At 47.2% G+C, this 274,851-nt stretch overlaps 14 protein-coding genes and 1 long non-coding RNA gene across 31 annotated transcripts; 8 read left to right on the top strand and 7 right to left on the bottom strand.

The window, feature by feature from the left end:
• Nucleotides 1-16,182: 16,182 nt before the first annotated feature.
• Nucleotides 16,183-23,737, top strand: LRFN3 (leucine rich repeat and fibronectin type III domain containing 3). Of its 4 annotated transcripts, none has more exons than XM_027514207.1 (4): nt 16,183-17,263; nt 17,376-17,477; nt 18,736-20,172; nt 23,104-23,737. In XM_027514207.1, exons 2-4 carry the CDS (start codon nt 17,383-17,385, stop codon nt 23,567-23,569), a joined length of 1,998 nt encoding a protein of 665 aa, XP_027370008.1. In that variant the 5' UTR covers nt 16,183-17,263; nt 17,376-17,382; the 3' UTR covers nt 23,570-23,737. The 4 variants fall into 4 exon arrangements, with proteins under 4 accessions (XP_027370008.1, XP_027370006.1, XP_027370010.1 ...); XM_027514205.1 differs by having other exon boundaries at nt 18,733-20,172; XM_027514209.1 differs by lacking the exon at nt 17,376-17,477.
• A 31,306-nt stretch (nt 23,738-55,043) lies between these two features.
• Nucleotides 55,044-56,140, top strand: SDHAF1 (succinate dehydrogenase complex assembly factor 1). The gene has a single exon (XM_027514399.1). It carries the CDS (start codon nt 55,045-55,047, stop codon nt 55,519-55,521), a length of 477 nt encoding a protein of 158 aa, XP_027370200.1. The 5' UTR covers nt 55,044; the 3' UTR covers nt 55,522-56,140.
• Nucleotides 56,141-62,502: 6,362 nt separating this feature from the next.
• SYNE4 (spectrin repeat containing nuclear envelope family member 4) lies at nt 62,503-67,567 on the bottom strand. Its single transcript, XM_027514342.1, is given in 9 exon segments — nt 62,503-62,735; nt 62,828-62,886; nt 63,569-63,646; nt 64,608-64,856; nt 64,928-65,122; nt 65,584-65,727; nt 66,788-66,938; nt 67,349-67,422; nt 67,424-67,567. Coding segments are annotated over 9 exon segments (1,191 nt in total). The 5' UTR covers nt 67,478-67,567; the 3' UTR covers nt 62,503-62,548.
• Nucleotides 67,568-68,087: 520 nt separating this feature from the next.
• ALKBH6 (alkB homolog 6) lies at nt 68,088-73,898 on the bottom strand. 5 transcript variants are annotated; one of them, XM_027514360.1, is made up of 7 exons: nt 73,796-73,897; nt 72,910-72,992; nt 72,526-72,594; nt 70,590-70,650; nt 70,067-70,218; nt 69,740-69,856; nt 68,088-68,525 (listed from the first exon to the last, which is right to left on the bottom strand). In XM_027514360.1, exons 1-7 carry the CDS (start codon nt 73,818-73,820, stop codon nt 68,262-68,264), a joined length of 771 nt encoding a protein of 256 aa, XP_027370161.1. In that variant the 5' UTR covers nt 73,821-73,897; the 3' UTR covers nt 68,088-68,261. The 5 variants fall into 5 exon arrangements, with proteins under 5 accessions (XP_027370161.1, XP_027370165.1, XP_027370162.1 ...); XM_027514364.1 differs by having other exon boundaries at nt 72,910-72,972; nt 73,780-73,869; XM_027514361.1 differs by lacking the exon at nt 73,796-73,897 and adding an exon at nt 73,544-73,789.
• Nucleotides 73,899-74,014: 116 nt separating this feature from the next.
• LOC113875725 lies at nt 74,015-76,755 on the top strand. The gene is made up of 2 exons (XR_003506336.1): nt 74,015-74,156; nt 76,288-76,755. It is a non-coding gene; the product is annotated as an uncharacterized LOC113875725 (long non-coding RNA).
• On the bottom strand, nt 74,282-88,465 carry CLIP3 (CAP-Gly domain containing linker protein 3). 2 transcript variants are annotated; one of them, XM_027514258.1, is made up of 14 exons: nt 87,984-88,465; nt 87,444-87,684; nt 83,590-83,729; nt 83,412-83,505; nt 83,043-83,204; nt 82,546-82,664; nt 81,811-82,047; nt 78,570-78,705; nt 78,323-78,451; nt 77,290-77,433; nt 77,098-77,221; nt 76,827-76,891; nt 76,384-76,456; nt 74,282-75,826 (listed from the first exon to the last, which is right to left on the bottom strand). In XM_027514258.1, exons 2-14 carry the CDS (start codon nt 87,607-87,609, stop codon nt 75,772-75,774), a joined length of 1,644 nt encoding a protein of 547 aa, XP_027370059.1. In that variant the 5' UTR covers nt 87,610-87,684; nt 87,984-88,465; the 3' UTR covers nt 74,282-75,771. The 2 variants fall into 2 exon arrangements, with proteins under 2 accessions (XP_027370059.1, XP_027370058.1); XM_027514257.1 differs by having other exon boundaries at nt 87,444-87,667; nt 87,984-88,462.
• A 1,175-nt stretch (nt 88,466-89,640) lies between these two features.
• On the bottom strand, nt 89,641-103,768 carry THAP8 (THAP domain containing 8). 2 transcript variants are annotated; one of them, XM_027514358.1, is made up of 4 exons: nt 103,586-103,768; nt 92,377-92,569; nt 91,913-92,269; nt 89,641-90,233 (listed from the first exon to the last, which is right to left on the bottom strand). In XM_027514358.1, the coding sequence occupies exons 1-4, from the start codon at nt 103,666-103,668 to the stop codon at nt 90,093-90,095; spliced, it is 774 nt and encodes a 257-aa protein (XP_027370159.1). In that variant the 5' UTR covers nt 103,669-103,768; the 3' UTR covers nt 89,641-90,092. The 2 variants fall into 2 exon arrangements, with proteins under 2 accessions (XP_027370159.1, XP_027370160.1); XM_027514359.1 differs by having other exon boundaries at nt 103,600-103,708.
• A 169-nt stretch (nt 103,769-103,937) lies between these two features.
• Nucleotides 103,938-152,885, top strand: WDR62 (WD repeat domain 62). Of its 2 annotated transcripts, none has more exons than XM_027514166.1 (32): nt 103,938-104,539; nt 114,017-114,108; nt 115,743-115,805; nt 118,102-118,159; nt 118,392-118,562; nt 119,726-119,863; nt 120,269-120,451; nt 123,580-123,740; nt 125,260-125,434; nt 127,921-128,058; nt 129,520-129,698; nt 131,858-131,949; nt 133,989-134,114; nt 137,572-137,639; nt 137,721-137,842; nt 138,563-138,638; nt 139,926-140,037; nt 140,297-140,360; nt 141,074-141,196; nt 142,718-142,851; nt 145,138-145,190; nt 146,393-146,611; nt 148,425-148,552; nt 148,850-148,953; nt 149,309-149,416; nt 149,690-149,824; nt 150,207-150,321; nt 150,433-150,559; nt 150,642-150,693; nt 150,854-151,474; nt 152,288-152,445; nt 152,542-152,885. In XM_027514166.1, exons 1-32 carry the CDS (start codon nt 104,363-104,365, stop codon nt 152,803-152,805), a joined length of 4,536 nt encoding a protein of 1,511 aa, XP_027369967.1. In that variant the 5' UTR covers nt 103,938-104,362; the 3' UTR covers nt 152,806-152,885. The 2 variants fall into 2 exon arrangements, with proteins under 2 accessions (XP_027369967.1, XP_027369966.1); XM_027514165.1 differs by having other exon boundaries at nt 125,245-125,434.
• A 4,403-nt stretch (nt 152,886-157,288) lies between these two features.
• Nucleotides 157,289-159,980, top strand: OVOL3 (ovo like zinc finger 3). The gene is made up of 4 exons (XM_027514422.1): nt 157,289-158,122; nt 158,197-158,261; nt 159,006-159,207; nt 159,695-159,980. Exons 1-4 carry the CDS (start codon nt 158,029-158,031, stop codon nt 159,901-159,903), a joined length of 570 nt encoding a protein of 189 aa, XP_027370223.1. The 5' UTR covers nt 157,289-158,028; the 3' UTR covers nt 159,904-159,980.
• Nucleotides 159,957-161,616, bottom strand: POLR2I (RNA polymerase II subunit I). Its single transcript, XM_027514404.1, has 6 exons — nt 161,128-161,616; nt 160,990-161,044; nt 160,612-160,685; nt 160,451-160,525; nt 160,292-160,343; nt 159,957-160,057 (listed from the first exon to the last, which is right to left on the bottom strand). The coding sequence occupies exons 1-6, from the start codon at nt 161,184-161,186 to the stop codon at nt 159,995-159,997; spliced, it is 378 nt and encodes a 125-aa protein (XP_027370205.1). The 5' UTR covers nt 161,187-161,616; the 3' UTR covers nt 159,957-159,994.
• A 164-nt stretch (nt 161,617-161,780) lies between these two features.
• On the top strand, nt 161,781-170,208 carry TBCB (tubulin folding cofactor B). 2 transcript variants are annotated; one of them, XM_027514367.1, is made up of 6 exons: nt 161,781-161,985; nt 162,380-162,523; nt 165,862-165,958; nt 166,636-166,827; nt 169,702-169,774; nt 169,936-170,208. In XM_027514367.1, exons 1-6 carry the CDS (start codon nt 161,872-161,874, stop codon nt 170,048-170,050), a joined length of 735 nt encoding a protein of 244 aa, XP_027370168.1. In that variant the 5' UTR covers nt 161,781-161,871; the 3' UTR covers nt 170,051-170,208. The 2 variants fall into 2 exon arrangements, with proteins under 2 accessions (XP_027370168.1, XP_027370169.1); XM_027514368.1 differs by lacking the exon at nt 161,781-161,985 and adding an exon at nt 162,040-162,102.
• A 15,167-nt stretch (nt 170,209-185,375) lies between these two features.
• Nucleotides 185,376-192,435, top strand: CAPNS1 (calpain small subunit 1). Its single transcript, XM_027514355.1, has 11 exons — nt 185,376-185,539; nt 186,389-186,591; nt 187,574-187,607; nt 187,926-188,015; nt 188,185-188,242; nt 188,340-188,404; nt 189,688-189,756; nt 189,862-189,940; nt 190,081-190,197; nt 191,674-191,732; nt 191,924-192,435. The coding sequence occupies exons 2-11, from the start codon at nt 186,398-186,400 to the stop codon at nt 191,948-191,950; spliced, it is 792 nt and encodes a 263-aa protein (XP_027370156.1). The 5' UTR covers nt 185,376-185,539; nt 186,389-186,397; the 3' UTR covers nt 191,951-192,435.
• A 527-nt stretch (nt 192,436-192,962) lies between these two features.
• Nucleotides 192,963-194,591, bottom strand: LOC113875703 (cytochrome c oxidase subunit 7A1, mitochondrial). The gene is made up of 4 exons (XM_027514400.1): nt 194,485-194,591; nt 193,701-193,787; nt 193,482-193,566; nt 192,963-193,101 (listed from the first exon to the last, which is right to left on the bottom strand). Exons 1-4 carry the CDS (start codon nt 194,497-194,499, stop codon nt 193,046-193,048), a joined length of 243 nt encoding a protein of 80 aa, XP_027370201.1. The 5' UTR covers nt 194,500-194,591; the 3' UTR covers nt 192,963-193,045.
• A 124-nt stretch (nt 194,592-194,715) lies between these two features.
• Nucleotides 194,716-264,611, top strand: ZNF146 (zinc finger protein 146). 3 transcript variants are annotated; one of them, XM_027514352.1, is made up of 4 exons: nt 194,716-194,880; nt 219,963-220,029; nt 250,542-250,763; nt 259,839-264,611. In XM_027514352.1, the coding sequence occupies exon 4, from the start codon at nt 260,607-260,609 to the stop codon at nt 261,483-261,485; it is 879 nt and encodes a 292-aa protein (XP_027370153.1). In that variant the 5' UTR covers nt 194,716-194,880; nt 219,963-220,029; nt 250,542-250,763; nt 259,839-260,606; the 3' UTR covers nt 261,486-264,611. The 3 variants fall into 3 exon arrangements, with proteins under 3 accessions (XP_027370153.1, XP_027370152.1, XP_027370154.1); XM_027514351.1 differs by lacking the exons at nt 194,716-194,880; nt 219,963-220,029 and adding an exon at nt 242,933-243,021; XM_027514353.1 differs by lacking the exons at nt 194,716-194,880; nt 219,963-220,029 and adding an exon at nt 243,176-243,403.
• Nucleotides 215,290-242,528, bottom strand: ZNF565 (zinc finger protein 565). 4 transcript variants are annotated; one of them, XM_027514296.1, is made up of 7 exons: nt 242,442-242,528; nt 234,275-234,366; nt 233,592-233,682; nt 229,187-229,260; nt 224,565-224,691; nt 223,603-223,698; nt 216,463-217,901 (listed from the first exon to the last, which is right to left on the bottom strand). In XM_027514296.1, the coding sequence occupies exons 4-7, from the start codon at nt 229,193-229,195 to the stop codon at nt 216,649-216,651; spliced, it is 1,485 nt and encodes a 494-aa protein (XP_027370097.1). In that variant the 5' UTR covers nt 229,196-229,260; nt 233,592-233,682; nt 234,275-234,366; nt 242,442-242,528; the 3' UTR covers nt 216,463-216,648. The 4 variants fall into 4 exon arrangements, with proteins under 4 accessions (XP_027370096.1, XP_027370098.1, XP_027370097.1 ...); XM_027514295.1 differs by lacking the exon at nt 233,592-233,682 and having other exon boundaries at nt 215,290-217,901; XM_027514297.1 differs by lacking the exons at nt 233,592-233,682; nt 234,275-234,366; nt 242,442-242,528 and adding an exon at nt 240,208-240,378 and having other exon boundaries at nt 216,318-217,901.
• Nucleotides 264,612-274,851: the final 10,240 nt, after the last annotated feature.

The following is a 274,851-nucleotide window of genomic DNA, read 5'->3' as shown; positions in this document are numbered from 1 at the left end:
CCAAATCAGAACCTATATAACGGGAGATGATGGAGGCCCTGGGTATCACTGTAAGAAATCTAACATTCATCTCTGTAAATATTTATTTGTTTATTATATGTTTGGCTGCATGAGGTCTTAGTTGCCCTGTGACATGTGCGATCTTAGTTCCCTGACCAGGAATCAAAACTGCATCCCCTGATTCTTAACCACTGGACCACCAGGGAAGTTTTTAGCACTCATCTTGAAGAATAGTGATTCCCAACCAGCAACTGGGTATCCGAATTACCTGCGTTTAGCTATTTTGAGGTATTTAAACAATACCTCCACGTATCTCTTGACTTCCTACTTTTGCATTCCAGTCCCCTATAATGAAAAGGACATCTTTTCTGGGTGTTAGTTCTAGAAGGTCTTGTAGGTTTTCATAGAACCATTTAACTTCAGCTTCTTCAGCATTGCTGGTTGGGGCATAAACTTGGATTGCTGTGATATTGAATGGTTTGCCTTGGAAAAGAAGAGATCATTCTGTCGTTTTTGAGATTGCATCCAAGTGCTCCTTTTCGGACTCTTGTTTACTATGATGGCTACTCCATTTCTTCTAAGGGATTCTTGCCCACAGTAGTAGTTATAATGGTCACCTGAGTTAAACTAACCCATTCCAGTCCATTTTAGTTCGCTGATTCCTAAAATGTCAATGTTAAATCTAGCCATTTCCTGTTTGACTATTTCCAATTTGCCTTGATTCGTGGACCTAACATTTCAGGTTCCTATGCAATATTGCTGTTTACAGCATCGGACTTGACTTCCATCACCAGTCACATCCACAGCTGGGCATTGTTTTTGCTTTGGCTCCGTCTCTTCAATCTTTCTGGAGTTAGTTCTCCACTGATTTCCAGTAGCATATTGGGCACCTATGAATCTGGGGAGTTCATCTTTCAGTGTCCTATCTTTTTGCCTTTTCATTCTGCTCATGCAGTACTCAAGGCAAGAATGCTGAAGTGGTTTGCCATTCCCTTCTCCAGTGCACCACGTTTTGTCAGAACTCTTCACCATGACCTGTCCATCTTGCAAAAGTAGGAAGTCAAGAGATACCTGGAGTAACAGGCAAATTTGGCCTTGAAGTACAGAATAAAGCAGGGCAAAGGCTAATACAGTTTTGCCAAAAGAATGCACTGGTCATAGCAAACACCTTCTTCCAACAACACAAGAGAAGAGTCTACACACGGACATCACCAGATGGTCAATACGAAAATCAGATTGACTATATCCTTTGCAGCCAAAGATGGAGAAGTTCTATACAGTCAGCAAAAACAAGACCGGGAGCTGACTGTGGTTCAGATCATGAACTCCTTATTGCCAAATTCAGATTGAAATTGAAGAAAGTAGGGAAAACCACTAGGCCATTCAGGTATGACCTAAATCAAATCCCTTATGATTATAGAGTGGAAATGACAAATAGATTCAAGGGATTAGATCTGATAGACAGAGTGCCTAAAGAACTATGGACGGAGGTTTGTGACATTGTACAGGAGGCAGGGATCAAGAAAAAGAAATGCAAAATGCAAAATAGTTGTTCAAGGAGGCCTTACAAATAGCTGAGAAAAGAAAAGACGTGAAAGGCAAAGGAGAAAAGGAAAGATATACCCATTTGAAAGCAGAGTTCCAAAGAATAGCAAGGAGAGATAAGAAAGCCTTCCTCAGTGATCAGTGCAAAGAAATAGAGGAAAACAATGGGATGGGAAAGGCTAGAGATCTCATCAAGAAAATTAGAAATACCAAGAGAACATTTCATGCAAAGATGAGCACAATAAAGGACAGAAATGGTATGGACCTAACAGAAGCAGAAGATATTAAGAAGTGATGGCAAGAATACACAGAAGTACTATACAAAAAAGATCTTCATGAGCCAGATAACCACAATGGTGTGATCACTCACCTAGAGCCAGACATCCTGGAATGTGAAGTCAAGTGGGCCTTAGGAAACATCGCTACGAACAAAGCTAGTGGAGGTGATGGAATTCCAGTTGAGCTATTTCAAATCCTAAAAGACAATGCTGTGAAAGTGCTGCACTCAATATGCCAGCAAATATGGAAAACTCGGCAGTGGCCACAGGACTGGAAAAGGTCAGTTTTCATTCCAATCCCAAAGGATTTAATCCCAATGCCAAAGAAGGCTCAAACTACCACACAATTGCACTCATCTCACACGCTAGTAAAGTAATGCTCAAAATTCTCCAAGTCAGGCTTCAACAATACATGAACTGTGAACTTCCAGATGTTCAAGCTGGATTTAGAAAAGGCAGAAGAACCAGAGATCAAATTGCCAACATCTGCTGGATCATAAAAATAGCAAGAGAGTTTCAGAAAAACATCTACTTCTGCTTTATTGACTATGCCAAAACCTTTGACTGTGTGGATCATACCAAACTGTGGAAAACTCTTCAAGAGATGGGAATACCAGACCACCTGATCTGCCTCCTGAGAAATCTATATGCAGGTCAAGAACCAATAGTTGGAACTGGACATGGAACAATAGACTGGTTCCAAATCAGGAAAGGAGTACGTCAAGGCTGTATATTGTCACCCTGCTTATTTAACTTATATGCAGAGTACATCATGAGAAATTCTGGGCTGGATGAAGCACAAGCTGGAATCAAGATTGCCGGGAGAAATATCAATAACCTCAGATATGCAGATGACACCACCCTTATGGCAGAAAGCAAAGAAGAACTAAAGGGTCTCTTGATAAAAGTGAAAGAGGAGAGGAAAAAGTTGACTTAAAAAATTCAATGTTCAGAAAACTAAGATCATGGCATCCGGTCCCATCACTTCATGGCAAATAGATGGGGAAACAATGGAAACAGTGACAGACTATTTTGGGGGGCTCCAAAATCACTGGAGATGGTGACTGCAGCCATGAAATTAAAAGACACTTGCTCCTTGGAAGAAAAGTTATGACCAACCTAGACAGCCTATTAAAAAGCAGAGACATTACTTTGCCAACAAGGGTCCGTCTAGTCAAAGCTATGGTTTTTCCAGTAGTCATGTATGGATGTGAGAGTTGGACTTTAAAGAAAGCTGAGCGCAGAAGAATTGATGCTTTTGAACTGTGGTGTTGGAGAATATTCTTGAGAGTCCCTCGGACAGTGAGGAGATCCAATGAGTCCATCCTAAAGGAAATCAGTCCTGAATATTCATTGGAAGGACTGATGCTGAAGCTGAAACACCAATACTTTGGCCACCTGATGTGAAGAACTGACTCCTTAGAAAAGACCCTGATGCTGGGAAAGATTGAAGGCTGATGGAGAAGGTGGTGACAGATGATGAGATGATTGTGTGGCATCACCGACTCGATGAACCCAAGTTTGAGTAAGCTCTGGGAGTTGGTGATGGATAGGGAAGCTGGATAGGGAAGCCTGGTGTGCTGTGGTCCATGGGATTGCAAAGAGTTGGACTTGACTGAGTGACTCAACTGAACTGAAACAACAAATGGGAGGAGGAATGTCCAGTTAGGAACCATTCTATGAATCAAGAGATGGGCTGGGCTGCATATAAGGCTTGAAAACATAGCCATGTAGTTAGTCATCAAAGCCCCCAGAATATAACAGAGATGTTCATCTCAGGAGACTGTCTAGAGTCAGGACAGAAAAGAACTCATATCAGTGCCTCAAATAACATTCTTTGGAGCAAGATGTGGCCATCAATTCCTTACATCAAAAGGTGGGATCTATGTAGCTTCATTTTGAATCTGGGTGGGTCTTGACTGCAGAAGTGATGCTGTGTGATTTTTTTATGCCAAGTCATTAAAAAAAAATACAGTTTCTGCCTGGGTCTTTTGGAACACACACTCTGGAAGAATCCTGTCCCCAAGTAAGATCATGATGCTGGAGTGGCGTGTGCAGCCTCTCTGAACAACAGTCCACTGAGTTCTCAAGTGACAATCAGCAACATTGTTAGTGAGCCACCTTGGACAGTTGAGTTTTCAAATGACCACCCCAGTCAACATGTGACTCCAACCACAGGACGGACACCATATGAAAACAACCCCACTGAAACCTTTGTGACTTTCTGGTCCTTAAAGTTAAAGGAAAAAGAAAATGCTTGTCTTTAGCTGCTTAATTTAGGGATAATTTGTAATGCAGCAATAGATATCTGAAACATTGAGGTTGCAAACTCAACCCAAACCCTAGGGACTTCCCTGGTGGTCCAGTAGCTGAGTCCATGCTCCCCGTGCAGAGGGCCAGGGTTCAACCCCTGGTCAGGGCACTAGGCCTCACATGCTGCAATTAAGACCTGGCAGAGTCAAATACATAAACATTAAAAAAAAAAATCCTAATCCTACAGCAGCCAGACACATGATGTAATTCAGTAAGCTGCGAAGAGCCAGCTCATTGGAAAAGACCTTGATGCTGGGAAAGATCAAGGGCAGGAGGAGAAGGGGGTGACAGAGGAGGAGATGGTTGGATGGCATCACCGACTCAATGGACATGAGTTTGAGCAAACTTCAGGAGACAGTGAAGGACCAGGAAGCCTGACATGCTGCAGTCCATGGGGTTGCAAAGAGTCGGATACGACTTAGCGACTGAACACAACAATGCGAGGCCTAGTGTGGGATGACCAGCTGGGCTTTTTGGTGCACAGAGGAAGCCATGCTGTGCTGCTTTGGGCTGTATTTGCCCCGACCTGTTCCTCGTCCTGTTGCTGCATCCCAGGCCACAGTTCATCTCCCCTTCAACTGGATTTACCTTGGGTTCCACCAAGGAACCTGGTGGTTCCTTGTGGCAGGAGCCTGGAAGAGAGGAGGAAGAGGCCAGGGCAATCCTCCCCCTGCCTGGTAAGCCTGCCTCTCTCCCTGTGGCTCTGCCCCCTCCACCACTCCAGCTAGCTAGACAATCCCACTGGGTTTCCAACTTCCATCAGGTGACTTTGTCTCCAGGCCCTGGTGACCCCACCTCTTCGCTTTATTCCTCCAGCCTGGAGCAGTGGTGGCTTCCCACTGCTGTTAATTTCCACTGGCTTCACTGGCTCTTGTTGGCTCCTCAGCTCCTCTATCCACTGCATAACCACCCCGATGTGTTAACATCCCTCTGTTCTAACACTGGAGTGGTTTCTGTATTCTCATCAAGCCCTCACAGGCATAGCAGCTCCAACCTGCCAATCCCAAATCAGAAAGTGGGTTCTGTGTTGTCAGATATCCCCATGTGGCAGAAGCCAGAAATGAGGAGGTCATGGGGAAGGTTCCGAGAGTTCAAACACCATGGATGACAATGGTCCTCTGACTTCAGAGTGGATGGAGGCAGCGAGAGAGACTGAAGAGGAGCAGCTGCAGCAGTTCACATGCTGGGTCAATGAACAGACTTTTTAAAAGCCCCTATTGTGTGCAGGCTCTGTGGGAGGAGCTGGGGTCAAAGTGGTGAGCTAGAGACATGAGTTCCTGCCCTTGTAGGCATACCTGATAGTGGGAGAGACAGACAAATGACAAGAACAGTGTGTGTTATGTATCTACCATGCAGAGAATGAAAGGTGGGTGACATTGTGTGATTATGGATATAGGCTTGGTTTTAGTGACAACTGAGGTGGGGGCATCTAAGCTGAAGCCCAAAGGAAAAGAGCGAGCCAGTCCTACAAAGAACCACATTCTTAGAAGGGGGAATGGCTGTCACAAATTCCCTGAGGCAGGGAGGAGCTGGGAGTGTGTGAGCAATAGCAAGAAGGATGGCAAGGCTGGGGCAGAAAGAGGGAAGGTGGAGTCGGGGGACTATATGAAGATGGGGAGGCTGCAGGAGCCACAGGAAGGGGTTTGGATTTTACTGTAAAGTGCAATACGAAGCCATTGGAAGTTTTTAAGAAAGGAAGTAATGTGATCTGATTTATGTTTTTGAGGAGGCCCAAAACGGAGTGTGAGGGCTACAAGTAGGGCACAAGATTAGATGCTGGGAAACCAATTTGCAAGCGACTGGAGAAGGCAATGGCACCCCACTCCAGTACTCTTGCCTGGAAAATCCCATGGATGGAGGAGCCTGGTGGGCTACAGTCCATGGGGTTGCTGAGAGTCGGGCACGATTTCACTTTCACTTTCACTTTTCACTTTCATGCATTGGAGAAGGAAATGGCAACCCACTCCAGTGTTCTTGCCTGGAGAATGCCAGGGATGGGGGAGCCTGGTGGGCTGCCGTCTATGGGGTCACACAGAGTCGGACACTAGTGAAGTGACTTAGCAGCAGCAGCAGCAACAGGGGTCCAGGTAGGACCAAGAGATGCTCAGACCAAGGTGTTAACAGTGAAGGGGTGAGAAGTGGGTGGGCTTGGGAGAGTTCTGTGTCACACGAACCGGGAGGGGAGTTTTCAGACAGGAATGATCTGGAGGACTTAATCAAATGCAGACTGCTGGGCCCCAGTCCCCGGAGACTTGGGTTCAGTAACCCCAGAGCAACATAGAATTTGCATTTCTAACATGTTGTCATATGATGTTGATGCTGACGCTGCTGGTCCAGAGATCACACGTTGAAAACCACTGTTCTGGAACAACACCTTCTGCTAGAAATATAACTCATAGCCACATATGTGATTTTAACATTTCTAGTAGCCACATTTAAAAGGTAAAAAGCAACAGGTGAAAGTAATTTTAATAAGGTAGCTCACACATGTATTTTATTGTTACTATATACCAAAGACTATCATTTCAATATTATCCATATTTTTTAAAGTCTTGAGATATTTTACATTCTTTTTTAAAAAAATTATTTACTTATTTATTTTGGTTGCACCAGGTCTTCAGTGTTGCACATAGGCTTTCTCTACTTGTTGTGAGCAGGGCCTACTCTGTTGAAGAGGATGGGTTTCTCATCATTAAATTCTTTGGGTTTTTTTTTTTGGTACTCTTTGAAATCCCAGTGTGTAATTTATACTTACAGCACACATCTCAATTAGGACTAGTTAAGCTCTCAAAAGGGCTTCCCAGGTGGCTCTAGCAGTAAAGAACCTGCATCAGAGACGCATAAAAGACATGGGTTCGAGCCCTAGGTCAAAAAGAGCCCCTGGAGGAGAGTATGGTAACCCACCCCAATATTCTAGCCTGGAGAATCCCATGGGCAGAGGAACCTGGCGGGTCACAAAGAGTTGAACACAACTATAGTGACTTATTGTGTGTCCCGCATGCTCGCAGGCACAAGCTCTCAATAGCCACTTGTGTGGCCAGTGGCTACCCTATTGAGCAGCACAGGACAGGCCTGTTATTACAGGACCAGCGAGTTGAGGATAGAGGATTGCTTCCTGAGTTTAGCAACCAGAAAGAGCTTTAGCAATAGACCACATTTGTGAAAGAGCCGGAGAGAGCTGGAAGGGAGAGCATGGACACACTTCCTTCCTGACGTTTGGCTGTGCTTTTATAACGGATGGATTAGGGTGCCAACACTCAGCCCCAACAGTGAGTATTAACATCACACACAAAAAAGAAGCAACTGGGCATTATCACATGCTAACTGATGGAAGAAGGGGACATCATCCATGAAGTGGAGTTGAGCTTGGTGGCTCAGTTGTGTCGGACTCTTTGCAACCTGGTGGACTGTAGCCTGCCAGGTTCTTCTGTCCATAAAATTATCTGGGCAAGAATACTGGAGCAGGTTGCCATTTCCTTCTCCATGGGATCTTCCCAACCCAGGGATCGAACCCAGGTTTCCTGCATTGCAGGTGGATTCTTTACCATCTGAGCCACCAGGGAAGCCATGACGTACAGTTCAGTTCAGTTCAGTTCAGTCACTCAGTTGTGTCCGACTCTTTGCGACCCCATGAATCGCAGCATGCCAGGCCTCCCTGTCCATCATCAACTCCTGGAGTTCACTCAGACTCACGTCCATCGAGTCAGTGATGCCATCCAGCCATTTCATCCTCTGTGGTCCCCTTCTCCTCCTGCCCCCAATCCCTCCCAGCATCAGAGTCTTTTCCAATGAGTCAACTCTTCCCATGAGGTAGCCAAAGTACTGGACTTTGAGCTTCAGCATCATTCCCTCCAAAGAAATCCCAGGGCTGATCTCCTTCAGAATGGACTGGTTGGATCTCCTTGCAGTCCAAGGGACTCTCAAGAGTCTTCTCCAACACCACAGTTTAAAAGCATCAATTCTTCGGCGCTCAGCTTTCTTCACAGTCCAACTCTCACATCCATACATGACCACAGGAAAAACCATAGCCTTGACTAGACGGACCTGTGTTGGCAAAGTAATGTCTCTGCTTTTGAATATGCTGTCTAGATTGATCATAACTTTCCTTCCAGGAGTAAGCGTCTTTTAATTTCATGGCTGCAGTCACCATCTGCAGTGATTTTGGAGCCCCCAAAAATTAAGTCTGACACTGTTTCCACTGTTTCCCCATCTATTTCCCATGAGGTGATGGGACCAGATGCCATGATCTTCGTTTTCTGAATGTTGAGCTTTAAGCCAACTTTTTCACTCTCCACTTTCACTTTCATCAAGAGGCTTTTGAGTTCCTCTTCACTTTCTGCCATAAGGGTGGTGTCATCTTCATATCTGAGGTTATTGATATTTCTCCCAGCAATCTACTTACTCTTAAATTGAATCTGAATCTGACCCAGCCTCTAGATTTACCAGTTTACATGGCATACGTGGGACAGAACATATTAAAGGACACCAAGAAGCGCAACCTGCCAGATCAGACTGTGAAACAGATGAGAATAAGCCTTAAAGAGGTGTCAACAAAATGGAATACACTACCTTGTTTGGAGTCTGATTTGAACAAGCCAACAGTTAGAAGACATAAGATGATCAGGAAAATTTGGAGATGGGTTGGATATTAGATAATATTATGGAATTACTATTCATTTTTAGGTGTTATAAAAGTATTATGTTTTTAAAGAACCTTCTATTTTAGAGATACATACAGGAGTGTTTATGGATGAAATCATATGTCTGGGATTTGCTTTAAATGAATTCGCCTGGGGAGGGAAGCGGAAAAAATAAAATAAGATCATACGTTGATAATTATTGAAGAAAGGTGATGGGTAGCTGGAGGATCATTATACTATTCTATTTTTGTGCTTGGTTGAACATTACAAGGGGTTTGTGTGTTTTAAGGGGATGTGTGCCTGTGAAGAAAAGATAAAAGAAGGGAAAGGATTTTATTTTTTCCTCTTAAGACTGGAGCGCCAAGAAAATACTAGGGACAGTGGAAATGCAGGAGAGTAGGAAGGCGGGTGAGCAGGCTACAGGGCACACAACGGGGTGAGGGTGGGGGTGGAGGCGGGTGGTATTAAGCTCTTCCACGAGTCAGGGACTACGTAGGAAGCCTGGCGTGCTGCAGTCCATGGGGTCGCAAAGAGTCGGACACGACTTAGCGACTGAACAACAAGCCTCCACAGCTGCTTCAACTTCAGCTCCGGCGTCTGTGGCTATAGGGTCACCCGCTTCCTAATGCCCCCAGTAGGAGACGAAGGCTGCCCGCGCCTGCGCAGCAATCCCTCCTCTAGGCGCCGGCTGTCCCTACACCCCATGATTGCCCCGCGCCGCTCTAGAGGCTCGCTCTCTGAGGAGGGCGAGATCTCCGCCTACAGGTTTAAGCAAGGGGAGGCATAGTGTGTCGCATCGCCTTCCGGGAAATGCAGTTCGCATGCAAGGCCCAAGCTACCGCTTAATCAGCCCAAAGACTACGCGCCTCACAATGCACCGCGCGCAGCGGCTGAACGGTGTGTTGCTGCCCTCAAGCGGCGATTGAGCGGTGACGTCCAGACCTAGGAAGGGTGCTGAAAGGGATAGGGGCGGGGGCGGGACTGGGGACTCCCAGGTCCCTGGGAAGCCTTTCCAGAGGGTGAGGCCCTCAGACCTGGGCTTAGGAAGATGGTGAAGAGATTGGAGGTGAGGCCTGCTATGAAGAATTAAATGAAATCAGAATAACTGTTGCCTGTATATTATTATTGTTATAGCTAGTACTTACAAGAGTAAGCACTTAGGTGCCAGGCATTGCTCCCAGTGCTTTACTTGTATTAACTCGTTTAATCCTCCCAAAAGACATTTGGTGTTCTATCACCCCCCTCTTTACAGGAATGGAATTGGAACCCAGACTGTCAGGCTTCAGAGTCTGTGCTCTTCTTCGCTATGAATTTGACACCCTCCGATCATTCTATTAAACTATCCCAAGATTGTAATTAGCACACGAATTAACTCTAGATGGCCATTAGCAACGCAGATCTCTTTGAGCTGATGATTGTCAGCAGGAGTTCTTGCCCGTTTGTGATTTAGATCCTGCTCCAGGACAGAGTTTACAAATCAGCTTAGATTTATAATTAGCACATGAATCAGCACAGGTTTGCTTTCACAGGGATAAGATTTCTGATTAGCACTTGAATCAGCAATGGTTTGTGTTAGAAGCTGGAATTACAGGTCTCTGATTAGCCCACGAGTCTGCACACAGAGATTCTATTCACACCTAGAAAGCCCTCCCCACACCTTTTGATCCAGGTGACCTCCCGCCTCAAATGTTGCCCCCATCCTTTCCCTGAACGCCACCCCCTCTATCACCAACAGGCAGACAGACTTGATGATTTCCTTGCCCCTCCCCTCTCTCCCATGTTGTTCATAGTGAAATATCACAGTGACAAGCACAGGTTCAGAAATCATCTGTTCTCTTTCTGCCTGAGAAAGAGGAGATGCAATTCCAAAGCCTTAACTGTGTCTCATTCATGGGCATGTTTCCAGCATCGTGCCTGGCACACAGTAACAGCTCAATAAATGCTTAGAGAAAGAGCGTCAGATTCTCACCATTATCCTTCTGCAGTGATCTAAACATTTATCAAATCAAGCCAGATTCTCTTCACTCTTAAAAGAGTCAAATTTGTGGTCACCCACCCCAAAGGCAGAGGACCAGGGTAGGTGGGTGGGAGGGTAGTCAGGGTGGGGCTGGGAACATCCTCTGGAGCAGGATTCGTTGTAGTGGATGGAAGAAGATTCCACAGCCCCCTGAAGTTGTGGATCTGGCTGTGGTTGATGTTGGGTCTATTAAATCCATACTCTTTGTATAACTGTGACTGGGTGGGGGAAGAGCTATCCAGCCTGGAAATATGTTCCCGGCTCCACTTGCATCTCTCCAATAAAATATGGGCAAGAGGGAAGTTCGTAGAAGGTCATTTCTGGACCAAGGTTTTTAAAGAAACTTAAAGAAACCACCTTCTCCACCCTGTCTCCTCCCATTCATCAGGTGTGTGCATGCATGCTCAGTCACTTCAGTGCTGTCCGACTCTTTGAGACCCCATGGACTATAGCCACCAGGCTCCTCTGTCCATGGGATTCTCCAGGCAAAAATACTAGAATAGGTTGCCATTTCCTTCTCCAGAGGATCTTTCTGACCCAGGGATGGAACCCACGTCTTCTGCATTGGCACGCGGGTTCTTTACCACTAGTACCACCTGGTGAAAGCAGATAATTCTGAGCCCCAGGAAATAACAGAGGTGCAAGATAAACAACTGGTTTGTTTATCAACAGATGAAGGCTGGAGGAGAAGGGGATGAGAGAGGATGAGGTGGTTGGATGGCATCACTGATTCAATAGACAAGAGTCTGAGTAAACTCCGGGAGTTGGTGATGGACAGGGTGGCCTGGTGTGCTGCAGTCCATGGGGTCACAAATAGTTGGACACGACTGAGCAACTGAACTAACTGACTGACTGACTGGAGGATAGCTGGCTAGACACCTCTGGCAAGAAATAAACTATTGTATGAAGTCACTGAAATTCAGGGGGTTATTTGTTACAGCAGTTGGCATTACATTCACTAATACACTGCTCCTTCCTTTCTGGTCCCCAGATATCAGTAAAGCTTGAGCCCTCCTGTCATTCTGTAAAGTGAGTCTCAAATCCCTAACTGTGGTTTTCAGGATTTCACAGAACAGATCTCTACAATGGCCCTGAGTCTCTACGTTTGCTGGTTAAAAGTTTTCAACATATTTCCCTCAATTCTTTGCACAAATGTAAACTTTCCCCCATGTTTTTACAGAAGTCTTTTTCATGTTGATAGCTGGAAGTCATTAAAACAGTCCCTGAAAGTTGTATTCTGTCTTCTACCATAGTTCAGCAGAACCTCAATACAGAGTCTCATGGTTACCATGTAGAAGTCAGTGCTTGCCTGGAACCCATCAGTCTGATTTAGGGTGGTTAGTGTGTATGTACAGGAGGTGGGTGGAGAAGATGTACTCATCTCCTGGCCCCTCTCCATTTGGGGGTGCACATTCAGACATGATCTTTTTAAAGTGAGCCCCTAGTCCTCAGCGCTGATTCATGTGCTAATTACAAAGCTGAGCTAATTTCAATGAATCCCCATTGGTTGGACTTGGGTTGTATGAGGAGTTGGTAGGTACTAGTTGAGGATAAGGAGATATACCACCTCCATCCCTTCTTGCTCTAACAACCCCCTGACTTGGAAGGGGTCTGGGTTTATTTAAAAAGCCACCCTTTTTTTGCAGACAGACTGAATCTGTTGATTGAATGTACATGTATGTGCACGTCTTGTGTCCATCCTGTGTAGATGTCTGATGTGACTCTCAGAATATTCCTTGTGTCTATGTGTGGGAATGTGGCTCACACACATGTACAAGAGAGAATCTGTGTGCCAAGTGTGTTTTTGCACATGTGACTTCTCACATGTCTGAATGTGAGTCTGCGTGTGTGTTTTGGAAGTGTGTCTAAGTATGTATTTGTGTGCCCCCCCAACCCCCCTGCATACACGCGTCCCCATTCGTGTCCGACTCTTTGTGACTCCAAGGATTGTAGCCTGCCAGGCTCCTCTGTCCATGGAATTTTCCAGGCAAGAATACTGGAGCAGGTTGCCACTTCCTTCTCCAGGGGATCTTCCCAACCCAGTGATCAAACCCGTGGCTCTTGTGTCTCTTGCATTGGCAAATGGGATTTTTTTTTTTTTGTCTGTTTTTTTTTTTTTAACCAGCTGAGCCACTGGAGAAGCCCAACTTGTATAAGTCTCTCTATTTGGACGTGATGTGTGTTCCGTGTGCCTTCTGTATCCGTGTGTGTTCTGGTGAGCCTCTGAGGATGTGATGTGCATTGTGAGTATGGATGTGTATTTTTGGATAGACTGTGTGTGTGGATATGAGCAGTTCCCTTCCTCCCAAGGCTCCCTCAGCTCTCAGGCAGTTTAACCTCATTCTTCCTGCTGTGGCTGTTTCCGATGCTTCAGTCCCCTTCTCCAGATGTTGCAATTAAGTAAATGCAACAATTAAGCGGAGTCCCCCAAACAACCATCCCACCAGGATCTCCTTCCAGGAGCTAATGAGGGATTACGGCACATGCAGACACACGCATGGAACTATTCAGAAACTGACTCCCCCCAGCCTGCACATGCTATGGCATAAGGGCATTCAAACAGCATAGGGGTCCCTTTGCCCACCTGCTTCATTTGTTACTTATCCTTCAATTGCAGTATAAAGGTCTCCTCCTCCAGGAAGTCCTCCTGACTCCTGGAGGGTGGGAAGGTGGAGGAAAAGGCTGGACTCTGCCTCTGAGGTGCACACCCTCTGTTTCCTCCATCAGAACCCTCCATCAGAATCCTCCATCTGGCCCTGTACTTTGTCATCAAAACCCTTATTATTTTTCCCTGTGCTTCTATCATATTCTGACCGCTCTGTCTAGTTCCAATCTTTCTAGCCCAAGCTTCTCCTATACCAGCCCCGACCACCCCCGGCTGTCTTTCTCGCTTTTAGAATGTGAGCTCAGTGAAGCAGGACCTGACACTGTCTTGGTAACACTTTTACTGCAGTGCCATCTAGTGCACAACCATGCCCAGAAATCCAAAGTAAATGTTGAACCAGCACCTTTGCCTCTGTCTTTCTCTGTTGCCAGGTCTCTCTTTATGTCTCTAAACATGTTAGCTTCTTTGGCACTATGTTCCCCAACATATGGCACTGCTATGTCCCCTCAATCCACCAGGTTTTGGCACAGTGTGGTGGCCAGGACCACACACATTGCAGATGTTCCTGGTTTAGCCCAGTGGTTCTCTGAGTGTGGTCCCTGAGCCAGAAGCATTACCATTAGCCTAGAAGGTAGAAACGCAAATCAGAAACTCTGCAACTGGGACCTGAAGATCTCTGGTTAACACATCCTCTAGGTGATTCTGATAAGGCTGAAGTATGAGGACCTTGGATCTAGATCATGCAAGGCAGCCCCCTCTGATCTCAGATGGCTCTCAATACCATCCCCTCTTACCAAGGAACGAACAGTCATCGCCAAAGAAGGCAAGACTGTGGATAAATGCCCCAGGCTCTCTGAACTCTGCATTAGGGAAGGAAGGGAAGGAACAACACTTCTGATGTGTCTAAAAGATTCCTTAATGTTCCCCAGCAGAATCAAGCCCCAGTTGCCCAAAAGGGTAACCTACTCCTCATCCGCACCTTCTATTAACTTGGTCTCTCCTCTGCCTCACTCTTTCCCTCCCCACTTGCGCATTTCCTGGGGCCACACCCAAAATCAGCCAGTTGCACTGAATTCTAATCCCAGTCTGTTTGGGATTGTCTCCTGGTATTTTCAGGCTTCCCTTGTGGCTCAGTTGGTAAAGAATCCGCCTGCAATGGAAGGGACCTTGGTTTGATCCCTGGGTCAGGAAGATCAGTTTCACTTTCCAGGTATTTTCCTCTGTCTCCCCCACCTCTGCCACTGCTGTAGCATCTCTGAAACTTCTCATCCTTTTCCTGAGTGTCTGAGAAACCAGTATCTGTTGTACTGGGCCAGGAGCACTGATGAACTTTGCTAATGATCGGGAAAGGCGGGCCCTAGAGCTGAGTTAATTTTAGCTGCAATTTTTCAATACACACAAGTGGAAGGAGCCAAAAGTCTGTTCTGAAACCTTCAGCAGAGCTAGTGATGCCAGGGTGGATGTGCATTCATGCCCCCGCCCCCAACAGGGTTACTTTACTCCTCCACTCAGATGGGGGATTCTGGGGTAGGGGGAAGGGTTTGTGATCAGGTTCCCCCAGGGTAGGGTGATGACCATGAGCCAAGGGTGTGTCCTCCTTGGACCAGGGCTCCCAAAAGATTAGGTCCCCCAGGTTGCTATAACCAAGTTCCGAGGCCAGGCTTGTAGACCACGGCCCACATCCCTCTTCCCGCAACACCATCTGCCAGGAAACACGTGGGATCCCCCCACCCTCATCCTCTCCTCCACTATCCTCCGCGAGCATCAGCACAGGCAGACACCACTCCTGGTGAGTCATGTGTTAGTACGATTCTAGTAGGATATTCTGCGGGGCAGTGGACCTGAGTTGAGGAGGGGGAGGCAGTGGATATACTTTTCTGGGTCAACCCAGCCAGCCCCCTGCCTCTGTTCCAATTCCTATCTTCTCCTTCCTCCATGGGATATCTGGCCAGTGTGACTTGACATCTAGCTCTATTTCCAGAGACAAGTTTTCCCCTTGCAGCCAATGCAAAGAGCCTCGGGACAGAGCAGAGTCTCCACACTGGCCTGAAAGATCAGGCTTGATACAGGCAGGGCCCAAGCAAGGAAGTTCCACCTAAAGGACATCCCAGAGAGGTGATGCTGAGACAGGAAGGCAGAAGGGGACAGGCTTGGGGGGCAGAGGTCTCTGGGATAGAGAATCACATTCAAGGCTGCGAGTGAGAGCTGGACACACACAGATACACACACACACACACACACACACACACACACATCCTCACAGCTGAGTTGCCCAGCTCAGTCTGCCGCTGTCTCTCCTTCAGTCTCTGCCTCTTTGACTATCTCTATGTCTCTTTGTCTATCTCTAACTTGTACTGTCCCTCGTCTCTTTTTTCTCTTTCTGGGTCTCTGTATCTCCATCTCTCCTTGAATATGTGTGTCTTTTCCTATCTCTCTGTTTCTGCCTCTCTGATTCTGCTCCTCTCTGTCCCTCAGTCTAAGCCTGCCTATCTTTCTGTCTCTGTCTTTCTCTATCTCTGTATGTCTCTCGGTTTCAGTCTCTGTGTCCCTCTCTGTCTTCCCGACTCTTTATCCAAGGATTCTCTCTCCCAAGGAAAGCCAGGACGACTCCATGAAAGGTGGGGCTAGGGGCGCGCCTTTGAGAGAGGGGACCTGCCTACACCTTTAAGCGCGGGCGCGCGCGGGGACTGCGCCTTTAAGCGCGGGCGCGCGCACGGCCCTGGGTTCCCGGCGAGGAGGCCGCGGGAGCGCCCGGACCCGGCCCGCCTGCCCGGCCCCCGCCCGGCCCCCGCCCCGGCCCCGGCGGGGGAGGGGTCTCTGAGCGCGGCCCCTCCCCCCTGCGTCCCGGCCTTTGCTGCGGTGCCCCCACCCCGTGTGTCCCTGTCTGTCCGTCTGTCCGCGCCCAGGCCTCGCCCCACCCCGGCCCCCGGGGCTGCCTGGCCGCTCCCCCCCGCCACCGCAGCCGCCCCCCTCCCTCTGGACCAGCCCCCGCTGCATCCCGCGAAGCGAGTGGAGCCGCCGCCGCCCCACAACCAGGACCCGCGCCCCGAAATTGGGGAGCCTGCACCCCGAGATTGGATCCAGAAATCTGGAAACCTGAGCCCTGGAGCCTGATTTGGGGCTGGGACCCCAAGACCTGGAGCCTGAACAGCAGTATTTGGGGCTGAAATTGCAACATCAGTCCCTGGGACCCCAAGATTTGGAGCTGGAACCCCAAGAATTGGAATATGTACCCCAATATTTGGAGCCTGAACCTCGAGATTTGGCATCTGAATCCCCAAATTTGGAGCTGAGCTCTGAGTTCTATGCCTGGGACATTCAAATCTGGGACTGGATTCTCATTTCTACACCCTGGAGCCTACTATTTGAGACTCGAACCCTGAAATTTAGGCCTCAGAGTCCAAGATCTGAACCCTGGCATTGCAAAGGGCCTACCTGAGTTTGGGCCTGAAATCCTTGCTGCTAAGCTGAATGCTGAAATTTGGGGTGAATCTTGACTCAGCGCCCCAATATCTAAACCCAGAACTCTAGCATCAAATCCCAAGATTGGGCTTGGGACTCAGATCTTAGACTATCCATCTGTCTGTTTAGCATCCCAAGACTGGAGCTGGGAGACGGTGACTCCGGGCAACCCAAATTGGGGCCTGGGTCCCTAAAATTGAGCCCTTAAGAGGCCCAATATTTGGAGATCTAAGACCCTAAGTATCAAGGTCTGGAGATTCTTTGGCCATAAATCTGAGCAGAGACACAACAGACAGAGGCTTTGGGAGAAGGGAAGGCATGACCAGGCACCCCCTCCAGAGCCCTGACCCCTGACCCCTCGGAGCTTGAGGATTCTTGCTCCCTGGGGCGGCTTCCAGCTCAGGTAAGGCTACTGGGAGACCCTGTGGTGGGGAGGGACTTGGGAGGAACTTCATCGCTGGGGGTGGAGGTAAGGAGGACCATGTCCCCCCTGGGCACCCTTGGAATTTCCCCAGGGAACAGATGTCCCTTCACAAGAGTCTACCTCGAACACTGTGGACATTTGGCCAGCCCTGCCCCTCTCTGACCTCCTCATCCCCAGCTGATGGCATCTCCAGGTCTGTGACTGCCCCCCTCCCCACACCCCGCTCAGGCTCTCCAGCTTCTTCTACCATCTGTCTTATTTGATCATCTCCAGCTGCCTCTTGTGTCCACCACTCCGCTCTCCAGTCTCCTTTCTCCATCTCTTCCTCTCACTGATTATCTCTATTCACCTCTTCTCTCTCTGATCATCTTTGACACTTAAGTCCGCTGGCTCTTCTCCCTGGCTACCTCCTGGCCCCCACTCCTCTCTGACCATCTCTGTCTGCCACTGCTGTCTTTAATCATTGCCTTTAACACCCCTGTCCACAGCATCTCTCTCCAGCCACCTCTGTCTACTGTTTCACTCAATGACCACCCTTGACATCTCTGTCTGTAGTACCTCTCTCTAATCATCTTTCAGCAGCTCTCTTACCTGTGTCTACCCCTGACTCTAAGCCTTGACCCGTGACTGTCTCTGACCATCTTTCACCATCTCTCTCTATCTTCTGTCTCTCCTCTCTGACTTCCTCTATCCACCTTTTCCTCTGTCTAACCATCTTTTACTGTCTCTCTTGTCCTCTACCTACTCCTGACTCCAACTGCCAGTCTCCAACCATCCTGGCCGTCACTGACCACCTCTCTTCTCTCAATCTCTCTTGCTCATTGATGCTCTCTGATCATTTCTAACATCTCTGACTGCCTTTCCTGTCTCTGGTGCCCTCTCCCCACACCCATCAGTCTCACCAGCTGTCCCGTCTCCATCTGTCTCTGACATGTCTGTCCCCTCCTCCTCTCTGACCGCCTCTCTGCCTTTTGACCCTTTCAGACCATCTTTGACCATCTCTCCTGGATCTGGCCACCCCTGCAACTTCCCCTCTTTTTGGCCACTCCTCATCTTCATGACCATCTCTAACAACCTCTCTTGTCTGGTCCTGTCTGGCTACTCCTAATCATTCCCACTGCCTTGACCACCTCTTCTCTCTTTTGCCACGTCTCGCCACCCTGATCACCGCTCCTGTTCTCTGCCTGTCTCATTTCTAATCACCTCTCTTCCCTCTGACTTTCTTTGTTCATTTCTTTTCCCTCTCTTCCCTCGTGACACACCTCTCTGAGTCTTTAACCATCTTCTCTGGCTTCTGGTCTGTCTGACCACTCCTCTGTGACCATCGTTGATCAAGTTCTCTGCTCTCAGCCCACTATGACCCTCTCTTCTGGTCCCAGACCACCCCGACCCCCTCCAGCACCCCACTTCTGGCCTCAGCCTGCCCTAACAACCCCTCCTCTTCCCAGCAGGCCGCCCCTGCCCGCGATGGCCGTCCTCCCGCTGCTCCTCTGCCTGCTGCCGCTGGCCCCTGCCTCATCTCCACCCCAGCCAGCCTCACCCAGCCCGTGTCCCCGGCGCTGCCGCTGCCAGACACAGTCCCTGCCCCTAAGCGTGCTGTGCCCGGGGGCAGGCCTCCTTTTCGTGCCACCCTCGCTGGACCGTCGGGCGGCCGAGCTGCGCCTGGCGGACAACTTCATCGCGACTGTGCGGCGCCGGGACCTGGCCAACATGACAGGCCTGCTGCACCTGAGCTTGTCCCGCAACACCATCCGCCACGTGGCCGCCGGCGCCTTCTCAGACCTGCGCGCCCTGCGCGCGCTGCACCTGGATGGCAACCGGCTGACCTCGCTGGGCGAGGGGCAGCTGCGCGGCCTGGTCAACCTGCGCCACCTCATCCTGAGCAACAACCAGCTGGCGGCCCTGGCGGCCGGGGCCCTGGACGACTGCGCCGAGACACTGGAGGACCTCGACCTCTCCTACAACAACCTGGAGCAGCTGCCCTGGGAGGCGCTGGGCCGCCTGGGCAACGTCAATACGCTGGGCCTCGACCACAACCTGCTGGCTTCCGTGCCCGCCGGCGCCTTTTCCCGCCTGCACAAGCTGGCACGGCTGGACATGACCTCCAACCGCCTGACCACCATCCCGCCGGACCCGCTCTTCTCCCGCCTGCCGCTGCTGGCCCGGCCCCGCGGCTCACCTGCTTCCGCCTTGGTGCTGGCCTTCGGCGGCAACCCCCTGCACTGCAACTGTGAGCTGGTGTGGCTGCGGCGGCTGGCGCGGGAGGATGACCTGGAGGCCTGCGCCTCCCCGCCGGCCCTGGGTGGCCGCTACTTCTGGGCAGTGGGCGAGGAGGAGTTTGTGTGCGAGCCCCCCGTGGTGACCCACCGCTCACCGCCCCTGGCTGTGCCTGCTGGTCGGCCAGCCGCCCTGCGCTGCCGGGCGGTGGGGGACCCCGAGCCCCGCGTGCGGTGGGTGTCACCCCAGGGCCGGCTGCTGGGCAACTCCAGCCGGGCGCGCGCCTTCCCCAACGGGACACTGGAGCTGCTGGTCACCGAGCCGGGAGATGGCGGCATCTTCACGTGCATCGCAGCCAACGCAGCTGGCGAGGCCACGGCCGCTGTTGAGCTGACCGTGGGTCCCCCACCGCCCCCTCAGCTAGCCAACAGCACCAGCTGTGACCCCCCGCGGGACGGGGAGCCTGATGCCCTCACCCCGCCCTCTGCTGCTTCTGCCTCTGCCTCTGCCAAGGCGGCTGAGGCTGGGCCCCCTACTGACCGTGGTGTCCAGGTGACGGAGCATGGTGCCACAGCGGCTCTCATCCAGTGGCCAGATCAGCGGCCTATCCCGGGCATCCGCATGTACCAGATCCAGTACAACAGCTCAGCCGACGACATCCTCGTGTACAGGTGCAGGGTCCAGGCGGCGGGCAGTTCAGGTGGGGGAGCGAGGTGGAGGGAGGGCTGGAGGAACACCTACTGATACCCCAGGCTGCAGCACTGGAAGTGAAGCCGCAGGGTTACAAAGGAAATAAGGCAGAGAAGGCAAAAGGAATGTGACAGCAGTGGTAAAAAAGAAAGAAGATAGCAAAAGTAAACAGTAACACACAGAAAAAGGAAATCCGGCAGCAAGAATAAAACATAATCGGACTTCCCTGGTTGCCCAGTGGTTAGGATGCTGCGCTTCCACTGCATGGAGCATGGGTTCAATCCCTGGTTGGGGAACTAAGATAGATCCTGCATGCTGCAAGGCGTGGCCAGAAAAAAAAAAAAAAATAGAAGTTTAACTGGGCAGCCGGGGAGGCAAGATTGAAGGGATACGAGCAGATTTAAGTTGTAAAGAGAACTAAGTATTTCCAGATGACAGCTAGATTCAAGTCAGGCTGCAGGAAGAAAAAGAGATCAAGCAGGAGGGCCCAGGGATCGTGGAGAAAATGGAGTGAGGCAGCCCAGCTGCAAAGGAACTCAGTGCATGCTCAATCACTTCAGTCTCTGACTCTTTGCAACCCTATGGACTGTAGCCCGCCAGGCTCCTCTGCCCATGGGATTTTCCAGGAAAGAATACTGGAATAGATTTCCATGCCCTCCTGCAAGGGATCTTCTCGACCCAGGGATCGAACCCACATCTCCTTGCAGGTGGATTCTTTACCCACTGAACCACCTGGAAAGCCTGCAAAGGAACTCAGACCAGAGGTTAAAAGGAAAATGGGGGAGGAGGTTATAGAGAGATTAGGCTTTGGGTTTGTACAATGTGCCCTGCTCCATGTGTTTGGAGTTCTAACATGGTGACATCTCAGCTTTTGGGTTTTTTTTTTCCGAATCATATTCAAGCTAGCTCAAGCTCCACCACTGCTAGGTGAACAGGACTGCTCAGTCTGCCATTGCTGGGGACTCCCTACTCCCTTCTCCCTTCTCTTGCTGCAAACAAAACCTGGGCTTACACACTGCAAGAGTGGGTTACCATGACAGTCATCCAGGCAAGGTTGGAACATCCACTGTGGCCACATGTGGTCACTGATGGTGGCTGTAACCCAGGTGCAACTGACACGTCTCACCCAAGTCCAGCTTTGCATGGATGGCTGGGGATGGCTCCCTCTCCTCACTATCAGGCTGGCCCAGGGGTACTGCCCCTGACACCCGGCTGCGGAGGAATGGGCCTCCCAAGGTCTGGGGTCCATGCCTTGTAAACCCAGTATCTGGGTTCCCTTTGCCTCCCCACAAGCCAAAACCTCCAAAGGTAATCACTTGATTTCTTTCTCAGTCAGTCCTGGAAATCCAACCAGCTTTTCTCCATTCCATTTCAAAGACAGCCATCCTCAGTCGATTCCACAGAGGGCCCACACCTGAAAATCACACAAGTCCCATCCACCTTGCTGGGCGAGGTGAGGAGGATGGGACAAATGCTCTCCCAGATCGTCACCCTCCTAGAGACAGAGTTCCCTCATTAAAGCCACTGAAGAGTAAAACAGGGATTATAAAACAAGTTAAATCTCCAACAGTGCGCCCTGCTACAAAAGGAAATATAGTGAAATTGGGTACTAAAGATAAAAGGAAATGGAAAAGATAAGGATAAATTGAAACCAGGCCAGAGAGATAAAAGAGAATCAGGAGACAGAACTGGAACGAAATAAGGCAACAGGGAGGAAAAGAACTCAGCAGCGATGACTGAGGCGCATCAGTTTAATGAAAACAGAGTCAGATGACAGGGCTCTCTGGCAAGCAGGCTACGGCTACAGCAGTAATAATACGGTAGTGAGGCCCAGGGGACCTTCATTGGCAGGTTAGAAGGAAATCGGGCATCAACACAATGGGGGATTCAGGCGGTTAGATTAGAGAGAATTCTAGCTTTCCACTAGAGGAAAGTCAGGCAGTTGGGAAAGTGCAACCAAGCCCCACATGGAGGAAAGTCAGAGGGACAGAGAGAAATGAGGTGAGGGCCTAGAGGGAGATGTGGAGGTGGGATTAGAGGGAAATTGGATGGGGCAGGGGGATGGTAGAAGGAAATGGGCATCAGGTTAGAGGAATACCAGGCAGCCTCTTCCCTGGCAGTCCAGTGGTTAAGACTTCACCTTCCCAAGCAAGGGGTGCAAGTTAGATTCCTGGTCTGCGATCTGAGATCCCACATGCCTCCGGGCCAAAAAAAACAAAACAAAGAAACAGTATTGTAATGAATTCAGTCAAGACTTTTAAAATGATCCACATAAAAATTAAAAAAAAAAAAAGAACAAAACTGGGAACAGAGTTGAAGAGATGTCTGGCTGGAGGGAACTCGGTGCTGGGCTGGCCGGAAATGGGGTGAGAGACTTGGGGAATTCAGGCGATGAGCTGGGGTGGGGGAGACCAGAGTGAAGTCAGGCAGGGGAGTGGAACAAAACTGGGCAGTAAGCCTAGAGGGAACTTGGGCTGCAGGCTTGGAAAAAATGCTGGAAGGGTGGCAGTGCAGGAGGGGAACCAGGCAACTGGATATAAAATGAAACCACACTTGGGGGGCAGTGGGGCTCACGGCAAACTGGGCAGCAGAGTGGAGGGGAAGCGGGCACTGGTGAGAATGTAGGCACTGAGGCCAGAGGGAGATCAAAGGGACATTTGAGCAGCAGGAAAATGAGAAGGTCCACTGGGGTAAAACTGGCTTAACAGAATGGAGGGATGTCAGGTGGCTGAAGGGTATCAAACCAGAGGGAATTCAGGCAGTGGTTACAGGGACCTCAGGGCCTAGGATGAAATGAGGCAGTGGCCTCGGGTAGCGGGTGGAGGGGATCTTCCAGACTGGAGGGTTGGGGCAGGGTGCAGGGTGGGTGCTAGGCAGCCATTGACTTGACCCCCACCTGCCTGTCCCTCCAGAATGATCCCGGCCGAGAGCAGCTCCTTCCTGTTGACGGACCTGGCGTCAGGCCGCACCTACGATCTGTGCGTGCTCGCCGTGTACGAGGACAGCGCCACGGGGCTGACCGCCACACGGCCGGTGGGCTGCAACCGTTTCTCCACCGAGCCGGCGCTGCGGCCCTGCGGGGCCCCACATGCGCCCTTCCTGGGCGGCACCATGATCATCGCGCTGGGGGGTGTCATCGTGGCCTCCGTCCTGGTCTTCATCTTCGTGCTGCTCATGCGCTACAAGGTGCACGGCGGCCAACCCCCCGGCAAGACCAAGGCTTCCGCGCCTGTCAGCAGCGTGTGCTCCCAAACCAACGGCGCCCTGGGCCCCATGCCGGCCCCGCCGGCCCCTGAGCCCTCTGCACCCAGGGCCCACACCGTGGTCCAGCTGGACTGTGAGCCGTGGGGGCCCAGCCACGAACCCATGGGACCCTAGCTTCGCGCCCACCTCTACGGCCCAGAAGGGCCCCCCCGCCGGGGTGGCAGGACCCAGACACCCCGTGGGACCTGGCCTCGGACTCACCAAATTGCTCACGGTTTTTAAAACTCTGACGGGGAGGGTGTCGGGGGCACCGGGCACAACAAGAAAGTCCTATTTTTCTAAGCTTGGGCCTGGGCCCTTGCCCTTGTCTCTGTCTGTTGGGGTGGGGGTTCATTCAGGGGTCTGGAATGGGACGCCTCCCCTGGGGAGAGAACCGCCCTCTCCCGGCCCCTTTCTGTCTGAGGTCCCTGGATGAGCCTGAAGACAGGTCATCCCTTCACTCTGCAGACATTCCCTGAATGTCCTCTCTGGGTCTGCCCTGTGCTGGGTGACGCCATGGTGACCCAGGCAGCCCCCAGCCCTGCCCCTCAGACAGTGATAGCTCATAGCGATGAGAGACGTGGTGAGGAGGGAAGCCTAGGAGATAGCAGGAACCCCAAAAAAGTGTCTGACTCAGCCTAGGGTGTGGTCAGGGAGGGCCTCATGAAGGAGACGTGAGCTGAGAATGACATCTGAAGGAGATAATCGGGCAAAGAGCAGAAGGAAAGGTATTCTGGGCAGAGGGCCAACACAAGCAAGGGCTTAGAACATGCAGGGCACTGGGGGCACTGCAGTAGAAGTGAGGCAGGAGGCGTGGGCAGGGTTCAGGACCCCCAGGCTGAGGAGCTCAGACTCTGGCCCGATAGTATTGGGGAGTCATGGAGGAGTCTATGCAAGGGAGGGAGAGGGTCAGGTTTGGGTTTTAGGAAGATCCTTCTAGCTGTCAGGACGGTGGATCAGAAATGAAGACTGAGGCTGGGAGCCTGGGGAAAACCAGGGCAGGAACATGGGTGGGTGAGGACAAAGCTGGACCGGGGCAGCCTGGGGGAAAGCAGCAGAGCGTGGGTGAGAACAACAGGAAGCTGAGTAGATTGGTTATGGAGCTGAAGGGCTGTGGGGGACAGAAGTGTCCAGGAGAAGGCCCAGGGCTCTGACCGGGGGAGGGACAGTGGATTGCCCTGATACAGGACCAGGGAGGAGGAGCAGGTTTGAGGAGGATACTGAGGCCAGTGTGGGACTTGGTGGATATGGAAGGCAGCCACGCTCACCACTATCCCACCGATGCCACTGGGACTTGTTAAATATGGGGGTGGGGGGCCCAGGATGTGGGCATGCCATCAAGGGGTGGCAGCCAGGAGGCTGCCAGACCCCTAGTCTGAGACCAGAGCTAGGGACAGAAATGGGGGCTCTGTCAGCGGGGATGGGTCATCAGACTCTGAGGTCATCAGACTCTCCATATTTAAGGGACAGGAAAACAAATACCTGGACTGAAAAACAAAGCCTGAACAGCAGTAGGTGGAGGGACAGACTGAAGCAAACCAGCCAAATCAGAGCCAAGGACTCTTGTGTTTAATTATCTCAAGGCTGTGGTGACCTCGGCGAGAGCCGTGTTTGGGGACTCGCTGGGCAGCTGCCAAAGCCAGCTGATTTGACAGTAGGAGGTAAGAAACTATAGACATGGAGTGTAGACCCTGTGATCCTGTGGGCCTTGAGCCCAGTTCAGGTTGACTGGGGCCTTTCTGCCCCTATGTCTCTCCAGGGTTTGTCCTCATTCAGTCTAGATCTGCCCTAGGCCTCCCCTTGGATACCAGGCCTGGAGGTTTGCAGGACCAAACCCTGGGTCTTAGAAGTGTCTCTGGAGACCCAGGAATGAATCAGCAGTAGGAGGACCAGCTCTCCCTGACCTCAGATCACCGCTGGTACCACCTCCTGAGGCAAGATATGGAGGGAACTCGGGTCCTGTCTTTCTTCCCTGCTGTGTGAGGGATTTGATGAAGAGAGCCCAAGACTGGATTGGCCATGCTCATGACCTGGTGCACATGACTTGTCCTCATGGAATAACATCCTAGATCCTGGCACACCTTTCTTGGTTGGGTGTAGGTCTTGGAAATGATCCTCCATTGACCAAGGGAACAGCCTGAGTCCCGAGGACCTGACCCGATCCCCCAAGTCCTCCAGCACCATCACGAGGTCCTTCCTCTTGTTGTTTGTTACCCTCAGTGGCTGAGGTCAGGTGAAGCCATCAGGGAGAGTGAGGTGTTTGGGGAAAGGGACCTAGAGAGTGGGAGGATGGGACGGATACCTAGTGCCTGCTACAGAATACCACTCGCTGCCATAAGGGGGAGCCAGAGTGTGCCCTCCTGCAACCTTCCTTTTAAAATTGAACAATTAATGAGTGCCCCCTGAATGCAAAGTACTAGGGCTTCCCTGGTGGCTCAGCAGTAAAGAATCCCCCTGCCAATGCAGGAGACACAGGTTCGATACTTAGGTCCAGAAGATCCTCTAGAGGAGGAAATGGCAACCCACTCCAATAGTCTTGCCTGGAGAACCCATGGACAGAGGAGCCTGGTAGGGCTACAGTCCATGGGGTCACAAAGAGTCGGGCATGACTTAGCAACTAAACAACAGCAACAAAAAGGGATTCGATACTGAACAAATATAGGCCCGTCCTGCCCTCCCATATCTCACCATTTGGTGAGGGAAACAAGCATCAAATAAGCAAGTGGAGAGCGTGTCTGGTGACAAGGTGGGTCACACAGGAGAGACCCTTGGAACTATGAGAGCCTATAACCAGGGGACTTGACCCAGGAAGAGAGTTCAGGGAGGCTTCCTGGAGGAAGTAACACCTGCTGAGATGCTCAAGCTAACTACCCAGTGGGTGGAAAGGGTATTCCATACAGATGAAACAGCGCTGCGGGAGGCTGCAGGGCTGGCGTGGGTTGGAGAGGAGGAAAAAGAAAGTGATCCTGTGTTTAGGCTGAAGAGCCAAAAGGGGGCAGATGACGAAGGACCCTGTGGGCAACTGGGAGGATCCTGGATTTTATTCTCAGTGGCATGAGAAGTCATTGGAGGGTTTTGAGCCGTGAGAAGAGTCCTCCCTGATGTCTAGGAAGCTCCAGTGGGGATTCTGTTTGCATGTTCACGACAAAGGTGACTCGGAGACTAAGGAGGAGGCTACCGCAATGGTGCAGGCAGAAAAAGTGGCCGGACGAGGTTGGGAGCTGAAATGAGTGGATTGAGAGATCTGAAATACCTCACCCAAGGCCTCCATCCCCTACACAGAAGTGGGGACCACTGTCCAGCTGCCCCGTTCTCAGGCAAGATTGCAGTGACTGGGGAAGGAGAGTTGTGGGGCCTCGGTCTCTGATACCTGGGATCCATCCCTTAGATGAGGAAGGTGACTTCTCTACAGGAATTAAGGACCTCTTCGAGGTTCAAGTGCTAAGACTGAGGCTGTGGCTTGTGGGGCAGGGGAGAGGGGGACGTGGACCCAGGAAATTCAGTCCCAGAGACAGATGCACACCCACAGAGGCAGAAGTAGAGAGGTGGGAGGAGGCACACGGGGGCAGGCTGGTTCCTCTAGCGTGGTCACCTCCTGCCTCCCCAACAAGATACGTGGACCATCCCCCAACCCCATGCAGAAACAATCCAACTCTGGACAAATGCTCATATGTGTCTGTAGCTGAAAGTTAAAATTTAGCTTGTCCAACTTGCCTAGCTGAGTCCACCAGTTTCCTGAGCTCAGGAAGTGCTACTCTTTCCACTGTCCATCCCCCATCTGGCTTGGAGGATCCCCTGCACATTTTTGAGACCAGCTTTCCTGGCACCAATCTCCAGGCTTCTGGAGGATTTCCCTGAAGACACTGTAGTTCTGATACCAGGACTCTGTCCCCTGTCTGCCTCCTGCCAGATCCTGGGTGTAGCTAACCCAGGATTCCTGAGTGTCTGGAATAATTGTGATCCCATGAGAGGCTTCAGCTAATGCCAAGACTTCACAACACTATCTGGACACGTATGTGGGAGAATCGGATGAAGGGTCCTCCAAAAGGGGATGTTTCTTTCCTAGACTGAACTTGGGCATGGTTCCTCCCTGATCACACCTCACAAAAGCAAGGATAGGTATCAATGCTCAGTGTTGCTCTGACCTGTGCAGAATGATAAGGGCCTCCCTGGTGGCTCAGATGGTAAAGAATCTGCCTGCAGTGCAGGAGACCCAGGTTCAATCCCTGGGTCAGGAAGATTTCCCCTGGATTAGGGAATGGCTACCCACTCCAGTATTCTTGCCTGGAAAATTCTATGGACAGAGGAGCCTGGCAGGCTACAGTCCATGGTGTGACAAAGAGTCAGACATGACTGGGCGACTAACACTTTCATTTTTTCATGCACAGTGATACTGGGAACAGAGTGGTAACCAACAGCCCCAGACCCTTCCCTCATAGAGTTCAAGTCCAGTGGAGCAAATAAATACTCACCAAACAATGGGAGTCAAGGCTGGGATGGGAGAAGCACAGGCAAGAATGATTAGGACCTGTTTAAGCCAAAGGGACTCTGGGAGCCCAGAAGGGGCTCCTAACTGAGCCTGGGATGGGAGGTGGGGAGATTCCAAGATTCCCCAAAGGCAGAGCCAGCTTCATGGTAGTGTGATCTGCATGGATGCCCAGTGCCCCTTGTTTAAAAGAACCCCATGCTGGCTGATGCCCCACTGTCACAATCGTGAAATTCTTAATGACTTTTGAACAAAGGACTCCACATTTTCGTTTTGCACTGGGACCCCACCCCCACCCCACACACTTGAAGGATATACAGAGAAAGCTGGGAGAAGAGAGGTCTCCCAAGAAGGAAGAACACTGTATGCAAAAGAGAAGCAGGAAAGAAAGAGGATGGGCACTTGGAAAGCTGGCCAAAGTTCCCTGTAGCTGGAGCACAGAGTGGGAGAAGGGGGAGGGTGATAGGGAAACTTAAGAAGTGGGTGGATGCCTGCTGCCAGGCTGAGGGAGTCTGACTGCACACCAGAGGCACTGGAGCCATGGGAGGGGCAGGGCTGGTATGGACTTTAGAAAGATCCATGGTAAGGAGGGTGGCTGGGGGCACAGAGCAAAGAACAAGGTCGGGATCGGGAGCTCATTTGCCTTAGGAGGGCTTGGGACTGTCTGACCGCTGTGGGCAGGCTTATGAAGAGCCTTAATGCATGGGTGACTGACACTCCAGTGTACTGGGAGACTGATCAGGGAGATTCCACAGCTGAACCCAGAGAAGCTGAACCCATTTTCACTGTTGAGGGTGGGAGGGGAGTACACAAGGGTAGGTTCAAGGGTGTTCCTGGTAAGTATTTGAAAATCTTTTTATATGAGAACTCACATGGGTAGACTGATGGAGGTGAATGCAAAATTGATGGATTTTAGAGTATAAAACGTGACACTTCAGAGGACTTTATTCTGGGTATATTCTGGCTTCAACTCTCTATAGAATCCCTGGGGTACACTTGACTCTGGATAAAACATCAGTTCTTTGGGAACTTCCTCTTCATCCACAGCCCTGAATGCTGTGGTTCTCACCACCCTCCTGCTTCTCCACTCACCTCTTTCTGGGGCATCACCCCCAGCACACCCCAAAGCTTCCGTTTTCCTTCTCCGCTGAGGACCTCCACACCTCTGTCCCGGCCCTGGCCCCTCCCCTGAACCCTGGGCCTGGCTTTCCTTGGCTTCCTGAACATCGCCCCGGGGCCCCTCACACCCACTGGGTCCCACCCTGGCCTCAGCTTCTTCCCAAAGCTGCCCCTCTTCCTGAGTCCTGTCTCAGGGCAACCCCCCCATGCAGCCTCCTCAGCAGCGCCCCCCGCCTTCCTCCGTTCTCTGGCCCCATTCTGTTCTAACTCTGGCCTCACCCACGTGGGTCCCTGCACCTCCTCCCCCTGGGCTTCTGGCCTCAGTCTCACCCTCTGCTCCAGGGAATCTTCCTAAAGCCAAACCCGACCCTCCTCTGGGCTTCCCAAGTGGCTCAGTGGTAAAGAATCCACCTGCCAATGTAGGAGACACTGGTTCGATCCCTGGATAAGGAAGATTCCCCTGGAGGAGGAAATGGCAACCCACTCCAGTCCCTCTCCAGTATTCTGGCCTGGAGAATCCCCACGGACAGAGGAGCCTGGTGGGCTACAGTCCATGTGGTCGCAAAGAGTCAGACACGACTGAGCAACTGAGCACCCATGCACCCTCCTCTGCATAGAACCTTCCATGGCTCTCCAGGGGCCCCAGGACAGAGTCCCAGTTCCACAGCCTGGCAACACAGGCCTTGCCCCCTCCCCTGTTCCCAGGTCCAGCTCCATCTCTAGCATGTACGTTCCCCACCTCAGTCTGGAAGGAAGTCACTGCTCCCTGGAAGACTCTCACCTTTACACTCCCACACCTCTCCTCCTCACTTTGTTCCCTGGGCCCTTGGTGGAGCCCCCCTCACCTCCTCTGCTTGTGATGAAGAGGATCTTAAGCAGGTGAGAAATGAAGCTACTGAAAGTCAGTTCCTTCTTGAATTCTCCTCCTCCTCCTCCCACCCAAAGCAAGGGTTCTGGGCGGAAAGAGGCTAGGGGTGCACATTCCTGGGACCTGGGAGAACAGAGGGGCTGGAAACTATATCCAAGGTCCCTTGCTTCTCCCTGTCTAGAGCCCCAGCCTTGTACTTCCTCCCAGACCCTCCATGGATGGTGATGCTCCACTATTCTCTGGTTCAGGACGTTCTAGGAGGATGGGAGCGACTGGAAGCCATTGTCTTCCCTTGGGTGCTCGACCATCAGATCCTGCAGACCTCTCCATGGGGCATGTGTTGCCCTCTCCCCCCTGTTCCAGTCACTTCCACGACCTGGAGCCCAGCCTCCACCTTCCCCAGGGGTTCAGGTCCCCGGTCCTCCTCCCTCAGACTCAGGAAATCCAGTCTCCATGCCCCTTCTTCTGCAGAATCCAGGTGTCCAGCGCCCTCCTTCCAGGATCCCAAAAGTTCAAGCCTGAAGCCTCTCCTTCCTCACTCCTCAGCAGGCTCAGGAGACCTGACCCTGTTTTCTTAGGAACCATGATATTCTCTCTCTCTCTCTCTTTTTTCTTTGGCCACACTGCATGCTAGTCCCATGACCAGGGGTTGAACCCACGCCCCCTGCAGTGTAAGCACAGAGTCTTAACCACTGGACCACCAAGGAAGGCCCAACCATGGTATTCCAGTCTTACCCACTTCGATCCCCTGATTTCTAATTTTCTGTCTTAAACTTGGAGACTTCACCCCTCCAAACACTTGAGGGCCCTCTGAAGGAATATCTTTCTTGTCTCTCTTTGGGTCTTCATATCTCTCCACCACTCAGCTCTCTCTACCTCTCTGACTCTGCTTGTCTCTCTCCCCACACCCATGTCTCCATCTCACTGCAATTTTCTTGCATGTTTTCCTCTCCCTCTTTCAGTGTCTCTGCTCAGCTCTGTCTCCCCCCTCTCCCCTCCCTGTCCTTTCCCCTCCCCTCTCTCCATCTGCCCCTTTTCCTTGACCCTGCCCACATAATGAGGCCTCATTACTATCAATGGCAACAGGTCAGGCTGGAGCCAGTGCTAATGGGGACCTCAGTGTGCTGACCCAGGGAGAGTGCTGAGGGCCAGGCCCAAGCATGTGTGTGTTAGTTGCTCGGTCGTGTCTGACTCTTTGAGACCCCATGGACCATAGCCCACAAGTTCCTCTGTCCATGGAATTCTCCAGGCAAGAATACTGGAGCAGGTTGCCATTTCCTCCTCCAGGGGATCTTCCCAATCCAGGGACTGAACCTGAGTCTCCTGCACTGCAGGCAGATTCTTTACCATCTGAGTCACCAGGGAAGCCCAGGCATTTGGAACCATAAATGCCCCCATAATGTGCCTGGCCTCATTCCAGCTCCTTGCAGGTAAGCCCCCATCTTACCTTATTCCCTGGGTTCTGAGGCCTGCATTCTTCTCTAGGATCCCTCTTGCGTCCCCTCTGCTCCTGCAATAGGAGGCCTGGAGGGCAGACTGGCAGAGAGACTGCACTGACTAACTGAGATCCACCCACTCCCTCTCCAGCCACGGGCACCCTCTCACCTGCCCCACTGTGCTGTGGCGCCCTGAGCTTCCTGTGGGGTGAGTGACCCATAGGAGACACAGAAGGCGGGTGAGTTAGTCTGGATCAGCAGGAGGAGACTGGCAGTGCCAGCTCCTGGGCTGCCTGGCAAGTTCTGTGACAGAGGATTGGCCACAGTGGAGTTTCTTGGGGCAGGGCTGTGGCCAACTGGGGCGAAGGACTGTTTGGGCAGGGTTTGTAGCAAGGGATTTGGCCAAACTGCTTGTGAGAAGGGGACCAGTCGGGCCTTTCTGGGATGACTGCCTAGGGGAAGCAACTTTATTCTAAGTTAATGTTTATGTACCAGACATTGTTCTGTGCCCTTTACTTACATTATCTCATGTAATCTTCCCTACCCCTGGGCTAACACCGTCTCTTACATATGAGGCAGCTGAGACCCAAAGAAGTGAAATACCTTGCCCACCCTCACATGGCCAGGGATTAGATGGCGACAGGATTAGAACATTATGTACTTGGCCTCGAAATCCACCAGATTATACCGACTCCTTCCTGTCCCCTCCCAGATCCCTCCGGCCCTGTGACTGCATGTGTGGGTTTCCGGGGATGTAACTACATCAGGATTTCTTGGAGGACTGTTGCTGAGAAGTCCAATTTACCGGCTGTACCTGTCGCCACCGGCCAAGGGGCCCCTGACCACAGTGCTGGTGAGGGCGCAGGGGGTGGACACTGTGGGCGCCCCTGTGCTGCGCTGTGTAGCTGCGGGGCCCTCGGAGGGCAGTGGGTGGCGAGGTGCACCTAGAGCCGTCCAGGCCAATGGGAGTGACAGTGGTGACCCCGGGTGGGCACGCCTCCCTGGATCCGGCGCTGGCTCTATTGCACCACCTGCTGGGTCCTTGCTCCGTGGTGGTGACACCGTCGCCGCAGCCCTAAGACCCGCGCAAGGAGTTTGCCGCGGTGGCCCGAGCCTCAAGCCTCCGGGGCCGGTCCCCCTGGACAGCGTCAAGCACGCGGCCCGCCGGCCTCTCCTTGCACACCCTGAGCCTTTCCAGGTATTGCAGGTGCAGGGCTCAGGAGACCTGTTGGGCACCGGCGTGGTGGCCACTCATCCCTTCCTGCATGCGGGAGACAAGGCCTGCGACCACGTGTCCAAAACGCTGTCCCAGGGTCTCTGAGGACCTGTCTATGCAGTGCCTCCGTTCCTGCTGGCGGAACCCTGGCACCGAGACCTCGTGTACTTGGCGGCAGGCAGCACCCGCGGCCTACGCTTGTAGGAGAGGCGGCGCCGAAGGGGTACGCAGGCTGTGCGCCCGGGCGCCTGGCTGCGCTTCAGCGTGGACCTGGGGCGCCCGCTTGTGCTGCGCTCTGCCCTCCTGCACGTGCTTTTTCTGGTGGGGCCGCGGCACGGGGGGTGTGGGGGTGGGCGTCGTCTATGATCCTGTCTTTTCTCTCGTGCTGCCAGTGGGTGCATTCAGCCTCGCTTAGCGCCCGTGGAGCTGCCAGGCTTTTCCAACCCGCGGCCGCTCCTCAACTTGCACTGGAGCCTCCGCCCCTCCGCTCCTGGGCCGCATCGCTAGCAGCATTCTGACCAAAACCAAGCCCCTGCCCAGGGCTTCACCTGGACGGAGCTGGCCTGTGGACCCCGGCGTTGTGCAGTCCACAGTCTGGAGATGTGCCACGCCTCCTGGATCCGAGCACAATCCCTGGATTGGGAAGACCCTCTGGAGAAGGGAATGGCAACTCACTCCAGTATTCTTGCCTGGAGAATTCCACAGACAGAGGAGCCTGGCGGGCTACATACAGTCCATAGGGTCACAAAGAGTCAAACACAACTGAGTGACTAACATTTGTGTAAAAAATGTAATCCTCATAGCCACCGTGGAGGCAGATCTTTTTATTATCCCTATTTTATAAAGCAAGCAGTTGAAGGTTGAAGTCAAGAAATCACCACCCTGATCTGCACATGGAGCAGATGGCCGCTGTGACCCTAAAATCTGCTCAGGCCACTAGGGAAGAGGCCTGTTGCCACCAACAGTGAGGCCCTCTGCGCAGACTCAGTGTAAACTGGACGCTGACCATAGTCCTAAATTTTGTTATGGGACTGATTTCCCAGAACCTTGGAATAAGGGGCACTCATTCAGTATCTGTGCTTCCCTGGGGGCTCAGTGGTAAAGAATCTGCTAGCGAAGCAGGATACCCAGGTTTGATCCCTGGGTTGGGAAGATCCCCAGGAGAAGGAAATGGCAACCTAGTCCAGTATTCTTGCCTGGAAAATCCCATGGACAGAGGACCCTGAAGGACTGCAGTCCACGGGGTCGCAAAGAGTTGGACACAACTGAAGCAACTGAGCATGCACGTATGCAATGCTGTTTTTAGATGAAGCTTGTGTTCACCAGCTCACCAAAGTCCTGTTCTACACCCAGGCTGTGCTGATCATTTCTGTATTGTCCCTCAGCCCCACCATTCTCTTCCTGCTGATATGGGCCCCAATTCATTTTATTTTTTCCTGAATTTTTTTTTTTTTTTTTTTGGCTGCACTGGGTCTTTGTTGCTGCAAGAGGGCTTTCTCTAGTTGCAGCAGTCAGGGGCTACTCTAGTTACAGTGCGTGGACTTCTCATTGTGGCACTCAAACTCTAGGCATACAGGCTTCAGTAGTTGTGGCACACAGGTTTAGCTGCTCTGTGGTATGTGGAATCTTCCCGGACCAAGGACTGAACCCATGTCCTCTCCATTGGCAGGCAGATTCTTAACCAGTGGACCACCAGGGAAGTCCTCCAATTCATTTTATATTGGGAACCATGTTAGCTTCTGAATGCTGACTCTTCAATACCAGAGACCCTGGGTGTCTAGGGTGTGGAGGGATGAGATTAATGCCAGGATTCAGTTCTGATGCATCGTCTCCTCATCTCATCTCCAGATGTTCTGACTGAGGAAGCTGTCGACCCTCCCATGGAATCTCATTCTCTCCTAGCATCTTCCTTGATGATTCCACTCCAGTTCCCAGTCTCCTGTAATGACGACACTTCCTTTAACAGGACCACATGTCACCTTTGCAAAGCACAAGACTGTGTGTGCCCAGCACGCAAGCCACATTTGAGTCCAGGACCATGTCCGGTTCCAAAATGGTACCTCTGAGGGACTCCAGAGCAGTGTCCAGCTCTCAAACTATGGTAACGGCCAATCCAGGATCAGAAAGCTCACCTGAAACTGAACCGAGGCTTTTACCTGTGGCCACAGCTTAGCTGGGGCTTGCCAAGGGGCTGTGAAGGGACCCTGGCCTGAATCTGTACTTGTGGTTGAATCGGCACGTGCACCTGTCTCCTTGCTGATGCTCATAGCTGACCCAGAGTCCAGATCCAATGACAGTGTCATGGTCTGGGTCAGCAACTGTCTTAGGGGCCAAGCCAGGGTCCCAGGTGGTTGACAGTACTGAACCCAGCTTAGAGGCTGTGACTGGGAAAACCAGAACTTGAAACACTGTCTGAGTCCAAAATGATGTCTGTGACCAAATCAGAGATAGAAGCTCTCTCTGGTAATGGGCAGGGGGCCAGCACAGAGGGTACTACTGTGCCTCTGGGTTACCATACATCTATACTTTTTGGCCACACCATGCAGCACGTAGGATCCTAGCTCCCCAACCAGGGATCGAACCCATGCCCCCTACAATGGAAGATGAGTTTTAACCACTAGACTGCCATGGAAGTTCCTATACATTTGATGGTTATGCTTTCCCCACGCCTGGGAGCTACCATCTACATGCTGAGCCTTTGCCCTCAGACTCTACACAGAGGCCTCCCTTCCTTTCAACTGTGGGTCACCTGCTCTGGAGGGAGACAGTCTATGCTTGTCACGATGCACATCTTTGGCATCAGCATCACTGCTGTCAAACATGAGTTCAGCTTTGTTCAGGTGAGAATCGCACTGTATGGAATACTGGGGAACTCCATCCTTCCCCATCCCTCATTTCTGTCATCTCTAAAATGGAGGCAGTTAGACAGGTCCACAGTCCCTTATCTAAAATGATGGGGGGACTTCCCTGGTGGTCCAGGGGTTAAGATCTCCCTTTCCAATGCAGGGGGTGCAGGTTCAATCCTTGCTCGTGGAGCTAAGATCCCACATGCCTCTTGGCCAAAAAACCAAAACATAAAAAATAGAAGCACTATCGTGACAAATTCAATAAAGACTTTAAAAATGATCCACATCAAAAAAATCTTTCAAAAAAAGTAACATTTTAAAGGATATGCTTTTATTTATTTGGCTGTTGGATCTCAGTTGAGGCAGGCAAGATCTTCATTGCATCATGTGGAATCTTGTGTTGGGGCACACAGACTCTAGTTATGGCACATGGCTCTGTGGCATGTGGGACCACAGTTCCCTGACCAGGGATCAAACCCACGTCTCCTGCCTTGCAAGGCGGATTCTTAACCACTGGACCACCAGGGAAGTCCCAACAGTAACAATTTTTTTTTAATAAATAAATAAATAATAGGGCTTCCCTGGTAGCTCAATGTAAAGAATCCACCTGTCAATGCAGGAGAGTTGGGTTCGATCCCTGATCTGGGAAGACCCCACATACCACGGATCAGCTAAGCCTATGGATCCCAACTACTAAAGCCCGTGTACCCTAGAGCCCGTGCTCCACAACTGTTGAGGCCACTGAAATGAGAAGCCCACGCACAACTAGAGAAAAGCCTGCACAGCAACAAGGACCCAGCACAGACAAAAATAAATAAATAAAAAAAATCATTTTTAAATTAATAAATAAGTAAATAAAATGATTATGGCGTAGTGCATTTCAGATTTTAGAATTTCAAGGGTCATCCCATGCAAATGGCACATATCATATAATATTCCTAGTGAGTGTTAGAAAACCACAAATATGAATGTTTCTGCAGTGACATGTCTGAATATGCATATCAATTGGGATAAATTACAACTGTAAGCAGTCACATGTGAGTTCAGGTCAGCTTTTGCTTCTGACTTACTTTTAACATCAAACACAGAACACACCTTTCAGTCTTCAGGCCACTTTTGCATCGGGGAATTGTAGATAAGGAACTGTGGACTTCTAGCAACTACTTCATCAGGCTCTTGTAAAGTGGGAACAAGTTAACGTAGGGAAAGCACTTGGAACCAAGTCCGGCTCATGCTAAGTGTCACTGAGGAATGTTTCAGCTATTTTTATTTTCCCCTAACACTGGCATCTGGAGCCTCCAAATTCTCTGAGCTTTGGCCATATCCCAGGGCCACATGCAGCCACTGGCATGTCCCAAATTTTTCCTCAGGGAAGGTTTCCAGACATTTCTCTGGTTGGAAAGTTGTGGGGGCTAGACTATATATTTGCTGCTAAGTCACTTCAGTCGTGTCCGACTCTGTGCGACCCCATAGACAGCAGCCCACCAGGCTCCCCCGTCCCTGGGATTCTCCAGGCAAGAACACTGGAGTGGGTTGCCATTTCCTTCTCCAATGCATGAAAGTGAAAAGTGAAAGTGAAGTCGCTCAGTCGTGTCCAACTCTTCTCGACCCCATGGACTGCAGCCTACCAGGCTCCTCCGTCCATGGGATTTTCCAGGCAAGAGTACTGGAATGGGTTGTCATTGCCTTCTCCAAGACTATATATTTAATCAGGGGCAAACTGATGGATGTTATGGATGTACAAAGCTACCTTTCAGCACTATAGAAAGACAATGGACTCTGGAGCCAAATGATCTGGGTTCAAATCCCAACTTGACCACTCATTATTTATATGACCTTGGGCAAATTATTTAACCTCTCTGGGTCTCTGCTTCTTCATCTGTGAAACTAGGATGATATAAAGATCAAACCAGTCAATCCTAAAGGAAATCAACCCTGAATATTCATTGGAAGGACTGATGTAGAAGCTCCAATGCTTTGGTCACCTGATGCAAAGAGGCAACTCATTGGAAAAGACCCTGATGCTGAGAAAGATGGAGGACACACAGGAGGAGAAGGAGGCGACAGAGGATGAGATGGTTGGAAGGCATCATCGCCTCAATGGACATGAGTCTGAGCAAACTGCAGGCGATAGTGAGGGACAGGGAAGCCTGGTGTTCTGCAGTCCATGAGGTCACAAAGAGTCAGACACAACTTAACAATGACAAGTGATCAACAACAACAACACATAGGGCTGTGCTGCTGCTGCTAAGTCGCTTCAGTCGTGTCTGACTCTGTGCGACCCCATAGACGGCAGCCCACCAGGCTCCCCCGTCCCTGGGATTCTCCAGGCAAGAGTACTGGAGTGGGGTGCCATTGCCTTCTCCCCATAGGGCTGTAGTGAGGATTAAATGAGACAATATAAGGAAAGCTCAGAAAGTATATGATGCTAAGACCTGATATGTGAACCCGTGATGGTCCACACTCCCCTCCACACCATTTGAGAGTTCACCCTGCCACTCAGGAGTCAGGAGTTCCCCAAGTGCCCTCATGGCCCCCCAGCATCTAGCAGTCTCCATTCCAGGTATCCAGCACCCTCAAATTATCAGAGCTCCAGAGGTTTACTCTCACCACTTGGGCCCTCATCTCCCAGGGACCTGACTCCTGAGTTCCTTCTTTGATTAAGGAATGTTTTATTATTAGGTAAAATACCTTGTTCAAGAAACAGGACATATCAGCAACCAAGACAGAAAAAAACCCTTGTTCCTGGGACTTCCGTGGTGGTCCATTGTCTAAGACTCTGTGCTCCCAATGCAGGGAACCTGGGTTTGATCCCTGGTCAGTGAACCAGATACAGCATACCACGATGAAGAGTTTGCATGCTGCAATGCAGATCAAAGATGCCACGACCACCACCAAGACCAGCACAGCCAAATAAATAATTTAAAAAAAACCTTGTTCTCATGGCGCCTATATTCTACTGGAGAGATATAAACAGTAACGGTTTAGTTAATCTTAGAGTAAATTAAAAGACGTGCGTGTGTTGTGTGTGCGCGCGTGTGTGTGTGCGTGTGCTGTGTGTGTGTTCAGTCGTTCAGCCATGTCTGACTCTTTGCAGCCCCATGGATTGTAGTCTGCCAGGCTCCTCTGTCCACAGAATTTTCCAGGCAAGAATACTGGAGTGGGTTGCCATTCCCTTTTCCAGGGGATCTTCCTGACCCAGGGATCAAACCTTTGTCTCCTGCATCTCCTGCATTGGCAGGCTGATTCTTTACCACTGAGCCACCTGGGAAGCCCATGTTAGGAGATGATACATGTTAAAGAGAAAAAATAGAGCAACGAAAGTGTGATCAGGATTTCTGAGAGTACAGTTTTAAATAGGAGGGATGTAACTTAAGCCAAGTCTCAAAGGAAGTGAGGGAGAGAGCCATGTGGATATCTGAGAAAAGAGCATTCCAGGCAGAGGGAACAGCAAGTGCCTAAAATGAAAATCTGCCACCCATGTGAGAGGAACAGCAAGAAGTCCAGGCTGAAGTAGAGGGATCGTGATACCCAGTAAAGGAGGAGATTATGGGAGTTGGATTGTGGACGGCCATGTGGGCTCTTGCAGTAACTTCAGCTGTTATACTGTGTAAGGTCGGGGTCAAGGACAGATTTTGTGCAGAGGAGGGTTGAGACATCCCTTGCATGTAAATAGGATCCTTGTGGCGCCATGTAGGGAACAGTCTATGGGGCTGATGGAGGAATTGCTGGGAGAGCAGTGAAGAGGCTGCTGCAGTTGTTCGGGTAGGAGATGATGAGGGCTGGACCAGAAAGGAAGCAGTGAAGGAGAGTACAAGGTGACCTGGGAAGCTTCTGGGGGATGAGGTGGGGAACAAAAAAAAAGAGGGAAATCATAGACTGGGAGAAGGGAGACACTCTGATCTGGAAGGTCTTGGTGGAGGCTCTTGATAATTGGAGGAGAGACATTTAGGTCCTGGCTGAAGGCTCTCCTATAAACTGGAGGAGGTGGGCACTCCTAGCTCTTTAGTGAAACAATTTACCTGGTTTCCTCAGAGGAGGGTTTCTGAGTTTTGCATGAGGACGGAACGGGGTATTGAAAACAAGACTCCTGGTTAATAGATGAGGGTGAGACCTCCCAAAGCCCCAGTACCCCAACATTCAACCCCCCACCAACTTCCATCCCTCACCCTCCTCAGATGCTCGGGAATGCAGCCTTTCTGGTGACCCTATGCTTGGGTCGCCTCGCAGGTGGACCAGCAGCAGCTGTGATTGCCTTGACCCTCAGTATCAGGAAGCATGATTGTATTTCCGCAGCTCCTGATTAGGGACAGAGGCAGGTCTGGAGCAGGAGCTGCCTGAATTGTGCCTCCTTGCACAATTGGGCCCTGCAGCCACCTGATGCCCTGGGCCAGCCCCCTAGGCTGTGCCCTGAGCCAGGCCTGGGGCCCCACTGGAGCCCCCGGGACCCTGTCCGGCCATTTAGCTGCTGCCACGACCTGATGCCGCCTCGACCCTTGGAGACCAGCGGCAGTGCTTGGATCTCTCTCTTCTCTACCAATTTATGCTTTGCGTGGCCCTCGATGTCTGTGGGCCGGCCTGTCAGCACCTGGGTGTCAGTGTCAACCTGCCGAGATTCCAGGTTGGCTGCAGTGAGAGAACCTTAGGAAGGAAGGGGCTCTGGAATTTAAGGGCAACACTCCTTGATACTAGGGGCTTTCCTGGTGGCTTAGACTGTAAAGAATCTGCCTGCAATGCAGGAGACCTAGGTTCGATCCTTGGGTCAGGAAGATCCTCTGGAGAAGGGAATGGTTAACCACTTCAGTATTCTTACCTGGAGAATTTCATGGACAGACGAGCCTGGTGAGCTGTAGTCTATGGGGTCACAAAGAGTCGGACACGACTGAGCAACTAACCTTCTCCTTGATACTGGAGTCAGTTGCTGGGGCAAGACTCCAGGGTTCCAGGAGTAGGACAGCCTCTGGGTCCTAGGGGTGGGACTGCTGAGGCTCCGGAGGCTGGGCTCTTTGGGTCTGAGATGGAGACTACCCCCCACTGGGGGCGAGGGACTTCTGGGTTTTAAGGGTTGAAACACTAGGTCTTGGGTTTGGCATCTGTGGGCCGTGAGGGTGAAGGCTTCTGGTTCCTGGGGTGCAGAACTACTCAGTTCTAAAAGGCAGGACTCCTGGATTTGGTAGATGGAAATGTCCTCTAGGCAGCTGGAGTGAGAGTTCCACATCCCATGGCCTGAATTTTACGTACTTACCCTTTGGTTTCTAAAGATCGAAACTTGACCCTGTGGGGTGGAGATTACCAGAGTTGGGGGCTGGAAAGCCTCCATTCTAGGGGCCATAATGTTACCTGAGGAGGCACTGGCCTGGGCCTTCAGCCTTAGCTTCTGGGTGGGTTCCCTGGCTGGCTGACTGGATGCTGCTGGCAAGGTGCTGCCTCCATCCTGTCACCCTGTCAACCACCAGCACCCCAGCCCACTTTGTGCACACATGTGATATCCTCTTGACCCCCTGGGGCCCTTCCACCCAGGCCATGATCTTCCTACCCCAAACCCAAGGTTGCACCGTGGACATATGCCTGGGCCCTGGACCCTGCCTGATGCTAAGTGTCTACTGTGAAACCAGCCTGTTACTGGGGGGCCAAGTCTTTCCCTGGCAGGAACTGGGTCTATGCCGCAAAGGTCCAAGGCCTCAGCCCAGCCTCTTCATCTTCCCTCTTCGGCAGGGCTTGATCCCATTCCTGACCCTTGCAGGGCAACTTCAGCTCCTTGTTGCCCATCTCAGGGTGCCAGCCCCTCCCTGCACAATGTAGTCCCTGAGACCTTGTGCTTCCCACTGCCAGCCTCCAGCCATCCCCTCCTCCCCATCATGATCCAGACCCTCAACCTTGCCCACCCTAAAGTGTCAGCCCAATTCTGATAGAAGTCCAGCGCCCAGCTCTCATCCTTCTCATTTCTCAGCCCTGGTCGTGGTCCAGTTACTCAACTCTTACCTCTTCAGGAACTCAGACCTGGTCATAGTCCAGCCTCCAAGGCCTTTCCCATCCTAAGCTCTTACTGACCAGCTGTGCCTCTGATCCATGGATGGTCCACCTAGCATTTACCTCTTTGAGGGTTTGCTTCAGCTCTGCCCAAGTCAAGTTTTCCAGCCCTTACCTCCACAGGGCCCCTGATACCATATTCCAGCCCCAGAAATTGGGAGTGAGACTCTGGCAACCACTTGCCACCAAGTAACCCTTCATTGCTACTCTTTCCCCAGGCTTGCTGTATCTGCACACTCACACTATTCCTATGTACTCTGGACACTTGTGCGGGGCTGATGCTGCAGCTGCATGGCAGGCCTGTGTCCCTGCCCAGACGCCAGCAGCCACCGAGGACAGGGGTGCAGACATAGCACCTGCAGCCTCCTGTATGTTCCCAGAGGCCTGCTGGCACCCTGCCACCCATACTTGCCACCAGAGTTCTTCCTGGCCTGTGTGGCCGACAAGGGTTGTGGCTGACAAGGGTTGTGGCCGACAAGGGTCATGCCTGTGGGAACCACCAAGTGCTCCGTGCCTGCCCACAGGCCTCCACGGCCACTTGCCAAATGATTGGTGTCTGTGTGCGGCCCTGAAGGACACTTGGCTTTTGCTGTGAGCCATCACCAGGGGGGTTGGCGGTGCAAGACCAGGTCTGGTCTTCCATCATCCTGCAGGTGGTAGTGAGAGCCACCATGTGCCAGGCCCACGAATGAGATACAGTGCCAAACAGGACTGAATTCTGCCCACACTCTCCTTGGGAAAACGGATCTGATTTTCTCTCATGGCTGTATTTACAAAGCACCCATTCTGGTTCTCAAATTATTGTCCCTAGACCAGCAGCAGCAGCAACACAGGGCCTATCTACAATGCAGACTGCCCCAGACGTACTGACTCAGAAATGTTGGGATGGTACCCAGCATCCATTTGTAACAAACCCTTCAGGAGGTCAGAACTTCTGTTTGACCTGTTCCAAATCAGCTCACTGCACCTTTGAACCGCACTAGGAGATAAGGTTAATCGTCATCTCTTTTTTCTGGTGAGGAAACTGAGGCACAGAGAAGCTAAGTGCTTCCCCAGATCTCAGCTGTAAGCAGCAGAACTGGCCTTTCTGCCTGACTCCAGAATCCTCCTGAACCTCTATGCTTTAGTATCTTTCTAACAATAATGTAAAAATAGTTCCAGTAGTAACATCAAAAGGGGGCTAACTTTATAGAGTGCTTGCTCAGTGCTAAGCCTTCTATTGGGCTTCCATGGTGGTTCAGATAGTAAAGAATCCACCTGCCAATGCAGGAGATGCAGGTTCCATCACTGAGTCAGGAAGATCCCCTACATAAGAGAATGGCAACCCACTCCAGTATTATTGTTTGGAGAATCCATGGACAGAGGAGCTTTGAGGGCTAAGGTTCAGGGGTCACAAACAGTCCGGTACGACTAAGCGACTAAAACACACACAAGCCTTCTATTACCTTAATTAATTCTCCCAATAGTCCCATCAGGCAGGTACATGTTATGGATGAGGGAAACCAAGGCATTGATGGTTAAGGAATTTGCCCAGTGTCCTACACCTAGAAAATGACTTAGCTGGGCTTCCCTGGTGGCTCAGTGGTAAAGAATCTGCCTGCCAATGCAGGAGACATGGGTTCAACCCCTGGTCAGGGAAGGTTCCACATGCCACAGAGCAACTAAGCCCGTGTACTGCAATTATTGAGACTGTGCTCTATAGCCCGGGAGCTGCAATTACTGAAGCCCTTGTGCTCTAGAGCCGGTGCTCCACAAAAAGAGAAACCCGAGCACTGCAACCAGAGAATAGCATAGCCACTACTCACCACAACTAGAGAAAAGCCCCAAAGCAGCAAAGGCCCAGGGTGGCCAAAAATAAATAAAAATTTTTTTTTCTGAGAAAATGAATTAGCTGGCATCTGAACTTTTGTTCACTTATTGAGCAGACTCTCATCAACTTTGAGTCTTTATGTCCACGTTTCTTCTCCACGTTCCTCATGGTCTCTTGGCTCCATCCTGACTTTCTGTGTCTGACCCCTTCCCGCCTCTAGTTCAAATGCACCCTGGGGGGAACTTGTTTGGCTTGCTCTTTAGTTATAGACTGATGACCACCCCTACGTCTGTCGGCCATGGCCGTTTGTCCAGCCTTGGCACAACCAGCTGTGGCAGAGGTGGAGTCATGGGGACATGGTGTGGCCAATATGTCAGGCAGGCCTCTTACTGGCAGTGTCAAAATCCTAAACTGGGGAAATTAAAAAAAAAAAGGATTTGAAGCACATATAGCTGCAAAGACAGAAGGTATTTCTATCTTCAGGCTTAGCTAGATTAAGAATTTTCAATTGCAGTTAGAAGAAATCTGTTTCTTTCTCTCTCTTCTTTGTCCTGGTTTTCCCTTCGTTCCCCTGTGTGTGTGTGTGTGTTAGTCACTCAGTTGTGTCTGACTCTTTGCGACCTCATGGACTACAGCCCGCCAGGCTCCTTTGTCCATGGAATTTTCCAGGCAAGGATACTGCAGTGGGTTGTCATTTCCTTCTCCAGGGGATCTTCCCAACCCAAGGATTGAACCTGGGTCTCCTGCATTGCAGGCGGATGCTTTACTGTCTGAGCTACTAGGGGAGCCCTCCTCTCTCTGTGTTAGCTTTATTCTCAAGCAAATTCTTCCCCTGTGGTGGCAGCAAGGCTTCTGCAACAACAGGAGGACAATTCTAACAGCTTTATAGTCCTCTCCCAAAATGTAACACCATTCCCCCACTAGTTGCCAAAGTCCTAGAGTCCCCACTCATAGATTTTGCTTGACCAACTATTGGGGCCCAGAGGAGGGAGGAATAGTCTGATCAGCCAGCTCTGATTCCTGTACCCATCTCTGGAGCCTGGATGTGGAGTCATCTCAATCTGCATGTTGGAAATAAGGATGGGTGACTGTTAAAAAGAAGGTAGAGGTATCATTGTCAGAAGGGTGAGAGGGGACTTCCCTGGTGGTCCAGTGGCTAACAATCTGCACTCCCAAGGCAGGGGGCCCAGGCTCGATCCCTGGCCAGGGAACTAGATACCACGTGCTGCAACTAAGAGTTCACATGCTGAAACTAAGGATCCCGCATGAAACAATGAAGATCGAAGATCCTGAATGCTGCAGCCAAGACCTGCTCAGCCAAATAAATAGATGCTTTCATTTGGGTTGTTTTTGTATTTTTTTTTTAAAGGATGGGAGGACAGAAAAGACAGCCACCACTAGAGTCTATTGCCAGGTTTCCCGCAGGCCCAGACAGGCAGATAAGAGGTAGAATCATTTGATGATTCAAGGGATGGTCACCCCTTTCAGTAGGGGCTGGGATGAGTGGTGGGCCAAAAAAAACCCCAAAGACAAAGAACAGAGAAGCTGCTTCAGTCACATCTAGGACCTGTTAAAGTAGCTAGCACATGGTATGGTATGTAGACACTGCTCATTGTGATTGTTTTTGCTGTTATGATTAATCCAAGGGGAGTTCTCAACAGAACAATGCAGCCTCGGGGTGCTGTTGGATGGAGGGTAGGCCTCTGGCTTGTCTGAGCCTGACAAGCATGTCTCTCCAGCCATGCAGCTTCCCCCATCCTTGCCCCACCCTCAAAGAGCCTCTGCATCTTGTGAGGAACCCTTGCTCTGTGGCCTGTCTGAATGTTCAGGGGGAGGTGTAGCTTCCCACTCCCTGGGATGAGGGCTCTGAGTGTGAGGATGGATTCTTCCAGGTAGGGGGTGACTGCATCCCTGTGTTCTTGCCTCCACAATGGCCAGAACTTCCCTGTGAGCATCCTCTTGGGTCCTTGTTAGAGTTTCACTTGGAGCCTTCCACTTTGCCTCTAATCTCCATGCACTTTCTTGAATGGGTCTCATGTCAGAACCTCTAGGCATACCCTCCCTTTAGTACCACCTCCCCTTTCACTTTCCTCCCTTCCTCCACAGCCTGGCCAGACTGTCCTGTTAAAGAATTGCTCCTCTTAGAGGAATTCCTTGGAGGTCTAGTGGTTAGGACTCCACACTCCCACTGCAAGGGGCATGGGTTCGATCCCTGGTTAGGGAACTTGCATGTGTGGCCAAACAACAACAACAATAACACTATGTTGGAATTGAATTTTGGAACTTCCCTGGTGGTCTAGTGGTTAAGACTTCACCTTCCAATGCAGTGGGTAAGGGTTTGATCCCTAGTCAGGGAGCTGAAATCCCACTTGCCTCCTGGCCAAAAAAAACCCCAAAACATCAAACAGAAGCAATATTGTAACAAGTTCAAAGACGATTTTAAAAATGGTCCACATCAAAAAAATCTTTAGGACTTCCCTACCACTCCAGATGGAGAAGGCAATGGCACCCCACTCCAGTACTCTTGCCTGGCAAATCCCATGGACGGAGGAGCCTGGAAGGCTGCAGTCCATGGGGTCGCTGAAGGTTGGACACGACTGAGCGACTTCACTTTCACTTTTCACTTTCATGCATTGGGGAAGGAAATGGCAACCCACTCCAGTGTTCTTGCCTGGAGAATCCCAGGGACGGGGGAGCCTGGTGAGCTGCTGTCTATGGGGTCAGTATTCTTGCCTGGAAAATCCCATGGGCAGAGGAGCTTGGTAGGCTGCAGTCCATGGCGTCGCTAAGAGTCAGACATGACTGAGTGACTTCACTTTCACTTTCCACTTTCAAGCATTGGAGAAGGAAATGGCAACCCACTCCAGTGTTCTTGCCTGGAGAATCCCAGGGATGGGGGAGCCTGGTGGGCTGCCGTCTATGGGGTCACACAGAGTCGGACACTACTGAAACGACTTAGCAGCAGCAGCAGTGGTACAGAGGATAAGAATCTGCCTGCCAACACAGGAGACACAGGTTCGATCCCTGGTTGGGGAAGATTTCACATGCCTTGGAGAGTTAAGCCTGTGCACCACACTACAACTACTGAGCCGGTGCTCTACAGCTTGTGCTCTGCAACAAGAGAAACCACTGCCATGAGAAGCCTGTGCACCGCAGCTACTGAGTAGTCCCCGCTCGCCGTAACTAGAGAAAGCCTGTGCACAGCAATGAAGACCCAGCGCAGCCAAACATAAATAAATTTTAAAAAAAATTTTTAATTAAAAAATTAAAAAAGAAAGAATTGCTCCTTCTATACCTGCCAACTGGGACCCCTGCAGCTGCCAAAGGAGGTCTGTGGCATCACAGATGGACTCTTCGGCTGTCAATTGCAAGGTGACCAGGGCTGTGGCCTGAGGGGTCAGAGATTAGCGCATGACTTGCGGGTGTTGGGAAGGAGCGGACTGTGACTCAGACTCCGGGGACTCATGGGTCCCTAACCTCCACATCTACTTGGCTCCTGCTCTGAGCCCCATGGCCTCACTGCTGATTTCCCCACCATTACTCCCCAGCCCCCCTAACACCACCTTTGTGCCATGTGGCACTGTCTAACCAACCATATGCACCAACCCCGCAGCTGCAGAGCACTGGAGCTGCCCCCATGCCCCTGCCAGTGCCCACTTGGTCATCTTCTGCTGGAGGGCTGACACATGCCCTGTGCTCACTGCTCCTGCTTCCTCCGCCAAGGTTGTGCTTTCTGGACAGACAACTGTATTCAGGTGTGGCTACCATCTGGCCACTGGTGCCCTGTGAGCAGCATGCCCCAGTGCTGGCCTGAGAAGTGCTATGATCACTGCAAAGGCTGCCACAGGTGGCTGGTACCACTGCCTGTTAGCCTAGTCCCCACCTGGCCCCACTGTCCTGGAGGAGCCACTGGTCTGTCCTGCCACGGGAGACTTCCACTTCCACATATTCGAAGGAGCCCACTGTGAATTCCCTGGCTCCTCTGTCTACCGCCTGGTGTGTCTCCGTGGCACAGTCCATGACAACTTCAGTCTGGGTTTGATGCCATGTGGCTGCACCAAGGGTCTGACCCTCTGAGCCTGTGTTCTGACACCAGACATGAATCTGAAAGATCTCAACCACAGCGGGGTGAGGTTCCAAAGGTCCACACTGACCCCCACCCTCTACTGTCCCCACTACCCCCAAAATCCATAGAGACCCCTGTTTTCCTGCTGTTGTCCCTTTATTGACTCTCCAGCTAGTCTTCAAAGATGTCCACTCAGATTCCCCAGGGGCCCCATTCACCGCCCCCCACTAATGGCTACTGACCCCCCTCCTCACTGACTTGCTTGTGGACCCCTTCCCACTGACTCTCACTTGTCTTTATTTACTACCCTTGAGACTCCTATCACTCTCTAATTAACTCTCCTTTGAGTCTTTGACTGATCATTTACACCCCTGTGGATCTTCCCATTGATCTGCCTATTGATATTGACTCTTGCACTGAATTCTCACGCCTTTCTGATATCCTAATTGAGCCTCTTTGATGCAGTATCTTATTCACTGAAGGCTTCCCAGTGGTGCTAATGGTAAAGAACATACCTGCCAATTCAAGAGACATAAGAGATGGGGGTTGGATCCCTGGGTTGGGAAGATCCCCTGGAGAAAAGCCTGGCAGCCTGACCCAGTATTCTTGCTTGGAGAATCCCCATGGAAGAGGAGCCTGGTGGGCTCCATTGAGCCTTTCATAGTGCCACATTAATTCATCAGTTTACTTTCTGAATCTACCCCAATGTACCCACGAGCTAAGTCCTCCCATTGCCACCAAAGCCACCTAAGTCTTCTCCTGATCCTCAGTGATGCATGGATCTGGCCTTCCACTGCCTCTATTTGTCCTCTTTGTGACCCTCCCCTTGCTCCCTCACTGACCCCTCCCCACCAACTCCTTAATTATTCTTTTCCCCCCTCATTGGTCTTCCATTGACCCCTCATTAATTCTGACCACTCTACTATTGATTCCCCACTGGATTCTTTATTGACCTTCCATTTCACCTCCAACTGACCTCCCATTGAATTCTCCTTTGATCCCTAATGACTAAACGTCCCTTAACCACCAATGTTCTCCTTGATCCCTCTCTGATCCTTCAGTGACATTTCCAGAAGAGTCTGCTGACCGCCACTACCCCTTCCCTGGCTGCTCTCCCCTCCCGCATTCCCCCGCAGTTGGCGAAGGGAATTCTGGAATCACTGCCCTTCATTCAGGACTGCAGCCTCCTCACCTACTGCCAGGCTGCCTGCCCTGCATAGACACCCACTTCAGCCTCTCTCTGACCTAAGATTGGACACCCTGGTGCATGTGACACTGCTGAGGCCCTACAGGATCCTACCTATGCTGACCTCATGACGCAGGCAGCCCAAGCAGCCCCTCATTGCCCCTGCGCAACACCTGGAAGTTGGCAGAGATGCCTGGCTGTGGCCTGGTCTGCAGGCTCCTCTGCCCCAGTCTGTGTGGCCACGCACATACAATGGAGAAGTTTAGGCCTTGGTGGGCGGGGCCAGGTGAAGAAGGGTGGGACTTGGAAAAGAGCAATGACTAGATTTGAAGAAGTGGCCAGACCCGGAGGGACAGCAGTTTAACAAGGTCTTTATGGGTGTTTTTGTTATTTTTTTGTTTTTAGTATTTTTTTATTTGGCTGTGCCAGGCCTTAGTTGAGGCAACAAAGTTCCATCTTTGTTGCTGCATGCAAAATCTTTAGTTGGGGCACAGGGGCTGTTAGTTGTGCCATGTGGAATGTAGTTCCCTGACCAAGGGTGGAACCTGGGCCCCCTGTATTGGGAGCACAGAATCTTAGCCACTGGACCCCCAACAAAGTCCCAAGGTCTTTCTTTCTTTTGTGCCTGTCTCTTTCCCTCACCACCTGTCTCCTCTTTACATCCCAGCCTACACTTCAGGGTCATCAGGAGGCTGGGATTCCCATGATGTCCTGGAGGCACCCCCAACTTTGCTGTGAGTGCTCTGGCTGGGCCTGGGATGCATGCTAGGCAAGTTGTGGGCCAGCAGGAAGAGTCTCCTCTCCTGATGGGGATCAGAGAAGACCTGACATTGATGGAACTGGCTGAGGAGAGTGTGTAGGAGGGACATGCAAGGGAAAGGGAACCATAATTGCAAAGTTGTGGAGGTTGGAAAACATCACTAGGAAGCTAGCCTGACTGGGGGTAGGAGGCAGTAGGATTGGAAAAGTAAACTTGGGAGTCCAAGTACTCACCTTTACCATCCACCTGCAGTCCTCACTTGTCCACCTGAAGCCACTGTGCATGGACTGGTCATGGGGTCCATGTCCTGCCTCTCAGCCTGTTACTGAGTCCAAACTCACTCTGCTTGCTGCACGACAGGCCAATAAATCCGAGACAAGGTGTTGAGGCAAGGAATATGATTTTATTCGAAAAGCCAGCTGACCAAGATGGCAGACTAATGTCTCAGAGTAACCATCTTGTTGGGATCTGGATGCCAGGTTCTTTTACAGAGCCAGAGAGAGGGGCGATGAGGAACGAAAATCAAAAGGCAGAATAGAGAGGGAGAGGCAGTGGGGAAGTAAAGTGAAAGAATCTTTAGTCTTGCAAAACATCTCCAGGAATGGCCAACCTTTGGAAGGGGTGTGTTAATCTCTTCTTTTTATTGTAGATATTCACAGGTGGGTAAGGTCAGATTATCTCTCTATAAGCTGAACAAAAGCACTTCAGTTTACAGTTAGGAAGAGGGGCAGGGTCTTCTGAGGCAGGCTTGTTTTTGTTCAGTGGCTCAGTCATGTCCAACTCTTTGAGACCCCATGGACTGCAGCATGCCAGGCTTCCCTGTCCTTCACTATCTCCCAGAGTTTGCAAAATAACAAAACCAACAAAAAGTAAGTCAAAGAAACAGTTTCCAATATGCAGTCAGAATTGGCTTCTCTGCAACAAGCCCTGCTCACTGTTCTGATGCCATGAGGACTGTGAATGTGACCCTGGCGTCATCTTTGATGGCACAGATTGTGTGTCCCAAGACCACTGGAGCTGCTTCCACAAGGGATGTGACATGCCTGTAAGAGAGGTCCCCAGGCCTGGGTGGGTGGGCACAGAGTCTCCCATATCTTATCAAAATATTCCTTTCAGGACACCATATCAATAAGACTTTCAGTTGTAACTGACAGAAAATGATGCCGACTATCTTAAATACAACAGGAAATGTATCTACTTTTCTTTGGGTAAAGTTGAGGCTTTCAGACAGGGCTGGATTTGGGGACTCAAATGATGTCACTAGGACTCAAGTTTCCATCTTTCATCCCAGCCTTTTCCTTTTTCTGTGTTAGCATAACAGGAGGAAAAAGGGCAGGACAAAACTTTTGAAAGAAAGACATCACCCAAGGAACAACATAAACTGATTAGAATCAAATGGGACCAAGATGGCAGACAAGACTAGACCCTGATCCTCAGTCAGCAAGTGAAATGACACACCCAGAGGCACCATGACAGTTCCAAGGCACTTTCAAAAGACCAAGAAATTGGGCCACTGCAAGGAACTGTGCATCAGAACAGTGATCAGTGGAAATCTCCACCTCTTCTCCAAAACAGATGGAATAATCCTCCCACTCATTAGCATATGAAATTACCCAACCTATAAAAACTAATCATGCCACATTTCGCAGGCGCACTCACTGGCCCTGTGCGATGTCCCATACTCTGTGGAGTGTGCTTCTCCCTGAATCTGAATAAATCCACTTCTTACCTATCACTTTGTTTCTCATTGAATTCTTTCTGTGATGAGGCATCAAGAACCTGAGCTTCATTAGGTCCTGGAACTAGGTACCATGGGTTTTGGCCGGATTTGAGTCCCAGCCACATGGGTTAGATTCCCAAGCAGGGTTTTGGCTGGCCTCAAGGCCCAGCCACTTGGGTTCAAGTCCCAGCACATGGGATCAAGTGCCAATCTGAGGTAAATGGTTTCATTAGCATCTATATTAATTAGACTTTTGGGGCCAAGAGCTATAACAGAGGCTCAACATTACAGTGACTTAAACTTGATAAAAGCTTATTGCTCTCTCATGAACAGCCCAAGTAAAACCAGCTCATTTCCTCCAACTCAGAAACACAGGCTCCTTCTATCACACAACACAGCAGGAGGCAGCTCTTGGACTGCAGGGTTGAGGAATGAGACAGCTGGAGATAGCAAGCATAGGCACCTCTCTTGACAAGGTATCCATGCAGAAAGGGGAGAATAAAGATCAGCTAGGGGACTTCCCTCGAGCTCCAGTGGTTAAGACTCCACATTCCCAATGCAAGAGGCACAGATGTGATCCTTGTTTGGGCAACGAAGATCCTGCATGTCTCAACGGCATGGAACAAATAATAATATCAGCTAGGATGAGCCAGAAGGCAAGGATATCTTAGAACTAATTTTTATCAGTATTATTTTGAGATGGGAAAAACTCAGGGATGTTTCAGTGCTGATGGGCAGAAGACAGACAAGGAGAGGTTGGAAATCCAGCAGGAAGAGATGCCAGGATAAAGGATGCATTGCTCCCTTGAAAGCAGGAGAGCAACAGCAGAGCTGGGATCTGGGAAGGCAAAATCGATAGTTTTGGGAGTTCTTTTGTTTGTTGTTTCTATTTATTTATTTTTGGCCATACCTCACGGCATGTGGGATCTTAGTTCCTCGACCAGGGTTCAAACCCAAGTCCCCTGCACTGGAAGGTGATTCTTAACCACTGGACCACTGGTGAAGTCCCAGAATGCTATTTATTAGTAAGGGGAAAACAAACCTGAAATCTCATGATGAGAAATAGAATCATCTGTGAGTTCAGGGTTACCTGTAGGGGGTGGGAGGATGGGAGAGAACAGCTTGAACATCAACCACAACTGTCAGGTAAGCTAAGCCAGACAGGTAAGCTTGACCCTTTGGTTCAAGGGTCAAGAGACTCCTGAGTGTCTCCTAAACTTCTAGTGTAGCTTTGGGTAAGTGACTCAGCCTCTCTCTATGCCTGTTTGCTCATCCACAAAAAGTAGTGATAAGAAAAAAAAAAAAAAAGTAGTGATAAGAACAGTACCCGCCATACAGGGTAGCTGTGAAGATATATCAAGTGCTTGGCATAAGTGCTCAGTAAGTATGAGCTGTGATTGCTCTTGTAACCATTTTTATTTTATCTTTGGAGAGGCAGTATGTATATGCATGATAAGTTGCTTCAGTTGTGTCTGACTCTTTGCAACCCTCTGGACCATAGCCCGCCAAGCTCCTCTGTCCATGGGATTCTGCAGGCAAGAATACTGGAGTGGGCTGCCACTCCCTCCTCCATGGGATCCTCCTGACCCAGGGATCGAAACCGTGTCTCCTGTGCCTCTTGCACTGGCAGATGGATTCCTTCCCTCTAGCACCAGCTGGGAAGCCTTCAGTATGTATAGCAAAGTTGTTAAAACTAGAGGTCATGAAATCTGATCCCCGAGGTTCAAAACCTGACTCTGCCACTTACCAGGTATGTGAACCTGGGCAGGCTATGTTATTTCTCTGGCCTCAGTTTCATAAGAGTCATATGGTACAGACCGTCTCATCAGAGTGTTGATGAGGATTTAATATCACTTAAAACATTAAATGTTTAATAAAATGTTTTAAATATTTACTATTTTCAAATAAATGGATTACATAAAATAATATAAATTAGGTGACAGTATATTAAAATACCAATTGCATCATATTATATTACACATTTTATTAACCTACTCTGTTATACACTTTTATAAATAAAATATTAAAGCACTTGAAAGGGTGCCTGGCACAGAGTATGTGCTCAGTAAACAGTTACTAGATTATGAAGACACAGATGAGAGATGTGACAGGTTCCAGAGGCTTTTTTCATTTTTACTCTCTAAAGTTCCCTTCTGAGACAGTGTTTATTATGAAAAATTTCAAGCATCACAAAAGAATAGTGTTATGAAACCCCATTACAGTTACAAATATTTTGCCATGCTTCCTTTCATCTTTTCCTCCCACTCTTTGTTTTGTTTGTCCTGTAGGATTTTAAAGCAAATCCCAGACCTTATTCCTCTAGCAAAGAACCTGGTATGTGTTTGTGACAGAGAGACACCAGCAGGAATCACAGCGGTTTCAGATCTCCCTATTGACTCCCAGGGCTTGCCTTGTGGCTCAGCTGGTAAAGAATCTGCCTGCAATGCACGAGACCTGGGTTTGATCCCTGGGTTAGGAAGATCCTCTGGAGAAGGGAATGGCAATCCACTCCAGTATTCTAGCCTGGAGAATTGCATGGACTCGGTTCCAAAATCACTGCAAATGGTGACTGCAGCCATGAAATTAAAAGAGAATTGCTCCTTGGGAAAAGCTATGACCAACCTAGACAGCATAGTAAGTAGGGACATTACTTTGCTGACAAAGGTCCATCTAACCAAAGCTATGGTTTTACCATTATGGATGTGAGAGTTGGACTATAACGAAAGCTGAAAAAATAAAATAAAGAAAGAAAGCTGAGCGCCAAAGAATTGATGCTTTTGAACTGTGGTGTTGAAGACTCTTGAGAGTCCCTTGGATTGCAAGGAAATCAAACCAGTCAATCCTAAAGGAAATCAGTCCTGAATATTCATTGGAAGGACTGATGCTGAAGCTGAAACTCCAATACTTTGGCCACCTGATGCGAAAAACTGACTCATTAGAAAAGACCCTGATGCTGGGAAAGATTGAAGGCAGGAGACGGGGAGGACAGAGGATGAGATGGTTGGATAGCATCACCTAATCCATGGACATGAGTTTGAGCAAGCTCCGGGAGTTGGTGATGGACAGGGAAGCCTGGCGTGCGGCAGTCCATGGGGTGGCAACGAGTCGGAGACGACTGAGCAACTGAACTGAACTGAACTGACCGACTCCCAGACTCAGGCCTTCTCCCCAGCCCCTGACCAGGCTAGTCTCTTGCGGAAGAACGCATGCCCAGATGCGCGGTGGCCTGGTCGCACGCTGGGCGGAGGGATCCCGGGTTATCGTTTCCCGGGATCCCGGGTTATCGTTTCCCGGTCTCCCACGCTCCGGGTGCTGGCAGGTGCGGGTAGGTGCTGGTAGGGTGTTGAGCGGGTCGTGGCCTTGCGGGCCTCCCAGCGCTACGAGGACGCCTCCGAATAGCCTGCGGGAACTATAACGGAATTGCGCCTGACTTCCTGATACTTCCTGGCGGTCTGCGGAGTGCCAACATAGTCGAAGAGTTCCGTGTGGGCTGGTTTCGGCTTCAACAGCTAGGGAGGCCCCTCCCTCTCCTACCCTCAGATCCGAGGCCCCTCCCTCTCCTACCCTCAGATTGGCTCTCTTCGGCAGAGAGCGCTACCGGCCCAAACTGGCTGCGTTTGGGGGCTTATAGCCCACGGCATATTCTCAGCATGTTCTGCCTGCTGTGACCCAGCACTTTACCGCGTATTCCCGTCCCCAGGGGTTGGGGCCCTCGATGTACACTTGCTCTGGGAGTGGGGATGCACGGAGCTTCCCATGGTTGCTTTAATAAATGAGGATAAACCCACGTGTGTGCCCGTCTTCTCTCCCCCAGTGCCCCCAGAGCTCTGGGGAACACAAGGATCCTAACCTCTAGCTCTCTCCACTCGCAGGACCCAAGAGTCAGGTCAGGATCCCCTGGTCTCTTCCGACTCCAAACCTAAGAGTCTCAGCGTCTAGCGTCCTCCTTCTCCAGGCCCTCAGGAGTACCGTCCTCTCAAGGACACAGATGTCCAGTGGGGCGGGCCAGTGAACCATTAGCTCCGCCCCTTACACACAACATTGTGACGTAGAAGCAGCGACAACCTATGAGGCGCGAAGGCGCCGCAAAGCTGGGAGCGGGAGGCGGAAGTTCCTATGGCTGTGTTTCACCGCTTCTCCCGCCTGTGCACGGGCGCCGCTCCGTGCCCCGCGGCCCAGCTGCTACCATGAGCCGGCACAGCCGGTTGCAGAGGCAAGTTCTGAGCCTGTACCGCGAACTGTTGCGCGCTGGGCGCGGGAAGCCGGGCGCCGAGGCACGGGTGCGGGCGGAGTTCCGGCAGCACGCCTGCCTGCCACGCTCCGACGTACTGCGCATAGAGTACCTGTACCGCCGCGGTCGGCGCCAGCTCCAGATGCTACGCTCGGGCCACGCCACGGCCATGGGGGCCTTCGTGCGTACGCGGGGCCCGACCGAGGAGTCCAACGGCGCAGGGGCCCCAGGGACCCTGTCTGGTGAAGGTGACGACCCGAGGAAACCGCTAGACAGCATGAGGACACCGAAGACCCCGCTGGATGGACGGTGACCGGCTGAAGGGCTCGCCCGATGGCTCAGGGGGACTGGAGGACTGGGGAGCCCCCCGATGGAAAGTGAGAGGTCTTGAGAAACTAAATCGACAGATTGAGGTAGTTGAAGAACCCTCCTGGGACGTGGGGTGCGATGGCGAGAAATGCCCGGCTTTACTTGCTGTATGGTACCGGGTCAGACTTAACCAATGAGGCTTGGGGCGGACTGTCAAACTGAAAGCTACTTATCCTAAGGCCTGGGGAGCAAAGACGCCCCTCTGTTGGACAGAAAGAGACTGACGCCTTTGTCTAGAACCCTGAGAAATACCACTGCTGGCTCCTCAAAGATAACTCTGAGAAGAGCAGATGAGGAGGAGTTTGGGACGATGCCCTGATGGACGGTGAGAAGCCTGGAAACCCCCTCAGAAAAATCTTTACTCCATTGAGACCAACTGGGATTGGTGAGGAAGGGGGTAAGGGGTCTCTCACCCCGCTAATCAGTTAAAGACCCCCTCAAGACCTCTACATGATGGTTTTGAGGGGAAACCTCCCCTCACCCACCCCGATTCCTGCTCCTTTCCCTTCTCAAGACTGTTGGACAAAAAGGCAATAAAATGGGGGTGTGCTTATTTCCCTGTTGGTGGTGGTAAAGATTTGATGTGTTTGGGGGATTTTGAAAGTTATCAAGAAGTGACCCTCTGGCAGGGATGGGTGTGGGGAACCCTCTAGAATGGCAGATTGGTTGGAGCAGCATAGTTCTTTCTCCTGGGCAGATCCATAGAGGGAACCCACCCTGGTTTGACCCCCAAGGAAGCCCCTGTTGACCTCTTAATGGAAGGTAGTGAGTCAGAAGAGGAATGGTGGAGCTGAGGAGGCCTGGCTGGTAACCCCTGCGGTAGTAGTGGGACCCTCAAACCTGGCTAAGGAGTCCAGCCTCAGCTACAAGCTGGAATTGTTGTTAGCAAGGCCTAGGGGTGGGAAAGGAGAGGTGGACCCGTAGGCCACAGACATACCTCTTCCCATGCCCCCACAGGGACATGCGCTAGACATTCCCTGGGGTGCTGCATTTTGTAGCCCTCAGCTGTATTTGTACCCATTAAAAGCAGTTGAGAGGAGGAGGACCTCAGGAAAGGAACTCAGAGCTCAGATCAAAGGTAGGATGCCATGGCATGCCTGCTGCTCAGTCTTGTCTGACTCATTGTAACCCCATGGACTGTAGCCTGTGAGGCTCCTTTGTCCATAGAATTTTTTCCAGGCAGGAATACTGGAATGGGTTGCTATTTCCTACTCCAGGGGATCTTCTCAACCCAGGGATTGAAACCACGTCTCTTGGGTCTCCCGCATTGGCAGGCAGGTTCTTTACCCCTGCACCACCTGGGAATCCCCAAAGGTAGGATGGACCAAAGAGAAACACAGTCTCTCCCCCAATCCCAATGGGGGAGGCAGTTACTCAAATAGTTATCAAATGAGGTTGAAATCTGAAGAATTATGAAGTGTTTGCCAGAATGTAGGGATAAGCTCTGAGCAGGGGGACGGTGTGGGTAAAGGCCTGGAGAGGGCGAAGGGGAGAAATGCTGGGGCCTGGAGTGCCCCAGAGCACAGGCTGTGCAGTTCATGCAAGTGGCTTCTACTTCAGCTTTGTCTCTGGTTGGTACTCAGCCTCCATGCCCATGTTCATCTGTCCGCCTCAGTTTCTTCCACCAGGGTGTTGCTATTAATCCTGGCCTGGTTGCATTTCAGAGTAAAAACCAAAATCTTGAAAGTGGCTAGTGGAGTTAAGTCCTACCCATCCAGCCCGCATTAGAGCTCCACCTGCATCTCCCTCCTCTTCCTCCTGCTCATTTCTGGCTGCAAGATCTTGAGCCCTAATAAGGTCCAGGATGGGAGCTTCTGGCAGGGTTGCAGGCAGTGATCGAGTTCTCACTGGGGCTGGGTGTCCTGGTCAGAAGGGAGTTACTGGGTGAATGTCGGGTGATTAAGAGCTTGGACTCTGGAACTGGAATGCTTAGGTTTGAATCGCAGTTCTAACTTACTGATTACTTGATCAGAGGCAAGTGATTTAACCTCCTTGTGCCTCAACACCCTTAACTGCCAAATGGGCATACTAACTACAATAGTGTCTCCCTTATGCAGCTGTTATGGTATGTTTTTGTTCAGTCGCTAAGTTGTGTCTGACTCTTTGCACACCAGGCTTCCCTGTTCTTTACCATCTCCCTGAGTTTATTCAAACTCATCTCCATTGTGTTGGTGATGCCATCCAACCCTCTCATCCTCTGTCATCCCCTTCTCCTCCTGCCTTCAGTCTTTCCCAGCATCAGGGTCTTTTCCAATGAATCAACTCTTTGCGTCAGGTGGCCAAAGTATTGGAGCTTTAGCATCTGTCCTTCCAATGAATATTCAGGATTGATTTTCTTTAGGATTGACTGGTTTGATCTCCTTGCTGTCCAAGAGACTCTCAAGAGTCTTCTCCAACATCACACTTTGAAAACATCCATTCTTTGGTGCTCAGCCTTTTTTATAGTCCAAACTCTCACGTGACTACTGGAAAAACCATAGCTTTGACTATATAGACCTTTGTCGGCAAAATGATGTCTGCTTTTGAAAACATTGTCTAGGTTGGTCATAGCATTTCTTCCAAGGAGCAAGCATCTTTTAATTTCATGGTGCAGTCACCATTATGACACAGTGAATTAAATACCTGTGGCAGCAGAGGGTGATGTCCCAACCCCATAACCCTCCTGTCTACTTGAGTTCACTTGTAGCTGCAGAGGAGGGTTCCCAAGAAACTGCCAGCTTCCTGCTCTGAGCCCCTGCATCTCTGCTCTTCTGCTTGAGGGCTTTCTAGGAATTATGAGAGGTGGGTTAATGCCCTCAGGAGCAACTGCAGCCTGTGGGGGACTACAGTCACTGGATAAGTGCCCCAGGTGCCTGTTGTCTGGTGGGACTGAGCCCCAGGTACTCAGTGGCTCCTGCACCATAAGCATATGTTTCGCTTTTGCCCTGTTCACTGTCTCTCCTCATTCCCTAACTCCTGCCTCCTGGGATCACATTGCAAATAAACCACCTCACTCAAGCCCTTATCTCAGAATGTACTGATGTTAAACCACCCTCCTTGGTCCTGTCTGTGTCTGCTGCTGTGTTTTCGCTCTTCTAAGGGACAGGGTCACTGCTTGTCAACCTGTCAAAGAGTCTCCTGATCTAAAAAAAATTGCTATAAAGGACTTAGGGGGTGAGAATAATTTGGAATATGGATTGTGGCTTAATAATAGAATGGAATTGAGTGTTGAAATTTCCTGAATCCAGTAACTATAGTCGTGTAAGACAGTGTCCATGACATTAAAAACTATACACTGAAGTATTTAGGAGTAAAGAGCATCATGTCTACAACTTAGTCTCAGATGGTTCCAAAATATATGCATAGATGTATTACTGAGAGTGTGAATGGTGAAGCCCATGGGGTTAAATGTTAACACTTGATGAAAGTGGGTAAAGGGTATGTGAGAGTTTCTTGTTACTAGTCTTAAAGCTTTTCAGGAATTTGAAACAAAACAAAAAGTTACCAAAAAGACAATGGTCATATCAATGTCTTACTGGTCATTTGTCTTTGGATGCCAGATATCTTCACATACAGGGTATATTTTTACAAGAGATTTGAGAAAAACAAAGCCTGTATTTTCTGAGACTTGGATAGACCTCTCATGCATAACTTTCTCACAGATTTAGCAATCAATTTAAATTCCTGACCTTCAAAATAGTAACACCTGCTCTCCCTCACAGGTTCTGATCTCCACCCTGTCAGGAATGACAGGTCACTAGACTATGTTCTTATCTTGGATCACAAGCTCCACTGTTCCAAAAGGGTGACCAGGTGCATGAGGTGGTCCAGGGGGCCCTGGGGAATTCTGGGAAACTCGTCATACTGGATGAGGAGCCACAGGTCACACCTGCAAGTTCCCGCCCATCCCGTTCATCTCTCTCTCCCTAGAATGTCAGCTCCACAGGGACCAGGATTTTAGCCTGTCTTGTTCACAGTCATAATCCTGCTCTTTGACCTGGTTCATAGCAGACACTCAGTGAGTAGTAAATGAATGAGTGAATGACATGGATTTGCTCCATTACTGAATTGGTTGGGATGATACTGCCAAGACTCTGCCCATCCATCCAATTTGCTGGTGACCCCAGGGACACCATGCCTCCTCCTCAGCTGGGGACAGGATCTGGTCTGGCAGTTGAAAGAGAACAGACCCAGGTTTGCACAGACATCTCCCTGAATGTGGAATTACTCTGAGGATCTGCTGCTTCCTGCCCCCCACCCCTGACCCCAGGGTCCATTCCACCTTCTGGTAACAGCTCCCTGATTTTTTTTTTTTTTTTGAGAACTACTCCCCCTTACCATTTCAGTACAAGCAAGGCTGACTGCAGCCCCCAGTGAAGCATGTGACACCAGCCAGAGGAGGTGGCTTCAGAACTTAGACGGTAAAGAATCCACCTACAATGCAGGAGACCTGGGATTGATCCCTGGGTTAGGAAGATCCCCTGGAGAAGGGAATGGCTACCCACTCCAGTGTATTCTTGCCTGGAGAATTCCACGGACAGAGGAGCCTGGTGGGCTACAGTCCATGGGGTCACAAAGAGTCAAACACAACTAAGCGACTTTCACTTCACTGCAACTCTCCTGTTGGGCTTCCCAGTGGTGCTAATGGTAAAGAACCTGCCTACCAATGCAGGAGACATAAGAGACTCGGGTTTGATCCCTGGGTTGGGAAGATCCCCTGGAGGACAGGATGGCAACACATTCCAGTATTCTTGCCTGGAGAATCCCATGTACTGAAGTGACTTAGCACACACACAGAACTCTCTATTGACTGCTAAATTGGTGGGATGTAGGTTTGGTGGTTTCGAGGGGCACTCCCCACCATTTGGATAAGACCGAAGCCAGAACAGGAAAGAACTGAGCCCCTGGATCCAGCTGTGCTTGCAGTCCTGAACTTTTAAGTTACCCACAAAAATTAAGTATTAATTCCCAGTTTTTTAAAAGAGATTACTGCTGTTTTTGTTTGCTTTAAATATTTATTTATTTGGCTGCACCGGGTCTTAGTTGTGGCATGCAGAATCTTTAGTTGCATCATGCAGGCTCTTTATTTTTTTAGTTGTGGCATTCGAACTCTTGGTTTCAGCACATGGGAGCTTCAGTCTGCATTGCAGCATGTGAGATCTTCAGTTGCAGCATTCAAACTCTTAGTTTCAGCATGTGGGATCTAGTTCCCTAACAAGGGGTGGAACATGGGCCCCCTGCATAGGGTGCTCACTGTCTTAGCCTTAAATCAATGGAGGCTGGGTTTCACTCACTTGCTCCATGCGTGGCCTCAGGCTAGTGGCTTCCCCTCTAGAGCCTCAGTTTCCCATTTCTGTTAAGCAGGGACACATCATTGGGTGGTTGTGAGAATTCAAGGAAGTGTCTGTCTTAAGTGCACATCCAGGAGACTAGCATGGGGCTCCTGCCTCTGTTCTTGAGTCTGGTTCTGCTCCACCTCTTGTCCTGATACTTTAAGCTCTGGGAGAGGATAAGCTTAGACACCTGAAGCTGGGGACTGGACTCCAGGACTGAGCCCTGGCAGTTCAGCTTGGTGACCTGGGAGAAGAGGGCTTTCACAGTCCAGTCAGTGATGGCCAGCCTGGGAGCCCACCATGTAGAGTGTTTGAACAGAGCCCCTGGATGAATGCAGGTCAGGGGCTAAAGCAAGTGCTGTCAGCAACCCACCAACATCCCTCCACCCCTCCTGTATACCTGCACCCCTCTAGTAGCCTGTGGCAAGCACCTATACCTCTTTGCCTGAAGGTCTGTACAGGCAGGAGAGGCTGGAAGTGCTGGGGAGTTAACATTCTCCAGGATTAATCCTAAATCAATGAGCGATGAGAGCTGGTACATATATGCCACAAGCCCTTCACCTCCTGTGTGTCCCACAGTCTCCCAAAGGTCCCTAGGGGGATGGCACGCCAATGCCCAGAGAAGCCACCAGCTCATTGACTCCCTTCCCTGGTTCACTTCCCACTCCCCCATCAATTTGCCTAGGATCACCCCCCCAAAAAAAGTACCTGTGCTTGAGGGACTTCCCTTGTGGTCAACTAGCTAAGACTCCCCTCTCCCAATGCAGGGGGGCCCAGGTTTGATCCCTGGTCAGGGAACTAGATCCCACATGCCACAACTAAGAGTTCAAATGACACGACTAAGGATCCCTCATGCTGCAACTAAGACCCAGCACAGACAAATTATAATTAAATAAAAATACCCCATAAAAAAGGGGGTATATAAATATATACACACCATGTTTTAAAAACAAAAAACTACCTGTGCTTGAATCTTTGTCTGATGGTCCGGGGGAACCCAACCCAAGATGGGCTGATTCAATTCTATATTCTGTGCTCAAGGCAAAGGGATCTGTGGAGGGGGTTGTCTAGATGTACCAGGGTCATATCAAAGATTGTCAGTATTCAAGCATCCAGTATCCTCGCACATCCTGCTATAGAATGAAGGTGTGTGTCCCCTGAATACTCATAACCCTCAATATGATGGTATTAGGAGGTGTGGGGCCTTTGGGAGCTGATCAGATCATGAGGGTGGAGGCCTCATGAAAGGGATTAGTGCCCTTCTAAGAGACCCCAAAGAGGGACTTCCCTAGGGCCCAATGGTTGACTCCATGCTTGCAATGCAGGGGGTGTGAGTTCGACCCCTGGCCAGGGAACTAAGATCCCACATGCCATGTGGCCAAAAAGAAAAAAGAGAGAGACCTCAGAGAGTTCCCTGGCCCCTCTTTGATGTGAGGACACAGGAAGAAGATGGTATCGATGAACCAGGAAGTGGATCCTCATTAGACACTGAATCTATCAGCATCTTGATCTTGGACTTTTCAGAACCCAGAACTGTGAGAAACCAACTTCTGTTGTTTCTAAGCCACTCAGTCTATGTTATTTGGTTATAGCAGCCCAAACAGACTAAGACATATCCTTTAACAGTGACTATTTATTACATATGACTAGACTGCATTCTCACATTGGAGGGGTACCATTGACATAGCTGAGCTCCAGGTAAGGTATCCCGATCAGTTGGGCTGGAGAGCAGCAGGAGCCCCCTGATGTGGGCAGGAACAATGTGATACCCACCAGGAAAAGGAAGAGGAGGAGGAGGAGGAGATGGAAGAAGGTCAGAGGTCGCCTGGATGCAGGAGTGGGCACTCTGTGAAGGGAAATACAGTGTTAAACATACCAGTGGGTGCCACCGTGAGCCCTGTCCCCCAAACCCCCAGACTCTTCTCCCAAATGTCTTACCCAGGGTCCGCCTCCAGCATCACATCTTGGAGACTGGGAGATGCTTGCCTCATCCTGTCCTAAACATAGAGAGTCACCAGCAGCAGAATGGGTGGAAGTGACATTTAATGTGCTCTTTACCTTACTACCATAGACAGGCAGAACTGGGCTTATTTCTCATCCTTTCCTAGCACCCCTTCCATCCTCAAGCCCCCATGGGGACTTGGAATAGTTCCAAGTATAGTGGAGTTCTGTCTGTGCCTTCCCTCCATGCAGTCCCCCTTTTCCTGGTAACGGTGGTTCAACTTGGAAAGGATGGTGTCATAACTTCCTACTTTTCTGAATTCACAATTCTACTGCCATGACTAGGCATGTGACCAGATCAGGCCAATCAAAGCCCTCCATCAGCTTGGCTACTGTGATTGGTGGCGAAGCAGGAGTCCGATCTAGAACTTTTGCTGCCTGTGAGTCCGGAGCATTCTCTTCTGGGGTGAGTGAGCCAGTGGGAAGTGAATGTGTAGCTGCTGGGGCAGCCATGTTGCTGAGAGATCCACCGTGAAGTAGAACCCAAGACAGGGAGGCACTGCGCCCTGGCAGTATTTGAGGTCTGAAATTCAACAGCACCTGGACTTTTCAGTTAAGTGGGGAAAAAAAACAACAACCCAGCATCCCCTTTTTTTGTGTGTAATTCAGTCAGGGTTGGGTTGCTGTCACTTGCTATCACGATTCCTGAGTGATACACCTGGCTGAGGACCAACTCACTCGAGACTTCCAGAGCAGGGGTTGTCTTCGGTGACTTGCTACGTGTTGCCGGTGGCTGAGGCCCGACATGAGCATGTCCTGTGGGGCGAGAGAGGTGTGGGGTTCTTGGAGAATCAGTAACAGACACAAAGTTGAGGAAGGGCCACGATGGCAGTATGGTATAATATAGATGAGATTCTGGGGGAAGAGCAAGATCTCAGGGAGAGATGAAGAGAGGGCCGGAGCCCAACAACAACAAACCCTAGAAGAGAGACATTATTTATTCATTCACTCAACAAATACTTAATGCGTGTCTGTTACACTCCAGGTACTGTTCTAGGAGTTGAGAACACAGAGGGCACAAAAGCAGGCAAAATGCTGGCATACATGGAGTTTATATTCTAGCAGGAGAGAGACAGACTGTAATTTAATAAATATATAATGTCATGATGTGGTAAGTACTGTTAGGTGCTAACTTTTCACTCAGTCGTGTCCAACTCTGTGACCCCATGGACTACAAAGTTTATGGAATTCTCCAGGTCAGAATACTAGAATACTGGAGTGGGTAGCCACTCCCTTCTCCAGGGGATCTTCCCAACCCAGGGATCAAACCCAGGTCTCCCACATTGTAGGCAGATTCTTTACCAGCTGAGCCACCAGGGAAGCCCAAGTAAGAGGATAAGGAGTGATAATGTTCTGAGGCCAGGGCAGGTCTCTCTGAAGGGGTGATGTTTGAGGAGAGACTGGAGTGAAGGAGGAAGGGAGCTGGGCATGCATCTGGGGGTTTAGAGATGGGAGTGTATTTGAAATGTCTGAAGAGCCAGGAGGGTAGTGTGGTTGTGGTGGGGTGAATGAGGGGGAGAGTGAGAAGAAATGAGGGAATGTAGATACAACAAAGAGACCGGGAAGGAGAACACTGAGACACCAAAAGAGAAAGAGACACTGGGAGAGACAGAGCCAGAGGTTTGAAGGCCTTCTCGAAAGGCAAGGACCCTGCTAGGAGACACACAGAGGGTCCCATGGGTGCTTGGAGGAAGGAGGTCACCCCACCTGCTCTCACCTCCAGGCTTTGTCCTCTGCTCTGGGGCCCCCTATGGCCACACAGCTCACATGGAGCCCCTGGTGTCCGGGCTGTCCTTCGCCCTAAAGGCTCAAGGTCCCCAATGTCCCCCGCCGGGTCCCATTCCAACTCTGCTGGCGTGGGGAGGCTACTGGGTGCCCAGGGCCCCCAGACCCCACCAGGGCCTGGCCCATCTAAGTCCCCCTCGAACTCCAAGTCCTGTTCCAGTGTGCTGGCCTCCTCCAACACCTGCTCAGAGGACAGAGGTCATGAAGGTTGAGACTGGCACCCGTGCCGGGGACTGCCAGGGTGGGCCATACCAGGCTGGTGCTGACCAGCTGGGCCTGCAGCCGCCACAGCTGCTGGAAGATGCTGTCTTGGTGGGCTCTGAATGTGCTCAGGACTTGCTCCAGGGCTGCCTGGGCCTGAGGCTCACTGCGCTGCGCCAGCCCCTCACCGAACGCCAGCAGCGCATCTAAACGCTCAGCTGCCCCACGTAGGTCTGCCTGCAGCGCCTGGGTACACATGGTTGGACATCATCAATACACCCCACCCCGCTGCCTACACACACACACACACACACACTGGGTACACATGGTCGGACATCATCAATACACCCCACCCCGCTGCCTACACACACACACACACACATACACACACACACTGGGTACACATGGTCGGACATCATCAATACACCCCACCCTGCTGCCTACACACACACACACACACACACACACACACATACACACACATACACTGGGTACACATGGTTGGACATCATCAACACACCCCACACCACACCACCCTGCTGCCTACACGGAGACACACATAGACACACACACCACAGGGGCACCAGAACACCAGAGACCTAGGACTGGAGTTACTACCCCCACCCTCTTCCCATCCAGACATGAGGAACATGGAACAGATCCATTTCCAAGGGAAGCTGGCCCTGACTCCTGAGGCCCTTACCCACCTGCAGCTGGACCATCCTGCTCTGGGCTGACATGCAGGGCCCCAAGCCTCGCTCCAAGTCCTGCAGCCAGAGGCCCAGCCCCAGAAGACAAAGATGCAGACTGTCCTGCTCAGCCTCCAGGACCTCCCGGCCAGAGATGGGGTGCTGGGAACACAGAGCTGAGTCAGGGCCAGTGAGCCAACCTGGACCTTGTTCCCACTCCACTGCACCCAGGCTCCTGCCTTCTGGATGCTTCTCTGCAGCAGAGTCCATCTGTGGGTGTGCCCCAGGGCCGCTCCCACCTAGAGAAACTTCCCAGTGGAGTCAGGCCCGAGAACCTCTAGTTCAAGTTCTCCAGGTTTTCAAGGCTCCTAGAAACTTGTCCATATAGGGCCTGGGGGTCTTGGAGAGGGAGGGGTAATGGAACCAAATTACTCCCACAGGAAACACCGGGGCCAATGATGAGATAATTCTTGGACTTCCCTGGTGGTCCAGTGGTTAGGAACCCACCTGCCAATGCAGGGGACACGAGTTCGATCCCTGGTCCAATGCTGTATGGCAACTAAGCCTGCGCTGCATCTCAACTACTGAGCCCATGCACCGCATCTAGAAAGCAGCCCCACTACGAAGAGTCAGACATATTGGAGTACCTGAACAACAATAAAAACTCTCCGCAACTAAAGAAAGCCCACATGCAGCAGTGAAGACCGAGCACAGCCATGCTGCTGCTGCTGCTGCTGCTAAGTCGCTTCAGTCATGTCCGACTCTGTGCGACCCCATAGACGGCAGCTCACCAGGCTCCCTCGTCCCTGGGATTCTCCAGGCAAGAACACTGGAGTGGGTTGCCATTTCCTTCTCCAATGCATGAAAGTAAAAAGTGAAAGTGAAGTCGCTCAGTCGTGTCCGACTCTTAGCGACCCCATGGACTGCAGCCCACCAGGCTCCTCCATCCATGGGACTTTCCAGGCAAGAGTACTGGAGTGGGGTGCCATTGCCTTCTCCACAGCACAGCCATAAATAAATAAAATATTAACATATAATTCTCTCTCAGTTGATAAAATATGAAGTAGTAGACAGGTCAGGAATCACTGTCTAGAGCATCCCATCCCCACACAGTTGGCCAACACTTCCTGAATCATCGCCTCATCCCCGGTGTGGAGGCCAGACTCTGGGAGACAGACAGGAGGTGGGGGCTGGCCCAGGGGCCCAGGTCACCTCAGCTCACCTCTAGGTTTTTGGATCCAGCTGACTCCTCAAGAGAAAAGGGCGCTGGCAACCTGGGGAGGCCAGCAACAGGCTCCAGGCCCCTCGGCCCACCCCGAAAGTGCTCTGGAGGGTCCAAGGAGTCCTGCCCCAGCTTCTGGGCCTGTTCTGACCTGGGAGGTGGAGGACAGTGACAGGCCTGTGGGTGAGTCTAAGCAAAAGTGAAAGTGAAGTTGTTCAGTCCTGTCCGACTCTTTGCAACCCCATGGACTGTAGCCTACCAGGTTCCTCTGTCCATGGGATTTTCCAGGCAAGGGTACTGGAGTGGGTTGCCATTTCCTTCTCCAGGGGACCTTCCCAACCCAGGGATCGAACCCGGGTCTCCCGCATTACAGGCAGACGCTTTACCATCTGAGCCACCAGGTGAGTCTAGGTGCCCATTATTCACTCTACTCCACCGCTGTCCCGTGTTACCTCTCCCATGTCCCCAGGGGGTCTTAGCTACAATACCTCCTACCCTTCAAGGGCCCCTGCTAATGCCCCCACCACTTTGGACCCCAGTTTCTAAAGCCCCAGCCCCTACCTGATGCTCTCCTCTCCAGATGCAATGCAGATTGTGTCTCCAGTAGCGTCCAGTTCCCTAGGGGCTCCAGGGGGGGTGACTGAAGAGCTCTGAAGGGAATCTAGGGCCCAGAGGTGGGGGCCGGGCCATATTTGGGAGCCTGGGGACAGAAAGTCAGTGAGGACCCCCAGCAGGAGCCCTTTTCCTAGCCCCAGTTTCCTCGAAAACTTCCTCAGTAGGACTCACCCAGGCCTGAGGCAGCCGAAAGCCCAGGGGCAGGTTCAGCTCCACCTCCTTCCAGGTGGAACCTGGACCCAGGTAATTTGATGCCTAGCTCAGGTGACCCTACCTCCATTTAACTCCTTCCTCCCTAGTATACCAGTAGCTGACTCTCAAGCTTACCCCACCCAACTAAGGGGTTTCCAGATATGACCCTGCCCTCTCAAGAGCCCCAAGTTCTGAGCCACTCTGAAACCCAGACCGCTCACCCTGGGAACCCACGTCCGCGTGTGCATGCATATTCAGTCGTGTGGGAGGCTTTGCCAACCCCATGGACTGTGGCCTGCCAGGATCCTCTGTCCATGGGATATCCCAGGCAAGAATACTGGAGTGGGTTGCCATTTCCTACTTTAGGGGAGCTTCCCCACTCAGGGATTGAACCTGTGTCTCCTGCATTAGCAGGCGGACTCTTTATCACAGAGCCCCTCGGGAACCCAAACATTTGCCCACTCCCACCCCCAAATGTCCAAAACCAGAGTAAGACTTTTTTGTTGTTGGTTTATTTGGAATGGGTCCTCTTCCTGTGGTTTCCACACAGGTACTGGAAAATAACCCGAGGGGAGCCGCCTCTACCCCAGAGATCCAAGGTCACAGGGCGGTAGCAGTCCAGAGCGGGAGCGGGCTCGGGAATCCGAGCGGGTCCTGGGTCCTAACGTCACTTGCTGAGCAGGAGGCCAGCGCGCAGCACGCGGGGGACTCGGCGGATGGTCAGCGAGACGCGGGTGCCGCGCACCAGGCGGGCTCCCGGCTGCGCCGAGGGGCAGGCGGCGGCGTTGGGCGGCAGGGAGGCTGCCTCGAGCGCGTCTACGCTGGCTGCCGCGATGCCATGGAGGAGGCGCGTGTAGGCGGTGCCACGGAGCACCAGCAGGCTGCGCGGTTCAAGCAGCAGAGAGGTGGCCGGCCGGGGCGGGGGCCGGGGCTGCAGGGAGGGTTGAAAATCAGCGGGTCCCCAGAATTCGGTGGCGGAGGCAGACGAGAGTTCAGCAGGTTTGGGGGTTCAGGGGGTGAGGGTCAGTGAGTTCCTGGGGCAAAGGCTGAGGGGCAAGTGTGCTCCTAAGAATCAAGGCTTTGGAATGAAAATCCCAAGGGCGACAGGGCCAGGGCCTGGAGGGGAGGGGCACGACGGGAGGGAATGGCGAGTGGTCGGCAGTCTTTTGGGAAAGGGTAGGAACTAGGCTGCAGATGGGGGCGTCTAGGTGTGTAAGGAATCTGCAAGGGTCTGGGACTGAGGGATCAGTGGTCCTAGTAAACTGGGTGAAACTGGGCCAAGGACTTGGCTGAAGCCAGGAAGGGAAGGAGAGAGGAGCAGGTGTGGTCTGGGCGGATGTGGGCTATCTCAGGATGCTTTAAGGACACCAGCAGAGGGGAGCAGACAGGAGCATGTGGGATTGACAAAGGGAGCCCCGGGACTTCCCTGGCGGTCTAGTGGTTAACACTCTGTGGTTCCATTGCAGGAGGTGAAGTTTCTGTTCCTAGCCAGGGAACTAAGGCCCTACATGCTGGGTGGTATGGCCAAATAAATACGTTTTTTGGTTTTTTTTTTAAAGGGGGAACCCTAAGGAGCAGCTGTGATCAGGGTGTCCAGGGTAGTTTCTGTGAACACTGGGGCATCAGACATGCATCAAAGAAAGAGGTCAGGGAAAGTGCTGTCATGAGCAACCCTCACAGAAGGAAGGGGGCTTGAGCAGTGAGTCATAGGTTGAGGTGCCAAGAGAATCTGGAGGTGTCCTGCACGACAGATCACATTATTGGAGTGGGAGGGAGGAGGTCAGTATTGGGGTGCCTATGCAGTGGCCATTGAGAGTCAGGGTGTCTTGGAGGATATCAGAGACACCCCTGAGGGGATGGTGTGGGGGTATCAGGATATCAGTGTCTGTTGGAGAACTGGGGAGCCCTGCCTGTGGTATTGGAGTGCTCACTCTAAATATGTGGGGCCAGGACATCTGTAGGATGTCAGGATAGTCACTCAACAGGTGGGGGTATCGGGGTATCTGTGAAGATCATGATTTCTAGGGCACCCTGCAGGTAGATGGGTATCAGGGCTACCTCATAGGTGGGTGGAACTAGGGTCTCTTGGAGGATATGGGAGGTCGGAGCGCTCACAAGTGGCTGGGGCAGCATCTCAGGGCCCACCTGCTCTGTCGGGTTATCATCCTCTGGCTGCCGAGGCTCGTAGAGGTCCAGCATGGTGTGAGAGCCCAAGCTGATAGTGCTGACGGTCGGGTAGTACAGTGGCCCATCCTCGTGGGGCTGAGGAGTGAGTACCAGAGCTGGATGGGGCAGGAGTCCACAGCCCACCCCCCAACCCTCTGAGGTGAAAGGTGTCCCCCAGCTGGGGACAGGGAGGCGAATGCTTGGTTGGGCTATGTGAACTGCTTAATGAGAGTGGATGTGGGTCAACATGATGCCCCGCCCCGTGGTGGGTCCTAGGTCTGGGGGGTGGGGTGAGAGTGTGGTTACCATGATGCCCTCCCCAGGCAGATACTGGTTTACAAGGACGTGGTTGGCTGGGAGACCCCCAAAAAGGCTGAGGTCAGACACTTTGTCCACGTAGCGCTGGAGCCATGGTGGCAGTCGCTCAGGAACCATCCCCCGGGGATGGGGGAGCCCACCTGGGGGAGGATGATGGGATGCTGAGGGCACCCAACCAAGGAGCTCTGGCACCAAGGAGCCCCCATTAGGAATATCCTAGTGGTTGGTAGCACTCTGACCTCCTCAGGGACCCCTAACTCTTTGGAGATCCCCACTCCACTCTTCAAAGCTTTCCTGCTTCTCCAAAACCTAGAGATGCCCCCCAACCCATCAGGAAATTCTAACCCCTCAAGACCTCTACTGACCCCTCAGAATCCTCCTGATCCTTGGGATCCCTTGAGCCCTCAGGGACCCCCCACCTTGGCCTCAATGTTCTGAGACAATCAAACCTGACATGCCTACCCCAGCCCACATCCCTAAGTCAGCTATGCTCACAGTCAGGGACACTCACCCCAGTTCTGTAACTTCCTCCCGGAGAGCTGGGTCCATTTTGGCTTTGGGGCATTGAAGACCTGGGAGATGAAAGGGGGTCAGTCCTTTTTCAAGGACCACCCTCTCTGATTCTCCCACCCAGGCCAACAAAGCGGTTTTTACCTGGGGTGGAAATGGGTCATCTCAGTTTCTGTGGGATCATTCTCTGGGATAGTGTTCCCAGGATTTTGTTGTTTGCTTTCTCCCCCTGTGGAGACCACAAGCCTCAAAGCTGACCTGTGTCTACCAGGATTGAGGAAGGGCTACAATCAGGGTCTGAATCTACCCAGAGCTCTGGGATGGATTGGGCTCTTTCAGCCCAGCAAACAGTCTGCACTCTAATTTTCTGATCCCTGGGCTATCTCAGGACAGTCTGAGTCCGGAACCTCCTTGTTCCTATTACCTGGGGGAGACAAGGTGCTAAACTGGGTTATTCAGTACAGTCAAGGGAGTACTTTGAAAATTCTCCACTGCCAAGACCCCAGGGGTCTAGAAAGGGTTGTCTCAAAGAAGTCTAAGGGACTTCCTGGATGGTTCAGTGGCTGACTCCACACTCCCAATGCAGGGAGCCTGGGTTTGATCCCTGGTCAAGGAACTATTAATATACCCCACATGCTGCAACTAAGAACCTGCATGCCACAACTAAGAACCTGCATGCCGCAACAAAGTTTGAAGATCCTTAATACCGCAACTAAGACCCGGCACAGCCAAATAAATACTAAAAAATAAAAAGTTGGACTTCCTTGGTGGTCCAATGGTTAAGAATACACCTGCCAGTGCAGGGGACATGGGTTCGATCCCTGGTTTGGGAAGATCCCACATGCCGCAGGGCACCTAAACCTGTGTACACAACTACTGAGCCCACACACCCTACAGCCTGTGCTCCAAAACAAGAGAAGCCACTTCAATAAGAAACCCATGCACCGCGACAGAGGGTAGCCCCTACTCGTCGCAACTAGAGAAAGCTTGCGCACAGCAAGGAAGACCCAGAGCAGCCAAAAATTAATTAATTAATCAAAAAGCATCCTTAAAAAAATAACCCTAAGAAATATTCTTATTCCCTTCATGGTAATGGGGCTGGGATGGGTTTTCTCAGTAGGAGAGTCTGAGCTTTCAAGCTAACTCATTCCTGGGACTCAAACAAGATAGGAGTAGTTGAGACTGCACAGGGCAGGTTCAGGCTCTATAACCAAGGCTCTGGGGCTGCAAAGGGCTATCCCAGTGCATGGATTCTGAACTTTGTAAAACTCTTCTTTCCCCAAACCTTAAGAATAGAATGCAGACTGTACTATCTAACACAGGTGGTCTGGGCTTGGTAACCTTGTTCCCAAGGCTCTGGGTCTATGCTGAGCTATCAGCAGAGGGAAGCGTTTACTCTTAACATTCTGAGGCCTGAATTATCTCAGCACAAAAACCTGAACATTGTAAATTCTTCATTCCCCAAATCTCAAGGGCCTGAACTGGGCTCTTTCAACATGTGTTGTAACCTCCTTTTCCCTATAACAGTAGCAGGATTGAGTTGTCTTAGCACAGGAAGCCTAAACTCCATAATAACCACCACCTTTCTAGGTATCAGTTTGGAAAGTTCCCTGGTGGTCTAGTGGTTAGGATTCAGCGCTTTTATTGTTGTGGCCTGGATTCAGTCCCTGGTTGGGGAATGAGATCCTGCAAGATGTATGACTTGGCCAAAAAAAAATATCAGTTTGGTTTCCCCTAAGTCTTCTGGGAAAAGCTCTTTTGCCAGGCCCTAGCAGGTGTTGAGAAAGGAATATGGAAGGTGAGGGATGGGTGCTGGGTGGCACTCTCCTTTCTGCCAGGATCTTCACTGTGGCCTTGTGGGCTCTCACATGAGAGCTGGGGGTTGGAGAGGGATCTGGGAAGAGGAGAAGAACAGACCAGAACAGTGTTGAGATCACCTGTCGAAGCAAATACTCCTCCTCTTCCTTGGAGATGAAGTCAGGGATGTAGTAGATTACAGGTGGTGCCTAGGACAGAGAGATCCCCTGAAGGTGTGGCCCTTCCACCTGCAGACTAGTGCTAACACCCATGCGCAGCCCTTCCTCTGGAGCATAGCTCAGGATGTCCCCAGACAGGCCAGGGCCTTAAGTCAAGGGACCAATGACTATTTGGGGGATGAGGAGGTGGGGGTGAGGATAGGGCTGGACCCTGAGGGTAAGAATGGAGAGGGAGGGGTCAGTCCCAGCCCACAAACCCAGGAGCTAGCCTCCCTATCCATCTCCACTCTTATCTCCCACCCTCTAGTCCCCACCTTCACCCTCTGCACCCCCAGTCCTGACAACCTGCTCCACCCTGAATGGTTCCAGGGCTGGGACCCTGGCATCCTGATCCTCCATCGACAGCAACTCCAGGTACCCGGTCAGACCTGTGGGGAGGGGAGAACATGCTGAAGTAACCAAGCCTGCTGCCCTCAGACTATGATCCAGCTTTCTGCTCTTACCATGGGCCACAGCCTCAGCTCAGACCTCTAGGGAAACTCTTTTGGTTTCTAAAACCTAAGCCCTCAGTATCTCAAAAGCCACTCAGTGCACATCCCCCATACTTGCCCGGACACAAGGAGCACCCAGAATACTCCCCCAAACTCCATCCACCAAAGGTCCATCAAACTACACATATTTGCTGTCTTAAGCTCCCACAGAGAACAGCCTCTGACTCCATCCGCCGCTTTCCCAAGAGCTCCACACATATCCCCCAGGGCTACACACCAGAGTCCCTTTAAACACCTTGATTTGAGACCTCATCGTAAAAACTGCCATGCCCTGACTAAGCACAGCACAGCATGCATGCCTAAAAACTGCAGTCCTGGCTCTCTAACAGTGTTCAAGGTCTTCATAGATCCTCCTCTCTCCTCGAGCGCTTTCAGACGCTCCATTCTGAGCACCCTTGTGCCCCCAATCTAAGCCTCCTCAGACATACCCATTTTCAGTCTCCTCGGATCCCCCTACTCTAGACTCCTTTCAGATTTCTCTTCCGGAGCGCCCCTTCACTGCAGCACCCCCGGACCTGAGTCTGACTCCTTTCACGCCCTGAACCCCCTGGATCCCCCGACTCTGTCTTCTAGAATCCCACATTCTGAGCTTCCTCGGACTCCCATATGCGCTACCCTGGGTCCCCACTCTCAGCTCTCTTGGACTGCCATCTCCACCCTCGGCCACCCCGCAAACTGACCGTCCACCAGTGACCCCTCCAACATCCAAATTCAACATCCCAATTCCTTTCCCAGCCATTTCCGCTCCCATGCCGACGCAAGCATGCTCAGACCAATGGGAATTCTCAAAGGCTCTAAAGCTCCGCCTTCCGCCCAATAGGCCCTCTCACAGAGTGTCGCCCCGCCCCCTCACCCTCGTTCGGTGATAGGCTATGCCTCCTGGCCTTTGAGCCACTAGACCCTTCAGAGACCGAGCTTCGTCTGGACCGACCAATCAGAGCTTCAGAATGGAACCCATCCACACCGCGGAGCCAGCCCAGAGTGGAGGCGCAGCCTTGGCGGCCCACAGGGAAAACGCGTGTGTTGGAAGGACCCCCGCAGGTTAGGCCATCCTATACGAGCCGTAGGGAGACGAGATTGAGGGAAGGACTTCCTCTGCCATGCTCCCCTAGTAAGGCTATAGAGGCACGGCCGTTAACTCCCTAAACACAGACCCCACACGGAAAGCCATAGAAACGTCTTTATTGAAGGGGATAGGGGTCATGCTGAGTTTGGGGACATGCAGTGAAGGGGCAGTCGTGAGCTGTCCTTGGTTTTCAGGGCCCCAGGTCTGCCCTGGACACCCTGGGCCTTCAGGGTCTCCGTCGGTTTCTGCTGTTCTGACCAGGGTGCTCTGAGGTCCTTCAGGGCCAGTAACTTAGATTTGGCGTTTTGGACCTGTGACCAGAACGTAGATTGAAATGGGGGCTCCAGGATTTGGGATCCCCTGAAGGCCTCGATGCTCCTCGTCTATTAGAGAGGGAGGCTTGAGGATTTGGGGTTCCCTTGGGACTGGGGCTCTTGGAATTTGGGTATCTTGTGATCCATGGACTCGGGGCATCGAAATCCTCTGGTTTCCAGGGATGAGAATTTCTGTTTGGGGGTCTCCTGGTGCCTATGAATAGGGCTTGACGTGCCCTGGGTGCCTAGGATGCATATCCTGACTACAGTCTCCTCCATCTCAGGCATAGGGACTTCCATGGTTGGGGGATTCCTGGGGGCTTGGAATCGGATTTTTTAAATTTGGGATTCCCTGGGGATTTGGGGTTCCATGATTTGGGGGTCCTGGGAGTTAGGGTTTTGGGCTCTCCTAGGGGCTGTAGGTATTAGGGGCAGAGGGAAGTTTGGGACATGTACTTTGGGGGTTGGGATCCTGAGTCCCAGAATGGGGCCTCCAAATTTTGGGGTCCCCCAAAGGGGGAAATCATTACTTAAAAAATAGAGAATTTTCTGGGAGCCTGGCCAGCACAGGTGCTGTGGGCCACATGGGGTGGGCTTCATACAAGGCACTGGGGGTTTCTTGAGGGTGCAGAGGGTAGGAAGACTTGGGGGTCCTGTAATTAGCACTTCCAGGACTGTTTTGGCATCTGTAAATTGGGGGTGACAGTGGGCTGGTTAATGTGGGTCTCTTCTTGAGGGGTAAGAGTAGAGGCTTTTGTTAATGGAGAGAGTGTCCGATTGCAGTCTAAGGATTTTGGGGTGACCATGGGAGTCACAACATCTTGACAGGACTGATAGTAAATGTGGATCTGTTACTCTTCTCTGGAGATGTTTCTTTCAAGGGGGTTTGATGTGGGGAGGGACTTTGTTAATAGGGAATGGTTTTGCTCCAGTGACTAGTGACTCAGGAATGTTCTACTGTGGAGCATCATGTAGAGAAAGTCACCATCATTTGGGGTGAGATGGAAATCTGTTAATTGGAGGGTCTGATCTGAGGGGTGGGACTAGCCTGAAGGTACTACACTCAGGGAATCTCTTTCTGGGTAACATAGGGTCTGTATTTGGGGGGTCATCATGGGGGAATCTGTTAATAGGGCCTCAGTGATCGAGGGCTGGCTAATGGGGGTCTCTATTCTGGATGTGTTACTGGGAATCTCTATCTCAGGGTGACTCGGGGGCTCCTCGTGTCAGGAGATGCTAGAGGGGGCTCTGTGTCTCTGTCGGATGTCCAGAGCCTCTAAGACTGCATCTCCGCCCTCAGCATCCAAGGAAACCAGCAGCAGAAGAGCAACCTGGGGAAAAGAACTGTGTCACGCCCCAGTGCAGGGTGCGGGAGCATCTGGACCCATCCCCACCCAGCTCTTCCCCAAGGTCTGGGATTTGGCCTTTCTGGGTTCTGCCTCCACCTCTCCGGCTCTCTTAGGCTCCTCTGGAGCAGAGGGTGTTCTGTCTCCCTTGTTTTTGTTTAGTCGCTAGCTGTGTCTGACTCTTTGCGACCCCATGGACTGTAGCTCACTCCTCTGTCCATGGGATTTCCCAGGCAAGATTATTGGAGTGGGTTGCCATTTCTTTCTCCAGGGGATCTTTCCGACCCAGGGATTGAACCCCTGTCTCCTGCTTGGTAGGCAGATTCTTTACCACTGAGCCACCAGGGAAGGTCTTACTTGCCTCTTAAAAATTGAATTCACCAGAATTCATGGTGGGTCTGGGGAAGCTAACTTAAGTCCTAAGTTTTCCTAACCTCTATTTCCAGCCCCAACCAGAACTCCAGACCTCTCTGTCCAGTGACCTGGCGGATGGCTTTCCCTGAATTATCCCACAGGAGAGGGGACCAAGGGTTGCTACGCACCTGGAGATGGAGTTCTCTGATGCGATGTCCTTTGGGGTCCGGACTGTTGTAAAAGTGCGTTTGGGCTGCGTCACTGAAGAGAAGGGCAAGGTTTCAGGTGATGGGATGACAGACCCACCTCTGTCCTCAATATCCACCCAGACTCTTTGTCATTAATATTTATCTACATCCCCAATATCCTACACTTCTAACAGCCATCTAGACTCTCTTTTCAGTAATATTCCCTGTGTCCTCTGAGACCTACCCATGTCCCCAATGCCTGCTCAGAGCCTTATTAACATCCTCTTCTCCATAACACCCATCCTTTCGGGGGTCCGACTCATCATTTTCCTGGATCCCCAATTAAATACTGGAGATTCTGTCACCAGCATATACCTAAGGACCCATGACCTTACTGCCTACCCCCAAACCACATTCCTCCTCACACCCAGCCCGCAACTCACTTGTCACTTGATGCACTTTTTTGGCTCCAACATTGTCCCCAGGGGGGTCAGTGGATCCACCAATCCTGGGGAGACATGACAAGTGCGAGGAGTCAGAGCCACAAGAGGCCAGAGTCTGGCAGGAGCTGAGCTGCAGGGGGCCTACGAGGAAAGTGCTAGGGTATGGGGATGGGTGTCCACTCTATCCTCCTGGTCCAAGAGGAGGAGACATCTAAGGTGGGTATCAGGGCTCTGGGAAGTACCCTGGGTGATGATCAGAGTCTGGGCTCACCTCTGAATTCGAGATGCTGGTGCAAAGACGCCATGCTTCGGGGGGCAGGTGAAGTACCGGACACCGAAGACAGAGCCATCGTGCTTGCCGGTGGGCTGGTCTAGCTCGATGCCATACCAGTACCCTGCAACAGGAGGGTGTCAGGATGCCTTGAGGCCCTGCCTGCCCCCCGGCCCAGATAGTGATCCTCACCTGGGGCGAAGTCTGTCTTTCCGTAGAAGCGCACAATCCCTTGCTTCTGGCCAGCAACGAGGACTTGGTCTCCAACCTCAGCCTTGGCTCCTTCGCGCTGCTGCAGGCTGCCCAGAGATGGGGATGATGAGGGCTTCTTCTTACCTGGGGGTGGAGGGGACAAGAGTTGAGGGTGAGGCCTCCAGACACCAGCCCAGGGGATGCTGTGCCACCCAGAAAACCACAAGGTAGGAACTCTGTCCTTGATCAAATGAGATGAACTGCAGAGCCTTTCTCTGAAATAGGAGTGGGGGGTTGGGGGGCTTGAAAGAAAACCCCAGCTGCCAGAGAAATGGGGTTGGGGGCTTTAGGCATTAGAGAGAAAACTGAGTCAAGAACCTAGAGAACCCCAAAAACTCTTTCTCAAAGTTAAGGATATTGAGGCCAAAGGAAAACCCGAGTGTCAAAAGTCAGAAATTATCCTTTTAAAATGAAGGAGAGGGGGAACTTCCCTGGTGATCCAGTGGCTAAGACTCCACACTCCCAATGCAGGGGGCCTACATCAATCCCTGGTCAGGGAACTAGATTCTGCATGCCACAACTAAATATCGCGCGTGCTGCAAGGAAGATGGAAGACCCCACGTGCCACAACTAACACCCAGCACAGCAAATAAGTAAGCAAATAAAGAAGTATTTTTAAAATAAAAATATGAAGAGGGGAAAATAAATAAAATGAAGGAGGGAGTTGGGTCTGAGGATAAATCAAGTCACTAAAGCCAGGAATCCCACAGATTCTTCCCTAAAACTGGGAGAAAGCCTTTGAGTCTAAGGGGAAGCTAAGTCACAGGGGGCAGGGAACACATACAGGTCCTTCCAAGAACTGGGTGGGACCAGTACTGAATCAAAGGAGAAACTCAGGTACAAAAGTCAGGGACTCAGAGTTTGTCCTCTAAAATGGGAGTTTGGGCCTGAGGAAAAACTGAGTCACAGAAGCTGGGCTACCCACAGAATATCCTCAAGACTGGCTCCTGTCACCCCATGGGCTCCGCCTGACCTTTGTGTTCCCTGCGGCCCTTGCCAGTGACACGGGAGAAGTCCATTCGGGGAGTCCGAGGTGTGGAGGTGACGGATGAAGGAGGTGCGTCCACTGCCTTGGAGATCTTGGACACAGAGGCAAAAAGACCTGGGGGGACAGAGCCTGGGCTGGGACTTGTCCAGGCCTCTGCCCCCTGCCCCATCATCACCCGACCCCACCCCTCAGTCAGCAGCATCACTACTGAGTGGACCCCTGTGGGACTGACCCTGCTTGGGAGGGCAGATGAAATACCGGACGCCCCCAACACTGCCATCATTCTTGCCCTCGGGTTCATCCAGCTCCACGCCCACCCACTGGCCACTGGCGAACTCCGTGGTCCCGCAGAACCGCAGCGTGCCCGTCTGGAGGAAACAAGGGAGGATACGGCTTGGGTGGGCCTTGGGAGGCCATGATAAGATCACTGGCACAGGGAATTCCCTGGCGGTCCAGTGGTTAAGAGTCAGCACTTTCACTGCTGAGGGCTCAGGTTCAGTCCCTGGAGATCTTGCAAGCTGCACAGAGTGGCCAAAAAGAAAAAAAAATCACTGGCAAACAAGCAACATGGTGGGGTGTATGAGGGAGCCCCAGGCTCAAATCTCAGCATCTCAGCTTGGACATCACCATCCACTGGCTATGTGACTTAACCATACTGTGCCTCAGTGTCCTCTGCGAAATGGGAGTAGAAATTGCACCCACCTTACAGGATTGTTACCGAGCTGCCCTGCCCAATGTAGTAAATAGCCACTAGCTACATAATGACAAAATCAGGACCTCCCCCATGGTCCAGTGGTTAAGATTCCATGCTTCCACTGCAGGGGCTATGGGTTTGATCCCTGGTCAGGAAAGTTCCACATGCTGAGCAAGGTGGCCAAAAAAAAAAAAATTAACTAAAATTAAAATATTTCCCCAATTGCAGTAGCCACATTCCAAGTTCTTAATAACCACATGTGGCTTGTGGCTACTTCACTGGACTATAAATACACAGAACATTTCCAATCTCACGAAGTCTATTGGACATGAATGCTATAGACACAGAAAAGCCCTCAGTACAGGGCTTGGTGCTGAGTAAGGGATCAGTAAGTGTTGACTATTCGTATACTGTGACTTTCATAAAGGGGCTCAATGGGCCTCAGTGTCACCTGTAAAATGAGGATAACAGTCCACCTCAGAGTCTAGTTATCTGGTGGAAACATTTTTAATATATGTGACATTGCTTAGCTGCAGTGAGTGTGGCTATTATCATTTGGGTGAGATTCCTTCAGTGCTCTACACCTCAGTTCCTTGTCTATGCTGCTGCTGCTGCTGCTAAGTCGCTTCAGTCGTGTCCGACTCTATGTGACTCCATAGACAGCAGCCCACCAGGCTCCGCTGTCCCTGGGATTCTCCAGGCAAGAACATTGGAGTGGGTTGCCATTTCCTTCTCCAATGCATGAAAGAGAAAAGTGAAAGTGAAGTCGCTCAGTCGTGTCCGACTCTTAGCGACCCCATGGACTGCAGCCTACCAGGCTCCTCCATCCATGGGATTTTCCAGGCAAGAGTACTGGAGTGGGGTGCCATTGCCTTCTCCGTCCTTGTCTATAAAATGGGCTAAATAATAGTGCCTCCTTTGGAGAGTTGGTGTGGGGATGAGAACAGTGGCTGGCACACAAAGAGCACTTGGTGTACACCAAGCCCTGTTCTAAGGGGTTTACTCATTTTAACTAATTTAAACTTGGAAAAGAATCTAAAAGAGAATGGATATGTGTGTATGTGTAACTGATTCATTTTGCTGTACAGTGAAGCAAACTAACACAACATTGTAAAATACAAATTCATTTTTAAAATAAACCTCATACAACCCCCTGAAATGGGTATTTTTAGTTTCCTTTTACAGATGAAGAAACTGATGCCCAAAGAGGTGAAATCACTGGCCCCACAGCTGGCAAGTGGCAAAGAGATGTGCTTGAGCAAATCCTAATAACCACTGTGCTGTGCTGCTTCTCTCCAGGCAGAGACTGTTATTACATGTCTCCAGACAAAGGTTTCACCACTCTGGATTTCTTACAGTCTTCTGTGTTGTAAAATGGAGAGAGTCAACCCCTCCTGCTTTCAAAACTGGCACACTGATTTGATTAGATCATGTACAAGAACTTTCCAAAGGGGGCTGATGCATGCAAAACTCTTGATTAGGAAACAAAGTGTGACTTTATGGCTTCTCACTGTACAAAGAAACAAAATTCAGTCACTGCAGTGGCCTGCAGGTCCAGCCCCTGCTAACCTTGCCACTTCACTCTCCCTAGATAACTCCCTTCCATGCACACTCCTCTGAGCCTTTGTACCTGTGGTTTCCTTTGTCTTATATTTTTGCAAGGTGAGCTCCTTCCCATCTCAGCCCGTATATCACCTCCTCAGAGATGCCTTCTCAGAAGACGCTAGCTAAAAGCACCTCTGCCCTCGGCCAGGGCCAATTTATTAAATATTTGCATTTAATAAATGTTTTCAAAGCCCTTGCTACTGGAAATTATCTTAACTGTGAGTTGACTTTATTGACTGTCTCTTCTTCAATAAAAATGGAGTTCTATGAGAGCAAGGCTGGGGCTGACACAAGTCTTTACCCCCAAGGACAGGCTGGGTCCAGCATGGAGCCTGAGGGACAGCAGGTAAATGAATTCAATTTGGAATACCTGGATGAATGAAGATGTTCTCTGTCCTCTGGGACTTTATCCCTGCTCCCTCTCCCTGCTGCTGCTGCTGCTGCTAAGTCGCTTCAGTCATGTCCGACTCTGTGCGACCCCATGGACTGCAGCCTACCAGGCTTCTCCGTCCCTGGGATTCTCCAGGCAAGAACACTGGAGTGGGTTACCATTTCCTTCTCCAATGCATTAAAGTGGAAAGTGAAAGAAGTCGCTCAGTCATGTCTGACTCTTAGAGACCCCATGGACTGCAGCCCACCAGGCTCCTCCATCCATGGGATTTTCCGAGCAACAGTACTGGAGTGGGGTGCCATTGCCTTCTCCCGCTACCTCTCCCTAAGACCCCCCTTTCTCCTTTTCTTCTCCTGGCTCACTCCTCCACATCTTCAAGTGGATGCATTCCCCATCACACCCCTGATTGCTCTGACCAGTACTTTTTTCCCAAGCAAGGGAGTGATCACTCTGGGAGCACAGGTGGCCCCTGAATGGGGACCACAAGGCCCAGGGGACCCAAATGGGGCCGACCTGTGCTGATCACTCTGCCTGTGCTTCCTCACGAGAGCCACAACTGCTCTGGGCTGTCACTGTCAGGAGATGGATCTGGTGTCCCCCTTGGACTAAGACCTCAGTCCAGCGTGGGGCATAATGGAGGCACTAGCAGAACGGCTGGATGAAATAAACGCTGTGTGCATGCCTGGGAGGGTGGACAGACAGAGGGGGCAAGTCTGGACTCTGCCCAAGGCCGCAGCTTTGCGCGCTGAGTCCTGCCCTCCCCTCCCTGCTCCAGTTCCTGACCTTCTGGCCATCCAGTAGCACGCGGTCTCCCAGGCGCAGGCCCAGTGCACTGAGCATGAGATTGCCTGGGACGTTGTCATAGTTGGGTAGTGTGACCTTGGGGAGGGCGCAGGAGAGTGGCACTGCCTCCTCCAGTAGCGTCCTTAGCTCCTTGGCCACCAGTGCTGCCTCTGCCTTGTCCAGGGACATGTCCATGGGGTCTGGGACCACCTCTGCTGGCACTTGTCCCTTTCGGTTCTGTGGACCGACAGGAAGAGAGGGGGAGAAAACTCAGTGGTGGTAGGCTGCCCTCCCACTGAGGCCATGCCCCCAGAGACCCTGGGTCAAGGTGAAGCAGAGATGGGAGTAAGGTCATGCCCTGGGCCACCATGGCAACAGGAAGGGATGCGGCATTAAGGTTCAGACCACGGTCCCCAGGGAAGTCCACCCCTGAGCCCTCAGCCGGGGATGTCAAGTATGGAGCCGACGGGGAATGAAGGTCCCACTTCAGTGCTGGAGGTCATGCCTTCAGGGCCAAGACCCCAAGCCCAGGAATGGGGCCATGGAAGGACAAACACAGAAAATGGGCTCCTGTGGTACCAGGTCAAGGGTCCAACTGGGCCAATGGGGAATGAGAGCTTCAAGAAAGGCAAGTGGTCCTGCCCCTCTCCCATTCTCTGCAGAGGCCTGCTGGCTGGAAAGGGATTGGGAAGGAAGGAAAAGGAAGGTAACAGGACTGGGCCAGGGTGGCAGTACCCGAAGCGCCGGGTTGGCGCCGTGTTCCAGCAAACATTTGGCCGCGCCCAGGCACAGGTTGGAGGCAGCGATGTGCAGGGCTGAGCCGTGGTTGAAGTCACTGCACGTGGAGTTCACCACTGGGAAGTGGGTGAGAGGAGGGTTCCAAGTGAGCGCCCTCGGCACCCAGCCCTTTCGCTGCTGCCTTCCAGTCTCCGGAAGTCCATCTCTTCATCTCTTAACCCGCAGGCTCCAGTGCCTCCCCCAGCCTCAGACAGAGCCCCGCCCCTGCTCGGCCACGCCCCTCCCGACTAGCTCCTGCCAGGTCCCAGTAGCGTTAAGGACCACTGAGCCCCATTTCCTGCACCTCCCACCTTCCATCCTGGCCTCCCAAGCCAGGTCCATTAGTCGTCTTCCCACCCTTCTTCACTCCCTACACCTGAGCACCCTCCTCCTGCTTCAAGACCTCCTTCCTCTCCGGGGCCCTGCCCGCTCCCAGCCCGGCCCCTCCTCCTCACCTCGGGGCCGCGCACCCTTCAGCAGCACACGCACGAGATCGGGCACGTCGAAATAGGCAGCGTAGTGAAGCGCGTTCATGTTAGTCCAGCGGCTACGCAGGGTCACGTCTGCGCCCAGAGCCAGCAACTGCTGCGAGAGGCGCACCGCCGCCGCAGGGTCCCCTGCGCGACAGCCCAGGTCAGCTTGGGTCCCCTCCTCCAGAGAGTGGGGCCAGGGCCATGGGGCAGACCCTGGGCCTCAGGGACTGCACTTTGGGATCCTAGGCTGTGGGTGGACTCAGGATGGAGGTCTGAGGGCTGGAGTTCTGAGAGTGTCGGGCGTGGGAGCCTAAGTTTGGGGGTTCATGGTTTGGGGGCTAGGACCCTCACCGACTCCGTGGGCCCCAGCCTTGCACGCATAATGGAGCAGTGTCATGTCGGTCAGCCCATCGCGATCATTCACATGGCAGCCTCGACGCAGAATCTAAGGGTACCGGGGACCAGGGAGGGTTACCCAAACACGTGAGGGACCCCTTCCCCTCCTCCCTCGCATCACCAGTGTCCTTACCTCGTTGCCGATGACGTCGATCTTGTGTTGGACTTGGGGCACCCACTGACGCACGATGGCGAACAGCTCAGGGATGGTGGTCTGGGGGTCAAACAGAATCTCCTGGCAGGCAGGGTCGTTGGGGTCGAAGAAGGTGAAGGCTGGGGTGGTGAGAGGTCCAAGGTCACCCCCAGGCAACCTGACCCCGCTTCCTTCCACCCTGAGATACAGCAGCCCTAAGTCTTTGTCTTTAAGACCTCCTAAGGCAGGGTCTCACACTGGTGGCCTGTGGGCCCTGGCCATTTTCTGTGGGCCCAGCATGAGGTTTCAAAATGAAGAGGTTTCACATAAAAATTAGGACGCCCTCGTGTTTTGAAAATTAAAGATCAGGCGATTCCTGTATAACAGCCACCTCTACCTCACGAAACAAGAGTGTGACAAGGAGTCTGCATGCCCAAGGGGATTGCTACTGTTCTGGCCCATGGTACCCTGTCAGTCTGGGCACGATTAGGCCGAATCTCCAGAGTAAAGAAAAAAATTTTTAATATTGATTTATTTATTTGGCTGCATGTGGGATCTTTGTAGTAGCAGGCAGTATCTAGATCTAGTTCCCTGACCAAGGATCGAACCCAGGCACCCAGCATTGGGAGTGTAAAGTCTTAGCCCCTGGATGACTAGGGAAGTCCCAGAGTAAAGAAAACTTAAAAGCCAGAAATCAGTTTTTAAGAAAAATCTCCCCAATTTTTCAGCTACTGTGCAGTCCACATAAATGTACCCATGGGCAGGATCCAACCTGTGGCCAGCCAGGGAGAAACCCAGAGGAACTTCCATCTCCCTGCTTTAGACTCTGAGGATTGCCCTCTAGTAATGTTCAGCACCCAGCACAGGGCTGGCACGTGGTGGGAACTCTTGCCTGTTGAATGGATGAGCATGTGAATGACCAGATGATACAGAGCCCAGGGAAGTACCGTACAGTCTCCAGCAGGCAGCCTGTGTGCTCCTTTAAAACCCCAGCCCTTCTTGGCTAAGATCCCTGCCCTGGCTCCCATCACACTTGAGTACAGATCCAAATCTCACTCTGGCCCAAAGGCCCTGCACCAACTGGCCTTGTCTGTTCTTTGCTCTCTCCCCCTCACTCATTCCCCTCCAGTCACACTGGCCTCCTTCCACCCTTTCAATTTGCCAGGCAAATTGCTGTCTCAGGGCTTTGTGCTTGCTGTTTTTCTTGCCAGGGCCAGTCTCCCCTCAGATCTTCTTAAGGCTCCAGAGAGGCCTCCCCAGATCACCCTGGCCAAGTGAGCACCTCTGCCCTTCTCCATCTCTTGCCTCGCCGCCCCCCCCTTTTTTTTTAAATTTGGCTGCATCGCAGGGCATGTGGGATCTTAGTTCTCCAACTAGGGGTCAAACTCACACCCCCTTCATTGGAAGCACAGAGTCTTAACCACTGGACCGCCAGGGAAGTCCCTCTTGCCTTTTTAAAAATTTCTTTAAGAATATCACTACTTGGGTACTTCCCCAGCCATCTGCTGGTTAAGACTGCAGAGACCCGGGTTCAGTGCCTGGTCAAGGGACTAAGATCCTGCATGCCTCATGATGTGGCCAAAAAAAAAAAAAAACCCACTACTTGTTTACTCCTTCCTCCCTCCTCTTTTCCTCTCTTTCTCTTCTGCCCTCTTTTTCCTCTATCTCTCTCACTTGTCCCCCTCACTAGGACATTTCTGTTCTCCCTTATCCCCAAGGCCCTGGCATCCAGGAGATGCTCAGTCTCCACTGAATTAATGTACACATTTAATAAACACATACATGAGTTTCTCCTGGAGTCCACCTTAGCCCTCTCTCTGGCCTCAACCACATTTTCAGATTCCTTCACCTTCTGTGACCAAACCCTCCTTGTTTTACAAGCAGCAGGATTCCTGGGCGTGGGGAACAGACACCCTAGGCTCTTTGACATCCCAGCAGGCTACAGGCCCCAGCCACACTTCCAAAGGAAATTTTCCAGTTTTCCGGGATGGATACCCCACCCTGGACACCCAGATAATGTTATTTTTCTATCAGACTGAGGGTAACCTATAGCCTCTCTGATCCCCCTCTAGTGAGTGACACATGTCCACAGAGGCCATCCCTCTTGCCCTATCCTGCTGGTGCCTACTCTCTGAACTTGGAACCTAGTTGAACGTACAGCTACTGAGGATTCCCAGCCAACATCTAAAAGCCTCCTCCTATACCCAGTTCTGGCTGAGCTCCACTCTCTCTATGCAATAACCAGAGGGAGCTTTTAAAAATATAAATCAGAACTGCCACTCCCCTGCTTTTAAATACCCATGCCCCCACCTCCAACTGCTCTCCCCACCATCACATTTAGAATATACACGAAGTCCTCACAGTAGCCTTGAAGGCCCTTCCCAGATCTAGCCCTTGCCAACCTCTCACTTCATCTCTGATCACTCCCTAACTGCAGCACCATGATTTCCTTTTTGTTCCAAGCTCAGTCCTGCCTCAGGGCTTTTGCAACTTGCTGGTTACAGCCTGGAACTCTCTTTTCCCAGCTTTCCTATGGTTGATTCCTCCTCTTGCTCAGTTGTTGTTGTTTAGTCACTAAGTTGTGTCCCAACTCTTTGTGACCCCATGGACTGTAGCCTGCCAGGCTCCTCTGTCCATGGGATTTCCCAGGCAAGAATACTGGCATGAGTGAGTGATAGTTGCTCAGTCGTTTCCGACTCTTTGCGACCCCATGGAATTCTCCAGGTAAGAATACTGGAGTGGGCTGCCATTTCCTTCTCCAGGAGATCTCCCTGACCCAGGGACTGAACCCACATCTCCTAATTGGCAGGCAGATTCTTTACCACTGAACCACCAGGGAAGCCCCCCTCATGCTCAGGGTTTCCACCTAAATGCTTCCTCGTCAGAAAGACCCATCCTGACTGCTCTATCTCAAGGTGCTGCCCCCTAGCCATTCTCTATTATTATATCTCCATTTTTTATTTCTTTCATAGCATTCACTCCAATCTGAACTTATGATTTTTTTTTTCCTGACCATGCCTCATGGCATGTGAGAGTTACCAGACCAGGGATCGAACTCATGCCCTCTGAAGTAGAAGTGCAAAGTCCTAACCGCTGGACCCCCAGGGAAGTCCCTGAATTTATCTGATTTATATATCTGTTATTTGTTTAGTCTTGCCTTCTCTCCTGAGAGCAGAGATCATGCCTGGACTGCTCACCATTAAATCTCCATCTCCCAGCAAAGGCTTGTCACCGAGTATAGTACTGCTGGTGAATGAGTAGACACTTTCTATATATCTAAGAGGACACCTCCCTCTCAGCTCCACAGCTTCCTACCTCAGAACCTTCACTCCTGTGATCACCTCTCCTGGGATCCCCTTCCCCTTGTTAACCCTCAATCCATCCTTGGGTCTCCCTTGAATGTTATTTATTCAGGAAAACTGTATCTTAAAAGGCTCTTGCAGACTCCTATTCTTGGCAAACACGATTCTCATCATGTCTTTAATTATGTACTTGTATTTTTGTACTTACTTGTGTGACCATTATTGAAGCCTGTGAATTTTCTTAGGCAAAGACTAGATCTGTCTGGCCCCACCTCCTAGGTCCATAGCAGGCTTTCAAAACATGCTTGTTGAATGACTAAAGGACTGAATGATGTGTCATGAATCAAATATTAGGATTATCCCAATTCCATTCTCCAGTGGGTGAATGAATGAATGAATGAAGGGGGGTGGGGATGCAAGGGCCATGACTCCTCCAGACCACCTTCAAATCCTCGGGAGTCCTCCCACCATCTCCACCAGCAGAGTTTTCAGCCGGATCTCCCTGGCCACCCAAGGCTCCAGGCCATATTGCAGGATGGGGAGGGGGGTTACCGTAGTCCTTAGGGAGGGGGGCTGGTGCCGAGGGGTGCACAACAGGCTTCTGCCGGCGCTCCTGGGTGGGGCTGGGGGGCTCCGGGACAGGCTCATCCTCCTCCTCCTCCTCTTCTTCCTCCGCCCTGAGCGGCGGGGCCATGGGGGCAGGATCTGTCTTAGTCATGGTCCTCGGTGGCCCTCGGGGGGCAGGTGCAGAGTTGGGGGTGGGCTTCAGGCAAATCCTAGGGGCAGAGGTCAACTAGAGAGGGTGATCCACAGTCTCCAGAATCTGAGCCCCCGATACGCTCCCAGGGCTCCGGATTGCTCTCACGCCCCCAGCACTGGATTTTGGGCAACCATAGAGATGTCAGTCACCCATCAGAGGACCCTGGTTTGTGGGCCTACGGTCTACCATTTCCCCCAGGCCAGTCCCCCATTCTTCTCCTCCCGCGTCAGGCCCTTCAGTCTAGGCCGCCCCCTCCCCGGGTTTGTTTATCTCAGGATGCAGGATGCTTTGCCCCTCCCCTTCTCCGCCGGCCTCCCCTCTATCCGTCTTACCTCGGGTGGATGGGGCTGAAGACCAAAGCTGAAACCGGGGAAACTGGAGTAATGGGGTGTCAGTGTCTGGAGAAGTGATGGGGGAGAAGGAGACAGAGAGAAGGGGATGAGGCCCAGACGCCGACGGGGGGATGGGGGTGGAGAGGGAGGGGCGCTGACAGCGCATGCGCCGTGTCACCCCCAACCAGGCGCGGGGGCGGAGACAGCGAGAGGCTGTTTGCATTGATGAAAAGGCTGCAGGCAGGAATGGTAAGGGAAGAGACACAGAAGATGGGGAAGAAGAAATGGCCACCAAGAAAGATGTGAGGCTTGGAGACAGAAGGAGAGAGATGAAGCAGTTGTTCATTCGTTAAGTCCTGGGAAAACCGGCACAGTCCTTCCCGCTGTGATAGCGCCTTCCCCGCAGGCCTGCAAACCAGACCAATTAGGGCAGGGGTCTGTGGTAGTGACAGGTGTTTTCTCTCTCTAACGTATCAGACCTGACCTCTTCTCCACGTTCGCCCTAGACAAGTGATGTCTCAGAGGGATGGTTTTGTAGAGATTCCTGGTCATTGTCATGGTAATTGTCGCAGAGTGCTCGCACAGCACTTTCCAGGCCAAGAGAAGTTAAGCCACTTGCCCAAGGGTATAGAGCAAGTAGGTAAAATGGAGCTAAGACTTGAATCCAAGTAGCTCGGCTTAATCACCATGCTACCTGACTTTGGCAGTGTAGGACACACATCTGCCAATAGACCCCTCCCCAGAAAGGCCTCCAGGAGCCAGCCAAGGATGGCTCCATCACAGTGGCTTGGCTGTTTCACACCTGACTATGGCCTGCCGTGTCCACTCCGATCTGAACAGAACTGGTTGACTTTGCCTTCCACCCCTCATCCTTCTAATGGGCCGGCCCAGTAGCTCCATTCAAGGTATTCCCAAGGTATTTCATCCCTCACCCTCATCCCAGGCCCTGACCCTGGTCCATCCTTCATCCTCTCCTACCTGGACTATGGCAGCAGCCCCTTCCCTGTTCTCCCTGCTCCCTCTAACACCCCAATATGCTGCCACAGGGGACCTATTAATGCCTATCACATCAGGACCTTCCTAAAGGCATCTGCTTGCTGCACCTCACCCCAGATAAAAGCCAATGTCTCAACCATAGCCCACAAGTCCCATCATCTTGCCAATCTCGCCTCCTCTCACCGTCCCCGTCACTCACTCCACTCTAACCACACTGGCCTCCTTGTCCCTCCTCACCCCTGGACCTTCGCACTAGCTGTTTCTTCTGCCTGGAGTGCTCCTCCCCCAATACCTGATCTCTTTTCTCCTCTCCTTTAGGCTTTCACTTATTGGTTCCTTTTCAGTGAGACCTTTTCGGCTGTATCTAACGTTGCCTCCCAACCCCGCCCTCCTTACAAACTCACTCCCTTCCCTGATTCACCATAGCAACACTGCCCTCCTCCAGCTCACACCTCAGATGCTGCTGTTAGAACAGGGGCTGTTCTCCCTGAAACATCCAATCTGCATGCCTTCCAGGCCAGCTCCTTTTCATCATCCAGGTCTCTGCTTAAACACTGTCTCCTTAGAGAATCTTCCCTCCCTCCCTCTGCCCACACCACCACCCCCCAAACCCCGTCTCGCTGCAGCCCATTATATTTTCATTCAGTCTTTATAGCACTTATCACAGTCTGAAATTATATTGTTTATTAGTTCACTATTTCATCTTCTACTCAAGCAGAATTGGAGCACCATGAGGACAGGACTTTTGTCAGCTGTGTTCACTGTTGTATCCCCAGCTTGGCGCCAGGCTTGGGAAAGGGTATGAGGGGCTCTTCAGCACCAGTTACAACTCTCCCCAAGCAAACAATGCTTGTCCTGCTCTGAGAATATTTTACTGACCACAAAGATTGAAAGTGGGTTTGGGACCTGATACCCAGGGTCATCACTACTGACAGAGGTCTTGGGCCCAGGTCGGCCCTAAAGTTCACAGGGTTCCTAGGAGGAGGTGGTGGGAGCCAGGCCTTTGAGGGAGGCAGTGCTATGCCCCAGGCATGCGGGCCAGGCCTATGTGTGATGTGTCTCTCTTCCTCTTGTCTTCTGTCATCCTTCCCACGACATTATCTGTCCTGGTCCTTATGCACCGGGAGTCTGAGTGTCCAGGAGCTCAGGCTTGGCATCCAGCGTGGGAGATGCAGGACCATGGGCAAGGACCACAGCAATGTCAGGCCCTCCACAGATGATGGTGAAGGCTTGGGATTCCTCAGGTCGAGGGAGCTGGGCCATCCCAGGGAAAGTAGTAGTAGAGATGGAGGACACAGGGAAGTAAGAGGAGGGGAGGAGGGAAGGAAGAAGTGGGGGCAGGGGGAGAAACCATGAGGAACAGGGAGGTTGAGAGGGGAAGTGGTATCAGGAGACAGACAGAGACATGGGCAGAGAGAGAGGTGAGAACAAGAGAGACATTCAGGAGGGAAGAGGTGGTATGGGAAAACAAGGACAGAGATGAGGGAGGACAGAGACATGGAGAGACAGATATCGGGGGGTGGGAGAAATGCAGGGACAGAGAGACAGGGACATGGGTATGGGGGATAGACAAAGAGGCAGATGAAGAGACACGGGGAAATGGGGAGATAAATGGGATGACAGAGAGATTGGGGGCGGAGGGCAGAAAGACAAAGATAAATGTGGGAGAGAGAAGAAGAGATTGAGAAACAGGGATGGAAGAGGGGCAGGGGAGGCAGAGAGAGACACACCGTCAGCCCAGGGGCCCTGGCAGGCTCCATGAAGAGCCTCAGGCCTGAGTCTGAGTTCTGTGCTTGTCCCTCTCCCCTCCCCAACCAGCATGTCCATCTGGTGCATGGCTGGTTCAGGCCAGTCTCAAACAGAGCCTCCAGGGACGGCCACTGCAGCTCCAGCTGACTGCTACCATCTGGGGATATGAACCCAGTCCTGCTAGATCTGCTGAGCCTTTGGGAAAGGCCAGAAAATATGTTAAAGCATTACTGAGGCCAAATGAATGGTATCTGTGGGCCAGGTCCACCCCACTGGCTGTCAGGTGAGGACACCTCAGCTACAGAGGCACCTCAGGGGCTTTCAGAAACTCCTCCCCACCTCCCTTTTCCAAGCAGGAACAAGAGCCCCGGGACCTCAAGTGTGCCCCTGGGGTTTTAAGCAGGAAAAAGTCCTGGCCAATTTTTAATTTTTAAAAACATGATCCTTTCCACTTCCCACCCCAGAAAATTCCCAGCAGTAAAATACAGGGGCAAAGGGCCTTAGATAGGGTCTGGGAAACTCTAGTATAGAGCTGCAAACCAAGCTCTATAGGGGCCATGCCCAGAGGTCTCCAACAGAAGTGCACAGGCCTCCTCTGGGGCAGGACAGCTGAGTTTGGATCCTGACTCTGCAACTCACTGGCTGCCTGGCTTTGGGCAAGTTACACTGTACTTCAGTCTTTCATATGGGAAATAGGGACTGTCAAGATCAAGGTCAAGCGAGTTTTCATTAAGTTATTAACTGTGTCTAAAAGAGAGTATGTGTGTATGCTAAGTTGCTTCAGTCCTGTCCAACTCTGTGCAACCCCATGGACTGCAGCCTGCCAGGCTGCGTTGGCCATGGGATTCTCCAGGCAAGAATAATGAAATGTGTTGCTGTCCCCTCCTCCAGGGGATCTTCCTGACCCAGGGATCCAACCCACATCTCTTACTTCTCCTGCATTGGCAGGCAGGTTCTTTACCTCTAGTGCCACTTGGGAAACCCCGTAGAAGAGAATAGGGGTGCTTAAGTATTATTAATAAAGGGAGAAGCCACTACTCAGCTCCCGCCCATAGTTGCTTAGCATTGCCAGATTGATTTTTTTCACGGCAGCAATTTGGAAACCTGGGTGAAATGTTGTGACTTTTCAACTCTGGACTCTAGACGGAAACACTGGGGCTGTGTGAGCCAGGCGGGGCACTCACCGCACACAGCCGGCCCCAGTGCGCCCGCGCCTGCAGCTGCCGCGCCAGCTGTTCCAGGGCCCGCAGCCGCGCCTGGTGCCGCTCGTGGCGCCGCTGGAGCCTCCGCACCCGCCGCTGCAGCGCGCCCAGCGCCGCGCCCAGCCCGGCCCTGGGGTGCTGGGCCGATGCTCCAGGGCGCGGCCCCGCGGGCGCCGGCTGAAGCGACAGGGGCGTCAGGAACACGGTGGCTGGAGCCTCGGGGGCCCCGGAGGCTGGCCCCAGCACCAAGAGCTGTACAGGCCCAGAGGCCAAGGATGGGGTCGCCTGCAGAGGTGGAGGCACGACGGGTTTCTCCGTGCTTCGGGAACTCTGCTGCCTCTGGAAGACAAGGCGCGGGGGGACATCAGTGCCAGACTGCAAGGGAAAATTCCTCAGGCGGGGAGGGCTGGGGATCCGATTCCAGCTACAGGGCTTCCCCAGCTCACCTGGGCGGGCGGCACTCGGGAGAAGATGGAGGGCACGGCGTCGGGTCGCAGGTAGCGCACGCCCCAGCGCCACTGGAAGCAAGAGGGGGCGAAGTGCTCGCTGCACAAGTGCTGGTGGCAGCTGGGCACCCAGTGCTCACGGCCCATGTGCCTCAGCCAGGCCTGCAGCCGGGGGCCATCCTTCAGCGGGAACCTGCCAGGGGAGCGAGGTCAGCCATGTCAGGGGTCCAACCCCCGCCCCACGGCAACCGCCAGCACACGCACACCCAGAGAGCCTTGAGTGCCAAACCTCTGCCTCCCCTGGGCCAGAGTCTGGCCATGCCTCCCAACCAGGGTGTGTGTGTGTGTTAGTCGCAGGTGGTGTGTGTGTGTGTGTTAGTCATAGGTGGTGTGTGTGTGTGTTAGTCACAGGTGGTGTGTGTGTGTGTGTGTGTTAGTCGCAGGTGGTGTGTGTGTGTGTCTGTGTGTGTGTTAGTCGCTCTGTCCTGTCCGACTCTTTGCTACCCCATGGACCGTAGCCTACCAGGCTCCTCTGTCCATGGGATTCTCCAGGCAAGAATACTGGAGAGGGTAGGCATCTCTGGATCTTCCCCACCCAGAGATGGAACCTGGGTTTCCAGATTCTTTACCATCTGAATCACTAGGGAAGCCCACCTCTGCCTCTACCCATATCTAATTTTTTGGCTCCATCTTGTGGTTCAGCTGGTAAAGAATCCGCCTGCAATGTGGCAGACCTGGGTTCAATCCCTGGGTTGGGAAGATCCCTTGGAAAAGGGAAAGGCTACCCACTGCACTATTCTGGCCTGAAGAATTCCATGGACTATATATAGTTCATGAGGTCACAGAGTCTAAGAGACACAACTAAGTGACTTTCACTTTCATCTTTTAAACACCCAGCATCAGCCCACCTCTCCCACAATCTGTTGTCTATCCCCCAAAGCCTCCAATCTCCCTCCTGGTCTCTCTTCCATGGCCACTATCCCCTCCCCACTCATCTGTTCCTCCACAGGAACCTAAGGGAGCAGTTAATAAAATTGGACAAATCTAGAATGTGGGAGATCCTATATTCATGGGGCTAAGGGTAGGGCTATAGATTAAAGGGGATTTAAGAAACATCAACACAAAGGCAGATCTGGGCTTCCTCTGCAACAACCTTTCTGTAAAAAGACATTTTAATCCAGTTGGGGGAAATTGAACATGAATTGGTTATTAGATAATTGTAAGAAGTTAATTTTGCTAGGTGTGATCATTACACTGATTTAAGCTTCTAAAATAGTCATCTGTTGGAAAAATATTCTGAAATATTTATGAATAAAAGGCTGGAATTTTCTTTAAAATACTACATTAAAGATGTACGTGGGAGGAAAGTAGAAGAAAAAAATTAGTGAAATGTTGACTACTGGTGTAACTGAGTGATAGATACATGAGGATTCATTTAAACAACACTATTTTTTGTGTATGCTTGAAAACATGTCAAAAAGTTTTTAAACAACAACAAAACATTAACTGATTAAAAATGGGCAAAGGGCTTGAATAGACTCTAAACAAGACACAAATGGCAGCAGCATATGAAAAGATGTTCAACATCATTTATCATTAGGAAAATGCCCATCGAAACCACAAGCTATTGCCTCATAACCATTAGAATGACTACTATATTAAAAAAAAAAACAAGTATTTACAAGGATATGCAGAATCTGGAACCCTGTGTGGTGTTGGTGGGAATGTAAAATGGAGAAGCCTCTATGAAAAGTAGTATGGTAGTTCCTCAAAAAACTGAAAACAGTATTACCATATGATCCAAATCCCACTTCTGGATATAGACCCCCCCCCCAAAAAAAAATAAACTTCAAAGCAGGGTCTCAAAGAGATATTTACACACTCAAGTTCATAACAGCATGATTTACAATAGCCAGGAGGTGGAAGAAACCCAAGGGTCCATCAACAAATGAATGTATTAACAAAAGGTGGAATATATATATACACACACACATACGTATACATACATGATATATATATATATATACAATACACACACATACACAATGAAATATTACTCAGCTTTAAGAAAGAAATTCCGGGACTTTCCTGGCAGTCCAGTGGTTAAGACTCTACGCTTCCACTGCACGGGGCATGGGTTTTGTCTCTAGTCAGGGAACTAAGATCCCACATGCTGGGGAGTGCAGCCAATAAAAAAAAAAAGAAAAGAAATTCTGACACATTCTATATAACATGGATGAACCTTGAGTACATTATGGTAAGTGAAATAAATCAGTCACAAAAAAAAAGTCCTAATATTGTATGATTCCATGACACTTTCTAGAACCAACATCAAAAAAGATGTCCTTTTCATCATAGGGGAATGGAATGCAAAAGTAGGAAGTCAAGAGATACCTGGAGTAACAGGCAAGTTTGACTTTGGAGTACAAAATGAAGCAGGGCAAAGGCTAACAGAGTTTTGCCAAGAGAACACACTGGTCATAGCAAACACCCTTTTCTAACAACACAAGAGATGACTCTAGACATGGACATCACCAGATGGTCAATACTGAAATCAGTCTGATTATATTCTTTGCAGCTGAAGATGGAAAAGCTCTATACAGTCAGCAAAAACAAGACCGGGAGCTGACTGTGGCTCAGATCATGAGCCCCTGATTGCAAAATTAAGATTTAAATGAAGAAAGAAGGGAGAACCACTAGGCCATTCCAGTATGACCTAAATCAAATCCCTAATGATTATTTGGGCTTCTCTGATAGCTCAGTTGGTAAAGAATCCACCTTCAATGCATGAGACCCCAGTTGGATTCCTAGGTTGGGAAGATCTGCTGGAGAAGGGATAGGCTACCCACTCCAATATTGCCCATTGAGTCGGTGATGCCATCCAACCATTTCATCCTCTGTCATCCCCTTCTCTTCCTGCCCTCAATCCCAGCATCAGGGTCTTTTCAAATGAGTCAGCTCTTCGCATCAGGTGGCCAACATATTGGAGTTTCAGCTTCAGCATCAGTCCTTCCAATGAACACCCGGGACTGATCTCCTTCAGAACGGACTGGTTGGATCTCCTTGTAGTCCAAGGGACTCTCAAGAGTCTTCTCCAACACCACAGTTCAAAAGCATCAATTCTTCGGCACTCAGCTTTCTTTATAGTCCAACTCTTACATCCATACATGACCGCTGGAAAAACCATAGCCTTGACTAAACAGACCTTTGTTGGCATCATTAAGCTCTGGCCAGCTGATCCTGTGGCAGCTGCCAGAAATTGTGAGGTTTAAAATAAAAGGTTTATTTTAAGCTGCTAAATGTTATGAAGCATTAGATAACTAATAGTTATCCACATCCCCCCTTCACAAAGTCTTCCACCAGGTGACATTATTTACTTAATATTTTTCTTAAAACTGAGAAATTTTATAAGTTAGAGGAGAAATATCACATGACATCCCTTATATGTGGAATCTAAAAAGAAATGATACAAAATGAACTTACTCACAAAACAGAAAGAGAATGAACTTATGGTTGCCTGTACACACTGCTATATTTAAAATGGATAACCAACAAGAATCTACTGCATAGCACAGGGAACTCTGCTCAATGTTATGTGGCAGCCTGAATGGGAGGGGAGTTTGGGGGAGGATGGATACATGGATAGGTATGGCTGAGTCCCTTAGCTGTTCACCTGAGACAATCAAAACATTGTTAATTGGTGACACCCCAATACAAAATAACAAGTTTTTTAAAAATTGACCAACGTTAAGTATTAAACAAAGATACCTAAAAGAGAAGCTTTTAGGTATCCTAAAATCACAATTGAAAATGGCAAATCAGTCTCAATTCCATAAATAGGAGTTAACCGTAAAAACACCTGGATATCTTAACAGACTGAGGGCTATAAGGTCTGTACCCTCTTTGTTAAAAAGGAAGAGCAAGGAGTGTTAGAAATTAGATAAATAAACTAGGAGACAAGATAAATAAACTCAAACACGTGCACACAAAAGAACACTATGAGCTCTAAAATAAGTTTGAGGCACTGTATGAACTGACATGCTATTTTTAGGCATATATTATGTGAAAAAAATGTTTCAAATGGAGTACACCAGCTTTCATAATTGTGGTAGGCTAATAATAGTCCCACAAAAGACATCCCTGTCCCAATCCTGGACGCTGTGAATACTGCATTTCATGACAAAAGATGTGATTAAGGATCCTGAGATGGGGAAATTATCGGAGATCATCCGGGTTGGTCCTCCATGCAATCAAAAGTTTGTTTTTTGTTTTTAATTTTTTGGCATACCACATGGCATGTAGGATCTTAGTTCCCTGACCAGGGATTGAACCCTTGTCCCCTGTAGTGGAAGCACAGAGTCTTAACCACTGGACTGCCAGGGAAGTCCTGCAAGTATTCTTCTAAGAGGGAAGTGAAAGAATATATTATTACCACAGACAAAAGAGGAGAAGGCAATGTCACCACAGAGGCAGAGACTGGGGTGATGTGGCCACAAGCCAAGAAATGCCTGCAGATACCAGAAACTGGAAGACTGAGAAACAGATTTTTTCCTAGAGCCTCCTGGGGAATGCAACCCTGCTGACACCTTGATATTGGCCCGGTAAAACCAACCTGGATTGTGAGAGCATAATTCCTATTGTTTTTAGCCACCAGCAGTTTGAAACAGCAGCCACAGGAAACTAACCAACATATACTGTATTTGTATAAAGAAACACTGGGAAAGCCACATAAGAAGTTAAAGAGGCCACCTGTGGGGAGGAGGTGGATGGGATGGACAGAGGTTGGTGGTGGGATGCAGAGCAAGACTCCTTGGGCAAAAGGCAGACAGTGGTGGGTAGCTGGTCAACGAGGACTGAGGGCTGACTCAGAGAGGAGTGATGGCAGCCAAAGAGAAGAACCCCAGGGCACAGAGCCAAGAACTCCGGCTGCTGCACTTCCCTCAGCCTCTATCTGAGATCCAGCTGCTCTCACCAGCCTCATTCTGCCTGGACATGAAATAACCCTGTAATAGCACAACCCACCTGCTCCTGGGCAGAGACTGCCAAAGGATTATTCCATATCCACTCTCTGCTTCTTCCTTACTAACAAACTCCAACTTTTTTGAGGCATAATGTGCCCTGTTAAATGACGGTTTCCTGGGTTCCTTTGCCATAGTGGGGCCATGCAATTAAGTCCTGACGAATGAATATTTCCATGTTGGGTGAGACATCTGAGATGGTACCTTAAATGTGGAAGCAACCTCAAATGGAATCAGAAGCAGATCAAGGGGCAGAGGAGGAAAGGAATATCATTAAAAAACCCCTTCCTAATTTGGTCTTATTTTTATTCTCTTTTGTTCTCTCTAGATAGCAACATCTAATAGGAAATGTCCCTCTCTAAAAATCTACCTTAAGTGGACAGCCAATCTTTTTTTATATATAGAAATATTTTAGTCTTGTTAGCCATTCTATCTAGAGCACTGCTAGTTCTTTTTTACCTTACTAACATAATTTAAAATGTCATCAGGGTGGTTAAAGGTCTATCAAAAAAGACTACATTTCCCAGCATCCTTTGCAGTTGTAATGCCCAATGATGAAGAATCATTGGGTGGGATTTCTGGGAAGGCTTTGTGAAGTGGACCAGCTTGGTTTAGAGTTGAGTCCCTTTTACTCTTCCTCCTTTCCCTTTTCTCCCTACCAGAAATGGTAGGGCATGATGGCTGGGCACGTGGCAGCTGGAGGATGGATATGAAAGACAGGACCTTCATCCCTGATGACTATGGAGCTGCCACATCAGTGCTGGTTTGCAAACCTACGTACTTGCTTTGTATGAGAGAAGAACAAACCTTGCGTAGACTGAATTACTGTTCAAACCATTTGCTACCATTCCCCACACAGAGACACATTTCCACTCCACTGACCTGACGCTTGCTATAGACTTGTGAAAGCAGTTAAAGTGACATGGGCCACTTCAAAGTACACAAGTTACCAGGAGCCACTGGGTGACTTCTCCCCACTTTCTCTTTTTTCCCCTCCCACAAGATCAGCAACATTCCACCTAGGGGCAGCTCCTCCAGCCTGAGTCCCTAATTAAGATACAGTAGAGAAATGCCATCAATGGCCTGCCAAGGACATTAGTCTGAGTGAGAAATAAACCTTTGTTGCCGTAAGCTATTGAGTTTCGGTGAGTTTGTTACTGTAGCATAACTTGGCCAGATTGATTCCTACAGACCCCATAATTTGGTTAAGCCACTACTATTTCAGGACTTTGTTAACTGCCAGACAGCTGCAATTCATACCTGATAGACACCCCATGAGATGACTGTCATTTGCTCCTGTGTGCTGAAAGGGTCTAAAACACAATTAATGAAATGTTTCCTTTGGCACCCTGGCAGGAATTTCAAGTTATTTCCCAGTACTTTGTTCATTATTTCACCTTGTTCCTTCTAGCATCCATGCCCTCTGGAATCTACTTTGGAGCCTATTTCTCATCAAACTCTTAGCTAAATGGCTTCTGCAACAGTGATTCAGGGTTGGGCCTTGAGGTGGGAATGGGTCAGCCTGTGTGAGGAACAGCTTGGCAGCCATTGGTGGAGATTTCAACACAGATGTGAACTGATTTTTTTTTCCCCCCACACCAAGTGGCTTGTGGGATCTTAATTCCCCAAGCAGGGGTTGAACCCAGGCCCTTGGCAGTGAAAGCATGGAGTCCTAACCAGTGGACCACCAGGGAATTCCCTGGAGTGATTTTTACACGGTCATCTGGCTGCTGTGTACAGTCATTATTGTTCTCATTATTATGTGTGAAGAGCTTGGAACAGTACCTGGCCTGCAGTAAGTGCTCTCTAAATAAGTTATTACTGTTGTTGCTGTAAGGGAAGCAAGAGTGGAAGCAGGGAGACCAGCAAGCAACTATAACAGCATCTCATTAAGAGACAATGACAGGGACTTCCCTGGTGGTCCAATGGTTGAGACTTCGCCTTCTAATCCAAGGGGCTTGGGTGTGATCCCTGGTCAGGGAGCTGAGCTAAGATCCCACATGCCTGTGGTCAAAAAACAAAACAGAAACAGTATTGTAATGAATTCAATAAAGACTTTACAATGGTCCACATTAAAAAAAAAATCTTAAAAGAGAATGACAGCTTGGACTGCACTGTGATAGCAGAGGTGATAAGAAGTAGTCAGACTGGGAACGTGGTGGGTTTTTTCCTTTCTTTATTTCCTAATAGTTTAGTGAGGATTCTATCATCAGCATTTGTAACTGTATTTCCAAAGAGTTAGGGGTTTTGTTGTTATTGTTGCAGGATGGGGAGTGTCAGAGGGTAGAGTTAAAGCATGGATTAGTTGTATAGACTGCGGGCTGGAAGAAGCACAAGCTGGAATCAAGATTGCCGGGAGAAACATCAATAACCTGAGATATGTAGATGACACCACCCTTATGGCAGAAAGTGAAGAACTAAAGAGCCTCTTGATGAAAGTGAAAGAGGAGAGTAAAAAGAGTTGGCTTAAAGCTCAACATTCAGAAAACGAAGATCATGGCATCTGGTCCCATCACTTCATGGGAAATAGATGGGGAAACAGTGGAAACAGTGTCAGACTTTATTTTGGGGGGGCTCCAAAATCACTGCAGATGGTGACTGCAGCCACAAAATTAAAAGATGCTTACTCCTTGGAAGGACCAACCTAGGTAGCATATTCAAAAGCAGAGACATTACTTTGCCAACAAAGGTCCGTCTAGTCAAGGCTATGGTTTTTCCTGTGGTCATGTATGGATGTGAGAGTTGGACTGTGAAGAAAGCTTAGCACCGAAGAATTGATGCTTCTGAACTGTGGTGTTGAAGAAGACTCTTGAGAGTCCCTTAGACTGCAAGGAGATCCCACCAGTCCATCCTAAAGGAGATCAGTCCTGGGTGTTCATTGGAAGGGCTGATGTTGAAGCTGAAACTCCAATACTTTGGCCACCTGATGCGAAGAGCCGACTCATTTGAAAACCCCCTGATGCTGGGAAAGATTGAGGGCAGGAGGAGAAGGGGATGACAGAGGATGAGATAGTTGGATGGCATCACCGACTCGATGGACATGAGTTTGGGTAAACTTCGGGAGTTGGTGATGGGCAGGGGGGCCTGGCGTGCTGCAATTCATGGGGTCGCAAAGAGTTGGACACGACTGAGCGACTGAACTGAACTGAACTGGGGGCAGTAGTGCTGAAGAAAAGAGGATCAATTTGTGTCCTCAGTTCGTCAATGACTGACCCTGCACCTTTCCATGAGCTCTGTCAGGGCAGGAACAAGATGTGTCAGTGTCTCTCAGCAGGGGCTCGCTTACTACAGGAGACACTCAAAGTTGCTGAATTAACAAATGGTGGCAAGTGGCCCCAGTGGTAAAGAGCCCACCTGCCAATGCAGGAGACACAAGAGATGTGGATTGGGCCCTGGGTCAGGAAGATCCTCTGAAGGAGGGCACACAACCCACTCCAGTATTCTTGCCTGGAGAATCCCATGGACAGAGGAGCCTGGCAGGCTACAGTCCATAAGGTCACAAGAGTCTGACACAACTGAAGCAACTTAGCACGCATATGCACGTCAGAGTGATACATTTTAAAAAGCAAGTCTGGACATATTGATTCAGTTCCAAAGACCACTCTATTCTCCTCCTACCCTGAAACAGGGTCCCTCAAAGGATAGCTGGGATGTGGAGTTCTGGGTTTCCTGGGAAGCTCATATGAGACACATTCACCTAATTAACCCAACAAATATTTACTGAGCACCCACTATGTGCTAGGCACTGTTTGAGGTGATAGACAGCAGGGAATAAGACAGACAAAAATCCCTGCCTTCAAGAAGCTGACATTTTAATGGAGGAGACAATAAACGGATATATTTGGTTGCCCAAAAAGTTTGTTGGGCTTTTTCTATATAATCTTGTGGAAAAACCCAAATGAACTTTTTGGCCAACCCAATATTAAACATGTGGTATGCCAGATAGTGTTAAGGTTAAAGGGAAAAATAAAGCAGGAAGTGAGTAAAGAAAATATGTACGTACTGGGAGAGGGTTATCACTTTACAGAGTAGCGGTCATAAAGGGAAGAACTTTCTGTGCAAAGGCCCTGGGGCAACAAAGTGCCTGGCATGCTGGAGGAACATCAAACGGACAGTGACACTGGCATGGAGTGAGTAAGGGGAAGGAGAGAGGAGATAAGGCCAGGCAGTGGGGATCCAGGGCCTGTAGGGCTTCGTAGGCCTGCCTTCTGCCTGCTCCAGCCTCACCTTCTTGTCTTTTATACAGTCAGGTGGGAGCCAGGGGAGGCATCTAAGCCCTGATCTGACTCAGGGGGTTACCAGTCCCCTGTGACTGCACGTGGAAGACTGTGGGAGCAGCTTGTCCAATGGAGAGCCTACTAAAATAGTGCAGTCAGGAGGTGGCCGATGCCAGGGTGGGGGAAAAGATGGGGGACAGAAGTGGTCAATTCTGGATAGACTTTAAAGGAAGAGCCTGGACTTCCCTGGTGGTCCAGTGGTTAAGAATCTACTTGCCAATGCAGAGGACATGGGTTCAACACCTGGTCCAGGAAGATTCCACATGCTTCAGAGCAACTAAGCCTGTGGACCACAATTACTGAGCCCACTCATGCAACTACTAAAGCCCCCTGGCGCCCGTGCTCTGCAACAAAAGAAGCCACCACAATGAGAAGCCTGGGTACCACAACTAGAGTAGCCGCCACTCACCTCAAGTAGAGAAAGCCTGTGTGCAGCAATGAAAGCCCAGTGCAGCCAAAAATAAATTTTTTTTTTTTAAAAAAAGGGAATGCCAACAGGATTTGCTGATGGACCAGATGAGGAATGTGTCCTGGCCCATTTAGACGAAGGCCACCAGGTACAAACCTAGAGTCTACTAAAGTCAGGTTTATTTACCGTGGCAATAAGTGAACTGCCACCAGAGGTACTGTGGGGAATTTCATCAAACAGAGGAAAATAATTATTATCGGGGTTTGCATGCTAAGTCGCTTCAGTCATGTCCAACTCTGTGACGCTATGGACAGTAGCCTGCCAGCCTCCTCTGTCCATGGGATTCTCCAGGCAAGAATACGGAAGTGGACTGCTGTGCCCTCCTCCAGGGGATCTTCCTGACCCAGGTCTCTTACATATCCTGCATCGACAGTTGGGTTCTTTACCACTAGCGCCACCTGGGAAGCATCATTATTGGAGTTTGGGGGATGGGTAAAGTTTAGATGAAATGTAAGTGAAACAGTGTTTGGATAATATCAAAGCAGAGCAGAACTGTGAGTAAATGGATCAGTATCAGACCTGGATTGCAAAGTGGGCCCAGGGTCTGTCTCCTTGGAAGCAATTAAGTGTGGATAGATGTGAACTACTGTGTCCAGAAACCCCTTACCTGAAGCTCTGAACCTGGGCTGTAAATCAAGGCTGCTTCTCTGTGTCACAGCGACCTAACTTCTCCAGGCCTTAAGTAAGATGTTTCATTCCTACTGATGTAATTTCAAACAGCAAAGTTTGTGATAGCCTATGATTTTAGAGAACAAAGCTTCCTAGTAAAAAAGCAGTAGTCTCTTAAAGAAGGGAAGTTTTGCTACTTCACATCTGCAGCACATCCCTGAGAAAAATTTTTTTCCTATTAACTCTTCAGCCAGCTTTTCCCATCTCTGTTATCCCACCTAAACAAACTAGAAGGCAGGTTTTTGGGGGTTTGTTTTGTTTCAAAAATTCAAGCTAAGTTTTACTTTCTCAGGTGTGAGAAAAAAGTAAAGTTGGTTCTAACATTTCTAGCCTGAAAGACAGTAAAGGATGGAAAGCTATTGGATAAGAAAGCTTATGGGAAGTTCTGGGAGAGTCAGGAGGTCGGTTTCGTATGTTTTGAGTTTGAGATGCCTCAAGTTCGTGGGGATGGCGAGTGGGCAACTGTAAGCTCTTTCTGAGCCTGGACCAACCTCACTCCTCTACACAGCCCTCCCTTTCCTCCGTTCGCCCCGTTCACTACCTGCAGTTAATCGTCTATCCCTGCTGTTATCATACTTTTGCACGTTTACATATATCGTGTTTACTGCAAGTGAAACGCGGGGAACATGGTCCCTTCATCCAGCTAACCATGCTTCCAAATACCTGCAACCTGGACCAGAAGCCCCACGTCGCTGCATTTATCCTCGGGCCCCGCCCCACATTGCTGCGCCCGTGGTCCCGCCTCCCTCTAAGCCCCGCCCCTCGCTTGCGCTCACTTGTAGAAGCTCACCGGGCGATTGTCCGCGCCCAGCTGGCCCGCAGTGTTGGAGCAGTTCGGAGCCAGGCAGTACTTGGGCATGGCTGTCCAGCCCAGCTGGGTTTTGCCCGGTCTGCAGCCGCACTTTGATCCTCACCAGGCGCCGCCGAACCCCGCCCCACCCGCGCGCTTGCCGCCTGCCTCACGTGACGGCCCTTGGGGCCTTGTCACATGCGGAGGGAAGGAAAGCTGCGCCTGCGTATTACGCGCCAGACGGCGTTGCCACATCACGTGGCAAGTGGATAAAGCAAAACCGGCTCTGAGCCGCCGGGACTTCATCACGTGTTGGGGAAGAGGTGGCGTAAAGACCTTTCTGAGTCTGCGCCAACTCTTCAGTCTTTTTTCGGCTCCACCCTAGCTTACATCCGGGCGACTGCTACTGCGAGGATAGTCGGCTTGGGGTGGAGGTAGGGGCTTTGGCATTAGCCTCTTAAAAGTTCAAAACTGAAATTCAGTGAATGATGAAAACACAGACGGGATTTAAAAAAAAACTCCACAACGCTCGATCAAACATCTAGCTAAGAAGCCGCGGCTCCACCCAGCCAGAACCCCCGCTCCGCCTCTTAGCCCTCATTGGTCAAAAGCGCCGCCGGTAACCCTGAGATTGGCCAGACCAGCAGCCCCCCGCGCCCAATGGGCGGTGGCGCCGGCTTTCCCGCGGCCGTTCGCTATTCAAGTGGACCGTGGCGGCTGCGGCGGTTGAGAAGTGTAACGGTCGCCGGGCTCCGACGCGACGATGGCGGCCTTGGGGCCCGGAGGCTACGCGCGGAATGATACAGTTGAGAAGCTGCCATCAGTCATGGCGGGAGTTCCGGCGCGGAGGGCCCAGTCTTCTCCGCCCCCGGCTCCACCGCTCTGCCTCCGGCGGCGGACGCGACTCCCAGCGGCTCCCGAGGACACGGTGCAGAATCGGGTGAGGGGTTGCTTGCCTTGTCCATCTCAGTTCCAGGTTCCCTGCTCTTCCTTGGTCCCACCCTTAGATCTTTGGCCCCGCCTATCAGCCCCCGGCTGGTACTCCTCTGGCTGCTCTCTGGCCTGCCTAGTCCCTAAGCCCCGCCCCTAGATGAGGCTCCTCCCACTTCCTCGTCTCCTCCTCTCTCGGATACTGCCCATCACCCCTAGTCCCACCTCTCAACCCCTGGCCCCGCCCTCAGTCTTTAAAATTTTTTTTTATTGAATGATCATTGCTTTACAGAATTTTGTTTTCTGTCAAACCTCAACATGAATCAGCCATAGGTATACATATATACCCTCCCTTTTGAACCTACCTCCCATCTCCTGCCCCATCCCACCCAACTAGGTTGATACAGAGCCCCTGTTTGAGTTAACTGAGCCATACAGCAAATTCCCATTGGTTATCTATTTTACATATGGTAATATAAGTTTCCATGTTACTCTTTAAATACATCTCACCCTCTCCTCCCCTCTCCCCATGTCCGTAAGTCTATTCTCTATGTCTGTTTCTCCATTGCTGTCCTGTAAATAAATCCTTCAGTACCATTTTTCTAGATTACATGTATACGCTTTAGAATATATTTATCGTTCTCTTTCTGACTCACTTCACTCTGTATAATAGGTTCTAGGTTCATCCACCTCATCAGAACTGACTCAAATGTGTTCCTTTTTATGGCTGAGTAATATTCTATTGTGTATATGTACCGCTACTACTTTATCCATTCATCTGTCGGTGGACGTCTAGGTTGCTTCCCTGTTCTAGCTATTGTAAATAGTGCTGCAGTGAACAATGGGATACATGTGTCTTTTTCAATTTTGGTTTCCTCAGGGTATATGCCTGGGAGTGGGATTGCTGGGTCATATGATGGTTTTATTCCTAGTATTTTAAGGAATTTTCATACCATCTTCCCACCAACAATGCAAGAGCATTCCCTTTTCTCCACACCGTCTCCAGCACTTATTGTTCATAGACTTTTTGATGATGGCCATTCTGACCCATGTGAGGTAATATCTCATTGTAGTTTTGATTTGCATTTCTCTAATAATGAGCGATGTTGAGCATCTTTTCATGTGTTTGTTAGCCATCTGTATGTCTTCTTTGGAGAAATATCTGTTTAGGTCTTTTTTCCACGTTTTAATTGGGTTGTTTGTTTTTCTGGCATTGAGTTGTATGAGCGGCTTGTATATTTTGGAAATTAATCCTTTGTCAGTTGTTTCATTTGCTTTTATTTTCTCCCATTCTGAGGGTTGTCTTTTCACCTTGCTTATAGTTTCCTTTGCTGTGCAAAAGCTTTTAAGTTTAATCAGGTCCCACTTGTTTACTTTTGTTTTTATTTCCTTTACTCTAGGAGGTGGGTCATAGAGGATCTTGCATTGATTTATGTCATTGAGTGTTCTGCCTATGTTTTCCTCTAAGAGCTTTATAGTTTCTGGTCTTACATTTAGGTCTTTAATCCGTTTTGAGTTTATCTTTGTGTATGGTGTTACACATACCATACACAAGTGTTGGTATGTGTTCTAATTTCATTCTTTTACATGTAGCTGTCCAGTTTTCCCAGCACCATTTATTGAAGAGGCTGTCTTTGCCCCATTGTATATTCTTGCCTCCTTTGTCAAAAATAAGGTACCCATAGGTACATGGGTTTATTTCTGGGCTTTCTATCTTGTTCCATTGGTCTATGTTTCTGTTTATATGACAGTACCATACTGTCTTGCTGGCTGTAGCTTTGTAGTATAATCTGAAGTCAGGAAGGTTGATTCCTCCATCTCCATTCTTCTTTCTCAAGACTGCTTTGGCTGTTTGGAGTCTTTTGTGTTTCCATATAAATTGTGAAATTTTTTGTTCTAGTTCTGTGAAAAATGCCATTGGTAATTTGATAGGGATCACACTGAATCTGTAGATTGCATTTGGTAGTATAGTCATTTTCACAATATTGATGCTTCCTACCCAGGAACATGTAATATCTCTCCATCTGTTTATGTCATCTTTGATTTCTTTCATTAGTGTCTTATAATTTTCTGTGTACAGTTCTTTTATTTCCTTAAGTAAATTTATTCCTAGATATTTAATTGTTTTTGTTGCAGTGATGAATGGGTTTGATTCCTTAATTTCTCTTTCTGATTTTTCATTGTTAGTATATAGAAATGCAAGTGATTTCTGTATATTGATTTTGTGTCCTGCAGCTTTGCTAAATTCACTGATTAGCTCTAGTAATTTTCTGATAGTATCTTTAGCGTTTTCTATGTACAGTATCATATCATCTGCAAACAGTGAGAACTTTACTTCTTCTTTTCTATTCTGGATTCCTTTTATTTCTTTTCTTCTCTGATTGCTGTAGCTAGGACTTCCAGAACTATGTTGAATAATAGTGGTGAAAGTGGACACCCTTGTCTTGTTCCTGATCTTAGGCCGAATGCTTTCAGTTTTTCACCATTGAGAATAATGTTTGCTGTAGGCTTATCATATATGGCCTTTACTGTATTGAGGTAGGTTCCTTCTATGCCCATTTTTTGAAGAGTTCTAATCATAAATGGGTGCTGAATTTTGTCAGAGGCTTTTTCTGCATCTATTGAGATTATCATATGGTTTTTGTCTTTCAATTTGTTAATATAGTGTATCACATTGATTTGCATATAGTGAAGAATCCTTGCCTTCCTGGAATCAAATCAATAACTTGATCATGGTGTTTGAGCTTTTTGATATGTTGCTGAATTCTGTTTGCTAAAATTTTGTTGAGGATTTTTGCGTCTATGTTCGTCAGTGATATTGGCCTGTAGTTTTCCTTTTTGGTGTAGTCTTTGTCTGGTTTTGGTATCAGGGTGATGGTGGCCTCCTAGAATGAGTTTGGAAGTGTTTCTTCTCTGCAATTTTCTGAAAGAGTTTTAGAAGGATAGGTATTAGCTCTTCTCTAAATGTTTGATAGAATTCTCCTGTGACGCCATCTGGTCCTGGGCTTTTGTTTTTGGGGAGATTTTTGATCACAGGTTCAATTTCAGTGCCTGTAATTGGGTTGTTCACAATTTCTTTTTTGTTGTTGCTGTTCACAATTTCTATTTCTTCCTGGTTCAGTCTTGGAAGATTGAACTTTTCTAAGAATCTGTCCATTTCTTCCAGGTTATCCATTTTATTGCCATATACTAATAGTCTCTTCTAATCCTTTGTATTTCTGCATTGTCTTTTGTAACTTCTCCTATTTCATTAATGATTTTGTTGATTTGATTCTTCTTTTTCTCTTGATGAGTCTGGCTAAGGCCTGTCAATTTTGTTTATTTTCTCGAAGAACCGGCTTTTAGTTTTATTAATCTTTATTATTGTTTCTTTCATTTCTTTTTCATTTATTTCTGCTTGGATCTTAATGATTTCTTTCTTTCTACTAATTTGGGTTTTTTTTTGTTGTTGTTTGTTGTTGTTCTTTTTCCACTTTTAGGTTTAAAGTTAGGTTGTCTATTTGATGTTTTTCTTGTTTCTTGAGGTAGGATTGCTATAAACTTCCCTCTTAGAACTGCTTTCACTGCATCCCATAGGTTTTGAGTTGTCGTGTTTTCATTTTTATTTTTTTTAGAAATTTTTTTATTTCCCTTTTGATTTCTTCAGTAACCTGTTGGTTATTTAGAAACGTGTTTTTCTCCATGTGTTTGTGTTTCTTACAATTTTTTTCTTGTAATTGATAGTCTCAGCACTGTGATCAGAGAAGATGCTTAATATGATTTTAATTTTCTTAAATTTACTGAGATTTGATTTGTGACCCAAGATGTGGGTGGACCTATCCTGGAGAATGTTCCATGTACACTTGAGAAGATGGATGGAATGTCCTGCATTTGGATGGAATGTCCTGAAGATATCAATGAGATCTATCTCATCTAATGTATCATTTAAGACTTGTGTTTCTTTATTAATTTTCTGTTTTGATGATCTGTCCATTGGTGTGAATGGGGTATTAAAGTCTTCTACTATTATTATGTTACTGTCACTTTCTCCTTTTATGTCTGTTAGTGTTTGTCTTAAGTATTGAGGTGCTCCTTTGTTGGGTGCATAGATATTTACAATTGTTATGTCTTCCTCTTGGATTTATCCTTTGATCATAATGTAGTGTCCTTCCTTATCTCTTGTACTCTTCTTTATTTTAAGATCTATTTTATCTGATACGAGGATTGCTACTCCAGCTTTCTTTTGCTTCCATGCAAAATATATTTGCATGGAATATATTTTTGTGTCCTCTCACTTTCAGGCTATATGTGTCTTTAGGTCTGAAGTGGGTTTCTTGTGGACAGCATATATATGGGTCTTGTTTTTGTATCCCTTCAGCCAGTCTATGTCTTTTGGTTGGAGCATTTATTCCTTTTACATTTAAAGTAATTATTGATATATATGTTTCTATTGCCATTTTCTTAATTGTTTGAGGTTGATTTTGTGGGTCTTTTTTCTTCTCTTGTATTTCATGACTACATAAGTCCCGTTAACATTTGTTGTAAAGCTGGTTTGGTGGTACTGAATTCTCTTAACTTTTGCTTGTTCAAAAAGCTTTTTATTTCTCCATCAATTTTGAATGAGATCCTTGCTGGGTACTGTAATCTTGGTTGTAGATTTTTCCCTTTCAATACTTTAAATATATCCTGCCATTCCCTTCTGGGCTTCAGAGTTTCTGCTGAAAGATTAGCTGTTAAGTGTATGGGGTTTCCCTTGTATGTTACTTGTTGCTTCTCTCTTGGTGCATTTAATATTTTTTCTTTGTGTTTAGTCTTTGTTAGTTTGATTAGTATGTGTCTTGGCATGTTTCCCGTTGGGTTTATCCTATATGGGACTCTTTGTGCCTCTTGGACTTGATTGACTGTTTCCTTTTCCATTTTAGGGAAATTTTCAGCTATAATCTCTTCAAAAATTTTCTCATACCCTTTCTTTTTCTCTACTTCTTCTGAGACCCCTATAATTCAAATGTTGGTGCATTTGATATTGTCCCAGAAGTCTCTGAAACTATCCTCAGTTCTTTTCATTCTTTTTATTTTATTCTGCTCTTCATAAGTTATTTTCACCATTTTATCGTCCAGCTCACTGATTCATTCTTCTGCTTCAGATATTCTGCTATTGATTCCTTCTAGAGTATTTTTAATTTCAGTAATTGTGTTATTTGTCTCTCTATGTTTATTCTTTATTTCTTCTAGATCTTTGTTAATTGATTCTTACATTTTCACCATTTTGTTTTCAAGGTTTTTGATCATCTTTACTATCATTATTCTGAATTCTTTTTCAGGCAGTTTGCCTATTTCCTCTTCATTTATTTGGACCTCTGTGTTTCTAGTTTGTTCCTTCATTTGTGTAGTATTTCTTTGCCTTTTCATTATTTTATTTTAACTTACTGTGCTTGAGGTCTCCTTTTCCCAGGCTTCAAGGTTGAATTCTTTCTTCCTTTTGGTTTCTGCCCTTCTCAGGTTGGTCCAGTGGTTTGTGTAAGCTTTGTATAGGGTGAGATTTGTACTGAGTTTTTGTCTGTTTTTCCTCTGTTGGGCAAGGCTGAGTGAGGTGGTGATCCTGTCTGTTGATGATCGGGTTTGTACTTGTTTTGTTTGTTGTTTAGATGAGGCGTCCTGCACAGGATGCTACTGGAGGTTGGGTGATGCCGGGTCTTGTATTCAAGTGGCTTCCTTTGTGTGAGTTCTCACTATTTGATACACCCTAGGGTTAGTTCTCTGGTTGTCTAGGGTCTTAGGGTCAGTGCTTCCACTCCAAAGGCTCAGGGCTTGATCTCTAGTCAGGAATGAAAATTCCACAAGTGGTTTGTTATAGCATTAAGTGAGATTGAAACAAATATCCAAAAACGAGAAACCAAAGATGAACCCCAGACAAATGGCAGTTACAAAATCAGGCAAATAATAATAAAATAACAGAATATACACATATACATATACACCCATGAGCAAAGTGAAAACAGTCCAACAAAAACAGTAGATTGACCCAGCGAACAAGGTAAATCAAAAATTATATTTACCAGTTAAGAACAAAACTAACTAAAGCACAAACCGGAAAACAAAACTAAAGCAAGGTGTCAGGTGGGGAATAAAGCAAGGAAAAAAAAAACTAACAAATACGTTGAGAGAAAAGGAAAGAATAGATATGCAGAGTTAAATAGAGGTAGATGAAGAAGATTTATATACAGTAAAGATTAACTGCAAGGGGAAAAGAACAGCTAGGAAAGGCAAACAAAGGCGCCCTCAGCCTTTGGATCGTTCCAGGGCTCCTACCTGACTTTATACTTTGGAACGCGTTATAGTTTTGCTAGTCACCTCCTAGTCCTGCTTTCCTGCTTGTCTCCTCAGTCACCTTTAGAAGTCTCTCTGGACACTTACGCTTTTGTTGACCTCATCCCCCGCTGGGTCTTTAGGGTCCCTACCAGGATTCAGTCCCCAGCTACTTGTTCCAACTCTCCCTGGGCTCTAGCCTGCCTTCCCTCATTCCCTCTTCTCTTTCCTCTCCCTTACCACGGTGGGATGCTTATTCCATACTGCTGCCTTAAATTATGGAGAGGATGTGAGTGAATTTAGTAATATTTAGAATATTTAGAATCCCCATGCGGGGGGAGGGGCATGGGTATAGACCAGTTCTCTAAATCCTGAGATGCAAAACTTTAGAGTAGGTAGAAGAAATTCCAATAGTACAGCAGCAACTTTTAAAATATATTTATTTGTTTTTATTTATTTTGACTGTGCCCGTTCTTCATTGCTGTGTTGCAGATTTTCTGTAGTTGTGGCAAGGGGTGGGGGCTACTCGTGGTGCACAGGCTTCTCACTGTGGTGGCTTCTCTTATTGTAGAGCACAGGCTCTACAGGGCAGGCTCAATAGCTGTGGAGCAGGGGCTTAATTGTCCCAAGAATACGGAATCTTCCCCATCCAGGGATTGAACCTGTGTCTGCTGCATTGGCAGGGAGATTCTTAACCACTGGATCACCAGGAAAGTCCACACAGCAGCAGTTTAAAAATTATTCTCCAGGACTTCCCTGGTGGTCCAGTGGTTAAGAATTCACCTTGCAATGCGGGGGATGTGGGTTCCATCCCTGGTCAGGGAACTAAGATTCCGCATGCTAAGAAGCAACCTAGCCTGAGCAATGCAGCTACTGAGCCCTCACGCTCTAGAGCCCATGGGTCACAGCTAGAGGGTCCGAGCGCCACAATGAAAGATCCCGCATGCGGCAACTAAGACCTGATGCAGCTAAATAAATAAGTATTTAAAAAAATAAAATAAAATAAAAAATAAAATAAAATTTATTCTCCAACTTGCAGAGCTGCAAAGTCTGTTTTTATAAAATGGTGGTAACAATAGCCATGGTGTTGCAGGGAGATGAAAGTGTGAATATGCCAGATAAAGGGTCGATACGCAATACCTGCAGGTGGATCTTGTTTCTGCTCCATGGCTTCCTGGCTGCAAGTTGCTGGGCATGTGCCTGCTCCTCACCTCTCTGGCCACACTTGCCTTGTCCTTCCTCTCACAAAGGTCCTGTCACACTGGCCTGCCTTCTGTTTTCTTGAGACTCCAAGCTCTTTTCTGCCTCTTAGCCTTTGTGTATGGTGAGTCCTCTGGGCTTTTTGCTGCAGTCTCCCTGACTGGCACCTATTCTTCGAGTCTCAGCCTGAATATCTCTACCCTGAAAGGCCTTCTTTTTTTATTCCTCTGAGAGGCCTTCTTGAACCCCAGCCTAAAGCGGTCACCCAACTCAGTATCTTATCCAGCACCTATGCTTCATAGCTTTTATCTCTTATGTTTCTGAAAGCCTTGTGAGCTCTAAAGAATATGAAGGAGAGGAATAACAACCAGTTTCAGAGAGGTGGTACATGCGTGCTAAGTCACCTCAGTCGTGTCCAACTCTTTGCGACCCTGTGGACTGGCTCCTCTGTCCATGGGATTGTCCAGGCAAGAATACTGGAGTGGGTTGCCATTTCCTTCTCCAGGGGATCTTCCCAAGCCAGGGATCGAACCCACATCTGTTAGTCTCTTCACTGGCAGGCAGGTTCTTTACCATTAGCGCCAGAGAGGTGGTATAGCAAGGTGGTTAGGAGCACCACCTCTGGACCCAGACTGCCTGGGTTTTAACCTGAATTCTTCTTTTTTTCTTGAATTTTTCTGTGCCTCAGTTTCCTCATCTGTAAAATGAGGATAATAATACAAATGTTCCCTTATAGTATATTTGTGAGGATTAAGTAAGCTCACATATCTTAAGTACTTAGAAAAACATTTGGCACATTGTAAGTACTCTATTGCTGTTAGTTACTACTGCTGTGATTGTGTATTTTGGGTGACTGATGTCATGTATTTTTCCTGTTTGGTGGTGCAGAGTCCATCCAGCTTGCAAAAGACCTGGTCTAAAAATGACCAGCTACGCTCATGCCCAGTAATGCTGACTAACAGATTAAAAAAACATGAGTCCCATTGCCTGGGTTAGTCCTGCTAACTTCCAGATGGGTTACCCTTCTAGGCCTCTCTTCCTCATCTATAAGGAGATGTTGGTGATAGTGACCATATCACAGAGTTTTTGTGAGCATTAAATAAGTTAATACAGTTGTATAAACAGCACCTGTCTCCTGATCAGATACTCAATAAATATTGACCGTTACTGTCCTCTCTATGCCTCTCATTTCTGAGGCCCAACACCTTGTTTGAGAGTGTTTTACTTTATAATAATTAGAAACTAATCTGTTAAGAATATGAAAACATCACGATTTGTTAGTCCATCCTCTGTAAATGTTTAATCAGCCATGATGGGGACTAGCTCATTTGACTTACTTTGCTTAGACAGTTTTTAAATTGTAAGTGTGATTGTTCCAGTTCACTCGTTTCTTTACTCATTGAACCTCTAGACTGTCAATTTACTGAGCAAACGGACAGTGTCCTCTTCTGTTCCCTGCTGTGAGCACAGCGCTGACTTTGAAACCAGAGACTGCCTGAGTCTGTATCCCAGCGTTGCTACTCCACAGATGTGGGACCTCGGCCCTCCGTGTTCTCATCTGTAAAGTAGGGCTGATAACAGCGCCTTCTTCCCTGGGTTGCTGTGGGCTCTCGAGTCTTTCACATAAGACACTTACTCTTTTCACTGAGGCCTTCTCCCCTTCCTCTGTCCTCTCAGTTTCCTTCCATGCTTAGTTTTTCTCTAATGCTCCCATCATCACCTGATATCTATTTTACATATTCATTCTGTTCGTTTCCTGTGTCTACCATCCCGTCACCACTAGAATGTGAGCTCCAGGAGGACAGGGATTTGTCTACATTCTTCACCGTTCTGTGCTTTAGCACAGTATTTGTCAAAGCAGTACTGAAGAGGATAAGCATTAGCTGCTGGTAGATGACTCTAGAAGCTCGGTGGACATGTTGGAAGTAACAGACTGAATGGATGGCTGAGGGGTGGGGAACCTGCTGGGGCAGGCGCTTCTGATTGGGCCTTTTCCCTGCAGGTATCACTCGAGAAGGTGCTTGGCATCACGGCCCAGAACAGCAGTGGCCTAACCTGTGACCCCAGCACAGGCCACGTGGCCTACCTGGCAGGGTGAGTGAGTCGGTGGGCCTTGGCCTCTAATCACTGATCCTGAATTCAGAGCCTGAAATCTTCGATGAACCTCTCTGGGCCTTGGCTGTTCCCTCTGTAGAGTGCAGATAATGCTGCCTGCCTCTGAAGGCTGTGGGAAGGATTCTACCGGCCCCTCTATGTCTAGAACGGTACTGGCACGCATGTGTGCTAAGAAAGCCTTATTGTGACTGCAAGTGGGAGGTGGCAGCAATTCTGGGAAAGACAGGCTAAGATCAAAGCCACAGTTGGTGTCAGGCAGTCTGCATTAGTGTCCTAGCTCCGCCACACAGGCCCCTGTCCTAGCCTCTGCTTTGGTAAAACAAAACTAGTGGTACCCTCCTCCTGGTAGTTAGAGAGGACTGAAGGTCATCTGCAACCATTTATTCCACAAATACTGGTCTAACCTGCACTGTTCTAGGCACCGAAGGGACCCCTCCCCCCTGCAGGGCAGGGCAAGGCCATAGTAATTCCTGATGAACAGCATCTGTTACTGAGTCTTTGGGAAGGAGCCAGAATACAGGACAAGGGGGGCTCTTGAATCTGACAGGTGTGGAGTCACATCCCCACTCGTTCCCTAATCTGCTGGGGAACTCTGGGCAAAGAACTGCTCTCTCTGGGCTTCAGTTTCATCATCTATGAAAAGCAGCTAAGACTGCTGACCTCACTTGGCAGTTGTGAGGATTTAAAGATGTTGTACACAGTAAGTCTTTCGTGGGCTTCCCTGGTGGTTCACTGATAAAGAACCTGCTTGCCAATGCAAAAGACACAGATTTAATACCTGGGTGGGAAAGATCCCTTGGAGAAGGAAATGGTAACCCACTCCAGTATTCTTGCCTGGAAAATCCCATGGCAAAGGAGCCTGGCGGACTACAGTCCATGGGGTTGCAAAGAGTCGGATGCAACTTAGTGACTGAACAACAGTAAGTCTTTATTAGACCAGAGCCTGACAATATAGTTACTACAGTGGGAGTGTTGGCTTCTTTTTAAGAATTGGTTGATATCAGTAATAACATTAAGTGCTCTAGAATTCTCAGCATAGATAATGGGGGAGGAGGAGACTGAAGAGAAGCATCTGAACAGAAAGAGCCTTGTCTATCAGTTCAGTTCAATTCAGTCGCTCAGTCGTGTCTGACTCTTTGTGACCCCCTGAACAGCAGCACGCCAGGCCTCCCTGTCCATCACCAGCTCATGGAGATTAGGCAAACTCATGTCCATTGAGTTGGTGATGCCGTCCAACCATCTCATCTTCTGTCATCCCCTTCTCCTCTTGCCTTCAGTCTTTACCAGCATCAGGGTCTTTTCAAATGAGTCAGCTCTTCGCATCAGGTGGCCAAAGTATTGGAGTTTCAGCTTCAACATCAGTCCTTCCAATGAACATTCAGGACTGATTTCCTTTAGAATGGAGTGGTTGGATCTCCTTGCAATCCAAGGGACTCTCAAGAGTCTTCTCCAACACAACAGATCAAAAGCATCAGTTCTTCAGCACTCAGCTTTCTTTATAGTCCAACTCTCACATAGCCTTGTCTATATGTGGGCTCTTATGTTGGGAGTGCAGTCATCCCTGGACCTCAATACTCCCCTCAGTTTGGGCACATTTTCTTCTTTCTCCCCAGCTGTGTGGTGGTGATTTTGAACCCCAAGGAGAACAAGCAGCAGCACATTCTTAATACTGCCAGGTAAGCTGGGTCCTGGGACGGGGTAAGGGTGGGATCAAGGTCCTGACACATCCCTCCTTCCCCACACTGCCTGGAGGTGCTAGTGGGTGACTCATTCATTCACTCACTTGGTTCAGGTTCAGTCTGCTCTGTGCTAGGCACTGTTCCAGATGTTGGGAACACAGCCATGAACAAAGGAGATAAGCTGCTCTCCATAGAGCTGACAGCTTGTGGGGGAGACAGACTAAACTAGTTGGCAAGTTACTAGCCAACCATCAGACCTTGACTGTGGCTATGAAGGAAATAAGGATGTGTTCAGGAAGGTTGGCAGGCAGAGGACCCTTATCAGAGTCTTATTAGAGCCCTCCTGGGGCTGAGACCAGGAGAAAGTGAGGGGGTGACTCATGTGAAGGTGTGGGGAAAGCATTGTAGGTAGAGGGGACAGCAAGAGCAAAGTCATGTTTGAATCTCAGGTTGAGTAGTTAAGAATCTTAAGTTGTTTGAGGAGCAGTCAGGATTCCATGGTTGAGGCTAGAGCCCCAGAAGTCAGATCACCTTGGGGAGTGGTTGGCTATCATGCTGATTGCAAAGAGAAGCCACTAGAGGGCGTTTGCAGGCTGAGGCTATGCTTAGCCACCCCAGCCCTCTAGAATGCTCTATTTCCCTTCCCCACTTTCCTTTTTCCCACAAAATGTACTCCTTTTTGATATACTTTCTAATTTCCTCAATGATGATATTTACTGTCTCTCTCTACAAGATGAGCTGTCTGGGGGCAGGGACTTTCTCTTAGTTAATTTCTGTGTCCCTATACCCTAGGTCAGTGTCTAGGACATTGGCAGCACTTCTTGTTTCCTGTATGAATGAATGTAATTTGGGTTTTAGAAAGATCCCTCCAGCTGCCAGTTTACTGGGGAAGACTCTTGGCCCCAAGTTGGTACCTGGGGTCTGCCTGGTGGCCCATTGATCACTATGTCATCCTTGGGCTTTGGTCCCCACTGAGTTGTGACCTTAGGAAGGCACTCCACTGCAACTTTTTTTTTTGGCTTGTGGGATCTTAGTTCCCCAACCAGTGAGAGCAGTGAGAGCTCAGAGTCCTAACCACAGGACCACCAGTCCTTCCCCTCATTGCAACTTTTTATTCTACAAATACTGCACAAATAGCTCAAGTTTAGCTCCTTTGGCCCAGCTCTCCAGGTGGACAGAGAAGATGTGGGTTTTCTTCTTCCTTTACAATCCCTAAGGCAGGGTTCCTGAGATATGGTTTGGCAGATACAGATTCTCTCTTGGAAGGGGCTTCTTGGATCCTTGGCTCTGACTGTGGGTTCTGTCACTGGTGATGAGGGCAGAGGTGGGTCCCCATCCAAGCATGTTTATTCACTTTGTGATCTCAAATGAAATACTTCTTGTATGTATATCTTAAATATTGGACTTACTCGACAACCTTGAAAGTTTTCTACACGAAAATCCAGATGCCCTCTCATTTTGGAAAAGTGAGAGGTTCACATCTCTGGGGCCCACATTCTCCATGGCAGGAATGGGCTGGAGCTTGGTGGCATTTGTCAGAATCTCCATTGGCCAATTCTCATCCTCCCGGTTGCCTTCCCGATGCCCACAGGTGGTAGAGTAGGTCACCTTGATCTGAAGCACATAGTTGAGAAGAGTCCACTCTCAGTCAGTGGTGGGTCTGTCTAAGGAGGTGGTGTGGCCAGAGTGGAGGTTTCCATCCTGGCTGCATTTCAGAGTCACCTGATGCCAGGCTTCACCCTCAGAGAAGGCAGAATCAGTATGGAGTAAGGTGTAAGCACTTTTTACATTGAAATAATTTCAGACTACAAGAATAGTTCAAAGAGCACCTGTACACCTTTCACCCGTATTTCCCAAATGCTAACATTTTACTAACATTTGCTTTATCATTCTCTGTCTCTGGCAATTTTTTGCTGGTCAGGTGGTTAAGGCTCCACACTTTCACTGCCGAGGACCCAGGTTCAATCCCTGGTTGGGGAACTACGATCCCACGAGCTGTGCAGTATCCACTCCATCAGGGCTTGAGGTTTGGGGGAGGAAAGGGCCTTTGCTTTTACAAAACCTCATTTCTCTGTGCACGGCCCCTGCTTCTCCTGGCTGCAGGAAATGCTGGGAATGCACCGGGTGCTGTGCTGGGCCAGCTTACAGCACTGGCTCCGGGGAACCATGGTCGCTCACCTCTCCTGGCCTCTTGGGAGCGAGGAGTGCACCAAGTGCGGTGAGCACAGCCAGGCCAGGGTCTGGCTGCCCACCCTCAGTGGAACCAGTGATCAATACCTTTCCTTGTCCCCAGGAAGTCTCTGAGCGCTCTGGCCTTCTCCCCTGATGGAAAGTACATAGTGACGGGGGAGGTGAGTGGTGATCATGGTGGAGTGGGTGGGGAGGGGTCTTGGGGCCATTCCTCTGGCCCCAGCAGACCTGAGGAATCCCTGGAATAGCTCCTTCCTGGACCAGATGCGGCAAGGGGTGGTGGGGGATGGCTTTCGGGCACACCCTGGGGCACTACCAGCTTCAGCCCTGATAGCCCCTCCAGCCTCACCCGGTGCAGAACCCAGCAGCAGTAAATGGCACCATCTTCCCCAGAATGGGCACAGGCCTGCTGTACGTATCTGGGACGTGGAAGAGAAGAGTCAGGTGGCGGAAATGCTGGGCCACAAGTACGGCGTGGCCTGCGTGGCCTTCTCCCCCAACATGAAGCACATTGTGTCCATGGGCTACCAGCACGACATGGTGCTCAACGTCTGGGACTGGAAGGTAAGAGCTGGTGGGTGGGTGGCAGACAGCTGGCCGCCAGAACACCCTGAGTCTCAGGCATGGGGAGATCTAAATGAGAGAACTTGGTAAAGCGTTTATCCAACACACTTTTTGTTTGTTTAATAATTTTTACTTTTGGCTGGGTCTTTGTTGTGCAGGCTTTTCCCTAGTTGCAGCACTTGCGCCTCTCATTGTGGTGGTTTCTCTTGTTGCAGAGCACGGGGTTCTAGGGTGTGCGGGCTTCAGTAGTTGTGGCTCGTGACTCTAGAGCACAGGCTCAATAGTTGTGGTGCACGGGCTTAGTTGCTCCGCGGCATGTGGGATCTTCCCGGACCAGGGATTGAACCCGTGTCTCCTGCATTGGCAGGCGGATTCTTTGCCACTGAGCCACCAGGGAAGCCCTATCCAGCAAATATTTCTTGAGCACCTACTGCATGCCAATCCCTATTCCAGGCACTTGTTGTAGGGCATGTGACAAGCTCTCAACTAGTGGAACATATCATTCTTTTTATACTGACCAGCTGTGACCTTGAGCAAGTGACCTAACCTCTCTGTAACTCTGTTTCCTCATCTGTAAAATGGATGTAATAGTATCTACTTTGTTGAGTTGGGAGAACTCTGGGCTATGCGTTGGAAGGCTGGGCTTGGGAACAGCTCGGGGAGGACTTACAGTTGGCAGAAGCGGGTGTCAGTCCTGGCTCTGTTCATTACCTGCTGTGTGACCTTGAGCGTGTGACAGTCCTCCCTGAGCGTGACAGGGTAAGGGGAGAAGCACCTCCCTCATAGGACTGTTGAGGGGTTTCCTGAGCTGTCCTGTGAAGGGCTCAGTGGGGCCCAGAGTGAAAACCCAATCTCCAGCAACACGGGTTGCATTGTCCTTCACTTCTAGCTGTGGCCGTCTTCAACACCACGTGTGGGCTGCAGGGCTTGGACTCCTGAGGAGAGTTCTGGAACTTCCTCTCATGTGGAAGCCCTTTTAAGCTTCAGTCTCCTCTGTGTTGGGAATGATAAGAGGGTCACATGTAGTTTTCCCCAAAAAGAAGGGCCTGAGGAAGACACCCTTGGAGCAGGCGAGGGCAGAGAAACACAGGGCTGAGAGAAGAGGCTCAAAGACTCTGATGAGGTGGGTGCTGGGGTGACCTTCTCTGCACTGATTCTTCCAGAAAGACATCCTGGTGGCCTCCAACAAGGTATCGTGCCGGGTCATTGCCCTCTCCTTCTCAGAGGACAGCAGCTATTTTGTCACTGTCGGGAACCGGCATGTGAGGTTCTGGTTCTTGGAAGTGTCCACCGAAGCAAAGGTGAGTTTTCATCCCCACCCCCTCAGCTAGGCCTAGGGGAGAACCATCAGGGGTAGTAGGGACTCCTGGTTCTGCCATGATTCGGGGGCAGCGGCTGTCTAGCCTCTCAGTGGGGTGGCCTTCTGCCTCTGGGACTGCTCTCCAGGTGCTGACTGACTGCCAGACCTGCCGGGAAATCTCTTCTCCCCTGCTGGGCCCTGGGGCCACCCCTCATTCCGGGCCTGTGGCCTCCAGCCACTCTGCCTGGAAGCATGCGTGTTCTGTTCTTCCTTCTCCACTTGGAGGTGTTTCTGCGAGTTCTCCCATTTAGCTGTGTCCTGTCCACTGGTCAGGAGAGCCTGTCGTGACCTGGCTGGGGACTAGGCCGTCTGTTCGGGGTCTCACTGTGCCCCACTCTCCCTCCAGGTGACAGGCACGGTGCCCCTGGTGGGGCGCTCAGGCATCCTGGGTGAGCTGCATGACAACGTCTTCTGTGGTGTGGCTTGTGGCCGGGGCCAGATGGCAGGCAGTACCTTCTGTGTGTCCTACTCGGGCCTCCTCTGCCAGTTCAACGAGAAGAGGGTGCTGGAGAAGTGGATCAACCTGAAGGTACCCCAATGCCCCTCCGCTGTCAGTGCAGGAAACACTCTTCCCATGACGTGTGTCTCCAGAGACACACAGCGGTGCCCCTGCGTCATAGCCGGTCACGCCAGCTCAGGGTCTAATTTCTGGTTCTGCTTATTTGATTCCAGGAGAGGCTCTCTGAGCCTTGGTTTTCTCATCTGTAAAATGGGACTACTGCTGTCTGCCTCACCAAGTTGATAGGGGTGTCCTGTGGGGTGGTGTATGTAAGGCACTTAGCACATTGCCTGCCCCCGTAACGGGTCAGGGTTACAATTGCTTCCCCATCACTGTGTAATCCAGTTCATATTTGTTTTCTTTACTGGGCATTCTTGGCTGGTGGGAGGACCGCTTTTTTTCCCTTGTTTAATTTAAGGTATCATGGACTTAATAATTTCTATATTATTTTTACAATCAAAAGCTATATAAAATACATAAAAATTTAGGATGTGTGTATATGTATGGCTGAGTCCCTCTGCTGTTCACCTGAAACTATCACAACATTGTTAATCAGCTATGCCCTAAACAAAATAAAAAGTTAAAAAGAAATACATAAAATTTTAAACCAAAAAATGAGGTATCAGTGAATTGCAGAACCACTTTCCTTCAGATCTGAGGGTTTGAGTCCAAGCTGTCTTTCCACCCTGGGACTGGGTGCCTGTTTGGCTGTTAGCAGAAACATCAGAGTTTTCCTGCTTGTCCTATTCCTGCTGTTGCGATTCTCCTCTGGACCTCAGCTTCGGGGTTAACTGCCTGGCAAGAGGCAAGTAGACAATTCTGAGCCTTTTCTGTCTTTCCTAGTTGGTTAAACATCATTTTTTTGTTTTGTTTTGATTTTTAATTTTTACAGTGTTGTGTTGTTTCTACCATACAACATCGTGAATCACCCATAATTATACATACATCCGCTCCCTCTTGAGCCCCCCTCCCCTATCCTCTCCCACCCCTCTAGGTCATCACAGAGCACCAGACTGGGCTCCCTGTGGTATACAGCAGCCTTTCCAGCTATCCACTTTACACCAGACAGTGCATATATGTTGATGCTACTTTCTCCATCCGTCCCTCCCTCCCCCACTTTTGTGCCCACAAGTCCATTCTCTGTAATCTCCAATCCTGCCCTGCCAATAGTTTCATCAATACCATTTTTCTCGATTCCATATGTATGCGTTAAAATACGGTATTTATTTTTCTCTTTCTGGCTTACTTCACTCTGTATAACAGGCTCTAGCGTCATCCACCTCACTAGAACTGACTCAAATGTGTTCTTTTTTATGGCTGAGTAATAGTCCATTGTATATATGTACCACATCTTTATCCATCCATCTGTCGATGGACATCTAGGCTACTTCCATGTCCTGGTTACTGTAAACAGTGCTGCAGTGAACATTATTTATTTTTCTCATATGAATCCTCCTGCTAGAACTACTGAAGCTTTTAAGCAAGTCAGAAGTTTTGATAGATAGATGCTTAGTCCCTGAGTAGTGGTCTTAAGATGACTCAGAAACCAAGTCTCTCTAGATTTGGCATTGCTACTCTAAGCTGTATCTAGAAGTTTGGCATGCCCTACCCCGTTATGTGCATGCCCTGGTTGAATGGATAGTCCTTCCTAAAAGATAGTAACTTTTTTCTGTGCTGCTTTGAAGTATATACTCTCTGAAGTTGTTTTTAAGTAATATGGAATCAAATTTAAGCTTAAAATTCAACACTTCTAGTGCAGGTGACCTCGGAGGTCACAATCAGCTAAGGAGATATTTTCCATACACAGCTGAGTTCCTCTATAGCAATGACAACTCTGCCCCAATTTATGCCTTTGTGTGCCTGCTGCCGCCTTTTCTTCCACAGTGACTGTACATTATATCTTGATTTCAAAGATCTTAAAATCTGCAAAAAATAGTTTTGTTTTTTTTTTAAATTTTGTTTTATTTTTAAACTTTACAATATTGTATTGGTTCTGCCATATATCGAAATGAATCCGCCACAGGCATACATGTGTTCCCCATCCTGAACCCTCCTCCCTCCTCCCTCCCCATACCATCCCTCTGGGTCATCCCAGTGCACCAGCCCCAAGCATCCAGTATTGTGCATCAAACCTGGACTGGTGACTCGTTTCATATATGATATTATACATATTTCAATGCCATTCTCCCAAATCATCTCACCCTCTCCCTCTCCCACAGAGTCCAAAAGACTGTTCTATACATCAGTGTCTCTTTTGCTGTCTCGTATACAGGGTTATTGTTACCATCTTTCTAAATTCCATATAAATGCGTTAGTATACTGTATTTATGTTTTTCTTTCTGGCTTACTTCACTCTGTATAATAGGCTCCAGTTTCATCCACCTCATTAGAACTGATTCAAATGTATTCTTTTTAATGGCTGAGTAATACTCCATTGTGTATATGTACCATAGCTTTCTTATGGGGTATAGCTGATTAACAATGTCATGATAGTTTCAGGTGAACAGCAAAGGAATTCAGCCACACATATTCATGTATCCACTCTCCCCCAAACTCCCCTCCCATTCAGGCTGCCACATAACATCAAGCAGAGTTCCCTGTACTGTACAGTAGGTCCATGATGGTTATGCGTTCTAAATAGAGCAGTGTGGACCTGTCCATCCCCAATTCTCTATCTCTTCCCCCTAACCTGCCTCCTGGCAACCATAAGTTCATTTTCTAAATCTATGAGTCTCTTTGTGTTGTGTGCTGCTGCTGCTGCTGCTAAGTCGTTTTAGTCGTGTCCAACTCTGTGCGACCCCATAGACGGCAGCCCACCCGGCTCCCCCATCCCTGGGATTCTCCAGGCAAGAACACTGGAGTGGGTTGCCATTTCCTTCTCCAATGCATGAAAGTGAAAAGTGGAAGGGAAGTCACTCAGTCGTGTCTGACTCTAGCGACCCCATGGACTGCAACCCACCAGGCTCCTCCGTCCATGGGATTTTCCAGGCAAGAGTACTGGAGTAGGTGCCATTGCCTTCTCTGTTGTGTTGTGTAAGTAAGTTCAAAATATGGGCTTCTTAAATGCAAAAACTATAAAGCTTTCTGGAGGCCCACGGCTGACCTGATCTGGGCCACATGAAGCACCAAGTCCACTCGGGTCCCCTTTGCCCCCACAGGTCTCCCTGTCTTCCTGCCTCTGTGTCAGCCAGGAGCTCATCTTCTGTGGCTGCACTGATGGGATCGTCCGCATCTTCCAAGCCCACAGCCTGCAGTACCTCACCAACCTGCCCAAGCCGCACTACCTGGGGGTGGATGTGGCCCAGGGCCTGGAGCCCAGGTACTGCCCGGCACGGGGAGGGAGAAGGGCCCACCTAGAGTCTGTCTGCCAGTATCTACCCATGCTTCCCGATCCATCTGCTTACTGGCAGCCCTGGGCTGGAAGCAGGATACAGACCCTAAGGAGGCAGCAAAATCTCATGATGTCTGTAGTTTAATGCATACGTGCTCAGTCGCTCAGTTGTGTCCCGCTTTTTGTGACCCTATGGACTGTGGCCCGCCAGGCTCCTCTGTCCATGGAATTCTCCAAGTAAGAATACTGGAGTGGGTTGCCATGCCCTCTTCCAAGAGATCTTCCCCACCCAGGGACTGAACCTGAGTCTCTTACGTCTCCTGTGTTGGCAAGCGAGTTCTTCACCCCTAGCGCCACCTGGGAAGCCCACGGTGCTGGGTGATGGATGAACATAAACATTTGAAAAATGAAAAAAGGTCATTTCAGATAGTCATAAACGCTTTGCTGAAATAAAGCAGGGACTCCAGGAGAGGGTCTTGGGATGGGGCTGTGTTGACTGGGAGGCTGGGGGAGGCCTCCCGGTGACATGAAGCCAGCTGTGTGGAGAACTGGGTCCTGAGAGCGAATGCAAAGGCCTTAAGGGGACAGCACACTGGGCTCAGTGTGTCATGGGGACAGCAGGAGGCCATGTCGCTAGAGCCTGGTGTGCTGGGTGGGGGACAGATAACAAATGAGAACACTCATGGAAGCTGCTGAGAGGGGCTTGGAGCCTGTCCTGAAATCAGTGGGCAGCCACTGGGACCTCAGGCATTGGTGTTACTTGGTGAGGCCTCGAGTAGTAGATCCTCTGGCTGCCACATTGAGAGAGAGTGGAGGGGCTGAGCTGTGTTATATCTTCCTGCTTTGTTGTCAGTCTGTGGGGGTGGTGGGTACCTGGGACTACCTCCTGGGTAAGCGTTCGGAGAGGGTGCCCAGATGTCACAAAGGAAGGAGAAGATGGACCATAGTGTGTTGCAGTGGTCAGCTCTGCTACTTTCCGCTGTGAGCTCTGTGGCCTCAGGCAGGTCACTGTACATAGAATATAGGACCTACCTTTCCTGGAAGTTGTGGGAATTCAGCACAGCTAGAGCTCTCAGCTCAGCACCCTGCGAGTGCTCAGTAAACTGTAGCTGTGGTAGGAAGGTCCCAGGCCAGGACTGGTACAGGGAATTTTGATTATGTGTTGAGGCCAAGAGAGAAGCCATGATCCTGTGCTCAGAGAGGATGGATTTTGTGCCGAGTAAAATGAGGGGAGAGAAGTGTTGACAGAAGTTGAAAACTGAAACACTCTCAGGGGCCAGGCAGAAGCTTCCAGTTTACAGCCTGTGTATTAGAAGCAAAGCAAAGGAAGAAGATGAAGCGAACAGTAAAGTCGGAGTGGGAGAGCTGGGTTACCACAGAGATCATCAGAGATGGCACTGCCAGGCAGGAGGCTGCTCGGGTGTCACCAGAGGCAGCTGTCACTACTCACAGTGACATTGGTAGTGACTGATGACTCACGTGGCCCTGTCAGCTTCCTTTTCCACAGGAAGGCAGAGGCCACCTACCCGGATACAGTGGCGCTGACCTTTGACCCCATGCACCAGTGGCTGTCCTGCGTGTACAAGGACCACAGCATCTACATCTGGGATGTCAGAGACATCAACCAAGTAGGCAAGGTGTGGTCGGAGCTCTTCCACAGCTCCTACGTCTGGAACGTGGAGGTGAGCCCCTCTCCCCCTCCCCCTCCCCCTGCTCAGCCCCAGCCTGGGAGCTGAGAAAGCTTCTGCAGAGTTTGGGAAGCCCGTTCAGCCATACCTGCCAAAGATACTCCTGGACCCCTACTGTGTGCCAGGTGCTGTTCTGGGTGCTGGGGACATGTCTGAGCAGGAAGCTGACATGAGTCTGCATCTGGAGCTCACATCTGGGTGGTAGAGTACACCTATGGACAAATCAGTCTAGAACATGCCGAGTACAATACCTCTCTGAAGCAAAACAAAGCCACCTAGCAGGGAATGGGATCAAAAGTGCTATTTTAGAAAGGAGAGTGGTCAGGGAAAGCCTCTCTGAGGGTGTGACATTCTTCTAGTGAGGGACCTGCAGGAAGAGGGGTGAGGCCAGCCACCACTGGGGGTGTGGCAGGTGCAAAGACCCCACAGCAGGAGTGTGTGTACCTCAGGGAGCTTTCTGTCAAGGGCATTTGTGTACTTTACTGCTTTTTTTTTGGATTTCATTATTTTATTTTTGGCTGTGCTGGATCTTTGTTGCTTCGTGGACTTTTCTCTAGTCACAGAGAACAGGGGCTACTCTCTAGGTGCGGTCCGCGGGCTTGTCTTGTTGAGCATGGGCTCTAGAGTTTCCGTAGTTGCAGTTTGCGGGCTCTGGAGCACAGGCTCAGTAGTTGGACGCACCCAGTTGCTCCATGGTATGTGGGATCTTCCCAGACCAGGGATCGAACCTGAGTCTCCTGCATGGGCAGGCAGATTCTTTACCACTGGGCCACCAGGGAAGCTTGCTTTTTTTTTGTTTTTTAAGTATTAAAGAAGTCTTTATTTTCTGAGAATGAATCTGTGGGACTTTTTCATTCTCTGAAGATATTCAAAGTACTTCTTGCCAATAAAGCAACTCTTGGAGAAAGAATTGTATCCAATTTTTTTTTTTCTGAAAATGTTTGTGCTAGATAAATGATGTTTTCAGTGGCTCAATTCAAGACTGTGAGAAATAACTTCATTCTTTTGAATAGGCATTATCCAGCTCTTTGCTTGAATGTATCTGCCTTCATGGATCTGACATTTCTGTTGCTTGTACTTTTCTCACTTAACAAGAATATTTTTAAAAAATAATTTTCAAAATTTATGTATAAAAACATTTTTCTTGGGAAAAAACATGAAATATTACAGATAAAGCTAAAGTCTGTTTTGATCTTTTAATAACTTTTTATTCAAAGTCTATTTTATCTAACATTTCTATAGACATGCAAAGCTCCCTTTTAGTTACTATTTGTATGGAGCATCTTTTTCTCTACCTTCACTTTCATCTTGTATGTATCTTTGAATATAAAGTCAGTCTCACTCTTTCTTGTTTTGGCCACACCACATGGCATGCAGGATCTTAGTTTCCCAACCAAGGATCAAACCCACGGTCCCCTGCAGTGGAAGCACAGTCTTATCCATTGGACCTCCAAGGAAGTCCCAACTGAATTGCTTGTGGACAACATATAGTTGGATCTTTTAATCTTTCTGCTATTTATTTCCTTTTGATTAGACAGTTTAACTCATTTACATTTAAAGTAATTCTTCATAAAGTAGGTCTTTTTTTTTTTTTTTTGAGTAGGTCTTACTCTTACTATGCCACATAAGAGAACTTAGGTTGTTGTTCAGTCACTAAGTAATGTCCAACTCTTTGCGACCCCATGAACTGTAGCACACCAAGCTCCTCTGTCCTCCACTATCTCCCGAAATTTGTTCAAATTCACGTTCATTGAGTTGGTGGTGATGCTATCCAGGATTTACTCTTGCTATATCTTTGATGTTTCTTAATTCTTTTATCACTACCTTCTTTTGTGTTTAATTGATTTTTTTGTATTATTCCATTTTGATTTGCTTCTCATTTTTTCTTTTGTATATTTTAAAGTTATCTTCTTACTAGAAGATTATAAGTAACATCTTACATTTTTAACAAACTAGTTTGAAATAATAGCAATTAGGTTCAATAGTATACAAACACTCTGCTCTTTATGTAGTTCTGTCCCTCCTCCTCTGTGTTGTTATTGTCACAAATTATTCAATATCTTCATCATTGTATTTTCATCAACACTGATTTCATTTTGTTATTTATTTGTTTGTTTATTTTTGGTTGCACTGGATCTTCGTTGCTCCCTGCGGGCTTTCTCTGTTTGTGGCGCGAGGGCTTCGCTTGTTGCAGAACATGAGCTCTGAGCCCTCAGGCTCAGTAGTCGTGGCTCCCAGGCTCTAGAGCACAGGCTCAGTAGCTGTGGCACATGGCTTAGTTGCCCCAAGGCATGTGGAACCTTCCCAGACCAGGGGTGAAACCTGTATCCCCTGCATTCCCTGGCAGATTCTTAACCACTGGACCACCAGGGTAGCCCTGGAACTTACTATTTTTCACAAAAATCCAATAGTAGGTCACAGTGTTGTCATCAAAGTGGTTGTACTGAATCGCCCTTTGCCTTGTTCTCTGGGGACTGTAGGTGTATCCTGAGTTTGAAGATCAGAGAGCTTGTCTGCCATCAGGATCTTTTCTGACTTGTTCCTCAGACAATACCATCCGCTTCTGGAACATGGATAGCAACCCTGACTCTCACTGGCAGAAGAACATCTTCAGTAATGTGAGTGGCTTCATCGTGATCTGTCTGTTAGGAGGAACAAAGGCCTACTTGAAGCTAAATATGAGGGCAGGAAAGAGTTTTATGGAACCTGGGTGTTCGACTTCACTAGGGGCAGGAATCAGGAACCAAGGCAGGTCACTTTCTGGCTCCTCTCTCAGTTTTCTTTCTCTCCCTCTCTAAATGGCATGGTCTTTCCTCTTTGCTTTCCTTTGAGTCAGCTCCTACTCTCTTAAGTGTATGTGAACACAGCTACTCCAGGCAATCCAATATACTCAACAAAGAAGAAATTGTTCCCCAAGTCTTGGGCTAGAACCCTCCTGGGGAGCACGTGATGAGCCAAACCAGGCAGAGGTGTACCCTGTCTAGCAATGACTGGGATGGGGTGCTGACATGATGAGAGGCTGGGGAGAAAACAGTTTGCTGGAGAAATGTTGGGTGTTGCCAGGTCAGTGAGAGAGCTTCTCTGGGGAGCTAAGGCCTAAATCATACATTCATTGATTCTGCAGTTACTACCAAGGTCAGTGCTAGGTGCTGTGTTGCATGCTGGGGACACATCAATGACTAAGACACATTCTTCTCTCATAGCACCTCCAGTCTAGTGGAGGAGGCAGACAATGAGCCAGTAACTACACACACTATGATATACTCCCAAGCATAATAAGTACTGAGAAAGAAAGTTGTGAGGTATGAGTAGGATACATGAATAGTCATCTGATTCTATCTGTGGCACTAGGGGCAGCCTCTAGAGGAAGAAATAACTTAGATGGGAGGACTGGGCAGCGTAAAGAGGGGAAGGGAGAGTGTTCTACACCAAGGGACAAAGGCCTTGAGATAGGAAAGAGCTTGGTGAGTTGGAAAACCCAAAAGAGGTCAGTGTTACTGGAACATATCCCTTAATGCAGGATATGTAAAGCAAGTGCTCCTTTCCTACTACCCTCACTAGCACCTCTTCTCCCCCTACCATCTTCTCTTCTGCACCTGTGATATATGTGTTGTATTTGGTTATACACAATAGAAAAAGCCCAAACAAGAGGTAAATGTTTGATTTTCTGGCTTATAAAAATAGCCTAGTGGTTACAAGTCCAGGCTGTTTTGGCAGCTTTAGGAAGCACTTAGAGACCTAAGAACCATGCATTTTGAAGGAGTGGCCCTTGTCCTCATGACCCAAGATGGCTACTGGAGCACCAGTCATCACATCCAAGTTCCAGGCAGCGGGACAGTGGGAAGAAAGAAGAGTTTTCACTTGCTTTACATCTCGTTGACCAGAATTTATTCACACAACTTCATCTAGATGCAAAGGAGTCTGCGAGGCATAGTAATTATTCTGAGTGATGAAGCTTCCAAGTCAGAAACGGAGTTCTCTTGCTAATCAAGATTGGGAGACTGGCTGTAAGGAGACACAATGGCAGCGGTGCTTCAGAGTTACTCATAGCACTGACCTCAGCCTTTTCCTCTCTGCAGACCCTGTTGAAGGTCGTGTATGTGGAGAACGACATCCAGCACCTGCAGGACATGTCACACTTCCCAGACCGGGGGAGCGAGAATGCGATGCCCGTGGACGTGAAAGCTGGTGTTCGAGTCATGCAGGTCAGTCCTGATGGCCAACACTTGGCTTCAGGCGACCGAAGTGGAAATCTGAGGCAAGTGGGCCCTGGCGGTGTCTAGGGCACACCTCCCAGCTTGGGCTCAGGTGCTCAGGGCAGTGGGGAGGAGCCCTGGCCTTGGCACCTCCAGCTGCCCGTTGGGAATGAGGGAGTGTGGGTAGCAGTCTGGTAGCCAGCCTGCCCTGGGAACATAAGTTGAGAAGGGGCTTCCAGAAGGCTGGCTCCCAGTATATCAGAGTAGTTACCTAGGGACTGGGCCATGTGAACTTTGCCTGCCGAGTGGACAGGCACACTTGGATGATGCCAGGGCAGGGGACACCTTCTTGGCCCCATGGTTCCACTGCTGAACCCTCAGAGAAGATGCCAGCTGGAGCTGGGGTGCTAGGAGAGGGGCCGGAGGATGGGACATCTGAGGGCTCAGGCTGTTCACCACCCTGCAGAGGTTTTTCAGGATGTGACAGGCCCAGTAGGTGCTGACAGAACGTGAGCCCTGTCATAGGAATCAGGTGTAACGTGAGAGGGTGCAGCAGTGACAGCCTGGATGCTGGGTCTCTGGCGGGATGGGAGGGACCAGGGGCGCTGGAGACCGTGTGGCCATGACGGGGCAGCCGCCACACAGCACCGGCAGACAGCCCACGTCGGCACAGATTCCCGTCATCCAAGAACAACAGAAAAAACTTTCTGTGCGGATTTTTTTCTGTGAAATTCTATGGTTTTTAAACGTTAGCAGCTGTTTTGGTGTCAGTCACTGATGAGGCAAACCACGCAGGTCGGGGGACTGCTCCGGGTGACAGCATCCTGGTGTGAATGGTGAACAGTAAGGAGAGCTAACAGGCATCACGGCCTTCTCCCAGGCCGGCCGCTGGCCTGAGCACCATGGTATCGAGTGATTTAATCCTCTCAGCGACCCTCTGGTGTCAGTGCTGTTATTCGCACCACTTTCAGATGGATTTGCTGAGGAAAGAGGGTCCGAGTGGCCAGGCTGCGATCACACAGGTGGAGGATGGAGGAGCTGGGATGACCATTTCTTACTTCAGTCATGGATGACCTGTTGTCTGATTTCATTTGGCAAGAATATGCGGAAAGTCTGGATTTGAGACCCTTTAAGAATGAGAGGGAGTTCCCTGGCAGTCCAGTGGTTAGGACCAGGCTTTCACTGCCAAGGGCCTGGGTTCAATCCCTGGTCAGGGAACTACGATCCTGCAAGCCCTGGGGTGTGGCCAAAAAAATTAGAATCAAATGGTCCCACCTGGGGAACTTCTCTGGTGGGCCAGTGGCTAAGACTCTGCTCATCCAATGCAGGGGACTTGGGTTTAGTCCCTAGTCAGAGAACTGGATCCTACATCTACAGCTAACAGTTTGTGTGCCACAAGTAAGACCAGGCACACCGAAATTAATAAATATATATATTTTAAATGTTCCCACCTGGGACTTCCATGGCAGTCCAGTGGTTTGGACTCCGTGCTCTCACTGCCAAAGGCCCAGTTTTGATCCCTGGTCAGGTAACTAAGATTCCACAAGCCACACAGCGTGGCCAAAAATCAAAAGCAAAACAAACAACAAAAATGTTCCCACCCATAGGGCCTGTCTTTGAGTATGACCTCTGACCCCTGCCCCACCTCCAGTGATCACCTCTAATAATAGCCCTCCCCTAACCCTTGTTTCGGAGAAGGCAATGGCACCCCACTCCAGTACTCTTGCTTGGAAAATCCCATGGACGGAGGAGCCTGTTAGGCTGCAATCCATGGGGTCGCTAAGAGTCGGACACGACTGAGCGACTTCACTTTCACTTTTCACTTTCATGCATTGGAGAGGGAAATGGCAACCCACTCCAGTGTTCTTGCCTGGAGAATCCCAGGGACGGGGGAGCCTGGTGGGCTGCTGTCTATGGGGTCGCACAGAGTCGGACACGACTGAAGTGACTTAGCATAGCATAGCATAACCCTTGTTCCCTGAGGGACCATCCTAGGTGTTAACCCATGGAACCACAAGGGGCGGGGTGCCTGCTGAGGTGCTCCCAGGCTTGGGAGCTTTCTGGGTGCTGAGAATGGTCAGGCACCTGTAGTCAGTTGGCCAGGGCAGGGTATTCTCTATGTCTCCCACATGGCTGCTCTGACCTTTTCTAGTAGCAGAGCACCTGGGGCTGAGGGCTGGGGGCGGTGGACAGGGTACAGCAGGCAGTGTGTGTCTCCCAGGATCCACGAGCTGCACTTCATGGACGAGCTGGTCAAGGTGGAGGCCCACGATGCCGAGGTGCTGTGCCTGGAGTACTCTAAGCCAGAGACAGGTGAGCCTATGGTGGGGGCACGGCCTGCCTGGCAGAGCCACTGGGACGGGTAGTTGGTGTCTGGTGGGACTGTGAATGACAGCTAGGGCTCCTGCATTTAATAAGAGTTCCTGTTGCCAGGCCCTGGGATCAGGGTGGCTGGGACTCCTGAAAGCAAGACCCTGCAGGCAGGACTTGACCTGCTTACCCTGGTCCCCAGCACCCCACACAGTGCTCAGGCTGAAGAGGTCAAGGTTAATGAGTAAATGGATGGATGAGCTCCTTCTCTGCTGGAAAAGATAGATCAGTAGTCAAACATATTCTTTTGAAAAAATTTGATGCTTATAGAAAATTTTCAAGAATATCATCATGAACACCTGTAGATTCTTCACAACTCCCCAGGTTTTTTCTTTAAATCCTATCTAACCCTGTGAATATACATATGACATTATCTGCTTCCCCTCTTTCCTTTTCTCTCGATTTGTGCATGTGTGTCTATACACATTCATAATAAAAGAATACCATGTATATAATTTTTTTTCTTTTTAAAAAAATAATTTTATTTATTTACTTTTGGTTGTGCTGGGTCTTCATTGCTGCTTGAGCTTTTCTCTAGTTTTGGTGAAGGGGGCTGCTCTCTCGTTGCGGTACATGGGCTTTTCGTTGCAGTGGCTTCCCTTGTTTCAGAGCACGGGCTCTCGGGTGTTTGGACTTCAGTAGTTGTGGCACGTGGGCTCGGTAGTCGTGGCTCCCAAGCTCTGGAGCAAGGGCGCAGAAGTTGCAGTGCACGGGGTTATAGCATGCAGGATGTCCTCAGACCAAGGATCGGACCTGTGTCTCTTGCATTGGCAGCCAGGTTCTTTACCACTGAGCCACCAGGGAAGCCCTGTTTTTTTTTCTTTTGCTAAACCACTTGAGAGGAAGTTAAAACTACTTGAGAGGAAGGCATGCTGTCCTTTCACTCTGAAATGCTTCTGTGAGCATTTCCTAGCAATGGGAACCTCTGTTTACCCGACCACAGTGCACTTACCCAATGCACATCTTATCAAATCTGTCGTCTCTAGTTGCAGAGCACTGGTTTCTCTAGTTGCTTCTCTAGTTGTAGCGCTCAAGGCATGTAGGATCTTAGCTTCTCGACCCTTGTTCCCTGCATTGGAAGGCAGATTCTTAACCACGGACTCACCAGAGCGGCCCTATCTTGAGTCCTCATTCCCATCTTGCCAGTTTTCCCAGTCGTCTTCGGCAGCCTTTGTCTTTCCAGTCCAGGTTCACCCTTTAGTTGTTGTGGCTCTTTTGTCATCTTTGTTCTGGTGCTGACGCGAGGCTTATTTCTACAGCCTTATCTAGTTTCTCTTCATGACTTTGTCTTTCTGCAGAATACAGACCAGTCGTCTTATAGAATTTCCTTCCATTTGGATTTGTTTGTTACCCTCATGTTTTGATTCTGATGATACCTTTTTGGCAGGAATATAATGTTGGTGAAGTTATATACTGATGAGGTTAATATTCTTTCCCATGCTCTTCTTTTCTCCTTCCTTCTCCCATACTCTGTTCTGCCAAATTTTCTCTGCATTTCTTTTCATCCAGTACACCTCTCCCGAGCTCCCCTCCACCTCAGATCACGTGTCAGGCCTTAGACCTAGCAGGTGCCCAGGGTAGGCACCATTTGAGGGGGCCAGCACGAAGGTCCAATGTCTACGTGAGGCTCATGCAGCCAGAGTGCAGAGAGTGAGGAGGTGGGTGGAGTTTAGGAGAGGTTGAGAAGTTGGCAGGGCCTCCCATGGCTGCCAGTAGCTGGACTGGGGAGGAAGGCATACTGGGCTTTGCTGAAGTGTCTGGTGTGGACACAGGTGGAGGAGTGTCCTTGTGTACATCAAGATTCATCCTGCGCGACCCGGTGGTGAGGGATGTAGAATGCCAGGGTCTGGGGCAAGTTGGCTGCAGTTAGGAAACCAGAGATCCCCGTCCACAAGGCCAGGAAAGCTTGGTCACGCTGCTGTCTAAGAGGCCAAGCCATCAAATGGGTCCCCGGGAACCCAGGACCTCCTTCTCACCCACAGGGCTGACTTTGCTTGCCTCGGCCAGTCGGGACCGACTGATCCACGTGCTGAACGTGGAGAAGAACTACAATCTGGAGCAGACCTTGGATGACCACTCCTCATCCATCACGGCCATCAAGTTCACTGGTAAGTCCCTGTCTTCTACATCCTGCACCTCATTCAGTGGGCTCCTTTGGCTGCACATAACAGCAGAGTCCCCTTCAGCTTAGAGAAAAAAGGGAGCAGCAACATCGGATTCAAGCCCGGCTGGATCCAAAGGTTGAATGTTTTTTTTAATTTATCATTTATTTAGTTGGCTGTGCTGGGTCTTAGTTGTGATACTCAGGATCTTCCATCTTGGTTGCAGCATTCAGGATCTTTAGTTGTGGCATGAGAATTCTTAGTGTGGGATCTAGTTCCCAGACCAGGGATTGAACCTGGGCCCCTTGTATTGGGAGCACAGAGTCTTAACCACTGGACCACCAGGGAAGTCCGCCAAAGGTTGAATTTTTTTAAGTTATCCAGACTGTCTCCCTCTGTCGGCTGTGCCTCTCTTGGGTGGACAGGGTCTCAGTCATTCCTGTGCTGCTGGAAAGACACTTCCCCTCTTCCTATCACTTTGGCAGAAATTGAGAGCTGACTTTCCGGGTACTGACTTGAGGCACCACCCCTTTCCAGGACAGTTATCAGTGCCAGAGCTTTGGAGTATCCTCTTAGGCTGGGTCTGACTCCTATTTCTCCAGCTCCCACCCGCCTCCACCTCTGATCCAGGAGAACTGACATTAAGCGAGTGCCCTAAAAGGAAGTCAGAATGCCAGTCCAGGATGGGATGGGTGCTGGGGACCTTGGCAGAAAAATGGGTGACAGCGACAATTACTGGAGGCTAATTCCATGCTGGGTGATGACCCTTGTGCTGTCCCAGCAGTTACCCCACTTGACAGCCAGAGTCACACAGCCAGTATTTTGCAGAAGGCTGTCTTCCTTCAAAGCCGTCACTCAAACAGGCAATTGAAGGGATCCCTCCGAGACTGAAAAGATTCAGTTTGGAGATCCCTGGCCAAGAGGAGGTGAAGCAGGCCCTTGTAGGAGTTTAAATGATCAGAACCCAAGAACGTATTCAAAACTATATTCAAGAAGAATCCATTTATGGAGAGAATATGTCCCTGTGCTCCATGTTCTTGACTAGGAAGAGTTTTGTACATAGAATCTTGTGGCTGAGAATGTATCCCTTGGTCTTCCCCACTTTCTGCCCTGTCTCTGTCTAAGGTGATTAGGAGCTGAGCAAAAACAGGTTAACAGTGTTTGCTATGTTGTGATGTGTGTGGGGGCGGGGGGTGGGTGTGGGTGTGTGTGTATGCACAGTCGCTCAGTCATGTCCAACTCTTTGTGACCCCATGGACTATAACCTGCCAGGCTCCTCTGTCCCTGGAATTTTCCAGGCAAGTATACTGGAGTGGGTTGCCATTTCCTATTACAGGGGATCTTCCTGACCCAGGGATCAAACCTGCATCTCTTTGTAAGGTCCTAATAAATGCTGATCAGCTCAACTTTCTCAGACAGCCTTAAAAAACTGTTTAGACCACCCCATTCCACAGGGGAGAGGTAGGTAGAACAGATCAGTAAATCTTGGGCTATGCCCAGCAGTGACCTTAGCTTTAATGAACGGTCTACATCCAGGAGAGGTGATGACTGGCCAAGAGGGTGACCCACGAGTTGGTCCTTCTGGCAGTGTGGACCTCTGTTAAAGCCCCGGGTAGTGTGAAAGGATGGGCATCCTAAACCCAGCTCCTGTGAGCCCTGCTCTGGCTGAGCTGGCTCACCTGGGCATTGTGCTTGAAACATTGATGATTTGTATAACTGGGCACCAGCCAACGGAAACTGTCTGAAGCTACCCAGCTAAAGAATGTCAGTCTTTGAACTCTTTTCTTTGAATCATATATTCCAAAAAGTGAACAGAAAATCTGTGAATAGTTTACAGCATAATACAATGAATATCCACATCAAAGTTCACAGTCGGTAGGCCTGAACTAGACACACCCTTGTTTTTAGCTAGAGACTGTTCTGATTGATCCTGGTCCTAATCTTGCTAAACACATGGAGTCTCCACCCCAGGTTAGAACACATGAAGTCTCCACCCCAGGTTAGGAAACAAAACATTACCAGTAACTTGCAGGCCCTCTCTGGGTCCCTCCCACACACAGGGCTCTCTCCCTTCTAGGACCAGTGACTCCCACTTGAGTAACATCTTAGCTTGTAGTGTCAGGCCTGGGAGCTTGCAAATGTCCTGTCACGAAGGAGCAGCATCCATTGTACCAAGGCTCTACATGTTTTATATTCATTCTATCTTTTCATCATCACTACAACTCTGTGAGGTACTTGTGCTCTGATTATTCCTCTTCTATAAAGACAGAAGCCTAAAAGCAAGAACATCGATAGTACCTACCAGCTGGCAGCCACTGTCTGGTAGGTACTATCCCAGGGGCTTCAGTGCCACTCCACGGGGCAGTGGCTGATACAGGCTCATTGAACAGACAGGAAGCTGAGGCTCAGAGAGAAAGCTTGGCTTCCGAGCACAGTGTTTAATAACCAGAGGATGCCTGGATCAGCCCTGGCCCGGTCCTGACTCTCTGCACCCTGGGACAAGGACTGTGTGACTCTTGAGCCCCTGAGGGTTCACATTTGCAAAAATGTGGCTGGTGACAGTCAGGAGGGGGAGGCTCAAGTGTCACAGGGCCTGGCCTGGGATCTGTGTGGATTTATTTTCTTTTTTGGCTGTGCCACGTGGCTTGTGAGATCTTAGTTCCCTGACAGGGACTGAACCCAAGCCCCCTGCAGTGGAAATGTGGAGTCCTAACCACTGGACTGCCAAGGGAGTCCCTGTACGGATATTCTGACCATTCTTTTTTATATTTTTATTTGTGGCTGAGCTGGGTCTTCATTGCTATGCAGGCTTTCTCTAGTTGTACCAATTGGTGGCTCCTCTCCCTTGTGGCACACAGCCTTCTTACTGTGGTGGCTTCCCTTGGTGCGGAGCACGGGCTCCAGCGTGCATGGGCATCACTAGTTGTGACGCATGGCTGTCAGTAGTTGTGGCGCACGGGCTTAGTTGCATGTGAAATCTTCCTGGACCAGGGATCAAACCCACATCCCCTGCATTGGCAGGCAGATTCTTATCCACTGGACCAGCGGGGAAGTCCCTCTGATTGTTCTTGATGGCATGAGCCTCCCAGCAGCCTGCCTGTCTCCTCTTGCTGCCTGCTTCAGTCACGTCTCCACTCTGTGGCCTGACTCACTTTTCCGAATCCCAGATTAAGCCTGGTGCCCCTGCTTCCTGTATGCACTTCCAGGTGCCCCTGGCCTGTTTCCCTGTATGCTCTTGCTCTGCAGGGCCTGCCTTGCCCACTGCACTGTTCGTACCCCTTCACGCACATGGCTCACAGCTTACAGAGTCCTCCCACCTGCCAGCACTCCTGTCACCACCTCCAGGAAGCCCTCTGTGATGCCCAGCAGAGTTCCCTTATGGTAGGGTTCCCTAGCTAGGATCCCTAGCCCTAGTTGGGCTCAGAGGGGCCCAGCCCTACCTCATGACGGCCTCCTCCTCCAGGCAACAGAGACATCCAGATGATCAGCTGTGGCGCCGACAAGAGCATCTACTTCCGCAGTGCCCAGCGGGTAGAGTAGAGTGGCCTCCTTGGGGGCTGGATGTGGGGGCTCCTCCGGGGTGTCCTCTGAAAACCCCATCTGCCCTGCCAGGCCTCGGATGGACTGCACTTTGTCCGTACCCACCACGTGGCTGAGAAGACTACTTTGTATGACATGGACATCGACATTACCCAGAAGTACGTGGCCGTGGCCTGCCAGGACCGCAATGTGAGGTGAGGAGCTGCCCTGGGCGGCTCGGTCGGCCTGGCCTCAGCTAGTCTCTGGGCAGGGCTTTTGTGGGTCTGTCTTCTCATGAGTTTTCTTCCCCCGCCCATCACTCCCTGAGAAGCTGGGTGGAGTGGAGGGACCCAGTGGGTGTTTCTTAGGAGCTGGGCTCACCCAGGCCTTGTCTCCAGGTCAACAGTGTGTTCCCTGGCTCTCAGGAGCCTGTGTGGGGTAATCAAGAGGTGCTGACATGGTTCATCAACCTCGTTTCTTGAGTATGAGAGTCTGCGGGGAAGAGAGAGGGAGTCCCCAGCCCTGCCTCCGTGGAGTGCAGGGGAGGACAGACAGACAGATAGTGACAGCATGGAGTGGTCAGGGCTGGGATGAGGAGAGCCCAGAGGCTTCGGGGGACATCCATCCCACCTGGGGCTCAAGCAGGGCTCACAGGAAGGGATATCTGAGCTTAGACTGGGAAGGATATGGAGGAATGAGCATGTCCAAAGAGATTCTCCATCTCCTACATTTGCTTATTCCAATTGTGTGCCAGACATAACCTCTATGACCTCAGCCTGAGACAGGGTCCCATTCCCTGATACAAGGTTTCAATCCAGGCAGTGAAGGAAAAGAGGTACTGGGGGCTTCCCAGGGAGAGGAGGGCAGCAGGTAAGGTTGGAACAAGAAGGAGTGTGGGTGGGGCCATGGTAGCCACTCCTGCCCTCACCTTCCAGAGTCTACAACACCATGAACGGGAAGCAGAAGAAGTGCTACAAGGGCTCCCAGGGTGATGACGGGTCCCTGCTGAAGGTGAGGAACTGGGGCCCTGGCTGAAACCACACCCAGACACACACATACCCCTGTCTGTTTCCTGCCCTATTGAGCCATCTGATATATGGGTCCTTCTGAGCATGGGATCAATGGATCACATGCTGGCCAGCATCCACTCAGGCCTGGCTGACTAAGGATGCTTGGGAGCCAGGAGTGGCCCCAGCAGCTCTACATTTATTTACTGAACCCTTCCCCAAGTGGGGGCGTCCCTGGTAGCTCAGCTGGTAAATAATTTGCCTGCAATACAGGAGACCCTGCTTTGATTCCTGGGTTGGGAAGATCCGTTGGAGAAGGGATAGGCTACCCACTCCAGTATTCTTGGTCTTCCCTGGTGGCTCAGCTGGTAAAGAATCCTCCTGCAATGCGGGACACCTGGGTTTGATCCCTGGGTTGGGAAGATCCCCTGGAGAAGGAAACGGCTACCCACTCCAGTGTTCTGGCCTGGAGAATACCACGGACTCTATAGTCCATGGGGTTGTAAAGAGTCATACACAACTGAGCCACTTTCTTTCACTTTCCCCAAGCAAGGACATTTAAGTAGTTTCCATCTGAGTGGCAGCAGAGTGTGGTGGGAAGAATCAGAGAGGTCTGGGGTCCCTCTTCAAATTTTCCCCCCTGCCTGTGTTATCCAGGATGAGGTGGGAACCTTCTCAAGAGTCTCTGGACTAGGGGAGTTGTTATAACGCTCCAGAGTCAGATCCTCTTAAAGTTCTGCCTCGGGCTGTCTGTGACCTTGGGCAAATGTCATCTCCTCTCAATCCTGTTTCATCATCTCTAAAATGCAAATAAAAAGAGCCTCTAGAGGAACCTCTCTGGAGGTCCAAAAGCTAAGACTTCGCCTTCCAGTGCAGGGGGGCAGGTTCAATCCCTGGTTAGAGAGCTAAGATCCTACATGTCTCATGGCCAAAAAACCAAAACATAAAACAGAAGCAGTATTGTAACAACTTTAATTAGGATTTAAAAAAAATTTTTTTAAGCCTCTTTCACAGGAGTCTGTGGGGGAAATAAATCCACATACATACAGTACTTAGCACAGGGCCTGGCCGCCATTAGTACCATTGTGATGGTTGTTAATTTCTTTACCTGTGAATTGGGGACAGGAGCTTCTACCTACCATGGGTGTGTTGTGAGGCTGACTTGGGATGAGTCCACGTACCTAGCGCCCAGCACAAGGGGGTCCTTGGTCAGTGGGGCTGTGATATTGAGACCCCAGCCTCTGGGAAGACGGAGGCCACCCCAGTGTCACGTGGGCGCTCTTCTCGGCAGGTCCACGTGGACCCCTCGGGCACCTTCCTGGCCACCAGCTGCTCTGACAAAAGCATCTCAGTGATTGACTTCTACTCAGGCGAGTGTGTTGCCAAGATGTTTGGCCATTCAGGTGGGTGTGCCTCTCTGCTTGGGACCCCTTCGCACCTGCCCTCACCCAGCCTTCTAGCTCAGAAGGCCAGTGCAGGACTTCCTTGTGGTCCAGTAGTTAAGACTCCCTATTCCCAACGCTGAGGGCCCGGGTTCGGTCCCTGGTCGGGGAGCTAGATCCCACAACGAAGATTAAAGATCCCACATGCTGCAGCTAAGACCCGGTGCAGTCAAATAAATAAATGAAAAAGACCAATGCAGCTTCTCTGCTCTACTTGCAGAAATTGTCACCGGCATGAAGTTCACCTATGATTGCCGTCACTTGATCACCGTGTCCGGAGACAGGTGGGAAAGGCCTGGAAGCTGCCCGGCAGGGCCTCCCTCTGGGAGTGGGTGAGACCTATCCTATGGGGAGAGCCAGGGCTCAGACACTAGAGCCCGGTGCCCACAGCTGGAACTCAAAGCATGCCAGCTTACTCTCGCCGGACAGTGTGCCAAGCCCTGAGTTCAAATCTAGACCTGCCACTTACTTGTACCCTGAGCAGGCCATTTCCCCTTTCTGAACCTGAATCTCTGTGAAAGAGAGATGAGCCCGAGACTTCCCTGGTGGTCCAGTGGTTAAGACTTCAAGCTCCATGGCAGGGGGCAGGGGGTTCAATCCCTATTCAGAGAACTAATATCCTGCATGTTGCATGGTGGGGCTAAAAAAAGAGAGAGAGATGACCCCATCTGCCTTGAGAATCGTAGGTGAGGGTCAAATGAGATGACATATGTCAGTCCCTTAGCACCTGATTGGTGTCCTAGGGCGTCCCTTTTGTCACTGTTTGATTTACTACCCTCCCTCACGGCTGTCTTCCGTGTTTGAGGTCTTCAGCACAGCCTTGGTTTACAAGGGGCCCTGGACCCCACCAGGCTGTAGACCTGCACTGAGCTGATGGGAGCTGTTTTCCAGGCCAGGGAGTAGGGTCTTGGCTATGGTGACACAGGTGGCTCCGGGGTCAGATGACTTCCGTATTCACCGTTCCTCCTCCTTCCACATCTCTCCTTGGCCTCTGCAGCTGTGTCTTCATCTGGCACCTGGGCCCTGAGATCACCAACTGCATGAAGCAGCACTTGCTGGAGATCGACCACCGGGAGCAGCAGCAGAACACGAAGGACGGGAAGTGGAGCGGCCACCCCAGGTCCTGGCAGCCTCCTATCCATTCACCAGAGGGCTGTCTTCTTGCCCCGGCCTCCGTAGGGAGTGAGGCTGCGGACACGGGCAGGGCCCGGACCCAGAGCCTGCCCCTTATGCCCTCAGGGCCTCAAAGAGCAGATGAACTTTATGGGGGTTTGATTTTTGTTTTCATTTATTGGGGTATAGTTGTTTGACCATGTTGCGTTAGTTTCTGCTATACAGTGGAAGTGAATCAGCTGTATTTTTGCGTGTATTCTCTGGGAAATGGACTTTGAACACGAAGTTACAGTAACACACGTGAGAAAGGCTTTGAAGTGTAAAAGTGCAAGTGCTAGGAGAGCCTGTGAGCACTTGGTGAGGAGCCCTCGGGGGGCTGTGGGGACTAGAGGAGGCCCCCAACCCAGCCCTCGGTGCAGAGGGAGGAGGTCAGGGAAGGGTTCAGGGGAGCAGGGATGTCTTCTTAATCTTTAAATGGAAGTTGTTCTTTCACTTACATCCCTGAGTTTCCCAAACCTATTTCTTAAGTCTTTAAGTTCCAAGACCAGTTTTATTTGGAGTGAATTCCTATTCTGGTCTTTGATTTGGGATTTTGGTTTGGAAGTTTCACTTGGAGTGGGAGGTTTTAAATTTTCTTCTCTCCTGTCCCTGGAGCTGTCCCTGTCTCTCTCTTTTTTTTTCATTTATTTATTTTTGGCTGCCCTGGGTCTTCATTGTTGCATATGGACTTTTAACTGGGGCTGCTCTCCCTTGAGGTACACACGGCTTCTCATTGCAGTGGCACCTCTTGTTGCAGAGCACAGGCTCTAGGTGCGTGGGCTTCAGTAGTCAGTGGTGCACAGGCTTAGTTGCCCCACAGCATGGGGGATCTTCCCAGCCTAGAACCCCGTCCCCTCCATTGGCAGGTGGATTCTTAACCACCAGACCACCAGGGAAGTCCTCTCTCTCTGTCTTGAGGCTTTGCCACTGCCGTCCCCTGGGGACCAGGCCTGACATGGCCTCATTTTCTGCAGTCATCTTGAGGTGATGCAGATCTAGGGACCAAGGGAGTGGACAGCTCTTTGGCCCTTGAAACTAAAATCTCATTGCTAACCCTGCTTTCTGGAACAGAAGCCAGCAGCTCAGGATTTATGCCCTACCATCTGCTTTGCTTTCTGTTCCATTGCTGTGGGCCTTGAAGAGTGTGTCTTATTTTTTGAGCCCAACCTTTGTTGTTTTTAGTTGCTAAGTCATGTCCAACTCTTTTGCGACCCCATGGACTGTAACCTGCCAGTCTCCTCTGTCCATGGAATTTTCCTGGCAAGAATACTGGAGTGGGTTGCCATTTCCTTCTCCAGGCCAGCCTTTGTTATGTGTCATTTATTGTGACAGTATGTTTCTAGCAGAGGGGTTGTAGCAGGTGAGATCTCCCAGCCCCGTGTTGACCAGAAGCCAAGAGTGTGCTCTTACGGACCCAGCCCTAGGCAGGTCCCTTCTCCCACCCCATTTACCTGTGTTTCTCTCCTGCCATCCTTTTTCTTGTCTTCAGGCAGGAGATATATGCATCCGTGCCTAGTGAGATTTGCTCCCTGAGCCCCGGAGAGCAGACGGAGGATGAGCTGGAGGAAGAATGTGAATCTGAAGAGCTGCTGAAGACCCCATCCAAGGAGAGCTTGGATCCAGGTTGGGAAAGGGGCCCTATTTTGAACTCTCAGCAGAGGGATCATTGCTGGGTTTTGGCCACTACTTTCACAGCCTGACACATACTGAAACTCAATAATCACATCAGTCAGGACTCTTTCAGGGTCATAGCAACTAGACTCTCACTGGCTTAATTTAGAAAGAGGATTTATTGGTTCCTGTAATGGAAACTTTGAGAGTATGGGTTCAGGCATAGCTGGATCCTGGTAGTCAGGTGACATTAAAGACACAGATGTTTCTCCATCTCTTGGCTCTGCTTTTCTGTGTTGACTTTGCACTCAGGCAGACTCTCCCTGTTAAAGGGGCAGAGTATCCCTGGCAGCTCAAGGTTATAACACTAGAGAAGAAAGCACCTCTTCCCCAACAGTTTGGAGTCCTCTGCTCATGACTTAGATTCCTGCTATAAGTCACCCACCAGTTTCTGATCCAGCCACTGTGACTAGCCAGCCCTGAGTCGTGTGGTCATCACTGAGGGCAGAGGCTTTAGTCAACTCCACTTGAACCATGTGATCAAAGGCCAGGGGTGAGTGTAAGGGGCTGTCCCAGGGGGAAAACAGGGTGATGTTAGCCAGAAGACAAACCAGATTCTCTTGTTCAGGCAGAAGGGAGAGAAGTGGCTCAGCGAGTTTGAGAGGCCAGGCCCTCCATGAATTCCTGCTTCCTTGCATATTGCCTTGGCTTCAGCCCTCATGTTGCAAGATGGCTGCTGAAGTTCCAGCCATCAGAGACATGATCAAAGAGGACATTCCCTCCTGGAATCGCCTTTATGGAGCTTCTTCTTTCCCAGAAGCCCCTGCAGGCTTCTTGCTGGTCATGTTGGCCATAATAGCTCCAGCTGTGAGAGAGCTTGGGAATGGTGGCTAACCTATGTGCTCTTAGTGAAGCTGGTGGGCTCTGCCAATAGGGAAGAAACAGGCAGGGGCCCCCTGGATGGCTGATTGGTAGGCAGCAGCCATGTGAGAATTCAACCTGGGGAAAAAACTAAAGAATAAGCTCATTTTCTTTGTCACCACCCTCACATCCAGTCCAACGTCTCTTCCAAGGTGGTGTGGATCCTTTCAGGCCTTTTTCTGAACATTAGTATACATAATATACACAGGGAGCATCTATGTCTACAAATTATATTAGACTGCAGATATTCTCCTGTATCTTTTTTTCTCTCAAAACAATCTCACTGACTACAAAGCAGAGGCCTCCCTCTTTTAACCAGTAGCATCACCACTGATTGTGCTCCAGGGGGACACTGAGATGTTTTCTTTTTTCTTTTTTGCTTTATTTATGTACTTTTATTTTTTAATTGGAGTATAATTACTTTACAACATTATGTTAATTTCTACTGTTCAACACCGTGAATCAGCTATATGTATACATATCCCCCTCTTGAGCCTTCTCCCCCATTTGGGTGTTTTCTGACTTTACACTGTTGTGAACGAGGCTGTGCTGACTACCCACCCCGACCCAATGCCACCTCCTTGGCCATGTGTGAGGGTGTTTCTCTAGGACAGAGTGCAAGGACACGTGCTGCTGGATCCCAGGATTAATACACTTCTTATTTTAAAAGATAACGCCAAGGGCCCTCCAAATCCAGTGGCTGCCCCAGCCAGCAGTCAGTATTAAGCCCGCTATTTCCTCATACTTTTGCCAATACTTGATAGTTTGAAGCCTTTTAATTTTGGTCAATCTTAAGCTAGTGGTAAAGAACCTGCCTGCCAATGCAGGAGACGTAAGAGATGCGGGTTCAATCCCTGGGTCAGGAAGATCCCCTGGAGGAGGAAATGGCAACCCACTCCCGTATTCATGCCTGGAGAATCCCACGGACAGAGGAGCTATGGTCCATAGGGTCGCAAAAAGTTGAACACCACTGAAGCGATTTAGTGTGCGTGGGGAAAACATATCCCATTGCTTAAATTTGCATTTCCCGTAAGACTTCCCCGGCGATCCAGTGCTGAAGACTTCGCCTCCCAAAGCAGGGAATGTGGATTCCATCCCTGGCTGGGGACTTAAGATCCCACGTGCCTCACATCCAAAAAGAAACTGAATGTAGACAGCAGAAGCAATATTGTTAACAAAGTCAGTAAAGACTTTAAAAATGGTCCTCATCAAAAGAGAAATCTTTAAAACAAATGTGCATTTCCCCGACAGCTAGTGAGGCCAGCCATCTTTGGATGTGTCATTTCCTGTGTGGTCTCTGGAGAGCTGCCTCTTTATGTTCACGGTGGTCTCTTGACTTGTTTATTCTCTTTTCATGGATGTTCTGTGTCTCTTCAGATCCTCAGTGCCTGCTGACCAACGGCAAGCTGCCGCTCTGGGCGAAGCGGCTGGTGAGTCTGCCGGGGGAGAGGGACGCTTAGAGGCTAACAAAGTACAGGTGCCTTTTCCCCTTCATATCTTTACTTTCCATGGAGAATCCTTAGCATGGTTTCAGTCTCTGTTTAGACAGCTCTTCATTCATGCCACAGGTATTTACTGCATGCCTATCCTGGTGGCTCAGTGGTAAAGAATCCACCTGCCAAAGCAGGAGACACAGGTTTGATCCCTGGATCGGGAAATCCCCTGGAGAGGGAAATGGCAGCCTACTCCAGTATTCTTGCCTGGGAAATCCCATGGACAGAAGAGCCTGGTGGGTTACAGTCCATGGGGTCACAAAGAGTTAGATACAACTTAGCGACTAAAACAACAATAACAATTATTCACAGCACACTTGGCTCTGTTCAGGTTCTGTTGAGTCTTCTATATGTATTGTTTAATCATCATTGATGTCTGGGCTTTTCATATCCCCTGTTATTTCACAGATAGGAAACTGAGGCACAAAGCGGTTAAGTAACTTGCCCAGGGTCACACAGCTAAGAATTAGAGAAGGTGGGATTGACCCTAGAAGGCTGGCTCCAGAACCCAGGTTCTCAAGCACCCACCCTTCCACTGTCTGCCAAGCAAGTCTTAGTAGGAGGCAGTGGTAAGCAGGATCAGGGAAGCGGCAGAGAAGAGAAGTGTACATATCTTGGGTGTGTTTGAGTGGCAGAGTTGCAGAAATGTGAAGTGTGAGGACAGAATAAGAGGAACAAAGGAGGACCTGAAGGTTTGGGGCCTGAGTAGCTGGGAAGAATCACTGAGATGGAAGACTTGAGGTTGAGTTGGTTTAGGGGGAAGGGTCAGGTGTCTTCAACATGTTTGCTTTGAAAGATTGCTAAACATCTATGTGGAGATGTGGAGCAGTTGCATGAGGACTTCTGAAGTTTAGAGGTAGGTTTGGGACTTCCTGAGCAGTCCAGTGGTTAGGTTAAGACTCCTCTGTCACCACTGCAGGGGGTGCAGGTTCAATCCCTGGTCAGGGAACTAAAATCCCACAAGCCACGTGACATGGCAAAAAAAATAACAAGGTTCTGCTGGAGACAGATGCCTGCAAGTTGTTTCTGAGTGAGATTTAAAGCCCCAAGGCTGGAAGAGGGTCTGTACAGTGTTCCTCACCCTCACTGGTATTGGCAAGCTCTTGGCGAGCTGCCTGAGCATCCCCTTGTCCCCTCAGCTAGGAGATGATGACGCAGCAGACAGCACGGCCTTCCATGCCAAGCGCAGCTACCAGCCGCATGGCCGCTGGGCAGAGCGGGCTGACCAGGAGCCTCTTAAGACCATCCTGGATGCCAGGGACCTGGACTGCTACTTCACCCCCATGAAGCCCGAGAGCCTGGAGGATTCCGTCCTGGATGCGATGGAGTCGCAGAGACTGGCAGGCCTGCTGACCGAGGTATGGACTGCTGGCCCAGCCCCACCCATAGCACGCGCACCACGACCGCCGGTTGAGGAGCTGGGGCTCAGCGTGCATGCATTCTGAAAATAAGGTTCACCATCCCACTCTAGGAGAAGGGCATGGCAATCCTCTCCGGTATTCTTGCCTGGAGAATCCCTTGGACAGAAGAGCCTGGTGGGCTACAGTCCATAGGATTACGAAGAGTTAGACACGACTGAAGCAACTTAGCAGGGAGATGCCAGTCTAGGGATGTGAGGGGTTAATGAGATAGCAGTGAGCAGGTGGATGAGCCCTGGGCCTGGTGCACAGGGAAACGTCCCAGAGCAGACCAAGAGTCAGGAAGGCGCTCACTTGAGGGTGAGAGCTTGGGCCCCAGGGCAGGCCTGTACCTGAGTGGAGGGCATTTGAGCAGGTGGTGCCCCGGACCTACCCACTCCTGGCTATGTAACTTGCAGCAAGGCTTGATTCTCAATTCTCTGGTCTTTGGTTTTCAAAAATACGGTCATTTCAAAAAAGACAAAAAAAAGATGGCCAAGAAAAAAGATATCAAAAAGTCATTTTTTAAAATGGTCATAGGGACTTTGCTGGCAGTCCAGTGGTTAAGACTCCACACTTCAAGGGACTTCCCTGGTGGTCCAGTGGCTAAGATTTCTTTCAAGCTCACAATGCAAGGGATCAGGGTTCAATCCCCGGTCAGGGAACTAAATTCCACATGTTGAACTAAGGATCTCTCACGCTGCAGCAAAGACCCAGCACAGCCAAATAAATAAAAACAAATCAATATCTTAAAATAAGACTCCACACTTCCAAAGCAGGGGGCACAGGTTTGATCCCTGATCAGGGAACTAAGATCTCACATGCTGTGGGACAAGACCAAAAAATAATTAAAAAAAAAAAAAGTTAAAAATGGTCATTAAAAAAAGAAGCCCTCAGAGGGCTTTTATAGTTATCCAGGGCCATAAACAGAGTCTGGGCCCAAAAAGGTGCTAACATATCTTTAGATCTTATTCTTTTATTTTCCAAACAAAATTCTTTTTTGATATAAGTTTTCTTATGTAAGTTTTCTGATCCTGAAGCTAAAGCTTCAGTACTTTGGCCACCTGATACAAAGAGCCAACTCATTGGAAAAGACCCTGATGCTGGGAAAGATTGAGGGCAGGAGGAATATGGGGGCAGCAGAGGAAGAGATGGTTAGATAGCATCACTGACTCAACGGACGTGAGTTTGAGCAAGCTCCAGGAGACAGTGAAGGACACAAGAGCCTGGTGGGCTGCGGTCCATGGGGTCACAAAGAATCAGACCCGACTTAGCAACTTAACAACAACATAAGTTTCCTTATGTGGCATAATATAAGTGCAGTTAGGTACACAGATCATAAAACCACAGTTTGCTGAATACCTGTGTACACACTTAGGTATCCACCCCCTAAGTCAAAGTATGTAGAGCATTTTCTGCCTCTTGATCTTGGAGGATGACCCCTCTGCCCGTGCAGTCAGTACCCTCGGTGAAGTAACCAGCATGCTGACCTTGGTCACCATGGATTGGTTTGCCTGATCTTGAGCTTCATGTGAATAGACTCTTACTGGGGGGAGCCATACCTGTTCCTTATCTGCTAAGGGGCAGATGAAATGGAGGAGCAGCAGGAAGTGAGCTCATGACGGCCCCGCCTGGGCCTTGGCTCACAGGGAGCATCCAACAGCGAGGCCTGCCATCTTTCCCGTCGCCACCGGTGTGGGTGGAGAACCTTGCGGCTCACCCGGGCCCTGGGGCTCACGGCTGCCTCTGAGGGCTGCTCTGTCCTCACCCACAGTCCGAGAGTCCCCAGGAGGATGGCTGCGGGCACCCTTCCTTGTCACCCCCACAGCAGGGATCTCCTGAGGCCAGCGAGCTCATCACCTGCCCCCTGGAGACAGAGGTGACAGTCACAGGGATGGACAGGTGAGTTCCTTAGTTGGAGAGAGGAAGCCTCCACTGGTAGGCGCACCCTGGAAGAACTGCGCTCCGCTTTCTCAGTGGGCCTGAGGGAGGGAGGCGGAGGGGTGAGGCTGCGACCTGCTTCCCTGGTTCCAAGAAGGGGTGCGTGGAGGGCGCCTTTGGTGCCGGCAGGAGAGGCCAGGCTGTGCTCCCAGCAGGAGCAGGTGCAGATGCCCAGGGCTTCTGGGTAGGGGCCAGGTGTTTCCTAACCAGTGTGTCATTTTTCCCTCTCCCCACCCATCCCTCACCCCCGGCATGTAGTGAGTACTGTGCGGAGGAGGTAGTGGAGGCGTGCGGAGACCAGCAAGGGGACCCCTTCCTCCCGGTCCCCTCAATCGGCTCGAAGGACCGGAGTCCACCTGAGGGTGAGTGGGCACCGGCAGCACACCTTGCAGTCATCTCTTTGTCCGGCCAGACCCCTTTCTGGGCACTGATGGTGACTGTGACCCAGTCTTCCTGAAGCTCAGAGTCTGTCATAGAGACAGACATCATCCCTGCTGTCTTCACCCTAGACTTCTGGAGCCCAGCTGCCCACCAGTGGGAGCCCAGCTCTGCGTCTCTCTCGAAGTGTAGCCTTGCTGGCCCGTAAAATAGGGCATGGGTCCTACGGTCCCCCTTCTTCAGATGAGGGAACTGAAGCCTGGAAACCCGTAGCCGCCTTACCTGACTCACCCATCAGGGCCCAGCTTTGGGCCCCTGACCCCACCCACTCTCTTCCAGACTCGGGGGAGTCAGAGGCTGACTTGGAGTGCAGCTTCACCACCATCCATTCCTCCCCTCCACAGCCAGACACAGAACCTCAGTTTGACACAATGCCCCCCATACCAGGTAAGCAGCGGCCACATGCAGAAAAGGGCAGTGCGTGGGCCTGGCCGGGTGATGGCTGTAATATATAACCACTGGCCATACATCAGTCCTGCACCCCCAATTCCCTCCCCTAGAAGACAGAGCCATTAGCCCCGCCTTCTCTGCCTGGTGGCCACAGGGTGTGTGATGGGCGAGTCCAGCTTCCTCCATTGTTAAGCGGCTGGCGGCTCTCTCAGGGCGTCTTCCATGACTCATGGTGTTGACGGTTCTCTCCTGCCCACGCCCTCTGCCCAGGATGCCCAGGGACTGCAGGAGAGTTGCCCCGGCCCGAGGTACCAGACATATCCAACAGCTCCCTGCCCCAGACCCCTGAGCAAGAGAAGTTCCTCCGCCACCACTTCGAGACGCTTACTGATGCCCAGCCTGAGGGTAAGCCCTGCCCCTCTCTGACACCTGCCTGGGCGCACCAAGGACTGGGCTCGGTGGATGTCCCCGGGGTGCGGCTTTGCGTGGCAGGGCTGGCAAGAGTGGTGGGAGGGCGTGCATTTTACTTTGTAGTTAGGGGCTGAGCCGCACGGTATCCTCTGCCAGCTCGATTTGCTCCCAAGGTGTGTGTTGTCTGCTTTTTATTTTTGACTGCATCGGGTCTCAGTTGCATCATGTGGGATCTTTTCCTGGACCAGCAGGGAAGCCCCGTGTTATCTGTTGTTGAGGGTCTCTGAGGATCTGTCTGCTGGTCTGTGGGGTCTGCCTGGGCCCAGGGCTGGCTGGCTGGAGGGTTTCTGAGGGCTCCCTTGGCATCTTGCCCTAGAGCTCTTCCTCGGATCCCTGAGAGACCTGAAAGCCCCTGAGACCGAGGATGACTTCTTCAACCCCCGACTGAGCATCTCAGCCCAGTTCCTCTCCCGCCTTCAGAAGACATCCAGGTAGGAGCGGGTGAATCAGTGAACACCCACCCACTCTCCGTTTCCCTGCAGGGCGGGGCTGTGTGCCCCTGCCACCCTCACGGCAGCCACTGCCACCCGTTTACCTAACAGGTTTCCCCACGCCTTCCCTTCCCGACTGCCCCAGCACCTTGTGAAGTCCTCGGAGGTCAGACTCACGGACCTCCGGGGTGAGCCACCAACAGTGGGTGCTGGCTCCACCTCCCCAGTCAGGACCAACGTGAGTACTGGGGCCACCTCCCTCGAGACACGGGGCTTGGGGGCCAGGAGGCCTTGTCTTCACTGCAGGGCTGTGTTTACAGGTCGTCCCTGGAGGAAAGGCTGAGGAGACACTGGAGGTGTGGTCCCCACTGTGTGAGTGTCCCCATCTCCGGGTGGAAAGCCCTGGGTGGCTCACTGAGCCATGGTGGGGATGGCCAGGGGCCACTCGGACCATGCAGCCACGCTGGGTGGGGGGCCCTGTCTGTCAGTCCTGAGGTGGGCTGTGAGAGCAAGCCACCTGCTTCCTTTCCAGCCCCCTGCCTCACGGGCCTGGTGCCCTGCATCCCCTCCTCCTCTGCGCTACCCACAGACAAGAAGCCACCAGCACCCACAGCCCTACCCGCTGCAGGCCTGGCTCAGGTTCTCCACACCCCCACCACCTGCTCCCACATGGAGGCCACTGCCAGTTCCCATGCCAAGATGTCCCGCAGCATTTCCCTGGAGGAGCTGGCCTCCCTGAGCCAGGAGCTTCAGGCTGTCACCACCACAGTGACACACAGTTCTGACAGCGAGGGCCGAGAACCTGCCCTGCCCTCCCGGGGCAACCATGAGGCCCGTGCCAGCCTGAAACTCAGCCTGTCGAGCATCTGTGACAGGCTCTTGCTGCCCCCACCCCAACTGGAGCCTCCCACCACGTGTGTCTGGTCCCAGGAGCCTGTGGATACCGAGCGCGATGTCACTGTTACGACAGATGGTTTCCCAGCCCACAGCCCTGCAGATGGGATCGCCTCAAGGCTCCACAAGTCCGCCTTTCTCCCAAGGTTCCTGGCTCCTGTGCGCCTCGATACCCCTGTCCTCCCCAACAGTCCCCCGCTCCCAGAGGCCAGGCCTAGGGTCCTTGGCAGCATCGCCTCTCTCCGGGAGCCCACCCCTGGTGAGTACCATCCTTAGGATGAAGGATTGTCCCCTAAGCTCATCCCAAGTAACAGCAAGCTCAGTTCCAAAGGCTACAGGTGCTGTGCCATTCATTCATTGATTTCCTTACATATTTAGTGATTACTTGTATATATTGGGCTTTGTTCTGGGCTCTGGGGACATGGGTGTGCTAAGTCGCTTCAGTCGTGTGCTAAGTCGCTTCAGTTGTGTCCAACTCTTTGCAATCCCATGGACCGATGCCTGCCAGGCTCCTCTGTCCATGTAATTCTCAAGGCAAGAATACTGGAGTGGGTTGCCGTTCCCTTCTCCAGGAGATCTTCCCAATCCATGGGAGCTGGTGGTAAATGAGACTACAGAAATTAACACCTTAACTGGGGGAGATGCCCTGTCTAAATTTTTTTTTTTAATGGAGGAGAGGGAAAGAGTAGCTTTATTACTTTGCCAGGCAAACAAAGGGGAAACGCAGTAGGTTAGCACCTCAAGAACTGTGCCCCCCTCCCTGACCAGACTTAATCTGTAAGGAAAGGGTTAAGTGTACCATGAAGTGAGGTGCGCTATGGAGAGAAGGAAGAGAAAGAAAGGGTTTAGGGAGTGACAGGCGGGTGATGGATGGTGAATGATGAGAAAAGGTTTCAGGGAGAAGATGGCATTTGAGCAGAGATCTGCAGGAGGGTTGGGAAAGGAGCCCTGGGGACTGAGGAAAGTGTCCCAGGAAAGGGGACAACAGTTGGGATCGGCCCAGCCACCCTGGCCTCTTCAGATCAGCTGGAGAGTAAAAGTGTCTTTCTCATTTCCTCCCTTGCACCCCCAGAAGTGCCCAGTCCAGTCCAGGACTGCCCTGGACACTGGGAGGACCCCAGGGCGCCAACCAGCTTCCTGCCCCCAGACCCCCTGGAGCTGAGCAATGTGGGGACTATCGTGCACAGACTGCAGGCTGCCTTCCAGGAAGCCCTGGACCTTTACCACCTGGTGAGCCAAGCCCCAGGGTCAGGGGAAAGGGCTGAGGGGGGCTCCCTGGCACTGCCTGGCCCACGTGGCCCCTAACAAGGTGGGCGCCCCTTGCAGATGGTCTCCAGTGATGAGGTGAACGCCGAACAGCGGCAGGCACGAACTGAGCTGGCCTCCACTTTCCTCTGGATCCACAGCCAGTTAGAGGCCAGTGACTGGCTGGTGGGGATGGATGTGGCCACAGCCCAGGCCCCGCCCAGCCCAGGTGCCCCCTCCCCGCCTACCCTGTGCCCCCTGGCCAGCCCAGATTTGCGTGCCCTGCTGGAACACTACTCAGAGCTGCTGGTGCAGGCCGTGAGGAGGAAGGCACGTGGGGACTGAGGGCCAGCAGCCTCTCTGCTGCAGCCCTGTGTTTCTGAGGAAATAGGTATTTTAAGCAAATAAACAGACAGCTTGCAGAAGTGGCGCCTAGTGCCTGTCCTGGCGCATCCACAAAGCCCCACTCAGACGGATGTGGGGAGAGAGGGGAGGAGGACAGCCCAGGGAACTCACCAGCCATGAGTTTGGGCACTGCAGGAGTGACGAACCCAGCACCTGGCTCCGACGTCGCCTGTCCCCAGCCCACTGAGCTGCTGGCCCCTAAGGAGGGGGCCAGCCCTTCTTCCCAATGCCCAAGAACCCACTGGAGCCGCTATGACCACCGTGTGCCAGACTCTGGCCACCAATTCACATATCCCCACAACACTGTCTCATGGCCCCTGGGCCAGGCCCACACTGGATCCTGTGAGCTCCAGGCTTTTGTTCCCATTTGCAGCAGGGGAAAGTGAGGAAGGACAAACAGGCTCGGCTACTGGACAATCCAGCCCAGGCCACCCAGCTGCTGGAGCTAGTAATTCCTTCACCAGCAGGACTGTGTCCAGCTCCAACATCCCATGGGCTTCCAGCTCTGGGACCAGCCTCCCCAGGCAGCAGGCATCTAGCCACATAGTGTATCTGCTGAGAAGACACTACTGGGAACACAAAAGCCTTCACTGTCTGAGTCTACAAAAAGGAAGCGCAGCAGGAGCAGGGCCCTCCCCTGAAGCCCAGTTCTATCCCGTGTTCTGTGGGGCCCGAACCCCCACTTGCCTGTGAGTTCCTCTGGGCTCTAATGTGATCATGGCTCTCCAGAAACAGGTTCAGAGAGATATCCAGGGTCATGCCTAGGGCCCCACAGAGCTGAGACTCAAACCCAGGCTTGCCTGGTGGTAGAGCCAGGCCCTTCAGCCTGAGGACGTGGCCCTCTGTTGCCCCTGTAAACACTGAACTAATTATGCAGTTGTTGAAAAGTCTTCCCAGCCCCCAGGAATCCCATCTCTCATCACTGTTCTACACGTTAGGAGTAGAGCAAGGAACAAGCAAGGGACAAGCAGAGCATCGTGCATTCACCTAGAGAGCAAAAGATAGGAATTAATACGATAACTGTGTAACTGCAGGTAAACGGAGGGATCTCTCAGTCACTGTGCTGGTTAAAGGCCTGCCTTAGGTGACATTGAAGCAGAGGCTTGATAGAGGGGACAGGCAGTGTGGATAATTGGGCAAGTATTTAGGCAGAGAGAATTGCTGGTACAAAGGCCCCGTGGCAGGCTCAGATGTGAGGATGAAAGGAATAGCAATGAAGCCAGGAGGCTGGACTGGAGTGGGCTCAAGGAGATGGTAGGAGAGGAGGTGGGAGGGAAAATGGGTCCCACCAGGCAGGGCCTTGATGTTTTAAGTCATTTTAATCTGGGACTTCCTGATAATCCAGTGGTTAAGAATCTGCCTGCCAATGCAGGGGACAAGGGTTCCATCCCTAGTCTGGGAAGATCCCACATGCCACGGAGCCTGTGCTCTAAAGAGCCCTCAAGCCATGACTGCTGAAATCCATTTGCTCAGAACGTGTGCTCCACGACAAAAAGAAGCCATTGCAATGAGAAGCCCATGCACCACAACGAAGAGTAGCCCCTGCTCGCCACCATTAGAGAAAGCTCCTGCACAGCAGCAAAGACCCAGTGCAAGCAAAATTAAATTTAAAAATAGAAAAAAAAAATTAAATCCAAGACACATTCACAATACAGGTTTTTCTCTAAAATCCCTGATCTTGGTGTTTGTGAGATGCCCAGTGTTGCTTATTTCACAAGGTTCCCTTCTTTCTTCCTGCCTTAGGGAGCCCAGGCAGCTCAGGACATGTAGGTGGGCTGCATTTCTGTCAGGAGGCTCCCTACCTGGGTTCACAGGCCACCCCTGAAGACTGAAGACCACTCTCCCCGCCCTGGCCTGGCTCAGCCAAAGCTGTAAAATCTCTGAGATGACTGGACACCAAGGGGACCACCTTGAGCCTCTGTCCCTCGTGGATTTTCCCCTCCTTCCACGTTGTATCATAGTTAAGGTGTTAACTCCAGGAAGCAAACACCTGGCTTAAGGGGCCCCAAGCTGTAGGGACATTTGTTACTCTAGATTCTGTTATTGCTCTGTTCCACCCTTTGTGAGTCTGAGTTTCACTCCCTGCCTTAGGCCCTCATGGTGGCAACACAGCTGCCGTGGTTCCCAGCGTACACCCTCACCTAACTAGGAGCAAAGGCACAAAGCTGGGCACCCACCAAGGTTGTAGGGGAAAAGTGCCAAACCTTCTTAGACACCCTTCCCTTCAGGGCAGTTGCAGGCAACAGGAATGGAAATAGCTTTGATTTCCTTGATTCAGCCATTCTTTCCTGGGCATGTTACTGTTTCAACAAAATTGGATTCTCTCAACACAAAAGGAGGGTGGGCTGGCAGTGTGTCTGCCAGTCTCCACCTTCGCCGAGCTCTTCAGTCCTGGAAGGACAAGACTTTCCTTAGACAAACCAACTGGTTAAGAAACCACTGCTGGAGCTTCCCTGGTGGTCTAGTGGGTAGGACTTTGCACTGCTAACGTGGGGGACCCAGGTTCGATCCCACATGCCGCAACTTGAGTTTGCATGCCACAACTAGAAGATGCAGAGCTCCACAACTAAGACCCAGCACAGCCAAGTAAATATTTTAAAAAAGAAACCACTGCTGGTGAACGTGTGAATGCGGCATTGTCCCAGCAGGAAGCATGCTCATGTGGGATATTTCAAAGAGTTCAGCAGAGGGATCATTTGTGAAGAAGTGGACAGGGGAACCTCAGGGCCAGTACAGTACCCTAAAATGGTACTAGAGGAGAGCTATTCCTTGCTGCTCAGACCAGAAGGCACAGGGAGCAAAGTGGAACCCAGAGGAGAGGGGCTGCCCTGAGGGGAGCAGTGATCCTGGCAAGAGGGGCTCCATTTTCTGTGGGGCCCCCCATTACCAAATCCTACTGAAAGCCAGCAGGCACAGGGGTCCAGGTGATGCTTCCCACCCCAGTCAGCCTCCAGGACTCAGGACAGAAAGGGGACTGGGGGCAAGTAAAGACCCCCAAGCCCAGAGTTCTTCCCTAATGTGTTTTCAGCAACAACTCAGGAACCAGTTGTTCCGAGAGACCTGGTGTTGGGCATGGAAAACTAGACACCAGAGAGCCACAAAATGGCTCCCATAACCCATTCACCAGCTCGTTCTTCAGTGCTTCTGGGCCCTGTACTACACAACTGACAGGTCCTAGATACTGGGCCCCCAGACCTGGGCCAGGCATGCCAGGCACACTGCGTAAAGTCCAGCAATTGAGAGATGGAGACACCTAAAATCACATTTCACGGGCTGATTGAAACTCAGATGCTTGCCTAGCCACCCCACCCTTCAAGACCCTGGTGGTCTAGTGGTTAAGACTCCCGAGTTTCCACTGCAGGGGAGGCAGGTTCAATCCCTGATTGGGGAACTAAGATCCTGCATCATGACTGCTATGTGGCCAAAAAAAAAAGACTTTCAAATAACCCCCATTTATCTCTGTCACATGCCAGACTCTGTGCAAAGCATTCCCACCTGGTGATCTACATGGATTTTCAACACAAACCAGTGGTAGGAAGACTCATCAGTCCCATTTCCAGATGAAGAAACAGGCTTAGCTAGATATGGCTTGGCCCAGGTTCCATGGAGATAAAATAGCAAAGCTCTGGGCCCGCAGACTTCCAGCACTAAACTCCCTTGTTTCTGAAAATGCATTAGTAGGACTGACTCTCCAGGAATGTGAAGAAATGAATAAATATTGCTTCATTCACCACCAAGCCTTTTACAGACTTCCTCTGCCTGGAGAGCCCTCCCTGTTTATCAGAAACCTTTTCTCCATCAAGTTTCACACCTGGAAAGTCATCCCTGAACCCATAGACTGAATCAGGAGCCTCTTCTGGGTCCCCTGAGGCCCCTGGCTTTTCCCCACTGAAGCTGGGTCCCTCTGCCTGTGCTCCATAGCCTTGGTCATTCTGGGTATCTCCCCCGTGGACTAGGTTATGTCTTCATTTTCAGTGCTAAGGTAGGCCTGGCCTGTTGTTGGATCTCAGGAAAATGTAGGTGAATAAGTGAAAAAAAAGTTAACTGCAGGGGAATATTCAAAATCCTTAACCCCTGGCTAAGAAACCAATGACCAATCTAGAACAGAGCCTGGCCAGAGTGCTGGGGTTAGGGTCCTGGGAGCCTCTGGCTGTGTCACGTGACCCCTCCTTTAGTTCCTGAACCGTAGGAGGGTGGGGGAGTGGTGTCCCAGACAATTATTAGGAGCTGGACTAGTGTGTGTGTGTGTGTGTGCACGCAGGTGCGCATTCAGTCGCTCAGTCATGTCCAACTCTTTGCAACCCCATGAACTGTAAGCCTGCCAGGCTCCTCTGTCCATGGGATTCTCCAGGCAAGAATATTGGAGTGTGTTGCCATTTCCTTCTCCAGCGTATCTTCCTGACTCAAGAAATGAACCCAAGTCTCCTGTGTCTCCTGAACTGGCAGGCAGGTTGCTTACAACTAGCACCACCTGGGAAGCCCCTGGACGATGAATAAACCAGTATTGTAATGTTCCCTACACTTGAACAGTGCTTCTGGCCGACCATCAGCTCTTATCCTCTGAGGATCAGAAAAGTAGAGATTCTTCTTGAAGATGCTCAGTGTGGACTCTCACTTTGATCTTACTAAGTAGACCCTGCTGTCCCTCCATCCTCTGGAGCAATCACAGTCACCCCCTCCCCTGATTCCTCATACAGCTGCTGTGATTTGAATAACCAAGAGGCTGGTGGATGTCCGGTAGTGACTAATTTGCTTGGCAAACAGACCCTCTGGTTCTGGGCCCTGCTGGTACTATGGAAAGACACTCAGCCTCACTGGGTTCTCTGTTTCCTCTCCCCACGCCCCAAGAGCCACCTAGGTTCCATCTTGTCCTGCTGCACCTCCTCAGAGGACTTAGGGCTTGTCTTCCCCTGGAGGCTGGAGAGTGCGCTGGGAAACCTGGCAGAGGAGAAGCGGGAGGAGTGGCAGGACCCAAGGCAGAGGTAACCAGAGCTGGCTAAGTCTGCCCCCAGGGCCTGTCAGGAAATTTGCATGGAGAGAACAAGGCTTCTCGGGGGCTTCCCCCTCCCTTCCCACCTGGGAGAGTCATCCTGGACCTGAGGTCTGACAGCAGGTGGAGGAAGCAGCCGCGTGTGTGGAGCTGTCTCCCTATTCCCAGAGGTGATGCCCCGTGCCTTTCTGGTCAGGAGTCGGCGTCCACAGCCACCCAACTGGGACCACCTGCCTGACCAGCTCCGGGGAGACGCCTATGTCCCAGGTGGGCCCCTCTCTGGGCCTGGAGGTGAGGGGCAGGGGAGACATAAAGCATGACCACCTGGTTTCTCTACTCAGACTGCAGCAACCTGGGGGGGCCGCCGGCACACCGGACTTCCGGCCTCGGGGACTCTTGGGCAGCGGTGAGTCTGCGGCAGGCGCCCAAGACCCTGCTTAGTTTCACCTCTGCCCGCTCTCAGCCTCGAGAGACCCTGACTGCCTCTTAATCCCACAGACGCCTCCAGCCTCAGGACCTACCCCACCCACTGCCCTCTCTGCTGGGAATGCCTTTCCTTTCTGAGTAGTGGGCTCATTGTTAGGCCTTCCCCTAAGCACTGTGTCTCCAGGGATTCTGTGCCCAGTGGGGCAGAAGAACAGATTCAGGCCCATAAATGGATGGTGATCTATGTCAGAGAGTCGGACAAGGTGACAGGAGCAGGATGCGGGGGTGGAGGAGGAGCTTGGGGCCTCTCAGAAGAGATACTCAGCTGTGAGTACCCTGGAAGAAGGAAAGCCCTAGGCGGGATGTGAATGTGCTGGAGTTTTATTTCAATTTTTACTAGAACAGGACTGTTCTAGGCTATGGATGTTTAAGAGTAAGACAAAAACTCATTCCTTCCTGAAGCTTATCATCTGGTGGGGGTTGCAGGTATAGATAATAAAATTAGGGGAAAAAATACATTGGAAAATGGTATGTACTATGGAAAAATATAAAACAAAGTAAGGGTGATGGGGACCAGGTGACCAGGAAAGGCTTTGTGGGTGGCGTTTGCTCACACAAACTGCAGTCTCCGGCCTTACCAGACCTCCGTGGTTCCCGGTTCTAGGCACTTCATTCCATCCAGTGGAGGGGAGTTGGGGTCCTAACCCCCCTGTCCCTCCCACAGCCCTCCCAGGGCACTCTGACTGCCACCCCTAGTAGCCCCAGGACCCTTGGCTGCCCGCTGTGCCCCAAGACCTTCCCATTGCAGCGCATGCTAACCCGGCACCTCAAGTGCCACAGCCCTGCTCGCCGCCACGTATGCCACTGCTGTGGCAAGGGCTTCCATGATGCCTTCGACCTCAAGCGCCACATGAGGACACACACAGGTGAGCCATGGCAGGGACTGGGAGGGGCTTCTGGTGGGAGATGGGAGGAAATGGAGGGAGGTGCAGGGGACTCAGAGACTCCAAGCACCTGAGTTCTGTGCACAAGTGGTGCTTGTATTTGTGGGGCAGGACTCAGGCCTCAGCGGGCTAGGAACACCACGCACCTCAGCTCCCGGCCAGGGGTTGTCAGGCAGTGCCAAGTTGGGGGCCTGCTGAGGGATATGGGGAGAAAACAGATAACTGGTTATAGGATTCAGGTCCCAGACTGCAGGGTGCAAAAGGGAACATCATAATGAGGAGGGTGGGGACACAGGTGTCTGGTCCATGTTTGCACTGGGCGGAGAGGGAGCAGATGATGGGATGCAGGCCAAGGTCTGGCGAATTTGGAGCAAGAATGTGTGTGTGTGGGGGGGGGGTGCTCACGGAGGGGAGGGTGGGGAGGCTCTGGTATGGGGATCATTGCCCTCCCTCTGGCCCACCTGCACAGGGATCCGGCCATTCCGCTGCGGAGCTTGTGGAAAAGCATTTACGCAGCGGTGCTCACTTGAAGCACACCTCGCCAAGGTGCACGGGCAGCCGGCCAGCTACGCTTACCGCGAGCGCCGTGAAAAGCTGCACGTGTGCGAGGACTGCGGCTTCACCAGCTCGCAGCCCGACGCTTTCGCGCGGCACCGCGCTCTCCACCGTGCTGCCTAGACTGTGTACCCGGCGTCCAACCCATGAGACGGAAATAAACAAAGAAAAGGCACTCACAGAACACAGCATTTATTACACAAGGGAGAGAGGGTCACTCGGTCCAACGATGGCCGCAATGCGGGGCCGTGCACACGTAGTACAAGCGCATGGCATCCTGGCAGAAAAGATACATGGTTAGGAAGGCTCTCGACTCACAGCAGGGTACAACAAGCAACCTCCATTCAGAGAAGCCTCATCCCAAAAGAACAGACAATAGAGGGCTTTCCTCACTGCTAAAGGTCCATCTCAGGATACCTGGAAGGGCAGGGTCTTCCCCAGTATAGGTATCCCCACTCCCCGGGAAGGACCAGACCAAGATCACCCAGAAAGTTTTGCTCGCGCCACTCACCTCGGCCCGAGCACTGTGTGACTGGAAGAACACCGCCTCCTTGTGGCCGCACCTGAGGAGACAGTCACTCGGAGCCTGCCATACCCTCCCCTCCCCGCTTCTCGGTTTGGTGAGGATAAGCCAGCCAGCTCCCCTCCCCAATACCAGCTGCGCACTCACTTTTGGCACGGGTGGTCTTCGGTTCGCGGCAACGTGGGGTCCTGGGACACGTCAGCGATGATCTGGGTCAGCTCGCTAAGGGAATAGAGGGTGAATAAGTATGCTTGGTCCGGCCTCCCAAGCCAACAACCCCGTCCCCGAACTCCGGTCGTGCCACTCACTCCACTTCGTGCGTGATTTTGTTGACGTAGATGCAGCTGTTGTCGGCTTCCTGCTGGTAATCACAGTTCCGGCACTGCGAGAGGGAGTGTGCGGCGGGAAGCGGGTCAAGGGGTGATACCCGAAGGGAGTGGAAGGAAGGGCAGGGTCTTTCCCGGAGGGTATGACTAGGGCACGGAGTCTCGGAACTGGGATCATGGGGTGTAACCGAGGATCACCTCCAGGATGGCAAAGACAAAGTCTAGTTCATTTGGGGGAAGTTCATTTGGGGGACAGTCTGGCGTTTAGACCAGGAGGGGTCGGGGCGGCACCGGGAGTACGGCGGGGCCACGTTGGGTACCAGGGGGCCGGTCCCGGAATACCCTGCGGGCGGCGCTCACCGCGTAGAGCAGAATGCGGTTCTCCTTGTCCTCCTTGGGGTAAAGCATGTTGTTACTGTGAAGAGGGGAAGAGGGAAATCAGAGGTCAGTATTGAGGCCATTACTTGCTGCCCTTCCACAGTGCTGGCCGGGCCTCACCATTCCTGGCAGAATCGAATACCCACGAAGCCTGGCTCGTAGGTCCCGTCGGGTTCCATAGCGACTCACTGCCTGTCCAACTTCCGCGCTTGCTCCGCCGTGCGACAGGTCGCAGGAAGGGTCAGAATTCCTAGCTTCGCCAAACTAAGGGCGGAGCTGGGCACGTGTGCTGGTGCCCAACGGCTTTGTGCTCGCCTGTCTGTCCTGAGGTTTGATTAATTACTTGCTTCAGTCTCTTGATACCCTAGAATAATTGCTTCCAACTTCTGGGCCGTGCTTCCCTAGTTCACACAATAGTGTAGTACGAGAGCCAGCAAAACGATGCGTCACGTAACGCGCAAAGAACTAAGCATTAATGAAGACGCCCCAGCTCTTTGCAGGCTGAAGGCCAGTGCACATGCGCGAGTTTACCCTTCGCGGACTGGGCTAGCTTTTGCCAGTTCTTCCTCTCGGCTTCAGCCTTCGCCCGCCAGGCCGTTTCCCGTGCCGCTATTGGAGGAACTGCACCCTGAGAAAGGCCGTGGAAGGCCTTTCAGGATTGGCTGGGCCTACCCAAGCCTACCCGAGAACCCTCTTCCTGCCGACGGCGAATAGACGCGGCGATTGGCGGACTCCCCTGACGGGAGGGCGTGGATTCGCCAGGTCCGAGAGCAGGGGCGGGGCTGATATCCCAGAAGCGGTGGCGGCTGCGGAGCCGGTGGGAGGCGGCTGTCCGGGCTGAGGGCCGCCACAGGGCGCGGCGAGATGGAGGTGACGGGGTTGTCGGCGCCCACAGTGAACGTGTTCATCAGCAGCTCTCTCAACAGCTTTCGCTCCCAGAAGCGGTACAGTCGCAGCCTCACCGTAGCTGAGTTCAAGGTGTGGTCATGGGGGCGGGGTCCGGAGAGGCGGGGCGTTGAGGGGGCGGGACCAAGAAGAAATGGAGGGTCTTCCACAACGCAGAAAAGGGGCCAGAAATGAACCCAGGTTGCAGAGGTTGGGAACGAGACCTCAGCGGGGCGGGGCCAGGTGGAACCTTAGGTTCCAGAGAATGGGTGCGGGGCCAGGGAAAATCAGAGGTTGCAGGGAGTTGAGGGCAGGCCCGAACGGGGTGGGGCTAGGAATACCTAGTGGGTCCCAAAGGGTAGGTCTCTTGGAGGAACCGGGACGGGATGGTGGTTATTGATACAAAGGACGGAGCCTCAGGGTAGAGGGTGGGGCCACTGACAGCCTTCCACCTCATCCCCGCCTCCCCCATCTTGTATCCTCACAGTGTAAACTACAGCTTGTTGTGGGCAGCCCTGCTTCTTGCATGGAATTGGAGCTGTATGGACCTGACGACAAGTTCTGCTGCAAGCTGGATCAGGATGATGCGCTGCTGGGCTCCTACCCCGTAGACGACGGCTGTCGCATCCATGTGAGGCCTCCCTACCTAGGATCCCTCCCTTCCGTTCATTTATTTATTCAACAGATGTTTGCAGTGCTTTGCACTATGTGGTAACCAAGATAGCCTCTAACCTCATGAAGTTCCCAGTCCAGCAGGGAGAGAGACAGACCCATCCCCAGTTATTGGCACTCAGCGATCTGGACTGGGCTGAGAAAAGCCTAGGGGACTGGAGGCATCCAGCAGAGGTGCTTGACCTCACCCAGGGGTATATGAAGGGGATTCTTGAAAGGCGGGTTGCCTGAGTTGAAATCTGAAGGATGAGGAAAGGGCCTCCTAAGAATAGAGGTGGGAGGGACATGCCAGGCAGAGAGAACAGAGGGTCAGATGGGTCAGGGTGAGCGAAGAGGCTCATGTGTCAGAAGCCAGAACACAGAGGACCTCTGCATGCATCAACTCACATCATCCTCTCTGTTCTCGGTGTCCCCCACAAAAACTCAGACGAGCCAGCATCCTGGGTGAGCTTTGCAGATGCTAGTCCCTGTGCCTGAATGGTTGTTTTTTCTATGCCTCCACGGCTTGCTTCTTCCTTCCAGTCTTTACATAAATGTCACTGGGTGTGAGGGCTTCATGGCCTTCAGTATAAAATTTAAACCTCCTGCCTTTCCCACTTGATTTGATTTTCCTTCTTACTAATCACCCTGTGACATACTGTGGAGTTTTCTTCAGTACCTGGAACAGAGCCTGGCACACAGAGGATGCTCAGTGATTCACTGTTGAATGATGAATTGAATCCAGAAAATAAGACTTAGAAAATGGTATAATTAACACTATTTTGCAGAAGAGAAAACTTAGCTTCAGGATGGAATTGACTTTCCTAAGGAGGAACATGGGTAGATTACCTCTTTCATTTATTTATAACTATTCATTGAGCATACATGATGTGCCAGGGGTATAGCCATGAATCAAGTCTGAGAACGTCTCTGTTTTAGTTTTGTCCAGTATGTGAGGTAGTTGTTAGCTAAACATTTACAGAAACAAATGGGAAGGGTTAGTGAGATGAGGGCCATACAGGAGGACATCACAGAGCTGGAAGATCATATACTGTGGAGCCTGACCCATCAGCAAGATCCAGGAGGACTTCTGGAGGAGGTGCTGACTGAGCAGAGACCTGAAGAATAGGAAGAATTAACTAAAGAAGGGAAAAGTATGCTCCAGGAGGAGGGCACAGCATGTGCACTCTGAGGTGGGAGGGAGCAGAGTAGGTATGGGGGCCGAAGAGTGACCTCTTCTGTTGTGGAGGGAAGTGGCAGCCAGGGGAGGGTCCTGGTGTGAGTCAGATGTTAACAGGTGTCCTCTGACTGCCTATGGGGAAATGACTGGAGGACAGAAAAGTAGGGAGACCAAGGAGGAGGCTGCTTCCATAGTTGGGTCCAGGACCCAGTTGAAGTGATGGGTCCTGGACCGTAGTGTTGGGCTCACAGTCCTAGAACTGTGAACTAGAACTCACAGCCCCTAGAACGGACTGGGCTGACCTAGGCAGTCTCACCCTAGGGATGCTGGGTGGATCACGCAGGGCCGTGGCATCTCCAACAGGAGGGTTTTACACATGGATTCAGGTACAGGCCAGCTGCTGACTGACGTGGCCACACAAGGAAAGTTTCCTAAAGGTGGAGCCTCTGGAGAATTTGCATTTTTTTAATTGGTTAATTTATTTTAATTGGAGAATAATTACTTTACAATATTGTGATGGTTTTTGCCATACATTAGCATGAATAAGCCACAGGTATACGTGTGTCCCCCTTATCCTGAATCCCCCTCCCACCTGCCTCCCCTGTATTTTTTCTAAAATTCTTTTTCTGTTTCTAAATATCACCCCTATTTCTTATAACAGTGAACAACAGCAATCTCAAACTTACAAAAATCCCTAATGTAGAAAATAGACATTCTTAGTGATCCTTGGCCAGAGATAAGGGCCGTTTCTATTTTGCCGAGCGACTCCAGCCGAACATTTTAGGGTGTTCCTGACCTCTGTCTTTCTCCCACATCCATATCTAATCTCTCTGCAGCCCCTGTTGGCTCCACCCACAAAATCTATCCAGAATCTAAACTCTGCTCCCCAGTACCCCCATACTGGCCCCACTTCCATCCTTCCCTTCCACACACCGCCCCCACCCCACCCCTCCGCAGGGCCATCACATAGCCTCTCCCTGCCCCCATCCCGGTGCGTCTCCATCTGCTTCCCACACTCAGCTGAGGGAGCCTGTGAGCCCGTGAGTCAGATCAGAGCCCTCCTAGTGGAGCGCTTCCATAGCTGCCTCTCGTTGTGGGTAAAAGCCAAAATCCTCAATTGTCTTTTGTGTCTCCCACTTTCCCTGTGGCTCATTCCACTCCTACCTCGCTGACCCTGCTGTTCCTCAAAGGAGCTGAAGACATTTATACAGCTGGGGCTTTGTGCCCGTTGTTCCTCCTGGCCTTGTCTCAGATACCCCTTCCTGTCAGAAGCCTCTTCAAGTTGTATTTGTCTGCATAGAACCTTGTCGTTGTCTGGTGTTTAATACACATCTTTGTGCATTTGTTTCCAGTTGGCCTCCCAACAGAATGGTCACTTCTTGAGGGCAGGGATTGATCTGATTTTGCACTGTGGCCCTAGTACCCAGCACAGGCTTTTCAGGTGATGCTAGTGGTAAAGATCCTGCCTGTCATTGAGGAGACATAAGAGGCATGGGTTCAATCTCTGGGTCAGGAAGATCCTCTGGAGGAGGGCATGGCAACCACTCCAGTATTCTTGCCTGGAAAGTCCCATGGACAGAGGAGCCTGGCAGGCCACAGTCCATGGGATCACAAAGAGTTGGACACAGCTGAAGCAACTTAGCACTAGTACCCAGCACAGGGCCCAGCAGGGCACCCTGGAGGAACAAGTGAGTGGATATTAGGGACGGTACAGGAAGAGATGCTCCAAGACATGGAAGCTTGGATCAGTGTAGAAGGGTCCCAGGGTCCGGAGAAGACAGACATGCTGCCCAGAGGGTGAGCAAGGCCTGAGCTCTGCCCTTGGGTTCCAGTGGCCTAGGGCCATCCATCATGTGGATGCTGGCGTATGGGGTAGATGGGAGGCAGATGCAGCCTCCAGGGCCTCAAGATGGAGTGCGGAGGGTGAGACACCTATTGTAGACACCTGCTGTAGAGCCCTTTGGCTGGGCTCCAGGGAGGACAGAAGGCTGGCATAAAGGTGAAGGTAGGGAAATGTGGTTTTTCGGAGGCAGGAGAGACTTAAATCTGCAGAATGTGCAGCCGCACTCACCCCCGCAGCATCCTAGGTCTCTGTGCCCACACCCTGATCCCCACTGACCTCCCTCACCTCATTCCAGGTCATTGACCACAGCGGTGCCCGCCTTGGGGAGTATGAGGACATATCCAAGGTGGAGAAATATGAGATCTCACAAGAAGCCTATGAACAGAGGCAAGGTACGGGATGCCCAGCGATGGATGGGGGCCTGGGGGGCTAGAGGAAGTGTGGGGACAAGCAGAGGTGTGTGCAGGGGCACACAGGATAGACAGGGACACTGAGGGGAAGTTGGCGCTGTATGGGGTGGGGTAAGGCTGGCATGGGGACAGATGGGTCGTGGGAGAGCAGTCTGGGTGCACAGGCATGAGATATGGATGGAGGCTGGGAGGTGTGGGGCATGTGGGCAAACAAACAGGGCCATGGGAAAGGCTCAGGGTGTGAGGCCTGGTCAGGGCACAGTGTGGAGGGCAGAGCGTGGTAGATTATGTGGACCGGACAGAACAACGTGGAGCCCAGTGCGGCGACAGATCAGAGTGTGGGGGGAGGGATGAGGAAGGTTTCAGGGGTCGGATGGAGTTAAGTGTGAAGTTGAAGGGCCAGGGAAGATGGGGTAACGTGAGAGGCTGCAGGCAAGCACCTTCTGTTTATTTTCAGGATTATGGGGAAGCCCAGGGGTTCTGTGGAGAGGTCGGCTCTGGTGGGAGACCTGGGGGGACTTGATGACAGCCCTTCAACACCCAGAACGGGAGAGTTTGTCTCTGGATGTTGGCCCCGTGGGGATGGCAGGTTATGTCCTCAGGCCAGAGGTCTCCCAGGTCTCTCATGTCTGACCCCCCCCCACCCACTCCACCCACAGACTCAATCCGCTCCTTCCTGAAGCGCAACAAGCTAGGTCGATTCAATGAAGAAGAGCGGGCCCAGCAAGAGGCCGAGAACTCCCAGCGCCTTATCGAGGAGGAGGCCCAGGCCAGCACCATCCCTGTGGGCAGCCGCTGTGAGGTGCGGACACCTGGGCAGCCCCCTCGCAGGGGCACCGTCATGTATGTAGGTACGTGGCCCACAGAGGCCCCCTGCCCTGCCCTGCAGTGGGCAGTGTGGGGGACTTAGCCTTCAAAGGGATCTCAGTCCAGGAGGGGAGATGGTGCCAGGTGTGACTGACAGCCTAGTATGTTCTCAGCAGGGAAGTGGGAAGCAGAGGCCATGTGACAGAGGAAGCAGAGGCCAGAGGGGTCAGTTCTAAGGTGAAACCCTGGGGTGCAGTGATCAGAGCTGAGATGGGGAAACAAGCAGAATTATTAGGGCTGTGATGGGGGAAGCTCAGGCTGAAGTGATCAGAGCAGAGATGAGGGAAACTGAGGAGGCTGTGTGAGCTGCGAGGAAGTACCAGACCCTTGAGAGTAACCCAGGAAGGCTTCCTGAGGGAAGGGCTATCTGAAGGAAAGGGATGAGTGAAGGTGGAAAGGGGGGAAGAGGGAGCCGAGGGAGTAGTGAGTGCAAAGGCCATGAAAGGGCTTGGTCTGAGCAGGATCAAGCTTGACTTGTTTGAGGCAGAGAAAGGAAGTCAGCGTGGCTCGTGGGGAGTGAGAGAGGAAAGATGAGAGGTGAGGCCTGGGGCACGGGCAAGGCTGGACTGTGCTAGGCCTCAGGGACAGGAGAGAGCAGTGTCGGTTGTTTGTTTTTATAACAGCTTTATTGAACTATAATGTATACACCATATAAAGTTCACTCAGAGTACCATTCAGGAATCCCTTGGCAGTCCAGTGTTTAGGACTTCTACAGGGGGCACAGGTTCACTCCCTGATCAGAAAACTAAGGTCACACAAACCAAGCAGCATGGCTAAAAGAAAATAAAAATGAAAAAAGCGTACCCTTCATTATTTTATAGTGTATTCACGGAATTGTGCAACCACGCCACAGTCAGTTTTACATTTTCATCACCCCCAAAAGAAATGCTATAACCATTAGCAGCTATTCCCCATTTAGGAAACCCCAGCTCCTCTAGTCCACATTGGTGACCACTAATCCATGTTCTGTCTCTAAAAATTTGCCTTTTCTGGAAGTTTCATACAAATGGAATCACATGTGGTCTTTTGTGACTGGCTTCTTTTACTAGAAGCATAATTTCAAGGATCATCCATGTTGTAGCATGTGGCAGTGTTGTGTTTTTTTAATATTCGTCTGTGGCAGGTCTCAGTGGGAAGACCCCCATGAAGCATGTGGGATCTAGTTCCCTGACCAGGAATCGAACCTGAGCCCACTGCATTGGGTGTGTGGAGACTTAGCCTCTGGACCACCAGCGAAGTGCCAGCATTATGGTTTCGATTTGCATTTCTGCGTGGCTAATGATATTGAGCCTCTTTTCAGGTGCTTAATGCCTTGTGTATGTCTTCTTTAGAGAGACAGATTATTCGGCTCTTTTGCCCATTTTTTAGTTGGGTTGGTTGTCTTTTTGGTTTTTGAGTGGTATGTTAGGGCTACCATATCAAGTACCACACACCCTGCGTGGCTTAAACAACAGAAATTTGTTTTTCACAGTTCTGGAAGCGGGAAGTCTTAGATTAACGCCTTAGCAGGTTTGATTTCTCCTTGGGCCTCTCTCTCTGGTTTATAGACAGCCCTCTCCTCTCTTTGTCCTCACATGCTCTTTCCTCTGTGTGTAGGCACGTCCCTGGAGTCTTTGTCCAGATAATCTTTATGAGGATGTCAGTCAGCCTGGATTAGATCCCACCATAATGGCCTCCTTTTAACTTAATTATCTCTCTAAAGGCCCTGTCTCCAACACAGTCACATTCTGAACTACAAGGGATTAGGGCTTCAACATTTAAACTTGGGGGAACACAATAAAACCCATAACAAGTTGTTGTTTGTATACATTAGGTACAGTTCCCGTATCAGATTTATGGTTTACAAATATATATCTCCTGTTCTGTAGGTGGGTTGGTTGTTGTTTTTTTAGTATTTATTTATTTGGCTGCATGAGGTCTGAGTTGCGGCGTGCAGGATCTCTCGCTGTGCACGAGCTCTCTGCTGTGGTGCACGGCCTTCTGTAGTTGCAGGGTGCAGGCTCAGTTGCTCTGCAACGTGGGATCTAAGTCCCCTGACCAGGGATTAAAGCTGTGTCTCTGCATTGCAAGGTGGATTCTTAACCACTGGGCCACCAGGGAAGTCCCTTTTTACTTTCTTGATAGTGACTTTTGAAGCACAAACATTTTTAATTTTATGAACTCCAATTTTTTTTTTTTTAATTTTTGGCTTGTGTGTAGGGTATTATATCTAAGAAACCAGTGCCTTAGACAAGGCCACAAAGAGTTATTCCTGTATTTTCCTCTAAATGTTTCTAGTGTTATAACTTATATTTAGGTCTTTGACCCATTTTGAATTAATTTTTGTGTATGGTGTGAGGTGGAAGTCTAATTTCATTCTCTTACATGTGGATATCTAGTCTCCCCAATACGATTTGATGGAAAGTCTATTCCTTCCTCATTAAACTGTCTTGGCTCCCTTGTCAGAAATCATTTGGCCATAAACATTGTGGATTTTATGCTGAGTGGGATAGGCAGCCTTTGAGGAATTTGGGGCAAAGTCAGGATAATCCCATGGATAGAGGAGCCTGGCGGGCTACAGTTCATAGGGTTGCAAAGAGTCAGACATGACTGAGGGATGGAGAACCCCAATGGTGCTGCTTCCCTTTGATTTTTACAAAGCACCCTATGACTGGGGCTGTTGAGTGAACAAGGGGTCAGAGGTGGGAACAGGGAGACCAGTGAAGGGACTACTGTATTCGAGTGGGCTGGAGATGGTGGTTGTCCTGGGTGGTAGCAAGGAGTGGTTTTTGCCTGGACAGGCTTTACAGTCAGTGGGCAGGCACAAATCTGGGGTAAGCTGCGAAGGGGGGCTTCACAGGGATTTCTCCCCTGGGCAGGACTGACAGATTTCAAACCTGGCTACTGGATTGGCATCCGCTATGATGAACCACTAGGGAAAAACGATGGCAGGTAAAGATCCTCACTCTAGTGTCTGTGTGTGTGCCTGTGTGCCTGTGCACACACGTGTGCGTTTATGTGTAAGTGCATGTGTGTACTACTGGGGGAGCCCGCCCACGCTAGCATCTGGAGTGCGAGCCCTCTGACACTGCCTCCCCGATCATGTCCTGCAGCGTGAATGGGAAACGCTACTTTGAATGCCAGGCCAAGTACGGCGCCTTCGTCAAACCATCGGTCGTGACAGTGGGGGACTTCCCGGAAGAGGACTACGGTTTGGATGAGATGTGATGGCCGAGGAAGGGCAGTCCCCTGCTGCAGCCAGCTCGCCTACTCATTGCCCTTCCCTGTGTGCCCGTGGCCCTCTCCCCGTGAGCCTGTTTTTATTTTATTGACTACCCTCGCCATTGACTTTTGAGACACATGTATTAAATTTGCCGAAAACCTGGGAAGTGTTTGGAGGACTCAGTGATTATAGGAGGGGCTGTGGACAGCTGGATGGGTGAGGGTGAAGCAGGAGGCTAGGCAAAATCCAAGTTGGGCACGGTGAGGCTTTAGGTATGTGACGAGTGCGTGCAGCCCATGCATTCTAGAAAGCCTGATCCACCCTGTTTCTGTGTGCACGTGCAGTAATCCCTCATTAGCTCCTTGAAGGGATTCCTGACTATAATATTTGAGAGATTCTACCTAATTGTTGCAGTTAATTATAGCTTCTGGAGAAGAAGTTGGCAGTGGTAGGAGCAACCACAGTAAGCAGAATAAGGTTGAAATGCTTAGGAGCTGAAAGGGTCCTGGGGGAAGGTGCTTACATGTACCTGTAGATCCATTCTCCAATGCCTACTGTAGTGTACACAGACTCACTCAGATACTGAGAACATTCACACACCTGGACTGACTTCTGGAGAACACAGACACTACAGATCATAGGTAGAGAAACACAGTCAGTGCACAAAGATTCTCTCCTCCACATAGGAGAGTGAAGCACACAGGATACACTCAGAGACTGACATCACACACCGTTGATGGGTAGACATACACCTACACACACGCGCACACACATGCGAATCAGTGAAGTTGTCTATAAAACAAAACTGGCTGTTTTTTATTTTTATTTGTTTTGGCTGCACTGGGTCTGAGTTGCAGCTCCCAGGATCTTCATTGCAGTATGCAGACTCTTAGCTGCAGCATGCAGGATCTCGTTCCCTGACCGTGGGCCCCCTGCATTCAAATCGAGGAGTCTTACCCACTGAACCACCAAGGAAGTTCCCTAACTGGTTACTTTAGAAAAGGACCCCAAGGCTTAGGTCCCTTCCACATGAGGGAGTTGTCAGAGCAAGGAGCACTGGGGGGTGTCCTCAAATTCTCTAATAAAAACTACCAATCAAACTTCAGCCAGAGTTCAGCAGAATTAGCTAATGGGTTGGCATTTGAGGACCCGAGGCTCACTTTAAAATCAGGCCCACTATGCACCTCCATGTGATGAGGCTAAAGAACAGGGACAGGAAGATCACGTGCTTTCCTGGACACACTGATGGCCCAAAATCACCTTTGAGCTCCAAGCACAGGTCACAGCATCAGCGAATATGAGGATCTGTCCAACTGCAGTGGAAGATCTCAGCACAAACTTCCAGGGTGCTTTAATGGCTTCCAGCTGTCAGCATGGAAGAAGCTGTCCCCATCAGAGGACAATGGAAGGGATCATGCTGGTGATTTCTAAATACGAAACACTTGCTATGGGCTTCCCTGGTGACTCAGACGATAAAGAATCTGCCTGCAATACAGGAGACCTGGGCTTAATCACTGGGTTGGGAAGGTCCCCGGAGAAGGGAATGGCAACCCACTCCAGCATTCTTGCCTGGAGAATTCCATGGACAGAGGAGTCTGGTGGGCTACAGTCCACGGGGTTGCAAAGAGTCGGACATGACTGTGTGACCAACACGTCTGTGTGAAAGTCAACCACAGTTAGGGATTGGGGAGACACATTTTATAGAATAACCTGGTGCTTAAGCTTTAAGGGGGGCCAGAAAGGAAGGGGGACAGTGGTCAATGTGTTAAGGAAGTACCACCTGCTGTAACCAATATCCCCCTACACACACACTCCAGTGCAGAGGTTCTGGTTAATTGGCAGCAGTCTCCATGATTGACACACCCAGACTCCATATTGGGGCTCCATCATTTTCTTGTGTTCAGAATTACCAGCTTCCAGGTGGCAAATAGGGGACGTTTCACCATTTTCTTTTCTATGTGTTCCATTTCTGCTTCTATGGGTGAGAACTTGTCAGTCATGCAGCCACTCCGATGCAGAGTGAGCTTTGGAACATACTCCTGGGCTGAGCAGCTCCCTCCCAGCACTATGAGAACCGACTGAATGTTGGTGGCTCTAGCATTGACCACCCTTTACAGGGTCACTAGATCCACAGTCTCAGGGGAAGCAGCGGGAAAGGGCTGTGGGATCCACCAGACCCATTAAATCCGCAACTGCCTATGCCTGACCTGCACCATCCACCAACCTCCTCTTAATCCTCGGGTAAATGCAGGTGGAAGACAGTGGATGTCTAGCACTCTTTGTGCACATTTTTGGAGTCCTCCCCACCCCCACAGCGTCAGGCTTGATGCTGGTTACAGGCTCATGAACACCATACGAGCCTGGGAGTTGAAGGCAGACACACATATAATTAACAAGTATTTTCTCTTATTTTTTTGACTGTGATATTTCATATGAAAAAGTTTACTGACCGTAGGGGAAAGGAGAATAAAATCACTAAATCTGCCAGGTGGTGCTGGTATGAAGGAAGGGATGAGATGGAGGATATTTGAATAGTAGTCATATGAACAAAAGAGGACTAGGCTTTGTGGGCCTGAAGTAATCCTTTCGGTGATTCATGCTGACCAGAAACTTGATCCCAGTGCTAAACACAAAGTTAGGGTGAATGCAACCTTTTCCCTGGTTCCTGGAACTGTGATAAATGGCTAACTCAACATGCTAATGGCTCACTTGAATTAATTTGTGTACCAGTACAAACCTGGGATAATTCAATAGGTTAAGAGGTAGTGTAACTTAATGAGAAGAGCCAAACAGCATTGGTTCAAACCTCAGCTCTGTCCCTCACCAGCTAGGGTACTGAACAAGTCCTTCTTCCTGGGTGTCAGCCTCATTTCTATTAATTGGAGCCAATAATAGTAACCACCCGAAACGATTTTATGAGCATTAAATGAGCGAATACATCTAAAGCACTTAAATTCAGAGCCAGGCATGCAGGTAAGTACTGTATAAGCCATAGGAATAAAAATGCCTGTATGCGGTCAACAGTTACAACACTGGCTTCATTTAATCCTCATAAGGGGTCCTGGCTCCAGTTTCTTCGTTTTCTTCTTCCCATCCCATCTTTTCTGGGCCAAGTCTGGGGCTACTCTCTCCTAAAGGGTTTTCCAGGCTGGCACCGGCCTCCCAAAAGTCCCTGAAGCCTCAGGACCCCTAGCCTCTGCACGGTCCCAGATGCGGGCAATGACCTCTCTCTCAGTCGCCGCGTGGGGCAGCAACGCATGCATAGGCTCGCTGTCGTTGGGCGGTGTCTTGCAGTCTGCCGCACGAACTGAGTTTCCCAGAAAACCAAGCGATACCCTGGGTCTAACCCTGTGCAAGTCTGGAAGCGAAGGTCTTGCTCCCTTCCTGCGGCACGGGGAATTTTGGGGTGAAAGGATTTGGCTCCCTAGCGGAGGACTGGGCAGTGCAGTTCGGTAGGAGACCTACCGAACCCGCTGTGGTTTAATCAGACTAAGAACCAATGTCCTGGCGGGGGCGCCAGAGCTCACTTTCTGGCTGCACTAAAAGAACAGAGGTGACTTCGTGGCCAGCGTGTTCTTACCTCCTGCTCGCTTTCCTGCATCTCAGCCGGTCACTCTCCGGGCTCCTGATTAGCTCTCAAGCTGGGTCAAGGCGCACCCATCTTAAAAGAAAAAAATATGTTTTCCCCCTTTTTCTTGTCACCCAGCTTCAATGAAAAAAGGGAAAAGTGAAAGTCGTACAGTCATGTCTGACTCTGCAATCCTATGGACTGTAACCTGCGTGGCTCCTCTGTCCATAGGATTCTCCAGGCCAGAATACTGGAGTAGGTTGATATTTCCTTCTCCAGGGGATCCTCCCCACCCAGGGATCGAACCCAGGTCTCCTTCATAGCTGGCAGATTCTTTGCCAACTGAGCCAATAATTGTCCACGTATAGCCAATGGTGTTCAGTTTTTCTGGCCTCCTCCTATTTCTCCCATCATTATTTTAAAGCACGTTTCAGGCAACATATCATCTCATCCAGATGTATATCTGTATTCTAAATGTATCTCTAAGTGTTATGAGGTCTTCACACCAAACAAAATTGCAATAATTCTTTAATATGACTTAATATACAGTCAGCATCCTTTAGGATTGACTGGTTTGATAAAAAAAAAAAGAAAAAAAAATATACAGTCAGCATTATTATATATGAAACAAAGCCCCCATTTGTTTCATAAATGACTTTTTACTGTTGGCGTGTTCAAATCAGAATCCAAATAGGGTTCAGGCACTGTGTTTGGCTATTAATCCTCTAAATCTTCTACTCTACAACAGTTTCCCTGTGTGATTTGCCACAGTCTGATTTGGCTGGTTGTACCCGCTGCTGTCCTCTATCCCTGTGTGTTCTACAAACCGGTAGATTCAAAAACTAGGTCAGCTTCAGGTTCAGTTTTGCAATAAATATGCTTTCTGGGTGGTGTTGCGTTTTTGCCTCAGGAGGCACGTTACCAGGTTGTCTCTGTCTTTGTGACATGAAGATCAAGGTTGGATTCTTGTGTTGTCAGCCTGATCCATCCATCATAAAACCACAACCAAACTTCAGGAAAGAGATGTCTAGGTGGTCCTTCCTGCAACCCTCTCCCAACTCCACAAAAACTAAACTTTTTATTGCTGAAGCCCTTCCTTGTTGCTAAACTCAGGAGGCGATTCTTCACCTCAACTTACTGATACAGCAATGACAGCTGACATTTAGACCAGTGGTTCTCAAACTTGTGTCTCGGGACTTTACATTCTTAAAAATTGTTGAGAACCTCAGACAGCTTTTGTTTAGGTGGCTTATATCTGTAGATATTTACCACTATGGAGATTAAACATTTTAAACTTTCATTCAAAAAATAATAATCCAGGGACTTCCCTGGTGGTCCAGTGGCTAAGACTCCACCCTCTCAATGCAGAGGGCCCAGGTTTGATCCCTGATCAGAGAACTAGTTCCCTGCATGCTGCAACAAAGAAAGAAGGTCCTGCTTGTGGCAACTAAGATGTGGCACAGCCAAATAAGTAAATAATTAAAACAAACCAACAAAATAAACATGTTACCATTATTAACATTTTTATTGAAAAAAAATAACTTTTGAAAAAAACTAGCAAGAAGAGTGACATGTTCTTACATTTTGAAAATCTTTTTAGGGAATTCCCTGGTTGTTTGGTGGTTAGGCCTCCGAGCTTTCACAGCGAAGGGCCCAGGTTGGGGAGTTAAGATTCAGCAAGCCCACCATGTCAGGCTTAAGAAAAGATAGCTGGGTTCTCATATCTGCTTCTGCATGTGAACTACTGAATATTATCATATCACCTCTGAAACCCCACTCTGTTCACTTGTGAAAGAATGAGTGGAAAAGGAAAAAAGTCTTAGTGGTATTATGAAAATAGTGTTAACTTCAAAGACTCCCTGAAAAGATCTCAAGGATGCCTGGGTGTCCCCAGCGTTTGAAATATCCAAACATTCCCTGTGACAACCCTGGTCTCTGGCTTCTGCCACACCGGGATATCTAACAATACAGAGTCCATGTCTCTACTAGCCCCAGTGGGCTGGATCTGCTGTACCTACCAGGACCTAACTGGCATGCAGAAACCACTCCTATATGAAAACTGAGGGACATGAACACGTGGAGGTGGTTACACAGCGGATGGAGGAGCTGAGCAGGAGCCAGTAAACCAAATGGAAATTAGTGCAGCAGGAAGCTGCTAAAGTTCCTAGCTCTGTCTGGTCTCTTGTCCACATTTCCTGTTGGCAAAAGCCCAGGTGCATCTATGAAGAGGAGACTGGGGAACTACTGTGGCCTAGAGCAGTAAGGGGAGGGCAAGGAGCAGACGGGGCAGTACAGCCCAGAGCAGCAGAGCTTGGGTTCCCCTCTACACCAGGGTTCCCACCCTGACCTGTTGTTCTACACCAGGCTCTGCTCACTGATATACATGATGTGTCTGACTGCTTTAGGATTAGAAGTAGAGGTTAAATTTGTAATCCCTGTTGTGATTTTAAAATATGTCTACAACACACCTGAAACTAACATAATGTTGTACATCAACTATATTTCAGTTAAAAAAAAGAGAGAAAGTGAATTGTTAGTCGCTCAGTTGTGTCTGACTCTTTGCGACTCCATGGACTGTAGTCCACCAGGCTCCTCTGTCCATGGAATTCTCCAGGTAAGAATACTAGCAAGGGTTGCCATTCCCTCCTCCAGGGGATCTTCCTGACCCAGGGATCAAACCCCAGGTCTCTGGGGTTTGGAGTATGTATTTTTTTTTTTTTTTTTTTTGGAGTATGTATTTTTTATTTAAAGAAAGAGAACATAAATAACAAATAAATAAATATATACATAGATAAAATATGTCCACACATTTTTTGACACATTTCTCAAGAGCTTTAAATCTGGGGCTTTCCTAGTGGTCCAGTGGTTAAGAATCCACCTTGCACAGTGGATATATGTCTTTGTGTATTGGTCTAAACCCACAGAATGCATAGCACTATAAGTGAACCCTAAAGTAAACTATGAACTTTGACTGATAATGATGTATCAATGCAGATTCATCAATAAATGCACCTCTTTTGTGGGGCATGTTAATAAAGGGGAAAGCTATGCTGGCAGGGAGTGTGTGAGAATCTCTTTGCCTTCCACTCAGTTTTGCCATGAATCTAATAAAACTCTAAAAAAAAAAAAAAAAGAATCCACCTTGCAGTGCAGGTGACCGGAGTTCAGTCCCTGACTGGGGAGGTAGGATTCCGCATGCCACAGAACAAGTAGGCGTTGAAACTTCTGAGCCCAGGCACCACAACTTGCGTCTGCACAAAAAACTTGCAACTGCAATTTTTGTTGCAACTGCAACAAAAAATGCTCCATAAAGCAACCAGGATCCAAGGCAGCCAAATAAATATATATTTTTTTTAATTCAGTAGTTTGTTTTTTTTAACAAAAAAAAAGACCCTCTCATTGAGTAAGGGCTGGACTTAATGCCTTCCTTCTAAGGAACAGAAGAACATAACAGAAGAAATTGTGCGGGACTTCTTAGATCAGTTCACAAAAGGCATTGTATTTTCATCTTGCTCTCTGGGTTCACTGGCTCCAAGAGAAACCAGCTTTCCGTATGTGAGAACCTGTGGTTGAGAAACTGAATCCTGCAAGGACTCAGTCAGCAAGGAACTGACAGGCCTCTTGCTAACAGCATAGGCCTGGAGTAGGCCAGTGGGAGTTAAGAACTCTGAGTTCCTGACCCACAGACAGTGTGAGATAATAGATATTGTTTGAGGCTATTCAATCTTGGTTTTAAACTTGTTAACAGCAGTAGTTAATGTAACTGTATTCCAGTTATCTGTAACTGCATTAAATTTTATCTAAACCTCAGCAAGTTAAAACAGCCTTTATTTTTCCCATTTTTCTGTTTTTGTAGATCAGGAATTTGGGATGAGCTTGACTTGAGATCTCTCTGGTGTTTGAGTCAGAAGTTGGCTGAGGCTACAGTCATCTCAAGGTTTGAGCAGGCTGGATGTCCCAAGTGACTCAGCAGCTTGGCAGTGACACTAGCTGTTGGCTGGGAGCTGAGTGGGGACTATAACTAAAGCACCTCAGATGTTTTTTCCATAATGGCTGTCCCAGTGTAGCTGGACGTTTTACATGAGAGCTGGCTTTCTCCAAAGCAAGTGTTGTAGGCAAACCAAGGAAAAACTGCATGGCCTTTTCTGACTCAGCCTCAGAAGTCACTTCTGCCACTGTCTATTGATGAAAGTGATTACAAATCCACCCACATTCAAGAGGAGGCCACACAGATCTGAATTCTTCTTTTTTAAAAATTATGTATTCGGTTGTGCCGGATCTTAGTTGCAGCACCCAGGATCTTTGATCTTCGTTATGGCATGAGGCATCTGTAGTTGCAGTACACAGAGGGATCTAGTTCCCTGATCCATTGGGAACATGGAGTCATAGCCTCTGGTGCACCAGGGAAGTCCCTGTAAGAAGTCTTTTTCTTTCTCTCTCTCCGTATATCCTATTGGTTCTTTCTTTGAAAACCCTGACTAATACACTGGTGAGGTAAAAGGACGGTAAACTGTATTAGTCATCGTGGAACAATTTGGCATCAACTACATTTGGGTTCATACCTGACTCTGCCATCCCCTCAGGCAAATGACTCTACCTCTCTGAACCTCCACTTCTTTTCATGTTACTTCCGTTCTAAGAGGGTTGTGAGAGGCCTGGCAAGTCATGTCTATAAAAATGCTGTTACTTCAGCCTGGTCCCATCAAACCCTCAGGAAACATGAGCTAAGGTAGTTATGACTATTTTGAGTTTATTAATTGGTGGTGGCCTTGTAACATTAACATCGTTGAGGCAGCAAATTGTAAGGATTAAAAGCATAAGCCACAGGTCTTCCCTAGCTGTCCAGTGGTTACGACTCCATGCTTCCACTTCAGGGGATGCAGGGTCAATCCCTGATCAGGGAACTAAGATCCCACATACCCGGCAGCATGACAAAAAAAAAAAAAAAAAGCGTAAGCTACAAAGTCAGTCTTCCTGGGTTTGAATCTTGACCCTGGTACTTCCTAGCTGTATGATGTTGGACAAGCAATCCCGTCTCTCTGGTTAACTCATGGCATCATAATTACTTTTACATGCATCAGTCAGAGTAGGCTAGGTTATATGGTGGTGACAATGAGTTCTGGCCCTCAGTGGACTAGCACTTCAAAATTGATTTCTTGCTCACAGAAATTGGCAGATGTGCTCCTTGCCATGGCTTAGGGATCCAGCTAGCTTCCTTCCTGTGGCACCTCAGTGCTTGCATAGCTTCCAGGGTTGCCTAGGCAACCTGAGAGCATCAGAAGATTAGAGCTTTGAGCATCCTGCACTGGCTTTTAAATGCTACTACTGGGAAGTCAACTAGATCCCCAATTCCTCAACTAAAAGATGCTTCGAGCCTTAATTAAGACCCAGCACACCCAAATAAACAAAATATTTTTTTTAAAGGACCAACCTAGGGTATTTGATCTCAGTCACTGGAATGATAGAGATGCCATTAAGCTAGCTGGGGAAGGTGAGGAGGAAGGTAAAGATGTCCTAAGCTCGACACATCTCTAAGACCCCTGTGGAGACAGTGAGTAGGATACAGAATGGAGAAGCCTAAAGACAGAAATATCTGGGCTGAAGATAGAAACCTGGGCATAAGCTGATAGCCTAGAGATGGAATTTATTTATTTATTTTGCCATGCTGTGTGACTTGCAAGATCCTAGTTCCATGACCAGGGGTTGAAACCTAGCCCTCGGCAGTGAAACACAGAGTTCTAACCAATGGACCACCAAGAAATTTCCTGGAGGTGGAATTTAAGCTAAAGGAAATCAACTCAATATTTATTGAAAAGACTGATGCTGAACTCCAATACTGTGACCACCTGATGGGAAGAGCTGACTCATTGGAAAATACCCTGATGCTGGGAAAGATTGAAGGCAAAAGAAGAGGGCAGCAGAGGATGAGATGGTTAGATAACTTCACCAACTCAAAGGACGTGAATCTGAGTGAACTCTGGGAGATGGTGAAGGACAGGGAAGCCTAGCGTGCTGCAGTCCGTGGGGTCACAAAGAGTTGGACACAACTTAGCAACCGAACAACAACAACAACCAAAGAGGGAGATCCACGATGGCATGAGTGGGCTAGAGAGGCAGACTAAGATTTAGAGCTGGTCAGAATTGAGAGATGAGGGAGCCAGACCTAGATGATTATAATTGGCAGTGAGTGCTATGAGAATGTATGCTACAAGCATGGAACTGCAAACTTCAGTTTCAGTCTCGGGCTCAGTCAAGGAGGGCTTCCTAGAAGAGGTGACTCCTAAGCTGACACTCAAAGCTTGAGTGGTTACAACACCAGGCAAACAAGGCAGAAGTGTGTTCCAGACACAGCCCATGCAAAGGCCTGGCAGCAAGTGAGCCAGGGAAAGGGCAGAGGAGGAAGCTACTCAGACTGGCAGGGAAGGGTGTGGTCAGAAAGGAATCCAGATCAGTCATCAAGCAAACTTTTGGCATCAGCCAAGCCCAGGTTCAGATCTGGTCCTGCCACTCTTTGTGAACTCAGGCAAGTTGACCCAGCCTCCATTTTCTCTCCTGTTAGATCCTGTATCATAGATAAGGCCTGCTTAGCAGCCCCAACAAGCCCTCAGGAAGCATTGCTGTGACTGGGGTTTTGTCTGTTGTGACCTTGTTATTTGGGCTATTATTCATTATATTATCGAAGAGTCAATACACTCGGGTAGGAGGACAAAAACTTGGCCTTTGTGCACCAGTGCTGAATTGAATCTTGGAGACAGAGTTTTAGGTGAAGTAGAAAAGAATAGCTTTATTGCTTTGCCAGGCAAAGGGAGACACAGAGGGCTCGTGCCCTCAAAACTTGTGTACCAACTCAGGAGGACTTGGTGAGGAGTTTTAGAGTGATGGTTCAAGGGCAGGGTTGCTGATAAGGATCAGGGAGTATGCAGAGCCTGCACTCCTTTAATCTGACCTCCTGGTGGTCTCCTGATGAGCTTCTCTGGAATGAAGAATGTTTCATCAAGCATCTAACATCTTCCATTGGGTGGAGGTTTTAATTCTGCAGAGCTCAAAGGTATTATCCCTTGAGGGATAGAATCCCTTGAGGGAGAAGAGGATCCTGTCCCAAAGCTGCACTACTGTTTCTTTTTTTGGCTGCATTGGGTCTTGTGTGAACTTTGTTACATCATGCAGGGTCTTTCATTGCAGTGCATGAACTCTCTAGTTCTGGCTTGTGGGCTTAGCTGCTCTGTGGCATGTGGGATCTTAGTTCCCTGACCAGGGATTGAACCTGTGCCCCCTGCATCGCATAGTCAATAAAGCAGAAGTAGATGTTTTTCTGGAGCTCTCTTGCTTTTTCGATGATCCAGCGGATGTTGGCAATTTGATCTCTGGTTCCTCTACCTTTTTGAAATCCAGCTTGAACATCTGGAAGTTCATGGTTGACGTACTGTTGAAGCCTGGCTTGGAGAATTTTGAGCGTTACTTTGCTAGTGTGTGAGATGAGTGCAATTGTACGGTAGTTTGAACATTCTTTGGCATTGCCTTTCTTTGGGATTGAAATGAAAACTGATCTTTTCCAGTCCTGTGGCCACTGCTGAGTTTTCCAAATTTGCTGGCATATTTAGTGCAGCACTTTAACAGCATCATCTTTTAGGATTTGAAATAGTTCAACTGGAATTTCATCACCTCCAGTAGCTTTGTTCCTAGTGATGCTTTCTAAGGTCCACTTGACTTCGCATTCCAGGATGTCTGGCTCTAGGTAAGTGATCACACCATCGTGATTATCTGGGTCATGAAGATCTTTTTGTATAGTTCTTCTGTGTATTCTTGCCATCTCTTCTTAATATCTTCTGCTTCTGTTAGGTCCATACCATTTCTGTCCTTTAGTGTGCCCATCTTTGCATGAACTGTTCCTTGGTATCTCTAATTTTTTTTAAAGAGATCTCATTTTTCCCACTCTATTGTTTTTCCCTATTTCTTTACATTGATCATTGAGGAAGGCTTTCTTATCTCTCCTTGCTATTCTTTGGAACTCTGCATTCAAATGGGTATATCTTTCCTTTTCTCCCTTGCCTTTAGCTTCTCTTCTTTTCTCAGCTATTTCTAAGGCCTCCTCAGACAACCATTTTGCCTTTTTGCATTTCTTTTTCTTGGGGATGGTTTTGATCCCTGTCTCCTGTATAATGTCATGAGCCTCTGTCCATAGTTCTTCAGGCACTCTATCAGATCTAATCCCTTGAATCTATTTGTCACTTCTACTGTATAGTAATAAAGGATTTAATTTAGGTCATACCTGAATGGTCTAGTGGTTTTCCCTACTTTCTTCAATTTCAGTCTGAATTTGGCAATAAGGAGTCCATGGTCTGAGCCACAGTCAGCTCCTGGTCTTGTTTTTGCTGACTGTATAGAGCTTCTCCATCTTTGGCTGCAAAGAATATAATCAATCTGATTTCTGTATTGACTATCTGGTGATGTCCATGTGTAGAGTCTTCTTTTGTGTTGTTGGAAGAGGGTGTTTGCTTTGACAGTGTGTTCTTTTGGCAAAACTCTGTTAGCCTTTGCCCTGCTTCATTTTGTATTCCAGGGCCAAATTTGCCTGTTACTCCAGGAAATCTCTTGTTACTCCAGGAAATCTCTTGACTTCCTATTTTGCATTCCAGTCCCCTATAATGAAAAGGACATTTTTTTTAGGGGGGGGGTGTTAGTTCTAGAAGGTCTTGTAGGTCTTCATAGAACCATTCAACTTCAGCTTATTCAGCATTACTGGTTGGGGCATAGACTTGGATTACTGTTATATTGAGTGGTTTACCTTGGAATCAAGCAGAGATCATTCTGTCATTTTTGAGATTGCACCTAAGTACTGCATTTCAGACTCTTTTGTTGACTATGAGGGATACTCCATTTCTTCTAAGGGATTCTTGACCACAGTAGTAGATATAATGGTCATCTGAGTTAAATTCATCCGTTCTTTTCCATTTTAGCTCACTGATTCCTAAAATGTCGATGTTCACTCCTGCCATCTTCTGTTTGACCACTTCCAATTTACGTTGATTCATGGAGCTAACATTCCAGGTTCCTATGCAATATGTTCTTTACAGCATCAGACTTTACTTCTATTACCAGTCACATCCACAACTGGGCATTGTTTTTGCTTGGCTCTGTCTCTTGATTCTTTCTAGAGTTATTTCTCCACTCTTCTCCAGTAGCATATTGGGCACCTACCGACCTGAGGAGTTCATCTTTCAGTGTCATATCTTTTTGCCTTTTTATACTGTTCATGGGAAGTATGTATGTTTCATTCTTCCTTGATTAGCAACTGTTTGAACTTGCCCTTTGGGAACTCAAGGAAGGTCAAGGAGGCTGAAGCCTATTTCCTACAAACAAGTAATGGGGAACACAAAGGCTTCCATGTCCAGGAGCGTCACAGAGTCCTGCTCAGTTTCAGTAGTGCTTAAGAGTACAGGTTTAGGACTTTCCTGGTGGTCCAGCTGGTAAAGAGTCTGCCTGCAATGTGGGAGACCTGGGTTTAATCCCTGGGTCAGGAAGATTCCCTGGAGAAGGAAATGGCAATCCACTCCAGTATCCTTGCTTAGAGAATTCCATGGACAGAGGAGTCAGTGTGCTACAATCCATGAGGTCACAAGGAGTCTGACACAACTGATTGACTAACACTTTGGTGGTCCAGTGGTTAAGAATCCGCCTCGCAACACAGGTTCGATCCCTGATAAGGGAACCAAGATCCCCCAGGCTGAGGAGCAACTAAGCCTGCATGTCGCAGCTACCGAGCCCACGTGCTCCAGAGCCTGCACACCACAACTAGAGAGTTCATGGGCACAACGTAAGATCCCACATGATGTAACAAAGATCCTGACACAGTCAAATAAATTTTAAATAATAAAAAAAATAAGAGTACAAGCTAGGGAGTTTACCCTCAGAATCAGTTTACTTATTTGTGAAATGGAGATAATATATAGCACCCATTCGAAGACTGTTATGAGGACATATGAGCTAATACATGTAAAGTGTCAGTAGCTCAGTCATGTCGGACTCTTTGCACAAATGGCCATAAAGTACTGTATTGTAATAGGTTTATAATACTGCTCACACAAATAACACAAAACAAACACAAAAAATAAAGAAAATATTTCTTAATTTTAATTTAATTTTATTAAATCAAATTAAATTTATTTTTAATATTTTATTTATTTTTGGCCACACTGGATTTTCATTGCTGCACACAGGCTTTCTCAACTTGTAAGAAAACATTTTTAATCTTACAGTACAGTACCTTAAAAAGTACAGTAGTACCAGGTACATCATGCATGCTTTTATGCATGCTTCCGGACATCCTGGGCTGGAAATAAACATACTATACTACTGTACTTTATACAGTGAGTGAGTGAGTGAGTGAGTGAAAGTAGCTCAGTTGTGTCGGACCTTTGTGACCCCATGGACTGTCCAGTCCGTGCAATTCTCCAGGCCAGAATAGTGGAGTGGGTTGCCTTTCCCTTCTCCAGGTGATCTTCCCAACCCAGGAATCGAACCCAGGTCTCCTGCATTGCAGGCAGATTCTTTACCAGGTGAGCCACAAGGGAAGCCCACTCTATACAGTTCTGTAAAGTACACAAAAGCAAAACAGCTTATAGAGGATACATGCACCTGACAACGTACACCAGACAGGTGAACTAACTTACGTGATTGGACATGCAGACACATATTTGCATCGTTGAAAGTTTGCAACTGTAGGGTTTGTATGTAGGGGACTTACTGTATTAACTAAGGAAGAGCAAGAGTCTACCTCAGGAAACCAAGAGGGCTCCAGGAGGAAGGAACAGACACAGAGGATAATGGCTACTATTTGACTAAGCGTTTACTGCTTCATTCTGTGAGGAGTCTAGAGAGTGGGGCGTGGAGACCTTTATTTACATTTTACAGATTAGAAAATCATGGCTCGGGTCACTGTTTTGGAATTCCAAGTTATTAAGGGGCAAAGTCAGGATTCAACCCCAACCTGAGTCAGCTTCCAGAGTAGCGCCTAAGGGCTAGAGACAGACTGACAGCTCTCTCCGAGGGACCCTGAAAAAGTCCTGGGCGCTTACAGGTTGGAAGCAGAGAGCAAGCGAAAGGGTTCCAAAGGTGGCCTCCTTTGCCATCTTCCTTCCCAGCTGCACTCCCCACCTCGGCCACCAACCGACCCTGGGAATGTCCAGCTTCAGAATCCAGGCTGTGGGCAGCGGATTCTTCCTGTATCCGGGCCCCTCTTTAGAGACTGGAAGACTGAGACTACACTTGGACCCGTCCAGGAAAAATAATTCTAGGGGTCTTGGCTCAGAGGGTCAAGGGGTGTGGATGCAGGAGGCACAAGGCTGTCCGATTTGTAGGTGAAACTGGACCACCATCAGGGCTTTGCCTGCAGGATCCCCGCCATAGATGCGGGCACTTGTCCCAGACTGTGGTCCCAAACTGTGGCTGTTTGTCGTGACAAGGCTGGGATAGGAGACAAGTCCCAAGTCTTGTCCCAAGACAAGTATCAGGAGTCCTTTTCAGAGGAAACCGAAAGCCACATCTGTGAGACGATGGCAGCAGGCTTTCGGGCGAAAATCGACACTAGGTCGCCTTGGGCACGATGACTGCCCAAGTTCCCTAGGGACTGCATAGAGTAGAGAAAGACCTCAGATCTGTCAACTCAGGGCGGTGTCGGGAATGCAAGGCACTGGAAACGCAGGGTGGAGCCTGTGCAGCCGCACCCAATCACAGGAGGCGGGACCGACAAGCACATGCGCAGTCTTAATGTCGGCGCTAGGACCGGGCGGATGCGGGCTGGGCCACCCAGCAGAGCCTAACCCGGCCTTGGCAGCCTGAGTCACCCGCCCCGCCCTGCGGAGCCGGACGCAGCCGGAGGCCCCAGAGCTACACCGACGAGCGGACCCGTGGACGCGCGAACGAGGCGGTGAGCGCCCAATCTGGACTCCCCCTGCACTCTGTAATTCCGGCCCTGGAGGCCTCCAGACCCGAAGAGATCCTAAAATCTTAGCCTCAGGGATCCACCACTCCCTTGGCCTCAGATTCTAGCTCCCAGATCTGTCCGGCCTAGTTATCCTGCCCCGGGGACTCTTCCACCCTTCCTCTCAGGATCTAAAATAGGAGCCCATGGAGAGGTACCCAGTAAAGTCAGCCCTGGGTGCAGCCTCTGGGACCACGATCCGTCCTCTCAATTCTAACAGGAACTCCGTTATCCCAGGCCCCGGGGCTCAACACTTAAAATCTTAGACCTGAACCCACAGACCCAGCAATGAGTGCAGTCTCACTGCTGGTTGCACCTAAATCTGTAAACCCACATTCTGGATTTCCTAAACTCTGTTTCAGGGGCCTCCAGGCGGAGAATTTCTAACCCACGATTCTGACCCGCCTCAAACCTCTAGGGCTCTGGATCTCAGATTCGAGCGCTAGCTTGGGACGCCCCCACCTTGAGAATCCCACTTGACCTGGCCAGTGCCTGGTACTTCATGATGCCTATGCGTAGACTCAGTCCAGAGTTTTTCAAGCCAGATGCGGACCTTTGGAACGGAAGGAGGTTTCAAACCTGATTTTCTGTCCCTATGCCACCGTCCAAGAACTACCTCCCCAGAAGCCCAGACCTCACCCCGAATGGGTCCTTAAGCCCCAGCCGGAGGATGGGTCTCCGCCTAGAGGCTTCATATTACTTCCTCACGTCCAGCAGTCAGAAATGCGTATTTTTGTGGGGGAAGGGGCGGGCTCAGGGACGAGACAGCCATCTGACCCCTTTTTCCCTTCTCAGGAATCAGCCATGTTCCTGGTTAACTCGTTCTTGAAGGGTGGCGGAGGCGGCGGAGGAGGCGGGGGCCTGGGCGGGGGTCTAGGGAATGTGCTTGGAGGCCTTATCAGCGGGGCTGGAGGCGGCGGCGGAGGCGGAGGCGGCGGCGGCGGTGGCGGCGGCGGAACCGCCATGCGCATCCTGGGCGGGGTCATTAGCGCCATTAGGTAAGGCGGGGCCTGATGATGGGCGTGGCCTGAGGAGGAGGCTTGTCCAGCAATAGAATGGGGTAACCTGGACACTGACCAGGAACCTTAATTAGGCAGGGCCCGGCCTGGGCTAGGAGACCCGCTTTGAGGGGGCCGACCTTAATGAGTTCATGGGGGCGGAGCTTGACATGGGGGTACTCTGATTATTGAGGGGACACAGTCTGATGGGACCACCGGGGCTTTGTGAGGTGGGGCTTAATGGGGCTGGGGTGGCCTACTTCCGCTAACCTGGAGACAAACGTTAAGGGGGCGGAGCCAATGAGGCTGGTTATCACTTCATGGGGGCAAGGCTAGCCTTGTGCGCACGGCGTGGCCCTCGTAGGTGGGTCAATGAGGTGTGCTCAGAAGAGGTCTTGCCCTTACAGGATTGGGGAAAAGTCCATCGAGGGGCAAGGCTGGGCTGGGAACTGATTGGATTAAAAATGTCCTAGTGAAGGGGTACGACTGAAGCGACTTAGCAGCAGTAGCAGAAATGAAGGGAGGGTAGGGGTCGGTAGGTGCCTGGTAGGTCTTAGCCACTGAGTGTAATACTTTGAAGGGGTGAGAACAAATGGAGCTGGGGTGGGATATTGAGAAGACACAAACGTTAGAAGCCATAACGATGGAGTAGGTTCCTACACAGGTGGAACCCAGGAGGTTTGGGGCCCCGGGAAGCTGGGGCCAAGCTTCTATGAGGCAAGCCCTCGAAGGGGCTGGGTCTTTTGAGGAATCTGCCATTATGTAGGTGTGCCCTGGCAAGGGGGATCTTACTGTGGGGGAACAACCAGGGCGGCAAGGATAGGGACAGGTGAAGACAAGGACTGATGAGGGTGGAGGGAGCAAGTAGGTAGGGTGGCGAGCTAGGGGTTGAGGGCTGGGGTCTGGGGGCTGGCTGCCGGTTGGAGGCCCCGCCTCCTGGTACTAACTACCCCCCCCCCCCCCGACCCATGTTTTCCTTCAGTGAGGCGGCTGCGCAGTACAACCCAGAGCCCGTGGTAAGCCCCACATGTTTTCTCATTCTGAGGCCTTTTCCAACATCCCTCCTTGTCCCTTTGAAGAAGCCCCATCCCTTTCCTTATGAAATTTATCTCACTTAATCTCTCCCTTGTAACACCCTCAAACTTAGCTATTATTTTCCAGTCGCTAAGTCATATCCAACTCTTTGCGGACTTAGCTATATCCATTCCTATTCATTGCCCACCTCGCATTCATTGATCACTCACCACTCAGCCCACTCAGACTTTCCCAACCTACCGCTGTCCCGGTCAGGGCACCCTTCCCCCTACCTGCTCTGAAATCTCCTCCCTCTGCAGCCCCCTCGCACACATTACTCCAACATTGAGGCCAATGAGAGTGAGGAGGTCCGGCAGTTCCGGAGGCTTTTTGCCCAGCTGGCTGGAGATGTAAGTAAACAGGGGACCCTAGACCCGTTCTTAACCCTTCCATGCCTTCCCTTGGGCTGCCCTTTACATGTACACTCCACCATGGCAATCCCAAAGTTCCCATCCTCCTTCATCACACCCTCAGACCCCTTTCAGTCACCCCTGACCCATTCCTAACTTCTCCCCCCAGGACATGGAGGTCAGCGCCACAGAACTCATGAACATTCTCAACAAAGTGGTGACCCGACGTGAGTGACTGGGGGCAGCAGACAGGGCAGGTTTGGAGGCATGGTGGCTGGGGTAGTTGTGATCTCTGGCCTCTGACCTTCGACCTGTATCCCACAGATCCTGATCTGAAGACTGATGGCTTTGGCATTGACACATGTCGCAGCATGGTGGCTGTAATGGATGTATCCTTGAGGGTAGTCTGGTGGAGAACTTGGGGATGAGGGAATTTTCTTTGGCTACGAATCCTAACCACTGGATTGCCAGGGAATTCCCAAGAAGGGATTTTCTGCAAGAGTGGCTGGGGCAGTCAGGGTGTAGCTTTCATACCCACAGATGTGGACATGAGTACATTAGAACACACACCCACCTATGGACATGTGGCAATACATAATAACATCAGCTGTCATAACTGGCACTTTACTTATATTTACTTGACAGCCACCTTGTTAGACAGGTATGATTATTATATTCCATTTTACAGATGAAGAAACCAGGACCTAGAGAGGCAATCATTCAACTGACCTTATAACCTTATAGCCCCACCTTGTAACTGCCATAGGTTTGCCCACACGCACACACACACTTACATGAAGATATGTAGAGGCGCGTGCATGGGAACACACATCATTCACTGATTTTGGACACAGGCACATACTGCACAAAGCATTATAGACACACACATATGCATGTCATGTGATGACATACATGTGTTGTCTAGGATGAAACAAATGCAGCTCAGCCCCCTAGCAAGGTTATCGAACCTCTCTGTGCCTCGGTTTCCCTCTCGATAAAACTGGGTGAGTGAGAATGGTGATACCAAATTGGCGTTTCATGCAAAAGGCTTAGCACAATGGGTAGCACAGAGTAAGTGGTCTGCACACTAACTGTTACTATGATCTCACCCGGGTAGATTTTTCAGCTCTGAAGCTGTTTCTCTGTCACCCAGATACAATACCGATGGGGCTGGTATCTTGAGGACTTAGTGAGAAAAGTGATGTTCCTGAGAAGTTTAGCAGTATCTGAAGTCATGTGATAAGTCTTGGCCATTGTTGCTATTTACTAAGAATTTATCAAGTGCCAGCCCTTGAGTGAGGGCTTTATACCAATATCTCATTCACTTTTTATCACAAATGCATAGGTATTTACTCTTATCACCTCATTTCCCTAGAGTTCTAAGGTACCCTGGTGTTTTACATGTCCTAACATTTATAAGTTTGAATTACTATCAAAGAACGTTATAAATGAGGATTTCATGTGATTATGTGTAGAGGGAGTCTTTATCATTTAGAAATACAAACTAAAGTACGTATGGGCAAGACGAACAGTGAAGCTGCACGCAAGGTGGCGGCACGAGGGTGGGATGGGAGCTGGGCTTCTAGCCCAGGCTCCCCTGCTTGGCCCTTACCATCATCGTGTACACTGTCCACACTTCTGGGTATGGCTATTCTTAACACCCTCCCACCAGAGTGACACGACTGGCAAACTGGGCTTCGAAGAATTCAAGTACTTGTGGAACAACATCAAAAAGTGGCAGGTGTGTTCAGCCTCTGAAACGCCTGGCACAAAGACAGCGCCCCAAGCCTTGGAAATGCCACGCCCCATGAGGCCCAGCTGAATCCTGACCTCCTTGTCCCCACAGGCCGTATACAAACAGTTTGATGTTGACCGTTCAGGGACCATTGGCAGCAGTGAACTCCCAGGGGCCTTTGAGGCAGCAGGTGTGGCTGGCAGGAACGTGGTGGGACTGGGGGTGGGACTGGTGAGGCAGCCCCCACTGCTCTGGTCTGAGCCTGAATCCTGGGGCTGGGAGAGGGTTTGGCTATGTGGCCCCCACACCTAGTAACTAAATCATTCTCAGGATTCCGCCTGAATGAACATCTCTACAACATGATCATCCGACGCTACTCAGATGAGGGAGGGAACATGGATTTTGACAATTTCATCAGCTGCCTGGTCAGACTGGATGCCATGTTCCGTAAGTGACACCCTAGCTCTCTTCCCAGGTGGGGATTTGTCCAGCCTCCTTGAGCCAAGCCTCCTTTGAGCCTGACACTGAGGTGGGCAGTGTTAGGGGCACAGCAGTGACTGAAACAGCCCATGTTCCTGCCCTGATGTTGCTCACAGTCCACAGGAGAGGCAAATTACCAGACAGTGACCGCTCGGGATGGTTAAGTCTGGGATCGGGGAAGCCTTTGCAGAGTGATGGGGGCTGTGAGGGGAAGATCAGGGTAGATCAGGTTTAGACTTGTGACTGGGAGCTCTTCAAACTTGGCAGCTGACGTAGCTTAAGTGATTAAGGAGGCCTTCCTGGAGGAGGGAGGGCATGTGTGAATTGAGACCTGATGGGTAAGAAGTGACCCCAGCAAGCGAGTGGGGAGCAGTGTTGCATTGGGAACAGCCTGTGTGAAGGCCTAGAAAGGAAAGAGGAAATGGTGATCTTGGTGATTTGGGTTAGAGTATTTCATGGAGGAGGAACCTAGGGTTCAAGGAGGCGAATTTCTTGCTCACAGCCACTTAGCTAGAAGTTGCAAAGCTAGAATTTGAACTCACATTTGTCTGAGAGAGGGGGCAGGAGCAGTGGGATGGTCAGGCCATGCAGGGCTGTGAATGCCAAGTTTGGAGGTGTCCCCATCAGACACTAATGGGGACAGTGAATAGGGTCTAGGCAGGGGAAGAACAGGGTCTCAGGTTTCCTTTAGGAAGATCTCCTGGCATGCCAAGAGCCCAGGGCGGACAGTATATTAAGAGCATGCAGGGAAGAAAAGGGGCAGGTATGTTGGGGACATGAAGGGAAGGTGGGAGAGGACAACAGGGCAGATGATGCTAAAAGCCATATATGAGAGGGTCAAGAAATGGCCTGGGATTTACCAGGAAGAGGGCCAGCTGCGAGTGGAGTGTCCAGGGTACCACACGTGTGGACCCCTGTGGGTGGTAACTGAGCCGTGAGTGAGAGAGAGCCACACAGGCTCTGTGGGCACCTGTTTACATACAGGTTTGGCTGTGAGTGGGGAACATGGAGATGAGTTTCAGGGCAGGAGTGGGGACCACACAGACTGTAGGAGCAGGAAATGCAGAGCCTCCTTCCAGTAGCTTGTTTTAGCTGGAACTGGAGGGTGTGGAGCTTAGAGGTTGGTAGGGGGCTGGGGCTTGGGCAGAGGGTGATGAGGGGCGTGAAGGTCAAGATATGGAGGCCATTATTGAGATGAGTAGCAGTCTGGGTTCCAATCCCAGTTTCCTTTTTCTCTATGTAACACAGGCACATCACTTCACCTTTCTGTGCCTTATTTTAAAATGACACTTATCTCCTAAAATCGGATTAAATGAATTCATACATGGAAAGCACTTTATACAGGTGCTTGCCAGAGCAGACAGACTACTAGCTGTTAGTATTATCATATATTAGTATATTTTACTCCTAAAAGCCAGTCCTACCAACCCTTCCTTTCCCCAGGTGCCTTCAAATCTCTCGACAAAGATGGCACTGGACAAATCCAGGTGAACATCCAGGAGGTAAGAGCCCCCATCTCCACCCTGGGATGTGGGATCCTAGCAGGGGGCCCCTCCCCTCAGCCCCATGTACCAGCTTGGAGCTAGGGCTCCCTCCCTCCCATTTTCCCAAAGACCCCTGGGTGAGAGCAGAGAAGGGCTGCTGGTATTCCTGGGTTCCCTGCTCCTCACTGTCTGTCCCTTCCTTTCCCCAGTGGCTGCAGCTGACCATGTACTCCTGAACGGGAGCCCCAGGCCTGCCCCCTCATCACCTTGCTGTAGGAGTCACCTTGGACTCTTCGGTCTCCCCCAGGGCTGATTCTGTCTGCAGTCACATCTTCGTGGGTCCTGCTGACCCCTTTCTGTCTTCTCAGCCCTTGGCACCTGGATTCTCAGTCAACAGCCAGGGCCCAACATGCTTCAACACGCCTTGCCCCTCAAGTCACCCCCACCCAGCACACCCATCTCGTCTACTCCATAACCCTTCTCTTGCACCTGTGCCAAGCCCAACATTTGTGTGGCTTCCACACCCCAAGGGCCCTTCTCTTAGTTCTGGGAGGATCACTCCAGTCCCTTCATACCCAGGCACACCCATTCAGTTACCACCCGGGCACCTGAACTCCAGGCCAAAACAGGGCCACATGCCCCAGTGCCTTTGTCTGTATTCTGCTCCCAGGCTGCCAGGCCCAGGAGGAAATAAATGCACCCTAGTTGCTGCTCTCTCCGAGATCTGCCTCCTGTTCTGAGTTGGGGGATGGCTCTGCCTCTGTTTGAGGCAGAGGAAGGCTGTCTGTATGTGTCTCCTAGTCCCAGTCTTTTTTCTCATTTGAGCTGTAGCCTTATTCTTGCTGAGATCTCGCTCACATCCCATGGAAACCAAGACTAGAAGTCTGGACCATCTGTGGGAGGTCTCAGTGTCCCCCTGGCTGTGCCCCCCAGGGCCCTGTTTGCCCCTCTCAGCTTCTGTGCTTGAATGAGTCTGTCTTCACTTGCTTCTACCTCTCTGGTGTCCCACACTGTGCTCAGGATCTTCCTCCCCACCCCCGGGCCTCTGCAGGGAGAGGGGCTGCCATCCCAGGATACAAAGCAGGTCCGCAGACCCTGAGGGGACAGCCCAGGGATGCTGTTTGGGGCTTCTGGGAGGGCTGAGAGGCAGTGACATCTAGGGATAACCCTGGTCTAGTAGGAGGGTCCCAGGGTTGTCCACAGGGCAGAGATGACTTGCTGGTGGAAGGATGGGCTAGGAGGCACAAATAGGGAGCATGGAGCTGGGCTGTGTTCCCCAGGAAACCAGCACATTTATTGATGCCTGTTCGGGTCCTGCAGACTTCTTGGTTTCACTTCTTGTGAGGGAAGGAGGCCCAGCCAAGGCAGTACAGGCTGTAGAGAGTGCCTAGGGAGGGAGTGTGAGGGATACTGAATGAGGCCCCAGTTCCCTCCCTGAGCCCCATCTTGCTTCTGACCCCGTGCTGCAGGCTCGAGTCCCTTCCCAAACTGCCCTTCAGCTGGGGAAATGCTGGACCTTGATACAGACCAGGCTTCAGGCTTTCTCCCCAGATGCATCACTAGCCCAGCCACCTTCCTGGGACAGGAGCCCAAGCCCTGGGTTGCTCCCTCCGTATTTGTCAGCCCAGGCTCCCATAGGGTCCCACACCAGCTCAGAATCCAATTCTCTGGTGAAACCCTAGCGCCAGAACCCGCCCCTTCCCCTCTCCATCTCTAGCCCCGCCGCCTTTTCCCGCAGTTCAGGCCGAGCCTGGCCCTGCAACTCACCCCCCAGACACAGAGTCATCGTCACTCGATACAGGATGTTGTCTGTTGCACCGCCCTTCAAGTGCACCGGGAGGCCATTGTCCTCCTGGAAGTTGGGGGCACACGATGAGAAAGGCGTTGTCAGCACCGCAGACCTTAAGCTCCTGCCACCCCCAACTTCTCTTCGGGACCAAGCGGGCGGCCCAGGCTCCTCCCCCGCTCCTCCCTCGCTCCGCCCACCTGGAAGAGTTTCTGTTTCTCAGCTACTCGGTTCTCGAAGCGGTTCCGGGCGGTTGAGCTAAAGGAGCGGACCAGCGCTTGGGAGACCTGTGCAGAGGGGATGGATGGACATTGGGGGAGTCTGGAGGGGCGTCCCGGAGGAAGTCCCTTTGGGGGGAGGGTGTCGGACTTTCCCAGGCTCTAACTTGGGGGACACTTCTGTCCCTTGGGAGCGTCTCAAAGGCAAGATGCGAACTGACCGCGCGAGTAGGGGAGGGTGTCCTGGCAGGAAAGGCCTAGATGAACGGGACTCGTGCCTAGAGGGTCTGGCTTGAAGGTTATCGGACCGTCTAGAGGATCGGACCCAGAAGGAAGGCTCACGTTCCGCGGGTCCCAGTCCCGAGAGGTTTTTTTTTTTTTTTTTTTCTTTTCGGTTCCCAGGGTTAATGGGAGGAGCTCAGGTCGCGGGAAGGGCAGGGCTGGATCGGGGTGCTTAGGGAATTTCCCGGCAGCCTAAGAAGTTAGGGAGAGGGGAAGGAATGCTAAGGGAGCCCTGGATGAAGGGAGGAAGTTCAAACTCTGCGCTTTCGGTCAAGTTAACGGGTCCCCGGCTGTCTCAAAAGATTTTGGGTTGGGAGCTAGGGAGAGGGGCCCCAGGCTTATTAGGAGGGAGTCCCGAGCCCTGAAGAGGGCTCACGTTCCAAGTCCCCAGATCCCGGAATTGGGGGAGAGTCTCAGATAGGGGTGAGAGTTGCTGAGAGTTTCCGAGTTGGGGGCCGCAACCCGACCCTTGGGGGGCCCTCACCCGCAGGGCCCTCATCCTGTGTCCTCGTCTTCGGCCGGAGTCACCTCCCCTCTCTGCCCAAGGACAGACGGCGCCCTCCCCTCTGGGGGAGTCCCAGGCCACGCCCCCCGCGCGCCCCAGGACACCGTGGCTCCGGAGGACGCTTTCCGATTCGTCCAATAGGTGGGCGGGGAAGACGCTGCAACCCCATCCCCGCATCCTAGTGCCGAATGGTTGGAGCACCCATCTGTTACTCATCTCAGAATTCTGTTGGTCCACGCGGAGAGGAAAGCGGTCCCAGAGAATACATTTTTGGGTTGTTTCTGCGGAGGTATCCGGCTAGGGCAAGTGCAGTTCCTCCGTTGGGTTCCTCGGATCTCTCCCTATCCGGTTGATGTTGAGAGCAACTAAAGGAAGGTAAGACACCGTCTTTCGTTATACCATTTTCCTCCCACGTTGTAACAGATGGCTGTGGCTTTGGCTAAATGTCAGTGTTCGTTTTTGGGTTCAGGGACTACGTTGTATGGAAAGTACACTCAACTCACACCACATCCAGATGAGATACGAGACCCAAAGAAGTAGATTACGCCCATTTCTCATACAGGAGGGAGCATACGCTGCTTATTAAGTGGAATGAAAGGCAGGATAATTTGCTTGTTTAAATAATTATTTGTCATTATCTTTGTGTATTGTGAACCCATGTAGCCGACTGCTTAAGTTAAACATGCGCACAGAATGACTGCGCTGCATAGCAACCGTCTTTGCTTCTTCATCTTATCCCCACCTCCACACTCAGTTCTTCACCCTGGAAAACAGTGTAGTTGCTCTGTTTGTTGACTTTAGACTCCACTGCATCCTCAGCACCTGACAAATGGGTGGATTTGATAAATATTTGTCAAAGGATATACAATATAAGCCAAATGTTCTGTAACTTGGTCACTCCCACCTACTTAACCAAGTAGGACTTCAGGGCTCCTCCTAGATTCTACTCATTTAGATATTTCCAGTCATCCAGGAAGTGGCCACACATGGGCTCATTCCCCCAGCTGTCCCCTGTTATCTGCAGCTGTGTAGGATCAGTATTCAGGGAAGAAAACAGAAATTGCTCTGGGTTGCTGCTGCTGCTAAGTCACTTCAGTCGTGTCCAACTCTGTGTGACCCCATAAACGGCAGCCCACCAGGCTCCCCCATCCCTGGGATTCTCAAGGCAAGAACACTGGAGTGGGTTGCCATTTCCTTCTCCAATGCGTGAAAGTGAAAGCTCTGGGTTGGGATACCAGAAAGGTTGGAAAGGCTGAAGGAGTGCCCTCTAAGCAGGACTGTGAACTTATGTATGGGGCCCTGTGCAAAATGAAAATGTGGGACCCCCTCGTTCAAACAGCAAACAGCAGGAAGGAAAAAAAAAAACGCTGTTAAAAATAATAAGATATTGGGACTTGCCTGGTGGTCTAGCGGCTGGGGCTCTGCGCTCCCAGTGCAGGGAGCATGGGTTCGGTCCCTGGTCAGGGAACTAGATCCCACATGTTGCAACTAAGACCTGGCACAGCCAAATAAATAGATATTAAAAAAATAAAAATACTAAGATATAAAGCATTTTCCTTTCTTCCATTATTGTTCTTAACTTGTCATGGTGTTTTTAATGTGCTATTCATTGTCATGCTCCCTGGAGCAAGGGATACCCTGGGGTGAGTCCAAGCTCTCAGAGTCACCTGGCTGACCTGCCCTGCAACTTTGTGTATCTGTACACATGGCTGCTGGCTGCCAGGTTCTCCTTCTCTCCCCACCAACCACTGGACCAACTGATGCCTTGGCCTGAGGTGAAGTCAAACAAGGCATCTCTCCTCACAGGCTTGCTCCCTACAGGGGGATGCAGCCTCTCTTCCAAGAAGACATAGGAGCTGGGATCAATGGTGGGCAGGACACTTGCCCCTGCTGGTCACTGGCTGAATATGCCACGGACTGCCAATTGAGGAGGGAGTAGCTGCCACTCTGCCCTGCCCTCAGAGGCCATGGGATGTGTGTAGTGGGCCTTGACCCTCCTGAAGCCCAGGCCCTCAGGAGGCAGAACTGCCTGCCTGTCTCAGGGAGACAGAGTGGTGGGAAGAGAGAATGCACACAGATCAGGCTCTAAGTTCCCGATGCCTGCTCCATTGTCCCAGCAGACTTCACTTATAAAACACAAAACACAAATTCAAAGATAACACGAAGAATTACAAGGTGGCGCACTTCCCTGGTGGTCTAGTGGTTAAGAATCTGCCTGCCAAAGCAGGCGATATGGTTCAATCCCTGATCAGGGAAGATTCCACATGCTTCGGAGCAACTAAGCCCGTGTACCACAACTTCTGAAGCCCGTGCACCTAGAGCCCATGCTTCACAATGAGGAGTAGCCTCCACTTACCACAACTAGAGAAAGTCCGAGCGCCATAAAGAAGACCCAGCACAGCATATAAATAAATAAATAAATCACAAAGATGTGTGTTGCATGAGCAGCAGTTCATAAAAAATAAAAAGGAATTAATTACATGATGGCAACTGCAGAGGATTAGACTCCCCACTTCTGAGGGTGGGGCTCTGTGTAGCTGCACTAGACACATGCCTCACTTTTAAGCTAGTCCTATAGGACTGACACTCAGGACATGTAAAAACTGAACTAAGAAGGCTGTTCTCTGAAGCTGCCCCTACAGGGACAGAGTGCAGAACACACTCTGTAGCACTGACCTTGGTCAGGAAGCCCTAGTCACAAACTGCTGCTGGGACTCCCCTGGTGGTCCAGTGGCTAAGACTCCTCACTCCCAGTGCAGGGGACCTGCGTTCGATCCCTGGTTGGGAACTAGATCCTACATGATACAACTAAAATTTCTGCATGCAATAAATAAAATTTCTGCATGCAATAAATAAAAATTCTGCATGCTGCAACTAAAAAAAAACAAGACCTGCATGCTCCAAGGAAGATCTGTATACTGCAACTAAGAGCTGGTGCAGCCAAATAAATAACTAAAAATAAATATTAAAAAGAAAAAAGAAGCTGCTGCCGCCATCACTCAGGTCTCCTTTAGGAATGGGTTCATCAGCTTGCAAGACTAAAGAGTTCAACTTCAGGATCAAGAGCCAGCTGGGGGATGTAAACTCTGTTGCCCTGGGTTAGCATGAACGCTTATTGATATAACAAAAAGGCACCAAAATTCTGTGATTTCAAGAACACAGAACTTATATATTTGCCAATCTCACTCTGTGGATATTATTTGGATCTTGATATGGGCAAACAAAAAAAACTGCAACATTTTTGAGACAATTGGAAATTTAAACAATGATTGACTTAAAAAAATTTTTTTTTAATGTGTTTATTTTTGGCTCTCCTGGGTCTTTGTTGCTGCGAGAGTTTTCTCTGGTTGCAGGCTTCTTATTTCAGCGGCTTCCCTTGTTGCGGACCACAGGCTCGAGGGCACTGAGCTTCAGTAGCTGCAGCATGTGGGCTCAGTAGTTGCGGTTCCCGGCTCTAGAGCACAGGCTCAACACTTACGGCCAACGGAGTGAGTTGCTCCTTGGCATTCGGGATCTTCCTGGATCAGGGATCGAACCCGACTCTCCTGCATTGGTGGGCAGATTCTTTACCACTGAGCCACCAGGGAAGCCCCAGTGATTGACTTTGCCCTCAACATTTTATGAAAAATTTCAAAGATACAGAAAGGGTAAAGGAATCTTCTAGTAAACACTCATATACCCACCACCTAGATTCTATAATAAACACTTTGCTACATTTGCCTTATCATATAACTAGTCATCTATACCTCTATTCATCCATATATTTTTTTGATCTATTTTAAAATAGATTGCAGACATTAATATTTTTAATTCAAATACTTCATGTGTCATGGACTTACCTGGTGGCTCAGATGGTAAAGCATCTGCCTACAGAGACCCAGGTTCGATCCCTGGGTTGGGAAGATCCTCTAGAGAAGGAAATGGCAACCCACTCCAGTACTCTTGCCTGGATAATCCCATGGACGGAGGAGCGTTGTAGGCTACAGTCCCTGGGGTCGCAAAGAGTCGGACACGACTGAGTGACTTCACTTCTACTTCTCTACTTCATGTGTCATTAACTAGACTGCTTGGATATTTTATTATAGTAAATAATTTAAACTTTTATTTCTATTGTGGTTGTGTTTTTTTTTTAAGAGTGAGTCTCTGCTGCTGCTGCTAAGTCGCTTCAGTTGTGTCCGATTCTGTGCGACCCCATAGATGGCAGCCCATCAGGCTGCACTGTCCCTGGGATTCTCCAGGCAAGAACACTGGAGTGGGTTGCCATTTCCTTCTCCAATGCATGCAAGTGAAAAGTGAAAGTGAAGTCGCTCAGTCGTGTCCGACTCTTAGTGACCCCATGGACTGCAGCCTTCCAGGCTTCTCCGTCCATGGGATTTTCCAGGCAAGACTACTGGAGTGGGGTGCCATTGCCTTCTCCAAGTGAGTCTCTACAATTTAGAAATACATACTCAAATATTTTTGGTGGAATAATGTGAAGTCTAGTATCTAACTGCCAAGAAACAAATCACCTCAAAATGTGGAAGCGTAACAAAACAGTAAACATTTCACAGCCTCTGTGGGTCAGAAATATGGGGATTTAGCTCAGCTACAGCTTCACAGCTCAGGATAGTGGTGGGCAGGAACCTACCAGCATTTGCCTGTCCTGAATGGGGAGGGAGACTGATGGCCGCCAGGCAGCCTTCTAGAGTCCAGAACCAAGCTTTGGTGTCACGCTGCTGCCATCTTGTGGCAGGTCTGGAAAACAGCCCCTCCCACCTCTACTTTCCACATTCTAATCCTTTTTGAAGATGTTTTAGGACTTGTCTTTAGAAAAGATTTACTTTTAACTCCCCAGTTGTTGAGTAGATCATGAGTTCAATATGGTTTAAAATTCATAAGTGTGCATAGGAAGAAAAATCTTCCTTCTGATCACTCTCTGTGATCCTCTCCAAGGGAACCATTCTGTGTTATTATGTGTCCTTTCAAGGAAATGTTATACATGTAAAAAACAAAGCAAAACAAAAATAACCCCTCAAATACAACAACAAAAGTACAAAAATATACTCGGCCTTCCTCAGGCATAAAAGGATAATTCCTGAAATCAGCAGTTATTCAGTGATATTTATTGATCCTGATTTGAACAAGCAATATGTATATATTTTCAACAAAGAAAAAATATAAAAATAATATGACCAAACGGGGAAATGTGAACACTGACTGAAAACTTTATTATATGAAGGAATTAATGTTCATTTTTTAGGGGTAATATGGAGCTTGAAACTGTATACAGGCCCCTGTGTCCCTGATTTTTGAAGTAAAAGGCTTTTGCTTTAGTCTCCTAGTCCTCCCCAGAGTCCCAAAAGGCTTGCTCAAGAGTTAATGATTAGAAAATGTGAAGATGTAGAAACAAGAAATAGCTGTTGGACTGGGAAGCCAGTAACAGTTTAGACTATAAACCAGTCACATAGCAGAATCACAACACCCAGTTCCCTGAAGATATGAAGGTCTGGCACACCTTCTTAAGTTGTTCCTGTAAGGAACCAGACCCCCACCAGCTGAAAACTGCTGGCCTCAAGCACACAGACCCCAGAACAGTTGAAACCAGAAGACTGACAACGTGCAACACTTCACCTTGATCCCAACCAATCAACACATTTCAGTATAATAGGTCCAGTGTTTGAACAAAATATTTCATTAATTCAGCTCTTTGATGAGATTCATTTTAACAATTCTTACTGCATTTGAAAACAATGCATTTAATAAGATTCAGAAGAATCTCTTTGGGTGCCAAAGTTTTGTCATATAAAGAATTATTCCTGTAATTCTCCCAATAGTTTAATAGCTCCACTATCTTTTCTGGTCATACTTATAGCTCCATCGCTTGTAATTCCTTTACAAAATTTTCAGTTTCATGTGTACTGATTAATAATGCCTTTTTATAATCCTGGTGGTATGTTCAATCCTGTGAGTATAGAGTTGAATTTAAGTAAAACTAAAGTGTCATAAAATTATCTTTTTGTGTTTTTTTTTTTTTCCCTTTGGCAGTACGCATAGCTTGCAGGATCTTAGTTCTCTAACTAGGGATTGAGCCCAAACCCTTGGTGATAGCATGGAGTCCTAACCACTGGACTGCCAGGGAATTTCCTCATAAAATTATCTTGATATGTCACATAAATAAAAAGTATTGTGAAGTTTGCAGTATCAGTATTCTAAGGAAATAGACTATATCAAATCTATGCCAGACTTGATGGCCTAAAAAGAATTGCTTCTTAGTATTTCACAGCAGTGTAGGTTTGGTTTGATGAGATATATGCCCTTATTATTGAGATGTAGAGTTCTAACTTATCTGTTGATTTATTATGGAAAAATTATATACACTATATCCCAAAATAGAAGTTTTTTTTTTTTTTTTGGCTGAGCTGTATGGCTTGTGGGATCTTTGTTCCCCAACCAGGGATTGAACCTGGGCCCTCAGCAGTGAAAGTGCCAAGTCCTAAGTTGTTTCACTGATACTGTGTCACACCAGATGCAAGTAAGTACAAATAAGGTTAAGGTAAAGGAACCCTCCTTTAGCAGTGGGGTGAGTAGGAGACAATCAAAACAGATCACCCCACCAGGTAAAGAACCTGGAGCAGATGAGGTTCTGGCTGAGAGGGTGGTGGAAATACAGAATGGGCTGAGGAAGAAGGAAGCTATCAGTTATGGCCTTGTGACCGGTTACAAAAATGAAAATTGTAGTGGCTTTCCATATTTCCCATTTGCCTATTTAAAAAAAACATGTACTTGCTTGACTGTGCTGGCTATTTGTTATGGCAGGCAAGCTCTTATAGTTGGGGATTGTGGGATTGAACCCCGGCCCCCTGCGTTGGGAGCCCCACGTCTTAGCCACTGGCCCCCAGTGAAGTCTCTTATTTGCCTGTGTGTGTTAGTTGCTCAGTCGTGTCCTACTCTTTGCGACCCCATGGACTATAACCCGCCAGTCTCCTCTGTCCATGGAATTCTCTAGGCAAAAATACTGGAGTAGGTTGCCATGCCCTTCTCCAGGGGATCTTCCTGACCCAGGGATTGAACCTGGATTTCCTGCATTGGAGGCATTCTTTACCATCTGAGCCACGAAGAATGGCCAGTCGTCCGTTTTCCTACTGTATGTATTTATTTGTACATGCTATTTTCTCCTCTTTCCTTGATACATTTTTAGTTTATATGCAAGTTTTTGGAAGTTACTTTACAATTGAGCCTTAAACTAGTATTCAGTCAGACTGTGACTTGAGGAGTAATTAATATAGCCAGTAATGCATACAGTGACTTTTGGGGTCTGTGCATCTCACTTAGGGGAAAGGGGGAGAATTTCTTCATTTGTAATGAGGACAGTTGTATCTTGTTAGTTACACGACTAAGTTTCTCATTTTGCAGTTGTATAGGGGTTTACATGGGTGTAGAGCGTGCTACACTAATTAGTCCAAGAGATAGACAGTGTTGATTACTGATTTATTGCCCTTTAGCTCTAAATTCTGGAGAAAGCAATGGCACCCCACTCCAATACTCTTGCCTGGAAAATCCCATGGACGGAGGAGCCTGGTAGGCTGCAGACCATGGGGTCTCGAAGAGTCGGACACGACTGAGCGACTCACTTTCACTTTTCCCTTTCATGCATTGGAGAAGGACATGGCAACCCACTCCAGTGTTCTTGCCTGGAGAATCCCAGGGACGGGGGAGCCTGGTGGGCTGCCGTCTATGGGGTCGCACAGAGTCAGACACGACTGAAGCGACTTAGCAGCAGCAGCAGCAGCTCTAAATTCACCCTTTTGTCTGTTTCGTGAAAATGAATATAGGGTCATTAAAAAAAGCTTTTTCTTTGCCAGTTGGCATGATGATAAGTTTCATCAGTAGAGTGGATGGACACTGCAGAATGGAAAGGGGGGTCTGCGTCCTCGTTCTGCTGTGCTCGGTGGCCAGGCTCCTACAGTGTGCTTGGCTTCCCCGATGCCCAGCTCCTGCAGTGTGGGCAGTTTCTGGCACCAGGTTCCCACGGTGTTCTCAGCTTCTCCTGAACCAGGGCGCTGCACAGCATAAAGTACAGAGCAGCCAAGTAGCACCTAGTGGCCAGTAGCTTTGTTTTTTCCCCCGTAGTCCTGCTGTGTGGGGTCTTAGTTCTGGACCAGGGACTGAACCCACACCGCCTGCAGTGGAAGCATGGCATCTTAACCACTGCACCACCAGGGAAGTGTCCTCTTTGGGTGGTTTTATAGCAGAGTGCCTCGGGTGAGACACTTCCCCTCAAACAGCTTTCCCTGACACACCGGAGTGGATTTCCATTCCAACAAGTTCCAAGTGGCACAGTTCCAGCAAGATCCACCACCACCATTCTCTCGCCCGTCGGTGAGCCATAGCCATGCCCTCTCCAACAAGCTCTGGATCTCAAGCTCTGGGAGGGCCTCTTCCTCAGGTGTTCTACATCAGGCCTAGGGGAGCTGGGAGTTTGGATGGCCTCTCAGAGTTCTCCAAGTTGGGACAATGGGGCTGGAATCTCTAGCATCAACCAGTAACTGGATACAGGCGTACCTTGTTTTATTATGCTTCACTTTATTGTGCTTTGCAGATATTGTGGTTTTTACTAATTAAAGGTCTGTGACAACCCTGCGTTGTCAGATGAAGGTTAGCACTTTATAGCAGTAAACGATTTTAAAAATAAGGTATGTACTTTTAAAAGATATAATTCTATTGTACTCTTAATAGGCTATGGTATAGAGTAAACATAATTTTCATATGCCCTGGGAAACCAAAAATTGATGTGACTCGCTTTATTGTGTTATTCACTTTATCATGGTGGCCTGGAACTAAGCTCACAGTATCTCTGATGTGTGCATGTATAAGGCATCTCTAGAAAGGGGATATCACATTGCAATCTTTATTTGACCTTTTGTCTTTTTTTTTTTTACTTTTAAATTTAGATACAATTGACATATAATGTTCTATTAGTTGAGGTGTACAACATGACGATATTTGTATATATGGCAAAATGAGCACCACCACAAGTATAGTTAACATTCATCACCAGACGTAGTTGCAAATAGAAATCTTTATTTAGCTGAGAGCATGCACTGGGGAGAACTCAGCTGCAAGGCATTACCAGCCAGCGCTTCAAGCAGATGAAGGGCTGAGTGCCTTGGTCCTGAAACAGTGATCTAGACGGCAGAGCACAGCATCCTCTGGACACAGCAGCAGGTGGGTGTGCTGTATGTCCATGTTTCTTTTTTTTAAAATTAATTTCTATTTATTTTTGGCCATGCTGGGTCTTTGCTGTGGCCCACAGGCTCTCCCTTGCCGAGTATGGGCTTTCTCTAGTTCGGTGAGGGGGCGTTACTCTCTGGTTGCGTCATGTGGGATTCTTGTGGCTCTGGCTTCTCTTGTTGCAGAGCACGGGCTCAGTGGTTGTGGCACAGGTGCTTGGTTGCTCCGCGGTATGTGAGGTTTTCATTCCTGGACCAGGAATCGAACCTGTGCCCCTGTGCTGTAAGGTGGATTCTTAACCACTGGACCACCGAGGATGTCCCTCATGCGTCTTTAATTAAATTCTCTCTCTTTTTTTTTTTTTTGGTAATAATATAACCATAGAGAAATATATTGTGGCATGACATTTTCCTTGAATTTTATATATTTGATAAACCATTAAAAAATAATCTTCATGATAAAGTCTTATATTTTTTTATTTTTTATTGAAGGATAATTGCTTTACAGAATTTTGCTGTTTTCTGTCAAACCTCAACATGAATCAACCATAGGTATACATATATCTCCTCCCTTTTGAAACTCCCTCCCATCTCCCTCCCCATTCCACCCCGCTAGGTTGATACAGAGCCCCTGTTTGAGTTTCCTGAGCCATACAGCAAATTCCCCTTGGCTATCTGTTTTACATATGGTAATGTAAGTTTCCTCTCTTCCCTCTCCCCGTGACCAAAAGTCTTTTCTCTATGTCTGTTTCTCCATTGTTGCCCTGTAAATAAATTCTTCAGTACCATTTTTCTAGATTCCATATACATGTGTTACAGTCTTGTATTTTTTTCCTTTGATAATGTTGCTCTAAGAAGTCTGCTGAATCAACGTTTTTTCTCAACATTGCCATTATTTATGTTTTCTGATCCAGCAGTGGAATTTGAACACATCTCATTTCATTAATCTTTTTCTTCTAACAGTAAAACCATTCATTCTAAGCACAATTAATACTAGTTCAGATAACATGTACAGTTGGATTTTGAGGGCTTCCCTGGTGGCTGAGAGGTTAAAAATCCACCTGCCAACACAGGAAACACGGGTTTGATCCCTGGTCCTGGAAGATCCCACATGCTGAGGAGCAACTAAGCCCATGCACCACAGCTGCTGAGCCTGTGCCACAGAGGCCGGGAACTACCACTACCGAGCCCTCGTGCCCTAGGCCCGGTGCTTTGCATAAAGAGAAGCCACCGCAATGGAAAGCCCTCACGCCACATCTAGAGAGTAGCGCCCACTTGCCACAGCTAGAGAAAAGCCTGCGCACCAACGAAGACCTAGCACAGCCAAAATAAATAAGTAAATAAATAAAATTGTAAAAAAATGCACTGAAAGTTGGTAGCTGAAACTCAAACATTTGTTTTTCTAGCAGTAGATAAAATTCTCTCGAATTTTACTAAGCAGAAGTGCCAGTATGAAATTAAACTCAGAACTTTGACAGGGTAAACTTTTCTGCAGATTTCCAAAAAGCATATTAGTAGTCACCATTCCCTCCTTCCCTTCCTTCTCATACCAGGGGTAGTTCTGAACTTTGTGGTCAAAAATAAGATGATAGATAGTAAGAGTAAAGTGCAGTGCCAAGAGCATACAGTAGGGGAAAGAATAGTAATTAAAAATGGTGTGCTGCTGCTGCTACTGCTGCTAAGTCGCTTCAGTTGTGTCCGACTCTGTGCGACCCCATAGATGGCAGCCCACAAGGCTCCCCCGTCCCTGGGATTCTCCAGGCAAGAACACTGGAGTGGGTTGCCATTTCCTTCTCCAATGCATGAAAGTGAAAAGTGAAAGTGAAGTCGCTCAGCCGTGTCCGACTCTTCTCGACCCCATGGATTGCAGCTTACCAGGCTCCTCCGTCCATGGGATTTTCCAGGCAAGAGTACTGGAGTGGGGTGCCATTGCCTTCTCTGAAAAATGGTGTATCTACAGGCAAAAGAATTAAGTTGGGATCTTCCTCATACCATATGCCAGAACTAACTCAAAATGGATCAAAGAGCTAAAACTATGAAACTGAGAAGAAAATATAGGAGTAAATCTTTGTGATTTCGGTTTAGGCTATGGCTCCTTAGGTGAAGAATCTGCCTGCAATGTTGGAGAAGACCTGGGTTTGATCCCTGGGTGGGGAAGATTCCCTGGAAAAGGGAGCAACTACTCATTCCAGTATTCTTGCCTGGAGAATTCCATGGACAGATGAGCCTGGCAGGATATAGTCCATGGGGTCACAGAGTAGGACACAGCTGAGCGACTTTCACTTTTACTCCTTAGATAAAATTCAGTTTTGGTTGTTTCTTTTTCCCCCCATTGTCCCATTTCCTATGCCCCACCCCCCAACCCCCACCATTTCCCGCTGTCCTATTTTTCCCATTGTGGATTTTTATTTTAAATTTTTATTTATTTATTTTTGGCTGTACCATGCAGCACGTGGGATCGTAGTTTGGTTCCCCGACCAGGGATGGAACCCACGCCCCCTGCATTGGAAGGGTGGAGTCTTAACCAATGGACCCACCAGGGAAGTCCCTATTATAGTTTTTCCTCACTGTCTCTCTGAGGTATCTTATTGGGCTTGCTACTAAGCCCAATATGAATTCAGATCCTGGTTCTGTTGCTTGCTTTGCTTTAACCACCCCAAGTCTGTTTCTTCATTTGCAAAACAGGGCTGTTACTATATCCCCAGGCATCATGGGTGAGAAAGGAAGAGGGGACTGATATCCCCGCTGGTGTGGGTATAAGCGGAAAGAGCTGCGGGACTGTGTGGGTATCAGAAAAGGTATATGCAGGTCAGAGGGTAAGGACTGATCCCCCAGGTTGAAGGAGGGTGGGGCACAGTCAGGTGAGTCTGGGAGCCTCTTCTCTGCCCTTCCCCAGCTAAAGTGTCTCAAGACCCTGACCATCCCCAGGAGGGAGCCTGAGCCAGGGGCTGCCCTCTGGATTTCAAGGGTTCTGTCCTCAGTTAGAGGCCATCCATGTTCCCCAAGGGTGGATGTGTTTGCTTGCCAAGGCCCGAAGCATCCTTCCAGTTCCTGCATCAGGACTCTGGGCATCTAATGAAGGTGAAAGCTGCCCAAGAAAATCTCCTGTCTTTCCCGATACCTTTCCCCTTCATGTCAGGCTTTTTTAAAATAAATATTTATTTATTTGGCTGTGCCAGGTCTTAGTGGCAGCATGCAGGATATTTAGTTGTGGCATACAAACTCGTAAGTTGCAGTGTGTGGGATCCAGGCCCCCTGCATTGGGAGTGTGGAGCCTTAGCTATTGGGCCACCAGGAAAGTCCCCACGTCCCCTTGGGTATTAGAAGCTAGAAGAATAGTCATGACCCTGAACCATGTACCATGAACCATGTCATTTTTGTGGTTGCAGAGCATTATTGTCTCTCATTTCAGATTTGGTCACAGAGTGACATTGTCCCTTTCTCATGTCATTATGTCACAGGAAATCACAATATGCTGTGAGGATGAGCTGCAAGTGACTTAGGTAGATCCAGAGGGAGGCCTAAGAGCTGGAGCTGGTGAGCAAAGCAGAGCTAAGGTTCAGTTAGGTTACTCTGTTCCTTAAGTGAGTGAAGACTATTGATGGAACATAGTTATACTTGATTTTAGATACAGCTTTCTGATGGAAGATAAGAGATGATGAGGGCTGACTTAAGACAATAATAAAAATTGTAACAATGATAAACAACTATCACTGATGGACTGTAGCCCACCAGGCTCCTCCATCCATGGAATTTCTAGGCAAGAGTACTGGAGTGGGTTGCCATTTCCTTCTCCAGGGGATCTTCCTGACCCGGGGATTGAATCTGGGTCTCCCGCATTACGGGCAGACGCTTTACCATCTGAGCCACCAGGGAATCCCCCTACTTAATAATTAGCACTTAATAACTATAAATAAGGGCTTCCCAGGTGGTGCTAGTGGTAAAGAATCCCCTGCCAATGCCAGAGAGGAAAGAGACACAGGTTTGATCCTAGGAATATCCCTTGGAGGCGGGCATAGCATCCCACTCCAGTATTCTTGCCTGGAGAATCCCATGGACAGAGGAGCCTGGTGGGCTACAGTCCAGAGTGTCGCAGAGTCAGACACGACTGAAGTGACTTAGCACAGCACAACTATAAATAAGGGTTTCCCAGGTGGCTCAGTGGTAAAGAACCTGCCTGCAAAGCGGGAGATTGTGGGTTCGATCTCTGGGTCAGGAAGATCACCCAGAGAAGGAAATAGCAACCCACTCCAGTATTCCTGCCTGGAGAATTCCATGGACAGAGGATCCTAGTGGTCTATATACAGTCCATTGGGTCGCAGAGTCAGACAGGACTCAGTGGCTAAACAACAACAACAAATGATAAACAGTAATGAGTTCATTAATTAATAAGTAAGACACATATATGTATTAACATATATAATAGAACAATTATTAAATACTTGATGATGACAGTAACTAGCAATCGCTGTATTGCAACCTCCCTCCCCAGCCTGATCTCCTTACCCTGCCCTTTTTTTCACCTCAATGCAGAACACCTTCCAACGTACTACAAAATTGACTTATGATGTTGGTCTCTCTTCCCCTGGGTGGAATACAACATGCAGGAAGGAAGGGCTTTTTGTCTCTGTTGTTCACTGCTGTATCTCCAGGGCCTAGAATAGTGCCTGGCATATAGTAGGTGCTCAATGAATAGATGAACTGAATCAAAATAAATGTACTCAACCTTTACTATGTTCCAGACATGCTCTAAGCATACATTATTTGTATCCTCACATGAGAATTACTACCTAGACACAAATTATGAAGCTAGTTCAAGGCCACGTGGCAAGTAAAGGAGCAGTACTTGGATTTGAACTCAGGAATTCTGGCTGCAGGGCTTATCACCCTAAAGTACCTCTTCATGGTACTCACCAAAGGGGTGTGTGTTCCAGAAATGCCCCAGTGGTAGAAACAAAAGAGATTTCAAAATATCCAGGGAGAGGCAGGCCAAGGAGGGTCCCTGGGTATCAGGGTGGGCAATGGGGGGCCATTTACTGAATTAGAGGAGCTTATTTGTATGACTAGGAATGGGTCAACTTAGGTATGCCTGCAATTACTAAAGTAACTTTGAATTGTTATGTAACATCAGACTTTTCTTTCTGATTTTATTGTTGTGCTGGAAACTCTGCTAGGTTTTCACATTGAAGTTTTCATGATAACTCCATGAGGTACTATGATGAGCCCCAAACAGATGCTTAGAGAAGCTAGGTTATATCTACCTAGTGATAGAGTCCAGACCTGATCCTAAAGCTAATATTTCAAATGTGGAAGATAAGGTACCAGAACTCATAGCCAATAGTCTATTTATGGCTTGGGAGACCAGGCCGACTGGGACATTGTTAGAAGATATGTTAGAAATGTGGAAGGAAAAGAGGATTTTGGAGCTGTAAGATGGGGGTGGTGGAAATGTAAACCTGGCTTTAGATATTAGACTTGAGATGCTGGAGTGATTCCTAGCTGGAATAGTAAAACAACCTGGTCCATCATTAATGTTGCTCATGAATCTAACAAAGATGAAATATCAAACTTTATTTCCAAAATTAAAATATGTGAATTCTTGGGAATTCCTTAGTGGTCCAGTGGTTAAAACTTGGTGCTTTTGAAACTTGCTTGGGACCTGGGTTGGATTCCCTGGTCAGGGAACTAAGATCCTGCAAGCCACACAGCACAGCCCCCCCACCAAAAAAAGGTAATTCTTTGGAATTACTCGTGAAATTCTTCAGCCAAGGTTTAAGGCATGGTGACTTCTAAGTGAGGAATTTCACATCTATATTTATCTTAAAAAAAATTTTTTTTTTTTGGTAAAGGGAACTTCCCCACCTACATCTTTCCTCACCATAAAAATATTCTATTACTTGCCTACTTTATTATTAACTCAGTCATTCAACAGGTATCTGACTGCCTCCTAGGAACAGAGTAGCAAATGCAATTCTAAACACATCAAAGATTTAGAATTATGGTTAAGACTTGTACCATGTCAGTTATTTTTAATACAAACAATAAAAAACCCTTCACATTTCACAATCACACCTGTGAAATTTTTCTTTTTGAAAAGAAAAGAGAGAATCTGGGAGAGAATGTCGTTTCTAGAAAAGTCTTTTCCTAAATTCCTAATTCTCCTATGCATATGAAACAACTTTCTCTGCAATCACAGTGAGAATCAGCTAAAATGGATTTGGTAGAAAATTTTACTGTTTTCTACTAGTGGCTCAGGATTAGAAATTCTAATTTTTTAGAATTTTTTAAAAGTCTCTTTAAGAGATAATTACTGAAATATTTTCAGATGTCATCATGTAACATCTGAGATCAGCTTTCAAAAGAACCCAATGAAACAGGAAGTAGATGTGAGTACAGACAAACAACACTGGCCACGGGCTGATGGTTTTCAGATTTTTTTTGATGTGGACTATTTTTAAAAGTTATTGAATTTGTTACTGTATTGCTTCTGTTTGGCCATAAGGTATGTGGGATCTCAGCTCTCCAACCAGGGATCAAATCCGTACCCCCTGCATTGGAAGGCAAAATCTTAACACTGGGCTACCAGGGAAGTCCCTGGGCTGATGGTTTATATAGGAGGGTAATGAGAATATGAGGGCTCGTTCTACTATACTTTCTACTTCTGCATATGTTTGAAGTGTTCCATAGTAAAGACAAAGTTTGAATTTTTAAAAACTTAGAAGCTAGAAGGAAGTATGCCAAAATGGTAACATTTATGTTTAAGGTAAATGTTTTTCCCTCCCATTTTCCTATATTCTCTGTATTCTATTTGGGCATTTTTACTTTTTTATAAGGATAAAACAAACAAAAATCTTATTAAGTTCTTTCATCCTTTTGTTCCTAGCATTTCCACTTTCTGTGTTAGGGCCATGAACTGACTGCAATTTATAAGTGAAGGTCACTCAGTCGTGTCTGACTCTTTGCAACCCCATGGACTATACAGTCCATGGAATTCTCCAGGCCATAATATTGGAGTGGGTAGCTGTTCCCTTCTCCAAGGGATCTTCCCAACCCAGGGATCAAACCCAGATCTCCTGCATTGCAGGTGGATTCTTTACCGTCTGAGCCACCAGTGTTTTTTCAGACTGAAATTTATAGATTATCTGAAAAAACACTGATCTTTTTCCTTTTCAGTCATACCCTCAAATCTGTACACATGAAACTCTACCCTGTCTTGCCCTTGTCCTTGAAATTAGAATCTTCCACTTCAGAGGCCTTGGGCAAACTACTTTGTCTCTTTGACTCTCATCTTTCTTTTAATAAAATTTTTATTTACTTATTTGGCTGCACTGGGCCTAAGTTGCAGCATGTGAGCTCTTAGTTGCAGCATGTGGGATCTAGTTCCCTGATCAGGGATTGAACCGGGCCCTGTGCACTGGAAGTGTGGAGTCTTAGCCACTGGACCACCAGGAAAGGCCCTCAATTTCTTTATCTTAAAGTAGAAAAATAAGCCAAATCAGAGGCACAGATGACAATGGACACAAACCCCAAGGCAGGGAACTAACACTTGGTGAATTTCAGGCAGTGTACTAGGGATTTTGTACACATGTATTCCTCTCAAAAATAGTTCTTTTAAGTAAGAAAAATATGACTACCTCAATATTAAGTGAATAAAGCATATGAACATGCAATTAATTTATTCAATTAATGAATATTTGTTGAGCACCTACTATATTTTAGGCACCATGCTGAAAGCAAAACCAGTGGTCAACAAATACGTGAACAATGGTCATCTCTATTCATCATAATCAAAGGAATGAAAGAGAAAACAAAAGTGACTTTTCCATTTTCACCCAGCCAATGGTGAACATTCAATAAATGTTAGAGGAATTCATGCGGTGCTTTGGGATCTCTTGTAAAGCGGGCAGATGCATAGATGCATAATCTTCCTGAAGGCACTTGAGTGATTTGTACAAAATTGGCCTAAAATGTGTATTTATATTAAAAATGTCCAAACAGCAGAATGACGTACAACTAGTGACTGTGGTTTCTAAATACCATTTTGGACAGTACCAAAATAGCAGAAAGAAAAAGGACTCCTTAGAAAATGGCTACATCAAGGTGGGAACTAGGGAAATGAACAAGACGAGCTCGGGACAGCCTACTGTGGCCGACACCAGGCCAGTGATCAAAGACAAGTGTCCTTTTTGACACTCCTGTGTCAAACCACACAGGGAACAATCTGAGCATCAATGAGAGTACAGCTTACATAGATTTAAATGTACTGAGTATGTTTCACATACACACCACCCTAAACTCATTGGTTACCATGGCAGTAGGCTAGAGAACCAGCTCATTATTTTGGAAACTTGCCTTTCTTTACATGGGTAACCAAACAGCAGTTTAGGGGACATTTTTCTTTATCAAAGTATTCTAGCTAAAAAAGGAAAAAGAAATAATATATCATTTTGTAGTCCCTATTAACAGATTTACCAATTGAACATCAATGGCTGCTACATCATAAAAAGACATCTATTATGCCTCTCAATATTAACCACTTATAAGAAATCTTAACAACAAAAATTGAACCTCAATGTATCCTTGATATCAAGTACCAACTCATAGGAAATAACCAAGGATAGAGGAGCAGGTTAAACTGACCACTGGGATCTGCCAGCAAAAACCGAGGTTTAAAAAACTGTAAGGCAAACAAAATAGTTTTTTCAAAAATTAAGTTGCTGGAGGCAAAAACAAGGATAAAGGAGAATACATAGACTGAGGCTTAAAAAACGTATCAACTGCAATTTTTGGACATTATTTGGATCCTGATTAACTTTTAAAAAATTGACATTCATGAGACAATCAGAAAGGAACACTGCCTATCAGACATGTAATAGCATTAAGGCAGTACTCTCAATTTTTTTAAGGTGTGAAAATCTTTTGTAAAATTATGATATATTTTAGAGATACATATTAAAATTTTTATAGTTGATATATCTGGGTTTTATTTCAAAAACAACATGGAGTTGGAGGAGCTGGTGGAAATACAGATAAAACAAGCCTGGCCATAAAATGGTAATTATTGAAGTTGGTCATGGGAGCACTGGGTACATTGTAAGAGTCTGTGAGGATAGAAAACTTTAAAAAAGTATATACATTTTGATCTAACATTTCCACTTTTAGAAATTCATCTTAAGGATCTATTACACATATATAAAATAATGTATGTGCAAGGATATTATTGGATTGTTGGAAAGAGCAAAAATTAGTAAAAACTTAATTGATGAAGTTAAAGAAGTATGAAACATGTATGGAATACTATGCAGCTGTTATAAAAGAATAAGGCCACTATGTATCGATATGGTCCAATCTTTAAGGTATATGGCTAAGCAAAACTATTCATAGAAATGTACAGAAATTTGCTACCACTTAAATAAAACATTTTTATAAAGAGTGTTATGTTTACACTTAAGCAAACAGAGAAATCAGGAAGAATATACATGAACTTGATAGCAGTGATTGCTACATGAAGGGCGACAGGGTGAGAAGAATGTGTGAAGATTCACTTATGTGAATACAAAATTTAACTTGAAAATTTTTATCCTGTGCCTGCGTTTAAACTATTCAGTTATTTTTCTTTTTGGTGGCTGTGTCGCTTGGCAAGCAGGGTCTTAGTTGCTTGACCAAGGATGGTACCTGTGTACCCTGCAGTGGAAGCACAGAGTCTTATCCACTGAAAGTCACTCAGTCATGTCTGACTCTTTGTGACCCCATGGACTGTATAGTCCATGGAATTCTCTACGTCAGAATACTGGACTGGGTAGCCTTTCCCTTCTCCAGGGGGTCTTCCCAACCATCGAACCCAAGTCTCCCTCACTGCAGGCAGATTCTTTACCAGCTGAGCCATAAGGAAAGCCCAAGAATACTGGGGTGGGTAGCCTATCCTTTCTCCAGTGGATCATCCTGACCCAGGAATCGAACAGGGGTTTCCTGCATTGCAGGCGGATTCTTTACCAACTGGGCTATGAGGGAAGTCCCATCCCACCAGGGAAGTCCCATGAGATAATTTGTAATGTCATAGCTTTGAGCCCTTCCAACTGTACATCCTAATCATTAAGCCACTTAAAGAAAAATGACATGCAGCACACTGCTTTCTAAACCCTTTGTAGGCAGTGGTATATGCAGAAAATGCAGGTATTTTGAATGAACACTCAGGATGACTGAGCAGATGGACGGCATCAGGGTGCAATGGGTATTCTGCCCCAGACACTGGGAGCAACAGGCCACCACGAGGGCTGAGGGGATGTGTTTTCTAAGATTCTCAGATTCATTCACAGGCCCTGACCTGGATGTCCCTGGAGTTGGATCAAGGCCTTTCCCCCCATTACCATCATATCCTGCAGTTACAATATCAAAATTCTAATATTTAAAGAAAGCTGAGTGCCAAAGAATTGATGCTTTTGAATTGTGGTGTTGGAGAAGACTCTTGAGAGTCCCTTGGACTTCAAGGAGATCCAACCAGCCCATCCTAAAGGAGATCAGTCCTGGGTGTTCACTGGAAGGATTGATGTTGAAGCTGAAACTCCAATACTTTGTCCACCTGATGCGAAGAGCTGACTCATTTGAAAAGACCCTGATGCTGGGAAAGATTGAGGGCAGGAGAAGAAGGGGACGACAGAGGATGAGATGGTTGGATGGTATCACCAACTCAATGGACACGGGTTTGGGTGGACTCCGGGAGTTGGTGATGGACAAGGAGGCCTGGCATGCTGTGATTCATGGGGTCACAAAGAGTCGGACACGACTGAGCAACTGAACTGAACTGAATATTTAATCCAGAAATGGGTACAATTCCAGACATTCCATCTAAAATTAATTCTGATAAACTCGATTAAATTAACTGGAAATCTGATAAACTGGATTAAATTAACTGGAATTCTATTTATCTTCACAAATGATAATTATCTACAGTTTGTTCTTCAGGAGCTATCCTTGTTGAGTTTCTTTAATCATAATTTTATTTAGCCTTGATGATGAACTGGCAAGCTTCTCTCAGGGATTATTTGTTCTTTAAGGTTTTGTAGGTTAAACTGTTTTCTCTAAAGAGACAGAGCTTGGATGACTTTTTATGTTCTTTCACAATCACTGATTGTTCAGAAATCCCATATTTTCTTAAATCAATTTTGATATTTTTACAAAAATCCATTCTTTCTAGATTTCTAGTCATGGATAGTAGCTATTTTTTAAAAATACCTCCTCCTCATTCATACTGCTAAATGTCTTTTTTTCCCTACATCTCAATTGTCTATTAAATTTGTTTTTAAACAATTTAATGTATTTTTTAATTTTTGGCTGTGCTGGGTCTTCATTGTTGCACATGGGCTTTCTCTAGTTGCCGTGCATGGGCTGCTCAGTAGTTGTGGCACTCTGGCTTCGTTGCCTTGGGGTATGTAGAATCTTCCTGGATCAGGGATCAAACCCATGTTCCCTACACCGAAAGCTGGATTCTTTACCACTGGACCGCCAGGGAAGGTCTATTGTTAACTTTCAGTTTAGGTCTACTATTGTTTCTGATTTTATTGGCTTTTTCTTTTATTTTTAATAATCATTCTTCCTGTTAACTTGGGTTGATGTGATAATTTCCCCTTTTAGTTGACCACTCACTTAATGTGTTTAGTGTGATTGGCAAGGAGTAGATGCTGGAGATTTACTTGAATTCTTTAATCTACCTTTATACCTTGGGTTCTGATAGGAGTACAGCTTTGGTTACACTGGACTGTTTGTTTATTTATTGACCATATCAGGCGTCATGCAGGATCAATCCCATGCCTCCTGCAGTGCAAGTACAGGTTCTTAACCACTGGATCACCAAGGAAGTCCCATGAACTGGTTTTGATATGCAGAATTCACTGTCATTCACTTCTAGTTTGTACTTTTAGTTTTGATTCTCTTGAAGTTATACTTGGAGGTGGTTTCAGATTCCTTAGTTGGGCAAATTTCTTTGACTACTCTTCTGTTCCATTTCTAATCTTCAAATTTTACAACGCTTTAAATGAACATCTTCTCATGATAATTACTTTGCTACTGTTTTTCAGAAGAGGTGGTTTTGAAGGTTTTTTCACATTTGATATATTCATAAGGCCCACCTCTTACATGAACTCCTAACACCTTAATAGTAATATGTATGTATGCTTAGTCGCTCAGTCGTGTCCGACTCTTTGAGACCCCATGGACTGTAGCCCACCAGGCTCCTCTGTCCATGGGGTTCTCCAGGAAAGAATACTGGAGTGGGTTGCCATTCCCTTCTCCAGGGGATCTTCCTGATCTGGGGATTGAACCTGGGTCTCTGGCATTGCAGACAGATTCTTTACCATCTGAGCCACCCTAGGACTTATGTCCTTAACAGTAATACTGTTATTAATTAATGACAATATTTATTGAGCATGGGCTTATGTAAAATTTCTGACAGTCCTCACAAAAACTCTATTTAGATACACATAATTATCACTGCTTAAAAATAAATAAACTGAGGAACTCAGACACTGCATAATTTGTGCAATGTTGTATAGTCAGTAATTGGTGGAAGTGAGACAATGTTAATTAAATAAGGTAAATGGCAAAAGGCACAGCCATAAATACTTTAATAGGGTCATTTTCTATTAGGAATTCTCATAGTTTAATATATTTCGAGTGGTAATATGAGGCTTTTCTATATTCATATTAAATTTTTCTCAGTATAAGCTCCCTGATTCCCTTAGTAAACAGTGAGTATGAGGCAAAAAGAATTCCCACATTTATTGAATTTTCTTGTGGTATGAGTTACCTGATGTTCCACAATAGAAGTGACAAATGAAGGTTCTCTGACAATAATTACATTACATTATGCATTATTTACTACTGAGCGAGGCATGAATTCCACATAAAGGCTTCCCTACGTCCCTAACACCAAGGCTTTCTAGCCAGTGTGGATTCTGTAGTGTTCGATGAGCTGTGAGCCAAGAATAAAGGCCTGCCCACATTCTCTACATTCATAAGGTTTGATACCAGGATGAATTCTCTGATGTTCAGTAAGTTGTGAACTACGAATGAAGGCCATTCCACATTCCCTACATTGATAGGGTTTCTCACAAGTATGAATTCGCTGGTGATGAGTCAGTTGTGAAACACGAATAAAGGCTTTCCCACATTCCTTGCATTCATAGGGCTTGTCACCTGTATGAATTCTTTGATGTTGAATAAGGTATGAACTACGACTGAAGGCCTTTCCACAGTCCTTACACTCATAGGGTCTGTCACCTGTATGAACTCTCTGATGTCGTGTAAGCTGTGCATGCTGTCTAAAGGCCTTCCCACATTCTTTGCATTCATAGGGTTTCTCCCCAGAATGAATTCTTTGATGTCGAGTAACTTCTGAGCTATGAATAAAGCCCTTGCCACATTCCTTACATTCATAGGGTTTCTCCCCGGTATGAATTCTCTGATGTACAGTAAGTTGTGAATGCTGTCTAAAGGCCTTCCCACATTCTTTACACTGATAGGGTCTAGCACCTGTATGAATTCGCCGATGAACAGTAAGTTGTGAGCCACGAATAAAAGCCTTGCCACAGTCTTTACAGACGTAGGGTTTCTCACCTGTATGAGTCCTATGATGCAGAATAAGTTGTGAATGCTGTCGAAAGGTCTTTCCACATTCTTTACATTCGTAAGGTTTGACACCTGTATGAAGTCTCTGATGGAGAATGAGTTCTGAAGTTCGACCGAAGGCCTTCCCACACTCCTTGCAGTCATAAGGTTTCTCACCTGTATGAATTCTCTGATGTTGAACAAGGTGTGAGGTACGACTGAAGGCCTTCCCACATTCCTTACATTCAAAGGGCTTTTCACCAGTGTGAGTTTTCTGATGTTGAATAAGGTGTGAGCCACGGCTGAATGCTTTCCCACATTCATTACATTCAATCGATTTCTCACCAGTCTCACTGCTGGGATGTAGGGTGAGTGATGTATGCCCACACTCAAAAGTGGGCATGTTTCCATAGGTGATCTTCACTTGCTTAAAACAGCACTCATGATTTACTTGTTGTTTTTCAAACTGGCCTTTGTATGCCCAGTCTTCACCATAGCACTGAAGGCTTTCCATTAGCTCCCAATTGAATGACATGACTTCAAAGGTATCTTTCTGCAGAAATGTCTTACATCTTGACTCCAGGTCTGCAAAATGAAAAAAAGTAAATACAACTTGTTCTTTCCCTCTAAGAGAAATTTAAAAATTCTCCAGTAGATTAGAGAGACAAGAATGAAAATAATCACCATAATTGGTGAACTGCTTGTGTAAGCCTCAAATATTGCTGTGCAATGTCTAAAAAGCACATGAAGGCACAGATATGATGAGACCTCACATGGTGCCAGAAAGGAATAAGAAAACAAGTTAAACCGGTGGTTCTCAGTTCTGCCAGAGGACAGAATCGTCCAGAAAGCCTTGTAACAAAAGAAATGTTCTTCAAGAACCACCCCACACTGAACCAAAATCTTCAGGTGTAGGCACAAGACATGTGTGTACATACTTCTCGAAATACAAAGTTAAGATTCACATAACGTGAAATTTCTCATTTAATCATTTTAAAGTGTAAAATTCAGTGGTTTAGAGTACATTTCCAGTGTCATGCAATCACTGTCACTACCTAGCTCCAGAACGTTCTCATCACTCCAAATAAAAACACTGTGCCACAGACTCACAGACACAGAGAAGAGACTTGTGGAAGGGGGCGCGGGGGAGGGCTGGGATGGGAGTTTGGGACAAACAGATGCAAACTATTATATATAAAATGGATAAAGAACAAGGTCCTACTGTATAGCACTATATTCAATTTCCTGTAATAAATCATAATGGAAAAGAATATGAAAAGAATATACATATACATACACACAGATATATATATAACAATCACTTTATTGTACAGCAGAAACTAACAAAACATGTAAATCAACTGTATTTCAATAAAAAGAAAGAAAGAAACCCTGTGCCCATTAAGCAGCCACTCCCCATTCTCCAGTCCCTCCAGCCCCTGGCAATCACTAATGGCAGAGCAACACTAATTCTCTCTCTATGGATTTGCCTTTCAGGGCATTTCATACAAATAAGGCATCTATATTTTTAACACTTTCTGCCATGTGATGCTAGTGCCAATCAAATGAAAACCTCTGCTTAAACTTTTTCATAGCCTCCCCACTGCACTTAGAATAAATTTCAAATTCAGTGCCATGGTTCACAGGTTTTTGGCAAAGCAGGTCCCTGCTTGTCCTTGTAGTCATTCTGTTGCTCTATCTCCACCAAAGACAATGCGTCTTCAAATTGAGTACTCTCCCCTTTCCTCCCCAAGTAACAAACCACAGCCCTCCTTTGAGCATCTAGAATAAATCTAGGTCTTTTCCATCTTAGATCTCTATCAGGAATCCTGTCCTGGACCCTTTACATGGCTGATTTTCTCTTCAGGTCTCAGATTAAAACACACTTTCAAAAGCTCTCAGCACTTTCACTGCCCAGGGTATGGGTTTCCCTGGTCAATCCTGCAAGCTGTGTGGTGTAGCCATTAAAAAAAAAAAAGAAGAAGATGATGATGGAAGGGGACTATGATCCAAGAAATGCAGGTGGCCTCTAGAAGCTGGAAAAGGGCAAGAAAACCGATCTTTACCTACAGCCTACACAAAGGAATAAGCCCTTTGGACACCCTGAATTTACCCCAGTGAGATATATTTTGGATTTCTAATCTCTAGGACTGTGAGAAAATACATGTGTTGTTTTAAACCACCAAGTTTGTGGTAATGTGTTATACAAGGGTAGGAACCTAATACACACAGAAAGAAAACACTGAGTAACTCAATGTATCATGACTATTCAGTCTTAACTCTGGAGTCCAATCTTCCAGGGAAATGTAAGATAGAGCCAAGTACAAAGAGAACCAGAAATCTGGTTCTTGGTTTCTGAGCTTTGAAGTACAGATGTCTTGCTAATTTAAGGCTAATTTAAGTGCATGGAAAATATAGTTTTGATTATATATACTTTTGTCCTCAAACATGGACTTTCAACTGCATCTCTGAATCAGGGGCTGGATTTTCTTTATAAGGCCAGATGATAATTATTTTAGGCTTTGTGGTTCAAGAGACAAAAATGAGGATGTTATGTAGGCACTTACATAATAAAAGAGAAAACAAATTGCTACACATTTTTTACTGATGAAATTCAAAGCATAATAATTTTTTTTTTTAATACAGGTCAAAGAATGAGAAGCATAGAATTCTTTTCTGCAGGAGGTAACATTTCACTTAACTGGAATTCAAGGTTAGTGCTCTCCAGCATCAGAACTGATGGTAAATATTTATCTGTTAGTGCTGATCTATAATCAGATTTTATGTACTTCACTTTTGAAAATGTTTCATATAGATAGTTCTACCAAATACTGATATAAATCCATAAGCATATGATTTTAATTATGTATATGCCGCTCTTACAAGGCATTTACAGAATTCAACAGGCTCATAGGCTATATAAAGACAGGTAGCAGGACAGATTTGGCCCATAGTTCAAAGTGTGCAGATGACTGATTTATATCATTACTGTTAAGAATAATGCAAACTATACATTTATAAATTATAAAAATGACAGTATGAAGCAAGAATTTCAGATCACTAAAACAAGATTAGAGTGGGGTGAATCCAAGCAGAGGTGGCAAACTTTTTCTGTAAAGGCCTACATAGTAAATTTTTTTTTAGGTTTTATGGACTACATAAAGTGTATGTCACATATATATAATTTTAAACTCTTATGAAATGTATAAGCCATTGTTAGCTTGGGGATGGTACAAAAAACTGGCCACAAGCTGGACATGACCCGTAGATTGTAGTATGCCAACCCCTGGTCTAGGTCATAGTAGAGTAAAAGATGGTAAAGGTCTTAAGGTCTTACTTTGCTCAGAAAAAGAATTTCAAAGATACTATTTCATACCATCCAATCAAAGAAACCAGGTCTCCTTTGAGGAGTGGCTGATTTCAGGAGTGAGGCAAGAAAGACACAGGATAAACCCAGAGTATGTTGTAAGCACCACAAAATAAGGAAGTAGTCAAAAACAGGAAGAGGGAATGCCAAAAGAACATAGGAGTCAACCTGAAGATGTTCCCAAATGGCCAAAGCTTTCCCAATGAGCAATTTGAACAACAAAATAAACAATGGTATTTCTGAACTACAACTCATAGGATACATAAATAAATAAATAGCCTATACTGATAGAAGTAAATCTCTGAATAAGCAGGTGAATGGGAAAGGGGGTAGGGAAAGCCCTTTCACACAGAAGAATTCCAATTAATAAATGCAGGGGAAATAAGGGACCCAAAATCAACACACAGCAACACTTCTGTATTAACTGTTATAGATAAGATGGACACTAAAATTATAGTGGGCAAAGTGAGGAGAAATAGCATATCTCTGTAGCTGCGAAGTATCTCCCTCCAAGATAATTACCAATTACAGTTGGAAAAGTAGTAACCTTACAGGAAAGAAATATGGAAGAAACCTTAACCAAGTTGATCAAATTAACACTACCAGTGATATTAACATCATATTGGGGGTTGCAGTCCCTGATATGATGCACAGAGAAGGACACAATATCACTTCTGTGGTATTCCTGCCAAAGACGCATAACTTCAGTCTAATTGTAGAAAATACCAGACAAACGCAAGTGAGAGACATTCTCCAAAAGAGAACTCATCAAAAGGATCAAGCTCATGAAAGACAGGAATTGTCACAGAGTGGAGGATGCTAAGGAGACACAACAGTTAAATGCAATGTGGGATCCCAGACTGGATCCTGGTGTAGAAGAAGGACATCAGGGGAAAAACTGATGAAATTCTAATAAGATCTGTAGATCAGTTAATAGTACTATACCGATGTTAATTTCCTGGCTTTGATAACTATACTATGATTATATAAAATTTTAACCCTGGGAAGCTGAGTGGAGGGTATTTGGGAATTCCTTATAATAATTTTGCAAATTTTCTACAAGTCTAAACTAAAATGATTTCAAAATATTTCAGAAAAAAAATTTACCAGAAAGAAGGACTTCCCTCATGGTCCAGTGGCTAGGACTCTGAGCTCCCAGTGCAGGGGGCTTGGTTCAGTCCCTGGGTTAGCTCTCACATGCTGCAGTTAAGAGCTCCTGTACTGCCAATTAAAGATCCTGTGCAGCCAAATAATTAAGTAAACAAATATTTAAAAACAAAATTTTTACTAAATGGAAAAAAATCCTATTTCAGTCTTTAGGTGGGAAGAGAAATGCAGGTTTAAGCACATTTCTTGAAAGTCAAGTTAAAGATTATTGTACCTCTAAATTGCTTGAAAGGCAATAAAATGTGAAGGAAACAAATAAAAAGAATGAGGAACAGAAAATATAAAATAAGACAGCAGGAATAAGAATAGACATATGAATGATCACAAATGAGAATGGATTAAATTCTATTAAAATTGATTAAAAAAGCAAACTAATTCTGATTATAGGGACACACTTAAAATGGCAATTTTTAAAAAGGATAAGCAAAGATACACCATAATTTTTTAAACTAACAAAAACAGGGCACTTTATATTAATATCAGAAAAACTAGAATTCAAGAATAAAAGCATTAAGTGGCAAAATGAAGGATGGACTGTACTGCAAATACAATTTGCAACAAGGATCTATATTTCACCTTTATATTAATAAAAATGTTGTATGTAGTAGCAAAATATATAATACAATTAACAGCTCTCCAAATTTGACAGTACAAGTACAGAGAACGTTAAAAGGACATCCAGACTCTAAACCATATAATAAAAAGGCTTAAAGAGGTGAATGTACCATCCAAAGAACACTAGTTTTAAATACACATGGAATATTTCCCCAAACTGGAACAACTTAACTTATTGACAACACTGGAAGAAAAAAGGCAGTGGAATGAGTTCTTTGGGCTGAGAAAAAACTCTTGCCAACACAGATTTCCATACTCAGTGAAAATATCCTACAAGAAAGAAGGTAGAATAAAGACATTTTCACGTGGTCAGAAACTGAGAGAATTTGTCAACAGCAGACCTACACAAAAGGAAATCTTAAGGGTGTTCTTCAGATAGAGGAAAAAATGCTCCCAGAGGGAAATTAATGACAACAATACAAAGAAGTCAGGAGGTTGTAACTGATAACCAAGTATTCAAAGGCTCCAACTCTATCGAGCAAGTGCCAGTTACAAATACTTGCTAACATTTATTTAGTTATTGTTATGGCCTGGCATTGTTCTGGGCATTTTCACATACTAACTCACAAAGAAGCCACAATAACTACATGAGGAAGGCACTATTTTTAATCATATTTGCAGAGGAGAAAACTGAAGCACAGAGAATTGAAGTAACTGACCTAAACTCATAGATCTAGTAAGTGACTGAGCTAGGATATGAACTCACAAAATCTGATTCTAGAGTATTCCCTCAGTCATTCTACATCCTAACCTCTCAAAAGGTAAGAGAATAAATGGATTGCTAAATTAGGTAAAGCAAGAAGCTGCTTTAAGAAAATAAGTATTTTTTAAGGAATGAAGACATTTGCAGAAAAAATGATGCTAAGAACAGGTGAAAAGAAAGAAAGAGGGGCACATTCCTTTTTGAAATGAGATGAAACATGAGAGAAGAAAGAACAAGAAGGAGTTAATGGGGATAAGGGTGAGGTTCCCTTGGAAGTGGATGCTCTGTTTATGGCCTCATGTCTCAGGCTTTTCTTCCTTAGCAGGGTTTTGAGGGAGTTTCCTAACAATAACTCAAGTTACTGTGATGAGTTAACACTCCTGCAGGGCTGTCATTGCCAGTGACTTCCCACCACTGGATCAGCTCTCACTCACCTGGGCACCATGGTCCTGTCATATCATTCACAACCATCCAGGGTTCCTTCCCTTGCTCCAGTAAGGAGACAACATCGGGCTTAGAAATGGAAAGTCCTGTTTATAGGAAAAGAAATGGGGCATGATCATGCTGTTCCCAAACTCCAACCCAGTCCCCGGTCGCTGAGGAAGAGAGGCCGTTACACAAAGGGAGGTGTGAAGGCTGTCCACAGGTTAGGAAGGTGGAAGTACCAAGGCACTATCCATTTGCACTTCAATGAAGCAGTAAACAATTCTCTTGGAGACAGAGCAGGAACTTAGCCAGCCACTTGTCAGTCTTCCTAGAAATTCACCATGAAGAAACCAGAAACTGCATTCTCCATTTGCTTTCTCCTTCTCCCCAATCCTCACTCTTCCTGGCCCTGCTCTATGCCCAGCTGTGCCCTAGTTTACCTGTATTGCATGTGTGTGCTTGTGTGAGTGCTCAGTCGCTCAGTCATGTCTGACTCTTTGCAGTCGCATGGACTGTGGCCCTTCAGGCCCCTCTGTGTCCATGGACTTTTCCATGAAAGAATACTGGAGTGGGTTGTTGCCATTTCTTCCTCCAGGGGATGTTCTCAACCCAGGGATCAAACCCATGTCTCCTGCATTCTTTACCACTGATCCACCTGGGACGTAAGGACTGTGTTACCCTGATCTTATTATTTCTCACTGGGTTTGGTGGGTGGAAAGCATCAGTGGGCAGGAAGAGACAGTCCAGGATATTTATTTTTCCTCTCCCCTCCTCCTTTGACCCAGGAGTTCTGGATACAGCTACACCTGCTGCTAGCAAGCCCTTCTCCACGGCTTGTGCTCTCACCATTTTCCGGTGGCAGTCTTTCCTCCCTTGACCCCCTCCAGCCAGAGTGGATAACAGCCTCCCACTGCTGTAGTCCCTGGCAGCCATCTTTCCTGGCTGCTCCTGTATTATACAATGTCCTTACCTAGTGAGACCAAGTTGCCAAAGTTTTCCAAAGTCACCTCCCTGTACAGGTCCCTCTGGGCAGGTTCCAGGTACTTCCATTCTTCCTGAGAGAACTCTATAGCCACATCCCTAAATGTCACCAATCCCTGAAACAATAAACCCAGGCACTACCAATAAATGAAATGACTTTTATATTTTAAATTACAAAATTTTTCAAAATCCACAGAAGTATAGAGTATAGTATAATGGTCCCCATGCATCCATTACTCTGCTTCAGTCATTTAAGAGGCCTTACACATTTCCATTTTTTACCCTTGGTGTTTTCTGAGGTGAATCCCACATACAAAATTATAGTATTTCACTCACAAATACTTTAGTATCTAACAGATTAGACTTAAAAATTTTTTTTTAAGATTTATTTATATATATTTTGGCTGTGCTGGGTCTTCATTGCTGAGCATGGGCTTTCTCTAGTTACGGTGGGTGGGGGATACTCTTCGTCATGGTGCGTGGGCTTCTCATTGTGGTGGCTTCTCTTGTAGCAGAGCATGGGCTCTAGGGCATGTGGGCTTCAGTAGTTGCAGCACGCAGGCTCTAGAGCACTGGTTTAGTAATTGTGGCACACGGGCTTAGTCGCTTCATGGCATATGGGATCGTCCCAGACCAGGGATTGAACTGGTGTCCCTCACATTGCAAGGCAGAGTCTTAACCACTGGCCCACCAGGGAATAACCAGAATATCACTATCACATGGAATAAAATTAACAACAGTTTCCTAATAACTAGATCAAGTCAAGTTTCAAATTGCCTTAATTTTCTCAGAAGATATATTTTTTTTCCAGAAATGATTTTTGACAGTTGGTTTGTTGAAATCAGGATTCAAACAAAATCCACCCCTTGAAACTAGTTTATAGACTTCCTGTATCTCTCAAGTCTCTAACAGCCCCTTTAAAAAGTTTTATTGCTATTTATTCATTAAACAAACATTTGAATCAGTAGCATTTCCCAGATTCTGCATTTGGCTCATCACATCTTCATGGTAGTGTTTAATATGCTGCTCTACTTCCATATTTTTTAAAGGGTCATAAATATGTTAGAGGTTGTACTGTGTTCTTCTTGTAGTGTCTCATTAGGAGACACATAATGACTGGTTGTCTCATTTTTAATGAGGTTAAAATTCATGCAGTTGGGAGAAATAGAAAAATTAAAGCCTTCCCAATGTGAGACACTCCTAGGTACAAAGCCTTTCTGAAGAAAGGCATCTTCTTGTTGTTCAGTCTCTCAGTCGTGTCTGACTCTTTGTGACCCCATGGACTGCAGCACACCAGGCTTCCCTGTCCTTCACCATCTCCTGGAGTTTGCTCAAACTCATGTCCACTGAGTCGGTGAGACACTCCTAGGTATAAAGCCTCTTTGAAGAAAGGCATCTTCTACCAGCTCCCTAAGGACTACCACATAACAAACCAATTAAGTTAATTCAATGGGGAAAGATTAGTCTGTTAACAAATAGTGCTGGAATAAGTGAGTACCTAAATGCAAATTAACTCAAAATAGATTGTAGATATAAATGTAAAAGCTAAAATCATAAAACTTTTAGAAGAAAACATAGGAGTACATCTTCTTAGCCTTGGTCGAGCAATGGTTTCTTAGGCATGGCACCAACCACCAAAAATAAACAAAAAGAACAAAAGAACAAGATAAAATAAATTTCATCAAAATTAAAAACTTTTGTTCTGCAAATAATTTCATAAAGAAAGTGAAAATCCAACCCACAAAACTGAGAGAAAATACTGGCAATTTGTATATCAGATAAGAGACTTGAATCCAGAATATATAAAGAACTCTTACAACTCAATGATAAAAAAGACAACTTAATTTTAAACTAACCAAAGAATCTGAAGAGATTTCTCCCAAGAAGATATACAAATGGCCAATAAGCATATGAAAAGATGCTCAACATCACTGATTACTGGGCGAATGCAAATCAGAACCACAATACAATGGTACTTCACATCCATTAGGATGGCTATTATGAAAAACAGAAGAAAACAAAACAAAAAAACTTCCAAAAACACATTTCGGTGAAGATGTGGAGAAACTAGAATCCTCTTAGATTGCTGGTAGGAATGTAAAATGGGGTAGCCACTTTGGAAAACCGTTGTGACAGTTCCTCAAAATGTTAGAGAGTTATCAAGCTACCCAGAAGTTCCACTCCTAGGTACAGAGAAAAGCGTCCACCTAAAAACACTGGTATATACTGATGTTTACAGCAGCATTATTCATGATAGCCAAAAAGTAGAAGCAATTCAAATGTCCAAAGACTGATGAGTTGATGAACAAAATGTGGTCTACAATATCCATGGAATATTGCTTGCTATAAAAATTAACAAAGTACAAATACATGCTGTATGATAGAAGTTTGAAAACATACTGAGAAGAAAAATCACACATAAAAGATCAAATATTGGATGACTCCTTTATACAAAAAGTCCAGAATAGGCAATTTCATAGAGACAGAAAGTAAATTAGTGGTTGTCAGGGGAAGAGGAAGGGAGTTTGGGAGTGATGGCTAATGCAAACAGGATTATTATTTTTTGGTAGTGATATAAATGTTCTAAAATGGCTGTGCTGACAGCTGCACAACTCTGCAAATATACTAAAAACCACTGAACAATACACTTATATGGATGACTTTCACTGTATGTGAATTATATATATGTATAATAAATAAAGCTGTTAGTGCTACTGAAGGCTTTTGTTAATGCTGGTTAAATCTACTAAAATATACCATATTAGAAATTAAAAGAGAGAAAATGTTTAAATTACTATCAGTTTATTTAAATAATAATAAGCCTGTTACATGTTAATATAAATAACGCATTTGATGAAAAATAACCGTCAAAATAAAAAAGAATTTAGTAGCACTGTTTTATATTTTTGCAAATCTCTAATGACTGGCTGAATGAAAGAGATTTTCATACCTTCTGTATTCAACCTGTTGGTCAACTTAATTTAATTTTTTGGCCACGCCACATGGCTTGCAGGATCTTAGCTTCCCACCCAGGGACTGAACCTGGGCCACGGTCGTGAAAGCCTGGAATCCTAACCACTGGGCCACCAGGGAATTCCCCCGTCTGTTAGGATGACACATTTCATATAGCTTCTGGGAAATTCCACTGTACACTCATTAGAGTTGTGAGTGAAAAAAGGAAATAATGTGTTAGTATTATTATTGAAGTAATTTTGGCCCCTAGACCTCCTGAAAGGGTCTCAAAGGCTTCCTGGACCACTTTAAGAACTGCTGACCTAGCGCTACACAATTTAACATGAAAGACTTGAAAATACACTGTGCTGAGTAAAACAATCTGGTAAAAAATAGAGTATGATAAGTGTACATCAAATTAAAAAATGGCAAACTCTAAAAGTAAAAAGTAAAAACTCAAAAGCAAATTGTTTAGTAGGCATCCATGTGGGTTTCCCAGGTGGCGCTAGTGGTAAAGAACCCGTCTGCCAATGCAGGAGACATAAGAGACGCAGATTTGACCCCTGAGTTGGGAAGATCCGCTGGAGGAGGGCATGGCAACCCACTCTGGTACTCTTGCTTGAAGAATACCATGGACAGAGAGGTCTGGCAGGCTACAGTCCATAGGGTCACAAAGAGTCAGACACAACTGAAGTGACTCAGCACACACGCATGCATGAATCCATGTATGGCAAAATTATTATAAGAATCAAAGTAAAAAAAAATAAGAATCAAAGTACCAATAAACACAAAATTAAACAGTTATTAACACTGGCAAGGCAGGCCTTCCCTGGTGGTCCAGTGGTTAAGAATCCACCTCGCAATGCAGGGGACACTGGTTCAGTCCCTGATCCGGGAAGATCCCACATGCTGCAGGGCAACTAGGCCCCTGGGCCACAACTACTGAAGCCTGAGCCCTAGAACCTGTGCTTTGCAATAAGAGAAGACACCGCAGTGAGAAGCCTGTGCGCAACTCCAGAGTAGCTCCACTTGCCGCAACTAGAGAAAAGCCCTCACATAAAAACGAAGATCTGGCGCAGCCACAGATAAATAAATAAATAAAAAAACACCAGCAAGGCAGTATATGTGAAGGGATATGGGAGGGGTTCCTCAGATGGTACATTAAGCTGAGTGATGAATATACCAACATTCATTTTATTATTCTTTATATCACATGCATGTTATAGATAGGTTTTTGTATATATTCTTTGATAGTGTGAAATGTTTTATGATTTTTATGGGGGAGGTGACATTTAAAAATCAAAGAGAAAAAAAGAAACTACTTGGGTTAATGGAAAAGGTCAAGGTTATCTTCTTTTTGGCTCTATTTAGCCATGGTTCTGATAAGGGCAGCTCTTGTATTTCTCTCAAGAGAATATACTTCTGCTCCATTGGTGCTCTGGTAAGAACACTGCTGGAGAAGAGAGGGCAACCAGAAGTAGGGGCAGGGGGGCATCATCATTCATTCCCTGCAATGGAGGAACTGAGAGCAGATTATCGAATGGGGCTCAAGCAAGACATTCATTTTATTATTCTTTATATCACATAAGACAGGAAAATTTCAGGATAAGGAACACAAATGTTGATATTATTTCAAGAATAGAGGAAATTTCCACTTACCTGGATCATGGCTTTTAGAACCACCTGTCCTGCTTGGATTTCTTTAGATTCTTCTGTTGAACAAGTGAAAAGTCCTGAAAAAACAGAGTAGGGGGGAGAAGGGGCACATCTCATAAACTGAGCTTAATTAGAGACAGCATTTATTTAGGCTTCTCTAGTAGCTCTGACCAGAGAAGGCAATGGCACCCCACTCCAGTACCCTTGCCTGGAAAATCCCATGGACGGAGGAGCCTGGTGGGCTGTAGACCACGGGGTCGCTAGGAGTCGGACATGACTCAGCAACTTCACTTTCACTTTTCACTTTCCTGCATTGGAGAAGGAAATGGCAACCCACTGCAGTATTCTTGCCTGGAGAATCCCAGGGACAGGGGAGCCTGGTGGGCTGCCGTCTACGGGGTCGCACAGAGTCGGATACGACTAAAGAGACTTAGCAGCAGCAGCAATAGCTCTGATGGTAAAGCATCTGCCTGCAATGCAGCAGACCAAAGTTTGATCCCTGGGTTGGGAAGATTCCCTGGAGAAGGAAATGGCAACCCACTCCAGTATCCTTGCCTGGAAAATTCCATGGACAAAGGAGCGTGGCGGGCCATACAGTCCATGGGGTCTCAAAGAGTCGGATACAACTGAGTAACTTTTTTTTTTTATTTAGCCATAAACCACCTAAACAAACAAGCTTAAAACAACTGTACTTCCGGGGTCCCTGCTTGGCTTATTTTGCCACCTCCTTGACTCCCCACACAACACTAATACCAAGAACTAATGAGTTAACAAAACCCAGCCCTTTCCTAGACCATAGGGAAACTGAAAGATGGAATCAAGGTGAATGTGCTCCATCATTCACACAGAATCCAAGCATCTCAGCAGGTGGGGTTCCGGCTGGGACAGTCTCTGTCCCAGAGACTGGGATAGCATAACCTATTGTTAATGATAATCTATACCCCAGATGGGGCCTAGACAGCTCCCAGTCGTTCCAAGCAGACCTTCCTTTGTGGCTGAGGCAAGGAAGATTGCAACAGACTCACTCAGCCTTCATGTGAGGACAGTGCCTACAGACTGGGACCTACAGGCTAGGAGCAGAGCACACCTGAGCAGGCCAAACCTTATGAAAAAGACATCCTTAGACAAAGTCTTCCAGCTTTTCTGGGCTCAACAGGCAAAACCTCTTGGGTATGTCCCTGGCTCTGCGTTCTCCTTCCAAGTCCAAAAAGGGGCCACGCCATCTATATGAGGGGCTCTGTTAAAGCCTCCAGCCAGAGCTGGACTAACCAGATAGGAGCAAGGAAACCACAGTAATACAGGCATCTTACAAGCATACGGGCACATCCAGAATACTGACCTGAGTGAGAACTCAGTTCCTAGAAGCCTTTTGGCCAGGCAATCCTTATTTTCCACCTAAGCCCTCTCCACTGCTTTCCTGAAGAATAAGATTCCTTCTGTGGCTGGCAGCTGCTGAGGCTGGTGGAGAGCAGCCTACTTCAAAATTAGGAGAATGCAGGGAGGGGGTTGTTTTGGTCTGTCTGTGTTTTTGGCTGCACTGAGCAGCATGCAGAATCTTAGTTTCCTGACCAAGGATCAAACCTGCAAACCCTGCAGTGGAAACTCAGATTCTTTTTTTTTTTTTTTTAAATTATCTTTATTTTCAGATTCTTTTTCTTTGAATTATTCATTTATTCACAAATAGTTATTGATCACATACTATGTGCTCAGCATTGGGGGATATCATCATTGCATAAATAAAATTTATAATCTTATGTGAAGAATTATTATTATAACCTCATCTAGCATTATACAAATATGTACTTAGTAATTCTTAAGTGCTCTGCAAAACAGCTGCAGTAAAGAGTATACAGCAGTTGGATGGAAGCTCTAATTCTTAATGACTGAACTGCAGGGAAGTCCTAGAACTCAGGGTTGTTTTTTTTTTTTTTTTTTAAGAGGCTGGTTCTAATTAGAGAGGCAAGGAGCTTACTATGGTAAGGAGAGTCAGAAGGAAGACTAAATCACTGGGGGGTGATGTCAAGAAGATTTCAGAATGTGATCTGGGGCCTAAAAATCAGAGAATTTAATAGACAAAAAAAGGACAGAAGGTGGCTCAGTAGTAAAGAATCCACCTGCCAAACAGGAGACATGGGTTCACTCCCTGGGTTGGGAAGATCCTCTGGAGAAGGAAATGGCAACCCACTCCAGTAGTCTTTCCTGGAAATCCCATGGACAGAGGAGCCCAGCAGGCTCCAGTCCATGGAGTGACGAAGAGCTGGTCCTGATTGAGCGCACACACATGGAAGGGGACGGAAGAGCACTCTGAGCAGAGTGAAGAGTAGTGGCAAAAACAGTGGACCAAACGTAGATGGTGTGTTTGGAGAGCAGAGAATACTAGGAATAACTTGTATAGTTTGGGGCAGAGTTCAGACCAGTGCTGTCTTATAGAACCTTTGTGATGGGGGAAATCTACACATCTTGTTCTGTCAATAACGCAGCCAATAGCCACATGTGGCAAACTAAGCATTTGCAATGTGGCTAGTCTGACCCAGGAACTGAGTTCTTAATTTAATTTTAGTTAATCTGGATTTAAATTTAATTAATTCTAGAATCTAGAGGAAGATGGCTCAGCGGTCAAGAATCTGCCTACAATGCAGGAGTTGCAAAAGACGTAAATTCAATCCCTGGGTAGGGAAGACCCCCTAGAGTAGGAAATGGCAACCTACTCCAGTATTCTTGCCTGGAGAACTTCCATGGACAGAGGAGCCTGGTGGGCTACCGTCCATAGTGTCATGAAGAACTGGACACAACCAAAGTGACTGAGCATGCATGCACTACATAATGCATGTAAATAATGCTTACAACGTTAACTATGAGGACAGGTCTCATCATCACTGTGAATGGCACCTGCCACAGTGATTGAAGGATAAAGGTGACCAATGAATACTGATCAAATATATAAAAGTTTGATTTTCACCAGAAATTAATGGAAGGCCACTGAAGAACTTAAAGAAGGAAGAGATAGGGCCAATATGGCCAGATTATTTTTGTGGAGAGGAGTAAAACTGGAGTCAGGGAGATCAACTGAAAGGTGATTGTCCTTTCCCAAACAAAGGGCCTGACCCAAGACAGTGACAGCGGAAACAGGAAGGGGATGAATTCAAGATGTTGGAGAAGTAAAATCAACAGGCTCTGGCATCTGACTGAATATGCACGCAGAGAGAGAAAAAAAGAGTCAGGAATTCTTTCCTATGTTCCTACCTCAGTTGGCATGGTTCTACATGTAAGGAAGATAACAAATCCAGCCCCTCTCCCACGGATCTCAAATTCTAATGGAAAAAGTAACAAATATTGATACACTGACGTTGATATTCCTGTTTATATGTAAAGAGGTCAAAGTTCTGTGGAGGGAAATAAAACAGTTAAGGAGAGACAGGGAGCACTGGGGGAATGAAGAGCAGCCCGAGGATGCTTTTCACTGGGAAGATGACACGTGGTACACAGATATCTAGGGGAAGTGCAGTGCTAGCAGAGGGAAAAACAAATGCAAAGGCCTCAAGACAAGAGCAGGTTTCTCTGCCAACAAAGAGGAAGGAGACTAGAGTGGTTGGAATGGGATGAGTGAGAAAAAGGCCAGAGAGGAAGATGGAAGTTGGATCACATGGGGTTTATAGGCCATTGTAAGAACTTTGATTTTTATTCTTGAGTAAGACAGGAAGCCACTGAAACATTTTAAGCCAAGGATTGACATGATCTAATTTTCATTTAAAAGGATCACTCAGGACTTCCCTGGCGGTCCAGTGGCCAAGACTCCAGGCTCCCAATGCAGGAGGCCTGGTTTGATTCCTGGTTAGGGAACTGTATCCCACATGCCACAACTAAGACCCAGAGAAGCCAGATAAATAAATAAGTAAATATATATATATTTTTTGAAAAGGGATTATTCATGGAAAAATGGACTAAGACGATGGGGGTGGGGGGTGGGGGGTGTGTGTGTGGGATTGCCAAAGCAGGGAGACCAGTGAGAAGGTTACTGCAGTAATCCTGGCAAGGGATGAAGGGCTTGTGTTAGGGTGGTATGGTTGCAGGGGAGGTGATGAGAACTGATCAAAATCTAGATATTCTCTGTAGGAAGAGCTGACGGGATTTGCTGACTTTAGGTATTAAAAAAAAAAAGAGGCCAAGAAGATGCTAAGGTTTTTAGCTTGAGTGATTAGAAGTATAAAGCTGCCCTTTTTTTGACTGCACCACATGACTTGTGAGAATCTTAGTTCTCCAACCAGGGATTGAACCCAGGCCCACAGCAGTGAAAGCCCAAGGCTTAACCACTGAACCACCAAGGAATTCTCATGAAGTTGCCATTTTTTAACACAATGGACTATGACAGAAGCGTGTTTGGATGGATCAATTACGGGTTCTGTTTTACCTTTTACGTCAATCCTTGAGATGATTATTATACATCCAAGTGGAAATACCAAATGTCCATTAGATGTTTGATCTTGGAGTTCAGAGAAAGTCTAAATGCAGGAATATAAAACTGGAAGTTACTGATGTTCAGTTGATATTTAAAGCTCTGATACTAAATAAGATTGCCTACGGAAGAGTGAAAGGAAGGAATAAAAAAGGTAGAAGACCTGAAGATAAGATGAATTCTGAAGATAAAGGACAGAGATATGGAAGAGAGATCCAGAAGACCTAAAGTATGTCTAAACTATGATATGAGTGACAGTCAAGTGCCTTTGGGAACTTGGGTACTGAAGGAGCTTAATCTACTTAGTTCTAGAGCCACTGAGGGACTGACTGAGAGCTCCTGGTTCCCAGAGGACGTAAGCTTTCATATAAAAGGCTTCCTGTTGCCTGCATCTCCTCACTCACCTGGGCTTCCCAGGTGGTGGTAGTGGTAAAGAAAATGCCTGCCAGTGCAGGAGGCATAAGCAGGAGGATTCAATCCCTGGTCAGGAAGATCCCCTGGTGGAGAACATGGCAACCGATGGCAGTATTCTTGCCTGAAAAATCCCCATGGAAAGAGGAGCCTGGTTGGCTACAGTCCATAGGGTTGCAAAGAGTCAGACACGACTAAAGTGACCCCACACGCACACACTCACTCACCTATGCACAGGCCTTTTGTCAGTCTCTCTCCTCAGCCCAGGATGTCTTCCTTGTTCTAAAAAGAATTCACACCTAATATCCAGAAGCAACTTCTATACATAGAAAAAGAAATGGGTCTTAGCCAGTGTGGTAGACTTTACTAATTTAATTACTAAAGTTTCACCATTATCCAGTTTTTCAAGCATCTAGTTTTCCTCTCACTTTTGGGCACACAGATGACATTTTCCAGTCCCCTGTAGCTGTTGTTTAGTCGCCAAGTCGTGACTCGCCACCCCATAGACACTAGTCAGCCAGGCTCCTCTATCCGTGAGATTTCCCAGGCAAGAATACTGGACTGGATTGCCAGCGCCTGGGTAGGGGTAGTGGGAGACGGCGCTGGTCATGAGCACGTCTATATAGGTGTTGTCACCGTACATCAGTGACCTGTTCCTGAAAAAGCAATCATCCTGAGTAAAAACTCCAACTCGGAGCATCTTTCCCAATATTTAAAATGTGGAAAAATAAAATGTACCACATTTTAACACAAAGCCCCCAAATAATTTCTAAACATAATTAAATACAAGAAAACCTACATATAAATAAGAAACTACTGTATTAAGATGAAAATTTCTTAAAACATTACTTCCTGATCACTGATTATTATGGCTATTGACAACCAGTTATTCCTTTTGTTGACAAGCCAACCTATACCTTTGTCAAAATACTCACATGACACTGATATTTTACTAAGTGAATTTCTGATGTAACTTGAAACTTTTCCTGTATGTCATATTTTTATATGTATTGAACTTTATGGACATAAACATAAATTTTTCCAGTCTAAAATCAACCCAAAATCTACAGAGGTATGTACAATCCTGGGCAATGGTCAAGATTCTGAGTCAGACAACAGCATATTAAATAAATGAAAGATTTCTATAAAATGGTAATGCTGAGTACTCACAAATTTAGTAGTAATAAAGTAGTTCATAACATAGAAAATATTCAAGATATGGCTAGTGAAATAAAAGATTACAAAACAACTGGGCATCATGTGGTCTCATTTGTAAAATACACGTATATATCAAAGTAGACAAGATAGAAAAACCAGACTGAACACATCTGGGAAGTTTTGTGTGTTTTGCTTTTTGGCTGTGCCATGTGAGGCATGTGGGATCTTAGTTCCTTGACCAGGGATCAAACCTGCACCCCTTGCGGTGGAGGCACTAGAAGTGTGGAATCTTAACTACTAGACAGCCAGTAGAAGTCCCTCTGGAAATTTTTATCCTTACAGATTACTTTGGTTATTTCTGGGTTGTGATTGTCAATTTTCTTAGTTTTACTTAAGTGTATTTTTTCAATAACCATGCATTAATTTTTAAATATAACCTATGCTCCCCCGTCCCTGGGATTCTCCAGGCAAGAACACTGGAGTGGGTTGCCATTTCCTTCTCCAATGCATGAAAGTGAAAAGTGAAAGTGAAGTTGCTCAGTCGTGTCTGACTCTTCGTACCCCCATGGACTACAGCCTACCAGGCTTCTCCATCCATGGGATGGTTGAGTATTGGAGTGGGGTGCCATCGCCTTCTCCGACAAGTAGCAGATGAAAAAGAAAGTACTTTTCTAAGAATCTTCCTTTGAATATGAAATAATAGCTCAGGATATTCAAAAGCAGTTCTCTTTCACAGAATGGCTTTTGTTATTTTTACTTGGTCAGTTCCCAATAGTTGCAAACTTCTTGATTTGGTAACTACATTTATGTGGCTGGAAAAGAACCTAAAAGTCACTGAGGCCAAGTCCTGTGTATAGTGATGCTTCCTTTCAGCTCTTCTTGCCAGATGGGTTTATGATGTTTTTGTAACCTGCCCTATTGGCCTCAGGGTTCTCTGAACAGCTATAGAGGCACCTTGCTCCTCTTGTCATATTTTGGATTTCTGAAAATTAGAATGAAAATTGCAGGAAATACAGGTGACTCAATTCACCTCCTCAGAGTTCTTATGGGATCAGTTTGACTTAGATGTGATGACATGACAATGACTGCTCTCTGGTCATACAAATATCTTCCTCCTAAGAATTCATACAGCGTAATAGCAGAGTGAACTAGTGCCCTTTATCATCCTTTGCTTTGGACATTTGTATACCAGTTTTATCTCCCATATTATATTATCTGTAATTTAAAAATAGAGACTCACTTTTTTAAAGTATTTTGTCTCCCTGTGTTCTAGGTTAGGATTTTGCATATTTGTAATTCTTAATAAATGTCTAATGCCTGACCCAAAGGAATTCATTATAAAAAGTCCAAATGGAAAAAACAAAAAAAAAAGTCCAAATGGGAGAGGATATATGTGTATGTATGGCTGATTCATTTTGCTGTACAACTAACACATTGTAAAGCAACTATATTCCAATAAAAGTTAATTTAAAATAAATAAAAATAGAATTATCATATGATCTATCAAAAAAAGAGAGACGTAGGTCTATGCTAACAGAACTCTTTGCTGCAGAGATGGTATAAAAGAGAAACAGAACAATTTGACAGTAAAAAAATGAACATCAGCAAAGTAGCTGTACTAGATATTAAAATGTACCATAAAGCCTCATTAATTAAAAAAAGTGTGGCAGTAGTTCATAAACAGAAAAACCAGTGAAGAGACCCAAAGGCCTATAAAGAGAACCAAGTATATAAGGACATTTAGTATATGATAGAGATCATATTTCAAATCACTGGGGCAAAGAAAATTTTTAATAAATGGTGCTAGGAAAACTGTAGAGCCCTTTAGAAAATACAAAATTAAATCCATACCCCAAGATTAAACTCCAAATGGATCAGGGTGCTTGATGTAAAAGATGAAACCCTACAATTATTAGAAGATAACACATGTAAATTCCCCTTTAATTCTGAGATCAAGAAAGGCTTTCAAAATCTAGAAACAATAAAGGAAAATACTGGTAATTTGACTATATAAAATTAAAAACATTCAATGGAAAAAAAAAATAACATAAACAGAGTCAAAAGTGTGTGTTAGTCACTCAGTAGTATCCAACTCTTCGACCCCTTGGACTGTAGCTGGCCAGGCTCTTCTGTCCATGGGATTTCCCAGGCCAGAATACTGGAGTGGGTTGCCATTCCCTTCTCCAGAGGATCTTCCTGACCCAGGGACAGAACCCGGGTTTCCTGCATTGCAGACAGCTTCTTTACTGCTGAGCCACCAGGGAAGCAAAGTCAAAAGATAGTTGTCAAACAGGGAGAAAATATTGAACACTTGCACCATACATCACAGATGAGGAACTAATATTCCTAATGTGTAAAGAATTCTTAAACATGTGACAAAGCATCAAAAAAAAAAAAATCCCCAAACCAAAAAAGCACCATGAATGTAAACAGGAAAAAGAGATGGACAATTTACAAAAATCAAAACCATAATGAGATACCACTTCACACTCATTAGGATGGGTATTATTAAAAAAAAGAAAAAAGAAAAATCAGAAAGAAACAGGCACAGGCAAGGATGTAGAGATACCAGAACCCTTGTGCACTGCCAGTAGGAATGTATTAATAAAACAGTGCAGCTCTTTTAGAAAATGGTATGGTGATTCCTCAAAATAATAAACATACTATGTGATCCAGCAATTCAACTTCTGGATATATAACCAAAAGAAGGAAAAGCAGGGCCTGAACAGATCATTGTAAACCCATGTTCACAGCAGCATTATTCACAAAAGTGAAAAGATGTTAGTAACCTAAGCTCTCACGGATAAATAAACCAATCAACATAATGTGGTATATATGCACAACGTAAATGCATTTAATGTTACTGAACAGCAGAATTAAAATGCAAATTTTATGTTATGTATATTAAACCATAAAACCCCCAACAAGCTGAGATTGGTTGGTTACCTACAATGGGTGACTGGGAACAGTGTGGAAAGAATGGGAGAATGAAATTAGAAGAGATGGAATGATGGAGGAATAACTGAGTAGACCTTTTGATCTAATTCTGTCTTTCACAATATGTTAAAGTTTCACATACTCAAAAAACAATTACAATCAACCAAGATGTGTGATGTGTGTTTGGGAACCCCAAATAAAATACATATAGTATCAAATGAACCCAGGTATATTACAAATGAGTAATGTTACCATATAGAAAGGTACAGGGAAAACTATTTTTATTCATTTTTGGGGTTGGGTACTGTATTTTGGGAGCTTTCCCTGGTAGCTCAGTAGTAAAGAAGCTACCTGCCAATGCAGGAGACGTGGGTTCGATTCCTGAGTTGGGAAGATCCCCCAAAGAAGAAGATGGCAACCCACTCCAGTATTCTTGCCTGGGAAATACCATGGACAGAGAAGCCTGGTGGGCTCTAGTCTACGGGGTTGCAAAGAGCTGGACAAGACTTAGTGAATAAACAACAACTGTGTTTTCACTACGGACTGTAAGACTAAGTACAAAAAGTACCGTATGAGGTTTGGGGATATGGGTTAGCAATTCTTAAACTACTTTCTACTTAAGACTGAGAAAATAAATAAATATATGTGGTTAATGAAAGCCAAGTTTTTTACTGTCAGAGAAAGGAATTCCAGAAAAGGAAATGGAGAAGGCTAGAAGTGCTGTGGTACTGAACTGGAGAGATCATATGAAATCATGGATTATCTATATCAGTATGCTGCTGCTGCTGCTAAGTCACTTCATAAAGACTAGGGCTGGGAAAGTACAGTATCAACTTGGAACATCTTGTGGTGCAGGAAAATAAGGAAATACTAAAAATAAATACATTAAGCCGACACACTGAAAGGATACAGAAGCCCATCTAAAGGATTTTCCAGTGGTCAAATTTGGGATAATTCAGCAATAAAATAGTGATAGTAATGGATTGTAACCTACAGTACTTAAATCCAGAGAGTTGGTAAGTTAAATGGGGAGAAGGAAAATTTATTTCTAACAAAATGATAATGAATAAATATAGAATAAATAACAGAATCTGAAAAAAAAAAAGCATTTGGAAAATACCTGGTAATAAATTTTCAGGCAAGAATTTATCAATTGATGTAGTAGGTGAAAGTGGGATAAGAAACAGCATATAGACTAAAAAGTAATTCTCCATAAGACACATTAATTGTAATTAAAAAAGAATGACTTTGCAGTGATGAAACCTGGCAAATTAAAGTTAACATTGCTAATAATGAGACAAATTGATCTTATGTCTCCCAATAGAGATATCCTGGTGGCTCAGTTGGTAAAGAATCTGCCTGCAATGCAGGAGACCTGGGCTTGATCCCTGGTTTGGGAAGATCCCCTGGAGAAGAGAATGGCGGCTACCCACTCCACTATTCTGTTCTGGAGAATTCCAGAGACTGTACAGTTCATGGGGTCACAAAGAGCTGGACACAATGGAGCGACTTTCACGACTGAGTGACTTTCATTTTGCCTCAACTGCATACTCTGAATTTAATTATGAGGAAGTGTCAGACAACTTCAAATTGAGGCTGTAAATTCTACATTGCAGAATTTACAAAATAAATTGCCAGTTTTCTTCCAAAGTGTCAAGGTCATGAAAAACTAAGTCATGTCCAACTCTGCAACCCCCATGGACTGTAGCCTACAGGGTTCCTCTGTCCACTGGATTTTCCAGGCAAAGGTACTGGAGTGGGTTGCCATTTCCTTCTCCAGGGGATCTTGCCGACAAAGGGATTGAACCCAGGTCTCCCACATTGCAGGTAGACACTTTACCATCTGAGCCACCAGGGAAGCCCTAGTAAGTAACTGTTTCAGATCAAAGAAGACTAAAGAGGACTTCCCCACCCCCACCCTCATAGTCCAGTCATTAAGACTCCATGTGTCCAATACATGGGATTTGATCCCTAGTCTAAGATCCCATGTGCTATGCAGTGTAGCAAAAAAAATTTTTTTAATAATAATACAATAAAATTAAAAGAGAAGATTAAGGACAGTTACCAACTTAACTGCAACATATGATCCTGGATTGGATCCTTGTCCAGAAACACGACAGTTAAGCCACACTGATGAAATCTGAACAAAAGTTGTAGATTAATTATTAACTCTTAGTATAACTGAACATGAACTTGGGCAAACTCCGGGAGATGGTGAGGGACAGGGAGGCCTGGAACGTTGCAGTCCACGGGGTCACAAAGAGTCGGACATGACTGGGCAACTGAACAACAACTGTTGCAGGGAGGAAGCCAGTTCTGACTTCATGTTGAAAACTGTTTCTTTGACTTGCTTTTATTATTATAATCATACTCAATGGCTTACCTGAAGGACCCTGCCCCTCTGCTTGACTGTAAACTAAAGTGCCTTTGTTCAGCTGATAGAGAGAGAGTTTGTCCCTGCCCACCTGTGAATAGAAGAGGTTAACACACCCCTTCCGAAGGCTGAACATTCCCTTGGAGATATTTTGCAAGACTAAAGACCCTTTCAGTTGACTTCCCCCCTGCATCTCCGTTTCTATTCTGTCTTTGGACTTTAGTTCCTCATCGCTTCTTTTTCTCTGATCTATAAAAGAACCTGGCATCTAGACCCCAATAAGACGGTTATTTTGAGGTGCTAGCTTGCCATCTTCTTGGTTGGTCTACTCCCTGATTAAAGTCTCTTCCTTGCCTCAACACCTCGTCTCCCGGATTCATTATCCTACCTGTGGTGAGCAGAGCAACCTTGGACCCAGTAACACAACAACAACAATATCAGTATCTATCAGTGTATCTGTTAATCTCCTGGTCTTGACAGAGGAGCTGGATTAAGAGTATTTGGGAATTCTATTTTTGCAAAAGTTTTAAGTATTTATTTTTATTTTTTAGCATTTAAAATGAAAAGTTTAAAACATTTAGATGAACACTAGGTGTGCAGGGAATATGCAAAGTGTGGGCCTTTCAGTTTACCTTCATGGCACTGAGTAATTGACTCCAACGGCAAATACAGGACTCCAGTTCACTTGGAGGTGAATGGTGGTGTGGGGCTTTGTTAGGCAAGAAGTTTCAGAAGAAAAGGAAAGCACGTGTTAAAAAAAAAAGCCTAAAATGGAGTCATGTGTCCCATAACAACAAACCGAGACTTAATTCCAGTTTAAATGTTTCTCAAGAAAATGTGCTCTTTAAACAAATCGATCTGAAATTTCCTGCTTGGCACCAGTGAGGTAATCTGCATGATAAGATCCCTACCATTCCCTTCCCCAAAAGATGTCCTGGCCTAAAATAATCCTTTCTTTTCTTTTGCTAATAACTTCTTGCCCCACTTTTCTACTGCCCATAAAAAACTTCCATTTTGTACAACCCTTTGGAGTAGCTACTCCACTCCAGTCCTCTTGCCTGGAAAATCCCATGGGCGGAGGAGCCTGGTAGGCTGCAGTCCATGGGGTCGCTAAGAGTCGGACACGACTGAGTGACTTCACTTTCACTTTTCACTTTCATGCATTGGAGAAGGAAATGGCAACCCACTCCAGTGTTCTTGACTGGAGAATCCTAGGGACAGGGGAGCCTGGTGGGCTGCCGTCTATGGGGTCGCACAGAGTCGGACACGACTGAAGTGACTTAGCAGCAGCAGATGGGATACTGCCGGATTCAGAAGTTGAATAAAGCCAATTAATCCTCACATTTGGCTGAATTACTTGTGTATGTGTTTAAGCACACATCTCGAAAAACAAGGGTTTCAGGGAAAGAAGAAAAACTGATGGACGGAGAACCTGGCTTTTTAATGTTCAACAGTAGTTCTCTCAATATATCTCTTGGAGAAGAATCAAGAAAAAGCAATCGTGAGGGATCAGGGCATTTTTAAAGGTTCATCGCCCAACTCTCCGGCACAGGCAAGGGTGAGCAGAGAAGAATGGACATCATACCCCATCCCGATACTGTCTGGAGTCACAATCTGTCAGAGCACTGGAGTCACAGGCACCTCACAGCTACACTTGGTGCTGAACAAATGGTCAGTATCACACAAATACAACCACATATTCGCTTTTAGGACACACAAGGACACAACCACACAATGAGACACCTCCACATCTTTATACACAGTCACAACCTCACACCCAGTAAGGCACACACAGTCGCATAATCTGCTCACACTATGACACACAAAGCCACATACAGAATCTCGCATCCTCAGCCGCCAGCCCGCAAAAACCCGAGGCTCTCTGGACACGCCCCGTCCCCGCCCCAGAGTCCCAGACCCCTCACCTTCTGCCTTCCCTTGGTCGCGTCCGGGTCCCTGCGGAGCTAAAGATCTCGCCACGACGTCAAGAGAGACCTAACGCTGGGCCACTGTGGACTCTGGGAAACGTAGTCCAGAGCCAGTCCAGCCACAGAAAGATGGCGTCCTCATACCGCACAGTCTGGGCTTGGCCTGTTTGACACTGCCCACGAAAGCCTTCAAACAAAGGGGTTCCCTCTCCAAACCTTCCACCATGCCTGAACTTATCTTCCTCCAAGTCAGGATTACTCACTCTGAGAGCCTCATAATCACAGGAAGAGGCCGCCAAGTTGGCTGGGGGAAAGAGACGGAGAGACGTAGAGTGTCAACCAGCAAAGCCTTAAGGGAAATGTAGTCCAAGGCCGGGAAAGCGCCGTTGCTGTTGACAGAAAGTAATCAGATACCAGCCTGTGCTCGGCCACCGTGACCGTGCGGGCCGCGTCGTGAAGACTTCTGGGAGTGCTCACTCGCCCTCGGAGTGCGCAGGCGCAGCGCACCGAGTGGACATTTTGGTCTTTGTCCGCGGGTCAGTCCGGCCCCTGGGTCCACGTGGCGCGAAAATAGGAGGTGGGATGTGGGCGTCTTGGGCCGATGGGGTTGGGGAGGTTGAAGGAAAGGATTCCGGATCTATTGGGGTGCTGGGCGAGAGTGTGGAGTGGGTTTAAGAGCTGCTGGCCTACATGTAGGGTGGGGGTGGGGGCCTCTGGGGAGGGTTCGAGCGATGCGTGACCCTGAGTTTGACCGCAAATTTGACCGGATGTTTGAGAGTGTTGAGGGAGAAACTGTGGGTACGGGATTGTATGGCTGCTTCTCAGAGATGTAGGAGACCAGCACTGAGAGAATAACATCCGAGCGGCACTTCCCTTGTCGAAAGTGCTGATGATTAACGGTGCCATCTTTCTGGAACATCTTATTTACTTGAAGATTGAAGGTCTATAAAAGCTAAGTGGTAAATAATTTTAAAATGGGTTTTGGTATAAAAGTGCTTTTTCTTTTAATTGGGTAGAAGGCAAATCACTGTGTGTGTGTGTGTGTTTTAAACAAGAAGATTTCAAAGGATAGTTTTGTTAGGAGGAGCCTGCTTCAAATGGTCTCCAATGTCCTGATCTTTGGGGTCCTTTAATAGGACTGCTGTTAAGTCTTAGAGTAAATATCAGCGTTCCGTTTTTAGAAGCAGTGTCCTATTGCGCAGGAGCCGAGAACTGGGGAGTCAAGGGTTTGAGGTTCTAGATTCGGCACTGTTATCCTCGTTCTTTGAAAAAACTAATTCCTGCAATGTTTATCCATGAATCTGGACCAGTTAGGTATCCTGGCTGCTAAATGCGTTTTCCCGGGTTATGGATTTTGTGAAGTAACAAAGGTACTTTTTCTGAGGAATCTCCTACAGTTATCCTTCTTGTATTTCAAATAATTGGGTACCAAATCAATACCTACACATCAGTAGCCTTCAGATAGACAAACCACTGCCAGTTAGAAGATATGATAGAGGAAAATAATTATTTACAACAACAGTTTTTTAAAAATTGAGGAAGAAGCTTAAGAAGTATGCAGAACTACCGGAAAAGAACTTTAAAATACTGCTGAAGGGCGTAATGTAAGATAGGAACAAAAATAGTGTTTTTCATGTTATCCCAATAAAAGTATCCCCAAATTTTTTTGGGGGGGGACCTAGATTAGGCTGATTCTGGACTTAATATGGAAAAATAGACAAGCTAGAATAGCCAGTAAAACTCAAAAAGAAAAGCAGTTGGGGTGTGGGAACCCAACAGTAACATTTTACTTTTTTTTGGCGACACTGCTGAGTTTGTAGGATGTTAGTTCCCCAGCCAGGGTGTGGATTGAACCCACACCCTGGGCAGTGAAAGCTCAGAGTCCTAACTGCTGGACCAACAGGGAGTTCCCCTGATGGTATAACATTGTATATCCTCAGAAATTAAAATAGTATTGGTATTAGAAGGAAGCAGGCCTATGAAGGGCAATTCAGCAGTATATATAATAACTACTTTTCTTTTTGACCTAGTTATTTTACAGATGGAAATTAATTCTATACACGTACCTGAATTTACATGAGGTGATACAGGCACAGTGTTTCACATAGGAAAAGATTAGGAACAATTCATGTCCATCAGTAGGAGATTGAATTTGAAAAAGAATGGCTAGTTTTATGGGTATAACTGAATTTCTTTGCTGTTCACCTTTAACTAACATGTCATTGATAATCCAACTATACTCCAATATAAAATAACAATTTAAAAATACAGAAAGGGAGAAAAAATTCCTCAGAAATAGTACAGTTATTCTTACTGTTTCTGGTAAAAATTTCTGATTCAGATTCCTGAAAGATTCAGATATGCAGATACTCTTTTTAAATTGCTGTGTTTAAGCCTTTTTTTTTTTTGACATTTCCTTTTATAACTGGAATGAGGAAGTTAGAATTCTTTGTTCAGGTTACACTCATCTTTAGCAACTCATCCCTGCCTCATTTATGAGATTTTGTTCTTTGATTTCCATGATGGTTATTTTCTCATGGTTTCGTGGTTAAGTCAGAGCTTCTAGTGGTATTTTTTACACATCCTAATTGTGAGTTATTTTGGGTCAGACTACATTGGAGGTGATCTTCAAATTGCATACATAATAACAGGAGAGAAATACATGATTGATCCGCCACAAGTGATTGTATTTTCTCCTTCATGACCAAAATGTAATCTTTGGGGTTTCATAATTTGCTCATTCCTTGTTAATTTGCTCATTCCTTGTCGATCATTTAATGAATGGTTTTAACCCCAATAAATAATCCTTTAGCTGAATCAGCAGTAATTTCTTCAGGCTTGCAAAGTGATAATTTTCTAGTTTTTTCATTACTTTTACATTTATTTGACTGCTACCTTAAATTGTATCAAATTTATCCTGTTTTTTTCTTCCTTAATCATTTTAAAGTTGTGCTCTTATAGCTAGTTTTCTTTCTGATAGTCATAGTATCACAATTTTATTCAGTGGGCCTTCCTTCTTGCTAACTCCTGTCTCATTTTAACTTGCCACCATTTAACTTTGAAAGCTTTTTCCACTTCAGGCCCACCTTGTACCTTCTCTCCCAAACTTGGAATTGGCCATTTCTCCAAGGAGCTCTGGTTCCTTTTACTGGAGAATGGTATTGGAGACCAAGATCTGGATGCTAGATGCTCTCATTGCTGCAGAGGTAACATTGTTTCAAGGCCATTTCATAGACAGAATGAATAAACCCATTTTTAAAAATCGTGAGTTCATAGTAGTATTTCTAATTCAGTTTAAATGTTTCAGGATTTTTACCTCAATGGCTCCTAATTGTATTTTATGGTAAAAAAATTTGGACTAGGTTAATACAAGTGTGGGCTTATTTGCTTTATTCTGCAGTTTCAAAATAATAATGTTGGTAGTGTAGTAACCATAAACGTACTGTATCCTGTGGAAATTTTCTTTGTAGCTATTTTTGCCCTTCCACTGAGTACACTAAAGATGGAGAGTCAAAGTTCTCGGTTTTAAAGTCATTTGAAATAAATCTTTGTTTTGAGGAATTATGTTAATTACCAAGTTAATGCACAGCTGAGTTCTTGTATTTCAATTTGTTTCCAGTTTAGGGACTGCTTTTTAAGAAATTAATTTGATTATATATAAAAGTAGATAATGCATTTCAACAAAAACTATATCTCATAGAGAGATGTCATTTTGCTCTCCTCCCCATCACATTCATCTCTGTCCCAATTAAATATAGTTTCTTTTTTATTGTTTATCTTTCAAGTAGATTTTGTATTTGTTGGGCCATTCGTGTATATTTATTCTTCCCTCCTGTCCTCCATCCTTATGTAAAAGATGCATTCTGTACATTCCTCTCTTTCGTCACTTCACAATATATCCTGGAGATACCTTTCTTAATCATATACATGATTTTTAACTGCCTTGTGTGTGTGTGTACTGTAGTTGATTCTGCTGTTGGACATTTGGGTTATTCGTAATCTTTTGCCGTTAACTAATTTCTTGCAGTGATGAGTAATTTTTCACCTGTGTCATTTTGTACTTAGGGAAGGTTCTCCTGTGTTGGCAGGAGGATTCTTTACCACTAGCGCCACTTGGGAAGGCCCTTGATTATATCTAAAGTAGATTGCTGCAAGTGGAGTTGCACATAGGGCTAAGTACTTTAATTTCTTTTTAGCTATCTACAAGAACAGTTCTCTTCCTAGAACCTTAGCATCAGAGTGTAGTGTTGAATGTTTTATTTTTTGCCAAAAGTATGAGTGAAAATTGATATCTAAATGTAGGTTTAATTTACATCTCTATTATGGGTGTGGTTGAGTACCTTTCAAGGCCACATGTACTTGTATGGGAACTGTCCGTATCCTTTTCCTCGTTTACTGTAGAGTGCCTCTTCCTTTTAGGAACTGTTAAATTACATTAGAAAGGTTAGCCCTCTGTGAGATGAGTTGCAGGTTTTTTTCACGTTTTAAATTTGTGTTTTGATATTGTTCAGTGGTAGTTTCTTTTTAAAAATCATGTGGAATCAGGAAGTTTTTGTTTTTAGATTTATCAGTTAGTTAAAATGATGTTAGTTAATTGGTCTTTTCATTTACGGTCATAGAAAGCCTTTCTCACTCCCGGTTTCATCTTTACTTTCAAATCCTTACAAGGTTATAATTTTTATGAGTTTTCATAGCCTAGCATATGATATTTAGGTATTCATCCAGGTTTATATTTTTTTCCAGTAGGCTACCCAGTACTTCCAGCACCATTAATATTAAAAGACCTTTTAACTCTACTCTCTTAAGATTCTTTATTTTGATCATGTACTCAGTTTTCATGGATTTGGTCTATTTCTGGACTTGATATTCTCACCCATCTTCCAGTCTGTATTCGTGTACCCATATTTATCTTTTTAGTGTGTGAGCTTTATGATTTTAGTATCTATTATAGTTGGTCTGTTATTGCTTATCTTTTTCAGTTTCTTAACTATGCTCATTTATTTTTCTATGTAAACTTTAGAATCAGCTTTCTAGTTCTAGGAAAAAGCTAATTGATATTGCATTAAATTTTGTAAAAGAATTTTAGGGAAAGGGACTATAGTGTTGAATAGTCCTTTCCGTGTACATGTTGTGCGTTGTATATATGCTAGTTTCCTTTCGGGTCTTTTAGAGTGTCTTAACATTTTATTCATATAAATTTTAGACACTTTTTACTAAATTTATTTCTAGGTCCTTTATCTATTGCTGTTATGAATGGAGTCTTTGTTGTGGTATATAATGTAAAGCTTGTTGGTTTCTATAAGTTAATTTTATTCCCTGCTTAACCTATTATTGTTTATAATTACATTTAAAAATGAGACGTTGAGCATCCTTATGTTTATTTAGAAATTAATAGAAATGCCCTCAATGTTTTTGTATTAGATAAGATGCTGGCTTTTGTGGTCAGATGTAGATTATGATGACCTATATGTGTAAATATTACCCCTCCTGCCTGGATCTCTGGAGGTGTGAGTAGAAATAAAGAGTTTAAAACTGAGACCACTGCCATGCCTCATATACAACAACCAGGAAAGATCACATTAATCAAGGAAATAAAAATCTCTCTAAACTCTGATAACTACAGTCTTTAAAACATCAAACAGAACAAAAATAAGATACCCATTCATATTCTGTTTTTCCATTTCCTCCTTTTGGGTGACCATTTTGTAACTCACTTTCTCCATTTATCTTTTGGGTTCTTTTTATAGCTTTTGTTTGCTTAAAGTTTTTGTCTTTTTCAAAAAATAATTTTGTTATATTGTGTTTCTTTTTTTTATGTACTTGTGGCAGTAATTTTCAGGTGAGTTTAATTGTTGGAAAATTCTGCTGTTGGTTGCCACTGTTTTTCTTAAAGCATCCTTGTATAGGCACAAAGTATTTGCCATGTTTGTAGGAGGTAGATTTTCCTAGACAAGTACCAGGAAGGAAACATAGTAGCCTTCTGGGCTTCAAAGCTCTCCTGCCTCTTCTAGTGTTTAAAAGCAGAAGGCTCCCGCGTGTTGACCCTAACTTGGTTGAGGCCGACCTCTATCTTTCTGTTTCCTATAAATCTTCATAGTAGTTGCCTTCCAGGATGATGCATTTACTTTTAGAGGTTTCTGAATCTGGGGTCACCCCACTCCCAAGTGCTTTTTAAGTCTGTTCTGCTTCCCCTTCAGTCTTTTTCGGTTTAATCTAGGTTTTACTCTCATTGATTTCGTTGTAGAGTAAGACTCATTCTGTAAGGAAATATTAGCTGTGGATTTCTGAACTCCCTAAGTCCTTAGAATCTCCCTCAGCATTCCCAGTTCTTCATAGGCTTTTTTTGCAACTTACTCTTTACGCCCCCTATGTGGGTTTTCCTTTGGTAAAGATAACATGGAGTTTGGGTTTTTTTTTTTTTTTTTTGTCATGAGCCTTGTTGATTACCACAGTTCTCACTCAGGGTGAATTCCTCATTCTGAGAATGAATCTTTCTGAAGTCTGCTACCTTAAGGAACTTTCACCATTATCTTAGTCTTTGTTGCTACACTGTCACACACTATTTTCCTTCCTGTACCACATCTGCTATTTTAGGTTTTGGGGCCACACTGACATATAATTTAAGAGTTAAATTCTCCCTACTACTTTCACTACAGGTGTAATGTATGGGCTAGCTGCTTGCCCCTTACTCCGCTCTTCCCATTAACCCATTTTGCTTAATATTTTGTATGGTTTTAAGGAAAAGTACTTAAAACATTGAAACTAAGCAGTTACCTTGCTCCTGTGAAATGTTGCCTGTCTCCTTGACCATTGGTGTTCCTAGGATTCTGTCCTTGACCATTCACATACTGTGTATGTTCTCTATAAACAATTGCATAACATTTCACTTGTCTTCAGCAGCAGTTATAGTCTGACAGCTGACAGATTGCCATTTCCATTCTAGGCTGTTCTGAGCTCCCCGTTTATGTATGCAGTTGCCTAATGGATATATTTGCCTGCATGTTCCTTAGAAACCTGACACTCTGAATGTCCAGGAGATCAAACTTGATCTCCTTCTTCTTGCAGGTTGTTTCTAGGCAACCCACACTCTCATGTTTATCTCTGTGTACATTACTATTTAAGTCAGGCTCTGAGCCTTCCATCTGCCATACCCCAGTACAAGTTGGTGACTGTGCTTTTTCACCATGCATAGTAGATAGAGTGTATAAGTAGTAACTTGTATTTTTTAGGATTTTGCTTTTTTTTTTTTTTTAATAATTTCAACTTTATAGGGAAGTTGCATGTACCCTTTCTAGAGAAGAGTGCAGTGTACAGAGAAGTCCCATATACACTTTACCCACATTCACCATTTACTTTTTAAATTGCCTTATTTTTTCCTTCTCTAATTCTCCAGAAATGTGTAGGTTTTTTTGTACTATTTGAGACTAAGTTGTATACTGCTCCCTTTATAAATACTTCAGCATAAATTGTCTAAGAACAAGGACATTCTTATGCATCATCATGGTACAGTAATCAAAATCAGAAACTATAATATTAATACTATTAATTCAAAGTCTGTATTCAGATTTTGTCTATTGTCCCAATAATGTTCATAACTTTTTTTGTTGTTGTTTTGAATGTGTGGGTGAGCATATTTATAGGACCTTTTTAATATATAGTTTCATTTAGAGTATATTGCAATCAAATATTAGGAATCCAGGAACACTTTTTCAGTTTTTGTTCCTAAATACTGTCAAGAACAACTTTATTTATGTGACTTAGTTGTGATAGGCATATGTTGTTCTAGATAATGAATATTAAATTTCATCCAAGAGTCAGGGTCACAGTTAAAATCATACTTAGGAACCTACATAGAAGTGTGGTGCTAGAGAACAGTAGCAGCCAGTCATGTAAGATGTGAACAGCTTTTCCTATGTAAGTCAAATTCTCAAAATAAATTCCCCCTCTCTTTCTCCATTTCTGGGTGTGTAGAGCCTTAAATGGTTTAATGAGTTTAATGGCTTTGAAATTCTGGATCCAGATAGTACCTTTGCTTATATAGTTGTATGTGCTTTAATCTCTTAAGGCAAAAAGTTATTACTTTATTCTTTTTCGCAGGGTCATTTCCTTGTGCACCGTCCTCATCCTTCAGAAGGCCGGGAGGCCCCAGGGCTCAGCCGAGTTCTAGGAGAGAACTTTGGCTCCAGCATTAACATTTTAGTGCTGTGTCATTTCCCCAGTAGCAGGTTGTGAACTGATCAGGCTGGGTGTGATCCTCTGTTGAAGCACGAAGACGAACTCTGGATGGTGGAGAAAGAAGTGGAAAGGAAGTTTGTTCAGGTGAGTGCATCACAACCAGGCACATCACAGTTGTTCAGTCAGCACTTCTGAAAAGCTTCGTTACCAGCCCTAGTCTTAGAGTAAGTCTTTAGAAACCTGAAGGACATTTCTAGTCATCATTTTTTCTTTCAGTAGTCTGTCCCTTTAATCAGATTCTAGAGGGCCAGGTGCCCTTATTTTTATTCTGCATGTCAGCCCTTCACACTTCATTCCCTCTGCCTCTCTGTGATTGTTCTGTCTTCCATGATACCCTCAGTCTCATACCTCCTGGTGTGTGTAAGCGCCTTTCCTTGTGCGTTGTCTTTTAATATGTTAGGTTTACATATTGTCTGATATTTAGTTTCCTTTTTATTACTTACCAATTTCTCTCATTTTTTCAGTGGTTAAATGCTTCAGCATCATATTTTACATCTGTAATCACACTTCTTGTTGTCTTCTTATCCATTTTCCCCATTACTATATCAATAAACTGCCTCCTTCCCTTCTGCCCTAATGTACCTCTTTTCAGAAGTTTTTGCTGTAGAAATCAGTTCTGCTTTTTTGCTGTGTGTGTGTGTATAGATGAATGGATGGATGAGTCTGTATTTATATTTAATATAATACATGAATTTGTAAAAAATTTTTGAACATCAGTGAAAACATCTGACCTTTGGTCCTGTAGTTCTTTTTCAAAGCTGTAATCACTTAAGAGTTTCACATGGATTCTTCTTGAGGTAGTCTGTGAATAAACAAGCATGTATTAATGTATCTGTGGTACAAATATATATAAGCACTCAGTCTTTTCATTTAAATGATGGTATGTATTCTACTGTGTACATAGTTTTCTTTTCTCCATCAACACTTAATTCATTTAACCTGCCTCTAATGGGCATTTAGGTTGTTTCCAGACTTGTGTGAGTGAAGATGCAAGTGAATATACTTGTTTATATTGCTTTGCAGAGATGTGCAGATACAGTTACATCCTAATTGACTCCAAGTAGAAATGCTGGGTCAAAGTTAAGTTTATTTATAGATTTGATAGAAATAGGCACATTGTGCTGAAAAGAAATAAACCAATTTACATATCTACCAACATGGTATATTGATATATTCAGTAAGTATTTCCTGCATGATTTGTGTTTAGCACCATTTCAGGTACTAGGGAAATGTTAGTGAATCAAGCAGCCAAAAATTCCTCCCTCTTGAGGTCTACATTCTAATTGGGGAAGAAAGACTATGAGTAAATAGGTAAAAAATGTATTCTATCAGATGGTGGTGAGTCCTATGAAGAAGAATAAAGCAAGGAAAACTGGCATAGTGAGGGCCAGTTGGAGGTTATAATTTTAAATAAGTTAGTCAGGGAAAGGTCTCATTAAGAGAGTAACATTTAAGAGTATGAGAGTGTGGTATGCAGTATTTGGTGGAAGAGCATTCAGCCAAAAGGAACAAAAAGTCTTAAAAACTCTGAGGCTGGAGCTTCCTCTTACAGAAATAGTGATGAGGGCTGTGGGCTTGGGCAGAGTGACAAAGGGTTTGGTTAGGTAACAGGCCAAATCATAGACTTTGGCCTTTATTCTGAGTGATTTGAGAGGCCATCAAAGCTTTTTGAGGTGAGGAGTGAAAAGATCAGAATTAAATTTGAGCTGCTATAAAGAAAATATGGTATAGGGGGCCAAGGCTAGGAGATTAATGTGAGTGATCACTACTGCAGTGATCTAGGTAATAGTTAGACTTAGTGACAAGTGGTCAGATTTTTAAGATGGTTTAAAGGAATAGTTGAAAGATTGACTGATTTGATGTTGGATATGAGAGAAAGAGAAGTTACTGATGACTTAACTAGACAAGGATGATACAAGAAGACTTCAGGAATTTTGGGAGACCGATCAAGCATTTTCTTATGGACTTGTTAATTGTGTCCTGTCTACTGATCCATCATCTAAGTGCATATTCAGGTAGGCAGTCAGGAATCTAGGGAGCTGGAAAGTCAGGAATTTAGGGAACCTAGAAAGTTGAGAAGACTTATGTTTTACTATACTGACAAGCTGCTTTCATCAGTGGCAGTGTCTGCACTTCTTGCTCATTTCTACTTTTCTTACCACTCAGAGATGCCGTTGTGTCCCAAGTCTCCTGCATCCAGCCTGCATTCCTAGATTCTGTTGTTAGAAACTAGGAGGTGGTGATGTGACCCCCTGAGACTGTGCCGTTTGTTTTTGGAGAGTGTTGTGCATAAGAGCTCTTCTTAAAAATAGCAGTGACAGCTGCCTACTCATATTCTTCCTAGTAGGACATTAGAATTATAGCTATTTACTACTTTTACCAACAATGCAGTTTTTCCTTTTAGTCTTTATCTTTCTCCTTCTCAGACAGAAAGTGAGCAGAGATGTCTTTTTGGCTTCTTTGGCTGTACCTTGAGGCTTATGGGACCTTAGTTCCCCAGCCAGGGATTGACCCTGGGCCCTTGGCAGCGAGAGGGCAGAGTCCTAACCACTGGACCATCAGGGAAATCCCAACATGTCTTTATTTTACCATTTTAGAGGAAAGGATCTACTTATGATATGTTTGAGTCACCCTTCTAGGAGTTCTTTCCAGATTCAGCTTTATGGGTGCTTTTGTTGCTGTATCTAAGTGTTTCCCCATCTTTTGCTTTTTTCTCCCCCTTCGCTCTATCTTCTTATTGGACATGTCTTCTGGAACTCGGCATTCTGCTTTTCCTCTTTCCTTTTATAAATTAATTCTCAGAAATGACTCATTCATTCTGAAGTTAGAAGTAAAAGGAAAGTAAAGTGAAGTCGCTCAGTTTTGTGTCGACTCTTTGCAACCTCAGGGACTGTAGCCTACCAGGCTTCTCCATCCATGGGATTTTCCACGCAAGAGTACTGGAGTGGGTTGCCATTTCCTTCTCCAGGGGATCTTCCCAACCCAGGTATTGAACCCAGGTCTCCCCCATTGTAGGCAGACACTTTACCATCTGAGCCACCCCAAGTCCCAAGCTTTCTATAAATATCTGTGTTTATTTTTGCACCTCCAGCCTTTCTGTCTTGCCCACCATAATGTTACCTATTTACGGGATAAACAATTATCCAATTGTGACTTCATTTTCATTGTGTTAGACAGAGATTTCAGCTCATTATTTCAGGTCCAGATGTCACATCAAATTAGGTCTAGATCATTTCCTTTCTCTTGGTCATTATGACATGGTCAGTCAAACCTTTTAAAAGATACAGGAGAGGACATATTAACCCTGTGAGTGTAATGTGAACATATTTCCTTCTCTCTATAAAGTTATTTGAATCTTGGCCTTTGATTATGAAATTCCCTACCTTTTCAGTTCTTGATTATTTAAATCTGTTACTTAATTCCTCTTTTATTGATCTACCATATTATTGTCCATCCTACTTCACATTTTGGACAGAAATTCACAAGTCCTCAGTAAACATCTTAACCTGTTTTTTACTTTTATGTGTGGAATCTATCATATGGACCTGTTGAAAGAAAGGCCAATATTTTATTTTTTCTGTCTGAAATTTTGATTACATGTGCAATAACTTGTTAAATAATCTGAATTATTGTAGAAGGATTTTTTTTTAGATCTGTTCTTAACATCTTCAAACAGTAAAAACATTGAAAGAAGAATACATTGATCTACTGTATATCCACCACATAGATCCAGTAATATGTATTTTTCCGTGTTTGATGCATCTGTTTCCTAGTGCATGAGTATTGTGTGCATTGAAACAGCATGACATATAACTCCTAACTAATGAAGTTTGCATTTTCTAAAAATAATGTTATGTGGGGGGGGCCCACATAACAAAAATATTATTATCATACCTTCAGTTCACTTCAGTCGCTCAGTTGTGTCCCACTCTTTGTGACCCCATGAACCACAGCACGCCAGGCCTCCCTGTCCATCACCAATTCCTGGAGTTTACCCAAACCCATGTCCACTGAGTCGGTGATGCCGTCCAACCATCTCATCGTCTGTCGTCCCCTTCTCCTCCAACCTTCAATCTTTCCCAGCATCAGGGTCTTTTCAAATGAGTCAGCTCTTCATATCAGGTGGCCAAAGTATTGGAGCTTCAGCTTCAACATCAGTCCTAACAGTGAACACCCAGGGCTGATCTCTTTTAGGATGGACTGGTTGGATCTCCTTGCAGTGCAAGGGATTCTCAAGAGTCTTCTCCAACACCACAGTTCAAAAGCATCAATTCCTCAGCGCTCAGTCTTCCTTATAGTCCAGCTCTCACATCCATACATGACTACTGGAAAAACCATAGCCTTGACTACACAGACCTTTGTTGACAAAGTAATGTCTCTTGTTTTTTTTTTTTTGCCTCCTGTATTTAAAAAATACTTAACTGTCAGCCATCCAAAGAAAAAAGGAGTACAGCCATTACTGCAATCCAGCATCTCAGATTATAGTATATTGACTTAGCTATGTAGAAATTTGGATTTAAAAATACTTCATATGAAACACTTAAGAAAAGTGAAGTGTGATTGTGAATAGAAGTTAAGGGAAAGATGTTTAGGAGTACAAGACAAGATTGGAGAAGTCTTTAGGAGCCTGTTACTGGAGCTGCTTCCAGGAGGTTCTATAGATTATAAGAAGCCTAAGATATAGGAAGGGGTTGGGTTAAACCAAGGGACATAAGGAACGTAATATGCCTAATTGTGACTCATTGATTGCATACCTAACATGCTTGGTAGGCTTTTTCTCAGGGCTTCTGAACCTAACCATTACTTAGAATGCTCTTCCTCTACACATCTGTAAGGATCACTTTCTTTCTTCCTTCAGGTCATGAATCTTAACCTTCTCAGAAGCTGTTCTATCTGAAACTATAACTCTTTATCCATTCTCCAATTTTTTCCCATAGCAGTTAAAACTTGTTAACAAACCTTCTCTTTTATTTTTTTTTTCTGTCCACTAGAATGTAAACTTGATGGGTGCAGAAAGTTTTGTCAGTTTTGTTCAATGCTTTTTATCCTTGGAGCTTAGAACTGTGCCAGACTCACAGTAAGAAGAAGGTAGAAGAAGGTATTTGTTGAATGAATAATGAGAAATGTTTTGGGCATCAGTTCTTAAAACTTTTTGGTCTTAGGAACGCTTCACATTTTTTTTTTAATTAAAAAAACAGCTTTATTGAGATGTAATTCAGATAACATAAAGTCTACCCTTTTGGGAATATACAGTTCAGTGTTTTGTAGTATATTCACAAAGTTGTGTAATCATCACCATTATCACATTTTCCTCATCACAGAATGTAACCCATTACCCATGAGCAGTAACATTTATAGTCAGTCCTAAAACTTGAGGGCCTCCAAAGGGCTTTGGTTTATTATGTGGACTTTTATGATGTCTATTTAATGTAAAATTGAGAAACTTTCGAAAACATTTATTAATTTAAAAAACTCAAATAATTTCATTACATATAAACTTATAAATTACAATTCTTAAGTAACAGTTTTCCAAAATAAAAAAGTTTAGTGAGAAGAGTGGCATTGTTTTGCATGTTTGTGGAGCAGTGTTTTAATAGCCTTTTCAGATAATTGTGAATATTCTTCGGTACTATACTAACACTTTACAAGTGGTAATTTTTTCAAGATTAGCCACAATGTGAGATTTGAAATTATAACAGGTTTTTCTGTTCTCTTACACAATATCTATTTATCTTAAAACTTTGAATGGATTTCTGACCCATGCGTGATTTTGTAACATCATGCATTATGTGCTTAGTTGCTCAGTTGTGTCTGACTCTTTGTGATCCCATGGACTGTAGCCCACCAGGCTCCTCTGTCCATGGGGATTCTTCAGGCAAGAATACTGGAGTGGGCTGCCATGCCCTCCTCCAGGGGATCACCCCAACCCAGGGATCGAACTCAGGTGTCCCACATTGCAGGCAGATACTTTACCCTCTGAGCCACCAGGGAAACCCATCATGCTCTGGCCAGCTGAACTGCAGCTCTTTCAAATGTTGATATAAGGGCCTTCCTGGGTGGCTCAGCTGGTAAAGAACCTGCTTGCCAATGCAGGAGACACAAGAGACCGCCGGTTCAATCCCTGGGTCAGGAAGATACCTGAGAAGGAAATGGCAACTTGTTCCCGTATGCTTGCCTGGAAAATTCCATGGACAGAGGAGTCTGGTGGGCTACAGTCCATGGGGTTGCAAAGAGTCAGACACGACTGAACACACAAATGTTGACATAACTCATACAATATCAAAACACCATATTTTGTTAACATTACCAGTCTCATTAGAAAAGTCTTTGGAAGTTTCAATCACATGGTGGAGGAAACAGGTTTTCCAAAATCCTAATTTTTACTTTTGTTCGAGAACTTGAATTCTATCATTGGCAGCATATACTATCAATTATTTTCTTTGAGATGATTCTCTTTCTTTTTTGTCTGAAGAAAGTTCGTGCCAAACAATGCCCAAGTCCTAATAACCACAGTTTGTAAGGCATTTATTAATTTGTTTAAAGCAAATTAATGGTGCAGCATGAAATAAAGTAAAAAATGGTGCTTCATGAGTAAAGTGGCTAGGTTTAGCTCACAACTTAATTTGTTTGCCCAAGTGCTTTCCCTTGAGACAACTGTCATCCTCTTGTGTACAACAGAAGTATGTGTGTATATGTATAAAATTAATATTCTTTATAGTTTTTGCTTTTCATGGATTTGATATTCACCAAGCTTTTTGTTTGCTTGATTTTCCTATACTAAAGCACAAATTTCCTATTCAGAATAGTTCAAAGCCCTCTCAATACTAGTTTCCACATTGTTACATGCGTTGGGAAATCTCCATTTTTCCCTTTGGAGACAATAAGTCTAGAATTCTTGTCCTCTTACTTCAGTGTAGACCAGGCTGTACTCTGACCTGATAGTCATCTCTTACCTTGTAGCTTTTCATCACCATTAACATAGAAATTACTTCATTTTTTACCCCCTTGTACATCCCCTCATTTTTAGATTCTATATCTGTTACCATCTCTGTCTAGTAATTTTGGTGGAACACATGTTCTAATAGCATCCTGGGAGAAAAGGTGCGTTTTTGGCATTTGCATAACTGAAAAATGCCTGTACTTGACTGTCTCAGGTTGATAATCTAAGCTTAAATTTTTTTCAATCAGAATTCTAGCTTCATGTCTTTCTGTTGGGAAATTTTATTCTCTTTTCTTTGAATGATGTATGTTCTTTCTTTTGAAAGCATTTTTTGCCTCTTTGCTGTTTTGAAATGTCCCAGTAATATGTCTAGATATTCATCTTTTATTATTTATTGTGCAGGGTACCAAGTGCACCTTTTAAGACGTCTGGAGATTCGTGACTTAGAGGAGAGGACATTTTTTTGTTCTTTGAATATTTCCTCTAGTTTCCCCTTTTTTATTTTCTGGAACTTCTTTTACTCAGCTATTTTATACTTTGGTTTATCCTTCAATGTTTCTTCTTATAACTTCTATCAGGAAATGACAGTTGTCACCTGTGTTTATATGTCATTGACCAAACAAGGCACCTGGCCATGCCTGAGTTTGCTAGAGTGAAGCAGTGCAATCCTTCTGCACTGTGGAGACCCTGTTATTGGTGAATGATAATACAATTTCCCTTACCCTACCTCTCACCCCACCCCATTGTCCCAGTCTTACTTTCTGAGGGACCTTTTTCTGTTTCTTGTTTCCAGAATGCTGTTATTGTTTCACTGATAAAATATCTTCTCATAACTGTCTGCAGTTGGTTTCGGGGTTTTGTTGTTTGCTGTGCCTTACCTTTATTTCCTTAGAGTTTCTTGCTTTCCTTCAATGTTGATCTTTCATGTTAGTGGGGTTCCTCTGCTGTGTGTGGAGTATTGGCTATACAGTCATGTTTAAGAGTGATTCACTAAAAGGTAAGCTCTTTTGTTCCTGGGTGCTTCTAGTCAGTGGATAAAGAGTAGAGTGTAGAATGCCTCATGGACTTGGGGGTCTATTTCTGAGTTATACTGTCTTACTGTCATGATCAGATGTGGCCAGGTCCTTTGTTTCACCAGAAAAAAATGACCATAAATAAGTATCATCTTAGATGGGAGGCATCCTATTTAAGTTTTTCACTGGCCTTTTATTAGTTTGTCCAGAAAAGGGTCCTTTCATATCCTGCTCAAAGTTTCCAACACTTTGGGCATCGACTACAGAATGGAGCTGGAGTCTCACCATATTACATATACATCCCATTGCTTTCAATATAGTACCTGTCATCTCATTTGTTGAGTGTCCCTGAGACTGAGGCTTCTGTGATTAAATTCCTGCAAAGAGTAACTTTGACTTTGTGAAAGGAGTGGTCCTTTGTCCTCATGACTGACAGTAAGGGGCCAGCTGCAACTTAAACATTTTATTTTTACAGCAAATACTATTCCTTCTTTTGAGGTGCTTAAAATTTCCCTTCATTTCCTGAGTCTTTATGATATTTTGTGACACAGGTTTGCTTGCTTGACATTAGTGTCCTCTTCTGCAAGTGCCTTTATGTTATTTGAACTTCCTCAGCTCTTCTGTCAAATCCTCTATGTACTTTGTTATTAAAAAAAAAATTGTTAATACCTGTGTGTATTGATGTTGCCTGTCATTCTTCTTTCTTGTGAGTCTGTGCCATTTTCCCTTTTCTTGTCCTTTGAATGGAGTTTTAGAAGGAAGCAGTTGGCTTTTCCTTTCCCTTTTTCAGAATCCCTGGTAGACCTTCTCAATTTTATGTGGTTATCTTTTTATCCTATTTTTTAATCCCTCATTTTTTGTTATATTCAATTTGCTGGATTATGAAATTAAGTTATTTTTCAAGAGTTTTCTGAGCTGTTTATACATATGTGAATGTTTAGTTTTCAACCAGGAGTCCTATTCAAGGGTTTCCATCTCAGAATTTAGTTGAAGACATTGATCATGAGGATTCTTTCGTACTTTGAGCTAGTTCATCCCCCAAAGCACAGTCTGAAATTTCATTACTAATAATGGGAAAATTCATAAATAATGATAACATAAAGCTAACATTTATGGTTGCTTACCATGTGCCAGCCACAGTTCTAAGCATGTTATATATACATTGACTGCTTTAAATGATGATTCTTTGTACTCCATTTTATTTAGAAGAAGCTTGAGAAGATGATGAACGGATAGATTGACAAGACTTGGGAGACAAGTTGCATCCAGCTTCAATAAAGTACAGACAGAAAAAAAGCAGTGACTAAGAAAATTGGAAAAGTGCTTCCTCTGATATCAGACTATCTTTTAAGGGAACAACTTTTTCAACCTAGAGTTTGAAACACAATTTAGAGTTAGTTGTGTAGGAAAGAATCATCAATTTAGATTGTGTGGAAATCTGCCACAGCTTACTCCTTGTAGTAATAATAACCCTTTTTGTAAAAGGGTATAAAATCAGTGTGGAAATGCCTTCATTAAAAATTTGAATCCCACATGATATCAGAGCATTCATACTGGAGAGAACACCTATGAATTTACTGAATGTGGGAAAACTTTCATTTGTATGTTGCACCTCATTCAATGTTGAAGTCAGGCTGGAGAGAAATCCTGTGCTTCTAAAGAATATTGAAAAGCCTTTACCTAGATAACATCTCATTGAGCAGAAGAAAATTCATACTGGAGAGAAGTCAGTGAAGGTTATAAATCTTCACTGAATATTTTAGAAAATTTAGAGTTAGAGAGCTCTGAATGTACTGATTATGATAAAGTTTTCTCTTGAACCTTATCTCTTACTCTGTATTCGAAAGGCCATACACAGAGAAGCCCAGCACATGTAAGAAATGTGGAAATACCTTCAGCTAAAAGTAAATTTTCATTTATCAAAAAATTCATACAAGAAAGAAACCTTGTGAATGTGGGAAAGCTTCCATTCAGATGTCACACCTCAGTCAGCAGAGAATTTGTAGTGGGGAAAACCCCTTTGCCTGTAAGGTATGTGGGAAAATCTTCAGCCACAAATCAACTCTTACTGAGCATGAGCATTTTCATAATAGAGAGAAACCTTTTGAATGTAATGAATGTGGAAAAGCATTCAGCCAAAAGCAGTATGTCATTAAACATCAGAACACCCATACTGGAGAGAAGCTTTTTGAATGTAACGAATGTGGAAAATCCTTCAGCCAGAAGGAAAATCTTCTTACCCATCAGAAAATTCACACTGGAGAAAAACCTTTTGAGTGTAAGGACTGTGGGAAAGCTTTCATTCAGAAGTCAAACCTCATCAGACACCAGAGAACTCACACAGGAGAGAAGCCCTTTATATGTAAGGAGTGTGGTAAAACCTTCAGTGGCAAGTCAAACCTTACTGAGCATGAGAAAATTCATATTGGAGAGAAACCCTTCAAGTGTAATGAATGTGGAACAGCTTTTGGTCAGAAGAAGTACCTCATAAAACATCAAAATATTCACACTGGAGAGAAACCTTATGAATGTAATGAATGTGGAAAAGCCTTCTCTCAGCGAACATCACTTATTGTACATGTGAGAATTCATTCAGGTGATAAGCCGTATGAATGCAATGTATGTGGAAAAGCCTTCTCTCAAAGTTCATCTCTTACTGTACATGTGAGAAGCCATACAGGTGAGAAACCCTATGGTTGTAATGAGTGTGGGAAAGCTTTCTCGCAGTTCTCAACCCTTGCTCTACATTTGAGAATACACACAGGTAAGAAGCCTTATCAGTGTAGTGAATGTGGGAAAGCTTTCAGCCAGAAGTCACACCACATTAGACACCAGAAAATTCATACCCATTAAAACCCTGTGGATATCATGAAAGGTGTTCATCAGGAATTTACACCTTACAACACATCAGAAATAAGGAAGGCATCACAAATGAGGGAAGCAAAAGCTAAAAACTTAAAGGACACCAGAGAATTCATCTTGAAGAGAAAGACATTTGTATGATTGAAGTCCTGTATCCAATAAAAACCATACTGCAAAGGTAATACTGAAAACTTAAGATGCATTTCCACTAAAATTGGGAGTGGAGGACATTTTTATGATTGCCATCTGCATGAATCTGGAGATCTTCACCAGTGTAATAAAAACAAAGCTATAAGCATTAGAAAGAGACTTCTATGGTATTGATTTAGCAGAACAGAAGAGATTCTGCAAAAACCTATGCATTTATTAGAATTTATAATATAGAAAAGGCATCAGGAGCTGAGAAGCTAATGGGACTATTTTTAAAAGTGCTTTGGAGGTAATTTGTTCTCCAAGGTTGGGGGTGGGGTGGGGGGATAGAACATGAACTATACACAAAGATAAAGGGATTGGGTTAAAAGCAGAAGTATGAGAAAGCTATATAGTAAAATGGTTATGACCTTGGGAATGGGAAACATTCCTTATGGCAAATTGAAAAATATCTAGCAATTCTACTCTTGAGTTTGTATGCTCAGGAAAGTATGTACCAGACTATTTACTGTGGCATGATTTGTAGTACTCATTAATTGGGAACAAATTCCCATCAGGAACAAAATGGAAAATACTTAACGATGGAATACTGTATATCTGTAAAGTGTAATAAATGAGATCTATATGTATTAGAAAGATCTCAAAAGTCATGTTGAGGGGGAAAGAAAGTTGCAGAATGACATAATACGATGACATTTTTGTAAATTTGAATTAAAACTTCCTCACAGAATTTCAGTGCTATATATTGGTAATGGATACATATATGTATGTATGTTTTTTAAGTGTTTTTGAAATGGGTTGGAAGTATACAGACCAAACTCTTGATAATGGTTGCCTGTGAAGAGTGGAGAAGGGAAGGGAATGCGTGTGGGGGAGGGGGCTGTTAGAGGGAGACTTCAGTTTTATATATAAACATCAATTTCTCTTTAAAAAAAGACTGCAGAAAATATATTGAGATACTGGTTAATTCTGGATTGTGGTATATGGATATCTTGTCTTATTTTTTGTATTTTTCTGTATTTTTAAATTTTCTCAAAATTAGTAAGAATGGGGGTGAGGATGGGAACACTGTACCTATAGACATCATGTTCTAACGGATTCATTCCCAATCAACTACTAAACTTTTTATAGGAAATATTTCTAAAATTTTATCAATGAGTGGATGGACTTGCTCTCTATGTAGTAGGAAATTATCTATTTTATTAAAATTAAAACTGACAGTATAATCCAAATGTTTTAATTTATTTATATCTTCATGTTTTTGACACTATTTTGTGACATATCATTTGAGCTTAGGAAGTTTTAAGAACATTTAGTTAAAGATTAACATAGACTTCATATAATTTGTCATTTTCAGATAAACTGACTTTGGAATGACCATTTTACTGTCTTGTACATTTCTGTGAGAACAGCATATGCGTTAACAAGAAAGTTATTCATTATATCATTTTTAAAAAGAAAACCACTCAGCATCCCAGAACATCCATAGTTTGAATTAAATGTCAACACTTGGATCTCAGTCTTAATCTGCAGGTTATTTCATTCTTCCCCTACTCTGACAAACACACCTTTTTTGTTTTTGTTTTTTTCCAGCTCTTCTGAGGTATAACTGACAAAATTTTAAGATATTTGAAGCATACAACATGATGATTTGGTAGACATTGTGAAGGGATTCTCCCCATCAAGTTACTGTTTTCTTTTACAAAGGTGGAGAGGATGGGATGGGTATGGAAAAAGGGGTTCACACTCTGGGCAGGATTCTATTGTGTAAACCAGTCCTTCCTGAAGGTACTTTTTATTCCCTCATCACAATGTAACGATATAAATAATGTTTTAAGATTTTCTTGAATGGTGAACATCAGCAATACAGCATTTGAGGTTGACTTAAAACTGCTTTTTAGAAAGCTCTTAGGGACTCCCCTCGCAGTGCAGGGAATACTCCATGCTCCCAATGCAGGGGGCACAGGTTCTATCCCTGGTCTGGGATTCAATCCCTGGTCCGGGGAACTAAGATCTTGCATGCTGCATGGCAAAAAAGAAAGAAAATCCACAGTATTTCTGTGTTGTTACGTACTAAATTTACTAAGGAATTAACCAGTTGTTTGTACACTGTTTAAAAACTGCCTCCAGGGGATTCAGTAGTGGCCCAGTGATTAGGACGCTGCACTTAGCGCTGTCAAGGATGTGGGTTCAATCCCTGGTTGGGGATTGGGTGCAGTCAAAGAAAACAAAAGTGTCTCTACTAATCAATCACAGTAGGAAGAATACTCCCCATAAAGATTTTAGTCATAAGGCATTTTCTTAATCTCTCATGCTTCATTTAGGTCTTAACACGGCTCTTCTTGCAGCTTTGGAGTCAGTAAATAAAGCCTGAGATGCTAAGACAAAACTCAGAGAATACATTAGTGTATCTGGTGACTGTGGCTTAGGGTCTCCCCCACTCCCACCCAGCTTGGCAGTGTTGATCCAAAGAGGGAAGTCGAATCTGAAAATCACAGTTGTCATTTTATTTAACATGTCAGGAGGCAGATGACCTGAACGTCTGTCTTACTCCATCCTAATAAAGCAGTTTGTTGGGAACCTGAATCATTGTTAGTCAAGATGTATAAGATAAATTACGGTTAATCCCACATTGCCCACATACATATTAATAAGTTCCGTTATACCCAAACCATGTGAGGCACCATAAAACATCTCTTCCCAAAACCCAACAAAATAAAGTATTCTAATTTTCAGTTGTAACTTTTCATCTTCTGTTCGAGGTATTCCTTAGTATATCTGTTTAAGCAATACTATGTATGCTTTTCTTGCTTAGATACTGCATAGGTAGTTTATGTTTAAGGTGTTCTGTTTTAAAATACTGGGCCAACACAAGCTATTTTATGAAAAACCCCACTTTGTAATTGTACTGTGTACCATTGGTGAACTGCAAACATGATTTTGTAATACAAGGCAGTAGTAACATAACCTGGTGTTTAGCTCTATTTTTTACAGTGTTTTCATGTAAAATTTTAAACTTCAGTGTACACTAGAATCTCTTACTGGGCTTAATGAGGGCTTATTGCTGGGTCCTATTTCCAGAGTTCCTGATTCAGGAAATCTGGGTTGATGGGGGCTTAGAATTTGTATTTCCATCCAGTTCCCAGGTGATGCTGGGGTTGCCGCAGACGACACTATGAACTTACAGTCAACCATTTTATCTTCAGAACAGCTCCCCTGGGTAGTAGAGAGAATGCACATTATTTCCCCACTTTATATCTAGAAAAAATGAGAGGCAAGTGACAAACTTGGTGTGTTGTCTATTTTATAGCTTCTTGTGATTATTTCAGTGTAATAGATGGGAGACATGGCTTTTGCAGACTGGCAAATATTTGCTTACTACCTCTTACACGCTGGTCATTAGATATATAATGAATATCAAAACAACCTACTGCTGTCCTTTTAAGGTCTTACTAGTGCTTTTGTGTGTGCTGGGTGGGGTCGGGGAGGTGGTGTAGGATGTGGTTGAAGATACAGGTATGGAGCATATGATGTGAGAGTCATAGGCCATTGTGTCAAAGATGATTTGTTCTTAAGTGCCATGAGAATGCCAAAGAAGACTTAAGTATGGCAGTGTAGTTGATATTTTGATAAGACCATTTGATGCTTTGTGAAGAGTGGGTTGAAATGGGAGCAGGAGTAGAGAGGCAGAGTGGCCATTTTAGAGGCTTGAGTAATCACTAAAGCAAGGTGATAAAAGTTTGAGACATGTTAACATGTGAGATGGGTGGAAATGGATAGTTCTGGTTTTTATTTGGAAATGAGTTACGAGGTGCATGATAACAGGAAGACATAAATACTGTGCCAACTTTTAATGTGTAAGGCTAGCTGATGAAGATGTTAGGGGCCATGGAGAAGCAGTTTAGGAGGGAACAGAATCAAGCATTTGAGGTATGTTAGATGTGTAAATCTTGTTTGACAATAAGTGGGAATCAAAGCAACTCCTAAGTTTTGCACCAGAAGCCTTCAAACAGTATTAATGACAGGTGATAGGATAAGATCCTTGAGGTAAACTATATGTATTTAGAGGAAGCAAGAAAGCTAGATTTGAGCCTTGGTACTCTGCTAAGTCAGAGGAAAGAAAATCAGCTGATCTCCTTTGCTAATGAGGTACTACAAGCCTATCTAGAGTGTGGTGTCCTAGAAGCCAAGTAGGTAGAGATGATCATTCTGTTGATTTTACCACAAAATTAAATGAGCCAGTGTCCTTAAAACTTGGCAGTATACAGGCCACTGTAAACCTGTTCCAAAACCTTTTTAGTGGATTATGGGGGATCATAAACCAGATTGGTTTAGCATAATGTAGACTGATAAGACGGAGAAGGCGATGGCACCCCACTCCAGTACTCTTGCCTGGAAAATCCCATGGACAGAGGAGCCTGGTAGGCTGCTGTCCATGGGGTCACTAGGAGTCGGACAGGACTGAGCGACTTCACTTTGACTTTTCACTTTCATGCATTGGAGAAGGAAATGGCATCCCACTCCAGTGTTCCTGCCTGGAGAATCCCAGGGACGGGGGAGCCTAGTGGGCTGCAGTCTATGGGGTCGCACAGAGTCAGACACGACTGAAGCGACTTAGCAGCAGCAGCAGCAGTGTCTATAAAAACCATGATATAGTCTACTTTGTGGAGTTAAAAGAACTCAGATTTTGAGAGACAAACTTTTGTGACTGAGTTATTGGGTTGAAGCACTGTAAGATCCTTATATTTCAGGAAGATGCTCGATGTACTGACGTTTAAGTGTACGTGCTGAAAACAACCAGGGTAGCTACTAAGAAAGGGAAGCAGGGTTGGCAGGGGGAGAGGAAAAACTAGAGGAAGATAATGGAGTAAGGAAAACACACACACACACACAACCCAACCCAAAGAAAGGCAGGAATGTGAAGAGGAAACAACAAAACCAAAATGGAAGGTAAGTAGAAACCACATAATGAATAGTGGAAATAAATCTAAGAAACATTAATCCAGTAAATGTAAAAGGCTCAACTTTTCAGTTAAAATTAAGGATCATGAAATAGTATTCTTTTTTAAAAGCAGCTATAGGCTATTTGCAAGGGAAATCTCTAAAAAGATTGGGACACAAAAGTGAAAAACACAGAAAAAGATATATTAGCCACATGGGAAATGGCAACCCACTCCAGTATTCTTGCCTGGAGAATCCCATGGACAGAAAAGCCTCAGGCTACAGTCCATGGGCTCGCAAGAGTGGGACACGACTTAGCGACCAAACCACAAAACCACCATCCAAAAGAAAGCTGTTGTATTTAAATTCCACACAAAATAGTCTTTAAGGCAAACATTACTAGAGATAAAGTCACCAGAGAAGGATAAACATTTCAGTTCATTAAGAAGATAAAATTCTAGTTTTGTATTTTGCTGAATAATATAGCCTGAGATTATTAATAAAGAACTACAGCGAGAAACTGACACAACCAGGTATTTAAAAACTATTAGCAAAGTCAATTCGAGAGAAACAATCATTTCTATTATTTTTTAAATCCCTTATGATCGAATGCCTAAAGGACTGGGAGATGGCCCAAACTGTATCATGGCCTAGATCTGGCTCTTTCTACTCTAGGAATTATTTCCTCACCCATCAATTATGGATAACCATTCAGGCCTGGCCTTCTCGCAGTGTTAAGTGTAAGTTGGAAGGCTTTTGAAAGTCCTTTTACCTGAAGTACTTTCAAGTAGGAATCTTATCTGTTCTCTAACTCTGGAGAGTGCCAAAAGCATGAAGAGTGGGATGGGAAAGCACATGGCACATTTCATTACCTTCAGGTCACTTTCTCCACTGCCCTTCGGGTGTTTTTACATGCAATAAAAATACATCATTGTCTACAGTGTGATAGGGAAGCGAACAAAACAAGGTGTAAAGTAACCATTTCTAAACAAATAACACTTTTTGTACAAATTCAGAATAAAATATGAAGGAGAATGGTTAGCAAATGTCAGAGTGATAATCCTGAAGAGCTGGGATTATGGATGGTTTGGGGTTTTTTCCCTTCTCTTTTTCTATATTTCAAGAAGTGTAGATGTGTTGTGTAATAAAAGTGAACAACAAAAGTCCACACACTGCATTCCTTGTAGAATTCCTGCTTGGCCTAGTTGGAGTCCTACTGTAGTAAGTTTGGTAGAATTTAAGCTTTCAAATCTGACTGCGTAAATGAAAAAGATATACTTTCCCCTTTCAACTTGTTTATAATACACGATATATGCTCTTTCATTGTTCTCTACCATTGCAAAAGTATATGACAGAAGAGGTGGACCAGCCACCTGGGTAAGTTTTCCATGCAGGTAACCATAATGGAACTAGAGAGAAAATTCAAAAACTGCTGTTGAAATTTTCAGTGACTGAGGAGTGTGTTTATTTCCTAGATCAGCCATAGCAAAACACCACAAAACTTAGGTCACCAAGTATTTTGATAAGCCACCAAGTCTGGTATTTTGCTCTTCACTCACAGTTATGGAGGCTAGAAAGTCCAAAACCCACAGGTGTGATCAGCACCCTGCTTGCTCTGAAGGTTCTAGGGAAGAATCCTTTCCGACCTCATACAGCTTTTGTAGTTCCAGGCATTCCTTGATTTGTAGTTGCATCACTCCAGTCTCTTCACATGATCCTATTCCCTTTGTCTCCTCTGTCTCCAAAACTTCTCTTTTTGACAGGAGTTACTAGATGTAGAGCCCACCCTCATCCAGTGTGATCTCAGCTTAGCTTGATGATGTCTGCTAAAACCCTGTTCCTGTTTCCAAATAAAGTCTCATTCATAACTACTGGGATTAGGACTTAAACATATCTTTTGGGGGGCTTCCCTGGTGGTCCAGTGGTTGGGAATCCATCTGCCAGCACAGAGGAGACAGGTTCTTTCCCTGGCCCAGGAAGGTCCCACACTCTGCAGGGCAACTAAGCCCATGTGCCACAACTACTGAGCCTGTGCTCCTCAACAAAACAAGCCCCTTGCACCACAACAAGAGAAACCAGAGAAAACTAGAAAACTAGAGAAAAGTTGCTACAACTAGAGAAAAGCCTGTGTGCATCAACAATGACCCAGTGCAGCCAAAAATAAATTTTTTTAATTAAAAAAATAGAACCGTATCTTTTGGAGAGGCATACTATAACCCACAACCTGGAAATCAGTAAACCTGGTTGAAACAGTAGTTTCTATGAAAATGATCTTAGATACATATGTCCTTAAAACTACCAGCATGAGTTAGAGCAAGTCTAGCTGAAATGCAAGTTTCTTCTTTTTTTTTAAAAGCTTAGATCCATAATATTTTTTCAAAACTATATTCCCAAAATGAGTTTTCAACAGGTTACAGTAGTTTGAAGTACAGGAAGGGATATAAGCATATGACACAGCTCTCACACTGAAAGACTTTTATTAATATATGAAAATAGCCATTAAAAAGAATACATTTGAATCAGTTCTAATGAGGTGGATGAAACTGGAGCCTATTATACAGAGTGAAGTAAGTCAGAAAGAAAAACACCAATACAGTATACTTACGCATATATATGGAATTCGGAAAGATGGTAATGATAATCCTATACGCGAGACAGTAAAAGAGACACAGATGTATAGAACAGTCTATTGGACTCTGTGGGAGAAGGCAAGGGTGGGATGATCTGAGAATAGCATTGAAACACGTATATTATCATATGTGAAACAGACCACCAGTCCAGGTTCAATGCATGAGACAGGGTGCTCAGGGCTGGTGCACTGGGATGACCCAGAGGGATGGGATGGGGAGGGAGGTGGGAGGGGTGTTCAGGATGGGGAACACATGTACACCCATGGCTGATTTATGTCTATGTATGGCAAAACCCACTACAGTATTGTAAAGTAGCCTACAATTAAATAAAAAAAAATGAGGGATACAAATGTGTAGATAGGCAATAAAAAATAGCACCCACCCTTTCTCTGGGCTCCATGGATGTGAAGCATGGGAAGTATGCAACGTCAACTCTAGAGGGCTAGAGAGAAAGAGAAATCCTTAGAAAAAGCATGGTTAAATTAAGGCAAAAAATGAAGGCAGAACCTTTAGAGTTGGGGTTTAACACATTTGCAGGGTTCGTGACACATCTGGCATTTCCAAGGGCAAAATGAAATATAAGCACAGAAGTAGAGCAGAGAGCGGGTTAGGATGTTTGACCAGTGGTTGTACTGACAGCCAAAAAGTAGGGCTGTCATCTACCCTTTGCAGACATCCATCTGTTTCACATGTAACCAGAATCACTAAAAAAACATGTATCTGGCTGCATCAGGTCTTAGTGGCAGCACATCGGATCTTTATTGCATCATGCACACAGCAGCACGTGGCTTTGGTTGCTCTATGTCATGGCTTTGGTTGCTCTATGTCATGCAATTGGATCTTAGTTCCCTGACCAGGGATCAAACCTACATCCCCTGCATTGTGAGGCAGATTCTTCACCTCTGGACCACCAAGGAAGTCCCAACAAGAACCAGTTTTTATTCTCCCTAACTTCATTTAGTGGAAACAGTTAAATGGTTGCCTGGGTTGCTGAGTGAATTAGGAAATGCCAGTCTGATACATAATCCAGTAAGGAGATTCCCAAAGAGCAAATGTTTTGAGATCATGGAGTGATGCAGAATGTGGTCTTTGGATAAACACGCAGTCCCTATTTATATCTCCCAGAAAAACCTGAATGAAAATTTTGGTTATCTCATTGTTGCACAAAGAATAAATGTCTATCATTCTTCAGTTCCTGAACAGTCTGAACTTCTTACTGTATTATTCAAGGTCTTTCATATTTTGTTCACTTCCTACTTTTCAAGTTTAATCTATCACTAACTTATAGCATATACTTTATATGTCAACTGAACATAGATTGCTTAATATTCCCAGGACTTGTTTTGCCGTTTTCCACGTTAGCAGTGTTTCTCATGCCTTTTCCTGTGCTTGGAATGTTCACCTGTTATAATTCTCAGTTACCAGCTATCAAAATATATTCACCAAAGCCTGAGATCAGCTATCACTCTTCCATTGAGCCTTTCCTAGTCCTCTCTGCCCTTTTCCTCTCAGAAATCATAGGTTACCAGTAATTGAGTCTTCTATAATATGTCAAAATTCACATCAAGTTTATGAAGTGTAGACACTTATTTCCATTTTATAGTTGAGGAAACAGAATTTAAATAGTAGTTAATCGTTTTTATTAATTTTTTTTTACAGATGGAAAATAGAAATTTACATAGGAATTAACTGTTAGTTTTCAAACCATTATTGTAATAGTGCATCTTTAGAGATAAATTGGGAAGTAAAGGCTATTTATTCCAATCCCTTTCTAAGTGAACAGAGGGCAATAAAAAAAAGCAATTGGACTCAGCAACTATAATTAGCAAGATGGATCTGGCAGAGTACCAAATCAATCAATCTTAACAGCTTGATAAGGTTTTCAAAAAAAATGACATTGAAATTATGAAAGAGGGACCTCCCTGGTGGTCCAGTGGCTACGATTCCACACCCCCAGTGCAGGGGGCCCGGGTTTAATCTTTGGTCAGGGAACTAGAACCCACATGCTGCAACTAAGAGTTCACATGCTGAAGCTGAAGATCCCACATGGTGCAATGAAGATCAGAGATCCTGAGTGCACCAAATAACAGCTAGAGCAGCCAAATAAATAGATTTTTTTAAAAAGCATCCCGCAAGGTTTAATATCCACTGTATTAGTACTTTTTTCCCCCACCAAACTAGGAATCTAGGTATAGAAAACAGCTTCTTCAAACTGTTTCATCAGACCACCCCCACCAAAACATATACACTCTTGACATCATGCTTAATGGTAAAATATTGAATAATTTCCTCCTAAGATTGGGAGCAAGGCAACAATGCCCACTGTCATCACTTACATTTCAGCAATTATATTAGAGGTCTTAGCCATTGTAATAAAACAAAAACAGAAATAAAAGGCATATAGATTAGAAGGAAAACTATCTTTCTGCAGAGATATTTGATTATTTACCTTATCTGTCAAAGTAAAAAAAAAAACAACGAAAACAAGTTTGGTCATACACTTAAATATAAATGCCAAAACCAAAGACTGATTATTGGCAAACATAAGAGTTTTGTGATTTAGGGACAGGCAAATGTTTCTTAGATCACAGAAGACAAAAAACATTAAAGGTTAAAAGTGATAAAGAGTTCATCAAAATTAAAAACTTGTCACCAAAAGACATCTTTAGGAATATAGGCAAGGAACAGACTAGGAGAAGATATTCACAAAACATATATTGATACATGACAAAGGACTGGTAAAGAGGATACATAAAGAATTCTACAACTCAATAATTCTTAAAAATCCAATTAAAAATGGTCAAAAGATTTGTATATTTTATAAAAATATGCAAACAGCCAAAAATCTTATGAAAGAGAATGCAACATCATTAATTAGCAGGGAGATGCAAATTAAAACCACTAAAATGCCACTGCACACTCACCAGAATGGTTAAAATTAAAAAGGATAATAACTCCTCAAATTGGGTTTTTGTAGAACAGGTACTCTCAGATATTGTTGGTGCGGCTGTAAAATGGAGGAAGATCTGGAAAGTTTCTTATAAAACTAAATATACATCATTTTATGACTCAACAATGCCACTCCTGGCTCTTTACCCAAGAGGTTGAAAACCAGGGGCTTCCCAGGTGTCTTTAAGTGGTAAAGACTCTCCCTGCCAATGCAGAAGATGTAAGAGATGTGGGTTCGATCCCTGGGTCTGGAAGATCCCCCAGAGGAGAGCATGGCAACTCACTCCAGTATTCTTGCCTGGAGAATCTCATGGACAGAGGAGCCTAGTGGGATGTAGCCAGGGGTCCATGGGGTCGCAAAAGAGTTGGACACACTGAAGCAACTTAGCCCACATGAATGAAAACCATAATCACAGATTTGTAAAGGAATGCTACTGAAGTTTTTAGCCAAAACAACCCAATATACATCTTTATGAGAACTGATGTGTTCTGTGCTATGCTTAGTGTTCTGTGCTGTGCTTACTCTTTGCAACCCCATGGACTATATAGCTCGCCAGTCTCGTCTGTCCATGGGATTCTCCAGGCAAGAATACTGGAGTTGGTTGCCATGCCCTCCTCCGGGAGATCTTCCCAACCAGGGATCAAACCCAAGTCTCCTGCATTGCAGGTGGATTCTTTACCTGAGCCACCAGGGAAGCCCATAGATTAGTAATACAATAAAACAGTACCCAGTGATAAAAAGGAATGCATTTCTGATAGCTTCAACAGTATTTTATTTATATATATATATATATATATATCGGAGAAGGCAATGGCACCCTACTCCAGTACTCTTGCCTGGAAAATCCCATGGACGGAGGAGCCTGGTGGGCTGCAGTCCATGGGGTCACTAAGAGTCGGACACGACTGAGCGACTTCACTTTCTCTTTTCACTTTCATGCATTGGAGAAGGAAATGGCAACCCACTCCAGTGTTCTTGCCTGGAGAATCCCAGGGACGGGGGAGCCTGGTGGGCTGCCGTCTATGGGGTCACACAGAGTCGGACACGACTGAAGTGAATTAGCATAGCACACATATATATATATATATATAAAATCTCAAAAACAAGCTCATTGGAAGAACACTTACACAAACAAGTATATTTTGTGTGATTTCACTTAGATTAAACTCTAAAGAGGCAAAATTAACCAGGTGTCCCCCTCTAAAAAAGAACGATATTTGCCTCTGGATGGCTGGGTGTGAGTTTTGATGACATCTGAGACATGAAGGCAATTCTTAAGGAGACAGTAAACTTCTGTATCTTTATGAGAGTTTGGATTACATATACACATTGGTCAAAACCAAGAAAGTACGCTCAAAAATTTCTGCATTTTTCCTGTATGTACATTGAAACAGGCAAAGATTGAACTCAGTAATATGCTTGTATTTAGGAGATACTGTACTGATGTCTACAGTTCACTGTGAAGTGCATATAATAATTAGATGGATTAATGGGTGCATAGAGAAATGGACAGATATACGACAAAGCTAGTGTAATAAAATGTGAAGGATAGGATATAGGTGGTGAGCATATGTTCAGTGTAAAACTCCCTCAAGTTGGCTGTATGTTTGAAATTTCTCATTAAACTACTGGAAAACAAAGAGATTTTTAAAAGTTATCTTTGAATGCCACCAGGCAAGATATAACTTTAGTTAGATTATTGCAATACCAATCAAGTGAGATTTTTCTTGCTCCTTATTTTTCTCTTCTCCTGGTTCAATTCCAGGTGAGCCAGAGACCACCTATAGAGAGGGATAAAGTAAAGGAGTCAAATAACAGACTGGTATATCAGAGAAGAAACTATTTTTTTTATTCTTTCCAAGTTGCAGAAGGTGGAAACTTTTTGATTTAGAAGAAGTATGAAGTAGTGACTTCTTCCAGGGAATATTTTAATTAGCAAAAATGATTATACTTACTGAGAGTGATCTCAGATTTATTATCTTACAGTGACTGAAGAAGTTATTCAACCTCAGAAATCTCGGTAATTCAACTGAGATTTCATCCGTACTCAGTTGTGCCTGACTCTTTGTGACCCCATGGATTGTAGCCCTCCAGGCTCCTCTGTCCATGGAATTTTCCAGGCAAGAATAGTGGAGTGGGTTGCCACTTCCTACTCTAGGGGATCTTCCCTGACCCAGGGATTGAACCGGTGTCTCCTGAGTCTCCTGCATTGGTAGGCAGATTCTTTACCACTAGTGCCACATAGGAGCCCCCAAGATTTCATCCAGGAGCAGAAAGAGAACACACAGGCATATTCACAGTGGTAGTTAATAAAATCTTTTGTCTGCAAGCAACGTGTGGCATCTTATTCAATTTACTGTATTTGTTATTAGTTGATATGGATTTTCTGTGTATACAATGCTATCATTTAGAAATTACAATAGTCTTACCACTTCCTTTTCAATTCTTACACCTATAATTATTTTACTTACCTAGTTGCCAATCACAATTCTGTAGGCTCAAACAAAAGCCAGTATCAGATTCCCAGGCTTCCCAGGTGGCTCAGTGGTAAAGAATCTGCCTTCCAGGCAGGAGACATGGGTTCAAACCCTGGTCAGACACGACTTAACAACTAAACAACAAATCAGATACCCAGCTAGTCACAGCCAGGTACATTTTATGAGTTGCTCAGTAGTCTGCTACCATG

The sequence above is a fragment of the Bos indicus x Bos taurus genome, chromosome 18, assembly GCF_003369695.1.
Source record: "Bos indicus x Bos taurus breed Angus x Brahman F1 hybrid chromosome 18, Bos_hybrid_MaternalHap_v2.0, whole genome shotgun sequence".
NCBI lineage: Eukaryota > Metazoa > Chordata > Mammalia > Artiodactyla > Bovidae > Bos > Bos indicus x Bos taurus.
The sequence above is the reverse complement of the archived record's forward strand: the minus strand, read 5'-3'. Positions and strand labels throughout refer to the sequence as shown.

What these genes read in the sequence shown, in the direction of transcription:
- WDR62 (XM_027514165.1), top strand. Translation starts at nt 104,363, where the DNA reads ATGGCGGCCTTGGGGCCCGGAGGCTACGCGCGGAATGATACAGTTGAG. An exon ending in TGCCAGGACCGCAATGTGAG is followed by an intron (nt 137,843 to 138,562) that starts GTGAGGAGCTGC and finishes CTCACCTTCCAG; the next exon opens with AGTCTACAACACCATGAACG. An exon ending in CAAGGAGAGCTTGGATCCAG is followed by an intron (nt 142,852 to 145,137) that starts GTTGGGAAAGGG and finishes GTGTCTCTTCAG; the next exon opens with ATCCTCAGTGCCTGCTGACC.
- THAP8 (XM_027514358.1), bottom strand. Translation starts at nt 103,668, where the DNA reads ATGCCCAAGTACTGCCTGGCTCCGAACTGCTCCAACACTGCGGGCCAG. An exon ending in CCCGAGTGCCGCCCGCCCAG is followed by an intron (nt 92,270 to 92,376) that starts GTGAGCTGGGGA and finishes CTTGTCTTCCAG; the next exon opens with AGGCAGCAGAGTTCCCGAAG. An exon ending in ACTGGGGCCGGCTGTGTGCG is followed by an intron (nt 90,234 to 91,912) that starts GTGAGTGCCCCG and finishes GGGATGGCCCAG; the next exon opens with CTCCCTCGACCTGAGGAATC.
- ZNF565 (XM_027514295.1), bottom strand. An exon ending in TGGCAACTTGGTCTCACTAG is followed by an intron (nt 223,699 to 224,564) that starts GTAAGGACATTG and finishes TCCTATAAACAG; the next exon opens with GACTTTCCATTTCTAAGCCC. An exon ending in GACAGGACCATGGTGCCCAG is followed by an intron (nt 217,902 to 223,602) that starts GTGAGTGAGAGC and finishes TTCATTTTGCAG; the next exon opens with ACCTGGAGTCAAGATGTAAG.
- OVOL3 (XM_027514422.1), top strand. Translation starts at nt 158,029, where the DNA reads ATGCCCCGTGCCTTTCTGGTCAGGAGTCGGCGTCCACAGCCACCCAAC. An exon ending in TCGGGGACTCTTGGGCAGCG is followed by an intron (nt 158,262 to 159,005) that starts GTGAGTCTGCGG and finishes TCCCTCCCACAG; the next exon opens with CCCTCCCAGGGCACTCTGAC. An exon ending in CCACATGAGGACACACACAG is followed by an intron (nt 159,208 to 159,694) that starts GTGAGCCATGGC and finishes CCACCTGCACAG; the next exon opens with GGATCCGGCCATTCCGCTGC.
- ZNF146 (XM_027514352.1), top strand. Translation starts at nt 260,607, where the DNA reads ATGTCACACCTCAGTCAGCAGAGAATTTGTAGTGGGGAAAACCCCTTT.
- LOC113875703 (XM_027514400.1), bottom strand. An exon ending in AGAAACAGAAACTCTTCCAG is followed by an intron (nt 193,567 to 193,700) that starts GTGGGCGGAGCG and finishes CCCAACTTCCAG; the next exon opens with GAGGACAATGGCCTCCCGGT. An exon ending in GATGACTCTGTGTCTGGGGG is followed by an intron (nt 193,102 to 193,481) that starts GTGAGTTGCAGG and finishes CTCCCTCCCTAG; the next exon opens with GCACTCTCTACAGCCTGTAC.
- LRFN3 (XM_027514205.1), top strand. Translation starts at nt 17,383, where the DNA reads ATGTCCCTTCACAAGAGTCTACCTCGAACACTGTGGACATTTGGCCAG. An exon ending in CCAGCTGATGGCATCTCCAG is followed by an intron (nt 17,478 to 18,732) that starts GTCTGTGACTGC and finishes TCCTCTTCCCAG; the next exon opens with CAGGCCGCCCCTGCCCGCGA. An exon ending in GACGACATCCTCGTGTACAG is followed by an intron (nt 20,173 to 23,103) that starts GTGCAGGGTCCA and finishes CTGTCCCTCCAG; the next exon opens with AATGATCCCGGCCGAGAGCA.
- POLR2I (XM_027514404.1), bottom strand. Translation starts at nt 161,186, where the DNA reads ATGGAACCCGACGGGACCTACGAGCCAGGCTTCGTGGGTATTCGATTC. An exon ending in ATTCGATTCTGCCAGGAATG is followed by an intron (nt 161,045 to 161,127) that starts GTGAGGCCCGGC and finishes CCCTCTTCACAG; the next exon opens with TAACAACATGCTTTACCCCA. An exon ending in AAAATCACGCACGAAGTGGA is followed by an intron (nt 160,526 to 160,611) that starts GTGAGTGGCACG and finishes CTATTCCCTTAG; the next exon opens with CGAGCTGACCCAGATCATCG.
- ALKBH6 (XM_027514364.1), bottom strand. Translation starts at nt 73,866, where the DNA reads ATGGGAGCGGAAATGGCTGGGAAAGGAATTGGGATGTTGAATTTGGAT. An exon ending in GACGGTCAGTTTGCGGGGTG is followed by an intron (nt 72,973 to 73,779) that starts GCCGAGGGTGGA and finishes GGGTACCTGGAG; the next exon opens with TTGCTGTCGATGGAGGATCA. An exon ending in AACCATTCAGGGTGGAGCAG is followed by an intron (nt 72,595 to 72,909) that starts GTTGTCAGGACT and finishes TCTCTGTCCTAG; the next exon opens with GCACCACCTGTAATCTACTA.
- CLIP3 (XM_027514258.1), bottom strand. Translation starts at nt 87,609, where the DNA reads ATGACTAAGACAGATCCTGCCCCCATGGCCCCGCCGCTCAGGGCGGAG. An exon ending in GAAGGGTGCGCGGCCCCGAG is followed by an intron (nt 82,665 to 83,042) that starts GTGAGGAGGAGG and finishes CCCACTTCCCAG; the next exon opens with TGGTGAACTCCACGTGCAGT. An exon ending in AAAGACAGACTTCGCCCCAG is followed by an intron (nt 77,222 to 77,289) that starts GTGAGGATCACT and finishes CTCCTGTTGCAG; the next exon opens with GGTACTGGTATGGCATCGAG.
- CAPNS1 (XM_027514355.1), top strand. Translation starts at nt 186,398, where the DNA reads ATGTTCCTGGTTAACTCGTTCTTGAAGGGTGGCGGAGGCGGCGGAGGA. An exon ending in TTGCCCAGCTGGCTGGAGAT is followed by an intron (nt 188,016 to 188,184) that starts GTAAGTAAACAG and finishes TTCTCCCCCCAG; the next exon opens with GACATGGAGGTCAGCGCCAC. An exon ending in CAACAAAGTGGTGACCCGAC is followed by an intron (nt 188,243 to 188,339) that starts GTGAGTGACTGG and finishes TGTATCCCACAG; the next exon opens with ATCCTGATCTGAAGACTGAT.
- SDHAF1 (XM_027514399.1), top strand. Translation starts at nt 55,045, where the DNA reads ATGAGGCGCGAAGGCGCCGCAAAGCTGGGAGCGGGAGGCGGAAGTTCC.
- TBCB (XM_027514367.1), top strand. Translation starts at nt 161,872, where the DNA reads ATGGAGGTGACGGGGTTGTCGGCGCCCACAGTGAACGTGTTCATCAGC. An exon ending in ACGACGGCTGTCGCATCCAT is followed by an intron (nt 162,524 to 165,861) that starts GTGAGGCCTCCC and finishes ACCTCATTCCAG; the next exon opens with GTCATTGACCACAGCGGTGC. An exon ending in GGGCACCGTCATGTATGTAG is followed by an intron (nt 166,828 to 169,701) that starts GTACGTGGCCCA and finishes TCCCCTGGGCAG; the next exon opens with GACTGACAGATTTCAAACCT.